The sequence below is a fragment of the Oreochromis niloticus genome, linkage group LG17, assembly GCF_001858045.2.
Source record: "Oreochromis niloticus isolate F11D_XX linkage group LG17, O_niloticus_UMD_NMBU, whole genome shotgun sequence".
Lineage (NCBI taxonomy): Eukaryota > Metazoa > Chordata > Actinopteri > Cichliformes > Cichlidae > Oreochromis > Oreochromis niloticus.
Genome location: NC_031981.2, coordinates 16,067,226 through 16,355,583, shown reverse-complemented (window position 1 = coordinate 16,355,583; position 288,358 = coordinate 16,067,226). Strand labels below are relative to the sequence as shown.

Below are 288,358 nucleotides of genomic sequence, written 5' to 3'. Positions count from 1 at the left end.
CAACATGACTCTGCACCAGTGCACATAGCAAGTTCCATAAAGACATGAATGACTGAGTTTGGTGTGGAAGAACTTGACCAGCCTGCACAGAGTCCTGACTTCAACAGACAGAACAGCTTTGGGATGAATTAGAGTGGAGACTGTGAGCCAGGGCTTCTCGTCCAACATCAGGGTCTGACCTGAATGTGCTTCAGGAAGAATGGTCAAAAATTCCCATAAACACACTGCACAGGGTGGGCTCATGTCATGTTAAACCATATGAATTAAGAATGGGATGTCACTTAAGTTCATGCGTGGGAAGGCAGACAAGCAAATACTTCTGGCAATATCATGTATGTATACAGTCTATGAATGTAAGCTGTGGTTTCTTCTGTTTCACTGGTCTCATTTAATCCTTCACTTTGTTTTCTCACCTGAAACAGAAAGTCACTCTTACCTTGCCGCTCATTTGCGGTCCATGTCTCCTGGGCCTCTTCATGTTGCTGTGGCTCCTCTTTACATCTGAGTGCAGCATTTCAATTTGCTGTCCACAGGGCAGACTCTCCTTTATTATTAGCCACTTGACGAGCAGGGAATAATTATAGGATGTCAGAAGAGTCTACATGGCTGATGGACAAAGCTATTCCTGTTGTGTTCTTTTCTTTGTTAGTACAGCTTGCATTTAGAAGGCAGAAGGGACGGTGTGACATGCAGGGCCAAATGATTCTTCTTCACTACCTAGGATAGAAATGCAGTGTTCAGTGCCTCCAGCCAGCAGTGATGCTTGCTAATGTCTTGTCAAGATATGCAAATCAGATGTCACATGAGATAAGCAGTTTAAATTCTGCGTGCTCTTTGGGTAGCTTCATATAGACTACATGTAATTAATGCTAGGTGAATGGTGAATGCACAAAGAGAGAAGCTCTCATCAGTCAAATGGCTTAATTGTAGAATATATAAGTTTGAAGAATGATAATGATTAGTTTGACAATCTGCAACTAGGTGAGAAAAATAATGGCCTTCATATGTCAAAATGAATGTCACTTTACCAAGCAGGAATACATTAAACCTTAGAGTTGAACCTGGCACTGAGGGGAGGTTCTCAGGACCCTCAGGGACCCTGCCATCTGAGCTCTCATCCCATTAATTATTACCCTGTCAGGTGTGTTATATAAGAAATAAAAGAACAGGAGTCAAATGATGAAATAAAACCTGCCTCAGTGTCTCGTCCCTCAGAGTATAATGAAGGGATAACTGATCCTTTCAAAACTGATCTTTCAGAGGGTTTGAATCTTGACTCTCCAGCTGTGCTTTACCTCCTGCACGGTCGCTTTATTTTTCTGCTTCTGTTCAGAATGAATAAAGCTCTTTTGGGCAGAGATTCTGAGCAGAATGGAAATCCTGTCATTATCCTCTTTTTAACCCGTGAAACATCAATATCTATCAGCAAATCATGCAAGTGCAGGAGGTAAGATCTATCAGCCTTACTGTAAAATTTCTGACTCATAATGGGATACTAAATTTCCAATGCAAATGCCTGCAATAATCATAACATTCCATGTGCCTGAGTACTTTGTGTTTAATACTAATTACCACATTTTTGCATGTTAAACCAGTATAAAAGGCCCTTTGGAGTTGTCTTCTCTCCTTCTGATCACCACTGTGCATTCTAGAGGTCTAATAAACATACTGAATACCCTTTAAATATACACGATAAAAATATTTCTGGTGTTTACTGGCTTGTGAGGCCTGAGAGTGTTTTGTTTAGTTAATGAATGAAATAGTGTAAGTGTGAAATAGTGTGTGTGGCCCACACACATAGGACCTGACAAAATACTGATCATAAAAACCCAAAAGAATTGATTGAAATGAGTTTGCTTAGTTCTTTTTCAGTATAACAAAACTCCCTTACCAGGCTCTCTAAGGCTGACTAATCCATTAGTCACATTTCGTTTCCATACGCAAAGCAAAATTTCAGCGTTTCAGCTTGTAACACATGATTGTTATTGCAATACACGCTTTATTAACTTAAAAAAAGCTATCTTTGTGGCCTCTAACAGTCATTTATCTTTGCTTTTCTTTTTGTTGTTGTTGTTCTTTTGAGGGGTTTTTTAATTTGAGAAGTAGTTTCCAGGAAAATCCAACAGATGTCACATTTATACCTCTCTATTACTCACCTGTAGCTCAAACAGTGAGCAGTACTGTAATAGGACTGAGTAATGTTAGCTAGCAAATTGAATCCACTAATCATTAATATATATATATATATATATACTTTTAACTGCTCCCAGTGCAACATAGACTCCATAAAAAGCTCCTCACAAGGACAAAAGTGCAGTTAAGAGTCACAAATGTCATTAATAAGAAACGTTTTCTAATTAAAGTCTAAAAACTGTTTCCCTAAACGGCCATGCACACTGACTTCCTTTAGTCTTTCACTGTGAGCTTTCTGAAACCAGTGGATGCACTGTTATTCCAGGAGGGCATTTGTAAGTCAAATACTGATGTTGGAGGAGAAGGCCTGGCTTGCAGTCTCTGCATTAATTCATCCCAAAGATGTTCTTTCTGATGAGGTCAGAGCTCTGTGCAGGCCGCTCAAGTTCTTCCACTCCAAACTCACTTGTGTCCATTGTAACAGCAGTCTGGCGAGCAAGGAGCAACTAGCAAGTCCAGCAGGCATGTGATGTGGAGGTTAGCCGGATAACTCGAAGCCAAACAGTTAAATCAAACAACAGACCTTTATTCATTGTCAGCAACATAAGACCATACAAGCCAGGTCTCCACGGCTCTACTCTGTCCATACATACATGTGCGGGGATCAGTAGTCGCCGGCGCCAGCCTGTTACAACGGTAAGGTTTCTCCTGAGAACAGAACACGAGCATCATGTAATGGCTGCTGCTATACTCACACACCTACTAGGAGACTCCCCCAACTACTACAATAGTAGCCCCCCCACAGTGGTGCTATAACACAATAAGGGTTGTTACACCATGTTTATGGACTTTACTTTGTGCATTGATGCGCAGTCATGTTGGACCAGGAAGGGGCCATTCCCAAACTGTTCCCACAAAATTGGGAGCATGAAGTTGTCTAAAATGTCTTGGCATCCTGAAGCATTAAGAGTTCCTTTCAGTGGAAATAAGGGCCCCAAAAACAAGGCCTCACCATAATCCTTCCTCCACCAAACTCTATCTGGTCTTTAAGTCTGATGTCATTAGCCGTGTCTGGGCCCAAACTCCACCGCAGGTCGCTAAGTCAAACAAACACTGCAGCATCACTGAGAGTTAAAAAACTGTCTAAATTCTTTCATCTGTAATAAAATGATCAGCGTTGCTGCTCTACCAGGTGTAATTAATTAAGTTTAACATCCAGACATCCGTGAAAACAGAATTTATGAAATTTAACAGAGTTAGAACTTAGCAGGGAGTTAGCTTGCTAGTTTCCATCTAAATATAATATACCATGTTCTGACTGAGGGATTGCTGAAACAAATTAAGACGTACAGCTCTGCTATAACTTCCAACATAAACGAAGACAGGAAACTAAACAGCAGTGACGTTTGTAGGGTTACTGAAGTTGGGCTAGCTGGTATATAATGATGTGCTACGTGATGGCTAGCGACACAGCTATGTTAGCATAATATAAACAGTGAAGCTGGAGGATGAACGCTAACGATGCCCCCAATGGTTAGGGGCAAATGCAATCGCATGGCAGGATGCTGTAAACGGACCAAACTTCAGTCAGCAGAACAACTGAGATAATCCATCCACAATACGAGGTTAGTCATTAATATACTGCTGCATAGGCTGGGCTGTAGTTACATCGTAAGGGTTTAAAAACTGAGCTTTAAAATGATTAGTGGTAATAAAAACCAAGAGAGGCCAACAGTGATCACTGACTGTTTTTAGGGGCTTGTTGAGATTAAGTAGAACAAGACACAAAGCATTAAAACATGTTAAAAACACAACAGCCTTATTAAATGCAGAGTACTTTGGGCCCGGAAGCAGGATTCATCACGTCATCACTTAAAGACCGGATACTTGGGACAATGCAGTCAGACAAGTACTGTTGTCCTGGCAACCGCCAAACCCAGACTCACCCATGGATTGCCAGATGGAGAAGCTGGATTTGAGTTGCTGTTGTTCCCAGTCACTTCCTTTTTGTTATAATACCACTAACAGTTGACTGTGGAATATTTGGTAGTAAGGAAACTTTCCTACATCTTATCATGGTACCAGGGTAGAATTCACATATCTAAACCTCCATGGCCACAAGTGCTTGATTTTACACACCAGTGGCCATGGAGGTGATTGGAACGGCTGCATCCAATGGTTTGAATGTGTGACTGAATACTTATAATACTTGTGGTATTAAAGGTAATCAGGAAGAGTGGAAATATAAGGGTAACAAGACACAGCTACAAATAATCAAGGACAATAAGCCAGGGAAAGTAAAACCAGGAATAAGACACCAAAGACAACAAGCTACCGAAGTAAAACAGGAAGTCTGACTCACCTTAACACCCTTCAAATTGTAACAGAAGGTTTTTCTGTTTTCTTCATCTTATTTTGCAAAAACATCTTACTGTTCCATAAACTGGCTTGTTTTGCCAATTTGAGTGTGTATGTTTCTCCAGCCAACACAGCGTTGCATAAGAGCTGAAACTGTTAACTGGGGGTTAAAAGATTCTTAGCAAACAGCCGTGAACTACTAAGAATGAATCACTGGCGTTCCAAGCGTGGGATTGTTTGGGCCATAAAGTGAATTTAGACTGCTTGTTGTCTGCTACGTTGCATGACTTGGTTGTGCTTGTCATTTCTTTCATTCTTCTCCAAGGAGAACAGACAGCTTATGCGGTTCAGTATAAATAATATGAAAGCCATCAAATAAGAGGAGAGAGAACTGCTGCCATGTCTGACAACAAAGAGGAATAAAAATCTTTATGCAGACTGTGAAATCTGTATTAACATTACATGTCCTCATGCGTCCTTCTCAGGCCTGAGCCTTTATTGAGCTTTTGCAGTTATTAGACTCTAACAATAACAGCAGCAAAGGGTCAAATAAAAATTTGCTCTCTCCAAATGTTCTCCATGAACCTCATCTTGATGTCCTTCTCATATTGTCCATTTACCTGTGAAGCTGACATTTATTCAACAATATATCTTCAGAAAAATAACCAGAAGTGACTTTTTTTTCCTTTTTGCTGTATTTTGACTGTCTATTAATGCACAGTAGTTGTTTCTTTTTCTTCAGTCTGTGATTCAGAAACTTCTTCAAATGCAAAACGATCTGGCGCTTTTAGTACTAGCAGATAATTCATACATGAATTACGATTTCTAGCTGCACTGCCAGATATTTCAGTGTCCTGACTCTATTAATTTGCACCAACAGGCACACTTGACCTCAGAGTGGAACCTCACCCTTCAGTTTAACCCAGAACAACTTGACATCAATTTAGACATTTTTTGCACTCACTTCTGGCTCCCTCACCATGCAAGGAAATTAAAAATTGTTACAGGGTGTTATGGGTACTTCCAAGCAACAACGTTTCCATAGCCACTAAAATCACCGTGCTGATGCTTTAGGGCATTGTCTCCAGAGATTGTTTGTGATAGGCAAAACACTTTATGAAGCCAGAATGTCGACTGGCTGCAGATTTAAAGCTTTCAGCAGAATAATTTCCCTTCAGATGATGAGTTATATCAGAATTCAGATCAATTGTAGCAGCTCTTTAAGACTTCATCAACAGTAAGTGTTGCACACATACAAAAACAATAAAATTAGTTTTGTTTGTTGTTGTTGTTTTTAAAGCTGATTTTTTATGAGGTGCTCAGAGTTTCTTTCTCTGGAGACTGATGCTCAGTGCAATATATCTTCTGACAGTTATTTGCATGCATTTCCATATTTTGGTGATTTTTTTTTTTTATTAAGACACCATCTCTTATGCTTGATTCATTTTCAATCATCACATGTGCTGAAAACTAGAAACTCAATATGCAAGCAAGATATGAAAGTAAAAAGTTGTTAGTTAGTAGTCACAGATGTGCGATGTCTGTTATCATGCAAAACATGACTGCATTCTTTTTAAACAGGCAGTTTATGACAAAATAAAGCCACAAGTACAAGCTAGCTGTTAGCAAGGCGTTAACAGCTTTCTTGAAATCAGCTCATTGGTGCAAAAATATTATTTTATACCAATCAAACAATTTTATCTTTGTAATTTTTTTTCATAGATTCAGCTAAAAAATGTCAGTGGTAAATGTTTTTCTGATAGGCTGATATTCCCTAAAGATTTAAAATTGGTTGAATGGCTTTCAAACGTGCAGGCACAATATTGGTTCATTTCTTGAGTTTGGTGCCTTTCTTCCTTTAATGCTTATGTGAGTCACAGGTAAGTGGTTAACACAAAAATAACTAATTGAAAAAGACAGAAATTAAAAGAGGTTCAGAAATGCTAGAATTCTAATGATCAAGATAACTCCTAAAACTAAAAGACAGTTGCTGCTTAAAAGCAAAATATAAAGAAATGAGGGGCGGCTTGGGACTTTTGTCAAGTAGTAAACCTGAGCATTTTAACATAGGATTTAATGGGGACAGACCATAAATAAAAATGGACTTAGCCACTGTGTTTTAATGCATTGATAAAATGGAACTTGATTGACTGAAACTGAAGCACAAATTTATTGAACGGTCTGTGCGACACAGCAGCTGATGTTATTTCTCAGATAACTGCATTAGAAATGGTGAAAAAAGCACCAACAGCCCAGAGCGGTTCAGTCCAGCAGCCCCTGGTTAATTATGGTCAGGACACCTGTCAATCCCTAACTCTGATAAAGCTGTTATATGAGAGTTAACTATCCAAAACCTCTTCCCCCGCCTTTGGGACCAGGCTGTAAACTTGCTCCTGTAACGCTGTTTAGCTGCATTTTAACAAGTCAGTCTATAGGGATTTACTTGCTTTTGAATCCAGCCTCAAGTGGCCACTAGAAGAACTGCTTCATTTTTCAGCGCTGAAGGTTGGGAAATTAAACAGATGTGTTGTTGTAATTTAAGAGGTATAGCTGGGTGTCTATTAAAAATGTGGTCTGAATGGGTTTCATCTGATTAAATCCAACTTTAGCTTTTCTTTGAGCGACCTTATTTAACTTTCTCATATATAGAGCACACACTTCTCACACACACACACACACACACACACACACACACACACACACACACACACACAAAAACCTCAGTAAACAAAACAATACTTTACATATTTTACATTTACTTCAAGCTGCAAAAGCACAGATGCTTCATTTCTAGGGATCAATAAAGAATCTGTACTAAAGATGGATTGGTTGCTCAGTCCCTAGCCTTTAATGCCAGCATCAGCCTGGAGGGAAACAGGTATGGCTAGATGCAACCAGCCCAATAAGAACAGATTCTCTGACAGTGTAAAATCCAAGTGTCCCTTATCACTAAATAAATCAATTTTAGCTTAAAAAAGATCTGAAAATGGGGAAAAAGAACACTGGTAGATTCCATGCTTTCAGATAGACATATCAGGGGAAAAGGTTAGATAAGTGCAGCCCTAATTTTATATATCTACAAGGCTAAAGGTGATTTGGCAACTTGTAATGGAAACAACAACCCCCCCCCCCCCCCCCCCCCCCAATCCTCGCTCTTTGCCTTTCTTATAACTATATTCTGATGCTTTTCACTGTGAAGGTTTTCACTTACACAGTAATACTAGCCCACAGCTTTTCATATATTAGAACGGAGAATGCCACTTCAAACTAGAGCGTAAACACTTGCAGAATGTGTGTAGACATGTGTCATGATATTATACAGGAGGGTCTGAGAGTTCATGTTAGCACGTTCATTACGCTGCACCATTATCATCTTGTTTCTCAAGAAATCAGTAGGTGCTGTTCAAGTCTATTCTGCCATTAAACACATAATGCACCACGTCTCTATTTTCTCCTCACTTCAGGCAGAAACAAATGTTCTTTTTGTGCTCCAAGGCAAGTGTGTTACATCATGTCTATAGTACACACTCGATGTCTTATAAAATAAAATCAAGGCTTCTTTGTGTCTGAAACCGAGGGTGTCCTTGAGCATGCTCCCAGCATCATGAGAACACCTCTGACTCCACCTACTGGTAGATCTGTCTGAAAATGTTTACCGGGAGACTTGCAGTTTGTATTTAAAAAAAAAAAAAAAAAAAGCAACAGGTGATTATTCTAAAATGGAATAAAAATTAATGTGACCTTTAAAGCTTTTAATTTGCACTCAGTGTGATGCTGATTTGATTTGTTCTCAGTTTGCTCCCACCCAGCTCACTATTGCACATGCTGGCTCCTGCGTTATAGTGACGTCCAAAATAGTCAGTGTGTTATGCTGTGTTACATGGTATTATGTAATGAAACAGAGTAAATGAATCACAAAAAACATAATTGAAACACAAAAAAAAATAATTCTGAATAAAATAACAGTTTTATATTGACACACATGGTTCTGAAACTGTGAGGCAGGTCCCATTTGCGGAGCATAAAGCCACTGCAAGTTGGGCATTTGACTAAAATTTGACTAAAATTTAGCTTTGGTATTTTTCATAGTTCATGGCTGATTAAAGAAATTTTGGTATAGGGGGCATGAACTTCTTTTGGCAAACTTCTGAAGTGAGGCAAATCAGAAAAAAGACAGAGAACCACTAGTTTACAAATTATATAGATTCATTGGCCAATTTAGGTACACCTTTTCAAGTACAAATATCTAATCAGCCATTCACACGATTGCAACTCAGTACATTTAGACACGTAGACTGAGTGAATGAATGATTTTTGAACACAGCATTGTTGAATATTTCAGAAATTGCTGATCTACTGGGATTTTCCTGCACAGTCTTTTCTGGAGTTTGTGCAGGAAATGGTCTGAATAAGAGAAAATATCCAGCGATCAGTTCTATGGCTAAAAAAACTTGTTGATACCAGAGGTCAGAGGAGAATGGGCAGACTGCTTCAAGCTCACAGGAAGGCAGCAGTAACTGAAATAGCCACTCGTTATCACCAAAGTATCTGTTATCTGTACCAAAAATATCTCAGAATGGACAGCAGAAGACTACACTGGGTGCCACTCCTGTCAGCTATGAACAGGAAACTGCTACAGTTCACACAGGATCACCACAATTAGAACCTCAAACATGGGCTGTTCTGGTGAGTCTTGATTTCTGCTGCAACATTTGGATGGTAGTATCATAAATTGCCATAAACAGCATGAAAACATGGATCTGGTGGTGTAACGTGCAAGGAATATTTCACTGGCACACTTTGGACACCTTTATGAACATAGTGCACCCATCTTCTGATGGCTGCTCTCAGACTGGTTTCTTAAACAGGACAATGAGTTCACTCAAATGACCTTCACATCATCAGAACACCATTGGGATGTGGTGGAATGGAAATTTTCATCTGGGATGTACATGATGCAGGAAGTCTATGACGCTATTATCTCAATATGGACCAAAATCTCTGAGGAATGTTTCCAACACTTTCTTTAATCTATGTCATGAAGAATTAAGGCAGCTCTGAAGGTACAAGATGTACATAACAAAGAAGCTGGTGAGTATTTATGTAAATCTTCACTGCAGCATTTATATCATATGTGAACAAGAAACACATCTGAATATAAATGTCAAAAACCCCTCCAAAAACTCAAACCTAGAAACACTATTTAATAGACAGAAATCTTAAATATTAAGATAGATAAACATTTTTTTCTTTTAAATCCTCACAGTTGAGTAAGTACAACAGTTCAGTAAAATACCATGCGACAAAACAAAATGGCAAAATAAATGTTAAAAAATTGCACAAACGGAAAGAACTAAATGAAAGGGAAAAATTAAAAAACAATAAATGACATATGATAAATAGAAACCCTTAATAGTGATTTTTCTTTTACAAAGAGAAATTCTTTGTAAAAAGTTGAATACAGGACAATTAAAGGTAAAAGTCTAAATGAAATCATCATCATCATTTAGAGGTCACTATAGTGGATTGTCTGTCTCAGCTTCCTCTGTCACACTAACCCTCTATGTCCTCCATTGATATATCAGTGGAGCTGCTAAATAAGAGGAGAAGAGGAAAACCACGCTGAGCATTCATCTCCTCTATATCCACTATCCCTCCTCTGTATGTCAGAATCATCTCAACCTTTTCTCTCTTACTTTGCGCAGCATCTGCTGTCCCTCATATACAATAATAAGTTAAGAATAACATACAACATTATATTAGCCTACAATACGATACTTTCGTAACACTAAGGGCAGAAGATGTTTTTTACTCATTTTATTATCATGAAGATTGAAAAATGAAATTATCAAATGCCACAGATAAAAATTACTGAATTTAAAGCGTTGCTTTGTGGCTTTGTCTCACTGCTGCTTTTTTAGTCTAATTTCAGAGGACATGAGTTTTATTGTGAAGGGCAAAAGCGATTCTTCCTCTGCTAACGGATTTTATGCTTTTATTCTGAAGTCAGGACTTCCTGCACTTTCTTCCTGTGTGGCTTTAACTTGACGACGCACTCTATCGCCTTTTTTAGCTGGACGAAAACTTCATTTCACTGACAAATTCAATGAGAAGGTGAACGCCGACCATGAAGCTCCGTTGAAAGGCGGCCAAAGAGTTTGGAGTAAGCAAACTGGAGACTGCAGGACCCCGTCGTTAAAACTTTTTCTTTGGTCGAAAACTGTAAGTTCACCGAAGTTTAAATGAACTTTTTTTACATTTTTCAAAACAGAGTTACTGTTAACTGTTGACTTTTTCCATTCTTTACTAAAGTGCTTACTTGACTTCTATGTTGTTAAAAAAACGCTAAAGTCATCTTGTTTTCTGTTAAATTGGACTTGAAGCTAAAAACGATGTTGACGTGTTAGCTAACGTATTAACCCAGAGGTGAGCTTTTTTTTTTTTTTAACTTTTGCGTATTCATTTGAATATTGAATATATTCCCTATATTAATGGCTATTTAAGATTATACTGCCCATATGGCAGCCTAAAGTTAAATAGCCATAGTTGTGTTGAGGTATTTAAGAGGGGTGAATTTATTTTTATTTTTTTGTGATTTTATAATTAGTATTTTCCTCTGTTTCTACACCATCGGTGAACACTTCCATAGAAAATCTTCCCGGGTCTTACTGTGATATTTCACTGCAGTTTTAAAATTTTATTTAGGATTAAATCACCAGCCCATGCACCACACATGTTTAAATTCCATGTTAACAAAAAACACATGTAGATACTAATAATCCATATAAATGCCATCCATAGAAGTGATAAAGTTATTGGAGACAGTGCATTAGGTAATGATTTTTTTTTTCCAAAGCATTGCAGTTTCTTTTGGTGCTTTTAATTGTGCTAGCTTTGTATGCGAGGACCCTTATTGCATCACATTTTATTAATGTATCCATAAATGTGCAGGCCAACTTATGAATCACTGTCGTGAACCTCCAGTCAGACTCAGTTTGGCGCCCAGCATCATTTAGAAAATGCAGTAGGAGCCAGCACTTTATAGCTGATTCGGGTCCAGTGTCGGCTTTTTTCATCATCAGCCTGAGACTTATGCAGCCTTTGTGTGGGTAAAAGTCTGCAGTGTACTTTTTTTATTCAGGAAAACCCCCACTCCTGAGGCACATGACCCCCTGGCAGTGCTCTACTCTCCCTGTGGTGACGTCTTGGCCTGCAGGCAGAGAACCTAAAACATAACAAAGGATTTTATTTCCCTCTCTGTCAATAACCACATTTGTATTCTCACCTCACTCATTCAGCCAATGATTCGTGTCTCAGAAAACCCATGCTGACGCACACTTGCTTGCACAGCCATATCTGATGTTACAGTGGCATAGTAAAACAAATTTTCCAACTGCTTAGTGATTGTTTAAGAGACACAAATAAGTGTAATCTCCTGGAAGCTTGTTTCCTCAGGCAGCAGGCATTTGTGTGTGTGTGTGTGTGTGTGTGTGTGTGTGTGTCAGTCAATCAGGACAAAGTCCATTATTGGCCCATGGCAGTAAACTTGCCTTGCAATAAGATTTACATGGCACACTCCCCAAAGTTTTCTAGATTTAGATTTTGTTTTTCTTAAAGCCACGTGTCCAAAAATTCTACCGGGGCCTTTGTATCTCAGGCACCTTCTCCTTCTTCTTCCTTTTTTTTTTTTCCATGATATTTGCATTCCTTGCATTCTTGGTGCAGTTCTCTTGTGGTAGTGTATTTTGAAAGAAGGGAGGTGTCATGTTGAAGCCACATGACATACTGGGATGTTTACATTCTTCTGAAATTAATTATAATGTCTTAATCTAAAACATTTGTCTCACAGGAACAGATTTAAAGGCTCATTCCTCTCTAAATTCAGTAAAATTGACGCTAAAGGCTCCTTTATGATGTGACAGAAGTAATATAGCAGCTCCTGGACTTTCAGCTTTTATTGCAGTGTGTGAAGGGATTGCAGGAAAATTGCAGTATCTTTGCAAGAGGAAGACATTTCCCCAGAATTTGCCAGGAAGCACTTCCTGACAGGACTGAGTGAAGGTCTTCCTGAGTGTAAGGATGCCTCTGTTTCAATCCTGTTTACAGTTTCAGCCCATTTATTGGAAGCGCTTATAATGGCGTGAGTAATACTAGGACTTCTGTGTTACGTTAGTGATAACAAAGGAAACAAACTGTAGTTTTTCTTGGCTTGCTGAGATCTCTTACTCATTTCCTCCAGAGCTTTTCTTTATTTTGTCAATTTATTTTTCCCCTCTAGTTTGAATTCTGCCTGTGATGTAGTTTGGGCCACGTGGAAAAACTGCAATAACTTGGGATCAGAGTCGTGGTGCTACCATGTGAGGCTCTAAAAGACAAAGACTTGTTTGTCGGCAGCCGGTGCTGCAGTGAGAAACACGGCGCTGGTTTAGTGTCTGACGTTTCTATGAAACAACCTGACCTCACAGTAGCCCAGACTGAAAGTTCAATGCACCATCTCTCAGGGGAAGGGTAAACAAAAGGAGGGTGTTTGACTGGAGCTTTTGACGGGGCTTTTTCTTAAATTAGGTGCCACAGGAAGACCAAGAGCCAGGCAGATGGGCCAGAATATTCAATCATAAAATAAAATGCAGTGATGACAACTGGTGTGGAAAAACATTAGGTGCACCCCTGTGCTCCATTGCACAAAAGCCTGCAGATGATTTTTGTACTGAATAAGTTTTTATAAGTCGATTAATGTCTTAGTAACTTTTGTCATTGTTATTAGCTGTCAGTTCAGCTCAGGAGGGTTCAATATCTCTGCAAACTGGAACACAAAGCTTTCTAAATTAAACCAAAAGTGTGTAGTAATGAAATCTGACTGTCATATTTCTCTTGATAATAAGTTCAGTAGCGCTCTGAGGTAGAGAATGGGGATTTAATCAAATCCCACTAAAGCAAATGTTTTAAAAGGAATGGCAGCAATGTAGGTGTATTGGAGACAGCCTGTGTTCAGTTATAGTTTCAGATCTGGTTATATTTGCAGTTTGTCATTTTAATCAAGGGTTATGGTGCTGAAGGAGAAGCAAATGCATTTATTAGATTACTTTTAAAGAAGAAGTAGTCATGAACTTATGGTAGCAAGTTATTTTAAACTTGTTCTGAGACTTGTAACTTAAAGTGTCACACAGTTTACACAACATTTTTGACTCTATCCCATGAGGAAAAATACATGATGATGATTATGAGCAGGTCTAAACTCTTCCTACGACAAACTGGGTTGCAGTACTTCACCTTATGCTGCTTCTTATGCTACAGTCTGAAATGCACATCTGTACCACAGCTGGAGGTAAGTTATAGGAGCACGAGGCACCGGTAGAGGCGTGTGTGTGTTACAGAGACCGACCATTCAGCGTATGGTCAAGTAATCCCAGGCTATTTTCTTTTCAGATGCTTCATCCCTCCCCCCTCCCTCTTCGATATCACTCCAAATCCATCTGGTTGATGTTAAAACCACCTCTCAGCCCCAGAAAAGTCGAGTTTGATTCTCTTACTGATTTGTCTTTCTTTAAAATTGAAAATTTTTTCCGTCAGATGGATTAGATCAGTAGCATTGATTCCTTTTTTTTGAAAAACATTTATTCAAATGGCAAGAGGAGAACAATAAGTGAATGATGTTATTAATGCGGTTTTATGGTGTGGTTTTTATAGTGTTAGATGGCCTCTCAGACCTTCATGCTCCAGATAAAGTACATTCAGATATGTGCAGTGATTTGAAATTATGTCATTTTGAGCACAAAAAAGCTGTTTTTAGGCCTCTGAACTACGGCCCTTTTTAAAATAAAAACTTTAGTTTAGAGTGAACTAAGGTTTGTGAGCAATATATTCGTGATGGATATAAGTGGATATTTGCTTTGTAAAAGTGTATCAAAAGAGCATTGTTCAGTTGAATAGGCTTGGAGTGAAATGTCCACCTCTTTCGTAGAAGTTTACCCTCTGACTGGTCCCGGCAGATATGTACCCCTCCCTAAGCCTGGTTCAGGCAGAGGTCTCTTCCTGTTAAAGAGGAGTATTTCCTCACCACCGTCAACAAATGCTTGCTCATAGAGGGTCATCTGATCACAGTCATCCGATGGGGTTTTCTTTCTAATATTGTACGGTCTTTAACTTAAAATATAAAGGGTAATTGTTGTGAAATCAAGTTAGAGGTTGTCTACGGTTTTGTTTCCCGATGTTGTTTCTCCTGACACTGACGATCAAAGATTATACAACAACCAGCTCGGCGTACAGGGCAAAGAAGTTGGCCTAAGGAAAAGCTACAACCACTTGAAGCTGGCTCTGCATCGTCTCAATATCACCACATTGTCTCAGTATCATCACATCGTCTCAATATATGGGATAACAATGATGCTCAGTCCCACAAAGATGTTTGTGGTCTTGATGGACACTCTTTTTTTTGAGGAAAAATTACCTCAGCAGGACTGAATGTTTGCATGTGTTTTGACTTTCAGGGAAGAATAGACTTTGGGAGCTTTAGTATTTCTAGCACAGGATGGATCATGTGTGATGTCAAAACAAACTACTGTGGTCAACAATGGAGCTCCATGGCACAGAGGAATAGGATATTTCTGGCTCTAGCGGATAGACAATACTTGTTTGTAGAATCAGTTCTTTGCTGCGTTTGGTCTTTTTTTTTTTTTTGCTTGGGGTAAAATCTCTGAACCCATTTGAGTTGTTTCCTTGTATATGACACGCCAGCTTTTGTTTGTTGTTTCTTGTTGGCATTTTATCTTTTCCCTTCATGGGTCAGTTTAAATGTCTTGGGCTTTGACATAATACAGTCCTTGGGGGATTTAGTGTGAAGGAAAGAGGGTCAAAAAGGTCAGCAGGAATGTCACTGCCTGGTATTAGTATTTAGTTTGTGGGAGAACTGGCCTGCTTAGGAATGTATGCCGTCATCACTCCTACGCTTCAGGCATCAGACAATATTATTTCATATGGACCCTTCTTCACAAGGCCACAGATGGACTCTCATCTTTAGGTTTAACTATATTTTTTCATACTTTTTTTGTTTTGTTTTTTTTAAATGGATGACCTGTTCATCACTGATGTGAGTAAAAGTTGAAAATCCCTGGCATTTTAAAGGCTTTGAGTCTAAAGAATGACCAAACCAGTTTTTACGAAAGGCTTCAGTGCCATCTATTTGCTGCATGGCCAGCACAAAATTGACTTCTATTTTCGTGTGCTCATTTAATTCCTGTTTTGACTCTTTTCCAGACATAAATTGACCTGGCATTTTGACTTTCATGGGAATTGTTACTAAATAGGATTTCACATGAAACTCATTCCAGATTTGGTGTGGCTTTTATCACATGACAACACAAAAAGATGGAAATCGCTTTCAAGTACGCAAACACACTGTGATTTATTTTATATTCAAATATTCTCATTCTATTTCATATCTCATATCTCCTCAAGGGACAAAAAATGGGACCATTAAGGACAGCTGAACAGAGCATGAGTTAGGGTGTCTTGTGAATGATTCCATTATTTACATGTTTTTTTTTAATTTCAAAAAAGTGTTTCCAGCAACAAATATGACTCTTGAGCTATACATTTCCTCCAGAGTTTATTCAAAAAGCATCCTGTTTCCATCAAATCACAGAGTAAAGCATAGTAGTAGCAGTCGTAGTGAGAAGTGCATCGGTGGTGTGCCTCCACCCTCATTCCACTTGGAAACTTTACAGTTTATATGGAAAGCAGGTTGTTATATCTTTAGATGCATGTGTCTGCATAACCAGGGTTCTGTTTAGATTCAAACGTAATGATATGTTGATGTTGTACTACAAATACAGCACTTTGTATGACATTTTGGAACAAACCTACACCCACTTCTCTGCAGTTAAACCAGGCGCCAAAGCACTTAAGGCTCCTTGTTTTAACAGCAGACTGTAGCAGACCCAGCTCACATATTGAGGTCATTGGTCTTAATTAAGCTCTTAATGCCAATTTCTTACCCTACTGGGTATGACACTGTGACCCCACAGAGGGAGGAAATGAGGCGAAGCCACTAGTCCCAACCCCCCCCCCACCCCCTTTTTTTTACTATGCGGTGTCTGAACAAGTGGGGTTACTGTTTTTATGTCGGACAGCTGGGCTCTCTGTGCCATATTGTTTACTATTTCAGTTCCTCTAAATCAGATTTTGTTTGAAGCGATAAGTGCCCAGTGCAAGTAAAAGAGAGACATGTGATAAGTGTTTGAATCCACTGGTCATGGGTATATTGTCCAACTTTGTTATGGAAGTTTGAAATGCCGAGCATGCCGGAGCTACAAGGCCTGAGACCCCTGGGAGAATAGTGCCATTATTTTAGAGAGGAGCCTGGCCATGAGCACTCGTGACTGCCCACTCGCCGGAAATAAGGGCTTCTGGGTAATAAGTCCTGGAAATCACTTTGTTTTTTGTCTCTGAGGCAGCCAGTTTTTTTTTTTTTTTTTTTTTTTTTCCTTTTTTGTGTCGCCAACTGCAAGGGTAATTTGATGCAGCAGTCATTTGAAAAGGAAGAATGAGACCTTTTACTGTAACAAGATTAGTGATAACTTAGTTATTTCTTTTTCAAGTGGAAATGTAAATGCATGCATACAGGCAGGCTTTCTGGTTCAAAACAGGCTATTGTGCATCAACAGTGTAATTTCCTTACCAGTAACTATAACAGGGACAAGGGTGGCATCAAAAATATATGTAAAGGACTCTTTAGGGAATTGCCTGATTCACCAGAAATGGCAGTTTACTGTTGTTGTCTTGCTTTTCTTTGCTGCACATGTTAATTTTAGTTGTTTAGACGTGGCATGAACAGTTTGCAAATTTGTCTGCCTACTCTTAGGAAGTGGCTCTCCAGTCCTGTTTTGGATCAAAACATCCCTCCCACCAAGTTCCAGTGTTTTCACCACAGTAGACTTTGAGACCTGGCATTTTAGGGAATACTGACATTCTTGGTTGAAAACTTGTCCAGCTAGTCCAGCGTGTTACATCTGCTATATTTTAAAAACTGTTACTGGGTAACATTAGGAGTGATGGTTGCACAAGAAAAGGGCCAGTGTATGCCCACATTGTTTTTAATGCAATATCAAACAAATAACACGACATATCATAATGTGGACTATTATTTTAAAAAGTATGGGATGCATACAAATCCATATTTTATCCCAAATACAGCATTTTAAAACACTGGTTGTTTAAACTGAGGCATTTTACTATTTCATGAAAAGTATTCTCGTTATTCTCATTATCATTTGAAGGCAGCAACGTATTAAAACACAAAACTTGGGACAGGGACAACAAAAGGCTGGAAGAGTAAGTAGTACTAAAAAGAAACAGCTGGAGGAACCTTTTGGCGCTAACTAAGTTAATTGGCAATGGGTCAGTAACGTCATTGTCTGTATAAAAAGAGCACTTGAGAGAATCAGGTCAAACTCACCTGCCTGCAGTCTAAATCTTTTACCAATTAACAACATTTAGCCATCTTTTTTGGGGGGGGTGGGGGACTGTCTTTGTAACCTATTTTTAGCCATCAAAGTAGCCAAACAAATGCTAGACATTCATCCTTACCCTCGTTAGCCTGATTCTGATTCTCACTTTAACTCTAAAACCAAAGGGTTCAACCCTCAAACAAAGTTATAAGTTTGATACGTAATCATTTTTAATCATTTAGATTGTTTTTAAAAACAAACTGTTTCCAACAAAGATGACTTCAGATGTTTAATCTATTCAGTCTTTGGTTTACTGTGACAAACCAGTCCTTCATTCAAAACTTCTTTTGGAAGAGTAGCTCTCAAAAGCTGGAGTTAAGTCTGCCCATCACACAATCACTTTTTTAACAAGCACAATTGCACACATTCAATGAGTGTGTGCTTACACCTGAGCGTTTTTCAAAACACTGACGTAGGACCAACCCAGATGCTTTCAGGGAAGATTTGTAAACTGTAGCTTCAGAAAATTTGTAGCATTATCCAAATAAACACTGCACTAGTGTCATTAAATTTCTGAATTCTGTGAAGAGAAGCTGTTGGTGCTGTTGTCTTAGGGGCTGTTGATGATGCTGTATGTGGTTTCATGTGGGCATGAAACACCATCTTCATCACACGGTGTATTTAGAAGTTGTAGTTGAGTGCTGTTAAACATCTGTTTAGCCAGATCCAGTTTGAATAGTTGCTTTGATGAAAAGTTGAAGAGCTTTTAGGCAGTAATGGCAAAACGTTTACCTCATATGCAATACTCCAGCAGTTTGGAGGATGGCCACTTTTTAATCTTTTCGATCAAAGTCTGTTTGTGAACTGATAACATAAAAAAGACTGCTGCAGACACCATATTTAGCAGTGATTTGATTTTGAAGTTATAGTTTAATGCCAGTTCCAGCCAAGATCTTTTATGGAGTTTCCCTTTTTTCTTATGCTTGTCTTCTCTTTCAGAACAATTGAACACAAGATGATGTCTGACGCTAGCGAGATGTTGGCAGCAGCCTTGGAGCAAATGGATGGGATCATAGCAGGTAACCACAGTGAACATTTGGACTCTAAGACCTGGGAATAGCACTTTTTCAAGTGGGCATGGTAAGCTATGAGGGTCTAGTCACATCTGGAAATCATTAAATTGCAAATACAAAGTCTAGCGGACAATAACACCGTGTGCCCTCCTCCCACTTTTACCTGCAGTTTAATATAATCCTTCTGAATATACATGAGTCTGAAATGAAGCTGAAACCATGCTTCTAGTGGTCTGCCTCCACTGCATGAAGAATTAAAGTAAGTTTCCATTGTCCCTGCCGTGATGGAAACTAATGATTATTCAAGCTCTGTGAGTTTGGAATATAAACCTCTTGCTTGCGAGCTTTTGGCTGCACTCTGTATATTTGTGCCGCTGCAGATGAGCAGACCAGGCTTCAGTTTTCGAGTCCCTACTTTTCCACTGATGTGTGTAATTATAGCACTGACCTTTCCAATGGGAACGAGACGGCTGATCACATGACATCACCCAGTCCCCACTGTTTCCGCAGAAACCACAGGCATCATCAAGCCCCGGTGCCCTGCTACTGTGGGGGAAGCCGTGATTGTTTGGATATTCGTTTACCTAGCCTAGCTCTTTCTTCGTTACCGTTGAGCATCTTCATTATGGCTGACATTTAAGACAGATGGTATAGAGTGGGCTGAAGCACACGGTGGGAAGATCATGCACTTGAAATCAGTCTGCTGCTGCATTTGCTTCCAAATAAAATGCAGTCGCCACTTATACAGAGAGATTTAATTGTCTTTATTATCTTATATTTTGTCTGATGGACACCATACAAATATTGTTTGCTCAGTATGTTTGCATGATTGTGGTATTCTCGCCACGTCTGCATTAAAGTATCCAAGAAAGTACCTAAAAGTTGTTATGATGCTTTAATTTGCTGAAATGTTTACTTGAGTAGGAGTAAAATGGCTTCAGAGGGAAAACCATGTGAGCTATTTAAGCAAACATAATGGTCTTTGAGAATTTGATGGAGACCCCAATTAAAATGTTCAATGAAACCTGTGAAGAGCTGCACCTGTCAAACAGCTATGTACTTACAGAGTTTTACCTCTGTAGTTGCCAGTGAGTGTCATCCATAACCCTACTCCGATATGGGAGTTGCACATCAACTTTTTTTTGTTTGCGTTTTAAAAAAAAAAACAAAAAACAAAAAAAAAAAAACAGAGGTCACTTGCAGTACTTGAAAGTCTTTTTGCATCTGTGCAGGCAACTATTAAATCTAGTAGTGTAACCTCGTTTTTGTTTTTGTCGGTTTGTCTCCCTACTCACTGCTGTCATTAAAAATGGTGTCTCTTTGTTGGGGCTGTCTCAAGTTAATCAGATTTTAATTTCTGTTAAAATTTTGGCAAGATAAGAAGTTAATTGAGATGAAAAATGAATAATTTACATAATTGTTTTCCAGAACTGCTCCTGTTTTGACCTTTTAGCACACTTCACGCCTCTAATTCACTCTGTGCCAGTCACCTCGCTAAACTTTTTTTTTTTTTTTTTTTTTTTTAATAATTAAATGTCATGGAATTAATGAAAAGACAAGGATTTTTTTCTTGAACTTTAATAAATTTTTTCCAAATCATAATCTTATTGACAAAATAATTTTTGGCATAATCGAATACCCCTATTCTGTACATATGCTCTGCGTCTTGCACAAAGCCTTCGAGAGAGAGTACTCTCTCGTGAAAATTCATCAAAAACGTTTTGTTTAATCTCATTACATCATAGAAAAAGAACTGATACATGAGAAATGTGCACAACTATGAAGCAATTATTTTAAAGCAGTTAAAAGGAGCTTTAGTTTCTTTATACACCAGGAGTTAATTCTTCTTTTTATTCTTTTTATCACAATCATTGTTAGATACTGTAACAATGATTATCAGCCCCAAAACAAGCTATATAAATGCTGTAATCTAGTTTGATGTATTTGGTGTTTACAGACTGATATGTTGGTGACTGTTTATAGGAATCAATGCAGTAACAAAGGCAATAGCAATTTTTAATGATTGAAACCAATAATTGGAATATGCAGCTGTATGAAAGCAGATCAAAGACAAATGTAGATTTCATAACAACCTTTATATGTATCTAAATCCTCCCCCTGCACTTCGCCAGGCTCCAAGGCCATGGACTACTCCAACGGGCTGTTTGACTGCCAGTCTCCCACATCGCCTTTCCTCGGTGGCCTTCGGGTCCTTCACCTGCTGGAGGATTTGCGGGCAGCACTGGAGCTGATGGATAATGAGGAGAGGGACAACCTGCGGTGTCAGATTCCTGATTCCACTGCAGAGGGTCTGGCGGAGTGGCTGCACGGACGAATGGTAAAAAGACCCCGTGTAGGGTTCTATCTAGATTTCTTTGTCTGGTCTTTTAGGTTGAAGTGTGATCGAAAAGTGTCATGAATTTCCAAATGAAGACATCTCCATGCACACCTCTGGACCCCTGTGAGCGTGATTGCTGTTTTTAGATCACTGAGTGGACCCCTTGTTGCTCCATGAAGTTTATGAAGTTATGTCATAGATTGAGGTTGCTGATGGAAGCCGTATCTTTGGTTCCATACATAGACTAACACGTAGTTGGTTCACTGCCTCTGTCAAAGATCAGAGGGCATGACTCAGGTCAAGGGCATGCTTTACTGAAAAAAGTAAAGCAGTCAGTAAAAAGGGAGTTTTTTCGGCCACTGTAATCTCTTGTTCGCTACAAGCCCTACTAGCTAGGTTTGTCTTCCTGTGACTTTGTCCTGATCTCTGAAATTCCAGCTTGCATCACTGGATATGCAAGTGCTCAGATTAGGTTTAAAAGACTGCATCTGTGCTGAAAGTGATCAAGAAGGAGTCTACTTTGATGTGGAACTGAGCTGAATTTAACACCTTGCAGTTACATTTGGGAGCAATAAAGGTTATAAATGCCCCTTGAAGAGACTTTTTCATCATCTGTCTCAGTTGCGTCTTAACCTGTTGAGGTCATTTTGAGTTTATTGCTTTCTTGTTGGATCCATTTGCTCTTAGGTTTGCATCAGGTGCAGTTGATTCACCCGAAGATTACATGTGGATAAGTATGAGGAAATGAAAATGTGCTCTTCTTTTCTTGCTGTCCTGAGCAGAGAGCAAATGTCACTGCAAACCTAAAGGCCGTTGTGTTTTTTGTTTTTTTTAAATTAATTTATTTTTGTATGTGCAGAAATGAGATGTGCATAGTTCATATCTTTGCACAGCGCAGATTTAGCCTGGGATGAATTATCCTCTATGCTTTTCATCTCTTGATTGTGCTCCATTGCCTTTACTGTGACTTTGTTTATACTAGAAGTAATGTTTTGACAGGGTGTGTGAATGATGGATTTTCTATAGGAGCCTCCCTGCAAATAGTTTCCATCATAGAAACTCATGCTGACTCAGTGTGAGGCTCATGTTTTTCTTCCTTCGCTCCCTCTCGTCTCTCCATTTGCGATATTTGAGAAAAGTTTGCTTTTCATTCAATTCTGAAATCACTTTCATGTGAGAACACTGATGACCGTCACATTTTCCTGAAAGTCTTAAAATGCATATCAGTTCATTTCTTCAAGGGTAAACCATGTGACTGTGAGTTATATGTTTATACAAGAAAACAGTGTGCAGTTTATCCATTGGAATATCCATGTAGCTCAAGGCTGTGTATTTCAGTTTGGTACTCCCAGGCAGATCTACATTTCAACATAATTTATATACCTTCTCCTGATTTTATGAGCTCTTATATTAAAAGAAACATTAGCTTAAAGCCTTATTTCACTCGCATTGCAAATGCAACTGTTTGCTCAAACAATACAGATCACTTTGTATCATCTCTTATTTCAGACCAACGTCCACAGCTCCGAAGCAGTCTACCAAGAGCGTCTGTCACGACTTGAGAGTGACAAAGAGTGTCTTATTCTTCAGGTGCGTGAGCAAAGCTCTCTGTCACGGCTGCAAAACAGTCGAGCAATTTGTCTTGAATGTGCAATTAAGTGTTATTGTGGCTATTAGCACTTGTGTAATTAGTGGGATCAAAGAGGTGCTTTCAGTTCTTTTTGTAAGCTTGCAGCATATTGCCAAAAATTAAACAATAGATTTGGAAGAAATCTGGTGGACAGGAACAAATTATTATTTCTCCATTCTTATTTTAAGCCACAGTGTCACCGCATGCGCACTTGATCTAAAAATTGCTTCTTTCTCTACTGAATTCATAAGCTCAGTTCTGTTAGTACAGGTCCAGATATGTTTTTGTTTTTTTGTTTTTTTTCCCCCTCCCAATAGTTGTACCCTTTATTTTAACTGTTAGGCAAATCTGTGCAGGCATTTGAGACTGTTTACATAAAATACACTTTGGTAACTACATTAATGCTAGAGGAGGTCTCAAATAAAATGACACCGTGTCTTTGAGAGAATCTCATAGAACAAAATCAAGATCAAATATATGACATGGAAGTTCAACAGGCTACTTTGGCAGAAAGTGTTACATTGAAAACGCCTTAATCAAGTGCTCATGATTGTGACTCACTTGAAATCCATCCATGGATGATATTTGATTTTAGAGCCGATTACATTTCAGAGCTTTTTCTTGGCCAGACAGATGGTTATGAGTCAAAGAAATTGCCAAGTTCATTAAACAAATAGTTGTTTTCTTTTGTTTTTTGTGTGATTTATCAGTTAGTAGTCAGATTTGGTTACCTTTTAGACAGAGCCAGCTGTTCCCCCCCCCCCCCCCCCAATTTCCAGCCTCGGTGTTGAGCGAAACTCGCTGGCTGCTGGCTGTAGTTACATATTTTCCATACAGAGACACATGAGAACAGTGTTGACCACCACACTGACTCTCTGCAAGAAAGTACAAAAGCATATTCCCCCAAAATGTCAACCTAATGTCTCTATGCTTTAAAGGTCATAAAACATGTTTCACTATTGTCTAGGTAAGTGTTTTAACAGACCAGGTGGAGGTGCAAGGTGAAAAGATTCGAGATCTAGACAGCTGTCTTGAGCAACATCGCGAGAAACTCAATGCTACTGAGCAGCTTCTTCAGCAGGTAAGGGCTCTTTCTATACTCACATTGAACGCCACTTAACGGTTGTTTAAGACAGCCGAGACCACCCATTTTGAAACTTTCTTCTTTCCTGGTAATATGTTAGTGCAGCCTTTACTGCATGTGAATGTTGCTCCACAGGAGCTTTTGAACCGGACAGCACTGGAGACCCAGAAGCTGGAGCTTATGACCGAGGTGTCCAGCCTGAAGCTGAAGCTATCTACTGTGGAGAGAGATCACAGAGGCAATGAGGTAGAGCACCTTCCTCAAAATGTAGGCTGTAAAAAGAAGATCGCACTCTAATTCTCAGATGCACCTGCACCTCGTCTAATGTGCCGTGCGACTCTGAATCCTGGCAGCCACCGACTTATTGTTTTAAAGTCACAAAGGTCGGCCTCACTTGGCTGGACTGAGATCTGTCATGTGGTGCAACGTGAACTTCTTTAAGGGTTACAGAAGAAATTTAAACAGTCCTTGTGCTCCAGCAGCTGTTTCCTGCCAGAATCTCCCCCCCACCCACCCATACCCCTTTCTCCACTCTCACAGGCTAAAAAGCTTTCCACACACTGTGCTCGGAAGCTGGGATATATTATGTGTACTTTCCACGCAGTAAAAGAATATAAATTTTTCCCCCCCTTTTGGTGCCGTTTAGCTTTAAATGAAAACCCTGATTGGCCGTCTTGTCTGTCCTAGTTTTCATGACCTTATAATGTTTTTGTTTAACCTTGAGCAGCTTTTTGACACATTTAAAATCTCACTTCATATTATCAAATCAAACAAACCTATTCTTTCTAAAGAGAAGGTTTGTGTCAAGCATTATGATTTGATTAAAACATATCTAAAGGGGAACTCCTTTTCTTTTTCTTTGGGCTCCATAACACCAGGCGGGTGTAAATGATTAGTAAAAATATAGAGATTTTTATTGATATATTCTATAACACTGTTAGTCAGTATTTGCTGGGCCTATTTTCCTTATAAATATCCAGAATCAAAATGAGTCCAGTTAATTTTCTGTGCACTCCTTTTGTTACAGTGTAAACAGCAACCAATAGCAGCTAATTCTTTCAGACGCTATATGCCAAGAATAACAGAACAGTACAGTAACACATATTCCAAACAAGTGCTAAGAGTGTGCAAACCTCCCCCAAGAAAATTCACTGTCTGGGCAGTATCTGCTTTTAAGGCAATGGTATTGTATTTTGTATATATTCATTTAAGCATACTTTAAGAAGTTTGTAGTACAGTAAAAATCAGACAAGGGTAGCATGACAGATGTTTGCTTTGACTACACTAACATTATGCAGCAGCAGGCAATGTATAATGGGTATTAGTGTGCAGTGTGCAAAGAAGACCTTTAATTCATTCAAACTTCTTCAAGCTAACTTGTTTACAAACAGAATGACACGCATGCACGCAAACTCTACCAAAACCAATAACCTTCTTGTACATCAACATGATGAAAATGCTAAAACAATAGCCGCACAAAATATAGAATATCTTACTGTTTGATGTTGTGACAGAAATACAGAAATCACTATGTTTGTATGTTCTTCTCTCTCACCCTGCTGTTCATTACATCCACTTTAAATTTGGGAGGTGCGTTGGTGGAGACTTGCGTTGGTGGAGACTTGAGGGAAGTGCAGCAGCGAGTTTCGGGTTGTCAGTTTCAGGTCAAAGGAAGTTCATGACATTAATGGATTACTCAAGTTAACCATCACAGCCAAGTACCAAATCTTTAACCAACCCTAGCCCTCAAACCAAGCATCTGGGGGTGTAAGAGAAAAGGGGGACCAAAAAAGTGGATGCATGACATGTTTAGGGGGCATCTGTAAATTGTGGGTACAACAAAATAAACTTGGTTCCACTTTGTCCGAACAGGCTTTGCACTTGTATTATGAAGATGTTATACTTTTCAGGATATTAGCGGAGTGAGACGGTTTAAAAGTCGTCTCTTCTCTGAAACCCCAAACCCTGTTTTCAATACAAATGAAGATGATTTAAACAAGAAGTAATCAAATATTTTCTGTGTACCAGAAATTCTTGTGCTGGCAGAAACCCCCCCAAAAGAAATTAAAGTGTTTGGATAAATTTTCCATTCAAGCATGTCCTCCTTGAAGAATGAAGGGTTTAGAATCACGGAAAAAGTAAATACACATTGCATTTAAAGTCAGTTTCCCAGGCCTCCTACACTGTTGCTGATTGGGATAAAAGGAGTTTCACATTAATTAACCGTGACCCTTCCCTTAAGTCTAGGATTTGTCTCCATGTGTAGACTGAGCTCCTCATATTCCCTCCTGAGAGACATCAGTCTGAAAATAATGTTGATGCCTTTGGCAAGAATTCTCCTTCTGCTGAAGAAGGGGAGACAAAAAAACAGACATCTCTCCCACACACAGTCTCCACGAAGCTCTCCAGTTCAGGTTTGTATCAGAGTTTAGCGGTTAATGGGAGTTCTGTTTTCCTCCCCAGGGCTTGTACCAGGAAGTGACGGACCTGCAGTTCAGGGTGACTGATATAGAGAATGAAAGAGTGCAGTGTGAGAAGAAACTCAAAGCTACCAAAGTGAGTGTTTGTAGTTCACATCCATTCAGCAAACAGCTTTGTAATTGACCATAACAGGAGATCTGAATATGTTTTAATCTTTTGAAATGCATCATTACATGTTTAAATCCTTCTGATTTTCCCCGTGACATTTTTCTCTGCTTATTCTTGCTCTCCACCCCTCTTCTATTCGGCTTCCGCTTTTCATTTCTTCTGTTATGTTAACATCTTTCTGCAACATGTTAACCTGTCAAGCGTCCAAAGTGGAACATTGGTCGGTTCACTGGACTTGAGGTGAAGGTTTAATCTCCAGCCCTTTTTTTTTTTTTTTTTTTTTTTCGTCTTCTTCTTCTTCTTCTTCTTCTTTCTGGCCCTTAAGATCCTCTAAGCCTGCGCTCCTCCTTCACTGCTGCGCACTGATTTCCTGACTTTCACCACACTTGCTGTAAGTGCTCCCACCAGTACTACCGGTTATTGGATTTCCTGTAAAATCCTGTATTAACTTTTTGTTCTCTACACCTGTAGAGCAACATAAATGTTGACAGAAGCATTGCTAATCAGCAAGTGTCTTTTTTTTTTTTTTTTTTTTTTGAGTTTGCGTAGGGGGACAGGATATTTATCCATTTATAAATCTGCACATCTTGTAAATTTTCTATATTAAAGTAGTTGAGTTTTTAATTAGTAGTTTTTGTGTGAGATACTAGTCTGCATGCTGACTGTTATGCAATTTGTTGATTAGTTTGAGTTTGCGCTGAATCACATCACTTGTGCCACAGTGTGTTAAACAGGTTGTTCAGTTTGCAGTGTTTTGGTAACGTAGCTCGCCACTTATTCTACATATAACATTCAGTTTACCTGAGCATGTGAATTTGGACACGTTTCTATGGAGAAACGTGTCAGAGTTTCATTTATTTTGCAGGTATTTAGTTGTCGTTTTCCAAATCATTGAACTTATGTAAATATTCATCTGATGGAGCCAATAGTTGAAAAACAAGACTGTCTCAAGTTATATGACATTAATGTGTACATGTATTTTCAAGGGGCTTAATCACTTTAGTCTAGTCTATACATAGACTGTAGATAAAGGGTGGACTTGCCGCTCTGACCTCACTCAACGGGTCAGTAAGCTACGGTTTTTGAAGACCAAGGTCAGCAAGCTGACTGACCTTGTTTTTGGAAGCCAGATGGGAGCCCACTTGGATGAGAACATTGAGTTTAAAGTCATCAGCTAAATGCAAATTTCTGGTGCAGTGGTTGTCTCTGCAGAGGTATTTGCCTGCGCAAAGAGATTTGCAAACTATCTACACACGCTTTGTGCAGTCCTCAAATAACCCAGTAGTATGTAGCTTCATGTGGATGATGCTGTACATGGTAAGTGACAGCGCAGTTCACCACAAACAGGACAACCTTAAAACAGTCTCCCGCTAAGGTAAAAAAGAATACAGAATTAATGGCTGCAGAGAAAGCTTTTCTTGTTTAACATTCTTCTCCTTAAGCTCCTCGTATGTTATAACTTTTCCTTTTTTTTTTTTGTGGCTGGCAAGACCAACAGTAGCACAAGCAAGAGTAGCCCACGGACTACGTGTTTGTGACACTGCCCCCTGGTGATGGGCAACGGATACAGCATGTAGACGATGATCTGTGAAGCTATCTGTAGGCTGTGCACAGGACCAATGCAGAGATGATATATCCTCTAAAGACTATTTAGACAATAGTCTTGCTAACCAATCTAGCAATGATTCATATTGTTGGAAGTAATGTTATACAGACAGCCAGTGGCACCCACCTGTTAATCAAAGTGAATGCACTCCTAATAACTCATGATCTATAGCAAGGTAAATAACATTTTAATTGCATGCAGCTCTCAGGCATCATTTTTTTAAACAATTTGTTGCTTAAGAGTCACCCTAAAGTTGCTGTGCCTCTAATAATTTAACTTAAGCATTCCACACAAGCATACCTTTCTTTCCAGATTGTTTAATGCATTAGATACTTTTCTGTGCTTCCTAGTATTAAATGCTGCAGATAAATTATGGCTTTGTCAACCCTCATTATAGGAGGAGCTGCAGCTTCTGCAGAGGGAGCTGGAGGAGCGAGAGTTAGAGCTGAGGAGGTTGAAGGATGAGGGCAGACTGAAGGTGGAGAGCCACAACAGAGCTGAGGGGGCAGAAAGAGGTGGGAGCTGTTTTTAATAACTGTCATGTTCTATTTCATGCACTTCAGTTCCAAAATTGGCTTCAGGATTAGAAAAATAGACATTTTCCATTCCAGCAACACTATATCCACCTTTAGAAGCCTTACCAGACAAATATCACACAGCTTTCGTCTGGATTTCTCCATTACTTTTTTTTTTTAAGTATCTTACATTTCACAGACAGTCTGAGGTAATTTGAACCTGATTTTCGTTTTTTAACTTCTTATCTGTCTGTCTGTACGATCCATACCAAGCACATCACTATTTTACTCCTTCCACCCCCACAATTGACCTTATCTTATCCACTCTGATGGAGGAATGTTGTGCTTCTGTCATGCTGGCCTGTCTGTAAACATGTTCTGTGTAGTAAAATCTAAAGACAGGAAGGCTTTTGTTTTGTCTTCAGCCATCTCGGCATGGAGGCACAACAAATCCATCAGAAGTTAGAAATGAAGCAGGCTAGAAAAATAAATGAGGAACTCAGTTAACGTGCAATTGGGAAACTTGCAGAGAATAAATGTGCATGCTGCTGACCTCGCTGGCACAAGATTCGAGGCGAAGGTGATTTGATGAGCAACAGGCTTTTCTTAAGTTGAGACATTTAAGTGGAGTAAATGATGCTCACACACAGAGCTTGAACTCTTCAGGGCAGTAGGACAAACAGTGAAGACGCCAAAGTTTCACCTTAAAAAGTTATTAGTGGTGTTTTAAATGGTTTGTTTGCACAGCACAGGCTAGAAGTCTCACATACAGTAATTTTAAGTGGGCCAACATTTGCCCTCCAAACCAGATCTGACACAACCTCGCCCGAGGGAATAATCTTGCTCTTGAGCTGCTAGATCTGCCTGTTTTGCTGTTGGTTGTGTCTGTGGGTCAGCAGCCCCACTACGCTGGTGTGGCTGCTGGTGGTGAAGAATGCAAGAAATTATACAACATATCAGCCTGTGCACATTTTTAGTTCATTAGGTTTGGATTACGTTATCAAGTGGTTGGGGTGTGCATTTAATTGTGTGGTGTTGCTTGAAAAAACAGACACAGACCTTGTGTTTGTTAATTTGTAGCGATAACTAAATCAAGAGTTCATTGCAAGCTGAAACAAGAGCCCTTCTGACCAGTACACTGTGCCCCAGTGGCTTCATTATTTCTGGTTTCTGTTGGCTGCTTTCAGAGCCCGCAGGAGCTGATGTTTAAATGTTCACAAGTATAAAGCATCTTTTTTCTTTTTCTTCTTCTTTCTCCAGATACTGAAATGTTGAAGATGAAGAGGGTTTTAGAGTCGCTGACGTCAGAGAACGATGAGAAGGTAGTGTGCAGTGCGTCAGCAGCTCAGCAGCAGCTTTAACTCACTTCGAGTCATCATTGTAATGACATAATGTGTGTCTGTCTCCAGGAACGAAGGATTAAAGAGCTGGAGGAGTCCCTTAAAAAGTGCAAAAAGATGCAGGAGCTGGTCAAAGGTCAGAAAATCTAATCTCATAAATTTCAAATGTGCTCACAGTAATATTTACAGTTTTGTTGTTAAAACTACTTATGCACTGAGTCGAAGCTGGATTTAAAACACATTTATAGCTCTTATAGCTCTTTTGGTTCTTAAAGTGTTCAAAATAAACATGTAAAACACCCAATTCTCCAAATTTAAGAGAAACAGTTTTTGACCCCCAAAACCTGTTGGCAGTAGAAAAAGACATCTTTTCTTTTGAATAGTAATTACTGAAAAGCTCTGGTGTACTTCACAGCAAAGAGGGAGCTTTTCACAAGACTTCCTTTCTGTTTCTATCCATGATTATTTTTGTAGAGCTGCAAGACTTGTGTTGCCATTACAAATACATTTTCTCTCACTGTCAAAGTATTTGTAACTAAAGTAAATGCAAAAAGCACCCCAAAACTGCCTGTTTGACTGTTAAAAGCCCCCATGTTCTTGTACTTTTATCCACAATGTTGGAATGCTTTTAACACTGCCAATGAACCTTGAAAAGGTAAGAATGATGTCGGTGGTTTTGTGCTTTATGGCGTCCCCGCTGACTGCCCTGACTGTGCTCTCTCAGAGAAGCTGAATGAAGATGACTATCACGATATCCCAGATGATCCCTCGGTCTCTGCAGCCATGGAGGTTGATCAGGTCACTGTGGAGTTGGAGGGGGAGGCAGGAAGGAGCTTGGGCGAGGTAAACACAACCTCTATCAAAACAGTTCTGACACAGGATGAACCCCAGACTGTGGACTTCCTTTATAAAAACTCAGTTTTGGCCTCCCACTCTGAAATTGTGTCTGCCAGGAATTCAGAGCTTTGGTTCTTGCTGTTCTGTTTGTTGGTGTGGGTGCATGTTCTGCTTTAGGAAAATGTGTTTGCTTCATCGTGCTCTTATCTGTTGTCTCAGTCTGTTCCATGCATAGCGGTGCTCTCTGAAATGAACGAACTGGATAGAGAGCGACAGCTTCAGGCAGCCGGAAGGTAAAACTCAAGCTTTCACACCTGATTGCTGTAATTAAAAGACACCCTTCTTTTTCTACTTTATTTAGTTTCATGGGTCAAATGAAGTAATTTCCATTTTGTGCACAAATATCAGTCTAGTTCTAGGTGATGTCTGGGACCTTTAACCTAATCAGCAAAACATCAGCTTGAATAAATTTAGATTGTATAAAGGAGGTGGTGTGTTGGCGATGCTATTTGCTTTTAGTGACGCAGCGTCAAAGTGTAAAAAGTTAATAGTGTTTGCTGTTGTTGCTGAAATTATTCAGTAGTTTGAGTCCATTTCTTTCATCCCTGCATTAGACCTTGGTGTGATTAGACCTTTAAGGTGGGAATCTGAGGCTACACAGATTTCCATACCAGTAACAAAAATAAAGGTGAAATTTGTACCGCACAGCATTTACAACAGGACTGAGTGGAGTCGGGAAGATTTGTGCCAACATAAAAGGTCTAATCAAGGAACCGATGTGAAAACACCTGTGTGGGTGTACTTTGAGTGAGCAAAGGCTTTAAGCGGAACACTTCTTAGGTACATCGAATTTAAATGACTCTGTGTAACAATTGCTGCTAATGTCTGGTTAGCAGAATAGTAATTTAATGCATTCTTCTGATTACACCTTCACAAATTTCATTTTTTCCTTTCTTTTGGTTGATTTTTTTTAACACATTAATTTTAATTATGTAATATTACTTCTACTTGATGTTAAGAACATTTCTAGATTATTAAACCATTTTTTTAGCCTGTGCTTGAGGCTGAATTCTCATTGTTGTGATTTCAGTACCTTAGACGTCCCAGAGCCAAGCAGCTCAGCTGGAACCAGCAGCACTGATCAAGTAAGACAAGGCTATCTCTGGGTGTCTGTGAAGGTTCTCAGTCATCCAGGTCATCGTAGTCTAAGGAGCTTGGAAAGAAAAGCGTCTGGACTTCTTTAAGTTGCTTGAAGACGTTTCACCTCTCATCCGAGAAGCTTCTTCAGTTCTAAGGGTCAAATGGTGGAGAGTCCCAGATTTAAACCCAGTGGGAGTATCCCCCCCAAAGAGGGGCAAAAGGACTGGGACTGGGATTCTCCACCATTTGACCCTTAGAACTGAAGAAGCTTCTCGGAGGAGAGGTGAAACGTCTTCAAGCAACTTAAAGAAGTCCAGACGCTTTTCTTTCCAAGCTCCTTACACAAGGCTATCTCTGATGTGCTCTGGCTGATTATACTGTTATACTTATTAGAATTGTTATTATTATTTCTATAATAATATTCTATTGTTATATCAAAAATACTTGGTAGAATAATTAGTAGAATAGATCTTCCTTGTTATGAATGATTAGCGCCAGACACAGGGTCCTGTGTGTAAGCTTGTCCTCCTCTGACACCTAGTGGTTAAACATGCAGCTGCTTTTTTCCTGTGATTTGTAATTTAATTCTTTTGTATATTGTTTTTTTTTCCCTCCTCATAGGGCCTAAATAAAACAGGACCTAGTTCCTCTTCTCCAGCTAAAGGAAACGCCACAAGCGAGGGGAATTTTGGTACCAAGAAAGCCCGCGCTTCATTCGGCCGGGGCTTCTTCAAACTACGTGGAGGCAAGCAGACGGGCAGCGCCCCGAACCTCGGTGAGCTTTGCCATCTTGTAGAAGGCATTTGGGTTTTTTTTTTTTCTGTATTTGTTTGTGTGTGTTTTTATTTTATTACTTATGTTCATGTTTCCTTCATGGCTCTGTAAATTGTGAAGATCGCACCCGGAGTGCCAGTGCACCTGTGTTAGGTACAGTGAAGCAGAGTGGCCTTTTTGGCCTGCAGCATGGCAGCTCTGGGTGAGACGGCTGGATGAACTGAAGCCAGCACTGACACGACAATGTAAACATTTTTTACATGAATCCCTGTCATGCTGGTCTTTGATAGAAACACTCTCCTAAAAAATGAGTGTTTCCCAACTTTGTTGTTGCTGTTGTTTGTGACATCTTATAACATGTTTATGAGTTTATAAATATAATTGTTTTCTCTTTCACTGTTTCAATATTTATATCTTAAAGATCTGAAGAGATAAAACCAGACTGAGTTGCAAGAAAAGTTGGAAACCACTAATGAAAAGCTTTTTTTTTTTTTTTTTTTTATTGGGATTTCTTTTTTTTCTTCTCTCAGCCATTGGCTTGCACCTTACTCTGACATGTTTCTATCAAAGATATCACAAAAACATCCAGTTGTCTTTTATCCATGACATTAAACCATCTGCAATTATGCCGTTTTTAGTGTTTTTCCAGGTTTAATTTCTTTTGCATTACTTATTTGTAAATGAGTAGATGTTTGCATGTGTGATGCTTCTCCAGTTTGTGTTGCTTTCGTCCTGTTTGAATCCAGAGATCTCTGGAATATCTGTGCTCACGGTGGTTGGTCATCCATGCTTGCTCCAGCTTGTATGGTTTCACATGTGTATTTAACTTTCACAGCTGAGACGGAGCACAAAGGCACAGAGCACCTCGACTTGGCCGGTGCTCCTCCCCGGAAATCCCACGATAAATCACCTCCAACGTCCTCGCCCGAAACCAAGAAGAAGTCCAAAGGGTTCAAGAGATTCTTTGGCAGGTAACACTCAGCGACGCGTCGTCGGTGTTTGAACTGGAGGAAATGTATCTTTGATCGTTTCTAATGTAATTGCGATGCAGGTTAAAGAGGAGCCACTCTACCTCCTTCAACCTCGATGATGCGGCCGAGATGGAGTTCAGAAGGGGTGGGGTCAGAGCTACAGCCGGTCCCAGACTTGGCTGGTCACATGACACCAAACAAATGTAGGCGTTCAAAAACCGTTTTAGAACATGTAATTTATAAACCTAATTAAAATGTTATTTTATTAATTATTAACTGCTGGATATAAAGGCAAAACTACAAAGTGTTTTTTCCTATTTGAGGGTTTTAAGAATGCTGCTTATCGATGTTCGTTCTCTCTCAGTGCTGTTGATCTTCCTTTCTCACGGTGGAGCAAAGAGGAAGTTTGTGCGTGGCTTCATGAGCAGGGCCTCGGGTTTTATGTCGCGCAGGGTCAGAGCTGGATCAAATCAGGACAAACGTTACTGCAAGCATCACAGCATGACTTGGAGAAGGTAACAGTGACAGCAGTGGAAACATTTTTTTTACATATACATTTTTTTTTTTTTTATCTTTGTACTTTTAGTGCTTATAAACTTATATATATTTTTAAGAATAAATGAAGAAACAAGTCTGTAATTATGCCACTTCATCTGAATTGTCCTAAAGGAGATCAAATACACGATTTGCTAAATTTGTACTAAAACAGGCAGAATAAACGTCACACTTCATGTTTCAGGAGCTGGGCGTGAAGCACCCTCTGCACAGGAAGAAGCTGCAGCTGGCCCTGCAGGCTGTCGAATCAGAAGAAGATCTGAAGGGCAAACTAGACCACAACTGGGTGACGAGTGAGTGCCGTCATCTCACGGCCTGCACGTATCATCTCCATTAGCTTTGATTCAAACAGGCTGTTTGTTTTCAGGATGGCTGGATGACATTGGTCTCCCGCAGTACAAAAGTCACTTTGATGAGGCTCGAATTGATGGACGCATGCTGCACTACATGACAGTGGTGAGCTCCGCTCAGCTTTCAGATTTACTCTTATTAAAAAGTTCAAAAATAGCTGTTCTTTCATATTCTGTCTGATTTTTGTATGAATAAGTCATTCGACAGGTGACGTGTGTAGATGGTAACTCTTTGTTGTTATCCCAGGAGGACCTGCTGTCTCTGAAGGTTGGCAGTGTTCTCCATCACCTCAGCATCAAGAGGGCCATCCAGGTCCTCCGCCTCAACTCTTACGACCCCAACTGTCTCAGACGCCGTCCCTCTGATGAGGTATCACGCAGAAGTCCCAACCCGCCCTTCTCTTTTGCTTTAAACCCGTCATTTTTTTTTTTTTAATTATCAATTTTATTCCCTCGTCATCCAGAGCAACGTGACACCAGCAGAGATCTCGCAGTGGACCAACCACAGAGTGATGGAGTGGCTCCGCTCCGTGGACCTGGCGGAATATGCCCCCAACCTGAGGGGGAGTGGTGTTCACGGAGGGCTGATGGTGAGCATTACATACACAAAAATAAACACAGGAGACAGAATAAACTGTGGAAACTGCAAATTGGAGGTCACAAAATGTGTAATAGAGACTGTAAAGAGCTGAAGAAGCAGTGCATTCATCAGGTTTAAGTAAGCTGTTCCACCCAAGATCATTTTTCCTCGAGTCACTGGTGCTGCATATTTCTTTTATTTAATCAAACTAAATGGAGCCGGCTTTGGTGCTCATTGTGCAGGAAATGCATTCAAAGAAACTTGGCAGCAGTTATAAAAAGGTTACTGGGGAAAAAACTCCACAAACCTAAGTATGAGCAGTTTCATGTAGGAACTACTTTCTTTCTAGTGTCTAACAACCAACAAACTAAAAGGAAACGTTACAGCTCAGCTGAGCGGGATGTCATAAAATGTTTAGATGCCTTCAGTCTCATTAGTTTGAGCATTTCATTGCAGGAGAATGAATTCTTTCTTGTGATATGCTTTGCATAACTGCATCAGAAAATAATTCCTATACAAGACTACTCAAAGCAAAGGAAAAGACTTCATGACAGGGAAATGCATAATTGAGGTGAACTGTCTTTAAAGCTTTAGACAGTAGTGATAAATAGAGTTTATCACTTCACTAGCAAAGAGCACACGGTGAACTGCCTACATTTCTGACTTTAAGCTTCTGTCTTTTAACAAATATCTGGTGCCAGTAAATAAATGTAAGACCCTTTGTTTTTTTTCATGCTCACAACAAATCATCTGGAATCACATTAATAAATGATTAAGTCCCCTCTGCTGCTCTGCGTCATACATATTTTTATTTTTTTGACCTTGCACCGCGATGTTTCATCTGCCTGTTCTGAAGGTGTTGGAGCCTCGATTCAATGTGGAAGCACTCGCCCTTCTGCTCAACATCCCTCCCAACAAAACCCTGCTGAGACGCCACCTGGCCACCCATTTCCACCTGCTCATTGGCTCCGAGGCGCAGCGGCTCAAACAGGACTGTCTGGAAAACCCAGACTACACTGTCCTCACAGCAACCGCCAAGGTCAAGGTAACTGCACGCTGTTTCACAACAAACCCTCCCTACTACAGAGAGGAACTTTTCCTTTTTGCAGACTCTAAACAGATGAGCGGTACCAAAACTGGCAAACCAAAAGTAAAAAAGTAAACCTGGCAAAAAAAAGCCTCTCAATTCTTACAGATCTGAAGTTCTCTGTGTTTTCACCTCTTTGGGCAGCAGGCTGGATTTAAAGCATGGATGGTGAAACTGAAGCCACTCCACACTCGGTAACCTCTTGTCAATCACAGAGTAGCCACGCCCTAAAGCATAACATGCTTTGTCTTTTTTATGTTCACATAAGATGTGAAACTTGCAATTAAGAGCATGATCATAAATCAAATAAGCGGTACTTTCATTTTCCCAGAGTCTTTTATATTAATCTCCTGCATACAGTCAGCAAACCTTTTAAAGGAGAAGCATCTAAATGAGAAAGTAAATAAGCTCTGTTCCCATAAATATCAAAGCTTTAAGCCCAGTAGAGTTTCCCAACACTAATAATACTTTTAAATAAAGCAGCTGTTTCTCAGGATGTGAATGAGGTTGTCTGCTACTTGGAAGGTCGGCGGTTCAATCCCCAGCTCCTCTAGCCTGAAGTATACTTGGGCAAGATGCTGAACCCCGTGTTCTCCCTGATGCATTTATTGGAGTGTGAAGGTTAAATGTGATGTGTGGGTGAATGAGGCTTGTAGTAAATACAGCAAACACTCAGGTTAGGAGCTGGCCATCTGTTAATTGTGTCCTTTATCCTCCTTCAGCCGAGGCGCTTGTCGTTTGGAGGTTTTGGCACCCTGAGGAAGAAACGTCAGGACGACGGTGAGGAGTATGTGTGCCCCATGAATGTGGAAATGCCAAAGAACAGCAGCTTCCAGACTAGTGCTCGGATCTACGAGGATAACCTTGAGCACCTGGAAAAGGTACACACTCTCCCAGTTGCACTTATCTGTAACACAATAAATGTGTTTTGTTTTTAAGTGAATTTGAGTTGATTCTGTCACTTTTCACAGATGGAGGACTCTGAAGGAACCGTAAGACAGATAGGAGCCTTTTCTGAGGGAATCAACAATCTGACGGTGAGAAGCTGACCTGCTCCGGTGTGATCACACAGAACACGCTGTCCATCGACTACACTGAACGCTATTCTCTTTGCTCCTCTTTGTGTTTCAGAGCATGCTGAAGGACGACGTGTTTTTCCGGGAGGTGTCGGCGTGCCCTCCAGAGTATGATCCCTCAGAAATGCACAATAACTCAAACATCTGATATTGCTGCAGAGCTCCGCAAGCTTCATGGAAAAAGAAACTGTGCCAACTTCATCCTGTGGTCCATCTCTCTCCACCGCCGATCAGCTTTTGTAAGAGAACATGTCAGACTCTAACAATATTTCCATTTTTCACATGTAGACATCTATATTTATTGAAGCTGTCCAAAATGTAACGTGTGAACTGAAAATGCAAAGTGTTCTCAAATTAACATACCTCTTGATGAATTTTATGCTTTGTGTGTTTCAGCCCGTATTTGAAAGGGCTTGTCCTCAGTTGTGTTCACTGTCTCTTCCTGAGCTGTGCCCAGATTCTGTTTGTGAGAAGTGCTTACATTCAACGTTATGATTTTATTTGACCACATGTTAAGCTTGATGCCTCACAGAAATCGAGTGAGGCAGGGCGAGCAGCATTTTTGTGTGTGGTGCTCACAGAATTGCATTTTGACCCAGTTAAATGTTGTGTAAGCTGAAGGCTGCTCTCTTTGAAAAATTACTTTCTTCAGAAGAAAAACAAATCCTGATTTGTATCCAGGCTCTCTGGAGCACCACTGCTGGACAAAGTGCTGTGGCTATTTTTTGGGGTTAACATTTTACTGTGAGCACCACCACCTCCCAACAGAACAGATAAAGCTACTAGTATCTATTGATGTTAAGCTATGTGCTTACACTATCAGTGAGAAGCGTGAGGGCACTGTTATGCTACAACCTGTTTGATATATAGACTGGAAACAGGGGAACATGCACACCTGGCTCAAGGAAATCACTGTTCACCACTAAACTAGTAGGAATGGTCTTTAAAAAAAAAAAAAACAACCAAACAAAACATTCATATCAAATGGTTCTCTCAGTCTTAAAATATATATTCCCCTCATTTTCCCAGTGGAAGCTAATATTTAAACCAAAAGGGGACAAAGCACACCTATAGGCTGTTAACTAAAAAACATCCATGACTGAGAGATTAGATGTGACTGTCAAATGGGAGAAATTCAGAAAGCCAAAGATGACTTTAAAGTAGAGTGAGCATCAAAGACTACTCGAATAGTTCCTGGAGACCAATATGTTTTAGCCAGTGTATGCCCATGCCTACTAGTTAAAGGACATTCTTTTAAAAAAAAAAAAGTTGCCACCTATTTTTGTTTTCGCACAGTTTAAATAAAGATATCATGTAAGTTGGAGCCAGCTGCTTCCTCCTGTTTACAGTCTAAGCTAATCAGCGCCTGGCTGACTGGAGTGTCACATTTACCGTACACACACGAGTGTGTTTCCCTGAAGTGTCCAGCTCTTCTGTTTCAGATACAGTTTAATGGAGCCTGCAGGAAGGCTGGATATTCAACTCGATTAACATCCGATCCCTGCCTCACTGCAGACAGTCTTTCCTTCGTTCTTAAAAGAAAATGGACAAATCTCTTTTCATGCATACCAATTGTGGTTTTATTCTGTTTTTAAAATGTTTTGGTAATAAATGCATTTTTTTCCCCTGCAGAAAGTGTCTTCACTTAATCATGGTAGAAGCTAAAATCCACTTGTGACCAACATGATTCAGAAATAATGATCAAAACACCAATAGTTCAACAGCATTGTTGCTTTATGATCCATAAACACAAGCAACCACTTTTTCCAGACTTTCAGAAAACAAACCAGGAACCACGCTGCGTTTGACAAATCACAACAGAGCAAATACTGACACGTCTTGCGTGACAACAGATAAGCAACAGGTATAGACTTGTAACACGTTCCCAACAGCCATAACGGAACAATCAATGATTCTGTATTGAAGCGAGTGATCACAATTCTTGTGGTGTGCATTAAATAAAATCTTTGCAGGTGTTTAAGGCACTCAGAAAAAACAGCCAGTAAACCTCGAGTCTTCTAGTAAAACCAAAGTGAAAGCGCCTCATTTTCAAGCCAAACATCCAGAAACTTCATATCCTGTCATAAAATCCTTATTTCACATCCCATTTCCCCCTACACGTTCACAACTTCCTACCAAACATACAAGAATTGGTCCAAGCTGTGATTCTCTTGCATGATAAATATCATCGCATATTATGTCATATTTAAATATAGTGCAATACCCAATGTAGATATGACAGCTTTAATGCTTTCAGGGTAAGGGGAAAAAAAGATACAACTGGATACCCTTAAATATCCAAATGATGACTCCTGTGTGGACGATGTCTAAAACGTGAACCTGCGGCTGTCGGCATGACCGACTTTATCCAGGTTAGGGTTGCAGGCAAACTGGATCATCGGTGGAGGTCCGCACATCAGGATGAGGGTCTCGTTGCTGGGAGGCGGCAGGTGTTCCCTCACCATGTCTTCGCTGATGAAGCCTTTGCTGTACTCCCAGTCTGAAACCCAGAAAGGCCTGAGGTTAAAATACTGCTCAGAATCAGAGGGTGCAAAGTGGGGCATTTTCAGTGTTCAGCAGCGACACCTACTGGAGACGATCTATAAGAGCAACTTTAAAGTGACCTGTTCTGCTTCCTGATTATCTGTCATATCATTACAGCCTGTACCACCAGTCAGACATACATTACGGTACAACTGTGGTTACTGTACTTGGTTCTTAAAAGTCAAAACATAACCAGTGTCTAAGCAGATATTTACCTTAGATGGCATTACACTGGCCTCCAGTAACACCACGAGGAGTTTAAGTCATTTTTAATCAGAATATGTCCTTCAGCGTGCACATTAAACATATATAAGGGACTGCCTTTATTCTTTTGTGCAATATTACTAAAATTAAAAACATGTCTCAGAGTGATGCTGAAAAAAAAAATAAGCTGGACTATTGTATTTCATTATTATCAGGCTTTTTTTTTTTCTTAAGATGAAAAGCTGGATGCAGTGAGTATTAGCTAGGAGTAGAAAGACCGCTCCCCATTTAATTTAGCATTTAAAATCCTTCTCCTCACATACAAGGTCCTGAAACCTGATAAAACCTTATTAATCCTAACAGAGCTGCTCTCAGACTGCAGGCTTAAAGTTTCTAAAAGTTCACACACTCTACTTTTAAGATTAGTCTTAAAACTTCGATCAAGCTTATAGTTACAGCTGGATCAGGTGACCCTTAACCCTCCCTTAGTTACGCTGCTGTAACCTTAGGCTGCTGGGGAGTTTCCCATGATGCACTGAGCATCATGTGGTTCTTCACTCAACTCGTTTCACTCCCAGTGAGTTTATGCACCACTACTGTGTTTAATCATTAAACTCCAACTCTCTCTCTCATAGCTGGCCTTTTATCCTGCTAAGCATGTATTTTGAAGCATTATCAAAATTAACCTATATTTTATCAGGATACTAAAAATGTAATCTTTTTGGTGCAAAATCAGAAATGATTATCCAAGGTTTTAAAAGCCTTTTTTCTATTGGGAGTTACATTCCTGTAAGCCTAAAGATATTCCTTAACCCAGAAAATTCCATTAATAAAATCATTGATTATAAAACAAATAAGTATTTGGTTAATCATTTAATCAAGTTTCAATCTATAGATTAGTGGTTAACACATTCACAGGTAGGGCTGCATCAGGAAGGGTCAGTCATAAAGATCTGGGCCAAACCAAGTATGCTGGAGCAGCTCCTTACAGATAAGGGAGCCGCTGAAAATGTCAAAATTTGCTTTGCTTGTTTTCAGTTCTGATGTTTGACTCTGCTGAACAAAACTACCTGCTTGATCATTTCTCACATTAAAACCACGTACTGCACTATTTTTGTTGTTGTTGTTGTTTTAACTGAAAATGACTCTTATCCAACAATGATGCACAATGACAATGATATACAACTTCCTGGTGACAAATACGTGATCCATCACTATGAAAGAATGTTTATTGAACAGTTTCTGATGCATAACCACAAATGAACCAGCAAACCTCTCGGCCCCTTTGAAATTTGCCCTCAGTGATGCTGGTGACCTTTTTCCGCATTTAGCCTGCGGTGATAACTGTGCGTGAACTGTGATCGATTGGCCGAGCTGAGTTTTTATATCAAAAGTTAAAAACTAAACTGCAACAATTCAAAAAACAAAGAGATAAATTCAAACTGTTTTTGCACATTAATCTAGATACGGTATGAAGTATGTTATGAATATGCTATAACCATAAGTATGTACAGGCTGTAGTGAGTACAAGCTATGTACAGGCTATGAACAGGATATAAATATGAAAAAAACTATACAAAATATGAAATAAAAAACTATACAGAAATATGAGATATACAGTTATACAGAAATGTGAACTATGCAAGTTATAAACAGTTGTAGGATTAAAAATTATTGTATGTACAGAATGATTATTTACACAGAACTATACAGTAGTGCAGTTAAGATAAGTGAGATATGTGGATAATTTCTACAGAGGCTATATAAAGTGCTAGTGGTTGTGAGTGGTGGTTCAGTCCATGTTATTATTGTGTGTTTGAGGGTACAGTTGTCCAGTGTGTGTGTGTGTAGGTGGTTGTGGTTGTGTGTATGTTCAGTCCATGAGTTTAACGTGGGTCAGATGTCAGGAGGCAGAGTTATACCATTACCATTATACATTTTGCTGCAGCTTGAAACAATCAAATCTAGGGTTTGGAATGCGGATTTCAAGTTTAAAGATCACACAAACAAACATGTGTCTTACATGAAGACGCAGTGATTGAGCATAACAGATTGGAAAAGATTACAGCACCTAGTATTGCATAAACATATTATTTTGATTTTGTGCAAGACTGATGATTATTTCCCATTTTAATATTTTTAATGATAACATTATTAGGTTTTTAATGTCCCTTATTGCAGAATAAAGATCTGTTATGAAAATTTGGTTTTGTTTTGGTTTTATCTTTAGCTCCATTCCAAGAAAATGACCAGCTTCAAGAGTTGTCAATGTAGGACACATACAGTATGTCATGCTGAAATGTAAAGCACTTACAACAGAAGCCACTACAAGGAAATGATTCCAGCCTAATTGATGAAATTTATGGCATTTTTTTCTATGCTGACTGATATGCTGCTCAGTGTCCTTTGCTCCCTGCTTTTAAATGAGATGTCACTCTGAACAAAAACACAACCTACCTACATGTGATGTCTCTGATGTGTATCTGTTTCTACCTGTGCTGATGCTGCCATGACTAAAGTTAGCAAAGCAGCAGTAAATATGTGAATCAAGGCAGAAGGATATACTCAAAAATGAACAGAATCTTAAGAATATAAGACCACGAGCACTGCAAATGTAACAAAAATATGTTGACATCAAATGATATGTTATTTGAAATCTATATGACACAAGGACACATCTATTTTTTTTATTTTTCCAATTTATTTTTTTCCCAATTGTCCAAATTAGTTTGTTATTGGCCTTAGTGTCCCAGAAATCATATTTATATACAACTAAATATGATTCAGCAAATATGTTTTAAATGGATGATTCCTCACTTGATGAGGAATCATCCATTTCTATATTTGCTGAGTCCTAAATTTGATGCCAGTGAGCTGTTGATGTTAAAAAAGGTCCCCAAATCCCCCATGAGCAAGCACTTGGCGACAGTGGAGAGGAAAAACTCCCTCTTAATAGGAAGAAACCTCTGACAGAACCGGGCTCAGGAAGGGGTGGCCTTCTGTCTCGACCGAGTGGGGTTCAAATGCTCACTGGCAATTTAGTTGTATATAAATATGATTTTTAGGACATGATGTTGGGGCCAATTAGGTAAAAAGCCTAACCAGCCAGTTCCGCTTCTGCTTCTTCTTCTTCTTAAATGGCGGCATCTCTGGCAGGCTCTTAACCTCAGTTTCAAGTTCAGCTAGCTTGGCAGTAAGTGTTTTCTGTTTGTCTCGTACTTGTCGCAAAGATTCCTGTACAGACAATGTAGCTGACTCTTCTTTTTCCATCTTTTCTTGTTCTGTGGTGTCTTTTTCTTTCAGAGGCTCCTGCAGAGACATTGCAGTTGGTGGCAGTGAGTCCTCTTTTTCCATCTTCTCCTCTCCTCCAGTGTGTTTTTCTTTCAGAGGCTCGGATTTTTGCTTTTCATTTGCATCGGCAGAATTCTCTTCTATTTGCTCCTGCGTGATTTTAAGGGAGGGAGCTTTGGCTTCTTTCAGCTCTCGCTCAAGAGTCTCTACCCTTAAATCATGAAGGGCCTTGTTAGAGCAGAGCTGGGATTTGAGGTCACTGATTTCTGTGTTGCGCGCCTCCTGCTCCTTGCTATGTTTAATGGCCTGTTCTTTGAGCTGATTTTGAGCTGCTAGGAGCTGTTTCTGGAGCATCACTATCTGCTCTTGTTGAGTCCTACATTTGAGCTCAAATTCAGCCTCCTTAGAGGACATCAGGCCAACAGAGTCCGTGTGTGAAGCCTCTGCGTCTTGAGTGGCAGACTCCACACACTGCTCTGTGGTAGGATGGCTGATTTGGTCCTGCAGGCTTAGCATCACCTCATCAAGTTTGACAACTGCTTCATTGTCATTTGTGAGAACCTCTGTCTTACTGGTGTTATTTGGCTTATTACAAGAAGCCTCCTCCAGCTGCACTATGAGGTCTTTAATCATTTCCTCATGGTTTCTTTTGTTCTCGTGGATTTGTGCATGAAGGTTGTTCACCTGAAACTGGCAAAAAGAGGCCCTCTTGTTAGCAGCTATCATTTTCCAATAAAGGCTGTTCTGATAGCTTTGGGAGACTTGCAGTTGGTATCTCAGAGCAGTAATCTCTTCCCATGGATTAAAGTGGACTCTGTCCTGATGGGGTCTAAATGTGGGCTTGGGCTGATACTGCCAAGTCCCTCCATTAGGCACAGGGTTTTGTCCACTGGGGTTATTAACATTTCCCTCTGTCTGCATCTTCATGTCCTCCTTTGCTTTTGAAATAGTGACGGGTCCAGGGTTTTCCCTTTCAGAAGTTGCATCAGTGTTTTCTGGCATTTCTGGGACATCTGGGAATTCTTTATTTCTCGGGTTTGTTCCATCAGCCCTGTTGTTTTGAGCTTCTAGAAGAGCCCGAGTAATTGACCGAGTAATTGGTCTTCTTGGTTCCACAGCCACTCTTTTCTCTTTTTGCTTTTTGGTTTTCTTTGGTTTTACAACCATTTCCTTTTGAGCTTGTGCCACAGGAGACTTTTCAGGATTTGGTCTTCTGGCTTTTTCAAGCTCATTTTTTGGTCTTTGCAAAATTGTTATTTTTGGTGTGACGACCATTTCTGTTTGTGCTTCCGCCATTGTAGATGCTTCAGTGTTTGCGTCTGCGTTTCTCTGCGTCTGCCTTGTCTTTGTTTTAACAACCAGGTTGTTTTGTGTTTCTGCCATCCGAGATCCACTAAAGTTGGTTGAATTTGTCCCCTATTTATGGGTTTTGCCAGTAGAATGTGCACTGTGACATCACGGGCTGTTCCTTTGAAGGGCTGTTCCTTTGAAGTTCCATGATTGGAACAATTCAAAATAAAATGCCCACAAACCTACTGTAAAGGAAAGGCTTTTATTTTGTAGCACATTCCGAATTAACACATTAAAAACTACTCTACAGGAACTGCAGTAAAAAATAAAACAAAACCAAAATACAAGTGTTAAAAAAACCTCACCAAAGTAGAAGACGACTGTTTAGTGGAAGAGTATTCGACATTTTAGAGATTCTCACGCATAACTTCTTTCATAATTAGGGCAGGTAGAAAACTTTTATATGTCCTGAAAGATATTTATGAACAACATCCAATGAGAGTTACTGAATGTCTGTAGGCAGTGAGATCTTGGTGGTTGCCGAGGCGACAGAATGTCATCTATGTTTTGTTTTAAATTCCGGTTCATTGCTGAATCTAAGAAACAACAGGCTATCCGGTTGTTCAGTCTGACGTCACTGGCCGTGTCTGGGCCTAAACTCTGCTGCAGGTCCATATATCAAATGATCACTGTGGCATTACTGAGAGTTAAAACACTGTCTAAAGTCTTTCATCTTTAATAAAATGATCAGCGTTCTTCTCTACCAGGTGTAACAATTGAGTTTAACATCCAGGCATCCATGAAAACGGAATTTATGACATTTAACGGAGTTAGAAGTTAGCAGGAAGTTAGCTCGCTAGCTTCCATCTAAATACAATATAGCATGTCCTGACTGCAGGGGTTTTGAAACAAATTCAAACGTACAGCTCTGCTATCACTTCCAACATAAATGAAGACAGAAAACTAAACAGCAGTGACGTTTGTAGGGTTACTGAAGTTTGGCTAGCTGGTATATAACGATGTGCTACGTGACCGCTAGCGACACAGCTATGTTAGCATAATATAAAGAAGCTAACTTTTTTTTCCACTCGATAAAAGTTAACGTGAGTGTTCTCAGTGGTCAGGAACAAATGTAATCGCATGGCAGGATGCTGTAAACGGACCAAACTTCAGCCAGGAGAACAACTGAGATAATCCATCCACAATACGAGGTTAGTTATTCATATACTGCTGCATGGGCTGTGCTGTAGTTACATCGTAAGGTTTTAAAAACTGAGCTTAAATAAATGATTAGCGGTAATAAAAGCCGAGGGAGGTCAACGGTGATCACTGAATGTTTTTAGGAGCTTTTGGGGATTAAATAGAAGAAAATACAAAGCATTAAACATGTTAACAACACAAAAGCCATATTAAACGCAGACTACTTTAGGCCCGGAAGTAGGATTCGTCATCACTGAACAACCGGATAGAGGGAGACTTTAATAGAGGTTTACTAACCCTTACTATACTCAAAAAACAGATTCAGGTCCTTCTTTCAAAGAACACATACAAATTGTGTTAGTTGTTCATAAATGTAATTAAAAAATACCAAACTGATTTGATTTTCTTTGTGAAAACTTAAAATTATTTTAAACCAGCAGAGGCTGATTCTGAACACAAAATGAATGAGATTGTTGGGGCACTGGGGGTAGGGGGAGTACATTTTTGCACATGCGCATTTGTATACTCAAAGAAAATAAATTCAAGCCTCTCTTTAAGCTGAAACATTTTTTTTTTTATCTCACTCAACGTAAATGTAGGAATCCAGCGTTACTGCAATTATTATTCATGTGGTGAACCTAAATTATTTTCTCTCAAAATGGTCTTTGTTACAAGAACACAAAGTTATTAAGTTAAACAACGGTCCACCCTCTTCAAAAATCTTCTTCGAAAAGATCTTTCAGGATCACCTGAATGAATGCAGCTGCTGTTGGCCTCTCTGTACTTTTTGGATAAAACTATACCTTCAGATAAGGTAACATATTCATTTTTCATATAACCAATTGTGTATTTCTCTATGAGTTGAATGTAGAGCACTGCTATTTATCCTAGAAGCTTGTAACAGTTGTTTTTTGAACTTTTGGTGGTGCTACCATTCTCTTAGAATAGAATTCAACTTTATTGTCATTGCACTTGTTTCACAGGTACAGGGCAACGAAATGCAGTTTGCATCCATCCAGAAGTGCTTTAGCCATGATATAGATATATTACAATATATATTAGCAATAATATAGATATGTAAATATATTACAGAAATGGGTATGTTATAATGTACACCAGGGGTAGGCAACCTTTCTGATGGCGAGTGCCATTTAAAATTTCCTCAGAAGTCAATGTGCCATATGATTGCATTAGCAATAAATTTAATAACGCCCTATATTAACAGTTACACACTATATAGAACAACTTTATAGAAGTATATTTGTTCGCAGATGTTGGCAGCTATCAGCGAATAGTTATCAGCTATTTTGAAACAAAAACAAAAAAAAGTTCCATAACAAGAACTCCATTACAGCAAATACAGAAAATACAAATGCTATTTATGGTCTCCTCACAACAATGATAAGAAAAATAAACTGGGCCAATATGGCATGTTTGTTAATACAGAGATACACATGTTAATGTGATCTCTGGTCTCCCACTCAGAGACACAGGTCTCAGAGTGTCCAGCATTCAGACGGCTACCTGAGGACACTCGTGACAGAAAATCTGCTCACACAGATATGTAGAGCCAAATGCTGTCAATAAGGCCTCTGCAATGTTCTGAAGACAGTTAAACTTGTCAGGTAGTGATGTCCAGCAGGTGACAATGCAAGCTCCATGAACACGCACAGCTGTGGATTCCAGCTACTTCAATGTTATATGTATGATTTCTATACATTTTATGTCAGATAAAAATTTTGGTTGCAAGCTTCAGATAATTATTTAATAACAGCCAGACATTTTAAATGAGAATAAGAAAGAAAAGTATTTCTTTGTGCCCCCCTTTCCCTGTTAATGCCCTACCTGGCCCCCTGGCAAAACTTTGCTAGACCCGCCCCTGCACAGTTACCAGCTGTCAGCTACTTAGAAAAGGATCCTGGTGTTATTTGTCTCTCAGAAACCGTTCATAACTTCCCTTCAACTCATCCATGTCACCTAAAAGGTAAACCTGTTTCTCCATCACCTGTTCAGCTCTGATGATTCAGTAAGGACATCTCCTGGTTTCATCTGCATGTTTCCCTCTTATCACATATACAAACCATCATGACCAGCAGCTTTACAGCTGTGGCTCCAGCAAACATCATCTGATACTAGAAAGTAATATTAAATAAATTCTAACAACAGCTGATCAAGCTTAAACGTGCTGCTGTTGTTTAGCGCGACATCCGCTGGTTTCCTCTTTCTGGCGCAAATAAACAAACACGAGAGAAAAGCCAATCAGCTGACCATTGATCGTTTCATGATTGAAGTAGCAACAGGAGATGGAGGGGGGAGAGAAAGAGAAGAAGAGGCAGCTGACAGCGTAACGACAGAATAAATCCAGCGTTGTGTCTTTTTTTCATTTTAGCTAAAGTACGGGACAAACTGTGTTCCTTTTCAGCTTAATACGAAACGCGTAATATTTTCTCTGAATGAGGGACGATTCCGTCTTTTTACAGGCAACTCTACTAACTAACCTTGTGAATAAAATACAGTTCACTATGGTATCACTAACATCAAAGCACCCACCCAGCTGTATAGAAACTCCGTCATGCTAGCTAGCACGCAGTACGAGTTATTGTAACTGACTGTAAAAAGTCAGCACAATGAAAATAAGCTCCACCTAAACTTGGTTTATATCTGACCCAGATAGACTGCAGGTCATAACTTCTTACCTGAAGTTCAGTTCACCTGACACTCGGCCGCCTCGGGTCTCTCCTCCTCCTGCCTCCCTTTTCGCTCATCCACCTGCTGGCCTCCACCACTTTCTAATTTTACTGAATCTGAGGAAGCGCCGCCATAGCCACCACCACACAACTGAGTTATTTTTACACACCGACCAGCATCTGGACAAACCACCACCTTTCGTTGTTTATACCGTTACAAAGGGAAAAAAAGTCACCGGGCCACCGAGCAAATGTCCGATGGCCAGTCCAGCATTGGTCGTGCCATCAGTTAACCCTTCGCGTGCCAGCTGTGGCACGCGTGCTGAGGGTTGCCGACCCCTGATCTAGAAGTTTTGAAATTTAGGATACGTAAAAAGTACATAAAAAGTTTAAAATTGGACTTTAGCCTCCTGTGTCACATTTCAAGACATAATAGTCATTTTCACACGCAATTAACTTTCTAAGGCATTACCTGACAGGTGTAAGAAAGAATGTAAACATTAGTCGGTCTTCAACCTGCCAATACAAATCCAAACATCCATGTAATATCATGGACTGTGCTAGTGGGCAATTACTGCAGCTAATAGACCAACCCCTGGTGTAAACCTGGGTACTCCCTGATGTGTATGAAAACTGGAAATAGTTCCTGTCTGAAATAGTTAAAGTTCACATGTGAAGGTAGTTACTGTTGGAGGACTCACTTTCAGGTGCTCTGTCGATGGTGAACCACAACTTGAACCGGTCCGGGTGGCTGACCTGAATCTCTTCCAGCTCCGGTCGCAGGAGGATGTCTTTCTCAGTCTGTGAACACGGGAAGGACGACATTTTTAAACTACTGCGTGAACACAAATTTACACTCCAGTCCAGGCCAAATGTTCTCACATAGTAAATATCCTCCTGACTGCAAACATTAGATTGTGGTTCATAAAACTCACCTGGTTGGCAAACAGCAGGTGACACACTGTTTTGTCATCAGGATCCTTCATTATTGCTGTGACGATCTGCAGCATGGGAGTGATGCCTGTAATAACACCCAGCGCAGGCTCAGGTTACATTAACAGAGCTCCTTTAAATACAAGGCTGGATGTGTGCAGACATCCATGTGTGCTTTGGTCACAGTTGGACCTCCAAGTTAGATTACACGAAATGTTTCTAAAAGCATAACTTTAGTTAGAATTTATACAAGTTTGCTAATCCTAAACTCAGCTGACCTCCTCTCCAACACAATTCAATTCAGGCTTATTTATCAACTTAAAGAACAAAAGATACTTAACAGGCACTTCATACAGTAAAGTCAAAGGAGTTTGCAAAGAAAAGCGTCTGGACTTCTTTAAGTTGCTTGAAGACGTTTCACCTCTCATCCGAGAAGCTTCTTCAGTTCTAAGGTCAAATGGCCGAGAGTCCCAGATTTAAACCCAGTGGGAGTTTCCCCCCAAAGAGGGACAAAGGACCCCCTGGTGATCCTCTAATCACATGAAAGCGGGTGTGGGACCTAATCAGCCTGGGTTTTGGGTGAGCTCATTGTGAAACCTGGCCCCACCTTGTCATGTGAATTCCTGAGGTCAGATGGCCCAGGATGTGAGTGGGCGTTAAGGCGTCTGGGGAGGGATCTCAAAACTGGATTATAGATGGCAGACAGTTGGTGTCGTAAACCACCGCCTCTGTTCAAAGATGGTCGCTCACAGTGGACATAGATGGCCTCTTTCACTCCTCTTTCAAACCATCTGTCCTCTCTGTCCAAAATGTGAACATTGGCATCCTCGAAAGAGTGACCTTTATCCTTAAGATGCAGATGGACTGCTGAGTCATACAGTAAAGTAAAGACCCTACAGTGTGTAACGCCTGTGTGGATGATGAGCAAACAGCCCAAATAAACTTTGGAACAAATAGAGCACAGAGGAAGGGGAAAAAAGTGTCATCATATTTAGAAAAGGTTGTGAAAATGGCTTTTATAACCTTTAATGCTAGATTACATATCAGCATCTCCCAGGTCAGTGTTTGCACTAGAGATGGCACGATACCACTTTTTTATGTCCGATACCGATACCGATATCATAAATTTGGATATCTGCCGATACCGATATGAATCCGATATTGTGTTTTTTAATCAATAAAACTGTTTTTTTTAATATCTTGCTGCATTTTGTATAAGTTCATACTCAAGTTTAAATAAACAACAACACTAAAGCTATTCTGTTATACCTGTATGTAAAAAATACACTGCACCCAAAATATTTCATAGTTCAGCAACACTGATCAATCTAATAAACTTAATCCTCCCTATTCTGGTATTTTAAAGAGTACTTAGCAGAAATATTAAGCAACCTAACTAATAGGGTTGCAAACTCCCAGCAAAAAAAAATAGGGAACCACCCACCCTCCACCTCATGATGCTTAATCGATGTAATCAACTTTAATTTGATGCAGGTTGAAAAAAAAATGCACAGAAATAAATTATTTTTCAAGAATAATTAAATAGATTCAACATCTTTCTTCAACAGAATTGCAGAATTCACAGATGGTACCTTCTCAAAGAAAAAAGTACTATAGCTTACTAGGGTATATTAGACTTAACAGTTACTATATACAGTAATGGACTTCTATACATTTTACATCAGATTAAAACTTTGGGTGTAAGATTCAGATAATTATTTATTAAAAGCTAGTAGAGCTGCCACGATTAGTCGACTAGTCACGATTACGTCGACTATCAAAATCGTCGACGACTGATTTAATAGTCGACGCGTCGTTTGAAGCTTTGTAAGATCACAAAAGACGCAGGAATAAGTAGTAGGATTTAAAAGTGTAATAACGGACTGAAACAGAAGATGGCAGCAGTGCATGTAAAGGATGCCAGCTGCCGTTAAACCCCGAAGAAGAAGAAGCTGTGTCCCAGAATTCATAGTGCGGCCCAGCGCAGTTGTCAACAATGGCGGCAGCTAGTTAGTTTTAATATTACTCTTATTATTCTTTCTGGGTCACAAAATAAACGTTTAACATATTTTCAAGCTGTAAGTTTTACGTCCAATCGATGCATGATCTGATTAGTCGACTAATCGCAAAAATAATCGGTGACTAGTCGACTATCAAAATAATCGTTTGTGGCAGCCCTAAAAGCTAGGCATTTTAAATGAGAATAAGAAAGAAAAGTATGTCTTTGTGCCCCCTTTTCCCTGTTAATGCCCTATCGGCCCCCCTGGCTACACTTTGCTAGATCCGCCCCTGCACAGTTACCAGCCGTCAGCTGCGTAGAAAAGGATCCTGGTGTAGAAAGTAATATTAAATAAATTCTAACAACAGCTTATCAAGGTTAAACGTGCTGCTGTTGTTCCGCCGCTGGTTTCCTCTTTCTGGTGCAAAGTGGACCAAAACAAAGAAGAGAGACGGACTCGCAACAGAAAAGCTGATCAGCTGATCATTAAGCAGTTTCACGATTGAAGTAGCTGCAGGAAGGTGAGAGAGGGAGAGAGAGAGTCAGTCGCTCCATATATCGGTTGTTAAGCTTAACATGGGAACGCTTTACAAACATTCAGAGATGAACTTACACACTTGCTTTACTTCTCTCTGGGATAACTTCCTCGGAGATGAAATGCTGGTTTGGTAGCAAGGCTACAAATACACACAGCCGCTCTATCACATGAGGCACACTGCTCCGACGTGCTACGGTTATGAGCCGAGTTACGCCGTGTCGCAAGTTTTGTGAGGTGTTTTTTTGATATTTAATGGATCGGATTACATTTTTTATTTCTCGCCGATATCCGATCCAGTAATTTAGGTCAGTATCGGACCGATACCGATACGTAATATCGGATCGGTCCATCTCTAGTTTGCACATTAGTCTAACATGTCCCTGGTTGGAGACTAGGAGAAGACAAATCTATTAGGGGTTGCATAAAAAAATAGGCGGAAAAATAAAATATGTGGAACCGTCTGCTGTGGCGGTAAGACAGCAGACCAGAGAACGCTAAATTATTATCTTAGAGATTTCTGTGGCACCAAATTCACTCCATACAAACGCCGGTTTCTCAGTCGAGCACTGCTGGCACTGAGGTGAACAATGAGCCAGACCACTTTGCCTAACATCGTGTTCTGACTTCACTGATCCAGTGGAAACTTTGGCTCAAACACTTATCAGATCTGACATTCATACTCCCCCCAAATTACCTTAATAGTTATTATTTCATTACTGTGGCTCCAATGCAACTGCCTCGCTCTCTCTGTAGTCAGCACCTTCTGTGGTGGTCAATGCTCTGACCACTCTGTAGTATCTGGTTGCATGAGTAACACTTACATAACTCTTCTTATAATAGCTACAGAAACTGTCCACATGTCAAAATAACAATTTGTTGAATGATTTGTGATGGAGTTTTGTCAAAATTTAGACATGAAGACTCCAGCTTCAATTAATGGTGAACACCTTTATTACTAATAAGCAGCATCGGCCCTAAAAACAAACACCACATGAGTCAAACAAATGAAAAAAACCATCCCTGGACCTGACACTGAACAGCTCCCTCACCTGTGCCTCCAGCGATCATGCCCAAATGCTTGGCAGTCTTCATCTCAGCTGGCGACTTTTTATCAGGCTGAATGGCAAAAACACCTGCAGAATGCAAAGTGAGAGTATTAAACCAAGCTGATAAAGCTGGTTCACCTGCTGTGTTCAGTTATGCTGCTCACCTTTGCCCTTGTAAACAAGTAAGCCGCTGGGTCCTCTGAAGTCAATCGTGTCATCGATCCTGAGGCTCTCCAAGTACTGACTCATCTTCCCGCCCTCTGGGAATTTTGGATTAACGTCTTTAAAGTAGATCTGAAACAAATGGAGGAATTCATGTCAAACAATCAACACCTTCATATATAAAAACTAAAACGGAAACAACCTTCCTTAAATCTTTACCTTCACCACCAGGTCCACAAAACCTTTGTCGTCATCGCTGGACACTGGTGTGTACGGACGGACGACAAGCTTCCCGTCTATCTTTGCCGACAGATAGATGTGCTGCCCTGAAGATGAAAACAAACATGTACTTACCATCAACGTCACCCATTTCATACTATGTGACTCAAACAATGATAATCAAAGTCAAAGTCAAAGTCAGTTTTATTTGTCAATTTCTTCAGATGTACTTGCCATACAAAGGAATTGAAATTACGTTTCACACTGTCCCATGCGTAGACATAGACAACAATAAAGTGCAGATGCACAACATTTAGGTAACATACAGGATATAACAAGACAGGACCTAACATATAATAAAGTGTTCCAACAGTGTGCCCTGGAAAGTAGTGTACTAGTCTACTTGAGGTAGTCCCAGGTTGTGGTTGGTAAGTGTTTTTGTTTTAATGCAGCATAAGACTGTAGCAGCAGTAATAGTAATATAAATAATATAAATAGTGCTAAAAAAATACTAAAAATATATAGCAGCAGGTGTGTGCAATTGTAATGCAGAGGTAGTTGTTTTCAGTCAGGAATGTTTTCCAGTTCTTGGTTCAGAGAGTGTTTCCTTGTTGTGGAGTGTGTGTGTGTGTGTGGGGGGGGTGTGTAGAGTCCAGTCTGTCTTCCTATAGTTCTGCCAATCTGGTGGTTCTGCTGGCTGGGAGCCGGGAGGGGAGAGAGTTCAGCAGTCTCACAGCCTGGTGGATGAAGCTGTTGGTGAGCCTGGTAGTGCGGGAGCGGAGACTTCTGTATCTTTTTCCGGAGGGCAGGAGGCTGAACAGACAGTGCGCGGGGTGGGTTGCATCGTTGACAATTGTGATGGCTTTGCGGGTGAGGCGGGTGGTGTAGATGTCTTGCAGGGAGGGGAGTGGTACACCAACTATCCTCTCAGCTGTTCTCACAATGCGTTGTAGAGCTTTCCTGTTATAGTCAGTGCAGCTACCGCCCCACACAGTGATGCAACTGGAAAGAATGCTTTCAATGGTTCCTCTGTAGAATGTGGTCAGGATGGGTGATGGAGCACTTGCCCGCTTGAGTTTGCGCAGGAAGTAGAGGCGCTGTTGTGCTTTCTTGGCCAGTGATGCTGTGTTGGTGGTCCAGGAGAGGTCCTCACTGATGTGCACCCCCAGGAACTTGGTGCTGCTCACCCTCTCCACCGCAGCGCCGTCGATGGTCAATGGGGGGTGACAGGTGTGGCCTCTCTGGAAGTTGACAATAACCTCCTTGGTCTTGCTAACATTTAGCAGGAGGTTGTTGTCTCTGCACCACGTGGTCAGGAGCTCGACCTCTTTCCTGTAGTGGGTCTCATCGCCCTTGGTGATGAGCCCCACCAGCATTGTGTCGTCCGCAAACTTCACAAGGTGGTTGGAGTTGTAGGTTGGTGTGCAGTCATGTGTCAGCAGGGTGAAGAGCAGAGGACTGAGCACACAGCCTTGTGGAGCCCCCGTGCTCAGGGTGATGCTGTTTGAGACCTTGTTGCCCACACGCACCGCTTGAGGCCTCTGGCTGAGGAAATCCAGCAGCCAGTTGCAGAGGGAGGTGCTGAGGCCCAGTCTGTCCAGTTTACAGATGAGTTGTTGTGGTATTATGGTGTTGAATGCTGAGCTGAAGTCTATGAACAGCATTCTCACATATGAGTCTTTCTTGTCCAGATGAGTTAGGGCTGGGTGGAGGGCAGAGCAGATTGCATCCTCTGTGGATCGTTTCGCTCTGTATGCAAACTGGTATGGGTCCAGGGTGGGAGGTAGGGTGGATTTGATGTGTGACATGACTAGTCGTTCAAAGCACTTCATAATAATGGGTGTCAGTGCCACGGGGCGGTAGTCATTGAAACAGGCTGGGGATGGTTTCTTTGGCACAGGTATGATGGTGGCAGTCTTGAAGCATGATGGGACAGTGGCTTGCCTCAGGGAGATTCAATTCAGCATTACAGGAAGTATTTCCTCTGTAGTCTCTGTAACTGTGAGAGGGGATATCTCTAATAGACCTCAGGATTGTGATGTCACCAATGCAATGCATTAAGGGACTGAGGTTCATGCAACTCCAAGTTGATGATGAAATATATGGAAGCAGCAACTGCGTAACACCTCAGACACACAGTAGTCACTGTGGATACCTCTGACCGGCATCGATGCAGAACAAAGGCACTACAAGCTCCTGCTGCTGCACTATAACATGAAGTGCTGTAACAAAACATTGAGCAGTAATAAAAGACATAAAACTACTTCACATCTGAACGACTTATTTTTAACATTCTCATCACAGTTTAGTCCAGCTACAAAACAAAGCATGCAGGGTTGTTATTACAGCGCAATTATAAATGTCAAATAAAAAGGTATGCTTTATAAGTGTGTTCAACACAATGTTGAAAAAGAGAAAATATTACAGAACAGTATTAAATATGAAGTCAAATGAATTGTATGCAGTGTCTTTAAGGGTAAGTGATGCATGTGTCACAGAGCCATGGCTCAGCAGCTGAGACAGCATAACTGAGTCCAACAAGTCTGAATGTGAGCTTGAACCCATGCACAATTCTTAAGTTGTCTGAGGTTTAGGCGCTCACCACAAACAGCTTTTTTAACAAAACACTAGGGAACTTGAGAAACTGTACCTCCTCAAAATAAAGTGACAGTTTGTGCTCACATATCAGCCCCTTCTAATAACACTGCTTTGCCTCTTTGTTTACATTCAGTTTGTATCACAGGTGGTTTAGGTGTCTTCCTCCTTATTACCTGCTGGCATCTACCTTTGTTTCGGTTTGGCATGAACAACTACCCAGAATGCATTGCCATTCCCAAGCTGTATATGGGCACTACATCAGCTGTTTAAACCGTCTGTTTACCAGGGGTGGCCAATCAGAAGAAAACTAGCTTAAACAGAGAAGGAAAGGAGCTAGAACAGATTTTGAGATATGCAGTCAAACCTCCGGCAGTGATGATATGCGTGAGTGCGCACACTTACCAATAGGGAGACCAAGGACGTGTTCAGGGGATGGCAGTGCAAAGCGGAACTTTCTTGTGTCATGGCTGACAATCTTTTTTTAAAAAAAAAAAAACAAGAAACAGACAGAGCAGTGAGCGTGAACGCATCTGCTGCGTTTGCAGACAAGTTTCATTCTGCAAGCACTCAAGAGCGTGCAGCGTTTGAGCGGTTACCTCTTTATCTATCAGGCGCAGTGCATACTTAATGTTGGGGTCCTCTAAGGTGATGGCCGGTCTCTTCTTTGGGAAGAGCAGCCTGAAGATGAGGTTGATGATGCTGTCAAAGCCGCCTCGGATCAGCTGCGATAAAAGGTCAAAAGTGGGAGAATGACTCAGACCACCAACTCCTAGCATTAGCTACATTAGCTACCAGCTGTCTAACACCCTGCGGGGCGTTGCCTGGATTAAGTCGGGGTTTTTTGTTTTTTTGTTTAACACAGACAGCAACAGGGAGAAGTGAGTCATGAAGATTCCTGTGGGCAGGCCCGAAACAGCGCTCAGGATAACTTAGCTGGGGAAAAATGATTGTTAGCGAATATTAGCCGAGCTAATGCATGCAAATTAGCTGGCGTAAAAGCACCCTGATAATTTTCCATTGATGTATACTCACGCGAAAGATGTAGGAGAGCATTTTCAGGCCGGGAGGACAAATGCAAAATACTTTGTCAGTGTAGCGCGCAGACCACAAACGAGTTCAAGGCAACTAATTGTGACGGAGGTCCAAGTTGTCAAGTAAGGCGAGTCAGCCAGGTAGGATACATACATCCGGTTGTAGTTTTTAAAAACAAAATTCCGTTTGTATGAAAATTAAACCCAGTAGGCTAATTATAAAATGAACGCTGGATATAAATATTTTGATGCAGTTCTATGTGTATTTGAAGCTGTTTTATGCCAATTTCGTCGAGATTTGGACTGAATAAACGTACAGTAAGCGTGTAAAAACTCAGCTTCCGGTAATACAACGGGCTAATGTTCACTAACTTATCAAAGCCGAACCTCAAACGTCACTTCCACGTAAAAGACCTGTATTTTCACAATAAAACGCTGAAAAGATAATAATAATGATAAAGCATTAAACTGCGCACAATTTTTCTAAGCAAAAAGAGGAGCTATAAGAGAACAAAACAAAACACAAAACAAGATAATAGCATCCGAAGGAGACTAATCAGAATTAAAAAGTGTGGCTTTTGGTCATACGGGAGCAAAATGAGAGCCTAAATTGTTTAGTTAAACACAGAAACACAAATGACGACTTTATTATCATCCTAGTTTATGTATGCAAAATGGATATTAACCCAAACCTAGTGAAGCTGGTTAAACTTCAGTTTTCTAAATATAAAACCGAAAGCAGAATACAAAACTTTAATAACTCTGCTATGTAGATCTCACTTCCTCTTTTTCTGCTGTTCACATTTCATGCAATACAGTTATATCAGGTGGTTATCTGTATTGTGCATCTGTTTATTTCCTTTTGTAGCCGTCACACTTGACTTAATCTTACAGTGAGCTGCTTGCTTTGAGGTCAAGCATGCATCCGACAAACACTAATCTTTTCATGTGTTGCCCCACTTCAGGCACACACAAAAATCAGCCAATATTAGGATGGATTAAGAAATTTCTATATGATGCAATAACGTTGCAGATATGATGATCTTGAGCAAACTACACAAAATGGAATGATTTTAACTAACTGATTTTAAGTAGAGCCATGAACATGAATGTTACGCTTAAGCATTATTTACAAGCATAACAAGCTTAACAGTGCTGTGAAAAAGGAATTTTCTATTACCCCCCTTTTCTTTTGCATATTTGTAATTCTTATATGTTTGAAATCATTAAGCAATTTTTTATGTTAGAGAAAGATACCCAAAGGGAATACAAAATGTAATTTTTAAATGATGATTTCATTTATTAAGGGAAACAAAGCTTCTAAACCTACCTGGCCCTGTGTGAAAAAGTCATTGCCCCTCTTGTTAAATCATGAAGTGACTGTGATTATCCACAGCTTTTGGAAAACTGAATTTAATTTCACTAGCCACACTCAGGCCTGATTACTGCCAGACTTGTTGAATCAACAAATCTCTTAAATAAAACCTGTGTGACAAAGTGAAACAGACTACATGACATCAAAAAACATCCTGTCACAATCTAAAAACAGCTGAGAAACAAAGACATTTCTAAGGTTTTAGGACTCCAGTGAACCACGGTGAGAGCCGTTATTGACAAAAAGCAAAACGCAGAACAGTGGTGAACCTTCCCCAAATTACTCCAAGAGCTCACAAAAGACCCCAGAACAACATTACAGAACTGCAGGCCTCACTTGTCTCAGTTAAGGTCGGAGTTCACGATTCAACAATAAGACAGAAAAAATGTCATCCATGGGAGAGTTCCAAGACGAAAACCACTGCTGACCAAAAGATACAAGTTGCCAAAAAGAAACATCTTGATGATCTGGGAGACTTTTGGAAAAATATTTTGTGGACTGACGAGAAAACTGAACTTTTTGAAAGGTCTGAGCCCTGTTACATCTGCTCTAAAACTAACACAGAATTTCATAAGAAGAACATCACAGTAACAGTCAGACATGGTGGTGGTAGTGTGATGGTCTGGGGCTGCTTTAATGCTGTAATTGATGAAACCATGAATTTTGATCTCTACCAGAAAATCCTGAAGGAGAATGTCCGACCATCAGTTTGTGTCCTCAAGTTGAAACACGAGCAAGTCGACCTCTGAATGTCTCAGAGGCTGGAAAACCCTCCATGATTGAATTAAAACAATTCTGCAGAGAAGAGTGGACCAAAATTCCTCCTCAGTGATCTGAAAGACTCATTGGCAGTTATCACAAACACTTGATTGCAGTTCTTGCTGCCAAGGATGGTGCAACTAGTTTTTAAGGCTATGGAGCCAATTACTTTTCCACACAGGGAGGAAAATTACAGGTAATAATATATTTATCTAATGATACAACCCCAAAACTAGCAAGTGTTTGGGCTTGACTATTTCACTAGGTGTTAGTGTGACAAGGTTTCAATAAAAAGCTGCAATAAGCTGCCAGATGATGCAGTATAAGCACATATTTCAGTGACTTAAAAGGCAGATTAAAAGAACCTGGATGTTTCGCGGTTTCAATTGAAAATGACAGCACCGTGCTACAGTAAAAATTTCATGGGACATGTTTTACTCTCAACATCCAAATGAGCTTGATTTTAGAGCAGCAGCAGCAGCCTGAGATCTATAAATCTCCACTCTCAGCATTCATTACCATCCGAGCATCACATCGATGTGACATCATATTTCAGTGGAGGACAAACTCTTGTCCCCATTCTGTGGCTCTGCTGCACATAAGTAAATATTCACTAATAGAAATTGATCTGTGCCCGAGGCAAAATGGAAAAAAAAAAGAAAGAAAGAGACAATCTTTTCTTTGTTTTGTTTTTTTTACATCTGTGCTGCTACAGTGGTGTTCCCCTGTGTGTCCTTCAGATGGCAGTAGTGACCTTTTTAACAGGCTGCTGTGTCTGATTCAAAGTGCCATCATTAAAATAGGAATTTGTCATGCACGTCAAGCATGCAGACGCCTTTCTTTCTGAAGTGAACACAGTTTCTTGCATGAGCAGTGAGTCACACTCGTGGCAATCAATACCAACGGTGTCGTGACAGTTTTGCTCCGCTGCGTGCATCCCGAACGAAAACACGACATGAAAGGCTTCTGTATCAACAGGAAATAAAACATTTTTATTGATCATTTGTGTATATGAAGTTATATAACAACAGTCAGAAAACTCCACAGAGTGAATCACTACACAAAGTGAAACAAAACTGGAAAACACCTCATCAAAAAATGAAGGTATACACAGCAAATATAACCGTCAGCAGGCTCGCCGTCACTGCGAGCGATATGGCAGGAAAAAACACCCCGAACAGTTCTACAAGATTACAGAGAAAATTTCCACACACAAAATACTCAAGCAGGCAGTTGATATACACAAAGGCAACTAGGATCTTTCTACAGCATCAGATTCTAATACTTTACACAGCTTTGTTTTTGAAAGGTCAGTGTGGCTTTTTGTCGGTGTCACTGGAGAGATTCTTCAGTTCCTTGTCACACAGAAGAGAGCTTGAATTTAGGGTGTGGGTGTGGGGGGTGATTAGGCGTGCGCACTTTTTTTGGTGGGGAATCGCAGTAACTGGAGCATTGCGCTGCAGCGCAGGTAATGGCTTTTGCTTTGTAGTTTCCTCCACACGCCTCACAATCCGATGGGTTTTGCAATGCTGCCCATTTACTGAATTCCCTGATACGTTCGTGCACTTGTTATATTTTCATATAATTCGGTTTGATTTTCTCTCAGCTTTGATTGGATAATTCCTTTGGTGCAACCTTTCTGCATTAGTATTCATGTCAAATTGCTTGGGCCATTTTTGCAAAGACTGCACCTTTTACTTTAATATATTTTTTTATTATTTAAATCTGAAGCTGTACTGGAATTCATGGATCTATATATGGAAAACATGTCAAATAAAAGAGCTCCCCCAGCTGAAGAGGGATTGGGAATACAGCTGTATTAAAGTATGCTCAGTGATATTGGAATGCTATCACAGGGGAGGTTGTTTGTTTGTTTTTACCCCATAGGAATATGAAATGAATCCATAATAGCTGAAAAAATATTAAAAATATGTTCTTTTAAACAACAAAAAGTGCAAAGTACATCTAATCTCACAATTAAAGTAATCTACACCAACACGGTCCTCACTGTACATTCAGAGTTTTCATCTCAAATAGAAAAGGGGTTTTGAATCAACAGGGAAGATAAAAAAATAAAAAATAAAAATACATAAATAAAATAACTGTAATGAAAATGGATTAACGATGATGAGATATAGCATCTGGATAAAAGCGATATTTTGCGGCTGAATAATCATTCAGGTCACTTTATATTTATTCTAGATATACATTTTCTTTGACACGATTATGTAAATATATACATGGCATTTTTAAGGGGATATCTAAATGCAGAATCTTGTTTGGTATTTAACGAAGACTCCCTGAAACTTCTGATGCTGGAACTGTGTGCAAGAAGAGAAAATGAACCTGCGGAAAAGGGAGGGAACCCTAAACAGAGGTCAGCAGGTGTCAAGCTCCAAACTATAAGCTGAATCTAAGTGTGCTGTGTCCTAACCATTTCACTGGAAAGGAGAAAACATCTCTCTGGACTGGATTCATCCTCGAAGGGTTATAATCTCTTTTCTCGGGCAACGCCACCCACGTTAACACTATGGGATGAACATACAAGTATTGCACAGTGCTCAACAAAATGCTGTGTGAAGCAACCCGCTCGCGCTCAGATAAAAGCCTCCTTTTTTTTTTCCTTTTCTTTTTTTTGGTTGCGTGAAGTCAGGCGACGCCACGCTCTCTCTCTCTCTCTTGTTCTCTCTTTGCGTGTAGAAGGGAAAAAATGGCATTAAACGCTACGACATCACTACAGAACAGACTGGTTTCGCTACCTACTGATAAGTCTACATCTCTAAGCACACACGGCAGTCACAGTGATACACAAAGCAGTCCTCAGAAGACTCCTATGGAATGACAAGTAGCTTTTTCATAATAGTGCTATCAACTACACAATAACATTGAAAACATTTAGAAAGTCCTCCTGAAGCTAGCATCGAGTATATGCAAGAGGTTCCTCCAAGATAAGAGACTTCATGGTTTTCATGGATTACAACTTACTCCTTTCCTAATTGGACCCGTAGTAAAGGACATAATGAACTAATAGCCTACGCAGACCATTAACTTTTACGGTTATTTCGTGCTCCCCTGGTGTAGTCCTGTGCCAACAAGAAAACAAAACTGATGCAATTGCTGTTGGCTGAAACGTGATTTGTCATCATTGCTTTCTTTCTTTTTTTCTGTTTTTTTGTTGGGTTTTTTTGTATTTAATTAATCCAATCAAGCAGGAGGATCTCTGGCTCCGCCCCCTGCCCCTCCCCTCCTGCAGGTGTCCTGAAATAAAGCCGGCCAACAATCGTCCAAAAATGGTTTCTAAAGAAGTCAACAAGCTAGTTCAAAGACATCCAGTGCAAAATAGCAGCCACATAAAAGTTAAAATTGGCAGTAAAACATGGCTAGCTCTATTGTCACTGTGAGAAGGCAACGCAAAGCAAAGACTGCGATTCAGGGCACCACTGCAGCCAAAGACATTGTTCCCAATAAACCAAAGCTACAACCACTAGCAAGTGGGAGTGTGCATGAAGAGAGGGTCTCTACATAAAGTCACCTCCCCGAAAATGGCAGTGTTTAGACTAAACTCGCTTCACCTCTGTCAATGTCACATTGACACAAAGTTTAAACATTACTCTTGATTTCTTTTTTTTGTCCTCTCCTCTGATTGAAGGCAAGGGGATCCTATCAGAAGAGCCTCCCCTGGTGTCAGTAGATCCCCCCTCCCTCCCGTCCCAGCCTTTAGTAAAGATCGTAAAAAAAACCATGCACTTTACTAAAAATAGTCAAGACGCTGAATTAATCTAAAAAATAGTCCTCTTAAAACCAGAGCCCAGAGCGCGACCCCCACCCGCCCCCCTTTTTTCTTTTTAAACTCCCTCACAAATGTCGGACCCCAGCCTAAACGCGATACACCTCCAGCGACGACAAGGCTGTTTAAAGTAAGCAGTTAATAAAATATTGTTAAACGAGTTTAAGGACACAATGGCTACAGCTTGGTGCTTTTTTTCCACATGGGGGTTGTTTCTAAAGGGGTGTTTCTTGGAGGCAATCACTTCTATTGTTGGAAAAGAAAACTAGCCTTTAACTTGAGGACCTATTTCAGATGGAACTGCCAAACAAGGAAAAAATGAAATGCTAAGTGGTAACAAGTGTGCCTCAAGCTAAAACATGTAGGTCCTCGGATTAAGAAATAGGTACAAAAAGTCATAAGAAATCATGTGCTTGTATAATTTCCAGCAGCATAATTTATCCTACAGAACCATAGTAGTTAATGGCCTTGTATTTTGGAGTTTTGTGTGGATATATTCATCCGTTTGTCTTTTCAGTAATGATCCTTTGCTGAACTTAAAGTCCTTTACAATGTGAATATATTTCCACTAGCATCTTGCAGGTTGGAATTCTTTTTTTTCTGGAATGCAATAAGGTAATAAGGTAGAATTTTTAAATCCTGGGATATATAATATTGGCTTTCCTCTATATCTGCATTTACATAATTTAAAATAGAACATCTTATTAAAAACATCAAGATATACACAGATTAGGAAACGGGTAACAACATACAAACACATAAACTAGAAATCATTTATGTCTGCATACTTATATATACAACTGTGGTACAATAAATTCTTTCAGTCATGCGCTATCTATACAGATCATATTGCTTAAAAGAAGGGGGCATTTGGTCTGGGCGGTTAAGGGCTTGGAGATGGAAATCAAAAACTGCTGAATCAAAGCGAGAACCTGATAGAAAAAAAGCAGAGAACAGATGTTGCAGGACACTTCAACAATTAGGACTGTGTGTGAACTTAGGAGTGATGAATCTGGGAGAGGTTGACGGGTGGGGGAGGGGGTAAAGTGGGACAGGGAGTTACATGGATGGACCCATATATCACTGAGGTATTTACACATACTGGCTAAAGAGTACTACAAGGCAGGTACTGAAAGAGCCCTGCCTATTTCTTGACGGAGAGCTGAGCATCCACCTCCTCCTCAGGCTTCAGCACGTGCCACTGGGCGATGGGTCTCCTGGGGTTGGCCAGCATGTCGGACCAGTGGCGCAGCTCCGTCCCCGTGCTGTTGAGGCCCACAAAGACCTTGCCGATGGCATCGTTCTTGCCGATCTTGTCATAGTCCAGAACAGTTATAACAACTTGCACTTTCTGCAGAGGGGGGAAGAGAGGAAGAAAGAAGGAGACAAAAAAGAGTGTAAACTCCATCTACTAATGTTTGCTTCAATTAATAGCTTTTTAAAAAATAATGCTCAATTTAAAACAATTCTGAAATCATGATTTCATTTTATAGCTTACTCAGAATTATTTCTGCTCCCTTTATTTCACTTATATTTCAGAAGCGGGCCAAAAAATGCAATTCCTCAAATAGCCACTTGAGGCTTTCTACAAAAGTGAGTCAGCTGCCACAGACTGATATATGTTTACAGCCTTGTTCACGTTTTGGCCTCTTTGGCTAATTTTCATGTTCACAAGCTGCAATAATAATGAAATAACTCACCATTTATGTCTTGTGTTCAGGCTTAAAGCTGCATTTTAATGGATATAATAAACAACTGAACGTTAAGCTATTAATTTTCTCATGCAAGCTTATTTGTTTTGTGTCTGTTTTTGTTAGCCAAAATTAACATTCATTAGATCTATACCTTGTTAAACAAGCTAATGAGTCATTATCACTAACCAGCAACCCTCCAGTTTTACCTTCTCATCATTCGGTCTTCTATGCATGATTTTTATCCTGGACTCAATTGTTATGTCTAAGTTTAATTTAGTGACTAAGTGATTAATAAAAGAGGATAACAACAGGTCATTAAAAGAAGGTGGGGCTTTAGAACATGGCTGTTTGCTACTGAAAAGTTGCTATCGTACAAACTTTACAAACCAACAGCTGCTGTCGTGGAGCGCTGCTGCCATTTTTCATATACAGTCTATGGTTTTGTCTTAGAATTGAAAGGCTCGAGTCTTGTTAGGCAAACACGATTTAGTTTTTAATTCTGTGCTTTTTATTTGTTTCAAAAATTGATTCACATTCATTTTCTAATAACTTTTAGCTCTAGCCCTAGCTTCAAAACACCAAATACAATCTGAAGAAAGACAATTACATGTCATATAATGTGTTATGATCAGGGACAAAGGTTTGATGCTTCTCTGTGAGGTTTTCACTTGTGCTTTGTGTTTTTGAGCAGTATTTTCCATATTTGACTTCTGATACAGTGGGTGTTTCTTGTTCTTTGTTGTAGGGTAGATTAATGTACGTATTAGAGTATTAAGCGCCAACAGTTCCTCATTATTTCTCTAAATGGTATAGTAATGCAGGGAATGAGGTGCTCCTTGAGACATTAGTGTTGATTAACAGTAACAAACATTCCCGATCAAGCTTGGCTTATTTTCTGCGCCAAGCACAGCAGAATGTGTGATTACTCAGAGGTCTGAGACTCAGCTTCACTGTGTGTTTATTCAAAGGGACGCTGCAAAGAGGAGTGACCCGGGCGTCAATCTCTGGCAGAGAATATGAATTAGTGCACAAAGCGTCCTGATTAAGTTTCGATCCACTGGCAGACTGAGATGGAACTACCGCCACCTGCATGAGCTCTGAGCCGCTGTTCTAAAAGAGCATGCCTAATACGCCATGTAATGAAATACTGAATAAGGCTCCCAGATGGCCAGTTGGGGTTAGTGGGTTTTTAAAGGGACACTTCAGCTTTAAATTGGTCATTCAAACACGGCTTTCTTCAAAGGAAAATTAGCAGACCTTCGTGTTATTCATCACTGACCAGCCAGTACTGTTTTTTCCTTGCTGTGACTGATTTGCCAATAATAATCATATTAGTGACAACCATTTAAACAACAGCTCAGCAGTTTTCGAAACGAGCTTAATAGCTTTCATAGAATGAAATATGAAGATTGAATACAAGAAAAAAAAATCATGTCATGAACATTAAAACATTTATTTGCCTTTTAATTCACTTTACCATCTCCAGATGTTCAGAGGCCAGAATTTGAAATATATTGTTATCAGTTTTTTATCAATTCAACACAAACACATAAGTGACTGTTTTTTCCCCTATTTGTGCAGTTCTATGCTCAAGTCAAATATAGAAATGTTAGAAAAAACTGCACAAGCTAGAGTTTGATGTCAAATGGGCTCACTGACTATAAGGAGAGCATGTGTACATCTCAAATGGTGTCTGCACAGCTAATTGCGTGTGGGCTAAGGATGCTGCGAAATAACACGAGTCAATAACTAACCTTCCGTTTTTGTTACAAGATAGACCAATTAAAAACACTGCTTGTAATTCCCACACAACCTCTGAGACAATTAAAATCTTTCGATTATTTACTTAGAAAGTCCCTGGGTCAGGTTGGCGTCAAAGCCAACGCTTTGCCTCCGCTGATAAAAGTGGTTAATTTGCAGACTTCTATATGTCTGTGTAATTTAAGAATTGTGCTTGAGAACTTGATTAGCAAATTAAACTGTATTGGTGGAAATTAAAATTAATTAAAAGTCTTCCCAGTTCTGAGTGTCTTCATTTCAAATCAGATGCAATACAGCCAGAGGCCTAAAGAGCTGTCGGTGATGACAGGCTTCTTTAAACAGATCATTAGTTTAGCATTTAGCTCTTAGGTAGCTGGACTTTAACTGTTTGTCTACGGTCAAATTAAGCCTTTTAAGTGCATTTAATTCTCTTGTTGCTTTTTACTGCTCGAAAAATCTAACCAATGACAATTTTGCATTTTACCAATTATTTAATAATCAACCTGGTTCTTGTTGATGAGATGAGAAATGTAAATTTAGCCAACATACCGGCATCAGCAGCGCTAAATAAGGCCATGTTTGGATGGGGTTGATTGGGATCAGCGGTGTTTAAATTAAATCTGAGGCACGCTGTACCAAACCTGTGATTTTTTAAATGTGGCAGCCTTAATCAATTTGACTTAATTACTGTATTGCCTGAAGAGAAAATCTTGTTTGTTGCTATCCCTTTCTGGCACAGGTTATGTATCCTTTATCCTTTTTTTCCCCATAATGTCCTGGAAAAGCATCTGTGCTTCCTTTTCTTCTGGAATCACAGCTACAGCATCTATTTTTCTATTGCTCTAATTATTGCAGCATACTTGGTTAAATGTAAATAATGATGCTGATGAATGCTAATCATTGTGATATATGCTACAAACAGCACCAAGATCCATGCTATGGGCAGTAACAAAGTGCAGACAATCACATCCGTAGAGCAATTGGCTTGTCAAATTGCAAAACCCAGCTAATTTTAAGTGAAGCGCCTCTCATTATTCTGTTATGATGAAAAGCCTCTAAACTGATTATTTGGTAAATGAGCTCCCACTTAGCAATGGCTTATATGCAACCAAATGTTTGCTGCTGGTTTTTATAGTTCAGTTTTACCCAGTGATATAGCACTCTGCCCCGTAGAAAACATGATTTCAGAGTTTTATGAATGTTTTGCAAACAGATGAAAAATGTACCTGGATTTGTTCAAATGGGACTTCGAAGCTAAAGGACTCGTTGTAGTAAGGGTTGAGGGTGTTCTTCTTGATTGTCGTCTTCTTCTTCTTCAGCCTCTTACCATTTTGCATCAGGTGGATTTTCACATATGGATCTAAAAAAAAGAAAAAGTTACGTTACAAATTGTTCTCAAGATTAGAATCCAGTCATGATCGCTTCAGTCAAAGAACATTGTTATTTCTTCTGCAGCAATTTATATTTGGCAGTGCGACTTAGTTCTGGGAGTTCCCCGTCCTTCCATGTGCACAAAAAGTCTAAGTTTTAGAGAACAATATAGAAGGGACAAGGCAACAATGCCAACAGGCTTGACATTGATTAAATCTGAAACAGAAGTGGGTTGCAAAGCAGCTTGCAGTGGCTACATGGACTCTTGCTTTATAGCCACCTGTTGACTCCATGGGCCAGATTCACAAATGCATTGTACCAGCAGAAACTGGGTTTTAGCAGAAAAAAAAAGTGCTCTCAGTGACAAGACTACATGTGAGAGATGGGAACTCAGGTGGTGGGAACTAAATCACGTGCAGAAACTGATTTACTGATGTTCGAAATGCACATTTTAATGCCAATTTCATCAATATCTAACACTGAAAAATGTCCTATTTTTTGTGCTTAAATTTTGAAATAACTAATTGCTTCTGTCTTTAGAAACCAGCACAGCTTTTGAGTTTGGGTCCAGTGAGCTGGACTGGATTTCGCAAATTTAGAGAACTGTTGCATAATGTTTAGCCCAATGTATCTTCTTGTAACATCTGATTTTATTCATGATTTCCAGGTCCAAATGCTCTTTCGGTTCACAAGAATAAACACATGCTGAGGCACCACTGACAGTGAAAAGGATTCCAATTTCTCTCAGCTTCAATGAAACAATCAGTGTAGCTATTCTCCCAGCTGTTAACAACCTTTGTAAACTTTAGCAAAGTTGGAGATCATCAAAAGGTTTGATTGCTTATATCTAACTATGTATGCTGTTCTGACTTATTTATAGAAAAAAACACATACAGCATTGTATAACTTTGGAATCATAAACAGGAAACTAAAAAATAAACAATGACATTTGGAGCATTGATAAAGTTGAGCTAGTTGGCCTATAATGATCTGCTATCTTGTAGCTAGCTAATGAGCTATGGTAAGGCTAATGCAGACATGTTAGCATAGGGAAAATTCTTAATAAATGGTCTTATTGGCAGCTATGAAACATTTTTTTATTGTAGACTTGATGTCCACACTGAATCTTCGTCAGACTAAGAGTGATTCTTTTGTAAAGCTTTCATCTTTGTGACATCCAGGACGCCATGAGCCCATAGGCTGTTTGTGTACTCTATAGCCGGAGGCCTTAAAAACAAAAACAAAAAATTTAAAAGACAGCAAAATGCCCTGCAGAGCTCAGGGTGATCATTATTTGTGTGCTTGTTATTATGAGACAACCCTTTAAAATAAATCTAGTCATTTGATCCATTCAAAATACAAAAATACTGATATAGTTCACCATCAGAGTCCAGTGTGTTTATATCACTCAGTTAACCTTCCCCTTTCGAGAGCCCCATTGTCATCTGTCCAAATGCCACCTCAAGTGGCACCCAAATGGTCTGCTTCGCCCGTCCTCATCTGGCAATCAGGTGGAGTGTGTGTCTGAAAATATCAAACCACCCACCGCTTTCATTTATGATGTGATGCCACTCGTCCTAATTTGTTTATGTTCTCCACATAGCTATTAAGACCAAACTGGAAAAGAGGAGAGTTTGTGTCTTTCTTTGGGCATGTGCTTTAACTGACACGATGGCAGGAAGCCTTTTGAATTGTCAGATAAGTATCAGGGTTTTTTTGGTTTAACTGACAGATTAAAAGGACAGAGTGAGGCTCCTGAATTCAACATTTAAGAGCTTCATGAGCCCAAACTACGAGCAGCCAAAGACTGCAATCACTTCCATTGTAATTTTTAGCAAGACACAAAGGATCAAAAATTCAAATATGGTTAGTATTTAACCTTTCTGCACAGGTTAGCCTTTGTAAGTTCAGAAAAAAATAGAAATGTAGAAAAATGCAGTCATTTACACCTCTTAGGGTAACAATCTGTTCAGTAATACTCTGGTAGCAGCAAGTCAGCAAGACAGTAAGTCAGCTGTTGAAGGTACCCAAAACATTCTGCACTTACTGTTAGAAATAATGCTATATTACATCACGCTGTATGCAGTGACCAGCCAGATTTTTGTAATTACGGCATTTACCAACAAAGCCATTTAAATATATAATTGGGGCTGTATGGGTTTACTTAAATCTCTATCCATCCATCCATTTTCTTCTGCTTATCCGGGGCTGGGTCACGGGGGCAGCAGTCCAAGCAGAGAAGCCCAGACCTCCCTCTCCCCAGCCACTTCATTGATTGGAGAAGGACGACGACCACGCTGTGAATCTTGGGGCTTCGTCTCGGGCCGCAACGTTCAACTCATCATCAAAGTGCGCCTTACGGATCAGCAGCTTCATCGAGAGACAAAAGAGAATACTTTATTGCCTAAGCTGGAACACCAGCTTAGGCAATAAAGCTGGTGTTCAGCTTGTCCAGGGGAACACCCAGGCGTTCCCAGGCCAGCCGAGAGATATAATCTCTACAGCGTGTCCTGGGTCTGCCCCGGGGCATCCTCCCGATGGGACATGCCCGAAACACCTCACCCAGGAGGCATCCTTGGCAGATGCCCGAACCACCTCAACTGGCTCCTTTCGATGTGGAGGAGCACCCTATCTCTAAGGGAGAGGCCAGCCACCCTTCGGAGGAAGCCCATTTCCGCCGCTTGCATCCGTGATCTCGTTCTTTTGGTCACTACCCACAGCTCGTGACCATAGGTGAGGGTAGGGACGTAGATCGACCGGTAAATTGAGAGCTTCACTTTTACACTCAGCTCTCTCTTCACCACAACAGACCGGTACAACGCCCGCATCACTGCAGCCGCCGCACCATTCTGTCTGTCGATCTCCCGCTCACCCCGAGATTCTGAAACTCCTCCACTTGGGGCAGGAACTCGTCCCTGACCCGGATTAGGCACTCCACTCTTTTCCGGCTGAGGACCATGGCCTCAGATTTGGAGGTGCTGATTCTCATTCCCGCTGCTTCACACTTGGCTGCGAACCGTTCCAAGGTGAGCTGGAGGCCATCACCCGATGAAGCTAACAGAACCACATCATCTGCGAAAAGCAGATATGAGACTCTGAGACCACCCAAGTGAGAGCCTTTCGCCACATGGCTACGCCTAGAAATTCTGTCCATAAAAATTATAAACAGAATCGGTGACAAAGGGCAGCCCTGGCGGAGCCCATCACCCACCAGGAACGAATCTGACTTATTGCCCGCTATCCGGACCAAGCTCTTGCAACAGCTGTATAAGGACTGAATGGCCCGTAGCAATGGGCCAGACACCCCATACTCCCGGAGCACCCCCCACAGGACCCCCCAAGGGACACAGTCGAATGCCTTCTCCAAGTCCACAAAACACATGTAGACTGGTCGGGCAAACTCCCATGCACCGTCAAGTATCCTTGAGAGGATGAAGAGCTGATCCAGTGTTCCACGACCAGGACGAAAACGAAAACACTGGCATTTATAACGTCTGAGATATAGTGACATAGTTTAAGGTTTATATTATTAACACTGTTTTAAAATCTACTATTGTATTAATTAAGTTTAAAAAAAATATGTATAGGCTTGTGTGGAACTAATAGCGAATAAAAATAGGTTTTAAGAAAGCCTTAAAACAAGCACATGACACCAATAAAAAGTGGCTGGCATCTTCTGTAATGGAAACTTTGGGAAATTTGACACCCAGTTGTTTCCAAGGAACCTGTGAAGTGATTTTTTGTTGTTGTTATTAAGAAGGCAGACTTAGTGCTACGGGAATAAAAAAAAAAGCTGGTATAAAGTTTTTCAAAAGCAGTCGCTGCAAGCAAACATTTGGGTTTATTCCTTTTTGGAGGAATAAACTCTGAAAGACTCCAACTTCATCTCCAAAGCCTCTTTTTTTTAACAGCCTTTTGAAACTGATACGTTTTGCTGAGGGGTGTCTACTAAATGCTGGTGAAGAAACTCACTGACAATCTTCTGCTTTTCTTCATGACCTTTGTAAATGCTCTCAGTCTCATGTTTCAAATCTTACTGAATACAACTTGAAGTTAAATGTACATTTTATTGTTCTTCAGACTGGGTCTACTTTGTAAACTGACCAGTTGCTATCCTCTAAGAGCCCTGTGTCAATCAGTTGCTCATTGGAGGCTGTACAACACCAACATCAATGAGCAGAGGGTGATGTCCAGAAAAGCAAACGATACTCCTAGTCAAAACTGGTAAAACAATCCAGAATGTATAAGTTCATAGGCTGCATCTAATTACATCTGTAGTTCTTATCATTAAATTGATGTGTTGCTTACACACACTGTGAGACAATTTTTCTGTTGGGTATCTTGAAAACAACCTGCTAGGAGCACTTTGGCAATACAGCATTAATTAACATGGAAATGTCAGGTAAACCTTTCACAGTTTGTGTTAATCACAAATTCACTCCTGAAGTTACACGATTATGCCACTAAACTCACTGAAATTAATATCTTGAGCTGTATCACCTAGAATGTCAAGTTGCTGTTAGTGCAGCAGATGGGGGAGGGGTCACATGAGATAATGAAATCAAAGATTTCATTTACAGAGATAGTTTTTATCATTTTCCTTAAGAAATCAATAACTCTTCCTTTATTTTCATTTGTTTTTTAACTGAATGGACTTCATCCTTTAGGATTTTTGTGAAATTCTGTTTTAAACATTTATGCAAAACTACCACAAATCTCAAACTTTTTCTTGCAGCTATAGATGAATTAAAGTGAAAAGGTTAGATTTGTGCGTTAATAAACTTACTGCTACTGTTCGCGGTGTGAAAAATGTAGAGCAGATTGTTGAAAATTGTGGTTACACATGGGAAGGCGGCTTAATGACGTTAAATGTTCTCCGATCTCGGCGCACGAGGAAGAAAAAAAAAGACCACTTAGAGTCATTTATCACTTAAGACAACAGGCTGCTTGAAAAACACATGAAAAACAAATAAGCACGATAATCTCCGAGATGCAAATGAGGCAGGCTTTTGCCTGAGGATAACAACATCATCCTCCAGCTACTGAACCCTAGAGCTGTGCATTGGCATGAATAAGTAGTAAGAGCTTGAACTGGAGCCTATAATTAGTTGTTGAAACACTACTTGATCTGATAATCTGGATTCATCTCTGGGTCCCATATGCACAAAGTCTTTATAATGCTTTAGGATTTCTCATGAGAGAGCAGCTCTGGAAAAAGCAAAATTAAAAGAAAAAAAAGTTCAAACTTTATGAGATTTTTCACAGTAGCACAAACTGAACAACCTTAGCTCTCTTAATCTTTTATCCAATTTAGGGGAATGAGGACCTGACTGTCCATGGCAGCTGACATGAATATAGAGAGAAAACAGCGCAAACAGAGTGAGAGGGAGAAAAGCAGCAGAATAAATAGATGGCAGAGACATGAGTGAAAAGGTAACAGGCTTCTAATGGAGTGGGTGTCCATTATTACTCCCCTGCTGAGAAGAGCTGGAGTGCCGGGATGAGAAAAACAGCGAGGGAGGGCTGTGCGCAGGAAATAAATACTGCTTCCAACATATCTCATAAAGAGGATACACAGCCTCCGTATATCTCAAACAGCAGTATATGTCCTTTTGAATATTTTTATGAATGAAATCCGAGCTTCACTAACAGAACTAACGCAACAAAGCTTCAAGTTGCTGCAAGTAACTTGGCAGAACTGCCATTTTGATCCCTTTAGATTTTCTGTGGGAGTTCCTTTTTCTCCCTTTTCTTCCCCCAACTCAGCTTCAGTACGCAGACTCCTCTGTTATTAAGTTCACAGGTCCAAAGAAGGTCAAAGATAAAAGCTTAGTAATGGCACAGACAGTGTAGAACGAATATAAGTGAGATGTCAGATTCCAGAGTTCAAAATCCATCTCTAGTTGACTTTTCGATCTTTACAGCTCACTCATAATAACCTTCTAAAATGGGTCTTATATATATGGACTTGATTGCTATATATACTGTGCTTAGCTACCCGAGCGAAAAGCCACTTTCTACCAAAGCTGATCATCGTTCCTGTATTGCAGGAAACAGCAAGTCTTGGTAGAATAAGTGTTATGAGAAAAAAAATATCAATTGTTTTTGTCAGAGAAAGATTGACGATGCTATTTCATATAATGACGGCTCCATTTGGGCACTGTGATTTTAACCACTGTTTTATGCTTAGAGTTGTACATTTTGGCCTTTAGCACAACCTGCTTTCTGACTCATACTATTCTAATTACATCCATAATTTACAACGTGAACACCATGTTGCATTTACTAAGGCCTGAAACTGACAACTCAGATGGCATATTAATTGAGAAAGAGTTCACTAAAGTCATAAACCAAGTGAGAAGTAGGGTCATTTTAAGATAGACTTCTGTATAACTGGACTTCCTTTTGCAACCAGGGGAGTTGCCCCCTGCTGGCCATGAAAAAAAAGCACTGTGCTGTGCAAATGTCTTGAGCCACCCCTAATTTTTTTTTGTATGTGCAGCATCTGCAAACATACATGGAAGCACAGAATGTAAGACAAAAACAGAGCTTAGTTTTCATCGCCTGAAAGTCAGTTTTTAGTATGACTCCCTTGTAATGTCTTTAAGTACTCTTCAGCGCTCTTTTTTGCTGTTTTGTCCCAGAGCTTCCACCATGAATTACAAAGACTCACTCCACAAGACCTGCTGCCACTGATTTTCAATCCACTATTTGTGTAACTTGGCATACCTCAAATGTTCCTTCCTATTTTCTTTTCTCAAGAATAGCTTCTTGACTGGGTCAGGTGTATCGCTCAGGTCCTGTGTTAGATGTTTTCTGGATTTCTTAAGGATATGACTTTCAGATACTGGTCATCTGCTGTATGGAGCTTTTAGACCTGTCACTTCTTCCTTTGTCCTCCACTTGTCCAGTTTCCTCAAATATTTTTAAGGACACTTGGCACATTAATGCCGAGATATGCCAAGTTCAAAGCTAATGCCTCTAAAGTCATTCCACACAGCAGGGATGTGGTAGTCTTAAATAAGACATTGATATCCTGTAACCTCATATAATATTGTATGTAGCAATGTAATGTAATACTGGTAGCAACTGCGGGTTGTAAGCAGTTAAACACGCTAATGCTTGCAACTTATGATAAAACAGACCAAAACACTCCATGATCCATTTCTCACATTTCAAGTGACGAGAATGGTTTTTAATAAAGCTCAGTGTGCACCGGTTCAATATACAAAGAATATATCCCTAGACTTTCACTATACACAGGAGGGGATTAGCGAACAGTCAATAATACTATCTAATATTGCATACAGCTGTGTATATTAAAATAATGGTACTACAGTGGCTGCGTGTAACTCTTATATTGGTAACTGTGGCTGAAAAGACACCACACAACAGCTGAATGGGATTATGCAAGATAACCCTTTCTCAAAAAAGAAAACACCTGTGGTGCCTCTGCAATCTAGGTGTCCTTATCTCTCCAGCCAGCAGATGAGAGTTTGGCATTATTGAGTTTTGGGAGGCTCGCCGTACCTCCCATCAAGCCCATTTTACCACCTCCTCCCGGACGGATGTAATCTCTCCCATTTTATGGATGAATGACAGTGCTTGTGATGCAAGAGCGGTTACTCACATGTGTGTACAGCACAGTGGCTCGTCTTTGCTACCCTTAGGGGTTACTCATCGGAGTCCTGGATCTTGGCCACAGTTTTATGAGGCGATGCGCTATCAGCCGTCCATACATTTCCCACAGGACGCGAGACGCAGGTTTATGGATAGGCAGGGAGCTCTGAGTCACATCAGCTTTAGAGTTAAGTAGAGCTACTAAAGAGGTCTTATTTTAAAAGTGGTTACTTACACATAGGATTTCAAGCTGTGAATAATTACCATCTGTGACTCATTTTGAATATTCTAGTCATCAAACCTGAAGCTACAGTGCAGAGATATAAAACGCACAATTCGCTCAGATGTTTCCTTTATCATTGGGTTTGGCTGCTAAGGGTTCTGGCAGAGTTGTGCCAAATGAACACCAATACAAGCAGGGTTAAATATAGCCTGGCTGTCATCTTAGCTTTCCTCCCATCATTTTGGATTTTCCATGGTGGGTGCACCCAGGGGTGACTGTCGGTTTAGTTTTACACACTCAGCTCAGCGGTGAATCACACACGTTCCACGGATACACAAGTGTTTACAGTGAAACTGCTCTCTGGGGCGCAGGCCCACGTAAAACCACCTCCATGAAATCTGATGGAAGTCTTTTTACGATGTTATTTTGTATTCTACACTCTACGGAGGCTCAGAAGTGCCAAAACAAATGAATAACTGCAATTGAATGCATTAGAATGACAATAAAAAGGTAGGCTCTAATTATATCATAAAATGTAACAAATGAATACTTACCTGCTGTTTCATTTGTTGACCTTTGGATTTATTATTTTTATTTATTTACTTCACATTTTATTTTCTATTTAATTCTGTTTATTAATTTACTTATTTTTAGTTTTAGATTTATGGTGTTGTGGAAAAACTGCAGTAGACATTTATTGTGTAGGACCAGTCTCCATCAAAGACCCACGCTGCTTCTATAATGTTAAAGTGTAAGCTTTGGTGAAGCCAATCCATAACTGTTCTAGTTCTTGTATAATCTGGCATGCCTTGGGCTTTTCTCCCTGCTTCCCTTCCTTAAAAATGGCTTCTTGACAGCCACCCTTCCACTGAGACCATTTCTGATGAGGCTTCAGTGAACAGTAGATGGATCAACTGCAGGGATCCTGTGTCAGGTCTTTGCTGGATTTCTTTCTGTTTCTTAAGGAGATGATTTTCAGGTACTGCTCATCTGCTGTAGAGAGTTATTTTGGATTTGCCACTTCTTCTGTTGTCCTTTACTTTCCCCTTTTCTTTAAGGACAAACTGCAGATATGCCAAGTTTTCATCTTTTTATCCTTGAATGATTCATAGGTCAGTGTTAAGTGACTGAAAATGGTCAGGTACAAACACTGGACTGAAAATGAGTGAAAAAGCAGCCAGTGTCCAAAGAAAAACTTCAGAAAGCCTGCAGATCTATTGCTTAAGACTACTTTGAAAATTTACACGAAACTCTGACTTCCTGGATAAAAAATATAAAGACACGAGGGGGACTTTTTTCCCTTTTCATTATCCCCAACTTTAGTTTTCTGCACAACTTTTTTTTTTGTATTTTTAAATATTATTTATCCGCTTAAGTATGCAAATGAGAGGACTGTCATTCAAAGTGTATAACTAGTCTACTTTGGGGCTATTGTAAGACCGAAGCCAGCCGCTCAGCAGTCAGGAAATGGCTCTTTAAGCAACAAAATACAAATAAAAGTGAATTAGATATTAGACCTGCATTTATATTAAGCCTTTTTAATGCCTTTAATGCCAAATCACTGTCTGATTTACTTTTTATTTTCCTTTTTTATTTTGGAAATGGCACAATTCATAATGTAAAAGCTTGGAAATACACTGTAACTTTTCCAGTTATTATTTCTTACATCTATAGAAGCAAAACATAATAAATTCTGCCTTCTCTAATCCCTTTCAAATTGCCTTCTTCTCTCAGGCCTCGTACATCATCCTAATGATCCCTCATGCCCACTGCCTTACTGAGATGACGGGAACCTTAGTCTGACCAGCCAGAGGAGCAAAACAAATAAACCTCTCCAACCCGAGAGGCTTGATAGTGCGCTGGAGCACCAGGTTGGGGCAGTGCGGCTTCATTACCGCTGACATGGCGCCTGTGTGCTTTGATAACCTCCCCCACTGCTGGCCATTACCTGGTTATATGCCACCTCACAGCCGCCTGGGATGTCTTTGAAGATACAAAGAATGAAACATTTTAACTGCCACTACTTCTATAAGCCCGCCGGTCCTTATACTGAGTTGCTTCCAAACACTTAGCCTTTGTGTTCCCCACCTCCAAGTCTGACTCACCTTTCATTTCCCTTGGAGACACTAAAGTAACTTGAAAAGCTGTATTTTAAAATTTAAACAGAGTAATTTTCACAAAATAAAATGATACGTGCAGGAGGTCGAAAGAGATGTTGTTAGAAGCTTTCAAAACTTTAAAATGCATCACAAGTTTCAGAGTTCTTTAAAACCTGACTGCCTGCAACTAAACATAACGGATCTATTGTAACTATACATTGTGGGGTCGGCTAAAGTGGAAAGAGGAGTAACCTGTCTGTAACGAGGATTATTTTGAGACGACAGCTAAAGAACATGGTGCCTCGCTGCATGTTAAGCAGCAGCAATTCTGAGAGGCGCCAGAAGTCGAGCGTACGTTTAAAACTATTACTTCAAAAGTTTGTTTTTCTAAGAAACGCAGCATGGTGGTAGATTTGGGGCATGTTTCATGAGGAGCAAATCAAAAGAATTATTTCTGATTATACATTGGTTAATGATAATTCCCACATCTTCCTCTGTGAGCCATAATTAGGCATGGTAAACAGGATGACAATAGAAAAGAAGGCTGATCCCAGGCCATCAATTACTTGTCCTCCTCCTTAAGTTCTGGCTGAGCCACTCTGTGGATGGAGGCTAATTATTGTTATTAGAGACCTGCCTATTATTTCATCCATCTGCTGCACATTTAAGTCCATTCTTGGAGCAGAAAAGCAGACACTACTAACAAAAAACAAAGCCCAAACTGCAATTTAGAGTATATTCTGGTTGTATGTAATTACAAACATGCACTGTGCCATTACAGTATGCTAATAATTCACCCTGAAACCCACAGATGAGTGCACACAGATGAAACATGCTCCAATTAAACATGACATATGGTATATGGTGTCAAACTGTCTGGCTTTCCTGGCATTTCCCTTCCCTGTAAGAGGAAACCTGGCCTTAAAATTGGAAAGATTTCACACCATTCTAATACTGGCTGGTCCGTGCGGCTGATGGCTCAAAATGCTGACAATCCCACGATGCAAATGGGCACAGGTGAGTGCTAATGCCAATATCAGAAAATTGCAGCGGGGGTGTTTTGTTTTTTACCAGCCAAATGGCTGCTCGCACTGGTCTGACAGATGAAAGGGAGCTCTGAGCCATTAACGTGCACACTCTTACTGTATCGCAGGTTGTTTGGGGTTATATGGATAGACTGGATAGACAAACAGAAAGCAAGTGGACCCGGGTGTTGGTGATGGCAGCTGAAAGAGTCGGGGCAGCTATTTAAAAATGTAAAAAGAAACCACTGAAGAAAGTCAGAGGAGAAAGAGGAGGGAAAGATTCAGCTTACTGTGTGATTTTCTAATTTTATGGTGTCTGTATGAGGACTGATATGATCAAAAAAATAGATAGCACCAGGTCCAGAATAATGAAAATGTGTTTGTTTTCATACTGCATCGGGGAATGGATCCATGAAAACTGTCTGTCATTATTAAAATGCTCCTTAAATTGGTGAATATTAGTTAAGTTGTCATGTATGTCATAAAAACACTAGGTTGCATAACACAAATGGGTCTAATAATGTCAGACTGCACTATATCAGCTATAAATAGCTTAAATTATAGTCTGATGACTGTAGATGGTGAAGCTGGTGATGCTGTGGGAATGTGCTGAATTCTGATGAAGGCTATCTTTGCTCAACAAAGCTCTAAATGGGACTTTGATATTGTTCTATCTACATCAACCATCAATCTCTTTAAATTATTCATGCTTTTACTGAGCTTTGGTCATATTACAGAAGAGTACAGAACACACTGCATTTCATAATTTCTGTATTTCAAGCATGTTTTCCTCACAAATGTCAACTTTTATCTGTAACTGATCGCACAGTGAAAAAAGCCATTTGGGGTTGGAAGTACAGTCAGGTACACAAGTATTTGGAGACCATTTTATTTCTGTTCAGTGCCATAGTTGATATTAAATCAAACAATTATGATGTGATTGTAGTTCAGACCTTAATCTTTAATTCAAGGGGGTCAATAAAACTATATCACTTAGAAAATAAAACCATGTTTATGCAGATTCCCCTATTTTCAGAGGCTCAGGTTCATTCAAGTCTGTAGTTCATAGAAAAAAGACCAGTAATGCCAGTAAGTGTGTGTTGAATCCCAGTTACTTTAATAATAATTAACTAAGAGTAGTTTCAGATTTACTTCTAATTGAGAATTTTACCCCGATCATAAAATGTTACAAATAATGCTTAACTGTACCCCGAAGAAAAAGAACTTACTAATAACATTTTTAAAAGGAACCCCAAAATTGCAAAGCCTCTCATTTTATTGATTCATTTTTGCACATTGATACCCATACATCAGTGAAAGTACACTACTGCATGTGGTTTAGGCACTTTATGTTTATCCATCACACAATAAAGGTTTTAGTCAAGACATCTTCTTTCTAAAACACTCAATCAAACCCAGAGAGAGTCATGAAGAATTATCTTTGGAATAACATGGAGTTTTGATGGTGTTAGTAAAAAGTAGCCAAAGACTAAATCAACATCCACACAGGAGTCGCAGCAACCTGGCAGCCAGAAACCACACAGAGTCAATGACATTCAACGACTACAAGTGATGACAGGCGAAATAACCACTGGTGACACAAAGTGGACGGGAGATGAACTTTTCAAGGCTCTGAGACAAGCAATTGAAGAGTCTCCAGATAAAAGGGAAGAATATCGTCGACTGACATATGACTGGATAGTAAACACATTTGAGGATTACCCGAGCAACAGACAATCTGCTATGGATCAACCGTCAGCTACAAAGTGATGTGTAACTAGCAAATTGCTTCCAGTGTGGATGTTTCTAAACTTCCACCCATTTTGTGAACCACAGTTACTCTGGAAGCCTAAACTTACAGAAGAACTGTGGTAAGTTCTTCTAAATCATTCAGCAGTCATTCAAACTTCCTGCCAGCTACCTTGAAAAACTGGTACTATTTTAAAGGCAAAGGATGGGCACATTTATGGCATGTTACACCAAGTTAACTGATTAATAAAACCTGTCCATGACTTTATTGTGCAGCACTTCTCCTGCACTTTAAAGTCTTATCTTTACCAATTGCAGCATGGCATGTCTGGTTTCAGACCTGAAATGTGAAAGCAGATGCCTCTGCTATGCAACTCTGCCCACATTGCTAAATTGCCCCCAAAGGAACTATACAGTTTTACAAAATGAGATTGTGTTGTTCCACTTCATAGTGAGAAAGACATTAAAACTTTAATATTAGTCTTTATGTCCAAAAGCACAGTGGATTTCAGTGTCATGGGACTCTATTAAAGATCAGTCATGTTTTTTCAGTCCCTAGATGAAACATCTGTCCTCTCTGGCTGAAAGAGACACAAAACAAGTCTGTCTGTTTTTGTGCCGTTTGTTTATGTTCCAGTCAGCTGTGGGTGGAGGACTTCCATCCCTCTCATTCAGTTACCATGACATCAGATCCTCTATTCAGACTTGACTGTATTGTGATAAATGTCAACTATTGATCTTAATCCTGTAGAGTTGGAGCTATACCACAGCAGGACATGTTTCATTCTTTCAAGCCGTTGAATTTTTTTTCATACATACTCTTTTATTCCATGCATTCATTAAGAGGGAAGGCACTGACTTTATGAGGATGTTACACTCATTACTGTATGTGTTCTTAAATGTGTGTTAGACAATTTTTTTTTAAACTTAAACATATTTTGCGAACCTACAGTTGCAGGGTTACACTTGAATGTTGGTAATATATTAATAAAAACATTCAAAACCATAGGAGCAAGTTACAAAGTGCGCAAATCAAGTCATGCCTTTTACTACGTAGTAAACAGAGCTGCAGCATGTCAAATACAACGTGTCAGATCAAAGTGCATCTCTGAGTCATAGCAATCAATTTTACAACAGTCATTTTTCATTGCAAATGTCTGAAGGGATTGTAGCATAACCTGAAAAATGAGACCATCCATGACTCCCTCAGTTGTCTCTAACAGCACGATGAGTAACACTGACAATATGTGAAACACTTGGACTGAATTTTGAGTGAAAATCCATAAGATGTGAGAGGAACTGTTAATAGAGCAGAACATTAGCATTACAAGGACATTAAATTCATTGAGCGATTGTTTAATTTGTGGCATCAAATCCAACCCTCTTCGGGCTAATCTAGAAACTAAATTGGTCATTTTCATATGAGTTTATCAGCTAATGTTAGCATTGCCAGAATAAGTCTCACACTGGATCGAATCTGGATCGTTCTTCAAAGATCCTGTCTAAATGATGGAGCCATAACTTTATTATCAGTGATCCCTGGGTCATTTAAAACTACTACAGTAGACTCACAAGCCAAATCAAATATAAAACACTCAAAATAAGATTTTACTAAAATGTTATTCTCCTACGGCACGCTAGCACAGTTTCACAACATGATTAGCTAATCAGCTTCAGCTGCTTACTCTTTAGGGGCGAGATAACAGCCATTTTTAGCACATTTTTCTGTGGATTTCTCTACTGAATCATGTCAGTGCCATGTCTCCTCCTTATAAGTTATCCCTGATTACAGTTAGCTGGCTAATCATATCTTGTTTGCTAATGTTATCACTAGCAAAATCAATCTCAGTAGAAATGCTAGCTGGCTGATGTAATCCATGATACTGAGTTATGCATAATGTCAGTCAGGACTGATTTAACCATCAGTAAATCATATAATGCCACAATGCAAAGACGTGTAATGAATATTTTATTTCTATATTTATTGCTAATGCATGGCAATAGCTATAAGATTAGCTACACATGCTTCTAGCATTGATATCTTTGTGGGATCCAAGTCAACTCTGTTGTGATTGCACTGTGAGTTATCTGAGCTATAGAAAGATGACAGCATCATCATGGGTGCCATTAATACTGCGTTTCTTTTGCTACAATATTAGCAGTTTCTCTGGGATATTTAGAGACATTCAAAAGATCTTTTTCACAATCAGGTATCTGTCTGGGTGCAGAAACGAGGAAGAAAAGCTTGCAGTGTTGTAGGAGAGGTGAAGTGAGTGCTGCAGTTCGTGTGTAATTACAGACAAAGGCCCTGTCAGAGGAAAAACCAGTGGGCACATGTGCACACCCTTTCAATTCTCCTCACCTGACAAGCCTCCAACATCCATTTTCTTGAGGTTTTTGGCCTCAAGGATGACCACGGTCAGCTTGCCAGCAGTGGGGACATATCGCAGAGAGAAGCAGATATCACCCAGTTTTTCTTGCTGTTGGAAAAACAGAGACATTGCAGAGGTGAGAAAAACAGCTACTTGATGCAAATTTACTCCATCACATGTTCACACCATGTGAGGTTACATCAAGGAGAAAGTTGCTCATAAATTCCCCTGCAAAATGTGATGCTCAATGTCGCAAACATGTTTACTTGATTCTGCTCTCCACAAGCAGAAAGGGGAGCTTTTAACGTGCAAAGCTGCAAGTAGCAGGGTGTCTGTGCTAAAAGTCTAATGGTATTAAAGGTTAATGTACAGGATGCTGACACACTGAGTCATAAAGCTGGTTATAGTAATTACAGTCTAAATCATGATGGAGAAAGATATTTGCTTTAAGTGCACAGATTGGAAGCATTGTAGACTAAATCTAGGAGGACTGGCACAGAAGACTCTGTGATCAGCGTGAAACTGATCCATTATCAGAAATCCTAACACGGAGCAATGAAAATTGGTAAAGTGTCCGTCTGCATCAGTGTAATTTGAGTTTCTGATCACTTCTGCTGGAGGAATAACATAAGGTGGAGAATATTAGTAGTGCTAAATCTACAAGCTGGCACAATCTACTGAAAAATTACTGCTAATGAAGCAGGGCACCTTTTAAGCATTCATATTTACAGGATAAAACTGTGCAGAACATATGGAGATCACAATAAAACCCCCCAAAATTAAAAAAAATGTGGAGATTCTAATTTTTCAGACAAATTTGCCTTAATAAGTGGAGCATTTTCCAGTGTATTGTACTCCACTGATCAAGACAAGCTGTTAACAATGTTAGTCATTATGTGAGCCAGCTGTCTGCTGCCCTGACAAATAATTTCAAAATACAGGAAAGAAAAATTAGGACAAAAACACTCTTCGATTACAGTGTAATTTGTCTAAACAGAGAAACTCAGCTGTCGCAGTGTTATGCTGGAACTTGATTTCTTTAATGAAAGTCAGAATAGTTGTAATAAAAAAAAACGAAGACAAGAAAGTGTGAAAAGAAGAGGAGGATGCATTTAAGTTACAAAGCACACGAATCAAATCTAAAATAGTTTCTTTTGCTAGGTGGCAAACAGAAATGCAGCATGTCAAATGTAATGTTTCAGATCAACGTGTATCTCTGAGTCACAGCTTCAGAGTCAAAGCAATCAATTGTACAACAAGCGTCCTGAAGGTTTTCAATCGTCTGCCATGGATTTGATTCCTTGTTTGCAGGAAAAGCCCCGCACTGCACTTCACTGCTTTAAGCAAAGCACCATTACGACACAGGCTCATTATCTGAGAGTGAAAAGAGATCGGTTCATATTCTCTCCATATCCTTTATCAACACCTGAAGCAGACACAACCAATAACTCCCGCTTAGGTCGCACCTGTTTTACATCTGGTCATTTCGAGAAGAGGTTATAAATCAAAGGCAATCCAGATCCGAATATTGACTCTTCATCTTCCATCAACTTCCAATCAAGGTCTATTTCCTCATGTAGAATAGAAGTGCTGGAAATGGCTGCAGTGTGTTTTATATTGTAATGGATCCCCCCCCCTGCATTTCATTTGTCATCCGCTCCCCTGACTTGTAGCTGCTTTAAAAACCACAGACTAAATACTCTTACTTTGATGATGGGAGTCGCGTTTTAATGAACGCAAATGCATTCTCCTCTTGAGGCTAGTAAAAGAAGCAGTGACAGTTAATTATGCCTGTCAAGAGCAGTGACCGAGCTCTTTAATATTTTCTTTGAACTGTAAAAGGTCAGCCGCTGCTTCTTCAATGTAAAGGGCATTTTAGGGACTCTGATACTTCATATTTGACCTTAAAAATAAAGAGGATTGTGCTACTTGTGTATAGGTGAAGAAGAAGATTTTTACCTGAAAGCAGCTTTCTTTTCTCCCTGTTTTTTTTTAATATGCTGTCCTTGAAGTGCCTTCTTTGCATTACAGATACTTAAATGAGACTTATTATATTTTCCCTTCTTTTGTCACCAATCACTTCGCTAGGTACACCTCTTCAACAGCTCATTCACACAACTATCTAATCAGCCAATCACATGAAAGCCACTCAATGCATTTAAGCATGTAGATGTGGTCAAAATAACCTGCTGAAGTTCACTCCGAGCATCAGAATGAGGAAGAAAGGTGATTTAAGTGACTTTGAACATGGTTGTTCATACCACATGGACTGGGCTGAGTATTTCAGAAACTTCGGATCTACTGGGAACTCCAGCTTACAGAGAATGGTCAGAAAAAGATAGAAAACATCCATGAGTGGAAGTTCACTGGGACAAAAGAAGAACCTAGATTGCTTCAAACTGAAGGGAACAGTAACTGAAATTAACTACTTCTTATAACCAAGGTATGTAGAAGAACATATCTGGATGCACAGGACATCTAAGCTCAAAGCAGATGGGCTACAGCAGCAGAAGAAACACACCTGTAAGCTACAGGAAACTGATGCTACAATGCACACAGGCTCACCAAAATCAGAGACTAGAAGATTGGAAATACGTTGCCTGGTCTGATGAGTCTCAATTTCTGATGCAACATTTTCATGCCTGGGTTAGAATTTGGGGTCAACGAAAACATGGATTCCTCTAGCCTTATATCAGTGGGTCAGGCTGTGGTGGTGTAACAGTTTCTTGCCATACTTTGGACCTTTTGGTACCAACTGAGCATCAATTAAACACCAAAACACCGAAGCCTACATAAGTATTACTGCGGACCACCAATCCCTTTATGGCCACAGTGTACACCAATGTGTATGCATGCTTCCAGCAGACTAACCATCATGCGTGCACTGTCAAAAAAATCGAAACATCTTTGCCTGGCTTCTAGAACATGCCGGTAAGTTCGGTGCACTCAAATGGCCTTCATAGTCACCAGATCTCAAATCTGCAGCAACTGTGTGATGCTATCAAGCCAATATGGTTCAAAATGTGTGAGGAATGTTTCCAGCACCTTGTTGAATCTGTGCCATAAAGAATTAAGCTCTGAAGGCAAACGGGTCCAGGGTTGAGAATCCTTCAGTATCATTCCTATCCCTCTTTTCTTTGACCAGCATTAACCATCTTACAATGATTCATTAATCAATGTTTAACTAAGAATAAGGAATACAAAGCATCACTTCAGTGTATAAGCCTGTCAGGTAAAGCTGCGCACAAACTCACAAAAGAAAGTAACGTGATGCCCTTCAGTTTGAAAAACACCACCAACCTATTCTGCACTGTTATAATTAACCTTTAAATCAACCCACCGTAATGCTAAAAATAAGGTTGGCAACACATGCTATATGCCATGACATTTACCATGAAAATTGAATCTCCTGGATTGGTGGCTGGGAAGTTACACGTCTGTTAATTGAAGGGGAAGTGTGGACATATGATTAAGTGACATTTCCAGAGGAGATGGATTACATCGTCGACCGCACCGCATTTGCACTACAAGTTTAAACGGTTTGCTGAGCAAAATAAAATAATGCTTCTGATATCACTTATGCCCTTTTCATTAAAACTGCAGCTACTAGATGTACAAATCTGTGCCTCGGCATGAGACAGGTGTCACAAAGTGATTTCAAATTGAATTTATTTCTCATTTTATGAGGTGTAATTGCAAATTTTGGCAGACGTCTTACCTCCTCCTTCTCAGCGCTCTGCAGATCCCGCCACTCCTCTGTTATGTGGCTGAAGTCCACCTTGTTCATGGGCACCTTGATGTCGCCAATGGCATCATGCTTGGAGAAGCGGTCAAAATCGTACACCGTCATCACCAGTGTCTTCCCGCCAAGCTCTACATATGGGACCTGAAGTAGAAAGAGGCAAAGCATTTATGGCTCACCCAGGTGAGGTTGATTATATCTGTTTAACAATGTAAAAACACCAGAATCTGACATTCTTTTTGGATAATACAATTCTTATGCTTATAGTTGACTAATTTGAGCAGAAATCTATTTTTCTTTCTTTTTTTGTAGCCTTCAAGTTGCTCAGACGACTCTTTTTCAAACCAACGTGGCCACTACAAGAAAAAGACAAAAAAAAAAAGCTTATGCATGATCTTGTATGAAGTTTAATTTTTAGATCATTGGTATGTTGTCACAAGCTCATGTGCTCAAATCTTTTCAATTGATTCGTTCTTCCTGCAGATGGGGGGCAGTAGTTGGGCAAACCCGTCTGACTGTATAACCCCGATGTTGACAAACTCAATGCACACATAAGTAATAGGCAGTGGTTGTGCTTTGAATTTGGCTAGATTTATATCTAATGAAAGGACAAAGTTACAAGAACCAAAATATAGAAGCTGCCCACTAGTGACCAGAGCAGCAGAGCATTCAGGTATGCAGTCTTTTTGAGCCTGTTTAAATTTGCATTAAAGGATTTTAAGGGCAGAGATTGGGATAAATGTAGTGACAAAGCAGTTTAGCATGAGCATAAGTGGATGACTGTCATGAGTCTCGAGTCCAATGTTAAAGTTGTTGCTTTATTTCTGTTGGCCAGCAGGGGGCGACTCTTCTGGTTTTAGAATAAAGGAATTTGCGAAGAAATTAGAACTCCTCACTTAATTTTTGACCCTATTAAACGCTTGGTATGGTATCAGTCACTAATTTTAAGTCAAATTCAATAGAACGTGAACTTTTCTAAAAAATTTTAGCCAAGTTTAGAAAAAAATAGGCTAAAAATTGAGTTTCGCATTAGTTTAAGTTGCTACAGTTTTCGGTATGTTGCTTCTTTATTGTGTGGCTATCTGCTGAAGTCGGCTCTTCAGTTTTACATTTTACTTAAACCAAAACTAGCATGCTAATGACATAACAGAGACACCTGTCTAACCAAGACAGCAAACACAGGGCAAATGTGGTCAAGCCTGGTCTAAAAGAAGAAGCGGGTGACAGTTAAAATGTTCTTCTCAAGGCTTCAAAACAGTCACCAGTTTGTCTATGTTTCTATGCAATCTATGACATTACAGACTATGTTACATTTAAAAAATCTTTGAATGAAGAAGGCTATTATTAATTGTTAACCAAATAAAAAATGAATAACATCTAACTATATCCTGATAAATCTCTGAATTATATGAAAAACATCACATTTAGAATGTGTTGCAAGCTTAGCAACATTTGGAGAATCCGCTACCATCCAGATCTGAAATAATACCTATAGTTACAAAGATGTTCCTGAGCACTGATATTAATCAGTCCTTGACGCTTTGCTTTGCATCCAAAAGTTAATTAAATGTCAAGAGAGTGAGACGCGTGCTTTTTTTAGGGAGTTGTCCCATCCTTACTTCTCTATAAAGACACTCACTTGTGTTCCTTGTTTGTTGCCTCCTATAATAACAATCTTAAAGAGAGAGAGAGGAGTATCTTTTAATAAGACTGTCCTTGACCTTATCTCCCATAAACATCTCTTCTTTTTGACGACATCACCACTTCTTATAATTCCATTTCCTGTTTGTTTCCCCCCACGATGCATAAGAGATTCTGAATTAAGCACTACAAAAACACACACAAATAAATTCTGCATAGATATCACATCACATTATGCTTAACTTACACCAAACACCTGCGCTCGCCGCTCTTGGTTGAATAACAAAACTTTCCCCACTACTGAGCAGGAGCCACACATCCATTACAGCCGAGGCAAGGCCAGGGTGTGGCGGTGCATCTGCCTGTGTTAATCCCAATCACATCGAGCCTCAGTGTGTGTGTGTGTGTGTGTGTGTGTGTGTGTGTGTGTGTGTGTGTGTGTGTGAGTGTAACTGTGCGTGTGAGAGATATTCTGTCAGGAGCTTGTTAATGTGCCAGCTGGTTGCTGTCGCCACACCTTCCCAGCGTTCAAGGCTGCATGCAAATTGGATTGTCAGTGGAAGCAAAAGATCTCCAGCAAAAAAAAAAAAAGCGTTTGTGATGCGCAGATGTTTCTTAAAATTCAGTGGAAGCAGATTAAATGTTGCTTTTATTGTAAGGTGCACCTTGAAGGTGAACTGCTCATTGAAGACGGGGTTGAGGGTCTTCCTGTGGACCTTGGTCTCAAATTTCTTCTTCTTGTCAGGCAGCAGGTAGACCTTTACGTATGGGTCAGATGTGCCACCCATGTCCATAGCAGGCAGCTCGGCCGCCTGAATGATCCCCACTATGAGCTGAGAAGGAAAAGGGGACAAGCAGAATCGTGAGCGAAGACCTTTCTGTGCTCATAGATCCAAATCATCATTACTTCCCGTCTTCCCACCAAGATCCTTATAAAGAAATCATATCTTGGTTAAATTGCCCATTCATTGCTCTAAGATCTAAAGAAAATTTGATTTTCCATCCTTATCTTTTAATATCACCAGCAATCATTGCTTTATAATGGTGTCCTGAAGATGATTCAAAGCTGAAGAGTTCTTAAAGGTCAGCAGGTGTCAGACTTGGAATAAGGGGACTGTTTTTCTTCACATACGGCTGATAATTGATAACCACAATGGGGGGCCTGGGAGGCTGATTGACCTGCCAGTCAGAGCCTCTACTCAAAGGCCTCTCCAGAGGCCCAGCTAGTCAGTCAATCAACTTCCTATCAGGCACCCATCAAGCGGCAATCTGGAAGCCGACCAGGGCACTCAGCCATGGAGCTCTACAGCTGTCAGGAGCTGCATCGGTGTACTACGTGGTGCTACCACTGACGCAGTGGCAAATAAACAGTGACCTCCAGCCCAATCAGCATTAGGCAACTAACCACCAGCATGATTTCATTTTTTTTTTCCTTCTGTATAATATGCTCTACGATTTTTGGGAAGCAGACTCAGAGTGAAAGCTGAGTTATATTTACATGTGTGGAGACATTCAGATGGAAAAAAAAAATGAAGGAATTACTTCAAATCAAGTCAAGCATCAACTTGCATCACAGGTAAATAGGCTTTGATAAATGATTAACTAATTTTGAAGACATGTTTCCAGAAGTGCACACCCCTTTGATTTTCCTTCCTGAGCAACAGATTGATGTCTTCTTGAATCAGCTACATTACATAGCATAACACTGAAATCGGTTCACTTTTGAATTGTTTAAAAGATGTGGAAAAGTTTAGCAGCTCTGAAACACTTGTTTAACAGCTGTAACAACAAAGTGTTTTGAATCTCCTACACCTCTGATGCTCTCCTCCAATGCAGAACTCACATTTCAAGCTAGAAGAGCTAATTTCTCAGTCACTTTAATGGCTCAGTCACACTGGAGTAAGAATACAATAGCAACCTCCTTGTATCGTGGAAAAATCACTGGGTAACCAGTGACTGATTTTTTTAAATGTATTTTTTGTTGTTGGAGACAGATTGCAAGAAGTTACAGTCACCGACTCGTCACCCAGAGGTTGAGCGTGTAACACTCGCACTTTCGATCATAAAACGACAGCACAGGTCGCCTGTTGGGAGTTAACCTCTCTCCCAACAATCAGGCTGAGACAGACTGGTGAAGATTAACAGATAACTGACATCTTTATAAATGAGACTAATTACAGCTCTGCAATTAATCCAGATTAGCTTGGATTGAAGAGTGTAACTTGTCTGTGACATGTCTTTTTGCAGTAGGGGGCTTGACTCAACTGGTTGCTAATTGGTTGTATTCTGATTATATTCCTATGTAAAAAGAAGCCGAACGCCTCTGTGCAGTTACATTGCAGTCCTGTGACAACTACGCCACTGTTTCTGAATTTGTGTTTCAAATCCATAAAGTTCTGGCTACACTCTGAATGCAAGCAGTTAAAATGAATTTCTGTGTAGACAGTCACAGATTTTTCACTTTTCTCAGAACATAAATCGGCCGGCTCATACATCAAGTGAGGATGTGCACGTCTAATGTATGCCACAGATGCAAAAAGATACTTTAGCTTTAAAAACTGTATCTGCTTGCCTCCACACATTATGTATGTATAACTTGATGAGAACTAACTAACTATAACTAATGAGATTATTTCTGCCTTAAAAGCAGCTTTTACTCTACAAAATGTTTACATACCTAACAGTACAATGAGCTAAAAAGCTTCACTCTTATTTGTATTTAATGTTCTAGATACAATATTTATTTATTGATAATTCAATAAAACATGATTATTGCACAGGTTTAGGTCAGAATAACATCTGTACCATTACTTGGTCCATATTTGTATAAGGATGGTAGTAAGAGTCAAAAAGGTTAAAGCACAAATACTCACATTAACAGACATTTTACATGACAGTAGCAAACGAGACAAATACACTGTGGAAAGTTTGGGACTGCTTTGATTGCTGTTCACCAGGTTATGCACAACATTTTCATGACATTTCCAAAAACACACCAGTTATTACTGTGACTTGGTGTCATTTACCTTAACCTAAATGGAACCATGTTGTGCACTGTAGTGCTGTGAAGCGGCACTTGGATTTTAAGTGTAGCAATTTATCCTCCCGCGCTGTCCTGCTGATTTCCACCCATCCATCAGCACAGTCAGTGGGAGACGCAGCATGTCACACCATCTTTACTGGGAGAGGCACCGACGCTCGAGAAGAGATACGAGCGGGACGTGGCTGGAAATGTTGATGGGCACTTTGCTGCTTCTGCTAATTGTACCTTTTCCAATTCTGTATGACACTCCGTGTCTACAGAACAGACTGACAAGAGGTTTTTTTTCAAAGCTTATTAAAAATCCCACTGTTTAAAACCACACCTCAAAGACAGCTACTCCGGCGTTGAAGGTGATGCCTTTAAATATTTGTTTTGCCCGACTAACAAGGTAGAATTTATAGAAAAAGCACTTTAAATATAGAAAAGCAGAAAATTTTGCATTATCTCTTTTGTGTCTGTAATCACATATGCATACTACAGTTATTGTTCTAGTTTTAAAAGGGTAAATAAAAAGTGAATCATGAACAAACAATGTTATTTTCCTTGTGGCTTTCAAGCAACATAAATGCATGTCATTAGCATGTTATTACAGGAGGTTTCTTCCTGTTAAAAGGGAGTTTTTCCTTCCCACTGTCGCCAAAGTGCTTGCTCGTAGGGGGTCATATGATTGTTGGGTTTTTCTCTGTATGTATTATTGTAGGGTCTACCTTACAATATAAAGCTCCTTGAGGTGACTGTTGTTGTGATTTGGCACTGTATAAATAATTGAATCGAACTGAATTGAATTGAATATATGGAGAAATTTCTGAATTTCTATTTCAGATCTATTTCAGAACTTAATGGACATTTCTGGTAAATATGAATTTCTCTGTATGTAGACGGCAACTGATTTTCAATTTTCCCCAATATATCACAATTAACGGTGTATTAGCATGATTCCCAAATTGACCACCAACCTGATAGCAGACTCGTGTCATTGGATCTCATTGCCGTTTTATCACCTTCTTGATGCCCCAAAGTTGCTTTGAAAACAGCAGTTGACCGTGAGTGGCTCCAGACCCTATCAAGTTCATTGCACATGGTCGTTTTCCCTAGCTTCACTGTAGCATAACAATTCTGTTTTCTCTTTGTTTACCACGCACAAACTTGCTGCACTTCTCTCAAACTTGACATCTAGATCATATGGACAAATAAAGCTAACCATGTCACTACAGCAGGCTAGCACCAATAGCGAGTCAACCCCATCATTATAGACTCTCAGGTTAAAGAAGCAAACTTAACAGCAATAAAAAAACATGTTTACAGCCCAGTACAACAACAGTTTAAGTCCATGTGGATAGTTTCTCCCTTCATAACAACTGTACAACAGGTGTAAGGCTTAAAGCTTTGAGATGTTGCCTTTTTGATTGACTGCGTTGACTGCCTCTTTGGATGCTGTAACAGTCACAATTGTGTGGTGTCTCTTTAAGACAACCTAAATTAAGTGTTAGTGATGTCACAAGTATGCACCAGTGCCCTCTGTTAGAGTATGGGAGAAGCGTGCTTGCATGTGAACATGTGGCCTGAGATGGACCTTAAAATTTCACCTCCCAACCTCTAGGTAGAGTTACGGGTTGTAGAAACACTGCGCTTCATTTATGATAAGACAGCAGCCTTTCACCCAGGCCTTGTAAGGTTGGTGAAGAGAGTGTGTATTAAAGTACAAGCACTGTAGAATTCCCATTACCAGTGTTTCTGCCGCCTCCTCTCAACCACTGAATACAACCCACATTACAATGCACAGTAGCGAATTGCTGTTAGACCTTACCTACACTAATTTAAATCATTACATTATACATTTGGTTTTTTGGTTAGTGGTGCCTTTTGGAGCATAATGTAAAAGTAATTTAGCAGTTACCTCTGTGCATTGTTCCAATACAGTTTTTAAAAACAGCTTGGTCACCAAGCCTGCTAACAATTAGGACTCCAAAACACCAGCCTGATGACAGCCAAAATTTAAACATCTGACTAACCATTACACCTCTGCGATAAAGCAAAATAACAGTGGTTATGTGTTTGCACATCTGTGTGGGTTTTTCTATTTAACTATGGGACTCTAGCCCTCTCACAGCAAACAGCTGCTGGTATTAACCCCCTTTTGTTTATATGTTACTCTTCAGTCCAGTGAGCAGATGACCAGAATGGGCACTGGATGGTGATTCAGCTCTTGGCACCTTATCTTCGGAGGGCTTTGTCCCAGTGCATAATGCCTGTGCTGTGACTCCACACACATGCACACACTTCCAAAGAAGCCCGAGACGGATTTGCCGTCCTGAAAAATAGTCTGCTAATGTGCAGAGGCTTTGTGTGTTATTTTGGAAATGAACTGCCTGGGGGGTATTCGGAAATAAATAATAAAAACCCAATAATATGAATGATTTTAAAATTCACATATCCTAACTGGACACAATGCCGTATGCCTGCTCTTGACCTGCAAAGAAGAGCAATGAATATGGTAATGATGTTGAAAGTAGGAATGACATTCTAATTCTCTCCCTGCTGTGCTTAGAGGGCTCTTTGTGGTTCATTTGCTGTGTATTTGCCTCATGTAGCCGTGCCGCCTCTCCCTAAATGATTTGGATCTTTTACAAAACCTTTCGTCTCATTAGTGTATAAACCCAGTGTCATCAACACCAGGGGCAGCAGCCATTTGTGGTGGTTAACAGACAGAAACAAAGCTGAGATTTCTTTTGCCACGAGGACTTGACATTAATCTGCAAGTCTTATCCCACTCAGCCTGATCTCCTTGCCTCGGTTTTGTACACAGACACACCAGCGATTCCTTCTTTTTCTTGGCAGGGTGGAACATTTACTGACAGAGTTTTAGGCCATTGGGGGACATTTGAAACGCATACAATTAATTAGTTATTAGCGCTTACGGCGGTATCTTAAAGGAGAAGCAGATTTTCGAATATCTGTGACAAATTAGTCAGAGTTGTCTGTGAAGCTTACTGATGACATTTTGTTTCCGGAGGCAAACAACTCCACTGAAACAGGACATTTGGGGTTCATAAACATGGCAACAGCATTACTCACAATCCAATAAACTGACTGGCTGGTAGTAGTAGTAGTGTGCTATCTCCCCCCCCGCCTACTACTTCAGGAGTGTCAAACATAAGGCCCAGGGCCCACTGGAACAATTGTTGGAAAATTTTAAGGGCATACATTTTTTACTTTAAACTGTATTTTTATGTTTTAATACTTTTCCTACTGATAAACACTTTATTTAATTAAAAAAATATCTAATATAGAAATTTACTGTGAAATTTTTTTTCTCTAAAGACTTTTCTGTGAATCGACAAAAAACACCCTTTCAAGTTAATCCCAAATATTTGTGCTCTAAGATTGATTTCATTTCCTACTGACACATTTTTTTTTTATTATGCAGATGACATACTGCTGAAATTAGACTTCTTTTCCTTATGTTGAGATATCTCAGGATTGAATCTGTGGTCAAATGTCTCCACATGGACAGAAATGAGACTTTAACTGGTCCTACTTAAGATGATAGTAGGTTGTATGTGGTTTGACATCCCTGCTGCACATATTTGATTCGTTATACCCAAGGCTCCAGCAGAATACAAATCTGACTGTGAAGCTAAAAAACAAAGTGAATATCATTCACTATTTAAAGCCTTTTGCAAAGGCCAAAAGGAAAACCTAGATACTTCATTTCTAGCTTGGCAGCTAGTGTAGATATCCCCCCTGTTCACTTATCCTTACAGGGGTGTGTAAAGCAAACTCATGATAGGAGGATAGTCGTGCTGAATTTTTACTTGCCTCCATAACAACTGTATTTATATTTCTAATTTTCATCTGTATCTCCTGAAAGATTTTCTCCTGCAAAAAGGAAACCTGTTCTTTCACTAACTCCATAAGTGTTACGAGAAATTATGCTCGAGTATATAAAACTTCAGTTTAGGTAAGTAAAACTCCAGCTTAACATATTGCCACAGATATCGTCCCCACACCAGCCCTCTGCATGCCCTCCTTCACTACATCCATGACCCTCCTCTGTGGTTTTCTGCTTTTCCTCCTGCCTGGAAGCTATAGCGACAAAATGATAATGGCTTAAAAATATAGCATCAATCCACGATATGATGCAAACTGTGTTTTTTCTATATGTGACATTGGAGGTGACGATTACTGCCTTCATACTTATTTCTAACCAAGACTGCCAGGTGCGTGTGGGGTGGGGATTGCCCCACCTCCACTTTACACCATTGTTCTACATTTTCTAATAAGTGATCCAATTTTCAATTATTCCCGTCCACTCAGTTCAGTGCAGACGTTATGAAGTCTTTTTGTGTTGTGTTGACTATTTTTTTTTTCCACTCCAAGAGCCCCTGAAATTTAACCAGACTTCAAGAGACAACGAATACATTTTTTAATGCTATTACAAGTCATGCAGGTCCAATAGGAACAAATTCAGCGAGAGCAGCTTTCAATTTTTCTAAAATGTTACATAATAAATAAAGTAATAAGAGCGTGTTATTTGTCTTGTTTTTTTGTCATTTCTGCACAAATAGATGCACTTTTGTATTAATGCTTTTACACCTTAGCATGTCACTTTTAAGAATCTGTAACTTCCCATTTCTTTATGTACGTATGCGTACAAGAAAGAAAGATGGTGGTGTTGGCTTGTAGGTAGGTGAACCCATCTTTCTATGGCAAGGTTACTTTTTAAAATCCCTGCTTTCAGCCTCTCCAGACGGTAATTTTGATTTTACTTTTTGAACCCCCACCACCCGCCCACTTATCAAATGAAACTGCTGCCTGTGTAACTACAAACTATCCCAAAACCAGACGCTTCTTGTGTTTGCCTTTAAAAGCAATATGCCAGTAATAACAGGAATTTCACACACAGCATTTAGCCAATCACCCGTACCAGTTCTCCCAGGGCAGTTTTTTTGGTACTCACGTTGATTGCCTGGCAAAATAAAAAATAAAACAAAATCCTGAAGGCCACTGTGCCTCTGCACTGTGTCCCTCGCGGGGCTAAAAGTGGGTCAGATAAACTGCCGCCTCCCCTCAGGTTTTTAGCTCTGCCTGTTGTGAGTTTCACTGGCAGTGAGTCGAGCCCGGCTTTTCTCAGGTCACCGTCACAAAATGTGAAAACTGTCATCCATTCATTACGCTTGAGCTCCACTGTGGAGCTTATTACCTGTGTAATCAAGAACCTCATAGAGACCTGTCAGCGCCTCCCGCTACATGACAGATCAACTCTGTGAAAAGCAATATTGTCCACATAATATCCCTCTTTTATGAAATGACTGCTTCTCTAACAGAAATAAGGGGCTGGTTGACTGAACACAAATAGCATCTGCACAACATAATTGTATTAGCACCATTACTGTCTTTTGTAATCTGTGATTTGATGAATATTTCACAATTTAAACACAAACAATTGTTGAATACAAACCAGAGAGAGACGTAAGATCTGGGCGAGCATTTTTGGTGAAAAAGGTGGAGGTTCCAACACCGGTGTGTAGAGGAGCATTGTGTGTTACCAGCTAATCTCTGGCTGTCAGTTCTGCTTAAAATGGGGAGTTAGCTAGCCCAGTGAGGGACAGTGTGTTCATGCACCGCATCTATTATCTGTCACACAACATCTGGCACCAGGAAGTTGATGTGCTTCCTCATTCTGCTTTTTAAAACTCAGTCGCTGGGAAAAAATAAAGCAGATGGATATCTGCAGGGGCTGTATTCAATCAAGTAGAAAGAAAGAAACAAATACAGAGACAAACTAAATCCCAATAGTATACTGTATCTTTACCAGGCTCGATGGCAAATGCACAAACTCGACCGCCATGATATATCCCTGTGAGATTGCTCTCAAGCTTCGATGATCAAGCAACTACGAGAGGAAAATGTTGTGCAAAACCTGGTTTGGGTCCTGTTTATTCTCTGGAGAGATGCAAACTTGGACCTCAGAGGCTGGGTGTGGCCATACTTACAAAGAAGGATCTTTCTCAACAACGACACACACTGAGAGAGATTTGGAGAACAGATCCTTACCGTATTCTCTGTGAAATTGTAATCCAGGGAGTACTGTAATTTGCCCAGTTTCTGGTCCTCCTTGGGCTCTGCCTCTTTCTCCGTTTCAGTCAGCCCTGTCTCCGCATCCTCCTCATCCTTCAAGGCCTGAAGGAGACACCCACCAAGAGTCAGTGTCGCCTGTTTGCCGCTGGTGCTAGCACCCTGCCAGCCATTCCCCGCCCAGGTCCTGCCACTGGACCTACTCCTGTAAAAGCTCCCACTTGTTTTATGGTATACAAGGGAGAGGGGAGGGGGGGGGAGCAAGCACTAAAACACCATAGCAGTTAACACCAGGACATGCTGTGTGATGCACTAAAACCCCGGGCCTGGTCCCCCGATGGTGCTTTTCTATCAATCTCTGGGTTTTTCAGTCTGAAGGGGGAGAAAGATCAAATGATGGCGCCAGAAATGAGAATGGGCAGGCATTAGTGGAAGAAGAAGGGTGGAGGGTGGAGAGAAATTAGAGAGAGATGATAAAAAGAGGCAGACAGAGAGAAAGAAAGAGATGCCTCTAGAAAAGATCATAGTAAGACAATTCCCTTGATGTTATTTCAGGCAGATCAAGTCTCTGGCAAAAACACATATCAACTGGGAACTGTCCGAAGTGGCAGAGAGTGAGAAGTGAAGTTGCCCTTTCCTAGACTGACACTGAGGTGAGGATAGCAGGTGGTGGCTCTGGTGATAGTGAAGGGGGTGTGGGGGGGTGGAGGAGTTTGTTATAAGAACAACATGCGATTGAAGAGGCAAAGACTAGTTCTCAAGGTCATTCATTCAGCATCAAAAGTTGCCTTCCAAGAAGTCTCTTTCACTAGGCATGCAGAGCATTCTCTGTTGTACAAAACAGTGCTCTTATGTGAGTCCCCATTCCCAAAGTTTGGTTACATCCTCAGACATACAGTCGCATTGTCATCATAGCCCTAAAGGTTGAATGTTACCCCCTACGCCGATGGTAGCTAGAAGCATCATGCCAGCGGTGGGTGGGTAGATGTTGGTTAAAGGGGTTGTAATGTACCTCCCTGCTCCAGTTTGTCAAGTTGTGAAAGCAAAAGGCTGAACAACACTGATTGGTTTTAAAATTTGCCACTGAGCCACCTGGTCTCTGTCTTTGGTGAGCAAATCCAGTTGGAGCCTTTTTTTATTTCCTTTCTTTTTTCAAAGACAGAAAAAGAGAAGCGGGTAAAATGATTGAGGAAATAATATTCCCTAATTTAACGAAAGTGTTTCCTTTAAACCAACTTGTATGCAACTTTGCTACACCTGGGTTGACAGATGTGGTTGCAGATGCTGTGAAGCTTCCTTTTCATCACTAAGCTTCAAAAGAGCTTTTACTTGTAGAGCCTCTCAATCATTCTAGTTTGCTTGCCACCACTCGTTTGAAATGCAAATGAAAGATTCAAAAGGCAGGAGACTTTAGCTTGGCACGAGGATCAGTGTGGTTCAACCTTGTCAATGCGCACCTAGTGTTTCTTTCATACATATATATGTGCATATGCAGCTTGCACACACATATATGCAGTCGATATACATGTACTGTATGCATAGTTACATATATTTGGTTCTATGGGAGTAGTAGTTGTTTTCAAGAGGCTATAAAAAAAACGTCAGAGCAGCAGGCTTAAGAAGATCCAACAGCAATTAGGAACCTACCGCCAGTGACCATCCCGAACAGTCATCAGACACAACACAGATAAGGAGGACATAGAAGGAAGAAACACAAATTAAAACAACCACACACAGGAGTTAACACACCAGAGTCTGGGCACACCAGGAGAAATGACCGCCTGCCTCGGAAGTGGCAGATTCACCAATCTCAGAGATTAGCTATTAGGGTGTCCAATAACTGATGTCTTTTATTTTGATTAAAGCCTCTTAAATTATAATTTTAAAAGCTGGATGGTGCAAAGACGGGAAGACTATTGGACATTAATGAAAACTCTTGTAATCTAACATGCTGCAGCGCTGCGTCGGATTGGATGACCTTGGTGGTTAATGAAGTTTTCCGCTCTTCACTATTATCCAAGAAAAGAAAAGACTCTTTAACATTTAAGTTATAATTGGCTCTTTTTCAAAAAAGAAGTCAGTCAAATGAACTAAGAAAACAATGTCAGTGGTTTCCGTCTACGTGGGTCCGACAGCAAGGGTGTTGCAGCAAATTAAACACACTGTGTGCACGATTCCACCGAGAACGGCAGTATAACGACGCTTTGCTGGTGCAATTAGTGTGCTAACTCCATTTCAGGTGTCAGCGTGTCACCGTTTCCTCATTCTGTGCAGTTGAAAAGTATGAGTTTCGCCATTTGTGTATCGTTTGGTGACGTCATTTCTCTGGGTGGATACCACTTCATTACACAGCAAACGTTACTCACACTCTTCAACAAGTGAGCAGGTCCTCATATGACCAAAACCATAAAAAATATTCAAAGAATGAATGAAAAGCACAAAAATTATAAGCAGGAGAAACAAAAGAGACTGAAAGGTTCTCTTAAATCTGAAGCCTCCTTAAGTGACTTTAATTTCCTTTAGTAAAAAACAAAAAAGGCTGAATGCAACTCTTTGGCTGCAATAAACACATAACACACAGAAAATATATGTGGTACTGTAGCAACTCTTGCACCAAAAAAATGCAACTTATTGAGAGCTATTCACTGTTATTAGTCACGTGACTCCTGCACAGTCCTGGATGGCAAAACACGGGAAAATCCAAAGAACTGCAGCATAAAAATGTCAATTTTCCATCAGTTTCAAGCCACAAATAGTTGCTAAAAACAGTGGCAATGGTTTAAATATATCATAAGGAGAGTCCTTCTCCCTAGACTGCCGTGTTTATGTTTTTGATGTAGGGGCGCAAACTGTTCTGTTATAGTTACCATTCCAGGGTAGTACTAACAAGATCTAATTTTCATATACAGTAACAATGTCATAATATATACACGTAATCCCTATGACCTCCGTTCAGACAGTTTTTTTCAACTCTTAGCTCTCTATAGTGCTAAAGACAGGAAGGGGATGTCAGACACACATCCATGACTGTGAATATTGGTTAAAGAAGGATTATTCATAAATGTAAATCATGCCAAGCTATGGTAGTAGAGCTCAAAATTAAAATATATCAGTGGAAATTTAGCATACTATGTTTAAAAGGCACAACCTGCTGGACAAGAAGGATTAAAAGTGGTTGGAATCCGTGTTATACTGTTAGCTTTTCTAGCCACTGTAAACAAACTGAGTCACAAACTGCATCCAATTAAAAAAAATAACAACTTATATTTGGGTGGAAACAGCTAGAAGACAGCAGAGAAAAAAGTCTTGTTTTGCCATCCAGGTGGGCATTACTATGATACTATGATGTCACGTGGAAACTATGTATATAGTTGAAAATGTTCTCTTAACGAATCAATGAGGTGGTGAACTAACTTGTAATCATACAGAATCAGATTTCCTAAAATTGTAAGAAAAAAACAAACAAAAATATTTCAAACACAGCAAAAAACATGAAACAGTAAACATTACTGGATTTATTCATTTCAAACAGGATTTATGAATCAAATATTTTGAAATTAAGCTTCCTATTCAATTAGGATTGTAGGGATGGTAATTTTTCTGAATTTTAATAACAAAAGTTAAAAAAGTCGTTACCTCGGTTTTGGCCCCATCTATGACGTCCTTCATGTTGATGGCATTTTTGCCCTTGTCTTTGCCCTTCTTTTTGTTTTTCTTCTTGAATATCCATTTTTTGCAGACACAGAAGCAGCAAGCTAACACCAGGATGATGGCCACAAAGGCAATCGAGACGATGGCCCACGATGGCACTGTGAGAAGGACAAACAACAAAGAGATGTTCAGAACTAGGAGTGAATCTTGGAGGCAAGTGAAAAACATTTCAGTGAACACTCTGAACCAAAGACCTGAAAAGTAGAGATTGTACCAAATTACAGGTGAGATAAAAGCAGGAAAAGCGTGTGTGACTACAGAGTTGGTACAACAGATCAGCACCTAAGTCCATCAAAAAGTGTCAAGACTCCTAAAGATCGGACCTGACTGAACGGCTTCAGCCAATTTAGTGGAAGTAACAGATGTTGGCATTTTCCACTTGCCATTTAAACAAAAGATTCTCAGACAGCTGACACTTTCACGGTAATCACCGGCAACACAGAACTTGCTTTGGAGCGAGAGCTGTGGTGAATTGGCAGGGTGTGCCTGAGAGGCATTAGCAGAGGTGTGACCATGACAATCCACTGATGCAGTAAAACCAAACAGGTTCACGGGGCTGGGGGGGGTTGCTTTCACATTGTTCTCATCCTCTAAGCTTTCATATTACCTTTAAAAATTTAATTAATCTTTTGTGTTTGGATTTAAGGTTTATTTTTAAATTTTCCCAGAAAGACTGCAGGTTTAGACCGAAACTCTCCTCAAAGGCAAACCTCCTGAGCCTAATCTCAGTGGTTATATTAAACCTGAACATTTTTAAGATAAAAAGTTGGAAAATAACTTTTTGGACCAGGCTGTCTTCCTTTTTAATTTAAATATTTTACTTTTCACCTGTAAGTCAAATTTACAATGGACTAATTTTGACCTTTTCAAAAGAAAAAGAAAGAATGAAAGAAAAATGCAATATTATTATTTTTTCCAAGTCTATCCCACCGTGAAAACAGTATAATAGTCCATCAATGGTTCCACTGACCCTAATGTTTGTGCCAGCAGGAATAATAAAGTTTATTTTATTACATATGCCATTGCTTGTTTGATTCTTTTTTGCACAATTTGGGATTTTTATCCTGATATTAGATTGAGAGATTGAGGAAAGTTTATCCGAATCAAATTCTTAATTGTAATTTAGAGACACAAAAAGGGCTGACGACACACCAGAGGAACGTCTTATTTACTGCATCTGTGCTGAATTAAATAAAACAATACCAGCTCAGTGTTAGTGTTAATTGTTTTAAGAAGTAAATTAACTTTAAACCAGAAGCTGATCCGTAAAGCTAAAGCAGTTGTTCATCCTCCCACAGGTAACTTGTACTGTAACATCTGTTTATGTAAACGTGCTACCTAAAATGTCCCTATAGAAATAACACATTGAATAGGAATAATTCTCAATTTTGCTGCTTTTGTTTTTCATATTTTTTATATAGTTGATGCTGCTTCGCATCTTGTTAGTGTAAAAATACAAAAACATAACAAAAAGTAGCCAATTAGTGTAAAAAACATGATGATTTTCCACGTTTTTGAGTCAGCAACCACCACTGTTCTGTTCAGATCAAATGTTAGTACTAGACAAAAACAAAAATAACAGCATGATATATTACATGCATCATAAAAAAGTAGTGAAGTAAAAACACTGTTTTGGAGAAGAAAGACAAAAGACCAAAAAAATGCTATTTTTTGTATCTAATCACTGAGATTTAATGAAGTTTATGAGTCAGTTTCAACCATTTGAGCAGCTCTGATCCTCAGTGGTGCTTCTGGATGGTTCATCAAGATTATTTTGAAAGTTTCATGCTGGGCAAAGTATTTAAAATAATACTTTTACATCACACTTCCGTAAGCACTTCTTGGCAACAGTTACTAGTTTAATCACTAATTAGTGATTAAATATCGCCTAGATCTGATTGTGGCAGCAGAATTTGAGTAAAATAACAAAAGAAAAACAGCAGGAGCAACAACAGAAACTTAATTAATTTAGTGTCACCTAATGATCTTTATGCAAGTTAAAAGTTTGGAATTGAGAGTTTCGAGTTTGTCCTTACTGCCCTTAAAACTTCCTTTGAACATGTGATTTCTCTACAGCACACTTGCAGATACTGTGTTCAGTTATGATTAAAACTGTTCCTAACATGAAAAAAACAAAACAAAATGCACTTTCACTGAGGTGGCATACGAGTCGTTACTTTTCCTTCTACCATATGCTACTGGCCTGCACTATAAGCCTGCCTGGAGAAATTGGACAAGCAGCAATCAACACTGTCACACTGTCAGACGCTCAGCTCAACAGCACAGTGACAGCCAGCTGCAAACACGGTGACACCTATCTCAACTATAGCCAGCAGTCAGCTGGCGCTGCCTGGTGCGGACACACAGGGATAGAGTGTACACCACACAAACGTAACGATGGAAGGAGAAGTGGGCGGTTTTTAAGCACCGGAGGGACAGCATAAAGCCCAGATGCAATGAAAATAATGAGAGGCCTCACAACAGACTTCCCCGTTCAGCTGTCACAATCACTGCTCCTTGACTCTACTCAGCAGATACCAAACACCTGGCAGCCCACTCCTCATTTTAACACTGAGCAATAACAAACTTTTTAAGGAGCATATTTTCTGTGTTAATTCAGGCCAGCCACAAAGCCAGGCTCAGCTGCAATCAGGGCAGATGGGCTCATCTTTATAACAAATACAGTTGCTACACATCTGCTGCTTTGCAACCCACTCCCACTTAACCTCTGACCTAAGTCATATCTGTTGTCACTGATGCCTGTTCTGTTCTTGCTGCTGTTCTCCACAGCTTAAGCGTTCAACGCCACCAAGAGAGAGCAGAGAGGTCACAAAACTCATCCATACAACCAAATATAAGAAAGGAATTGGGAGGGGCACCAGACAGATACAATACTTGTCATTCTCTTAAATACTACAAACTAATAGAAAACATGAGCCAGCCCTATGAAGACTTTATCTGGAAAAACTCCAGAATGACCCATCAAAACAGAAAAGCGTATTACGAACTCACTCTGGGGTTTTGCTCACCAACATTCAGCTGCGGTTCCTTTGCTGAGGTCCAAGGGGGAGGGGGGAGAAAGGGAGAGAGGAGGGAAAGAAATCGATTCTTTTGACAAAATCAATAAGCACTCTCCTCCAAGGAAAAACAGTGAGTGATGCTCTAAAATAACTTCGGGATCTACAGCTTTGGCCTTGCCTTGGAGCAGCGTGGTAATGGAGGTGAAACTGGATAGGCCTCGTTTACAATGAGCCAAATAAAACCAGGAGTATTTCCTTTACAAACTTGACACTGTGCACAGAATAAACTCTTAAGCCGGGAAGTGTTTGCTTTCTCACTTCTTAGACACATAAGGCTGTTTTTTTTTATTGGGAATTTGTCAGTTTTGTTATATTTATGAAGCAAGAAGATTCAAAGGAATTAATTACACATCACTCGTGAAGAGAGCATACTCTGAAAACCACACCCAGTTTAGCGGTCCACAACACGCAACTATGGGCAGTAACCATGGGTGGGCTGGCCGACAGGGAGAAGTGGGATACTTCCCGGTGACCTGGGGGGTAGCATTGTGCCATGCTGTGAAGAATCAATGGATCACACAGAATCCACGCATCACGTGCAGCTCACTTGGCCACAGACTGTGTTCTCTCACTGTGGTCTCCACACGAGTGCACATGCTAAAGACATCTCTTCCTCTCTGTAAGGAAAGTAACGTGAAGCAGGAAATATCAGACACGTTGATGAGATAAAAAGGAATGATGAAAGCGGGAGGGAGAGAATGAAAATTAGTGCAAGTTACGAGTTAGTCTAAAATAGGAGCTAAAACACTGTTTGGCTGTTCCACATCCTTGCAGCTCATGACTGCTTTCAGTGAACGTGTGCATGAAGTTTTCTGGCTGGAAAGTGTGAAGTCACTCTATCTTAGTCACTGTTTAAAAAGTCTACTTTATTTCTATTGCTCCTCTCTCTTTATATATTTGTAGGTGCAATGACTGGTGTATTCCTAGTGAGTTTAAATGGTGCACCCACAACCACTGCAAACGGAATGTCGTTATATATGCATATGCATATAATATCCCAACAATTTATCTGTTTTGTATTGCTTATGCAGAGTTAAGGGTACTTTCCTCTTTCTTATAATGTTATTAGTGTAATTTACAAAAATTTGACTAATTTGACCCAATAATAAAATTGAAGTTAAAGCTTTTGGCTGTGATAATTTGATCATCCCTTATAGGTGATAGCCTACATAATTAACATTCTGGTCACTTGCTTGTCCTTGAGTTTAAAAGCCCAGCCTGAATTATTGTTTGAATCGACCCCTCAAGCCTTTATCTTTACCCTAACCATGTCAGGGGATTACTTTATCTTCTTAGTATAATGATCATAGCATTTGTATGTATATACCAATCACACAGCAATCATCCTGCCTTCACTTTTCTCTTAACTGTACTATATTAAGGGCTTAAAGTGTAATTAACTTCAGCCATTTGGCACTACTCAATGGTAAAAAGTGCACAAAAAATGCACATTGTAGCATTTTTAATCTAGTGAGCGCTGTTTAATAATTCTCCAATTACACCTCAATAAATGATTTGTTTACCCCTAAAAATTTAACATTCATATTACATTTATTCCAAAACACACCTTTGTAATGACTGCCTAATTGGAAAAGCTGGACCAGCGGCATTTATGTTTCATGATATGCTGCATGATTAAATCTCAAGAGAAATACAGTACAGTGCAAATGTTTTGAGCAATACTTTGCCTCCAAGGAGCCAGGCTTTCTTGTAATTTTTAAAAGTGGTCTTGAGGAATAGTTCTCCATGCTTTCTTAAGTTCAGACTGAATTTCTCGTTTTCATTCAGTTCCTTGTACTTTACCTTTGTCAGAAGAAAGGCTTTTGTTTGTTTTGTTTGGTTGTTAAGACCCTTAAATGATTCATAGATCATTGTTAAGCTTAAAAAAGCCACCTAACTAAAGGGATGAACCAGTGTTGTGTCGACAAGAAACTGGAAGAAGGTATGCCAAATTACTGGAACTGGGCTGAAAAATAGTGGCAACAGATCCTGATAAATGTCTGCTTCAAACTATCATCAGTAAACAATAAAACACCATCAGTCATGGACTGGTCTCCCCAGACCCTGGAACAACGCTATCCAAGCAGTGTGGGATCATCTTAATAGAAAAAGGACAAAAAAGGCAGCCAACATCCCAAGAAGAGCTTTGAATGTCTTTCGAGAAGCCTTTATAATGTGATCATGCCAAATATTGACTTCCAAACTGGTTAGAATTGTACAAACTCACTGTTTGCCTTATATACTGTATTTCTATGTATATTTGCAGATGTTTCAATAAATCACTGCACCTATTTCCCCCTTTTTTAAGCAAAATATAAAGAAATTAAACTCATCTTTTTCACAGTACTGTAAGTTGTACCTTTATAGCAGGAGTGTGGGAACTCCAGGCCTCAAGGGCCGGTGTCCTGCAGGTTTTAGATGTGTCCTTGATCCAACACAGCTGATTCAAATGGCTAAATTACCACCTCAACATTTCTCGAAGTTCTCCAGACGCTTGGTAATGAACTAATCATTTGATTCAGCTGTGTTGACCCAGGGTGATATGTAAAACCTGCAGGACACCGGCCCTTGAGACCTGGAGTTTCCCACCCCTGCTCTGTAGTTTGCTAGAAGCTTATGAGAATATATAGTGGCATTTTTTAGCATCCAAACAGGTACTTCTAGCTTCCACGTATAAATGCAAACAGGAGGTAAGCTAAGGAGACAGTATTGTAATGGAAGTGTCAGAGATGTGACAAGTCTGTATTACAAGCTGGCAGATCACAACGATAACAATCACTAAAACTAAAAATGTGGATTTTTCCCCAAACGGAAGCAAAAATTCGGAATATATACAGAGTAAAATCTTTTTTTCCCCCAATTCCAAATGCTTACTGTCATTCTGGCATTTCATCGACACTCAAAATGCCTGATGGAATGTCATTTAGGCGCTAACAGTCCAATCAACGCATGAAACCAGCCCTTATCTTATTCATCAAGCATGCGTCTTCCAGTGAAAGGCACTTCTGTGTTCCTTAATTAAAGGAACCTGAGTCCCAGAAAGCAATAAAAGCATTTCCTAATTAACTACATTGTGTGAGTGTCTTTTCTCGAGAGAGAAATAGAGCGAGAAAGTGAAAGGGAGAGAACAAGAGGGAGTGTTGCCAGCACACGCACTTCAACACTTCAACTCCCAACACTTATCTCTCGTTCCGCCATGCGACATGGCATGGAAAATGGAGTTTCTCTAATGGGTGGGTTGCGCATGATGAGATCCATGTTTGCTGTTCCTCAAGGCTGAAATCACTTTTCAGCTCCGTCAACAGAACAGCATGCCGGTAAAGCAGAGCCCTAAACAGTGAGACACCTTCAAAGTACTTTAGACACTGAGTCATGTAGTTCAGCTTTGTACATCTGCCTTCACCTCTCTAATCATTAATGAGATGAAAATGAAGATGTGCAGATTGTAAATTTTGTTACATTTTTTAAACTTTGTTTAATCCTATCAAAGGGCTCTGAGTGACAGATCTACATCCTGGTAGAATAGTGAAACATAATCTGGTACAAAACTTGAACTCAAAATATTCTGATGATTTCTCTGACACATTACCATGCTGGGTTTTAAGAAGATATTATTAGAGATCATTTTTTCGCAGTGAAACGAAGTCAAAGAGCAATAACCTCAACATAAAGGGAAAAACTAATGCTTCACTGGCTGACATTTACACACACTGTAGGTGTTCTAAAACTGACTCCATAGAAAGGAGTATAAAATACTGCAGGACTGTGAGTCATTCTGACAGTATGTGGTGGTTTGCTACAGTGAATAGCATCAATAGAGCCTCATGAGAAAAGAAAAATGCATATCAACTTTCTGTAAATGCCTTTAGCTAATGCATCCTAACTGTATGTTTTAGGGCTTAAGTGCTTTCTCTTATTTTCTTTCATATGCTTTTGCATATACTGTAAACATGGCCAGTTTCAAATGTAAATGTCAGCGTATGCACAAGTAATTCCTGTAAGTCAAAAGTTCCAGACAGGCGCCGTATGATATCGGTTAAAAATTAATGTCCTCAGTTTGGTCACACTGGCACAGAAGCCCCACCCACCTTCTGTTCAAACCTGTTGCTTATGAAGGACAGCCAGTTAGAAGAAAAGTGACTGAAAGGAGCAGAAGAAGCAGTTTGCATATGAACTGAGGGACTGTACCGTCCAGTGTGTGATTTTTGAATTATGCAAAACCATTGTAGTCAGTCTACAAATGAGGACAATTAAAGGTTAATGGACTGATTCTTAAATAATTTTTGTCTATGCTGCCTGTGCATTCAAGGCACAGGATCTCCTTTAATGTGGTGTTTCAATAATGCTAGTCATGTCAGAGCCATGGCTACAAAAAGTAAATGTACGTTTTGAAAGTGACACAAAAGCACATCAAACTAAAGAAGTTGTTCAAAATCAAAAAAATAAAAAACACCAAAACAGCGAGAAAAACAGGGGAGAGAAACAAAGGCAGACAAATAACAAATCAGTATTTAAAAAGCACTTTTCACAGACGTGTAGTTTCAAACCACTGCACAATCAAAATAAAAATGAGCAGTAATCACAACAAAACATAATAGAAAATTAAAATGCAGTCAATAGCAATACAAAACTATCATCAAGCATCTCAACAAAAGCTTTGTTAAAAAGAAACAGAAATGTAAAATATATTTTTGATGAGAGTCAAAGCCCAGAAAAGAATCAAATATTACAGCAAGATTAAGAATGCTTTGTGTAACAGATGAACAGAGGGAAGCAAACGTTTAGCTGATATTTGGATGTAGTTCAGGAGGAGCTATAATCATCACCTCAGTCTTGTTGGAATTTTACGCAAGATAATTATGGGAGAGATTGTTAATAATTTGGGATAAACAGTCATCTAGGTTGGACAGATGGTGAGGTCTAAAACTATTATACAGTCAATCATCATCGGCATAAAAATGATAAGAAATGTTATTAAAAGATCAAGTGAAGGGAGAATGTAGAAAGAAAATAATAAAGGACCTAGGAGTGAACCTTGCAGAACCCCACAGGTTATGGAAGTAGGGTCTATAGACTATGGGCTATTTGTATGTATGAGGAACTGTAAGGAGGCAAAGTATAGGTTGAAACTATTAGGCCAAAGTAAACACTCAAGTCAGTGCTTGTGATTCAACCAGAAGTGCTCCACATCACCTAAAAATATGCAATATTTTTTTGGAGTCTACATCAAGATCCACAGAGCAGATGAGAATGATGGGAAGTTATATTATGTTAAATCAGTTAAATTATGGAGCATCCAGTCAATTTCCATAATAATATTGTGAAGACTAAACTAAAGGAGGGAACAAAACCTCATCAGAGATACTACGTTAAAATCCAGTAATGTTACTAATCCAGTGGATTCTCCACGGAGAAACAAAGAACCCAATGACATACAAAAAAATGAATTAACAAAATAAAATAGGAAGTGACTAGAGACTGACATGAGACTGGAAGACAGAAATACAAGCAAGGACACACAGCGGTGCACAGAAGAAAAAGAAAAAACATCTGAAACACAGGAACAGAAACTACAGACACTGACCATGAAAGTTTGAGAATAATTAAAAATGATTAAGAATTATTATTTATTACAACTTGTTTTGTTTTTAAAATTATAGATGCCATTTATATATGCAATACATTAATACATGGATTATTACCAACATTTTGTTTACACTCATCTTTGGTTTTGAAATCTTAACTTCATGTACATGATCTGCTGTACGTACAGAAAATAAATCCATGAATATAAATACATTTATTAGATTAGACTATGCAATTTTGGGAGAATTTACAGTGGGACTGTTGCTACTGGCCGGCTCGGTCTGTAGTTTTTCTCTGGTGCAGCTAAAAAGTTGAACAAAGTTGAAGAGAGATGGCTCATAAACACATGGGCACAAGTGTACAGTACTGTACCTGCAATAGCAGCTATTATGTACCTAATGGAATTGATCTAAATGATGGTGAGAATTTCTGTCATACAACTTTTTGCATTGAAAGTTCATTCACCCTCACGTTTCCTTTGCTGTAGTAAAGATGTATGCTATGATGTCTCTGTTCTGACTCATTCTATAATTAAAAGGGCTTCTGTTGAATTCATCTCTTTGCTCCTTGGAAATACAAAGCACTTTACATTAGAGAGAGAAGCTTCACAAATGGACAGAGCTGGACCGATAGATTTAAAAGGGTGGGGTGTGTATGCAAGTTTTATACTGCATCTGGGTTATAGCCACACTGATCCAATAAGACAGAACCCTGTTGGTCAATTAACCTTGGTATTATATCTTGTTATGCCTACGAGTCCATGCCCTTTTCCCCGCTGTGGCTCGTTTAAGGAAACAATACATCTGCAGCAGGGAGCATCATCCAGCGTTCTGCAACAATGACTCCCTATGCAATAGGTGGGAGCTGATTAAAATGAACCCTGCACTCAGAGTACCTTTATATGCGATTTAATTTAAAATCAGCAAGTCTACATCTTTGTAATTTGGTCAAATTAGGAAATGCTTTTCTTTCCTGCCTTTTATTCAGTTTTCTACAAGAAAATTCTGATCCACCAACATAAAACAAGCATTGATGGGTGCCAGACTATCATTGTTTACTCTTCAGAATTATTTGATGACTCTAGACGTCTTTGGCTTTGCTCATTTCTGCCAAACCCCAGAACAAGCTGAATCCCACCAGTTGGCAGGATTGGTCCCTCAGGTATCTTATGAAACTATTTTTGAAGGTTGTCATATTGTCAGCAGATATCCTGATATCAAAGATATAGTGAAGCCATATGCTTACATTCGCCAGCACACACAATAACAAGATAAGCCCAGGCATGTCTGAGAGTGAGAGTCGCATATCAGCTTACATAATGATTTAGTAAAACAGGAGCTACTTTGCTAAACAGGCAAGAAAACAGTTCCTGCCTAAGGTGAAAAAACAAACCTGTTTCACCATTTGAGGGAAAAACAGATGAAATCAGGTACAATCAGAACAAGAGGGAAGACGTGCTCGCTGCTTTTGATGTGATGAAGGTGGTGATGAATCACATTTTCTTTAACATCATGTGGATTGCAGGGTGCATGTGCCCTGTTTTCCTGGTGAACACCTGGCACCAGGATGCACTATGGGAAGACGTCAAGCCAGCAGAGGCGGTATGACACTTTGGGCAATATTTTGCTGGGAAACCTTGGGTCCTTCCATCCACGTGGATGTTACTTTGACGTGTACCACCTACCTAAGCCGTTTCACAGACCACGGACACCCTTTCATGGAAAGGTTATTCCCTGATGGGTGGGGTGTTCTTTGTGCCCTGCCACAAAGCAAAATGGTTCAGGAATTGTTTGAGAAGCACAACAAGGAGTTTGAGGTGTTGACTTGGGCACCAAAGATCTCAATCCAATCAAGCATCTGTGGGATGTGCTGGACAAACACGTTTGGTCTATGGAGGCCTCACCTCACAACTTACAGGACTTAAAGCATCTGTTGCTAACATCTTGGTGCCAGATACCACAGCACAACTTCAACTGTCTGGAGCCTTTACGGGTCAGGACTGCTTTGGCAGCAAAAGAAAGACCAACACAATATTAGACAGGTGGTCTTGATGTGATACCTCATCAGTTCAGATTTTGTTAGGATTCAGTAACTTTGACAAAATGTCCAATGCTATTAATTCTGTATTATATTCTCATCAAAAAGGCATTGGAGCTGTGGTTACTGAGTGCTACTAAAATAAAAATCACCATTTCAGTGAGGGTTTTTGTTCAGCACAACAGTGAATGTTTAATTGCCTTTCATAGCAACAAAGCTTCAGCACAGAGACTCATAAAATACATTTGATCTCTAAATGTCGCCCTCATCACTACCTTGATCTCTCGGGGTAATGATGCAGAAACTTTCCCAGATATGTTCATATGTGAGAATACAGAGGATCTGTTTCGCAGAGAGCTGATGTTCTCAGAAAAAGAGGCTGCTGGTGGTTGAGCACTGATCAGGTTGTGGTTGGACCAGCCCCTGATGGTGTCTCGTGATGGGCAAACTTTTGTAAAGCGAGGGCAGAGAGTAGGCAGCGAGGCTTGTTGCCAGAGCAGCAGGGAGGCAGAGATGAATAGCTCCGTTGATCCACCACCGTAATCCCCTTTAATAAACTCTGCTGTCTGTTGAATGTGAGCTGCCACAGAGTCAAAGAAGTTGAGACAGTTTAAAACATTTTCTTTAGCCTCGTATCAGATTACAGCACCATGTATTTCAGTCTTGTAGTCTTTTAGCTGCAGCCATGAGCTTTATGAGACTTTTCTCTATCAGGCTCAAACATAGAGACAAAGTCGTGCTATCACAGAAGGCTTTTAGTCAAAGAGTCAGCTCAAGTTCAACACAGTTGTATTTACACAGTGCCTATTTACAGCATTAGTCACTTTAAGTTTTTTTTTTACTGAAAAATGAACACACTAAAATATTATATGTGTTTTTTTTAGATGAAATTAAAATGTGTTCTAATTAAATCCGACCATCTTTGTTTGTCAGCATTGTAAACATATTTGTGCTGTCGACTGTCTAAAAGCAGAATAAAAGAAAAGAAAAAATATGATCTTTATTATTAATTTTCCTGAAATGTCAGTCGCCTGTCTGTGTTATTTGGACTAATGGCTGGTGGAGCCAGCAGCCATGGATCAAACAGCCTCTGTGTTCAGAGGTTAATTGTTATCAGGAAGTAGAGGCTTGGGTGTTTAGAAAAGTTACTCAGAAATTCAATGCACTGGGTTCCTTGGAGGCAGCTGCTGTGTTCAATCAGAAGTCGGAGTGTGGTTTAATGTGTGTTTGGACGTGTGTGCTCATATTTATGAGGATGTGAAGGCTCGATTATTTGGAAAAACTCTAGCTGAGATGGCTGTTTGTGCAAAAGGACTGGGGAAAGTACTTTAAAAGGAAAACTTTGCAATCTATGAGTTATTTGCACTGGAGGAAGTTAAACTACAGCAAAGCTACTCAATGGATTCTAGTTTTCTTAAAGTTACTCAAAGTACCTTCAATTGACAGTACACATGTGTTCTGGTTAATAGTGCTGCACTGCACCTAGACATATAAGTTTTAAACTGAAGAGGTTAGTAAAATTAAATTACTGTGTGGTAGCTTTGACTCATTGGTCTGACCATGCTGATTACATCGCCTCCAAAATGGCAAAAAACATTTTCTCTTTCCAGAAAATGCCCTGCATGTTCCCATTTTGCCCTGACTGATGTTGTGAGCTGATTGTTCTGTCACATCTGGAGTACTGCCCAATTATTTGATCATGTGCTGCTGAAAACATCTACAAAAAACATCATCTTGTGTAGCACAAAGCAGCCAGGGTAGTTCTAATGGATGCTAGTGCTTTGGAGATGCATAAACAGCGATTCTGGGTTACTGTGAATGATAAGTAATGGGAAGTCCTCTGCTGTTCATGAGAACTGTTTAGGTGAAAGTTACACTTGGCCATGAGCAATAATAATAATAATAGCAAAATCTAATAATAGCATCGTAATAACTACACATGTAAATGCCTTCTTAAGTTGGCAGTCCATTTAACCCTGTAATACCAAGTGTATCATATTTAAAACACGAGTATTTTCAGATTTCTACATCATCAATGCGATTTTTTTAAACCGTTAACGTCTCATATGACATGTCAGTGCTGCTTCTGTGCAGCATTGCTGTGTGTATTTCAATGCCCCCACCATCCACCTGTAAGCTCCAGGAAAATACTTCTCAATTTATATGTCAGATATTTGCAGGGATGATATGTTTAAAGCCCAGAGACTGAACTCTGACTGTCTTCTGCTGCTATAATAAATCAACATCTGTCTGAACTGTGCAACTCTGCAAAACCCAGCAATTTGTTAACAAATTTCACTGAAACAAACTACAAATACATTAAATTCCACCATTATTAAGAAATAGCACGTACCAACTTTTTCGAATGTTTGTTAATAAAGAGCAGCAATCAATACTTAAAACTAACTGACATTTTATACATTCAGTTTACCTCTACTAGTTCCGATTCCCTGATGCATTAATATACCAAAATATGTTTCTCGTTCATTGCCAAGATTTTTAAGCCTCTCCTCAACATAAGAATCTCCCTCTGGGCTATCACGGTCAGTTTTAACACCCTCACATTCATGTGTGTTCTTAGATTTGTGTCTGACGTCTTTAGAACAGAGAGTGTATTTACTCCAGGCTTGGACTGCTCACGAGTAACAACATCGTTTTTGAACGACTCAGTGTCATGTATTTACTCAAGTAATGCCGTGGCGGAGGTTTATCCAGGATAACGCTGTCACTGTGTGAGCACTAAGCAACACCCAACTTTTGGCCATTTACACAAAGGTCAATTGTGTGGTGGTGGCGGCCTGACGAATGGGTATACTTGCACATCAGTCAGGATGAAAGGGAAAGGGGGCGGGGCTTGTCAATAGGAGTTGAAAAAGGCATTGATAAATAATACATATGTCTTCTTCATTTATTGAATTTAAGTGTAAATTGAACAGCTAATAATAAAAAAAGATGAAAAAGTAATTAAGCTACTTGATTCTCTTACAAATATACCAGTAGCAGTTAAAGTTTAATCAGATGTTTGTCACTCTACTTTATTATTCATTTGTCATGGTATTTAGTATGTTTATGCAGGAAAAATAAAAATTGTGGCAGGATTTGAATCTTTTCTTGGGTTTACATTTTACATTTTATTTTATTGCTCCTTCTTCTTCTTCTGATCAAACAAAACAACCAATCTGAAGACAAACTACTGAGTTAGCAGATTAATCGCGTAATAATAAATTGAAACAATATTATCTTAAAACATGCTGTAAATATCTTTAAAAAAATGGCTTAAATTCACAAACATTTACAAAGATTTTGCTTAAAGTGATGGGCCAAGACAATATCGTCGCCACAGAGAATTCAACATGTTCGGCCAGTGAGACCATGCAGATTTTATTACCACGTGACCACCTTTATTTAAAGCATGCAGGTCTTACACTGGGCTATAATCCCCAAAGAAGATCTTCTGAAGCCACAGTACTGAGGCTGTGCTGAGCACGCAGCAAGCCGGCTTTCTCCAGACAGTATCGATATTCCACAGAGAGAGAAAAAAACCCTCGCTGCTTTTGACTGAGGGGATGAGGTGAGAAAAACAGCAGTAAGACCCCGGTCTGATTTTGGTGAACCTTTCATTTTGCCTGAGAAAAACCAAAGTTGGTATAATTTACTTCTTCAAAGTACAAAATTTAAAAATGATATGAATACGAGTTATCTGCTCCACAACCTAATGAGACATGAAGAAGCTGTCAGGCTTCAGTTGTGTTGGAACTGCAGTGGGTTTCGGTGACAGACGTTTAAAGCCGAGCCAGGGGAGATATAAACCTCAGCCAATCGCAACGCTGAATAGCGTTGATCCCAATCATTCACCCACCGCACCACAAATGTGTTTTCATTTTGCATCAGCGTCTCATTTAAGCCCACATGGAGCTAAATCTCTGTAGTTGTAGCCATGAGAAATATTTGAATATAAATTATAGCTATTATTATTTTTTCACACAAATATGCTGCCTTTAACAAATAAATGTTCCTCCGTAGAAGGTGAAATTTTTCATGCACTATTAAATCTCAATGTGGGAATATGACTAGTCCCGTTTGTGTCGTTGGTGATGAAACAGGGCTTCTCTTCCAAAGAAGCCATTTCCTGTTGAGGATATTACTTCCACGTGAGCCCGTGGATATGTCTATATATAGATTTCTGCTGAATGCAAACACAATCAGATCTCCAGGCAGTACTTTATCCCGAATGAAACACAATGATAACTGTTTTCCCACAAACTTTATGCTCCAAAATTTTCCAGGAAAAAACGAAAACACATTTAAATGTGAAAGAAGAGATTTGGTGATAAAAGAAGAAGAGGAGGAGGTATTATATCTAAGAAAATAGAGAGTTCTGACTGAATGCTCTACCGAGGCAGAAAAGCAGAAACTCTAACCGCAAATAATAAAGGCTGCTGTGGATAATTTGGTGATACATCGTGTCAAACACTTGAGTTATTGTTGCCAGATGTTTATTCCGCTCTTCAAATTTGAGTACGCCTTTCTTCTTTTTGGGCAATTCAGTGTTAAATGTTAAATGCTGTTGTTACTACTTTGACTCAGAAGCGCCACAAAAACAAATGAATAAGTAGATAATCAGGCCGCCTGGTTCACTTGAAGCTGTCGTCAAAGGTCATCGGTGACACTGGCTGCTTTTTGTGCGTCACCAGCAAATGCTCACTCACAACCACTGCTGAATCACTTTTTAGTCATGCTTACAGCACAGTCTTACTAAATGCACTCAGATGTTTGTACTTTAAATAATAAAAGTCATTATAGGTACTAACTGCGAAAACAGAATTTAACTTATTGTGTTTTTTACGAAAAAATTTTATACTATTTTATCGATACAGATTTCCGTTAGGACAATTTGTTACTTCTCATGGCATCTGTCATTTCTGACAGAAATTTCACATCGCATGTAGGAGTAAGTAATCCTAACAGTAGGAGTATTTGAGTAATCTATCCATAAAATCCAGTGCTTTAAGAAGATATATTTAGTGTAACAACACAGAACTTCATTTTTTGCTGAATGACGGTTGTTTAATTGCCCATTTAAAATCTTGTGTTATGGTTGAAAAATATTTCCAAAAATGGAAACTTTCACTGACGGTTGCAACGTCATGAGGTGCGACCATCTGCTTGATGTCCTTAATGAACATCTGCTGGAATTTCCAACAGGTGGAAGCCCGTTTACAACATTTCTTTTGTTTTTTTGGACATCCTTTTATTACTTATGACAGAATTGCTGAAATGATCTACCATGTTGTACGAAATGCAAACTAAAGTAAGGTTGTACTTGCAACCTTACACTTGTTTTATAGTGGTGGGTTTTCAGGCTTTTCTAGTTAAGTTTTATTCTTACTTACAGGTAGGTGTTTTAGTGTTGTCACTGGCATGTAATAGTAATCTATGAAGATGACCTCTGGAGTACCTCAGGGGTCTGTCCTTAGACCTCTTCTGTTCTGTTTGTACATGTTAGCCCTGAAGCTTGACATCCACAGGCATACTGTGAGTTTTCACTCGTATGTGGATGACAGAAAGATCTCTTTGACAGTCCTGAACTTAATGCACTGAACGACTGAATCCAAGATTTTAAATGGTTGGTGCCACAGAACTTCCTGCAGATAAATGTGGATAAGATGGCCATAATCGTTATGTGGCCTGATGCATTTATCAGACTCACTACAACAGACCCGAGGTCCTCTTCTTTAATGTTGGGTCAATATTTAAAAAAACAAACAAAAGAAAACCCAGCATCATTTGTGATAACGACTTCAGCCTGAATAAGCAGGTCAATTCAGTTGCTCAATCTTGGAGACTTTGATCCATAATTTTATACAAAAGAACGTTTACCTCTTTTAAAGATAAGTGCATGTATATTTTGGTGAGCTTGCTGTCATCTTTCAAGTCCATCTTAAAGACATGGGGACGGTTGTGGCTCAAGAGGGTAGAGTGGGCTGTCTATCAACTGAAAGGTTGCGAGTTCGATGACTGGCTCCTCCATACAACATGTTGAAGTGTCCTTGAGGAAGATGCTTAACCCTGAGATGCCCCTGATGCGTCCATCACAGTGTGAGTGAATGAATATTAGGTTGAAAAGGGGAAAAAAGCACTTATATGAATATGTGTAAATGAGTGAATGAGGCTTGTAGTAAGAATGCTCTTTGAATGTTTAACTTGAGTAAAAAAATTGCCATGTGAATACTATTTACATATTTTTACAATTAGTCCTTTTCTGTCCCTCTACTTTGAGTTATTTCTATGTTATCATTTTTTCGTGATCATTTTTATTTAAGTTAAATACATATTAAATATATATTTGCTGTTTTCCATTTTAAATTTCAAACATCCCTCACTTTAATCTCCTTAAGCTGCCACTGTTCCTATAGCTCATTTTATTTCATTTTAATCTCTTTTTAAGTGTTTTATTGGCTGTTTGTTTCCTATCTTGTGTTGTGAAACACTGTAACTCTGATTTTGGAAGTTGCTATATAAATAAAGTTTATATTTATTGTTATATGACACAAATGGCACTTTTGCATGTCTGCAAACTCCTCGTACATAATCAGAAGTTTAAGGTTCGTATTAAAATCACATTCTGATGTATGACATCAGAAAGTTTCCAAGAAACCCCAAACAATGTAGCATTTATCACCAATAACACCTTATAAAAGCATCTTATAAGGGCTAAGACTGTTTTAAAATGGGTAATTCTGTATAATTAATACCAGAAAGCAGAGATATATTAAATAAAACAACACAAAATACACTTGATGCTTTAGCTCTCAAGTTGTCCCACTGCCAGACCGGAGAAAAGAAAGACACACTCACATGGAATTTTGTTCAGCTCATTCATGAACTTGTCCTTCAGCTTGGAGAAGGCTTCATCCTTCTCGCCTGTGCCCGGGCCGGCCATGTTGGTGGTGTTGGAGCCAGCCGTGGAGGAGGAGGCGGTGGTGGGCGCGGGGGCGGCCGCCGCCAGTGCTTCCCTTCGACTCTCATTCATTGTGGCGATGCTGGGCAGCCAGGCAGATGCTGGACAAGAGGAGAAAAAGAAAGAGGAAGCAGAATCAGTTAGATTTTTTTTTTTCTTTTGCTGCTTTGACAGATGCATGTCAGAGGCAGCGTGCACGCCTTGTCAGATGACTGAGTTGACGCAGATCGTGTGAGCAGCTGCTGGCTCAGCCTGAGTAAACATCAGCTGGGGTCCAGGATGAATTGGCCAGCAGTCTGAATTCAGAACAAAGCCACTCAGTCATTGCTTAAACCCCAGATTAACATCACAGAGCGAAGATAAAATTATTATTTATTACTCTCATGCGGTACAGACTGTGAATCTCAGCTCTGCTGGCTCCATCAGAAACTGTGCTTTCACAGGAAAACTGAAAATGTGCTACGAGTTCAATCTTACACCAAGCTCTTTGTACACAACAGGTGTATTTACTTTACACACAGGTCTTTTGTGAACGGTCAGAAGGCAGCGCTGTGTCTCTAAGGTTAACTGCAGCTTTGTGTGTGTGCAAATCCATGTACTTGCACATGTACTGTGTAACTTCTGAACATGTTAATCATCACCTCACTCACCGCCAAAGAACAACAGCTGGCACATGTATTACTAAGACACTAAAGACTCTATGATATTATCAATACCACAATAACATCGAAGTGCTGAGCCTGCCACTCTTTTTGCTCGTCTAAATAACATTTAAAATGGGAGTTGCAAAAATTCAACTGCACATAATATACAAAGACACACAACAAGAACAAAAAAACAAACATGCCTTCCTCATCATATTCTTTATGATGACTTACAGATATTTATAGATATAATTATGGTTTAGGTTTCAATCTTAATCCAAAGGATTTCACGTTCATGTTCATTACCAATGCTGTCAAAAGCTGGGACACTGTAACCACCAAGCACTAAAGCAGAGACTTGCCTTTCTAGAGTTTTTGTTTTTTTTTCAGCCTTAATAAAAATGTTTTAACTAAGCATGCACTAATGTATCAGCTGAATGGCAACGGCTCAGTTTTATCTATATAGCTCCAAATCACAGGAATAGTTACCTCAAAGTACTTTATGTTGTAAGGTAAAAATCCCCAACAATCAGACGACCCCCTTTGACCAATCACTTAGTGACAGTGGGAAGAAAAAACTCCCTTTTAATAGAAAGAAACCTCCCGCCAAACCAGGCTCGGGGAGGGGTACAGGACAAAGGACTTGGAGAGAGTGAGCGAAGGCAGAAGAAACATTCATTATGTTGTATTCATTTATAACGAAGAATAAAATGTGTAAGAAAAGTAATGAAATGTGTCTTGATTGTTTAACATGGCTTTTCTGTCCAATTTATTTGAGTTGTACCACTATTCTGCTGAACATCTGTATCAGACAATATCAGACTTATATACTGGAATATTTGACAATACTGAATGGCCAGAGTTTGTGCAAAGCCGATTTGACAATACAAAGAGAAATGTTCAAAGATGCTGTGATAAACAAATTAAATATTTCAAAAGTGTTCCTTTTGATAATCAGGATTACTGAATTGTCTGGAACAAAGGGAAAATAAACCCGAACAAAAGCGAAATACATAAACAGAAAAAAGTGGTATCTGCCAATTAACAACCTAGAATTTCACAATTAGTGGATCCCTGAATAAAAAACTGGTTTGATAGGCATAATTTCAAACAGGAATGTTTGTTTTACTACATAAGTGATTGTTAGTGTGTGTGCACATCTTTGTTTTTCTGGTGATGTGTTGTATCCTGATGGGAACTATTTATTGTCTGCTCTCACAGTGCAGGTTGTAATTTGGCTCTGTCACCAAAGCACTCCATGAGGATAATGGCATACTAAAGAAAACCACTCCACAGAAAAGATTGACGGCCTTATTTTCGTTCTTTGCCACAGTCACTGCTTATTATACTCACATTTTCCATTTACAGTGCTGTTTCATATAAGGGCACTGCGCTGGTTCTGACAGACAGGCTGTTAAAGGTTTCGATGTAACTGAAAAAATCTCAGTGTAAGCCTTCAGTATTGCCTTTAATGACATTCATCTCTTAAACTGAAAGAGCTGAAAACAGAACTTGGTGCCAATTCACTCTAATGCAATCTTTAAAAACACGACAGAAAGAAAGCTTTAGCAAAGATTTCCAAGTTATCTTTTTAGAAAATGTATAAAATTGGGTTTATAAAGGCAGGTAGGCAGTTTGCACTTCAATTAAATTACAGATGCAAAGTGTCTTCTCGGTATTTGTCATTGTCTGACGGAGTAACTAAATTTTGCCACTTTAAGCCTTATTTGGGTGCGAGTAAGAAGAAAGGAACCTGTTTCATTACTTTGGGATTATTTAAGCAGTTGATCTGCTTCACTATCGCATCCTGATAAGAGAAATCTATTATCTACTGATTCTCTTCTTTTTCTTAACTCTGAGTGTAGTTGGAAGGGCAGGATTGATTATTTCTATCTCTGTGTTTTTTGAGTTTTCACAAGTCTGGCTTCACTGTTTTAAAATCTACTTTACTACTGCGACTATTGAGACTGACAGTAGTGACAACCACCTTTTTTTTCTGGTAATAAAGTACAGTCATCTAAACAAAATCATCCAGCCATCAAATACACCAAGTATCATTCTTGTGGAATAAATAACTTGCAGTTAAGATGCAATCTGTTGCCTGACAACTGGAACCAAGAGGCAATGAGGCTTTAAATGTGGGTGAATATTTTATCTCAGTTTGCAAACAGTGGAGCTTTCATTTCAGTCCAAAAGCTATCAAATGTACTTTTCTTTTCTTTTCTTTTAATATCATTCTCAGTGCCGTTAGACGAGTTTCTTAACTGAAGCTGAGACTTCATTTTGAGTGTCTCACTCTGTTCAACTGCAAGTTGAATCAAATATCTTATCGGTCAATCGTGTGGCAGAAACCCAAAGCATTTAACTTTGGGGTCCTGCAGACATCCAAACCGAGCAAGACAGGATTTTCACACACACAATCATCCCAGGGGGTTGCAGAGAATGGCCCTAAAGAAAAAAGGAAAAAAAGAAAACATCTAGTGGGTGGCAGAAACACCATGTTCGTGGCAGAGGTCAGTAAAGAACGACCAGGCTAGTTTGAGCTGATTGAAAGGAAACGGTAGCTCACATAACCACTTGCTACAAGCGTGGACCACAGGAAAAGCAACTCTGAACACACAACACAAAAAACCTTGAAACAGATGGCCTACAGCAGTAAGACGACACTGGGTGCCTGTCCAGTCACCTAAAAATAGGAAACTGGGGCTACAGTATGCACAGGCTCACCAAAATTAGATGTCAGGAGACTTGAAAGATCCAAGCTGGTGTCTTAAATCTTGCTTTCCGCCAGAACAGGGTAAAGGGAAAGAGCAGGGTCAGAGTTTCTGATTAACAACAAGAAATTCACAAATTGATCCAGCCAGCAATCAAAGCTGCTTTAAATCCAGCTGCCACAGCCTAAGACTACGGCTTTCTCCTTTTGATCATTGTGCACCATTGTCTAGCTCAGTAAGACAACTCATGTCAGAAAGCTCAGATTAGTTTCTTAAACACAACATAGTTATTAGTTCATAATGCTCAAGTTGCCTCCGCAGTCACTAGATCGCGATCCTTTGCGATGTTGTAGAAAAGGTTTGCAAGAGGAGGACGTTTCCCACAAATCCTCAGCAACCGTCAAATGCTACCATGCAAATACAGAAGCAAAAGCTTGCTGAACATAAGCCGCAAAGAAGCGACGCAGTTCGAAGTGAGGTGTAACTAATAAAGTGAGTGTTGACTCTAAATACATTTAACCTGTCTGATGTTTCAAGAGGATAAAGACTATGTTTAAGCACTTCTATGATACATTCACATTAAACCGAATACGAAATGGCACAGACTGCATGGAAGAGTAAACTGGAAACTGCTATTTACAGGCAGAGATAGAAGTGGTATCTTCTGTAGAGCATTCACCATTGTAACATTATATACATATATATATATATATATGTATATATATATTAATTGTATACTGCCACTTATATTAAAAAAGGGGCATTGTTTTAAGTAATCCTCTGTTTCAGACTACTCTCAGCTCTGCATGGGGGTGCAGTGAGAGCAGATACCCCTAATATGGTCATCTCAGGCACACCGCTCTGGCTGTGAGCACAGAAGCCCAACTCACCTGCAGTTTCTAAGTAATAATCAGACGTAAGGTAGCTCAAAGGAAAAGGAAAGGAAGCTAAAGGTTAATTCCTTCAAACCATATATAAAATGAGTGGCTGCACTAAGGCCCAGTATAAGATAAAGATCATCCTGAACTGAGATGCAAAGTGATGTTAGTCCAAGAATAAAAACGTGGAGCTGGAAATGAGCACAAAAAGTCGCTCTGGATTTTCTGAGATTGAAATGCAATTTGTTTTTCTTTATTAGAAGATTTATATATCTAATACAAACCAGTCAGTTGGCAGAAAACTGACCGAAAGCAGTCAACAAGTCAACAATAACCCCAACAATGACCTGTCATTAAACCAGCATACTGCTTTTAAACTGGGTTAGACAATAGGTGTGAGAGAATAAAAAAGCAGAAGGCTACGCTCCTATTTCTGACAAGAACAAAAACACATCATCAAAAATAAGAAACTGTATAAGGAATTAGTCAGAGTAAATAACTACTCACTAGCAGCTAACACATACTGCCAGACTGTCCAAATAGCACTTGCTACTTTAGCACTGTTCCCCAGCTTCTGAACTCCAGTGCTGATGAGTGATTGGAGTTGGCTCCTAAGGAGAAAAAGAGGGTAGCACCTGAGTCAGGGAGAGAGAGCAGTAAGGCACAGCCTTACGCAGTATGCCTGCAAGGGCCCTAAGACTAAAATCTACTTTTATTTTAAAACCACTAAATCTGCCACTAAGGAAATGAAGCAGAGAACAATGAAAGCTCAGGCAGCGGCACGCCCCATGGTGGCCAGCTAGTTTGGCCAGTAGCGCCGCAACCAGCTGGGACAATTAACATCAGAGCAACCGTCACTCAGCAGGCTGAGCTGATTGGTAGCAAGAACCCAATATGCCATTGGTTCGGCACAGAGGTAGAGTCTGTGAGTGAGACGACGGGGTGTTTGAAACGTTCTTGGAAAAATAAACTAGGGGAAAAAATACCTGCTGACTACTACAGTGCTTGGGCTCAGCCAGGATTACAACTGGTGGCGTTCACCAAAAGTAGCCAGTGAGGGATCTTATTATGGCACTAGCTTGCCAGAAGTATTGGGATGGGTTGCTGTTCAAAGTAAGGAGAGATTTGAGGGAATAGCAAAGAAGGTCTGCCTTTTGGGGGATAGTAAAAATAAAAAACAGGGCCAGTGTCACTGATTACAGGGCTCTGTCCTGAAATACAACTGTTATATAGTGAAATAACAGGGCATCTGATTGCATAAAGTATCTCTGACCAATTATATAATAGATTTTTTTGTTTTGTTTATAATGGGGTGAGTGCTGCTGATAACAGTGGTTAGGTAGATACGCTAACAGGAGTGAGTGGCTGATAACAGAAAGGTTTTTGGCTGCTAACTGAACATCGATAATAAATGTTCTGTTGTTTATTAAAAACTTATATTGAGCTTGTAAGCTAACAACTACTCACTGTTTGTCACATCCCATCTGCAGTGATTGTTTGTCAGGGGTTTTAAATTAATGCCCTCCATGTTTGTACTGGATTTTTATACTTTAAAAAATGGGAACAAAGTCTTCAAAATAGCTGTGGAAGTCCTGCATACATTGCATGGGTTATTTGAAGGTTTAAACATGCAGATATTTTGCTTGTAGTTTAAAGACAGTGACCCTAAAGAGTATCCTGAAGGACTTAGCACCAAGCTCTGGGTAAGTTCACCTAAACAGGGTGAGTGTCTGGACTGTTCTTTTCAACGGTCCCTGAAGTTTGAATTGTGCGGCCTTTTCCACTAGCGGGGTCCACATCCTCAATTAAATTAAACAACCTTTATTGAAGGATAATGGTGGATGGAGTAAGGAAAGAGGAAAGTGGGGATCAGTAGGCAGTGTCCAGGCTGGGCAGAACCCCAAAGAAGCCGTGATTAGTGAGTGTTTCCTTTACTTTGTTTGAGAGAGAAAGCGAAGCAATCTTAGGAAATGAAGTGAAGGTCACCGATGCACTGGAGGAGATCTGGGTTGGTGAGATTCTTACACTATTCTGAGTAGTGTAAGAATCCGAAGAAGGCCAGTGGGAACATGGATTCTAGTGTGTGCAACTATATTTGAAACGAAGAGTGTGGCAAAAAATCTCAGGCTGATCATCTTTTGTTTTCTGAGTAGATGGTTCATTAAAAAGGAAGATATTCAGATCAAATTATTCATATTCTCATCTGGCCCACTTGAGATCAAATTAGGTATGTGCCCATGAACTAAAATGAGTTCAACACCTCTGCTCTACATTTAAGTAATAGCTAGAAAATGGTTGCTATTTACCTTCACCTCTTCTTCTTTAATAAAACAGCAGGTACTTGAATTTGCTTCAACTGTATTTCAGAGTCATCAAGTGGATCTTACAGGGTTTAATCTTGAAACGCGATGTTGACAACTCTGTCAACAGATGGCATAAGAGCAACGGCTGCAAGGCTAACACACCTTTATTTGGGTCTGGTTGGTTTAATTAAGCTCGAACCCCCTTTGTTCTCAGTGAATATGAATAAAAAGCACCTGTACTTTGTTAGCGCGGTGCTGCGTTCACAATCACTACGTGTTTGCCAGCTGCTGGTTCCCAACATACTGCGAAAAGCATGATATCGCTGCACTCTCCAGCTCTGTTTTTAACACTTGACTAACACGTCTTTAACAGCATCTTTCGCTATCATCAGATATTTTTGAGAGGTGTCATGAGGCCAGCTGCTGCAGAAAAAACAAAAAATAGAGCGACTAGTAAAACATAATCTGCAATCAAAGCAAGAACAAGATTCATATCAGATCTTTTAATTTCAGTAAAATGTGACAATGAACCTTAAAAAGACCCTCAAAACAAAACAAAAAACCAGCCATTGGTTACCTCCGCCCTCTCAACGTCCCCCTTGGTTACACGGCCGCCTACACATGTCCATGTTCGCTCAGCCTCCCTTTGGTCTCTCTTTGAAATGTTGCAAGGTGAGTGTGGGGGCTGATCCGCTGAGATGCCTGCTTGGCAATGACACAGATACTTCAACGCAGGCGAGGACTTTTAGGGAGAACAATGACGAGTGTGTGTGGGAGGCTTCTATCGAAAAGACCTGATCATGGCCTGAGAAGAACAGAGGCTTCCACTCAATGTTTCTAAGAGAGCTCTATGGCTCATGTGTGAGACAGCAAAACATGCATGATGTATCACCATGATTGTACAGGGATGTGTAATTCAGGGAGATTTATTTTAGTCCTTGTCAGCCGTGGAATATATAATAACCATAAAAAGCTGTAAAAGTGCCACGTAGATCACTTTTACCTTAACCTTCCTCGTAGCTTCATTCAGACATCCCCGCTACAGTGTCAGAGAGAGCCATTTCAGGCATCAGCCTTTGACATAACTCAAAATATTTGTTGCACTGCAGCCAAGAATTGTCAGCAGCGATTCTGGTAAAGAGTAACTACGCTACTTTAGTTTTAGTTTAGTTAACCTCTGTGTGATGCAACTTCCAATGAAATCTCTGGATTTGAAAAAGTGAAATGGCAACACAGTTTTTAAAAGAAAGAAAATTAAGAAACGAGGATTTGAAACAATCCTGTTTCTCTGTGAACTCCACGAGACATTCGTAATCTTGTTATCTGTAGGATCGAATAAGCAGATGTCTTTCTGAGGGGTGTTTTTGACTTTTTATTTTGACAAATTTTATGGTGTTCCTAATTTATTGCAACAATAGGAGGAAATTAAGGGGGAAGGCCTGGGTAGAGTGGAGGGAGTACCCTCCTCAGTGCATCATTGTAAATATAGATGAGTTAAATAATATAAAATTCTTGATTTCTTTTACTTTGCAAAGGTGAACTTCAGTAAATCAATGGGTGAAATACTGCTGGCATGCAAAGTTGGCAGATCCTGAGTTAAATTTTTTCAACTCAAAGAAGATTGATTTAGGCGACTACCAGTGATAAGTGTGGGGTATTGTTGATTGACATATGACTGGGTATTAAAGACATTAGGGATACCTGGAATGTCTCCTAGCGACCAACTGTCAGCGACAAATCAATGCAAGATGAGCAAATCCCTTCTTGTGTGGACGAGGCTTAACGCCTCTGATTATAAAGGCAGGAGGTCTGCCATAACTAAAACCCTTTGAACTTGCTGAATTTCCAAACATTTTGGTCAAAGACAGTTTTGTTTGATATTGATTTCTGATTTCTCACGTAACCCCCTCTGGGTCCCACTTTTCCCCACTCCATTTTAAAAATTCTGGCCTAAGTAAGTATTCAACTCAGTAAATAAATGACTTGTAAAGCCTAATTGCCTAGTAGCTCCACAAAGTGGTGTTTTCCCCTCTTTTTGTTGTGTTGAGCTAGATTTAAGAGCTGCACACAGAAACCCAGGAGACCCATTGCTTGTGCTTGTGAGTGGTAGTTCCTCAGAGACCTGACACTGTATCTCAGCGCTGAGTACACCAGAGGAAATCTCCATTTCGGTGTCTGTCAAATCTCTTGCTAGCTCTTCTTCAACACCACCACACTTTACAAGTCCTGCATCATTTATTTTGAAATATTATTCCCACCTGAGGACAAAAAACCCCTTCATAATCTGATCTTTTTGTCTAAATTCTTCAGCATTTATAACAAAAATCATTCTAAATAGATGATATTTGGTGCATCTAGTAAGTAATTCCTATGAAGTCCAACCTAGCAGGAGCGCTGCTGCAAATTTTAGGGAGTAACAAGAGTGCTCATTCAGACATGAAGCTGACCGTTCAAATGTCATCAGATTAATGAAAAGAGGTGCACGCCTGACAGGGTCTTTTTCTTAGGTAATAATAATTACCCTGAGGTATTTGGCAGACAGTAGGTGCAAATTTTTATGTAAATGACGCCATTATAATTAATTAGAAACCTTTCAAATATCCAGAAAGAGACACGCATCCGAATGAAATAACGCTCCGAGCTTTGATTTTACACGATTTTCTGTAGGCTCGTGTGAGAGCGATGCTTCTCAGTCCAAAATGTCACAGGAAAAGTCGACCAAATATGAGCAGCGCGTGTGGAGGACCACCCACGGCGTCTGTTATGCCTCTCACATCAGCCCTCACATCACGAGCAAAAGTGAAACATTAATTCAGCTCATATTTGTGCCTTAATGACTTCCTGCCCATTCAAGCATAAGATGACAACTTCCGTATTATCTCCAGTGCTTCACAGCAGGAGGTCCAAGCGAAACCCAGTCTCATTTAGAGTGGAAACGAGCTTATTTATCTTTACAGGGAACCAGAGAGTGTTGACCTTTTTTGTCCTCAGAGGGCTGTCATCGCGATGTAATCATACTGTAGCTCCATTACAACGCAAAGTTAACGTCCGTCCCGTCGCTATGACATCTCACTCGGTAAACAGCGTTAAATAATGTTGTTGTTTTTGCACAAAATGGCTGCACTTTCCTTTTACAGTCACACTGCAGCTTGTCCTTTCCACCCCAGTGATGACGTGCTAAATTAAATCTTGCCATCTTGTAAGCTGCGGGTGAAGCAAGCCGAAAGAGCTGATTCAAATTCAAGGAGAGAAAAAAGAAACACTTAGGAGATACTAGTGTAGCAATTGCTCTAACCTCTTCTCAACTTTAACTGTCACTCCCACCAGGACACAATACGCTGCTTGTTTTTTTCTTCTTCTTCTTCTTTTTTTGACTCAGCCATCTCTTTAGAGGTGTACCGCTCAGGTGTAAAACCCCAACCCAATTACAGGGCCGCCAGATGGCCCAGCAGGTCCCCAACCACAGTTGTGATGCTGGCACACAGCTCCCTCCTATCACCTCTCTCTCTCTCTCTCCTTTGCTAACTGGGTCAGCTCCCTTGCTCTCCAACTCCCTCTATCATCCCTGCCATCTTCTTCATCATGCTTTCATGTTCTCCTTCCTCTCTTAAAGCCTGCGCTAATGGATTCCTGCCTCCTTAAGATGGATTATAATAAACAATTAACATGACATAACATCAAAAAAAAGATCAAAAGCAAGATGAAGATGATGGAACAGATTACGACTAAACACGGTGACTTCAGAGATGTTTGCAAGCCCTTCTTGAGAAGATTTGGACAGCATGTTGGGGTCATGTGGAATGGTCTGCTCCCCACTGGGTCTAGCTTTGGCAAGTTTCCTCACTGTGCTGGGTGTTACAGCTCATGCTGTTTAAGGGAAGTGAAAAACCAGCCAAACTCAGGTCTAATGGTGCCATCAGATTCGATATTATTCACAGTTCACACAGGAAAGCACAGAACAGTACAGAGAGCACGGCGCACAGTCTTTTTGTCGATATTATGATTCAGTCCTCAAAGTAAATTGTCTGAGAATTGGCAGATATTGATGTGCCTGTTGCTCTATGTCAGCATAATTTATATAAATTATAAAAGCAGAAATGATCGCTGTTATCTTGATATATACAATATGTGCATTATGTACCTTATAATACAGAATTAATAAGCCTCACATGTCAACCTGAATGTTTTTTAAACTAAAGAATGGGTCATACAGGCCTAGAGGTTTGTGATCAACCCCCGCAAGCCAGGGAAAAATGTGTCTTGTTGGTCGGCAAATGGTTTTTGTCGCTAGGTAATATCGGTTGCAAAGAGGCATGTGAGTGCTGTTCCAAAAACCTCCTTGCGATTGCTTTGATCACAACCAGATTGCTGTGGTTAGTTGGAAGTGCTATATTCTCTGTAAACACTTGCTAAATACTCACCAAGTGGGAAACGTGTAACCCAAACTGGAAATGGAGATCATTCACCTTCAAAGTAAAAGCCCCACCTTTTGTCGTGTGTTGGTTGTAGCAATAAGACAGCTTTTACTTCGACTGCATACACTTTCTCAAGTTTCACTAGTGTTGGTGAGTAGTGTTAAAGATGTGTTTGAGTGAGACAAACTACAGGTGACCACAGCAATCTGCTAGCAACCAAAAGGAATCACAACAAGGTTTTTGGCCCAGCGAGAGGTTGCCAGCTGGTCACCGCCTGGTCTCTAGACTTGTGTGACTGAGGCCTACAGCAAGTCATTAACATTTTCTATTAGGAGATCATTTTTGTAGTTTTATAAAGAAAAGCAGTTTACCCTGCTGATGCCATTCAGATTAAATACAAAAAAGAAATGCAGCAATGTTTGGCCCAGTATCAGCCAATATTGGTCTTACTGACTGACATCAGTCTATGTCAACAAATAAAGATGACATTTTCCAATGGCAGCAGCCGATAATTAGCTGTTATTTAACATACATTTTCGACCAGCTACATACTCGAAGCCTTTATGATGAAGATTTGAAAAGCTTTTTGAATAATACCTTCCTTTACATAATCATACATTATATTTCTTTAGTTTCTTGGTACAAATGGAGGTATACATATAATAAAAGAAAAACAAAATAAACAAACTGTTTGCATAATCATTATTTCAAACACTGTAATCAGCTCAGAATTTCACAATCACAGAAGACTGCACAACTTTTAATTTGGATTTATTTTATAACAATGTTAATGAAATCATATTATATGGCTTCACTAAGCGTGACAGTCTTAGTCATTTACCAGTGAACGGTTGCTTGGAGGTTTCAAACCAGTCACAGATTTGATTATAGTCCAGAGCATGGGAATTCCTGCTGTTCAAAGCAATCCTCAGGACGACACTCAGCGACTGCTTTACAGATCTGAATAAACTAATAATCATAGCAAGGACACTTGTTTTGATCCAAAGGGAGTGCTAACTGTGTAATTACAATAAATGACACAGGAAAAAAAAATCAAATTAAAGCTTGTGTTTGCATGCATAATAAATTGCTGCATCAACCAATTAAGACCATTATTTTGAGCTGGGGAGATATTTAGCAAATTAAGTTTTTAAGCAATTCAACGCTTTAAAGTAGGGATGCATGATTGTGAAATTGTAAGGTTGATAACAATGGTTAAACTAATTTTGCCAATGGGGAAACTGATGGTTGTTTCACTTAGTTTTGTGGTTCATTTAGGCCTTCAACACACTTCAAATGGACACGGATTCAGTCATACAAGTTCGTGATTTGAATTGCAGATAGAAGGATGTAAAACTGATGGGACAGGAAAGCCATTAGTGCCACTAGTGAAAGTTTTCTTGTGTCAATAGGACTGTAGCAACAAGAAGAACAAGGAGAATGTCAGCAAACGGATCCGTACAGCCTTGCTTTAAAGATTAAATTTTATTATCCTGCTGTTATGACTCATTATTGAATGAATTTGTTTTTTTCTCTTGACATCAGTATTACACAACATTTAGCAATGCAAGGTCTCGAATTAGTCATCAATGCCATGTTGGTAAATGGCAGTAAGGCTTGAAAGTATTTTTAATGAATAGTTAAAACCTTACCTTGGTTACTTAAGTAACCTTGCTCAGGACGAAGACAAACTACTTTTCATAAAAATATATCAATAATTTCTCTGCTGTAAAGCAGAAAAGCAAAAAGAAAGTGCTACACTTTACTTCTAAAGTTTCTTCGGTCATATAAGAGATATTTTGTTTATTAAAGTCTGAAACTTTGTTTATTAAATCGATATATCGATGATGTCCAACACGTGGCAATATGAAATCTTGAGTTTTATTTGTTTTTATTTAACAGACATGATGACTAAAATGAGACTCGCTGCAATTCAGAAATGCGTCACTACATTTTCTGTAGTTCAGCACACTCTGCAGCACATGTAGCAGAGCAGCATACAGTCGACAGAAGTTACTTAACCACTGTTTTCACTGTAGATTGTTACCTTGTTCCTGAAATATATATATTGGAAAGTTATCCACGCCCACAGCTGTCTTCCTGATAAACATCATGTACTCATGCTCAACACATCTCTTTGATAATGCTAGCAAAGCAGCTAGCCAACTGCGTTATTAATACTACAGCCTCAATGTTGAAAACAGCAGTTGATGGCAGCAGCGGTACAACCAAAATTATTGTGTCCCTGTAATCTAGCTGCCTTTGAAATGTTTGCTTCAAAAACATGAACCGGGTCTGCGACTACCTGCAGGTGCTGTCCTCAAATCAGCTGGGGTGCATCAAAATGGTGATAAAACAGCAATGAGATGGAAACAACCTGCTATCAGTGTGTGAACAAATAGGTTCAAGTTGCCAATCTGTTGATTAATATGATGATTAACAAGTTGTTTATCATCAAATTGGTCAAAATTATAAATAAGTTGCTCTTTACATACACACAGATTCACACTAAACTGAAATTTGGATAAACAACTTACATTCAGAGAATATCCAGAACCTCGTAGCTTTAGAAACAGAATTTAATCCAGGGAAGTGGTTTACTCCAAAATCGCACAGGTGTTCGGCAACCTTGCTTTGATGCAGAATATAACCAGGATATAACCAGGTGGCTCAGATTGATTGCAAAGTGTTAGCAATCTGTTTGTGTTTATAAATTAGTCAGCAATTATTTGCAAACCTTCTCCAATCTGTCTGAGAGTTACTGCAGTTAGTCCAAGTCATAATGCAGCAGACTGAAAGCTAGAAATAAATGAGCAATAATCCCGTCTTTTCCTGTGACAGCCTTCATACCACTTCTTCTCAGTTCTCTTATTACATTAGCTTGCTAGAGACTTATGTAGTTACTATTGGCCACTGTATAAATATTGGAATTGTAACTCTTTTTACTTAAAATGGGGATCAGCTCTTCTGCTTATATCTGCTGCTGCCTGGTCAGTATATTTGGTCGGTATTTCTTAAGCGGTTCCTTATTGACAACCAGCCAGTTCAATTCACAGTTAAGGAGGAAAGACCTTCGGGACATTATAACCAGGAGCTGGCTTGCTTTGTGCATATAAATGTTTCTACTCAGTCTATTCATTCCAGTAGAAAATGAACAATTCATGCATACAATTTCAAAGTCAGCAGAACTCAAACTCCCACTGTGCTGCCTATTTCTCCCAGTCTATATTCACTCTCCATCAAAGAAAATCTCAAAGAAAAATCAAGGGCTGTAAAAAAAAAAAAAAAAAAGTGTCATTACTGCTTCAGAAGAACAAAAAAAATCCCTCAATTTTATGGAGTGGCAGTAACACATGTCAAATATCAAAGTACTTCAGCCTATAAACTACCAAGAACTTAAAAATTAAAACTTAAGAAGCAGCACCACACTGATATTTGCATGTACAAAAACCTAGCAGCCCACCTTAACACTGGTAAAGTGGATAAGTTAGTGAACTGGCACGTTAATTACAGGCTGTCAGTCAAGTATCCACCACCATCTGCCAGGTGCTCATTTAGTAGAGGATAGTATTTCCAGACAGTCACACATATACACACTGGGTGGGAGGGGTCTTTTCTGTATATAATAGGTCATGTAAATGATTGTCGGGTGAGCTGCCTGCAGTGAGCAGAGATAAGATGAGGTTGAGAAGGCCCGGTGGCCACATCCCCTTGTCCAGAGCACCCTCTTTACTCACCTGAAGCCAATCTCAGGGGGTAATGGAACTGGAAAAAGTTATTAACCCTGCTTTGCAGCCAGGGTTGGACAGCTCTATTAAGCCAGTGCACAAAGATTCCCCCATTTTCAATTACTGCCTCCAAAGCGCTGAGGAAAGTTAGAAAAAGCAGCCTTGTTGTCTGCAAAAGAGAAGGACTCAGGGGTCCCAGATCTCACCAGCTCTTATCATTTGCTCTTGTTCTTTATGCTGCGTACGTACGGCACACTCCCTGAGTTGTTGGACGATATGTTCGGTCTACTTATATGACAAACATTGCAACAAGGTACACTCCTGGAAAATGGGTCTGTCAGCCAGGGGCTAAATGAGAGGCCTGGGAGTGAAGAGCAGAGTAACGGGTTGTAAAACTCAGAGGGATGTTGGATTTATGTCCTGATACCAGACTAGAATGATGGTCCATTGATTTAAATCAAGGCTCAGCCAATTAAAAATGCAAACAGCCATTTTACAAAAGCCTTCAAACTAATCAAAGAGATTTTGGTGCCCATTAATAGTGGAGAGTTCTTTTCAGATTTAAAGAAATGTCTGCTGTGGTTAAATGTCCTTCACCTGCAAAGATCTACTGCTTTTACCTGCAACAGTTTGGAATTATAGGCGAATGCTATGGAGACACAATGTGATTACATGAACTTTTTAATTTGCTTTAACTTTCATTTACAAGAAAGTACTTGATTAACTCCAATCTGCTGGGCTGCTAAAAGGTTTGATAAACTCCAAAACCACGTCCACTGCTGAGTAACTGACTGGAAGAGCTTGTATACACTCCTTGATTAATAAACGGTGTCTGAAGTAGTGACAGTAAAAGTTTTATTTCAACACGTAGCCTCCGTTTGCGGAGCACATGGTCATTGCTCAAAAGTTACTTTTGTACTGTTGGGGATTTTTGCAGGTCCACTCTGTCACTGCCTCTGCATTTACTAGACAAACTAGAGGGATCAGATGTGGGGGGTTTAAATCACAATGACAGACACAGTTTGAAGGAGCTTGAAAACCCCCTTCCTACCTTTAGCAACCCTTAGCCCCGGTTGCGTGCTTCGTTGGCTCCAAGTCTGGAGGAGGGAGCACGGAGGTGGTCGAGGACCGGGGCTAATACAGAGGTGCCTGGGGAGTTATGTCTGTTGGAATCAGTTTGATGTAGGAAGCGAGGCCAGGGGCCATGGTGCGACTACTGGTAGGTGAGCCATACGGATAAAGGGAGGCCATTTGCTCAGCTGCTGCCTACCTCCAGGGTTACGCTACAGGGAAATCTGCCCAGCAACCACTAGCTGTGTGACAGGCTGGGAGAGGCAGGAATTCAGAGTTTTAAGAAGCCAGACTGGACTTCGAAGAACAGCAAAGATTTGCTCCAAGTGGTTAGAGAGAGAGAGTATTCAGTATTTCATGTTATATTGTTGTCCTTCCTAATGAAACTACAATATATATCCTTATAATAACCACTCTTCACATTATTAAAAGGATACAGATGGATCTCTCTGGATTAAAAAGAAAAATGTGTCTGTCTTGAGAGGCTTGGCTTATTCAAGAGGTAATAAGGTATTAAAGAAAATACACACTGAACCAACAGACCAGTTCTCTTTCATCGTTTTCAAAAGGTGGGGTTGTACACCTAATCTCCTAATGGTTAAGTGGCTTTTTAATATGTTTATTTATGTAGATTGGTGTTAAGATGTGCATAGACTATGGCCACACGTGAAAACTGGTTAATATAAGAAACATAAGACACGGGAGTCAGTGAGTCTTTGGCCTTCCACTAGAAGAAGAAATGCTTTATTGATTATGCAGTGAAATTCATTCTCACAGTTTAACCCATCTTTAATATTTGCAGCAGTGGGTATTTACTAGGGAAAAAAAATCTAAGTCAGTGCTTTGGTCAAGGGCAATATGGAGAATTATTGGTAGGAAAACAGCTCCCAGTGGAACAGGGCAACCTTGGCAAGCCTTGAACCCTCCTGCCGTGAGGCAAATATGCTAACAACCAAACGCTGTGGTGTCACTGAGTAACTGGTTGGTTAACCGGTTGTAATGGGGAATGGACATTAGCTTTTGACATGTATGTTTAAGACATTTCCTCATTCAGCTCTCAGTAAACACACCATTTTTAAATGCATGATGCTCAAAGGAGATCTTTGCTAGTGGCATTATGATCCTGGAGATTTTTAAATGCTATCCATGCTATTCAAAATCAGTAAACTATAACATGAACCTTCATTTCAAACCATTTTCCTATCTAAACAGCTTTAAAAAAAAGTCTTGAACAAATACAGAGAATTTTAAGTTGTTTACTGTAACAAAGGTTGGTGGTTTGATTGCCGGCTCCCCCGGTCTGCAAGCTGAAGTATCTTTGGACAAGATCCTGAACCCTAAGTTTGAGTGTGTTTGTGTGTGTGTGTGCGAATCTTAGACGAGGTTCTAAGCACGTATATGAATGTACGTGATTGGGTGAAGGAAGGCTGTAGTTAAAAGTGCTATGAAGAACCAAGAATAACAATATAATCATTAAACCACAAGAAGATCACATCGCAATACAAGAAAATGGGAAAAAGCAGGAGGTTTGTCATTAAGGATCAATTAATTTAATAGAGTTAATTAACTTCTGTTTACCCTTCCCTCACTCATTTGAGATGTCATCAAGTGACGCTGGTAAGAGTCACTACCAGATACACTGGAAAACTGCATGCTTCAGTGTATCAATTACACCTCACAAGAGGGAACGACTATTTTTTATCCCCCACCGCTCTTTTGTGCCAGTTCTCGTTTTATTTTGATCCCAAATTTCCCCGTTTTTGACATCTTCATTTTTGTGATTAGACAGATACGACTGCTCAGCTCTTAGCTCAGAGTAGGAACGACTCACGACAAATGCTCCCTGGCTTTGACTTTACATAGCTTCCACCCTCCGGCTTCATTTTTCTCTTCTTCCTTTCGCTCTCTTTCATGCCTCCGTCTTTAACACCCTGCCTGTCCTCAGGGCTCAGCCACACATACAACAAATGACAGTTTATTAAGGAAAATAATCAGGGGAGTATGACATGAAGTCACCAAAAAAATCATGTCAGTGCTGAGAGTTATCACTTTAAGTCCCCACATTTTAAAGAATGTTCATCGCAGCAGTCTTGATTTCCATACATCATGGCTTCTTTGTTGTTTCTGTGGTTACAGATCGCCAATAGAGCTGCTGCACTTCCTTATTTGTCACTGCTGCCTTTATCCATGTCATAAAAGGCACCTTTCCAAAGGTGTTACTGTTGTTCTCAAACAGACATCCCTTGAAGGGTTCTTTCCAAACTGACCTTTTAAATTCTGTTTGGAGTGCGGCTTACTGATGACAGAGCTGTGGATTAGCTGAAACAAGAAATGGTGAAGCAGCCGGTGAGTAAGAGGTGAACAGAAGCTGTCTCATCTGATTTGTCACTTGGAAAAAAAAAAGATCAAATTCAAATGAGAATGAGGAGTATTTCAGGTAAATTGTGTGTTAAGAGGAAGCTGGTAGACTCAAAGTTTTCCCTCAGCGCCAGGATTTTTCTTTTTTAATTTGCTCTGACATCTTCAGGGAAAATAAAGATCTGCACTGCCTTATCTTATTTGGTGCTTTGACGATGCCGGATCTCATGTGCCACTTTCAACTTTGACATTTTATGCCAGCAGGCTAAATTACACATTATCCAAGCCCACTGCGTACTCCGTGAAGCGGGTGAATTCCGGGTCGCCAAATATCAGAATTCCGTTGATTGATGGAATAAATCAGGCCGTCTTCTTCACATGCACCCACGTCTTGAATCTAATTGACACTTTCAACAGATTGGTGGTCTGATTCCACTTTTGAGTCACAGGATGTCTAAACCCCCCCCCCCCCGCGCTTGTTAATACACGCACAATCACGCGCGCACTTACAAAAAGTGACAGGTTCCTAATCTGATAAAGGTGTCACAGAGTGATGTGAGAGTGTGATTAGAAGGTGACAAATACTTCAACTTCAGAAATAACAGCCCAAGTGTCACCGATCTACCAACTCAAACAGATGTGAGCCGATCACAGCAGCACACTGGAGGAGAATAAAAAGTGATGAGGATGATTACGATACCGCGCTTCATTTCCTAGCATTCACAGGAGCGTTTTCACTCTTCCCTTAATTTATGTATCTCCTCATGGTGTCGGTTTCCATGCATTCTTATCTTTTCTCTCGCTCCCTTTCTGCCCATTAGAAAGCCTTTTCCCCCCACTGGGCATCCTTTCATACGCCTACAGCCTCTCACAACATTTCCACCCACACACTTTGTTTGAAAAACAGCACACTTGCCAATGTCTAACTAGCTCAACAATTGTCAGAAAATTATAATTAAGCTCTGCCACCCAATGAACACCCAGCAAACCCTCTTTAAGGGTTAGCAAGAAGGCCCAAAAAATAAAAGATGCTATAGTTTTCTGCGATTTCTTCCATTGAACTGGAGTGAGCTGTCAGATCTCACTGATGGTATCATTTAACACAACAACCCCGTTAAATCATACTCCACAGTGCCAGGTTGGATTGAAAAGTGAGACTGAACTCATTGACAGTGGTGGCACCTTGACAGATTACATTGTGAGGGTGACACTGAAATAAACAGGACTTGTGACCAACACTCTTTCAGCTTACCGTTCCTGCCATCAGCTGTCTCTGACAAGCACAGGTTTTGATTCCCTCATATGGGAGAAGCTCTCTCATTTGCAAATATGCAGTTATCACCGTGCCGCTAAATTGGGACAGAGTAAGAGGCCAGGAGGAAGGAAGCGAGGAGAGACAGATGCATTTCTGTCTGCTGCTTTATATCTAATCATAGCTCAATTGTGGCTAAAGCACAGCTTTTATTGGGTTTAACCAGCAGAAACCTACACATGTCACAGACTTGGCAAATAAGCCGGTTACTTTTGTTAAGATTGCTGCGCCTGTGAGCATCACGTCTGTAGATTGGGATCAGATGCACTCATATCAAGGAACCGGTTTGAAATCGCTCCTGAATAATAAAGACTACAGCCATGATAGTGCATTGCAGGGATGGAAAGATGGTATATGATGGGTAAAGTTAGGATTTCATGTTTGTTGTTTCAAAGCTTACACAGGTGTGTGCTGCAAACGACTTTTGCATACATACATGCACACATGATAGCCTTCCTCTCAAGTGAAACCGGTTCAGCTGTCAAAGAGGGCTTAAAAAAAACGTCTGATCCACTGATCAGAGGTTTTAAATAATTTGTAAATGTAAAATAATTCTCTGAAAGCTTCTTCTCATCTCTAGATAGCATAACTGGCAGCGCTTCAAACTCTCAGCTCAGCAACAACCATCTTACCGTTCTTGACACTTGGAGACAGATTCATGACCACGATGAGCCCAACGTTGGCAGGCAGGGCTCCGAACCAAAACAGCTGTTGCAATGGTACCTCCCGGCAACAACAGAAAACCCCTCCACCTCCCACAGCCCACAAGATAATTATCAGTGCTGGCTCTGGCCAAGCCAGTGCACCCCATCTCCCCACCATTCATACTGCCACGTCCAAGTAACGCTTCAGTAGATTTTGGGAACATCGTGGTCCTGTGATTAAAATAAATGAGGTCTGTGGGGATTGTGTGTTATTTGAAAACAAGCATGTCTGTTATAAATTTGGTTATAATTTGCGCTGATCCGTGTAAACTCTTGTTCTTGCCGTACTGGGAGCTCTCCGTGGTGCTGAAGAGGCGCGCGGTACTTCACCCAAATAACGGTTTTGGTTACATGAGCAGAAAGAGTCGCTCAGGAGACACAAAAAATCTCTATGGCTCAGTTTAACCAAACACAGAACAAAAGTTGGAATTATTATTTGATTTTATTCATTTTTTTGTCTGGATATGCACAATATCATTGGCATAAAGGAAGGAATAATAAAAAGGTTAGGGTTATAACTCAATGAAGTTCTGTTAAAGGCTCTAATATACATTTTCTGATGAAATGATTCAAGTGCTGAGCTTGTGGTCTCTCTCCAATAAGACGTTACGTCATTTGCTCAAAAAATTATTCTGCAATGTCTAAATCAAGACGACAATGGTAGAGTTTTCCAACACCTTCCAGTCCTTTATGAGTTAGCTAGTTTCTCATTAGTAAACTCTTAATAAAATATCCATCAATACTTTAACAATATTTAATAAAAGAACTTAAACTTAAAACAAACTTTCTAAGAAGTACCAACACAAAAAATAACATCATAAAAGTAGCAGTCTTAGATGCTCTGATATATGTGAAAGACTACATTTTTGCTCATATGACTCAACTTCTTTTACCCTTTTCCTATTTTATAAGACGATTCATCTACCATACATACTCCCAAGGTTTCCTGAGAAGCTTTGAAAGTGCACCTCTCTTCACATTGCTTGTTTCCATTATCAGTATCAGGGCTAGTTTGGGGGTCGAGTGGTCGACTGTTTGATCGACACGCTTGAATCCGGCCACATTCTCAGAGAAAGGTTGCTGTTGCTGTCATAAAGAGAAAAACTCCACTTCAAAGGCCTTGAAGGAATTTTTCTTTTTTGTATGTGAGCGGGGGTGATTACCTATGAAAAACGCCTCCATGTTTTCATAACATTGGACAGATCCACTTTATTTAAAGTTTCCATTTATCTGAGTGATTTACATCAGGCGTAGGGGTTTATTAAATCGGCTTCCAAAAATTTCCAGTGCAAACCTATGCAAAAATTTAAAGGCAAACAGCAGGACACCATCCACAGACAGCAAGCTACGGTGTCTGTTTCTGCATATTCTCCCAATGTTAATGCTTACAGCTTTTAAGCGTTAAGAAAGCTAACATATCAGAAACGACATATTTCAATATGTTTGGTCTGAGCTTGGTTTTAGGATGGCAGGTACATCCCGCAGAAGCTTCAACAGCGAGACAGAGGTGAATATGAAGCCACCGCTCTAATCAAAACAGAAAAATGGGATCAAGAGATGGGAATTGTGTGTGTTCATCAACAGTTGTTGGCCTGGATTTAACAGGTAATAATAACTGTATTATTCTGTTATTGGCCCCCAGACTGCTTTCTCTGTGAAGCAACTATTTGGTTCGAACTATTCAAGACCATTTTCGATGGCTGACTGCAATGTTTTTGAGTACTTAACCAAATAATCTACAGCACTCAGTATAAGTAGCTCAGGTCTCCTTATACAGCACATTCAAATTAGCCAGTGTAAACCCCCTGAGGTGTATTTTGTTTTGAAGAAAGTTCATTTTAATGCTTTGTGTAGAAGAACTAACAATGAATGCAAATAAGAAATGATGAGAGAAAAACAATTAAAAATAAATGCACAATTAAATTAATTGGATTGTGATTGGGATTATATACACTTGATTTGACTTTAATTAAAACATGGTATCTTCTCTGCTAAAACACAGCCAGTACTTGTTACTTTCACTTGAGTTCTGAGCTTCATTTTTATCATTCACATTTCATGCAGCTGTCTTTCACTTCTTGGCTCCCACCAGCTCCGTTACGTGACACTTGAGATAATTTCGGCCTCAGAGGAAGCTCTGCCACGGAATTTGTCTAAGTAAACTCCAATCTGTGTACTTTTCAGAGAACTGCATCTGACACACCACTCTGTGAGAGCGGATCAAGCACAGACCCAACACCCCATACACATCCAGTTTCGCTCGAAGTCTTAATTCCAGTGGGTCGCTGAAATCTCCCCCTATATAAACCTCTCTGTCATGGCTTCTTATAAGTCACTGAGTCTTCTGGCTTCAACGATCCCCCGCCCCATTTATAGCCACTCCGTCAACACTATTTTTATTTCTTTTTACAAAAAAAAGAAAAACAAAAAAACAAGCGAAAAGACACCACATGGATTCAAATGTGATGTTTGCTCATTCAGATGCAGAGCAAAAGCTTTCACGGATGACTAAAGCTGTGAGATGACTAACAGATGCTGCGAACACTTGAGCCTTTTGTCTACCTTTTCATATTCACAGCAGAACTAGCAGCCACGCTGCAAAAGTCAACATGCTTTGATTAAAACGGGGAAATAAGAATAAAATTTTTAGCACAGGATTATTAGTGTGTGCAGAGTTTAACAGGAATGATGGTGACAAAATGCTTTTCCCATGTGCTTTAGCTCTCAGAACAAAACTGTGCCTACATCGGAGCTTCCTACACACGGACCAGTTGCTGTTCCTTTTCTCTAGAAATCCACTGCACGCTGGTGACCACTGTGCAGAGCATGCACACACAGCTGAGCTGGTCATAAAGCCAGTAAGGCAACACAAGGAGCACTGTTGTTTCCTGCAGTTCTATATAGCAGAGCTGGAGACCGTATAAGTATGTATTATTAAGTATTTATGTAAAAATTAAAAAAAAAACCCGGGCATGTGCACAGGCATGCTGCCCTCCCCCTTACTCAGTAAACTGACTTCATACTAATCAAGTGACTTTCATTGACTAGAATCCATTAAATATAACATTTTACGTTGTACTTGTGTAATAGAATTAGATGGAAATGTGGTGTAATCCCCTTACTTTTGGTCAGGTACAGCTACAAATACAACCTAATTCACCAGGAAACCAAAATCACAACAGCAGTCACTTTGAGTTGCTTCATATTGTAAAGCACAGAGTACAACAGAAAACTCCAGCAATGAGATGATCTCACATGAGTAGGTATTTAGCAACAGCAGGAAGGAAAAACTCCCTTTTAACAGGCAGAACCAGAAGCAGGGAGGGGCAGCCATCTGCCGTGACCATTCAGGAGGGGTGAGGGGAAAGGAAAAACAAAAAGGAACTGGGAGGGACTCGAGGAACCAAAGTAGACCTGCAATATCTTTAAATGTTTAATTTATTGGTGTATATAATAACCAATTTTCCCAGAAATACCACAATGGCACAACTGATTACTATACAGCTTGTTTATGTGTTTATACTGCATGTTCTTAAACAAAGACTGTGATACAACTGGAGTCAGGACCCAGATATCAGCTGGTTAGACCAAAAGTTCTAAAATATTATCTCTTATGGATTCCTGAAATCAGATGTTCGGTAAACATGAAATGTATTTCATATTTTCTCTCTTGCTCTTGCTGGGGTTACCTCAATCTTCTTTTCAACCTTTTACCCACAAATCGCAAGAGATTTAAGACAGAAACATCTTTCGCAAGGCTGTAGGAATAATATAACCATTACTCTGCTCTGCATTATGAAAAGAGAAAGCAGTATTACGTTTCCTTTTCCTCTTTCTCTTGGATTTCACCTTTGGCAGGCAGGAGGAAAAGAAGTTCTGTCAATATTACTTCATTTAGTTGTAAACTTAAAGAGGAAAAAATGGATGAAAAGCAAGATCAAACAAGATCATGAAGGTGTGTCTCCCGTGACGCCTGTAAGACTCTAGAAACGTAATTCCTATTGATCCGAGGGCGATTTAACAGTTCAGTGATGAGGATGTTGGGCTGGAGCAGAGAGTGCCCCCTGAGGGGTAAAAACAGAGCTGCAGACAGAGAATGGCACGACTGAGGGAGTGTAAAGAAAACCTAAGGAAGGAGGAAGCCAGCACTGCTTTTTCTCTCCCGTGTTCAGGTCAGATCACACAAGGCTGACACTGGACTTGTTCTGAGGCAGAGGGCAGTCCCGGGAAGTGGCTCGGTCAGTGAAACATGCCTCTGAGAGCAATTAGGAGGCCAATTACTTTCTTCTTATGGAGGATGGAATGTCAAGGCTTGCCAGCACCAGCGTGGAATCTTTTCTGACATCCCTCCCCAGCAGTAACCCGTCGTGATGCCTTTCATTTGCCCTATTCTGGTTAGAAAGCAGAGCGCCTCAGCGAGCCAACTGGATGAACTCAACAACTTCATGATGAAGGGGTTTAGACGGATGCTAATCTAAAATGTAAGGAACAAAAAAAACTTTAAAGGGGCTAATATTATAATCCTTATACACTGAGTTTCAAATAGTTCTTTTTAGTCTTGGCTCTGTATTATGTTATTTAGAGTAGATATGTTTCATGTGGTCATTTTCAGGCACAAAGCTTGGCCTGTAAGAGCTCGACCACCACTCACCTGAGTCTTTTGTTTGTGAAGGGCTGCCAATTAGAGGAGAGTAAGGCTAAAGGAAGGAGGAATGGAGCTTAACTAGTTAAACTGAGAACCAAGATCATACATGTATAAACTAAGTAAGGATTATTTTGCAGTGTTGTGTATGTATCTTGCAAAGTTACTCCGGCACACTCCAAGAATAAAAATACAGAGCCAGAAATGAGCATCACAGGCCCTCTTTAGCTGTGTACCACCCTCTCTGTTAGGCCCTGTCTTATTAAAAAATCTTGGATACTTAAATTAGCTATGCATGAGTGCCATTTGGTAATTTAAGTAAAGAGAAGCGACAACCTGTGCCCAGACAGAGCTGCTGTGATAATTCTTATTTTTGGTAAACAGCAGGAGATTTGAGAGGTGGAGCTGGATTGGAGGGACACGTTCCCAGCGAGACGTCTCAGGAGAGAGCCAGTTTGGCACGAACAGAATGCCAGTCGGCCTCCACCCGGCGCCGGCAAACAGTTGTGTCATTCAATTGCGGCCCAATCCGATCAGGCAGAGAAGAGGCCGACCGACTGCCGCCACACAGAGCCAAACTCTCTAGTCCAGTTGAGGTCAAAGCACACAAAAGCAGGCTGTCCAAATCCTCACTGCTGTTCCCCATCTGACAGCACTAATGTTGCTACACAAGGGGCTGAGAAGAGCCGGCGTTTTAAAAAGATCTCATAAACACAGACCACTTTGAATAAATCATAAAAATACTCACATAGAAATTTGACATTTGGGGAGCTACTCTCTTTTTTCTTTTTGTCTTGTTCAGAATCCACTGGCATATATATAAATTATGAAGTAACACCAGCTGCCAGTTTGCACAGCTGAGAACAGAGAGGTTCTTTTCCAAAGGTAACACGATCCAATTTTCTAGGTCTGGTAATTATTAAAGTTATACCAGACCTGGACATTTGCAGGGACTCTGAATCCAATCAAGTCATTAAATGAATACAGTGAGAACTTCTTCATAATAACACACATATGAAAGTCCCCAGAGTTTATTTAAAATATCCCCAGAGTCTATTCTTCATGTTAAACACCCTAACTTGGAAGAAAGCACTACTACAGGACTAGACTGTTGAAAACTGCAGTCAAGTCAGGCGATGATCAGGTCAAGTTTGATGAAGAAAATCTATCTCAAGAGACCTTCATGTGCCATGTAGGTAAAAAGAAATACAATTTCTAAGTGTATAATCCTGCTGCTTATGGACTATTTTATATATAACACTACTGCACTGTGTGCTTTAAAAAATTTCCATCTCACCTTGCCTTAGTTTCTTTGTTACACAAGCGATGGCATCACTTTCCTTGTGCATTATCTCTTATCTCATACAGCAGATATGCTTCTACTGGCTTGTGTTATCTAAAACCCTTTGAGGTTTACTGTGCTCTAAATCTACCACGCTTGTTTGGATTCACTCAGGAGCGCCATCAGAGGAAGAAAATAACTGATCCAGTGTCCTCCAAATTTTCTGTGACAAAAATAATGAATATGTATTTATGTTTACGGATGGTTACTGAGGATCAGTATTAAACTGTTTCAAGTTCAAGACTACACAAATTCAAACAAGCAACTAGTGCTGTCAACGGTATTTCTGCACTAATTCTCTCGAACCTACTAAACAAACTCCTAACCACTCTCTATTAGCGATGAAGATGCTGGTGCTTAATCATCATTAGATAAGTCAGAACATTCAAAAGTGTGGCCTCGCTTTAAAAAATTGAACTATAGTAAATGCAATATACTTAATGTGGAAATGTACTTGAGCAATCTATAAATCCCAAGCAGCGTGGTGTGTTTGATGTCTTGAGTGCAGCGTACCGGCTGTAACGCTGCTGGGGTTTGTTTTGAAAATAAGGCCACAGTTCAAATTTATTAAAGATCAGTTTTGAGAAAATTATATAAAATGTTCCTAATTGGTGCTGATACTGCCTCAGCAGTGGAGAGCAGTCAGACAATAGTGTTTAATAGCGTTTTGGGGCAGGGATAGCTCAGTAGGTAGAGTGGTTGCCCCATGAACAGAAGGTCGGGGGTTTGAATCCACTGAACGGCTCCCCTGAGGTACCCCTGAGCAAGGTACTGTCCCTACACACTGCTCCCCGGATGCCTGCTTAGTGGCTGCCCACTGCTTCACTGAGTGAATGGGTCAAATGCAGAGAAAGTTTTCCCCACGGAGATCAATAAAGTATACATTATTAACATGGCAGATGGTTTTGCACAGCAAACATGCCTGTGCAGGCCCACAGTGGGTAGCTGTGGGTGAACTTTGGAGTTTCTAGGGCGGGGAAAACCCACACTCACAGCAGTTTTGCCCTTTGGGGCCCTATATGGGTTTTTATAAACCGGTGTGTGGCCCATATACACTAGCTCATTGCAATTTTCCCCTTTTGGGCCTTGAAGAGGTAATTCTGTGTGCACCCCACAGTGTGGTACCCAGATGAGCCCTATATTTCTCATCGGTACTGAGGCTCACAGTGGGCTGCCAACTGTTTGGCTCTTCTAGCAACAAAAGTTCATTTTTTCATTGTGTATATTTACATGTGGCATTAGTCCAAGAAGGGGAAATGCATTCATGGCCTGATAAATGTTTATGATGCTTGGCCAAAAGCTGGCAGGGAGATATTATTGCATTGGGTCTGCTCCACAGTACCCGATGTTGTCCATTTCAAGAGCTTTGCTGCATAACATAAGAGACTGTTGCATCTATGTGTTTACTGAGACATGGCTCTGTTTTGGATAACATGATCCAGCCTGAGGGACTATCACTATAAAGCCAACAGTAAACAAATCATGGTGCTAAGGCACTCTGGGTCTTCCCAGCTCCACTGGTCATATATTGAAATCATGATTGTGAAGATGAGGTTCTTGGAAGTGACCACTTGCACCCATAACTGCAACCTAGACTTCCTGATACCAGTCAGTGCAGGCAGCCACAATTCCTGCCCAATCCCAGTGAGCAAAGGTTTACTTTAGGGCTGCGTTCTGAGTCTCTTGCTCTCCATCCTGCCGACAGTTGTGAGTCTCATCAGCAAAAGTGAATGATAGGAGGGAGGTAAAGCAGCTAGCAGCGTGGTGCAAAAAGCAAACTCTTCCTGAATGTGGCCAAAGGAGCATCACCATCTGCTGAACATGGGGGCAGGAGTCCAACAGCAGCTCCACCCCCTCCAGAGGCTGAAGGAGTTCTCACTTACTGTACACGATGCCACACGGTCATTGCAAGATCATTGCTGCCCTACTTCCATCAATACTGGAGATTTTCAACCAGCACTGAATCCACAGAGGATCCAGCATCATAGGGCCACTGCCACACTCTTCCCATGGACTGCTTTACTTACTCCAATCTCTCTCTTTCCAGCACTGACAACTAGAAATAACTTGTATATTATCACTCATAACTGTTTCATTTATAGCATGATTAACACCCTCATACCTGCTTAGTATAAATATGAGGTTACTAACTTCTCAGAATTAACAAAAACTGTTATGTCCTGTTGTTTCTAACAAAATATGGCTGGAAGTATCAATAAGAGCGTCAGTTGGTTTAAGTAATAATATCAGTATCCACATTTGTTGCTTTTACTGTTATGTACCGATAGTGCTTACCCCCCCCCCAAAAAAAGGTCCACTCTAACCATTAAAAACTCTGGAAGTACACTGAAACTACTTTTAACTGCACCAAAACCATGCTGGAGGTTCATGAAATCAGTGAATCGTAACAATAAGAATAAAGAGCACTATTATGCTCCCAAGAAGCACACTTGTTATTAGAGCCTGGGTGAACATCTATATTACACTATTTGTAGCCAAGCTATTTCTCAAAAACGAGGAAAAGAAAATCAAGGAAACAGCCCCCCTGCCATGGCCTGAATCCCAATCCTCTTCTGTCCTTCTCCTCCTCTCTGTGTGCAGCCGGATGAAGCAGAGCTTATTACCTCGGCTGTCTCTGTGATTAGACCTACCCTACTCCACCAGAGGGACCCAGATACTGTAAGCGTGGGCCCCAGCTAAGCCAGTGTGACCTTGGAGTGAGGTGTAGCTCCCAGGGAGCCCGCAGAATGAACAGTATGAGGCGGGGCGGTAGCTGAGCATACAAACATTCCATTATCATCCATAATGTGGGCTCTCTGCTGTGCCTATCCAAAACCTTAGAGCTCTACCATCTTCTTTCATTTTATCCTGCCAGGGAGGGGGAATCACTCCCTGTGCAATTTGGCCTAAGAGGAAGAAACCAGAGTACACGAATAAAGGGACTGGTTTGCTCCAGGCACAGCTGAAATTGGTCTATTACACCGCTCCATTTGAAATCAATGTAGGAGGGAGTGGCAGGGCCAAGCGCTCAGGGTTTTCTCTTTTGGCTTTCTTCTGTCTCTCCTCTTTGTTGTCTGACATTTTGGGCAATATAGGTTACAGGAAATACTGTGATCTTCAGGTATAAAGTAAAAGTAAAAAAGAAACGTTTCCAGCTATAAAGGTAGAGAAATCAATCACAGTTGCCGGTAGGTCAGCTGATCTCAGGGCCATCCCACATCAGCTGACGTCTTTCTACACATATAATCGGCAAATCTCGTATATGGCACCCTATTTAAACTTCTTTATCAAGCACACAGCTGCTGCACAGCTGCAAACCCCTCTGTTCTATGGTTTGATCTTACCACCACCAAATAGTTTCTGACTGTAAGTAGTTCTGACGTGAATAAAAACTTCAACATCTGGATGAGCCAGCGTCTCATCCTTGTTATTACAGCCTCTTTAAGAACTTCAAAATTGTCCCTTTCAACCATGTAGAACAAAATCACCAATCAGCTGTATGGCTATTCATTTCAACAAGTTAAGTGGAAATGCGAATGGTTTCTTATTAGTTCAAATTGAATATACGACACTGTAGCAGGCATTACATTCAGTTCCTACCTAACCATGATTATAGAGATGGATCACCTCCTATGCTGAGCTAAAATACAATTTGTTATCGCCTCATAAACACTGCAGCTGGTGTAGAAGAGCACTGATCTAGCACTTTTTTTTAAACTTCTTTCCACTCGCTGAACCTCAACAGAGAAACTGTCATAATAGCAAATCAGAAACGTCAATCGACCTCTATCTAAGTGAACAAAATGGCACATAAGTGGACTGATTCGCATCCCCTGTTTTCCATCAGTGATGTGTGAGTGGATAAGGTGAAGCAGGATTAGTTGCAGAATGGTTTTATACAAATAAATGCAGACTTTAAAGCATTATCTATGCACAAAAGACTTTTAACTGATGAGACATAAGCAAGGCTCGGCACAAGCTATCTCTGTTAATGCTGAGGACCATACAATCAGGCAGCATTGTCGCTGGAGTGGGACCCTCTCCTGCATGATCATTAGGCAAATAGAGATGCAGGGTTGGAGAGCAGGCAGGCTTACTTTTCTTCATTGTACAGATTTAGAAAAAAAAAAAAGAGTGGCATGCTATATAATCTTTGCTGCTGTGTAATCATCTTTGAAACGCTCAGTTGCGCTCTCCCTTGAATTATTGAAATATATGTGGATGACAGTTCATGCTGCAGTAGGAGAAAAGTTGTATTAACCAAAAACCACAACAGGAAGGGCGAGACTAATATTTTCCAGTTTCAAACTGCTTAAAGGCAGTAACCTTGAGCAAAAAGAACAGTGCAAGATCGAGGTCAAAGCCCTAACTTCGAGAAGTTGTCTACTAAAATTATAGGGGCCATTCTCTATAATGACTGCTCCGAGGTAAACAGAATTAATCAAGATTACTGGACAGGATAGCTTGAAGGTGGCTCGCTGTAGGGAGACAGAAAGGCTGAGACTCAGCATTAGTCGTGAGCTTAGATAAATAGGTGATTTATAGGAGCCATTAATAGTGAGGGGCAGCCCACACATCTCATTACACAAGTTAGATTGTTTATAGCTGGTAAAGAAGCTGTGCCTTCACTGCTATGAAAGAAGATATTCAATCATAAGGTACACTTGATATAAAAAGGTCAAACTGACGCAAAACGCTTAAAATAATTCAGAGAGAAAATGAGGAAATCTTGCAAGAGGGGTGGGATTTCATCATCTTATGACTTGGCTTAAGGCGAACAGTCTCAAAATACCCACCCCCATGTTTGATCATGTTTATTGTATTCAGCCATCTGCAGCTGATAACCCTTGACTGAACAAGCTGTTAGTTATCCCACGAGGGAGTGTGGAGAAATAGCCACACTTGTTTAGAAATGACTTTCCTGTAAGAAGCCAGTACTGCAGGCGATCTACAAAACTGCACAGGACAAGAGGGTGAAAGTCAAAAACCTGCTCAGATTCCAGACATGATATCTTTATTTCTTTTAATTAGATGTAGAAACAGCTTATGAGGTGACAAGGATCCCAAGGCACTGTTTCTCGCTGTCACTTTGTTTTCCTGGCGGTGACATTTAAGGCACAGGAAAACAACGGTAAACTTACAATCTGAGCTAAATCTTACCTGCCTGACTCTATCCTGTGGAGAAAATCTACAGTACGAGCGCTAAGCCGAGTCATCGATTAAAAAAAGAACGAAAAAAGAGAGAGAACACCCAAGAGGGAAACAGCACTACCACGTTTGTCGCTGCCGCCGCCGTTCAGCACCGGCCCGACGCATTCCTGTGACATTTAGGGGAATTAGGTGGTGTTAGGAAAAATGACAACCGCTTTGTCTCCGTTAAAGAGCTTAGTCGAGACAGAGTTTTGTTTAGCTCTCATACGATGCTTTGAAAACACAAAGGAGGTGGCACTTGAGTGCACCACTTGTCAGGGTGAAAATTTGTTGCAGTAACTCGGTGCTACAGAGTCTTTCAGTTTAGGGAAGTGACACTAGAATGAAAAGACAGACAGCGTGGCTTCATTTGTTTTTACGTGACACTAAAATCAAACTTCAGGAAACAATAGTGAAAATGTGGATGTTTTAATGAACATCCTAAGTTAATGAAACAAAGATCTGAAAATTATAAGCAGGGATTCTTTTAGAAATAGTTTACATATTCAGATATCTTGGTCACTGTCATGCAAGACCTGATTTCTTCAATTTCTGTCTAATTGGACCTCATTCAGCATCCTCCAGTCTTCCAGATGTCTCACGGCTCCTCCATAAATCTCCTTCTAAATTGTCCTGATTTTTCATGCGAATGAGGGTGTGTGAGTGGGTGTTTGCCCTATTCTGACCTTCAGCTGTGGGCCAAAAGTCCAGACCGATCAGGCAAAGAGAAAACCAACTGCCAGCCCTGTTTGGGCTGCTGTCAGGTGTTGACAACCTGCATAAACATCGAGTGAGGAGCGTGGCTCACCTGAGGGGCAAAAGCCAGGATGAATGATCTGACGAGTCACTCAAATGAAAACAAGTTCACTTAGGCTAAATCTGTCCTATGAAGCACTCTGTTCAGGAAGTGTACGTCCATAGTGGTTCCACCAATGAGATAGAAGTGATGGGTAGTGCTGTGGGTGGGGCTAGACACACTTATGGCTTCAGAATACACTAAACTACTCCTGTAGCTTATAAAACATTTGTGAGGTCTACTTTTTTTGTTATGCCACCTGTAATTTACCTTTAAAGCTCTCTGGTGGGTTTCTTCCATCTGCATTAATCTTAAGGATATTTGGCAGCACATCTTGGATATTTCTCCATCCTTCCATGTGCATGCATGCAAAGCCTGAGGCAGACCATGCTACAACAAACATGACATTGATCAAATCAGGCACAATATCAAGAGGAGGAACTGGGATAGAGATGGGTTGCAAAGCAGCTTGCAGAAGCAAGAACAATCATCAGCTGATAAAGGATGATATTAACATATACTCTAATGGCTTAACTTGACTTCATGGCTTCAAGGTTTTTCACAACTTTCTGTCCTTCTAACTCATTAAAACAAAGCACCAAAGGAAAATCGACATCACTGATATAAACACTGTTTATTTTATTGATCTATCATTATTGTCAGTTGTTTCCCATCTGTTTTCCATCGGCGGGATGAGTTTCGAAGTGATCCAATCAGACGTATTCGCCTCGTGGAGTTACGTTAGACGCACACATTTGATCTGCCCCTGGGTAACAGTAATCTGGGCCTCCTGTATTTGTGTTTGATGTCAAGGAAAATAAGATGCTTTGTAGCTATTTGCAGCTTGAACCAATAAACACAAAACAAAATGTTACAATTTATATTTAAGTCAACTGAATTAACTTTACATGTTTTAAAAGTTGTTTTAGTCAAAGGAATACGACTGAAACTAAATAAAAATTTGCTGTCCAAACTGACCCTGGATGTAAAAAGAAAGCCAAATGTCAAAAAATTAGGTAGCTACTTATGGCTGCTTACTATGGCTGCTTCAAAAGGGGTCGTCAAATCAGGCAGCTCCACATCTTTGACTTGGCTGAGATGCACTTCCTGAAACAACCCCAAAAGGATGTGTGTCTCCTCCAAGAATCGAGGCAGGGATCTTTTGCTTGTTAGACAAATGTCTATACAATTACACTATAGAGCCAGTTCTGTATAATAAGGTAACACAGATTAGTTGCTTTTATACACCCGGACCAGTGGTGCAAATGTGCATAGTCAACCCACTACAAAAAACCCATCCTGTGTGCTTAATCCACCTATTTTATTTGAATATGCTTGTTTATCACCTTGGGACTCCTCATATTTATTCTGTGATGCCTCGAGGTTTCTTAAAGTAGTTAACATTCAGTATATAATATGTGTACTTTCCATAGAAAAACTTTCTTCCTTTTGTAACACTGTGAAAACTCTGACCTTCCTTCCATCCATTTTTATGTAAATCAATTGAATCCCCTGTAAAGAGAAAGCCTATTTGGGATGATTGACACAAATATGATTGGTCTATTACCCTATCAGTCATGCTATTAAGGTCTGCCATTATGAATCAGGCTTGATAGTTTGTGATTGGACACAAATGCACGTTGGGCTCATTAGACCTTACTGTCCCCAGCAGATCTGTCCAGATCCAAATCAATGAACTCCACTCTCTAAAAAGACTACGACTGACGTGACCTTTGGAGGTCAGTGTGATCCCAACTTCCCCTTAAATCGCTCGCAATCGATTATTAACAGAGAAAGGCGAGTTTACCTGTTATTAAACAGTTTGGATCCTTAGACACTTTCACTGCTTACACAGCTGCAAGCATGAATTATTTAACAAGGCAAGCTATAGTGACCTGTAGATAATGTAGAGAGCTTCAGGGCTTTATGTACATAACCAGACAATGAATCCTGGGCATCCTATCCTATCGTGTAATTATGCATGCAGATGCTGATTTTCCTCAAGGGGGAACATTGTGTGCCTGGCCTCTCTCTCCTGCCCCCTTAGAGATATGACAACACAAGAGGAAAAACCCATACACACCTACAGCGACACACAGTACACCAGAGAAGGACTGTTGCCCTCCAGGCATCTCTCTGTCAGTACACAGAAAAACTTCATTATGGTGAAACAAATGTACCCTCAGCAGCAAATCTCTTCTCTTTCACAAAGGTCTGGGCCGTATTGAATTATACAAAAAACGGACAATGCTGCTTAGTCCACCAGTGGTTCTGGATGAGACCCTTGATGTGTGTTGAAAGCCCAAACAAGCTCTAAAACTCGTTTGGTCTGTAAAATGTGCTTTTGATGGTTTCCCTGAGAAACAGTGCACGGCTCGCAGAGCGGGTCTGTATTTTCTCAGAAGCGTTTCGCCATGCCTGACATGATCCTATTTTGAATGGTCCGCTGTGGTAATAAGGTCATTTGTCTTGTGCAAAGGAGAGAGGATCTATAGTTGTCATACCCTGAGCTGGAGATAAATGTGAAAGGGCTAATTCTGTGCCTGTGAAAAGAATTCATGCAGTAAGCCCTTTGTTCTCTCACTAACAGCGCGAGATGAAAAAAAGAAGAAACAACTCAGTGACTGGAAATAAGAAAGGATGCAATTAAAACCACACTGGATGTCTTTCATTCACTTACTTATTAATCACGTTAATAACAATACAAATCTTTTTCGATTTTCCTATTCTAAATTATAATCAAATATAAAGTCCACGTTCTTTTGTGCATTGTGTCATCTTGCCCTCTTCACATTGTCTGTTTTGTATTATCTGTCATGATGCCGTTATGATGCTGGTTTTTCTTCTTCTCCTTCTTAAAAAATGAGGCACATTTTAGGGTAGTTTCAGAACTAACCTATTGGTCATCACTAAGGGCATATCCACACACACTAAGCAATCCATAGAGTGCATTTGACTCCTCAAGTCCAGCTCGACTGCTTCCCCAATTTGCGCACAAAATCCACAAGATCATTAATGTCATTGTGCTCTGCAAGAGAGCTTTTCAAAAGCTAGAGAGAGACAGCCAAGCATGAGCGAGGAAGTTCGATGGTGAGATAAAGTGACCCATGCCTAGGCTCAGATTGTTAAGTACAGTGTGAACGCAGGCCAGTAGAAGACTGGGGAGGGGAGGGAAGCAAAGTACGCTCTAAAGAGCCATTACCTGATTTACAAACTCTTTTTCAGTATGACTGGATTTTATCACAGATATCTAACTTCAAAAAGGTTACCACCTACAAGAACCTGTCAGCAAAACAAAATGTATAAACCCACTATGCACTTTGCTAGGTTTAAGTAGAATAAAAGTAGAACAGACAATAAATCAGGGTGTGCTTTACAGTGTGGCTCCTTCATTACTGACAGTTTGCTGATATGAGAGCATCCAGGCAGCAGATCCACCTTTTGCTCTTAACGTGTTGCATTTTAACTAGTATTTATTGATTTTAAACACTGACTCTTCCATGAAATCTATTCTGTATTGTATTGTTTGTCCTTGTTTATGGTTAAATCCATCAGTGAAATATCATCCACAGTTTCTAAACATATTAAAACTGCTAAAAGAGTTAGCAAAATAATAAATAAGAAAAATGATCCTTCGCCATATGTGAACAAGGTTTGCTGTGATCGTGCAGGAAGTGTTGGTGTGTGTGTCTCCTCTCACTAGCAGGAATGTCCCTACACAAAAAAAGAATCGTGCTGTGCCAGACACAAAGCTTTATGTTAAAATGGTGCGTGCTGCACCTCCGGGTGTACTCGTCCTGCTTCATCTTGTTTTAGTGATGGGATATGTGGTTGAGTACATGCTGTCCACACAAAGCACACAACAAATGTGCTTCATCTCCTTCCACATCCTCCACTTTGAAAAGTGAAAGGCGGATGAGTCGATAACACTGTCCTTCTTACAAGTGCATGAGTTAGAAACAAAATGGGTAGTTCAGGCGCTGCTTCTAATAAGTCCTCTATCATTCCTCCGCCATACTGTGGCTTTTGTGATCTACTCCGCTGCTGTAGTTATGAATAGATCCACCGAGGTCTGACCCTGCAGGCTGGCTCAGGTACAAAGCGTTTCTTCACGCCGCGTGTTTATCTCCAAACAGTCGAATTCCTCGGCGCGGTTTTCGTGTAATAATTTGCTTGGATCGGGCGGGAATGAGTGTTTTCACAGCTATAGTGGGAATCCGATTATCATACAGGGATCACGGTCGTCATGGAAACCAAGGATGGCGCATGGTGTTAAGCCGTCCCTTACACATCCGAGAACACTGGGAATTAGTGTGAAAATTCAGCTCCCTTAAAATAAAAGATGTGACAAATTCCGTCTTTCATAATAAGCGCATTCTCCGGTAGCTTAGCGTTTTTTTGTGTTTATAGGCTCCATGTGTGGCAGGAGTACAATGTGCACTTTCTGGAGGCATTCCTCTGCCATCGTACATTGCCATGGTTTATGCATTCAATTAAACAAAGCATGAAATGTCAGAGCAGCATGTGTAAACTTTAAATTGGCTTTGAATGTGTTGAGGATAAAGTGCTGATACAGGTTATATACTCTTAATTTTCAGGTATCCACCTGACAGACTTGACGGTGCAATTACAACCATTTGAAATGAGACGCTGAGACATTGAAACTTGCTGATCTGGTGCTTGATTTTGAACAAACTCAAGCTTTTTCTATCAAAATAAGGTTGTCTAAGGGTAACTCTTTTTTTACTCCCGCCCTCAATCAGACTCTCTTAAGCCAGATAAGAGTTTCAACAGTTGTGTCAGTTGTTCCAGAAACCTGGAGAAACAATAGCTACTAATACAAATCTTTCTCTACTTTTTGTTCTTTCAGCTACTCCTGATCATCTGCCTCCATCACCCCTCATACTTAGCATCCTACATTGCCATGCCAATCCTCTGGATGCCTTCCTTCATTACATCCTTGAATCTTTTCTGTGGTCTCCCTTGTTTCCCCCTCCCTAGAAGCTCCAAATTCAGCATCCTCTGTCCAGTATATCCACTCTTCTATGCCCAAACCATCTCAGCCGTCCCTCTCTTTTGCCTGTCTTTGTCTCCAATCTTTGGGGAGCCACAGAGAAGTAGTGGTTATGGATCGAGCCTCCCAGGAGAGAGAGAGAGCAAAGATGAAGCAAAGCAGTGACCTAAAGATAAGCAAACATGTAAAATAAATTTGTCCCACTACTCACATGACTTTGGAGTTTTTGTGTGCTATTAATTGTAACCCATAATGGCTGGAGCCTGACATATTTAGTCCAAATGTCAGTTTTTAAAAACTTTTCAAACATCAAAAGCTCTGAGAGACTCAAAATTGAATCAGCAGCAAAGGCAGAAAGAAGCATTCTGCCATAATTCAATCAGTGGACATTGGTTAAGTAGATAAGGCCTGGAAAGTCTGACATTTTCATTATGCCGGATGAGGCAGATGAAGGCTGAAATCTTTTTCTTTTTTTGTTTTTTTGTGAGGGACATCATAAATGGGAGGGGGGAGGAGGGGGAGCGCAGGTGGATGGAGAGGCATCCAAAAAGATGGAGACAATGCTGTGAGGAGGAGATAAATGAAGCTGGAGTGGCTTGGCCACGTCAGGAGAGGACAGCCATCTGTGAGCTCATGCTGCAAAAAAAGCTTATCTTATTACCACCTCTCCTGAACAGTGAAAACTTTTTCTCCCCCACCTCTCTCTCCGTCTCTCTCTTTGTCTTCCTCTTTTCATGTCCTTGCCTTCTGCATTTCTGTGACAAAACAGTGTAATAATAATCCAGTGTGGCTTGAGACTTAATTAGAGCCTGTCATAGCTTTAATTTACACTAGTTTATAAATGCAGATGGCAGTCCTGTTCATTACCCTCTCAAGACATTCCTGGTTCATAAATTGAAATTAACAGCCTTTGCCTGGAAATGATCTAGTTTGGATTTCCACACTGCGCCATCAGAGGTTTTAATTATGACTTTGGTCAAAAAAAAAAAAATCAATTATGCATACAGCCACCCATCAGCAATGAGACAGAAAAATCACAACATGATCAGCGACTGAGAACGTCCGGGTCATCGTTACAGCGCGGCGCTGAGTGGTGTCGTGTGGCGCGCGACCGCAACTCAGGGTCGACCCTGAACTCTCAACCCCGCCGCCCGCCCCCGCATCTCTGCTTTGGGGTCACAAACAGTTCCCGACACACTCTCGGGTAAACACAACAACAAGCCACAATATACCCGCAACACACAACAAAAGACATGACTCCGAGCGCTGTCACCACTAATCACGCCGAGACAAAAGAGGATGCAGCTCAGATGCTGTGCGAGGGGTGTAATAATGTGTAGACAGACATGATAGGATATTTTCTGGGTGCTCGGGGACAAGAAGACAGCGCCGTTAAATGGGATCAATGCGGGGATCAATAAAGTGGTGCGTAGTGAGCATTTAAAGCAAAGAGGAGCTAGACAGTTTAAAAGCCAGATGACCTGACAAGGAAGGTCCTTGACCAGAAGAAGTGACGGGCCTCTCTTAGAATCACAGAGCTGCTATCCTCTGTAGTGTTTCACTTCAGTGCTGAGCAGTTTACTTCCAATTCTGAGCAACGTTTCATGGGAGGACAGATGAAGGAAAACTGAAATGTGTGGATATATATATGCATATGAATTCGCCAGGACCACTCGCAGCACCGCAAGGCTAGAGTCCCTCGTTAGTGCCAGTCAAGCTTACTAGAGCGTGATGGGGGCTGGATTGATTGACGGACTAAAGGGGAAAAGGCAAAGAGAGCGTGCAAGAGAAAACCCGAGGTCAGACACTGTCACAGATCTGACTGGTGCATCCAGGAAAAAAGCGCCCAGAGGGCGTAATTCAGCTCACTAAAAGCTCTTAAAACTTCATCTCCAGCGTTTTCCAGCCCCAGTCCAGTCAGGGCAAACGTATTAAGAATAATGTGACTGACATCGCATTTGGTCTCCAATTACAGAGCCATTGTAAACACTGACCTCCACTTTTTTTTTTAACTTGCTAGTGTCTCTGTTATATTACTTTTTGCGTGTATCACATTTTCAAAATAAATTTGAAGTACTGAGTACCTTGTAGCAATTTCCATTTAGTGGACTGACACCTTTGGACACTAAACACAATCACAATCTGTGTTACTGTGACAGAAGAAAATGAATATTTAAACCGGTTACATACCAGTTACGCAACACTGACTATGTTCATGTTCACCATGATGGTACAATAGTCTTAAAGCACTACCAAGTCAGAAGACAACCTGGGGACTATTTTCACATGTGGATTAACACCTGCCAGAAATACCTTGGATTCCACTAAATAAACCACTGGTTGTTCGATAATGAAGGAGAAACAGTTTTTAGTCAAACACATACGGAGAAACTGTACAATATAAACATACGTGCATTTGATTCACGCATGAAAAACACTTCAAGTTTAAACTTGTGGCCCTGACATGTATGCCTGTAGAATTATATACATATATTTGAGCCTGTACTGACGTTGATGTTGGTGTTTTAGAGCTAATTGTCTTTTTTTCCCCGAAAAGTCCCTAAAAGGTTTAAACGAGACCAAATATCAAGGATAAAAGAAGCCATTTCTGCCGCATGACCACAAACCAGAATCTTCAACCTTGCTGGGACGATTTTTAGTGTGGGAATAATTTTTTTCTTTAATACAAATGCAAATATTTTATAAGTAATGCATGTGTTAATATCTCCATTTTTAGCATCTATACCCCACTACTCCTGCTGCACATTAGCCAGCAGAACTATGGTGAAAGCACAGATAAACATCACCCAGGGACACTGATACATGCTACTGACTGCCCCATGTCAGCCTTTGATATTACAGATATTCAATGCATGTAAGTAAACTGAAATGGAAACGGTGCACCACTGCATCGAATTATAAAAAGAAAGAATTAAACATATTTTTTTTAGCACCAAATGAAATCCCAGTGACTTTAAATAACATGACTGAATGGTCAAGATCCATGTCTCCAAATATATACAATAACCCACACAAAGACTTTAAATCGCACGCTGTGGAATGATGCAACAAAATGCAAAATACCTGAAAATGCAAAACACCAGTTTGTGGCGACAGACAGTTACTAAATTCTTAATATGCTTTACCCAAGTAAAACACGCTATCTTAGCCCCTGCACTCACTCCCTAAAGACATCTTGGTCCTGAGGGTGAACTCTGACTATGCCGTGACTATTGATGGGACAGTAAATTAGCCAGGAGTATTGAGTGAATGTCACACTAAGGCCACCATAATCCAACAGCTCATTCTCTGCATGAACTATGCTCTCACTGTGCATTCTGGGTAATTTTTTTTCTCCTCCTGGGGGTTGATCATATCAAGAGCCAGAGTGGTTATTTATACTGACAGTTATGGCACAGAGAGAGAAGGAGAGGGATGTCTGCGTTTGTTGGAGAGAGATAGGCTCGAGTTACACAATCATTAGGATACTTTTTAAATGTGTGTTTCAGTGATGATAAAAAAAAAAATCTGTTTGACGTGATATGTCGCTGCTATTCAGTCCCAGGTGGTTTCAGGTAACAGACTTTAGTGTGGAGTGGTGGGTTTTGTTGATTTGGCTTAAGATGTTTACAAGCACATGTTCCTCCCAAAAATTCAGTCACGACTTTTGGCAGTAGGTGAAAGTGATGACAGATGAATAATGCATAGGCTCATTGTGCTGTAGTTAATGACGGCGATCACACATTGCCATGTCACCTCTACCTTCTCAACTCATCTGAGAGCAGGTGATATGTGTGAAAGTATTCTCGTCTAAGTTAAACATTTCACTTGTGTTTCTCTGATCCCAGAAATTCATAACGATGTGCACTGCGTGCGTGTGTGATGGTGGAGGGTGCGGTAGCTCTTCAGAGGAAGTGCAAAGCCACTGATTGCATTTAGCTGCCTTTTCTGCCAGTCCTCATCAAACGAATGCAACAAAATCTGAATTTATACTCGCACAGGAGCCTCCTGCGTGACCCACTTCTGTACTTCTCCCTGCCACAGAAAAGGAGAGGAGGAAAAAAAAAACTCTGAAAGCTTTGAAATGTATCTGCAAGCTGCTTTTTTCCCTCCCTCGGCCTCGCAATCATGAGCGCATGAATCAAAATTGTGCGCATGAATACAGTGTTCATTTGCAGCGGTGTGTATTCATGCCAGTGCGCTGCAACTGCAAGCACTGCAAGACACATCTGTAATGGGATCTGTTTCCTCCATAGTGGGCCTCCTCGATGGGCCAGCTGATAGTATATTTCCAGGCGGCTATCTAAGATCAATGATGACCCTCCATTTACTACAGCCTGCTCTCCTTCAGCCCCGATGCATTAAAGGACAGAGTCGAGAGGAAATGCCAGATGTGCAGATAACCTCCTCCTGGCTTTTCTCTTTCTGTGGCAGCCTTTTAACATGATAGATCCACTAATTTCTGAAAAACAGGATTGACTGGAAAGTCAAAGAGAGAAGGTGACACTACTGACCTCAGAAGAGAGGCTCAAATAGAAATCCAATTTTTTTTTAACCACTTATATACAGGCTCGGTTTTGTCATTGTATTTTCACTGGCTTGCAGGTTAAGACTTGGATCAAAACTAATCAACATAAGCAAACTCTTCTTCCCTTTCTTCATATTCACCAAGACGGAAACTCATTTTTACAGACATGATAGGGCAGACACGGTCTGCAGTGCACAGTGTAATACTTCTTAAAGAGTAACAAAGCGATATACAGCCAAAATAAATAGAGAAATAAGACCAGTCCAGCCATTTAAGACAGTAAAATAAATAAAGCTAAAGTTAAAAGCAGTGCAAGAATAAACATGAACACAATGCATAAAAGTAGATGCAATACAAATATGTCACAGAATCAACTGCATGCAGAATTTAATATAACTTAATAATAAATTGTACCGTTTTTATACAAAAATTATTTCTTAATCACATTACAGAGTCAGACATGCTATATGTTGCTTTGACTAAAATACATATATGTTAAACACAGAGACTTGGGATCGGGATACGCTGATTCAGCGACTAACATCTCCTTTTTTTGACTGATATCAGTCGATGTTAGCTACTGTGCTTGATAATCCTTTCAAAGTAAGGCTGATGAGGAGCTGAAAGACTTTAAAGCTGTTCAGTTATTTATGTACAGTGTTGGTGACAGGGGATGAAATTGAAATTGCCAGAAACCCAAACAAAACACGCAATAAGAGGCTGTAATGTAAGTGTCCTGTTAATGTTGGTGGTGTCAGTTACACAATGGACCAACAAAGCCAGCATTGCACAGGCAGAAATGCATTTCTTACTTGGACATTCTGACACCACTTTATATGCGCAAAATCTGACCTTCAATGCAAACTCTGTTTGCCAGCAACCAAGCTGCTCTCAGCGTCAAAAGACTCCGCCTCCAACCTAAAGAAACATCTGGAAGTAAATTCTTTTTTAAAAGCTAACGTTAGCCCACTGCAACTACCTTGTTTTAGTTGTGGTAGCTACCAGGATTGTGTGCCACTTCAGTATCTTCGATGTAGTATTGCTGTGTGATTTATTACTATTACTTTAGGCTACTCACCGACCTAACATTGTTAGCTGAGGTTAGTTCATAGACTGCAGACTGTTAGACTTGATGGACAGCATTAACAACCTGCTAGCTGCAAATAATCATGTGCAGTTCTGAAAGCAGTCTATGAACTAACCTCAGCTAATGCCAGCTAACAACATCAGCTCGGTGGCGAGTAGCCTTCAGTAATAGTAATAAATCACACAGCAATAGTACATTCATGCAGTTGTAAAAAGCATGGCAATATATTAAGTAATCCAAAGTATTCAGAATATGTTACTCACATTGAGTAACTTAACAGAATACATAACAAACTACATTTTGGGCCATGACTCTGTAATCTGTAGTGGAATACATTTTAAAAGTAACCTTCCCAACACTGTTTATGTACAACAGTTGTCTTTGTTTCCTTGCCATGAAAGGAGGTTAACTAAACACAAAAAAACAACACAGACAGAAAAAAAAAGATCTGTATCAACACTGCCTTTCGGTCAAATTAATATTTCATGCATCAGTATCAGCGGCGGCCCAAAATTTCATAAATGTGCAAAAGACAGTATTTACAAAGACTTTCTATGTACACATTCATCCTTTGGGCTTGGGCTGTTTATTTATAATTCAAAATAATCTATAAATCCTTCACATCTGACCACAGACGTAAGATTTACTCAGATGTCTATGCCCTATTTCTAATCCATTTATTCAGGCTTTTAAAAGTTTCCATCACTGATTCGAGTTCATATAAAACCACATTACATGTACATGTTACATGTAAAAACATTCCGTTTTCTTCTATTCACTAAAAGTAACAGTGAAAATACAGACATGTATTTTTCCCGTGTGAGGGCTGGTCATAGAACTCGTGGCTGTACACGCTCGGCACAACGTTGCTTAAAAAGCTCCCCGACTATGACACAAAGATAGTGATGATTAACACAGTGAAGAAAAAAAATGTTTTCCTTCATTTCACATTCTGTCAAACACAAAACAAGCTCATGCTTAGTGCTTTAACTACTGAAAACCAGTGCATTGTTGCTATGCAACACTTAAATATGTTCGAGGTGCTACTCTCCCTTTACCTTTCACTAACCTGTACTCTGAGCGCTGAAAAAAAGAAAAAGAAAACTGCACTTTCTTTGTGCTGTCAGGCTTGGCCCTTTCCTCTCTGTAAATGCAGGTCTGTAGCGAATATGGAGCCTTCTGTGGAGTCAGAGATCTAGTGATAAAAAGCGGCTCCTTTTTTCCACTCAGCTCGTAGCAGACAGCATGCTGATTTACATAGTGCAGTGACAAGGACGACAGCTGCTGCCGTGTACTGAGATGGAAAATATATCTTCGCTCCTTTCCCATCACAACCCTCCTTCCTTTTTCCCTTTCTTCACTTTAACCCCAGTTCACATCAGCTCTGTATTTATATGGCCCACTTCCTGTCATTGGTGTTTCTGTTGCTCGACACCACTGTTTCCAGGTTAACAGTGAGATTAACGGGAGAGCAGCAGAAGAGAAGGGGGGAGAATGGAAACAAATGTAAGATGCATTAAAAACAGCATGAAAAGGAGGAAGTGGGTTCCCAAGTGGCTTGCAGGATGTAGCAAATAGGTAGCAGCTTAAACAGAATGCCCTGTTTGCCACTTTGCTAATAGAAGGTACAGAGGGATATCAAGTGAAATGATACCATGCTTGATTTTCAAGTCACGATTTTGGCTGTTCATTATGAAAACAAGATAAAAAAAAAAAAAAAATTTGCTCCACATTTCGCTTCATTTTGATGATTAGTTTATGTGCTTAGCTTTATGTCATTGATAGATCAGGAGACAGGAGCAAGATAGGGCAAAAGGGAGGGAACTGAATGTAATTGTAAATGTGAAAAATATACCCGTAGAAAGAACATACTCATTTATGCTAATTAAAAAATACCTGGGTTTATTATTAGCTTTCCCAATTAGTGAACATGAGAATGATGGCTCAGGAGACAGGGAGGGAGAGGAGTGGCGGGTGCTTTGCTGTCCACTGGTGATAAAAACAGCCTTAGGTCAAAGACTGGGAGGCTTTTATTGTTTCTCTCAGGGGGGGTGTTGGTGATGGGTGCTGGCTATCGTCTGTTCTTGGAGGACATGCAGCAGTGCACATAATCAATGTCATGCTGAGCCAGGGTACGTGTATCGGTGTGGGCGTGAGCACATGTGGGAGCAAAATGCACGCCCTCTGATAGGCTAAGTCCACCGGCCTCTGTGGATCAGACGATTGAGTGCACTAAGATCCCATCTAACAGAAATAACTCATTTTCATGTCTGATTTCACACCCTCTCGCTGTGTTCACTGTTATCACACAGAAGATGTAAAACGCGTTTAATTAATTCACGAAACTGTGTGATTTGCATTTTGCAGCGGCAGAATATGCAGCGCTGGTTATATTCAAAATATTATTATCAGTGAATGTAATTAACTTTAGATTACACAATAAATCTAACTCGAGAAGCTGTGTTTTTAAAGTGCTTTGCATGCAGGTGTGTAAAACCATGCATTAAAAATCAATAAAACGGATCGATGAAGCCCTGACTGACTCATACATAGCTTTTATTACAGCCAAAGCAGATTAATCAAATCACAGTGTCTTATAAAGTGAAATGAAGCATTTTGCAGTGGGAGAGAGTATTTTTCCTGTGTATTTTACACTATGTGTTAGCCAGGAAGATCATTGTAATCATTTAAAGGAGATCCAGCAGAGAAATCAGCAACATAATCCAGGTACATCGGCTGATTCAAATGTAGCTTTCTGTCAAATTTAGCACGATTTTTTCCCACTTTAGCACAAATTTCTATTTTAAGACAACTTCTTTCTCTTTAAAAGAGTGATTAGGGAGCGCAAGGATATAAAATATCAATGGTTAATATTTAATGAATCTGTAAATACGTGTTAAATATAGTGAATGCCATAATAAATAATGTGTATATTGTATAACTGCCATGCTTTCATGAGGATAAACAGTCCATCACCTGCAGCTCCTCAAAGCCAGTGTAGTAACTTTTAGATTCGCACTGGATTTGAACCCTACTTTTCTAGGTGAAAGCAATAGAAGAGTTAAAGTTAAAAGGTGTGTCTAGAGCCTGACCAATCAGTAGTCTGCCATTTACACTAAAAGATCCTGAAGACATTGAAGCTATAGGAAAAAGCAAAGTATCCTCGACTCCAAGCAAACAGCGACTTGATACTTCTGTGATTTATAGTCAGTGTGGCAAAGAATCCAGCACCCCATTTGTAAGCTTTGCCAGTGTGGCAGGAGTTGTAATCATTCAGCCAAACTACCTGGTTAAGTGCTGAGCACTGATGTTGACGGACTCCAGCGACAGTCGCTGCTAGTTCGTAAACACAAATTAAGTCTAGTAAATACTCAAACACTGCTGTGTCTGCGCCTCGCAGACTGTTCCCTCTGCAACCAAAACACAGAATCTGTCATTCCTCGCAGTATATTATCTAATCACCACATGAATAATCTTTACAAACAAGGCAACGTCCCGCATAATTTCCCTGCTCTCACACTGTCAGCTTGCAGTACATCTCATTTTTGGCCATCACTCTGAAAGCTCCATTTTTCTCTGACTATTGGATCTGTCCACAGGAGGTGGTGCTGAAATTTCACCCTGCGCACAGGACCACTGTCCATGGTTCTGAATCAGCACCGCACGGCCTGAGCGCAGAGGCACAGGCTCCCACAGAGAGAAAAAAATAAGAATTTTGCCGGCTGGATGAACGGATGGAGCAGCTTGGACTTTGTCTCAGCTGGGACTGTCTGTAAGTGGCAAACAAGCCAGAGTCTCAGCAGGCAGGGAGCTCCACGCCCTGTTTGCTTCAGAGCTGTCACATGTGACAGCGTCATCTACAAAGAGATGGGGAGCTGGAGGTCTGAATACATCCCTTAGATAGACAGAAAAAATGATTCTGGCTAGAGCTAGGTCGAACATTGCCTGTCTCAGTAGAATATCCTAAGAAACCAGCTGAATGTGTGACACAAAAGAAAGACAGCAGTTGCACTTTTTCAGTGATCAAAAGCTTTTTCTGTTTTGTTTGGGGGTTTTTTATATCCTGCCTGTGTTTTAAAATTCAGGCCGACACATTGAGGATGCAATTCCAGTGGGATGTTGTGTGAAAAGAACGGCTGATCCCTGGTCACGAGAGGCCAACCCCACTCCATCCTGTCTTTCCCTGGAGTAGAAAAGCCAGCCAATCAGAGAGGACGAGGCAATGAGTCACGGAGAGAGCAGACCGCATCCAGTGGACCGAAAGGAGCTGTCTGACGCTCTGGGCAGCAAAAGTGGTAACGTCCGTGGATGGAGCGATCCGCTCAGGACTCCAACACACACAAACGTACAGGAGATACATGTGATTTACAGATAGGTTGGGATTTTTTTTCCCTAAATTTCAATTAATTTAATGTAAAAAGTAAAGAATTTCCCTCTTCCTTACCATAGTTTATGACTCTTGCTCTCTCTTTTATGAGATTTATGAGAGAGTTCATTACTCTCAGATATTACCAGCCCTCAATAACTCACGAAGCACCCACTGTAACATGGCAAGGTTGTGTGAAGGTCAGCATATTGCTTACTTCCACAACTCAGGCTGAGCTGTGTTGAAGCTTTGCAATACTATAGCACGGGGCCTGACATTCAAGGCTAAACGGCCGTTTAAATAAACAAAAACACAGTGAATAGGCCATGTGAACGAGCGCCTGAGACGCTCATTAACTATTGATGCGAAGGGAGCTCTCACAGCCAGATATGTATCACACAACACAGGCACCTACGTGCAACACACACAGTTGTGAAATCACATGACAATGCCAGCGGGTGTAATATTTTCAAAAAAAAAAAAAGGATTAAATTATTCTCAAAGTGAATTAATCTTATTAAATAGCTCCCATAAATTACTCATGATCTTACACATAAATCAAATGATAACAATGGAATGAATATGAGAGATGAGCAGGTTTTTCATGTCCTCTACTGGACGTACAAATCCATTTTCCAATGAGCCACAAAGGCGCTGTGGATGTGAAAAGAATTTATTGGACCTTGTAGGAGAATAAAGGATTTGGAAGGTGATGGGAAAATGGAGTAAAACCCAAATGTATTGGTTTTGAGCCTGAAAAGACTGGAGCTTTGTGCCGCCTTGTTCTAGCCCAAGACTGACAGACGTGCACTATTCGAACCCCCACAATCTGCCAACTTTCACCTCTTTCATGTTTCTAAATGAGAGAGGAAACTAAGTGCAAATGCGACTGGGAACGGGAAAGCTTTGTTCAGCCTCTAGCTCCCGTTTCCGTCTTTGCTTAAAAGTCTACTGTACCCCAGCTCGTGTGGATGGATGGGTGGAGGGAAGAATTCGAAGGAAGAGAGATCGACTAGTTCATTTCACTTGAATCCGGGATAATGAGGCCAGAGAGAGCGAGAGAGAGAGAGGAAGAGATAAGGCACGACAAAGGGGAAATGACAAACGGCAGGGTAGGCAGCACGTTGATTCGATTACAGCACAACTTCTCATTAAACGACATAGAAAGCCAGCCCTGGGTCAGGAAGCCACAATACTAAATACATACTGGATACAACTGCTAAGAGCAGCATGTTTGTTCTCTTGGCTGTAGGGCAATAATGGTTTCCTCTGACTGTACCGCTGCCACCCTGAGACAGCCGTTGATCCGGAGCTCGGCCTAACCCTCTGTGGGAGTCTGCTTATTCCCCCTCACCCCACCCCACTCCACCCCACCACCGTCACAACTTAAAAATGTTGAAGCACGCCGAACTAACATTTTGAGCAGTACCAAAAGAAAAACTGATTCCACGTGTAGAAAGTATTTACCGACCCACTATTAGAACCACAAGCACTTTGTCCAATATTAATCTAATCTTGGAAATATGTTTTTTTGTTTTGTTTCCCTTTTTAGTAAATCCTGTCAGTGTAAATCTGACGTCCTCCGACATCTGTCAGCCTGGATAAGCTCTTGTCAAAAAGAAACGGCACCTCCTACTCTTACTCCTCTTCCTCCTTCTCTTCCTCTATACGACCTGACACTTCCAATCACTATTACAGTACGAAGTCCTCAGAGCCATGTTTGCTGACACGCTGAGGCTCACACACACGCACACGCACACATCACAGGCAGCGTGTTCTCTCGATTTCAAGCGGGCATGCGGTATTTTTTAAAGCAGCGGAGCAAAGCGGAGCTCCCGTGCCTTTTTGACTGTAAAAACATGCCGTCTCCATCTCCACGCTGCGATTCTCCACTGTTACCTTTTTGTGAGGGGAGGAAACAAAATAAAAGACATCTCTTACCTGGCAGCACGCTGTCTACCCTGGGTCCTCTTCACAATCCCAGGAAGGGGTTCAAGTTTGCAGCACGAGCTCGATGTGACACTTTGAAAAGAAGGGAAAAAAAAAAAGGAAACCCCAAATAAGTGGCTAAAAAGCAATGTCCCCCTTTTTTCTTTCACACACGACGGCTCAAGAAGCACTCACGATCATACACTTGAACACCCAGTTGACAGCTCCAGCAGGCGAGCAGCTCACTGTTCCTTCCTCCCTCTCCCTCTCCCTCCCTCTCTCTCTCTGTCCCTGACACTAGCCTCCTCTCTTCCCGCCCACCTACTCCAGCCCCTCCCCCAGCTTCTCTCTTTTTCCATCGGTCTCCTCACTTGCTCTTCCTCTGTCAGACAAAATGCACACATCCCCTTATTCTCACTATTTTTTTTTTTTGTGACATTTCCCCCCACCCACTCACACGCTCTGCTCCGTGAAAACAAATATCAGTCGGTGGTACTATTAGATGTGCATTTCCACATGCCATCTACAAACTTATTCTTGTTTGATGGAGCATTTCAAAAGATATTTTCTCTCAGAATAAGACAAAGCCACTCATGAAAGGCTAATAACATCAGATGGTGGGATTAATGAATAATGCTAATGAGGCATTCATACTGTATACGATTTAGAATCCCCACTGAGAGCCATCCCTTAATTCCCCCCCCCTCTCCACACTCGTTCCCCATCTTGCTGTCTCACTCCATCTATCCCTGTCTCTCTTCAGGTCTCACTAGTGTATCCAATGCCGCTCACGTCCCATTCTGCAGACAGCTAGTCAAGGGCATTCCCAGAGTAAGTGTATGCAAATGCTCTGCCGCGAGGAGCTGCCTCGTGTCCCCTCGACACTCAGCCGGACCAGATGTGGCACATGGCTCTTCCAGGGAGAGGGCAGCAGATGCAAAGGCAAAAGAGATCCAGCAACAGCAATCTTCTCAGCAGTCGTGACCTCGCTTCAGTGGACACATTGAGGCCGACGGCAGCTGAACTGATACTTTGAAATACACGAGAACCTAGGCTCACTTCCAGCTTTAGTTTGAGGGCAAAATAAGATAGAAACGAGCCCTTCACTGACTCAAATATCTAAGAACATTTCTGATTAATATGTGCTACGTGTTAAATGCTTTATCCATTCCCACTTTTATGGTCATTAATAATTCATTGTTTACTAAGTAGCTCGTCGAAATTACACATGTGCAAGCTATGCTACATCCACTGCCCTGCCTCTCTGTCAAAAGTGTCAGTATTATGGTGGATAATGTTAGTTGAAGTGATCCTGGGACATGTTATATCAGACAAACAGTGCCAGTACATTTCATTGAATTGAGAAATGCGTGCCCCTGAAAAAATCCTAAATCCTTACTCAGTATTTGGCAGTATGGCTCTGTTCTGGGGTGCCCCATTCTTCCATGTGCATATTAACAGTAGAAAGCTGACATAGCAGCAACCATACCCCATACACAAAACAGAGCAAGTACTGAAAAGAGTGGGGTGCAAACCAGCTTGCACGGCAGGCAATTTGACTACCCTTAATTTTAGTTATAACATATTTTTTCAGTCATGTTACTTTGCCACATCCAGTGATTTGCGCTGTTATGGCATGATGTCTGCAGTTTTGTCATCTTTTTCTTTTGCTTCTACACAAAAGTGGCCCATAAATGGAGCAGCCATCTCAACCTAAGTGATCCCTCCATTTCATCATATGCCATACATCCTCTTCTGTCACACCAGCCCTCTGCATGTCCCCCTTCACTATATCCATTAACCTTCTCTTTGGCTCTTTTCTTTCTGCCCAGCAGCATTAAACATCTTTAGCCCAGTATATCCCTCCCTTCTCTCTTACTGTCCCTCCTCCTCTCCTCTTCCTGTGTCTTCAGACTAGCACACTTTCCACCAGCACTCTGTTGCCTTACAGCACCGGAGGTGGTTGTTGTAAACCTGGGCTCTGACCAATCTGGTATGGAAATCTTACTAATGATATCCATGCTTTTGCTGGATTTCCTTCCTGATGCAACCCTCCCCCTGGTGCTTTGGACTGGAACTAGGAGTACACTGGCTTGTGAGACTGCATTACTGTAAATGTAACATTACAACCCAGACACAAAAACCTCCTTTTTCATGTGTTCACGTGTGGAATCAGTGACTAAGAGTTCCATGCCCCCCCCCCGTTATGTTCATTTGCACTTCCATCCATAATCAGCCAGGCGCTCCTCTCCTTAACGGGTCATGTGTCATCCATTCATCCTCACTCAATGAAATCCTTGAGTCCCTTTAGTGTTTCCTTGTTTTGTCTACAGATTAATAATAACACACGTGAACGGTATCCATTTTCTTCTCTACAACAGATCTGCTACATGAGCTCAAAGAGCTGGGAGAGCAAAGGAAGTCTGCAGCAAACTGTAACTCTGTGAGATACAGTATGTTTCTGCAGGCTTGAACAGATGTTACATGTGTGTGCAAGTGTGTGTTTGTGTGTGTCTGCATATGTCTATGGAGAGACCCAGTGTGTGAATGCACAGGCTGATAAAGCACAATGAGGCACATGGCACTGCTGACAGCAGCCCACACACACACACACACACACACACATACACACACACACACACACACACACACACACACACGAGCTAACAGACATATAGGAGGGACAGAGGCAAAGCAAACAGGGAGTATGTGTTAATGATTACCAGCTAACACCCTGCCTGGACTCAGGCACAGCTTCTCTGTACATAAGCTTTGGTTCACTGGTTTTGTGCGTTCTGTGTGCGTCTCTTGCATTGTGTAGCTGTGGGGGGATCGATTACTGGGTAAGGTGATGTGGCCGTCGCAGATTTGCGGCTCAGCAGTCTTATGGTTCGACCCTAACGAGAAGAAAGGGAAGTACATTCATGCTGAGCTGTGCAGGCCATCCTCTATGGAGAATATCTGTTGTGTAGCTCAACCTAGTGTCCTAAACACACAGCCCGGCACTTCAGAGGCCATTCACTATCGCAGCTAGGGGCTGGAAATTGTAAACCTGAAACACATCTATGCTTATCTCCTTGCGAACGTAAACTGGCTGGAAGTAAGATAATAGTTTTGGCCAAACAATTTCCCTGAGACACAATGTTCCAAAAAATAGTAATGTCAAAGTATCTTACTGTATATTTTACAGTTTTGTACTGTCTTTCTAGAATATCAATAAATTTACATAAGTAGACTGTGATTTTACATGTCAAAGGTAAAATAACATAACATCACTGTAAATATAGTAAAACACAATTTACTTGTTTTTTAAATATATTTTTTTGTACATATGCATATTTAGATTGTAAAAATACATCCAGAAATGTATCATAATTTCACAAATATTTGTCTGTTATGTGAGAGAATGATCTGTTAAATTCAAATGTAATACTATGAAAAAATATCTAACATGATTCCGATAAGCTTGTGTTACATCACATAAGTATTATTATCATTGCTAGTTAGGGCGATCGTGGCTCAAGAGGTGGCAGTTCGCCTTGTGATCAGCCTTGCCGGTTCGAGCCCCGGCTCGGACACTCTCGGTCGTTGTGTCCTTGGTCAAGACTCTTCACCTACCGCCTACTGGTGATGGCCAGAGGGGATGGTGCGATATGGCAGCCTCGCCTCTGTCCCAGGGCATGCAATCCATTATTATTTAAACCAACTGTTAACTGTATATTTCTGTACATTTACGTATTATGATTCATATTGCCACATTCATTGACCTTGTTTATAGGTAATTTCATTGTTTGATCACGTTAAAATGTTCCTAATTTAATGTCTAAAAGCACTTGAAAAGGCAGAATCCCATGTAAAATTAGCGCAACGAACTCTATTTTCATTACTGAAAATAACCGTATTTTTATGAGAAAGTTATTTTCTCTTATTTTACAGTAGTATTTTGGCGCCCCAGCTGCCGGAATATTACTGTTTTTTTAGGATTTGTTTTTTTTCCCTATTTATAGATAATTTCATTGTTTAATCACATTAACATGTTCCTAATTTAATGTTTAAAATCACTTGAAAAGGCAAGATCCCATGTAAAATTAGCGCAAAAAACTGTATTGTCATTACTGGAAATAACCGTATTTTTATGAGGAAGTTATTTTCTGTTATTTTACGGTAGTATTTTGGTGCCCCAGCTGCCGGAATATTACCGGTTTTTTAAGATGTTTTTTTTAACAGTGCAGAGAATAAACATTCGGGTAAGTTTATATAATGTGTATGCAGTATAATGAGTTGTTTTATGATTAAAAATGCCCTAAACAGGAAAAATGCAGGCAGCTGTGAAATCACTGCAGCTTAACTGAGAGTCCGGGTCCAGATTAAGGCCCTCTGTAGATGTCACTGAGCCCCAAAGGTACAGCAAGAACCACCCAGACACTGAAAGACCAAAAGAAATTGAAGATTTGTAATGTCTGCACGTCATATTCTGCAGGAAAGGATAAATATTTCTGATAGGTTTGTAGCTTAAACCTATTCGCTGGAACGTTGAAGACAATTTAATTACACAGTAAAGCAAGACACGAGTAGGCAAAGTTCTTTATGTTACTCGTGCACGGGAGAGAACTGGACAAACGCCGTTCCTTCGCTTGACCTCAGTTGCTCTCGTCCGCTCCCCCGTAACACTGCTCTTTTATTGAGGTTACATGAACATGCATAGGTTCATTAACATATGACGTCTACATACACACAAAGAGTACCTTGCCTGTGCGTTGTGTAAGTATGTGTGTGTGTGTGGGGGGTCAGAGTGTGACCCCATAAAGACTTCCCTAAACCTGCTGGTCTGGAAGTCCAGCAGTTCATCTAAACAAAAGGCACTTAGACTAAAACAGATATACGTGTGTTTGCTATACCATATATCAGTAAGAGCAGCTATAACCTCTCCCATGCTCCCAGGATGTGGGTGTGAATGCCAGAACACTCTGGAATGCACACAATGCCTTTGCAGACTATTAAGGATCAAACCTCTAACTACATGACATTGATTATACAACTCTAAGCATATATGAGTAGATATTTCTAAGCATAAATGACAATCAACAATACAAATCTAACAATTTCCTCTACTGAATTTTACTGAAACTTTACGAGTAATGGGGGAGGCTTCTATTCAAAATCCACTAAGTTAACTCCTTGTTTAGTTTTGCTGGCATTGGTCTTACATGTACAGCTGTGAGCTGGGAGAGCTGGTTGATTTGGTTTAACAGAGTCAGACGTCAACCTTGAGCCTTCAAGCTTGAAAAAGGAGGCCCAGATAAAGCCTTTTAAGTTTGACTGACATTTGGATTTGAGATTTATAAATAAATAATACAACAAATATAAGTGCCTGAGTTGAAGGCGGAGCCAAAGGTTTACCACTTACTCTTAGATCTGGAGAGGGCACCAATTTTAAATGTTCCTCACATGTTTAATCTTAATGTAATGAAACAATGCAAACTCAATTACCTAAAGACTGTTGTTCCTACATTAGCACTGGAGCCAGTGTCAACATGTTCTCAGGTCAGGGCATAGTATGCTGCTGTTTTCTCACAATATGAGGTTGGCAAGGTGGTGATGGAGTAACTAACAATTTTGTGATTCAGGAGACTGTGATTCATGTCCAATTTGGATTTCAGTTTTTTTTACATTTTGTTTTGTTGCATTTTCACTTTAGCCTTCACTTGCCAGGTATATTTAAGAATCAAAAACAGGCTTTGGTTTATGAAAGTATTGTGGCTGGGACTAAATTATACCCCCTGAAAACAGTAACCCTGCATGCTGAAAATTTATGCTTACCCATTGGGTTTAAATGTGATGCCAAGGGGCCTTTACAAGCGTCCATATGTAAGTGCTTAGGAGCGAGAAACCTATTTCAATATTTCCATGACCCGCTGCACCGCGGCACTGACGCCAAAGGAGACAATGTGTTTATCTCGGGAGGGGGCAAAATAGCAGTGGAGCTGAGAACTGGCTCCAAGTGGCCAGTCAGAATCCAGACTCAAAACTCGTACATGTAGGTTTTCAAATCATATGCAAGCCCTACACAGTTTCTCACTGTGTTCATACACAATATTAAAAATGAAATGAAACAGAAAAGTCAGGATCAATGCTAGCCATTGATTGAGGACAGATAAACGTGAATATAATGAAAATTATAATAAAATAAAATAAAATGAAAAGAAAGCAGCTTAAAACAGCCGCACAATGCTATCAAAACCATTCAAAAGGTCAACTCCCTCCAAGCCCAGTCTAAAACAAACATTGTGTCCTCCGCTTTCAAAAGAAACTTTCATTACCTCTGGTTTTGCACAGGTTGATGGAAGTCACCCACTTCAACATTTCAAAAGAAATGGACAGGGAATATGAAGAGGAAAACTAAGAGTGAAAATCTTTCAGCCCAGGAACCCGTCAGTTCAACCGAGATTGAACAAGAAAGGAAAAGTGAGGAACAGAGATCAACAGTGTGAAAGAGGAAGAAGAAGGGCGAAATGGCATTTAGAAGAAAAAGGCGGTGAAATAAAAGGAGATGGGTGAACAAAAAGGACAATTTCCTAAATGTCACGGGCATTTGAATGGTCACCTTTGGACACAGCAAATTACGGGTCTTATTCAAGCGCTAAGAGAGAGGATGTGAAGCAGTTAGAAGTAGCTTTTGTAACTCATCTATACAAACCTTAATCACTAATTTGTTCTCTCTTCCACATAGCTGCCCTCAAATTTAATTGCAACGGAACAACAATATGATGATTAAAAGTGAATACCATAAAAAATTATTCAATAACTCTCCATGTTTCACATTTTGATTGATATAATTAGAAAAATTGTTCTCCCACCAAACAACTGCAACTCTAGTTGTCTAGTAACTCTAGTTTTTGGGTGAATTGTGATCCCAAGGTTATTGTTTCAGTAGCTCAGTATCTTTGGAATAAATTAAATGCATGTAGGTATATCTGTGTATTTGTGATACATGTTTGTGGATGCATAGAGGCACTGGTACATTTCCTTGATAAGAATCATGCGGTTACATTTTGGATGAAAAACAAGGTGACCGCTGGACTTTCAGCTTGCCCACAGCCATGAATTCAATTTAAAAATCATCAGTGTCTGCCCTTGGCAGCATATGGTGCTTCTTCCAACTCCCAATTTAAAGTTTCATCACAGGAAACTTGCATTTCTGAACTTTATGAACTGATCATTCATTCCTCTCTGGTCTATCGGCTCCACTTAATCCTAATTCATCCAATCACTGCACGCACTTAGGGCTTCTTCTATTATGTCTCGTCACATTCAAAAGGACTACTTTTCTTAATTGTCCATCTTACTGATTTAACAATCGCCCGCCTCCTCCCCCACAACTGCCCCAAGCACCAGAGGATTCAGGATACAGGCAAGATCAGAGGATCCCCTAAAGAGAGATAAACCAGCCTCATGCAATTTGTGCCAAAAAACACTCTTAACACATCAAGTCATCACAGCTGTTTTCAAGCTGTTTTTCTTGCATCCTCCGCATATTTTTTTATTCAAAGTTGAATTTTTGGTCAAATAAAGATTAGCATCAGCGGATTAGCAAACTCATGTTTGTCTGGCCTTTGATGGCCCACCTGCACTGGCTCTGCACTGCTTTACTGGAACTAGATGCAAACGGTTTGGCTCATAACCATTTAGACAGGGTATAAATTCCACAGAAATCAGATTTCGCTTTGTCCAAGTGAGTGAAATTTGATAAGAACAAAAGGCAGATGTCATCAAGAATACAAAAAAAGGAATCAACAAATGCTTTTCTTCTTGAAATAATCATTGAATGTAATTTGGTACCAGCGTGGATTTATTGAAGTGTAGTCTAAAAAGGATCTGAACACCACTGATAACAAATTCTTTCATATCTAATCTCATTTTCATGTGTACGTGGTCCATTATGCTAAGAAATTCTTAACGTTTCCCACAGTCACGATGTCTGTTCTGAACCTTAAATCACAAAAATGGCACCAGTGACTAACAATGACACCGATCTCTGCAGATATTAGACTCATTCTGAGGAACTGGCACAAGCATATTTTTTTTTGCCCCTTTAATGCATTCAAGTTGTATTGCTTTGACCCACCCAGACTATCCAGTGCTAATTCTCTCTGCTACTGAGGCATGCATTTCCAAATGGAGTAAAGTAGCCCTAATTACAGCTGATGCGCTCATTTAATCTCTCTCTCTCTTTCTCTGTCTTTCTCGGATTCTCTCCCTCCGCCCATCTCTCTCCACCGCAGGCAGGAAGCTGCCACGAATCACTTACAGCTTTATCGTCGGATAAGTGGCTGTTCAAATATGAAGCTATTCAGAGAACTCCTTTCAGTACACACAGGTGCTTCCTTTCACCGCCACCCGGCTTCTCTCGCTCACATGCGTGCGTCAGATACTGTACACAAACTCCCACCTACACACAGATGTACTCACGCAAACATACAGGGCACAACATTACACACAGAACACCTGCTAGGGTCAGTAGCACATGCCAGTGTCACTGATGCCATGCAGATGTTTGGCTGCCATTTGAAGGTACAAGAGGTCCAGAGGAAAAATGACAAACTGCTGTTATCCACAAATTTTCTCTTTTTAAATGTCAACTACTTTAGTGAGTCTTAATGTTAAAGGAGCCATCTTCTTATGTTTGCAATAATTAGCCACCAGTTATATATACTTATTCCATTAACTGCCGTTCAGAGCATTTTAGCAGCATATGAAGGACTCTTGATTTGTTTACAACTTTTTAGGCCAACACTGCTGTACTGTCCATTTATTTGGGGTCAAGAAAGTTTGTTTTTGCTCGTCTTCTTATTAAATTTCTAGTTATTATCTTGTCAAGTTAAATTGTGATGGTGTGAATTTGACGTATTGGAACATCTCTCCGGTGTCTAAAAGCCTTCTCTGAAAACAGGAACTCAGAGTATCTGTCAAAACTCCCTGCATCCTGTTATTGGAAAGTCAATCGCAATCCAAACAAACCAATCTTCTTGTACACATGGAGACTGAATTACAATGTAAAATGTTCAAAACATTTTCAATATTCAGGAACTGGCAAAATATAAAGTTTTCATAGAAGTGAAAACTGCAATATGTTTAAAATTCTACCAAGAAATATTGCAGCATTAACTAGTAGTTCAAATCTAGAATCTATGACATTAGAGCTGCAAAGATCGGGATTTAAAGTGAAAGAGAACTGTCCCTAATTAAGGCAATTTCCATTAATTCTGTGCATCTTCAGCAAGTATTTTAGCATTCTCGGCTAATGGTTTTTTGGATCTCGCCAACTTTGTTTCCAGATTCATGATCCGGCTATTTTTGATTTCACAAACCAGATAGTGAACCCAGTGTAGCTGTTAGTGACGCAACAGTAAACATTTAGTGGCTGAAGAGCAAGAAGTTTATCTTGACTTGTTAGACACCAAACCAGAGTCTCAGCATCCACGGAAGTGTTGCACTTGAAGGGAACTGGACTTCTTTTCTGGTTTGTAAAGACATTTCACCTTTCTTGTTCAGTTCTAGAAGCTAATGGAGAGTCCCACGTATTGGCTGTCTTTGCAATTGGCTTAGAGTTATTGACCCACCCTGTAATCACACGACTCATTGAGGGTTACATGAGCCAAGGTATTAATCAAGGCATAGGACATTAATGTCACAGGCCCCAATGGTGCATTCCATTTGAAGTCAGAACTTGGAATTTTTCTGGTCCTCGGGATTTTGAACTGGAATGCCCCCTTAAGCCAGACAAAGTCAGAGTGCCCGACCGATCTTGACTTTACAATCCAAGAAAGTGACAGTTGAGGTAAACAGTAGTAGAAACTGTAAAGAATGTAATCTGTATAGTCACCATTGTGTAACTGGCTGAATAAGCCATTTGGATAACATTAAGCGCAAAACTACAAGTGTTGTGTAGCAGTGATGAAGCTAAACAAATCCTGGCATTCCTTACTTTTACGAATTTACTACTGGCATGCACTCAAATCGGGAATGACATTTCTCTCAAATTAGCAGGAACTCCGGCATCCAAGTTCCGAGGATGTCAGACAAGGTGTGAAACCTCCGTTATACACTGCCCTACTCCGGCATAAGGTCACATGGGTCAAGGTGCACTGTGGGGGTTGAATTGCTTGGGAAGAAATCTCTAGACTGCACTGTAGGCGGCTAATAGTTGGTGTCATAAGCCGCAATCTCTGTTCAAGGCTCATCCTTCACAGTCCACGTAGACAGCCTCCTTTAATCCTCTCTCAAACCATCTGCCGTCTTGGTCAACATTAACATCCTTAAAAGAGTGTCCTTTCTCCTTTAGGTCCAGATGTACCATGAGCACGAGCTCATCATGAGTCTTGTTATAATGAGCTGGCTGTTTGTGTTGTGTGATGACCAATAGCTTTATTCACACCTTGGTTCATGTGACTCTCAACGACTTACTTGCTTATACTGATCATCACTGTGTGTATGTGCTAAAAGAGAAATCAATTCCTTCTTTGCTACTAAAACCAATTCTAAAGTATGATTTCACTAACTCGGAGGATTTAGCAACCGTGGCAGTTTGTCTTGAAACAACAACTGTAATCTCCACATTTTGACTTTTTTCTTGAAATACAATGACAATTTTAACCTTGAAATTTCCACCTTATTCTCAAAATAACCGATAATATTTGCCCCTTTGTAGTGTTTTGATTACAGCTGCTTTTATTGCCCTCAAGTGGCCACAAAAATCAACTTTAAACCTAAGTCTCGTTAATGGTATATCCATGTTTCTCTGACGTGGATTGCTTTTGTGCATCATACTGTAAAGGTATAAAATGTGAATAAAATGGTCTTTATTTCTTTGCCCCTTTGATTCTGAGTGCAGCAGGAACAGTATTAGTATCTTTTCTTTGGTCTTAACAAAGAGCATGATGCACTTGAACCACTGCAGTAAGGAGCATGCTATTAATGACTTCATTGTCTGCTTTTTTTCTAAAGCCTGTGGAATCTCTGTCTATAAATCCACCTTCTTTCTCCAGAAACTCCTGCTAGCATGCTCAGTCGCCTTTATCTCCTCTGTTTCTCTGCTAACTCCAGTCACCAGGCGCTGCTGCTCACGGAGGTCACATCCGATTCCTCCCAGCAGTAATAATTACGACATTCTTATGGAGAGATGAGTGGCCCTTTTGACCTGCGAGTCCCCTTGACACACACACACGTGAGGAGAAGAGCAACGTGAGAGGAATTCACCGGGACTGATGACTAAAGGACTTTAGACTGAAGACACACGAGACAGACAGACACACCAGTGAACGTAGTACATCTTGCATAAATAAGGACACTAAGGAGCATCTGTGTGCAGACGGGAACGAACGGTGTGTTGGGTATTTTTTGGGAGGGCCCCTGTCTGGGACGGGATTGAGGAGTCAGCACTGCCTGTTAGAGTGCCCCGGGCCGAGTCTGTGTAGGGGACTCAGAAGGGGGATTAGTGGGGATTTAGAGAGCAGTAATTACCCTTGCCCACTGAGGGTTTGGTAATTAAATTACCTTAGCAACCCTGGTACTGCCCAGCCACACAGAACCGCCAAGGTCAGAGCGAATGAAATTTTAGAATATGCAAAATTTACTTTGCATTGTCATCGCAAAATCATCTACTGTTAAGAACTATATCTAGTAATTGTTATGAAACCTGGTTTTCTCTATTTAGAAATAATATTTCAGGGACCTCAGCTATAAAGCATAAAATATGTATTCATTATAAAAACACTTGGTGCTTCTAGTAGAAGAGCAGGCACGGTGACTCACTTCTGAGTTTAACCTTACACAGGAAACTTTCTTTGTACCCTCTCCTATGTCTGTGTCTATTCTCCCCTTTAGATAAAGGAACACAGCAAAATGCTACACTCTCCCTCAAATAGCCAACAAGCAGCTGGGCTGTCCTTTAAGCCTCTGCAGAGGCAAAACAGAAAATGCCAAACAGAAGACAGTCAGGTCATCACTCTACAAAAAGGCTCCACCGAGCCCGACCCTTCCCTTCCACGCCTTCCCAAATAGACCGACTCACTACAAATAAAGCCCCTCACACTCATCAACTAATAAATGGTTTTCACATATACATCAAGAATGCAAATGGTAACCAGTGTTCATCAGAATTCATTATGCTCTTTTTTCGGTGTGAGATTCCTATTGTGTATATAGGCAGTGGCTGAGCTGTGTGTGTTTGTGTGCTTGGAGAGAAGGCATACATTATGTTAAAGTATACTGTTATTATGATTAACCACAGCCATAGCAATTTGAAAGCACTACAGCATTCAAGTGGTGTGATGCACGGTTGAACGTAAGCTTTTCAAACCTGGAACTTCCATCAAGAAGCAATTATATGGTTAACTTCTACAGATGGTTGTGACATCGAGTAGATTAGTGGTTAAGTGAGAAATGAGCTGAGGTTAAAGAGCAGTGGATTTGGAGTGAGACAAAAGAGAGGAAGAGAAGGAGAGAAGGGAGAGAGGAATGCGTGGGAGTAGCAGCATCTCCCACGCAAGCATGAGAGTCACGATCCACCACTGAGCAACACTCGCTCTTCTCAAACTGACATACAAACGCCAGCAACAACTCCTGAGCAGAAATGCAATCTCCCTCCACATACATGCCCATGACTCTAATATTCAGAAGCTCTATATATGCTCTGCATTCAATTTACGTCAGCGCATGAAGCTTAGGGCTTGCCGCTGACTGTTAGTTCAGTATTTTATTTCAAAATTTGCTCAATGCATGAGCCAACCGTAAGCTCCTTCTTTATGGCTTCTATAGATCCAAAAAGCTGCAGGCGCATGATAACAACCTAAACCTCCAGCCCGCACTTGCTGCATAAGCATTTGTGTATGAATGTGTACTCAAGCACATGCAAGCAACATGTACACATCAAACACAGACCTACATTCATCAAAAGGAACGGAAGAATCACTGAAATGCATGCACCATGTAACTCATTACCTGCCTTTCCCAACAGGAAACTTTGATTCTCTCTATTGAAAATGCGATCACATGCTCTGTAATAGTTTTCTTCTGCACCTTCAAGCTTTATGATGGAGCGACCCTTATCTAAACACCCACCATTGTATTGGTAAACCAAAATAATGATCCGACTCCATTGCCAAGTGAAGGCGATAGATCAAAGTGACTGAACTAATTCAGTGACTCAGACAAAAGCTTTTGTGAAAATAAATTGCTTTGAGGAGCTGAGCTGGTTTATTCTCAGGTACATCAAACACATTAAACAAAGCATGCACAAAAACTAATCACTGATGGATTGTTTTCAATAAGAAGATTTTTTCTTGGATTATTGTTTAAGATGTTAAATAAATATAAAATGCTGTCACAGTACCACCGCCCCAATCATTTGGCTATTAGCAGGAGGTGGAACCGAAAGGGCTACAGTTGTGACAAACTGCCCTTCAGGAAGTGATGAAAGGAGGCATGGTAAAGGATGCCAAGATGCCCTCGTCCTCTTTTGGAGGACACAGCCACTCTTTGTGTTACGTCTTGTCAACTAAATACTGAACTGTCAATGTTTCAAAGAGCCACGGCTTAAGACCCAGCACTCCACAACGGTACGCGTTCTTGGACTGCTCTCGCTTACCTTGTGGTAACTGTCCTTTCGATGACACCAAACACTTTTAAACAAACTTCAACAGATCATCATTGCGACGACACTGTTTTCCAATTACTGACATATTAAAATAACATTAGCGACGAGCGAGAAGAAAGTTCGGCGCCTTCAAAGTCATCAGTGTAATACTTATTATCTCCACGGGGATGCTTAGACGTTAATACATGATGTGGTTAATGGCTTAGAATAAATTTTTGATTACACTTTGAGGTCTGAAATAATGAAAAATGCAGTTCTGCTAGGGTTACATTTGCACAAACAAAACCTTCAACTGAGCACGGCTGCTTCATATAACCTCTCTCACTCCTTATATGCTAACTGGGTGTCATCCAATGCCTACTATACTGACAAAAGTTATTAGAGTAGATGTCTGTTCTGCCTTCACGCAGATAAAAGCAGTCTGGCTAGATCCGTGCCTTGTTCTGCACAATAGATAGTATAATACCCGGCATAACAACTGCTCATTAATCAGAATTGAATCTGTCTGTCAAGCACCTGTGTTTGGGATGAAAATGCAGCCTGCCATATGTCTGCTGGGACTGCAGAAGATATTGTACATTAGACGTTCATAATCCCAGACATGACAAGAGGATTTCTCTCTCCCTCTTTTTTTTATGTACTAGTTCCCACAGTTGCTGGGGGAAAGCAAAGGGAAATGTGGGGTATTGGCAGCTCTTCAGAAACCAGTCGATCAACACTCGTGTCACATAACAGTACCGTTACCTTCCACTGCAGCTTGCTGGAACATGTAAAGGACAGCTGGTGCCAGATACCCTGTATAGCTACTGATGGGTGTGATGCTATCAACTTGGCAGAATTAGGCCACCTCACAAGGCAATAATTACAACAAGAGATCTTAATCTCAACCTTGTGAATGAAAGGAAAAAGAAATATGTGTGTGTGTGTGTGTGTTCATCTGTGATGAAAATTCCCCATTCACATAGGCTCTGTGGAGTCACAACCACAACCCTACCAGTGATCCCACCTACAGTAGTCACCTTGACAGCGCCCTTCACAGCCCTCGGTACATTGCATGTATTTACAGTGCAGAACTAGCAGTTCTGATTATTCAGTTCACAGTGTTGAGAAGGCTACTTTTAAAATGTATTTTGTAACGTATTCCGTTACATTACTCAATGAGTGTAATGTATTCTGAATACTTTGGATTACTTAATATATTGTCATGCTTTTTACAACTACATAAATGTACTATTACTGTGTGATTTATTACTATTACTGAAGGTTACTCGCTATACCAATACCAACTAGATTTTTAAATCTTAATATAAAATGAGTAACAGTAGGGTGGACAGGTAAGGCTGCACTTTTTGCACCGATCTCGTATAGAAAACTATTCCACGCGTATATAAAACAGGTCCGCCGCTCCGAACCGTAGTAAAGGGACCTCTGGCTAATACGTCGGGTTCTGTGTCGGGCTCGTAGCCGAAAATTAGCTTTACTTTGTTGTCTGGGTCAACTTTGATAGCTAGAGACAGAGAAAGGCGTTGAAACTGCTCCAATGGAACTTATTGTTTCAGAGGAAAACACGAACACAGTGTACAGTCGAGTCTTAATAGCTCACTTACAACTGGGCTCGTCAGGCGCTCTTTTTAGCTGCAGTGGTTATTATTATATTTACATGCTTCCATCTCCCGTTCTTGGTCGGTCATTTTTTGAATAATAATTTTTAAAAATATTTCTTCACGTCATTATGCGGCCGCAAGTAGAGGTGACATGGGCCGTGAGATTGAGACACAGGCGTTAGAGCCTCTTAATGCGTGTTTTGTTTGGGTTTCCACCAGCGTGGAATTACCAAAAATAGAGAGGGTACAGTCTAACATATGAAACAGGAAAAGATAGCCGTGTAATCCAGTTATTTCAACAAAGTAACTGTATTCTGAATACCACCTTTTTACAGTTACTCATATTTTGTATTTTAAATATGTAACGCCGGTACATGTGTTCCGTTACTCCCCAACACTGTCAGTTCATGATCTTATGACTGTGGGGCTGTTTCCTAAAATATACATTCAGACATCTGAGTAGCAAATCTCATATACGAAACAATTTAAGATACTGTACCTTTCCCACAGCTGCTGCACATGTGCAATCCACATTGCAACCCACCCTCAACCTAGCCCCTCCTTTTATGCTGTATCCAATTTAATGTCATACTATCTGACTAAATCAGTATAATATCTGAGAATAACCATTCCCGTTTGACTGCAATATTTTTCACACAGGACTAATATAACTAATATTTTATAGGACCCCATAAATCACTATTCTGCTGCTGTGTGAATTAGAGCAGTAAAATTAAGAGAGAGGAAAAACAAAAGTAATCACACCAAAAAGTAAAATCCGGCTGAAATTACCACCCTTGATTGGCACAATTTTTCATCAACACCGATCTGTCTTAATCAAAACAAAGTAGACAATTTGCACTGGAATTATTTGACAAATTATGCACATGCTGTACAGACAAGGGGTTCTCGAGTAATTACGATGACAGATGGTTTCAACAAATATGACAAATCACTGGACATCAGTGGAGAAATTAGACCTGTGCAGTGAAAGCTGGTGTCTGAAAAAAACAATAGTGAAAGATGGAAGAAAAGGAAGGTACCGGTACACACTGTAGCATTTAGTGTGTTTCACCCTATTCTCTGTTAGCTTCAGATCCATATTCATTCTCTGGCTAAATGACAAGCCTGGAGGCAGAACCCTGGGACTTTCAGTTTAACCCTAATCTGCCCTAATGGACGCTGGTGAATTGTATTGTTTTAGCAACGAAAATTGAGGCCCTGCTTAGAATCACAAAAAGAGAGAGTGGAGAAGCAGCCCTTTCACTCCATCTGAACCACACGCTTCTCACTTTTTCTCCCTCTCGTTCTTCCTTTATCTCTCCATGGACTGCACTCTGCCACTTTGGATATGTCATGGGCAATAAGGATGAAAAATTGGACCGCTCTTTGGGTCCGCGGCCGGCATGCCGGCTCCATCCTTCCACCTTCACATGCCTGGAGGAGGCTGAGCTCCACGCTCCCAAAACAAAATAGGATTTAACAAGGCCAGAATCACTCACAATGCCTCAGTAAATAGCCACTGAACCCTGCCTGAACCATCACTTGCAGCTGAATACAGACTTTAACATAGAAGTGTGGAGTAGGTGGATAGAGCTTGACAGTACACAGAGTATAGCGGTGCTTTGAATCCACCATAAAATACAAATGTAACAAACAGGTTTTATCAAAAATCATCCGCCAAAGTCAGCATGAGTCAAGCCTGCTTTGCCCTAATGGAAGAACTCTGATAGTTCTTTTCCGTTCTCTTTCAACACACATTTCAATTAAAATCCATCTTTTTTTTGTACTCCAACTTTTTATTTCACTCTGGAGGATAATCACTTATGTTAGAACAAAAACAAGACTGCAAAATTATACACACTAAAATAGAACCGCTTAATAATTGTAAAAACCCCAGAAGTTTAAATTACTGATTCAAAGCAACTTGTAATTAAAAACGAGTGGTTAAAATTTGTGTTTGGCAAATGAGGGGATTATTTTCTGTGCTGATATGGACTCATTACCAATTTGTGTGGAAACTTTTTTGTTAGTTTCCACACTGCTCGCTATATCAATTCAGGGTCTAATTGCCAAAAATCTATTATTCAGACTGTTTATTGATGGAAAAAGTTCTTTACTTTCAAATGAGCCAAATAAACCTGAAATATCTGGTACGCCTGGCAAACACTGGGTTGGAGCCCCTTTTACCTTTAGAACTGTAGCTTCAGTTTCCTGTTATTAGCCAGGAGTGATACAGTGTGGGCTTCTGCTCCTGTAGCTCATCTGCTTCACAGTTTGACCTGTTGTGTATTTAGAGATGCTATTCTGCATGCCTTGGTTGTAACGATTAATTATTTGACTTACTGTTTCCTTCCTATGAGCTCAGAGCATTCACCTCTGACCTCTGGCACCATGCAAAGCATTTTAACCCAGAAAACTGTTGCTCACTGGATATTTTCTAATTTTTCAGGCCAAAATCCATAAACTCTGGAGATGGTTGTGTAGGAAGACCCCAGGAGATCAGCAGTTTCTGCAATATTCACACCACCAACAATCATGCCACATTCAAAATCGCTTAAATAACCTCTGTTTCCCATTCGGATACTCACTTTAAAATTCAGCATGGCATCTTAACCATGCATAAAAGCCTAAAAACACATAGTTGCTGACATATGATTGGCTGGCTTGCTTTTAAACAGGTATACTTAAAAAAAACAGTGGATTGTGAGTGCATGCTTACATCAATATAACTCATTATAATCCATATTGAAATGTCCTGCACTGTCTGATGGACAGTCCAAAATATTGGTGCCATTTTTCTGGTTAACGCTTCACCTGAATGATTTTAAACATTAAAACTGTCCCCAGATCAGCATGCTTGAAATAGTCATTAACAGCTCCAGGTGGCTAACTAGCATGAGGGACATGCACACATGGCTAATTAGCACATCATAACATAATGCCCAACTAATATTATTCATCCTATATTTACACACCAGCTGTTAACACCAACACAAAACATGGTCTGTATTGTAATTTGATGACAAAGCTTGGCTTTGGCTAATATACCAATAGTGTCCACGCAGTTAGCAACAGCAACGAAGGGATCCCTGTGTTTCCCAGCCGCGGCTTCCACATAATCCTCCCCGTTTGTCTGTGTTTACATTCATACACTCAGTTGCTGTGCTTAACTTTTACAAAAGATTTGACGGTCCTTTCATTTCTAATAATATCATAATGAGAGCTGAACAGCGCTGGAGGCAGGTCAGACACAGTGATGGTATTTCACATACGGGAAGGCAGAACCTAGAGCATGGATGCTTGAGCTGTTAATTCAGTCTGTATTTATTAGTTTATTTATTTTTACATACACACATATGCTAAAAAGAAGATACAAGCAGCCACATCTTGTTATTAAATAAACAGATTAGTCCAAAGCTAATCTTTCAGCTCTATTTAGGGTTAAACTGCTTTCTGAAAACAAAATGCTGAATTAGGTTGGAGACGTTACTGAAGTCATTTGGAAGAAAGTACTGAAATTCTTGAAATCCCTGCAGTTACTGGGCAGTCATTTTGAAACATTATCCGAATTAACATTAATTTGAGTGTTAACCAGAAAATGCATGCATAAGATTAGAGAATTTAAATAAGGATAAAAAACACATTTTTCCTCCTGGAAGTTGTACTTCCACAAGCGTCTTTGTTGTTGCAGAATTTTCCCTCAGTTCAGGATTCTTTTAAGTGCAGAGCTTCTCTTAAAACACCTCGCTGTGCCTTTAAAATCACACACTAATGAGCAATTAAATTACATTTTATTGAAAAACAAAAAAGGAACAATCCAAACATGCGGCTTTAACACATTTTCATATGAATGATGAAGTGGGTCTGTGTTTATGTGGAACAACAAAGCCTCACGTTTTTCTCAGTATGTATGCACAACGACGAGAAAGAATGAATCATTCTTTCTTTTGAGGCTGTGGCTCGTACGGTGACAGGTGGATGTCTATTGTTGTCCATTTGTGATCATACACCCCTCTGCAATCAATATGACGTATTCTGCCCATACGTACTAGACCCATAAATAATGCATTGTCGCAGTGTGAAGATATGTGGACGTCTACGCTTGGCAGAGAAAAATCTGCATAAGTGACAGCTCGCTGGTTCTTCCTTCACGGCATCAAAACAGTGGGTGCATCTATAAATTAGTCCTGCATGCAGCAGAGTGTCATCCAAGGTCATATTTCTATTCATATATTCACAGCCTCTTCTTTTTTTTCAGTTTACACTATACTTTCTGTTTTGGTGAATGTTCCAGTCATATAAGTTTGAATCGAGTTGCTATTACAGGTAACTAAGCGGCTTAAGCGATCGTATTTGTAAATAACTTTCCAAACACATGCTGTTTTCTTTTTATCCGAGCAGATTGTGTTGACACATTGTTTTCCATCACCATGCCTACCATCTGAAGCATACATGTAATTATATTTATTCTAATATTCACAATTTCCCATTAAGCTGTCATTTCAATTGCTTTGTATTTAGAGCCCACCTAATAAAATTTAAGGTTGTAAGGCAGTCTAGCAAACATGTTAATGACTCTAAGGAAAAGAATGATATTCCCCAGGGGCCGATACATTTTATGGTTCATTAAATCTACTTAATGACATGTAAAACACGAGCAACATAATATTCACCATCCCAGAGCAATAACACAACAATAAAGCAGGTTCAAATCTATGTTAAATGGCCACTGTGGGGAAGACTGACATGTTAAATTTATAAATATGAAATCAGATGAAAAGTGGCAAAAATACACAGGTGTTTCCAGGATTTTTGAAAATTGTGGTAACCAGTGGGGGATCAAGAACCAGAGAGACTATTTCTGTCAACTACATATCATCCAATACAATTATCAATAAGCAATATAAACCTGATGATGCACATATCACCTTTCTTTAGTGTTCATACCTAAATAGTAAAACAGACACAGTTGATACTAAACTTTAAAATAACTCTGGGTTTTTTGCTAGTCTTGTGTTAGCATGCTATATGAGTCATGCGTTGGAGAGTGTGAACCTAAATAGAGACTTACTAAACAAAACAACTTTTTATTAGGCCGGGTTGCAGTCCAAGGAAAGTGTAAAGCTCACAGGGAAAGAGCAAAACTACATCGAAAAACAAGCAGGGAAGACGCCTGTAAACCCCAAAGAAAACACATGAAGCACATGAAGGAAGGTAACAGACACTGTGACAAAGGACAAAGGGTAACAGAGGCTATAAACTCTCACAGACACAATGAGGGCAAATCAAGGGAATGAGACACAGCTGAGGAACAAAGTATGGCTGAACTAACCAAGAAAATGAGACAAGGAAGTAAATATAAGGCACACGAGACCGATGGCTATCAAAATAAAACAGAAAGCTTACAGACTTAAACAGATACGAGGACTTGACAAGACACAGGAAATTAAAGGACACTGGGGGAACTAGAAAAGCTTAACCAAATAACAACTTGAAGACAACAGACACAAATAACAAAGGATCCTGGACAATATACATGAGGCACTAACAAAACATTAACAAAAGAACCAGAAAACTCAACTGAAAGACTATAAGTAAAACAAAGAATGCCTAATGACAACAAAAATACAGACAGTCTAATAACAAACAGAAACAATGTACAGAAGAAGAAGTGACAAGAGAATCCCAAAATATAATCATAAGAAAAACAACTGACAGCAAACAACACAAAACCCCAAAATCACTGACAACATCTGAGGTCCATGACAGTCTGAGCAAAGAGCCAGTGTTGTGTCAGTCTGTTCTGGATACAGTCTGCACTTTACCATCGTGCTCGTTTCCTTTTGTGCAATAAAAATAAAAGTAATGTTCCCATCTCCACCTCTCAAAAGCTGTAGACCACTCCACCATTGTCCACCACATACACACGAACCAAAATCAACTGACTGCAGTGCAAGTTCCCAGGGAGAAAAAGCCAATGCAGTATTTTTGTTTACTGCGCGGCGTGGAGCTCTTACTGTGTGAAGTAAATGACTGTAACTGCAAACGTGATTACTGAATTTATCAGAGTAGCTCATTACATCACTGCATTACTAAAGAATGTTACGTTTACACACAACACTCGTCATGTGTAACACATACACATTATTTTTGATATTTTTTATATATTTTCAGTAATGACTGAAACACTGTTGAGTGGTAGAAAAAAAATAAAGGCGTTAGGCAATGGTGGGTAGAAGAACAAAAGCAATAATGAGGACAGCAGTGCATTTCCCAAAAGCTCAAAAAAGTCTGGTAGAGAGTCTCTTTAAATTCCTTCACACTTTAAAGAAACTCAAAAGAAAGACCTGGTTTGGAAAAATGACTGCAAAACAGTATCATGCATTTATATTTGTACTGTGGTGCTAACAGTTAGCCCAAGCTCCCACTACAGCACTTCCAGGAAGCCCACTGAACAGATATCTTCAATCATAATTTGTTGTTTGGCTTCATCATTGGCTATTGTGTAGCTTGTTGTTTGATAGGCTACACGAGGTGATAAAATGTAAAAACTTTAATAAGTCCTGTTAGTTAGCCATGTTGGTACCTTTGGGAAAAATGAGGCCGGTCTCTTCTAAAACAATTGCTGAGAAAAATAAACTGCAGGTACCAAGACAAACACAACGCACCTGCTTTGCATTGAAACCTTGCAATAATCCGACTTGACAATGGGCTCAGTGAAGCGTATCCTGAAACTACATGCAGATAAATAAGTCTTTCGTCTGCCCCTGTTTATTGTTTATCCAGCTGAGTCATCTGTGCACACGGATGTTGAGGTGACAGCTATTCGTTATCGACGGACCGTTTTCACACACAATTGGCCGTATTCAGCGAATGGCCAGTGGGGACGAGCGATGTGTTGGATAACCGGTACAGAGAGCAGCTGGGGATCTCCTCCCAGCAGATGCTGCCTGTTACAGAGGTGTGGGAAGATTTCCAATACAGCCCTGGAGGGGGATAATGTCGAGGTCGGAATGTCATCTACACTCACTGTTGTACTTTTGTCTTGGGAAGCTAAAAACACAATCTTTTAAATGCGATACGTTTAACCCATTTCAGCACTACAATAAATACTCATTTGATACATTTATTCAGTGAACTACTTTGATGTCATATAGTAAAAAATTCAAAGAATAAACAGACAGATTGACATATTAAGTCCATAACTGGATCGAATTGGCCGATTTATCCCTTTATGTGATATATCAGGAATGAACACATTTGAATGTTTCTTCAAGCAAACAAACGCTGAGTCACCACTGAGGGTTAAAATACAGTCCACATGATTTCATCCTCAACACAGTGATCACTACACACATTTTAACAAGTGTTAAAATCAGGTGCAGCGTCTACGCAGCCATGAAAAAGAGGATTTGTGAGTAAGTAAGCAGTAAGCTGGCTGGGTTGCTGACATCTAAAGATTACATGCCTTGTTCCATCTAAAGTGTTTCGAAATAATAATCTGGATCACAGATTTACAGCTAGAAGGTCCTGGGTTTAAATCCACCGTCTCGCTGGAGGCTTTCTGTGTGGAGTTTGCGTGTTCTTCCCGTGTCTGAGTGGGTTCTCTCTGGCTCTCTCCCACAGTCCAAAGACTTTCATGTTAGGTTAACTGTAGACTGTAAATTTACAGGTGTGAATGTAAGTGAGGATGGTTGTTTGTGTCTGTGTTAGCCCTGTAATAGACTGGGGACCTGTCCACAGTGAACCCTGCCTGTGACAGCTGGGATAGGCTCTAGCCCAACTGTAACCCTGAATTGGATAAGTGGAAGAAAATGGATGGATACTGGGACTGCACCTATTGCATCTCTTTGACATTGTGTATCCAATGCAGTTTTCAGCCTTTGGACAGCCTTAAATCATATTGTGATCATTTCATAAATGGGACATTTAGTCTGGACAGGGTGTTTAATTTTGAAAATAGGCCTGATGTGACTTCTGTCCACCTTGATGCTGCTTTTATAAAAACTAGAGAATGGACCATTATTTCTGAGACTTCAGTGGTTCCAGCTGGAACAGGAAGCAGCCACTCCCATTACACTGCTCCAGGGTAACCGAAGCTGGGCTTTTTCATGCATCATGACCCCTCATTACAGAAATATTGGTAGTCAGATATAAAAATCGAAGCTCTGACAATGTATTCAAGAAGTTGGGTTAATTTGTTCTCAATCAAAGGATGCATTCACTGAGCTCAGTCCCATCACATGACAGGAAAAAGACAGAAAATTGACCAACATACATTCATGACAGTTTCTGAGATGGTACCAAAAATGTTAATAATTAATATCCTGTTAGCAAAAATTTCTATACTTAAATCCTAACCGGCCAAACAGTGACTCGCCTTTTCTGAGTGTCCAAGTTTTAAGAGCTTAGATAAAAGATACATCATCAGTGCTAATAAAAAGCGGCAGAGGGACAGAATGATAACCAAATTATTTTTTATGACTCATGCTTATTTAGGTAAGGATAACAGCACTGCAGCACATTAAAATGATGAGAGGCAGAAGCTTGGACCTAGAAACAGTCCAATCAGATGGTTAATTAACAAAGAGGCAACATAACGGGACAGTTAAATAATAATATAGTGATTCGTATCTCAAATTTGGTGTCATGGTTAAATTCCAAACCAAGCTATGTAATCCAGATGTGGCCGGGGAAATCAATCAGCACCCATGTTCTAAAGCCAGAAAACTAGCAGGAAAAATATTCAGTGAGCACAGGAGGAGATGAGACTAACAGCATCACTCTGTACTGTAGTTGTGTGAATGTGGTATGACTGCTGATGATTGCCATTCATTCTGCCTCTCATACTGTGAAAAGTGTGTTTACCCGCCAACTGATGCACAGATTAAAAGCCATTACCTCTACTTGGCGAAAGTATAAAGGAAAGGTATTTCAGGGAACCTGGATTCATTCACATTTCAATGCACCTGTCAGGCCTCATCTGAATGCAATATGATGAAAGTAAAAAGGTAAATAAATCCTGTTTTGCATATAAAAAGATATTCTAATTATACAAGAGTGTGGTAAAAGTTCATAACAGATTAGACGATATTTCGACGTTAATAAGAGCTGCTCAGGAACATTTAATGCAATAAAACAAATTGTCAGCAATGTGAAGGGAATTTTTAAAAGAATCCTCATGTTACTGAATTTTAATTTACCAACCAGCTTGTTTTTTGTTCACGTGTTAACATACGTCAGCTCGTTTCATTTTTCCTAATCTGTTAGTTGCGCTCTCACACACTTTCCAGCTGTTCTCACATGTAAAACACATACAGAGCGAGCAGGCTGTGGTGAGAGCAAGTGTTATTACAGTCATGTGCACGAGTCAGTGATGCGTCATCACTTGAAATGCACCGCTAAATATGCATGGATAACAAATAGCACCATCAGAACACAATGAGCACGTCATGATGATATTAGCTGCTAGAAACTGAGTATTTGCCTTTGTGGCTTTCAGCAGCCATCTGCACAAGTTCTTTTGTGAAGCTTCGTAGAGCACAGCTCCCGGTTCCTGCTGGGTTTTCACATTTTCTCCTCCAATCCTTCTGCTCATCAGTTTTTTTGTTTGTTTTTTTAAATAATTTAGTACTAAATTCTGGGATTCATAATACGAAATGGGAAGATGTTTGCCTATATGTGAGTATAGCTCTCTTCCACACATAAATCAGACATATTTTACAATTTTCATTCATTGCCTTTGTGTACCGATTTGAAAAGAACCACAGATAGGGAAGACCAACAAACAAGTATGCAGTCACGTCCTATAACACATTCCCAAATAAGCAACTGATATCGTCAACAAAAACATCATTTTCTTCTCTCACAGCATATATAAAGTAGCAACAGTAAAATCTCAATGCTTAACATCCTGTGCAGTAGTTTATGTAACAACATGATGAGGAGGCAAGGACAGCATCTTCAGATCTGAGTAGACTGAGAACCAGTCAAGGGGGGATAGGAGATACTCGACAGGAGAGATATTACCACAGTAATCTACACTGAGAGGGTGAGCTGTAGAGCAAGCTGACCTTGAAGAGGTTAACCTGCCAATCAAAAGAGTGTTTCTCCTCTCTGACAGGCAGTGAGGCAGAAAAGCAAAGACCCAGATATGTCAGCTGGGCCCAGATGTATAAATGATGTGGAGACACAAAAAGATTGTGCGCCACTTTTCTGACTGAACTTGGTGTGATTTAAAACACCAGGGGAAGTGCTGCCACCTTTATGTTTTACATATAGCACTAAACACAACTGAAGCAGATGGATTTGTTGCTTTAGTTTTAGAGGTACTTGGGCAAAAGTCAGAGCATTGTAGAAATAAGCTCTCATCAAAAAAATGTTTAAGAGAAAAGTTAAGGACTCAAGTAGGTAGAGTTGAAAGCACAGGCTGAACTCACTGTTGTGACATCTGTCTGTGAAATGTGGAATATAAATATACTTTTGCTTACTTTCACTTTACTGATGATGGCTCAGTAGCATTTAGTGTCTAAAAAGCACAAGCATAGGAAGTGGAATGGAGCCATAACTGAAAACCTATGCTGTCTCTTAAATCATATGCCTTTGTACATAAACCTGCTATTCTAAGTACAAACATCCTTTTACACAAACTCACGCAATCCACTTAATGCACAGGAAAAATGTTTTTTAAAGGTATACACTTCATCATCAATTGTTGCCATTTGGGTACATAGTGGAAGAGGAGGGACCATTGCCACCTGGAAGAGGATACATCAGCTTCACCAATGACAATGCCAGTAACAGTTTTTTTTAGTAATATTGGTACATGGGTTGCAGCATTGCTTGGTGATTATGGGTGGTAAATGATTGTGGCCCCGGCCTCAGTCGGGCGGTGGGGGGTGTGTGGCAGGGGTGTGGTGTCTGGCTCCCCTGCAGTGGAGGGGTGGTGCAGTGGGCTCGAAGGGTGGTCCAAGGGTGGCTGGCAGGGCAGCTGCTGCCACTCAGTAATCAAACTCTCCCTATTTCAGTGACGCAGGGGCTCAAGAGAGGAGCTGAGTGTGGAATGGAGAAGCAACTGAAAAGCTGACCCTCCAACGTAAAGAAATAGAAATGACGTTCTGTGCAAATAAAACACGACAAAACTGTCACCTGAGGCTGCGTGGGGTCCATTCATCTCACAGTGATCGTTCTTTAATGTAAAAGAAATTGGTAAAAGGCACATGGTCAGATGCTACCCATTTAAGTGTTGTGTAGTGTACTTGACGATGTATCAGAATTGAGGCAGAGTGCTGGGCTTTCCCTGCTCGGTCAACTCAAAATGTCTTGTTCATAGAAAGAGTTTATTTTTTATTGGATACTGAGAACCATCAATAGCAAGTAAATTTTATTGCAATACATACCATCACGTCAGGGCAAGCAAGGCTAGCAGTGCTTGTCCAGAAAAATATAAAAATAATGTCTTTAAACAAACCTTTCGTCTCGACTCTGATTACATTGGATGCAGCCTTGGATTGGCATTACTACTAGATTCAAGCCTCAAATATGAGAGGATTGGGACCACATAAACATGCTAGCCGCAAGAGCAACATTGACGTAGCATACAGAGAATTGAGCTTGAAGCATGTATAATTCGTAGTATTTTATGTCTCATTAATGTGCTCAAAATCAATCATACCCACTAGACTAGAACAGAATACATGAATACATGTACCACAAAACTGTACATGTATGAGATATTGAAATATCTTCAAAATTAGAATGACTTTCTTTGACTGAATGAGGGAGTTCTTTACTCCTCCAAAATGAAGGTGTTGGCAGCGATTCCCTAACATGTCTCACGGCAACCCTTCTCCACTGTGCATTACATCTACAGTACATAAAGCAATTCTCTATGTGCATGGGTCTCCACCAGGCTCACCATCTGCTCTAAAAGGCGCTGGTCAAATTTCACAGCTAATGTATAATATGTCTCAAAGTGTTGAAAAGCTGCTTTTACTCCACATGAAATTTTAGCAATAATATCGTAAAATATGTCTGAAGGCCAAGTCTTTTCAGAAGAGTTTTTGCAGGTTGTGAGGAATAGACTGTTGTGAAATACAGTGTCTGACACTTATATAATCTCAAGCCTCTGCATGCTATTCCATTTTATTTTCATTTCTTGAGATCCTTGTGCTGTCTATTTGCCATATGTGGTCTTTCACCCTTTGCTGTCACCCAGAAGCATTGTTCTGCTGTCCGTAATAAGGTTTTAGTCTGCGATGCACTCAGTTTGCTGAAAAATATTGAGTGACAGTGAACTTTAAATCTTACAAGGTGTAGAGACTGACACCAACAGTGGAACGAATAAGAAAAAAAGGACTCAGAGCAAAGTGGTAGCTTGAGACTGATCTGTATGTGTGTATGTTTTGTTTTCTATTATTATTTTTGCAGCTCCACTTTTCCAAAAAAAACCCAAAAACAAAAAAACGAAACACTGCCTCTATTCCCGCAAGACTCTCACCCCCTACCTGCTATCATAACACATCACCCAGCGTTCATCACACCAAAGACTTTCAATCAAGTCTTGGGTGGAGACATACTGCATTTGGGTGAAATGCCTACTTGCAGCTGTGCTATTGTTGGATGAGGTACTGTGTTGTGACACAAATGCAGTTCTCTCCTGCTTTTGATGGCAGCTCACTGGGAGAGTAATTATGAACCACAGAGATCACATTGAATGGTAAACTCCTCTCATGTGGAGGCAATCATTTTAAAACAGTCAGAAGGTAGTTTTTACAGACAGGTAAGTAATTAGAGTACACTTCTGTTTAAACATCATCAGGCTAAAGGTCACTTTAAATCCATCCATCCATTTCTTCCACTTATCCAATTGAGAGCTATGGGGGGCTAGAGCCTGTCCCTGCTGTCACGGGGCGAATGATTAAATATTTTTTTAACACAAATTCAAAAATAATTAGATGTTTTGTTTTTTTGTTTTGTTTGTTCTGTTTTTTTGCATTTGTGTTTTCAGATTCTCCCACAGTTTTTGTAATGCAGCTTTGTGGGTCACCTTTCATCTCCAGCAGCCTCACACAGATTCTGTGTGCACACATGCCCAGCTGTAAGGCCCCCTCCAACCTGCCTCCTTTAAAAGACGTGGAAGCATGATCACAATACCTCCGGCACGGGCCTTTATCCCCGTGGCAGTGTGCTGTCCAGCACAGACACTGCCCTCTAAGCAAACAACATTTCCTTGATGAACAGAGGCAGGCTTGTTTACTCCTTGTGTCAAGGTACTTTCAGGGTGACTCTGTCAGTTAGGAGAAGGAAGTTTGAAGATGATATGTAGCTCTCAAGTATCTGATGTGAACAGAAGAACACTCTGATTCTGTAAACTCAGCTCTCAAATAATCACTGCTTCTCAGGTTCTTGTGAAGCGGTGGCAGCTTAAGGGGGGGGGTGACAAAAAGTTATTAAGAATTCTCTGTTCTTTTGTCATCTGTAATGTTATATGTGTATTATTATCTCCAAATCACTGACTTTAAAAGACCTGAATCAGTTGGCCATATGCAGTCCATGAAGATGCCGTTCAGTGGAAGTCTATATCTTTCCTGTATCCTACAAATGCAGATGTAATTATAACACTACTTTTATAATTTCTATTGTCTGAAGTTGTACCAATAAAAGTCACAAGGAGGAGTTCAGGGTAGATGGTTGGGCATAACTACAAGGGAAAACGTTAACTTTTATTATATGTTACGTCATGCTTTTCTGTAGTGAATATCTATAAGCACAGCTGTTCAAACCTTCTGTTTACAAGGGGCAGCCAATTAGAAGAAAGCTGGCTTAAAGAAAGAGGAAGACAAAAAAAAGCTTGCTTTAAGACGGCGAGTGAATGGAAGGGCTGCACCAAGCTCCAGTGTAAGATAAATAAAGGTTATTTTTGGACTGTGAGTCACACAGTGTCACTGTAGTATAGTCTAAAAAATATAAAGCTGAAAATGAGCATAATAGATCCTTTTTTTTAGCAGTAAACACTAAAACCAACAATATTTTTCCTTGAGTGGCAATTGAATACTTTTCTGTACCCGGTCTGGTAAACTCAAGCACTGGGTTTCCACTGAAAATATGTAATAGTGTTTTGGTAGTCACAAATCTTTAGTTTCTCTCTTTTAAATAACACCACAACCCAGCTGGGAACTGTACTTTCAAGCAAACATTATTAAAATGTGAAGAAACAGTGGTTTCCAGGTACCCTTTCGCAGCATGGATTAATACATAACCCTGTGCGACATGATGGCTTTAATAATGTAGCAGCTTATCTGTGTGTCATTTGCAAAGAGGAATAAGTGCTTTCAGGCTTGGGCTTGTTTTTTTTATGGATTAACTAATTGTATAGGTGACAAATTGCAGGGGGCAAATTAAAGAACAAAAACAACAAATTTTCTTATTAACGTGTTCGGACACCGTTCATCGAGAGCAGCTTGATTTTTAGTGTGTGGAACTTCAGCCATTTGAAGGATGTTCCTTCATTTGGTCTGTTGATGATGGTGGTGGAGAACTATTTAATTGGATAATTAGCAGCAATAGAGCCACATGTCAAACACAGACGTTCTGCTGCTCCTCCACACAATCAAGTCAAAGGTTCAAGTCGAGCTGCTTTTATTTAATACTGCAATGTCATTCAACAATGTTTTTTTCTCAACCCAGTGAATATTCCCATGTGTTAGCATCAAACTATGCTTGATGAAGCAATGTGTATTGTGTCACTACAGCTCTACTAATCACCCTGTATAGACACTGCTTATGGACTAGACTAGTTCAGGTCACACGTGATCGTGATGGTTGTTGACATGTGTCTAGTCTGTTGTGTAATTGCCAGAGCAACAGATATAGTTGTGCACTTGGCCGCCATTTGGGAGTAGGCTCCATCTTGAAAAAGGATGAAAGATTCCTATCTCGTTCTCTGTCATTCCCCACCCTCCTTTATCCAGCTACTGGAGGCAATGCTCTTATAACTAGCTTAGCTGAGATGACTGTTACTCACACGGATGCTCAGGGTATCACACAGCACCTCAGGTTTTATGTGATCTACTGTACCTTCCGTACTGTGGACAGACACGTAGATTCAGGATAAACAAGACTTGTGCCACTTCACTCAAGATATGCACCGGCTTTGCAGGAGTAGAGAAAACTCCTCATGACGCATCGAGAGATAAAGGCATGCCCTTATAAGAAAAAAATCAGTTTTTGACCCAGTTTTTTGTTTTTGTTTGGAGTTTTTTTTTTTTTTTTGCATCTTTGAATGAATGAATGCAACTGGCAGAAATAAAATCAATCTGTTCCCTAGAGTATGGAATTATTTTAGTTATCAAAAAATACTTCACTTATAAATAACTACTATATAGACGTGTTTTTTTGCATTATAACATACATATGAGAAAAAAAGATGCTTGTTATTCCCATCAAAGGTGAAGCTCACTGTCTCAACAAATGGATTTTTCTTAAAAATAAGAAAGCAAAACTGTTTTAACATATATTTTATTTAAACCGTTTTTAAAAAACTATCATGCTTTAAGTCACTGTCTGCTTTGATAGGTAGATACAAACTCAGACAGCTAAACACAGCAAGCTGATAGAATAAAAATAAAACTGCCTTTTAATCATTAATTTAATAAAATACTTGGTTATATTCTTTCAGATTCATGTCTCAGTGATAGCTTCTTGGTTTTTAATATTCCTGCACAGTGCTTTTCCTCTAAAACACATACACATACCATTGCCTTGTCTGCAGCAGGAGTAAAGAGTTCCACCTCATGTTACGTCTAGGTTACACCTAGTCTGGGACGGACCACTATCTCTAACCTTGTTTGTGGCCTTGGTGTTTTTCACTGGAATTATTTTAAACATCTAATTAACTGTAGTGCCGTTAATTGCATTAGCAGACTATCCAAGAAGTGTTATTTAGTACTAAGTAGCAGCGTTAGCTTGCTAGTGTTAACTGATGGCATCCAATTATGGTCATTTCTGGCTTAAAAGAAAACATGTTGGCAGTCAAAAGGCGTATGTTTAAGGTTCAAACACAAACCAACAGGTGAAGCCATTGTGGCTACAACCATCTTTTATATCCAGTCTATGGTTGCAATTCTTAGGAGGAAATTGAGGACATGTGCAGACAGAATGCAGAGCAGAGAGCGCGTGCACCCACAAAACAATCGGAATGAATTGTTTACATGCTTGACATTTTTTTTAAATATATATATTCCACCCCTTTGAAATGGTTAAATTTTAACAGGCTGACAGGTGACTGGGGTGATTACATTACACATATTTATTCTATCTGGGCTTTCAAAATGATTACAATAGGAATATTAGGCCTGTGATATCTAAAAATCTAATGTTTGCTGCCCTTATATATGTATTACAGTGCCAGTGGATTAAATGTACTGTAGATGTGATGATCATTTCTTATTTGACCCTAATAAATGTCCTTATATGGAAGTAACGTCCAAAACATGTAAAATCTAATTCTCTTTAGGTCTGTCACGGCAGAATGTAAATCCTAACGTGTGAGCAGGTGCTCACTGTATGAACTGCGTTCATGTTTATGTGCCAGAGAGGGCAGGCAAGCTAAACTAGGCCAGAGGGGGGTCGTCTCCATGGTGACAGCAGCAGCAGTAGAGCTACATGCACCTGTGTAATGCCAGCTACTAGCCGGGTTTTTGCAGTGTTATGAGAAAACGAATGGTTAAATTCATTGCAGGATATATTACAAAAAAATGCTGTGTCCTTTCGTCCTCCTTTCCTGACATTTTTTTTTTCAAAATGTGTAAAAGGTGGTAATCTTTGCCTTATTTCTAAAAACGACGTTCAGAATAGGAAAAGAAAGCACACCACTATTGCAGAGGATCTCTCATTTTCTGTGTGGGTAGTTATTATCATCATATTTGATATGTTTGCTTGTAATCATATCAAATTATACAAACAGCTGGATGACCTGCTTTATAAGTGAGAATGATCTTGGCAGATGGTCCTTGGAGGAAAAAAAAATCTCAGTTAAATGACTGGTGCTATTTTAGTTGAAGAACTAAAGGCCCCATGTGTTTTGTTTCTTAAATATCAAAAAAGCTCATTTTCCAATGAATTAGCTCATTCATAGTATCATAAAATACTAAACTCACCACCGTACTTTATTTCTATTCTTCAGTCTTTGGTGAGGTTTAGTAGGAGATTATGGTTTGGGTGCGTTTAAATGTGACATGTGAAGCATGCGTTACACTGCCATAACCCAGAGAGGACACCTTGTACATAAGGCAGTCTTTGAACCACTGCAAATGAGAACAGACCGATAGTTAAAGTATATCCTTAATAGGTTATAATGGTGCCTTTCTGGTGGATTCGGATTACATTCATGTATTCATTCCTGGCCACAAAATGATGCCTAATGTATGGCATCATAAAAAGCTTGCCACCATAGTTTCTTTAATGCATCTCTCCAGCATGGGCTTTCTAGTACATGATCAAAGCTTGTCCAGGTCTTTAAAAAGCTTGATTCCAAGGGCAGATGCAACCATTGACTTCAGCACTACTCCCTTGCCGTTAAGAACCCAACTGCTCTTTCATTTGGTACTGCCGGCTCACGGCTATTTACTAAGAACAGATGCCCTGAAACATGCCTGCTGCTTTTTCATCTGTAAATGCAAGCAGCCTAGGTGTGCATAAAAAAGGAAGAAAATAAAAAGCTGAAAACTTATAAATGCTGTACTTTTCCTTATTTTTGAGGCCATTTAAAAACAGGAACGGTTCAGTGGGGTAAAGAAAAAAAAAGTTTGGTGATCCAGAGAGCGCACCAGCCTGAAAGGGAAAGAATACAGCATTGAGCTGACCCCTGCTGTGACAATTACTCCAATGGGACACATGGATGCTGTGGTGCTTTTATGCCGTGGACTTAAAAGCTCTCTGGAATTTGTTTTGCTTCTTCCTAAGATGCTCACATCATGTGTAAGGTTTACATCATTTTGAACCTGTCTGTACAACAATTACGGTGCATCTGTCACAATTTTTTTGAACTACTGCATTTACTGAAATGCAATTTCTGGGTGCACTTTCATTCTTTTCTGACTCTTACTGACATTTCTGTGGTTGGCAAACATTATCTGCGTGATATTTGAGATTTAATAAAACTTCTTCAGTTTTTCAAATAATAACATAATGCATTTTGGGGTTTAGAGTTACAAAATTCCTCAGCTTATTTGTCTAACAAAGCAGCTTGTGAGGCAGAGCGCTTATTCTTGGAGGTGTGAAAAACCTGACGTAGTTTTCAGAAATAACTGCGGCCTTAGGAGGCGTTTTGTTACCTAGCAACGTGACTGCAAACCTACTTTGACGCAGCGCTAATGATTAAGTTACACATTAAACAGAATTTGAAACATACTACCAACAGACTCGGAGCCGAGGACAGAGCAACACAACGTTAAAGAAAAAAAAAAGTGTCTGTTTCGTCTTCGATGGGAACAACAATCGCCTAAGGTACCGCTTGTTGCCCTCCCTGAAATATGGGAGGGAAGAATTAAAAATCCTCTCTATGGAAGTGTTAATGAAGTCATGCAGGCAGAAGGTTCACCGGTGTTTGAACACAACAAACAGACACCCAGAATTATACTCCAATGTTCAATTTATAGCCGACTGTGAGCCAGCGCAGCATTAAACAAGCATCTGGGTGTTTTGGCTCATGCTGCCGTGGGCTAGGCGGAGAAATCCCTCTTCCTTTGCGAGGCTCAGCAGAGAAATGCAACCACATCTGAGGCCACCTCATTGAATGTGAAAAGGAAAACTAAGTAAAGTTTAATTGTGTTCTAATAGTTCTAATGTGCTGTCCTTCATGAATAAATACTGTGTATAATAATGTGACTGAGGAAGAGCATATTAACAGCATCCTACTGTAAATCTTTACAGTTTGAAGCTATATTTTTTTTTCAGGTTCTTCTACTCCAGCAGTAAGAATAGGCCTCGTCAACCTGAATAAAAGGTTGCTTGGATTGTGGAGAGTGCAAGGACTCAAATTTACACTTACTTTGGTACAGTTGTTTGACTAACACAAATATCTAAACAGCATCTCAGTGTATTTAGGCTTACAGACATGGCCAAGATGACTTGCTGGAGGTCAAACTGAACATCAGGAAGGGAAAGAAAGGTGACTTGTGTGACTTCTAATGTGGCATGGTTGTTGATGCCAGATGGGTTGGTCTGACTATTTTAGAAACTGCTGATCTACTGGGATTTTGTACTCCAACACACTCCACAGTCACCACAAGTAAACAGAGCAATTCTAGATGAAAGCTGAAAGGGAGATTCTGATCATAGATGTGCAGCCGATGAATGCACCAACTACGTGATCCTATCATGTCAATAAGAAAAACAAAAACCTATGAGAAATATTTCCAGCACCTCGTTGAATCTGAATAAAAGATTACAGCAGTTCTGAAGGTAAAGGGGACCAACCCAGTACTACCTAGTAAAACTGGTGAGCATACATTCAAGCTCAAACCTATTTAGACTCAAGTGTCAGCTGAAAGCATTTTCATGTGGTTTGGAGTGTTTGTGTGGCCAAAAATAGTATTAAGATCTACCTGAGTGTAGGGCTGCCACGATTAGTCGACTAGTCACGATTACGTCGACTATTAAAATCGTCGACGACTAATTTAATAGTCGACGCGTCGTTTGAAGCTTTGTAAGATCCCAAAAAACGCAGGAGTAAGTAGTAGGATTTAAGAGTGTAATGACGGACTGAAACAGAAGATGGCAGCACTGCATGTACAAGGATGCCAGCTACCGTTAAACCCCGAAGAAGAAGAAGCTGTGTCCCAGAATTCATAGCGCGGCCCTGCTCAGTTTTCAACAATGGCGGCAGCTAGTTAGTTTTAATATCACTCTTATTATTCTTTCTGGGTCACAAGATAAACGTTTAACATATTTTCAGGCGAGAATGTAGCTGTGTTAACCTCAAATATCTGCTCAGTTTATCAAGACATCACATATTTTCAAAAGCGCTCCGATGTTTTCTGAGACGTCTGTTACCCACCAGCTCAATAGCTAGCTGGGGTTGACGGCTCACTAGAGCCGGTGAGAACACCGGACTCCCGGCAAATCGTTTTCAAACCCACCGCCGTCTTTCGCTACTCAGGTTAAACACGATATATAAGTCACTTAGATAACTTAAAAATGATATTGTTTGGCTTTTTTTTAGTATTTTATTTGTTCCTGAGTAAATCGGGTTGGCTGAGATTAAAGTTATAGTTTTTACATAGCTGAATAAACGTCAAGCAGACAACTGATTATCAGAAGTGTGAGATGCTCGAGAAAGTACTCCGGTGTCCTGTTATATTTTAGATAGCAAGGAGCAGACAGCTGAGTTTTTTGAACTCCACCAAACAAGCTACAAATGTCATTAAAATTTAATAAACGTATCATCTTGTCTTTAATTTTAGTTAGCACATACCTTAAACACTTAAATCTGTAAGCTAATGATAGTTATGTAAGAGCAGATGCATGCTGGTGAAATAAGCTGTACGTTTTACATCCAATGGATGCATGATCTGATTAGTCGACTAATCGCAAAAATAATCGGTGACTAGTCGACTATCAAAATAATCGTTTGTGGCAGCCCTACCTGAGTGCTAAGGTTTTAGTGCCACCTCTCTTCTAACCACATGAAATAAGGGACTGGGTAATACATACATGGCTGATGATCAGAAAATATTCTGCATGGAAAAAAAATGTGTTTTTATAGGATTTTTATTCTTTATTTTGAATTTATTGCCAGTAATTAATGTTTGAATAGCATCATCAAAGAGAATCTGTATTTTAGGGTGAAATTAATTTTAAAAAATGCCATCCAGCAGTACCAAACTACCAAATTAATTTGCACCCTATCTGATACTCCTTATGATACTGTGAGAAAGTGAAGGAACTTAAGTCAGACCATGTGGTCTGCAGAGAACATGGAGAATATGAAAAAGTGTCAGCCAAAATTACAAATCCATGTCTAAGGCAAACATGCTGCAAACATTGATTGTCACTAGTCTTACTAATCCATCTGAGAGTTTGTGGCCACAGGCTCTAATAAGCAAAGTCACGAGCTGAACAGGCACCATCAGTGTGATTGAGTTCACCCCTGTGGTCTGTTTAAATATTTCCCTGCCAGATTAAGTTTGCTAAAGTAAACACAATTACGTTAGCCTCTGCGTATGTCATTATTAGAGGTGAGGCACAGCAATGGGCATGGGCGACAGTGGCAGTGAGAGGCTACTAAATTGCTCCTGAGTCAGGCTATCAATCCACTGGATGCTCAATTCAAAGAAGCCTGCAGGCAGACCAGCTGAGAAGGCCAAATGTCTGCTTTGCTTAAAGTCCAGCTAAATTTAAAAGTAAAAAACAAACACCAAGTAAGCAAATGAAAAGATGCATAAAAACGACAATTAGATCAAGAATACCACAACAAACAAAAAGAGAATCAGCTTAGAAAAATAATATGCATATATCTTGGGTCTTGACATCATTTTAAACCTGAAACTGGCGCATTTCCTCATATATTGGATTAGGTTCAATCTTCAAACTTATATTACACTGACGCGATCACAGCACAGAGTAGCAGGTGGAAAAACGTACTATAAGTGTTTGTTTCCCAGGGAAACAGTTGTGAGTGGGAGAATCTGAATGAACTTTACAGAAAGTCTGATGCATTTTAGTGCATATAAGAAACCTCAGTGAGAATAAACTGAGGAAATCTATTTGCATTATGCTGCATCTCCCGTGTTATCTGTCTGATTTCATATGGGTTGGGAAAGACTCCAGCCTTTCATGGAGTTGCACCTCAATGAAAAACAAACTGGAAACCACACCATGTTTAAGGGCTTCATTTGTGCTCATTTGTTACAAATGTGCAGCAGGAACCACATTTTGCTACTCTTTGAATATCTACCAAGCAGTAGCTTAATCCCTGAGCTGAAAAGCAGCTCTACCCACACTCCCCAAGGAGTGGAGTGATGGATTAAACCCACAGACCGTACCTCACACCTACACCGGCCCACTCAATCTGTTTTAAGTTTCCCCCAGTTTCAGATGTTTTGGCGTCCCTGTGGTGTTAACACAAAAACAAATGTTGCTTAATATTGACATCGATTCGGTTTGGAAGTGCCTCGGGCTCAGGCATCGTGGTGAGTCACCAGAAGCTGATCTAAGAGCAGTTTGAGAAGCTTACCTGCCCTAGCTGTTTCACATAGTTGAAGAACAGATTAGAATGCAGCAGCTTTGGTCCTCTTAATATGATGCTCGCCGTGGTTTCTGCCACCTTTGGTGCTGGAGACAATTTCCCTCTTCCTGCCAGCAATCAGTGGACCGGGCCGGGACAATGGCTCCTTCTGTCTCTTTCCTTCTCTCTTTGTTTCTTCACAGTTTCAATCATCAAGTATTAATATCATATTCATAGCTAATGTTGGTGTTTTTGCAAGTGTAGAACATTTACTTTAGAAACTATCAACAGTTTGTCATAGCAGGAGGATTTACTCTGTCAAACTTTTTTGTTTTGTTCAATATGAGCTATTTAGGGCTTGTAAACAGCTTACGAGCCGCTAGCTTGTCGCTAGCTTGTCGTCCCACAGTGTTTGGATTCAATGAACCAGTTAAAGAAAAAAGACAACACAGAGAAAAAGCTGAAAACGAGCACTGTTTTTTGGGTATTTGGGTGTGTGTGTGGGGGGTGGTGATTAAAGATTAGATCATTTCAAACTGATTTATGTGAAGTTCAGTAGCAGGACGACAACCCAAGCACCCCCTTTTGTGTCTAAATGCATAACACCATCCATTTATTTTTGTTTCGTTGCCCCAACCTTTCTGCCCATTTTTCATATTGTTCTGCCGCACAACTTCTGGCTTAACTTGTTGCTTCTCATTCATCTTTCATCCTCATCATCACTGTTTTGCCAAGAGTGCTACAATCACTCTTGGCAAAACAGTGTTTGGTGTCGATGGCATGACTTTGAAATGGTCACTTCAAAGATGAGGACCAGGTCTGCGACTTCCTCCACTCAGTTACTGTCTTCAAAGCAACTTTGAACTTTACTTAAAAATCTGGGCATGGAAGCACAGAAGTGGGCCCAAGCGCTTTTTCATCTTTGCTTGTTGCAGATGATGTTATTCTGTTGTCTTCATCAGGCGGTGACATCCAGCTTCCCCAGCCCTTCTCAGCCGAGCATGTAGCATAAGAATCAGCACCTCCAAGTCCGAGACAATGATTCTCGTCCGGAAAAGGTTGGAGTGCCTACTGTGAGTCAGGGACAAGTTACTTTGCGAGGTGGAGAATCTTAATTATCTTGTCTTGTTCACAAGTGAAGGGAGAGTGGAGACTGACAGACAGATCGGGTTGTAACCGAAAAAACAAGGTCACAGACATCAAGTGGTGGAAATTAGTTTTGCTCATAGTTTAGCTGGCCTCCCTAAGAGATAGGGTGAGGAGCTCGGTCAACCAAGAAGGACACTTAGTAGAACATCTGCTCCTCCACATCAAAATGAACCAGTTGAGGTAGTTCAGGCCTCTGACTAGGATGCCTCCTGAACACCTTCTGGGTGAGATATTCCAGATATCTCCTGATAGGAGGAAGCCCCAGGGCAGACCCAGGACAACCTGGAGAAAGTACTGTATATCTCTTGGCTGCCTTGGGAACCACTCGCTGTCCCCCCAGATGAGTTGGAAGAGATGGCTCGGCCGAGGGAATGCTGGGATTCTCTGGTCAGACTGCTGCCCTAGCGACCCGAACTGCAGAAAATGGCTGGACGGACAGACGGACAGACTTTGGTGAAGATAAAGAGGTATGTTTATGTCATCAGTGTACCTGCTGTGATCTGGAGCACAGACACAGATTTCTTGAACACAAGTTCAAATCAAAAACAATGTGAATGTGATGGCAGTGGTGTGTCACTGTGTGTGTTAGCCTTCCTGTATTTGGTCCCTGCGAGTTATCCGACACCACGAAGCTATCTTTCATGAGACAAACTCAAGGCGTAAGAAAACCTTCTTTCAATTTCGCACACACTGGGAGTTGGCGGTGCCCTTTCACACTGTTGCATTTCTATTCCTGTCCAGACTTGAGGAGAAAATTTCAGAAGTTGAAGTTTTCCAACACACCTGTGCAAACCGGGGGTGGCAGACTCAATCTGTTCTCCAACCAGTGATATGCCCACTATGTTAGCGTCACCAAAGCTAGATGTCAGTTTCAGTAGTGGTTTATTTATACGTTATCTGTACTTTATCTAAGTGCTTCAATCAATTTGGCTTAAAAAATAACCAAATTAATCCAATCAAATGCTCCACTTTAAATATATTCAATTTTAACTGACTTAATTTAATTCAATTACGAAAAGTATTTTACCCTCCTGTTTAGTTAAGTCAGCACAGCAGTTAACTGTCTTATTATCACATTTTTCCTATATTAGTGGTTCCTGTTATCAAAGCAAAGACTTGCTGCACTGCAAGGCCTGTGAGCAACTGAAATTCATCCAGTTTTATTAGAGTGCAGCTGGGCTTCTTACTGCGAAACATGTATGCAAATTTTCTGAAACTTAACTAATGAATTTGACAGCCATCCAAAGAAACCAGAAGTGCCTTCGACAGCTCAGCTCACACACTATCAATGAGCCACACGTTCCTCTCTCAAGGGGGAGAAGAGGAATCAGGGTCGGTCTTTTGTATTTGTCATATCTCCTCCAGCCCATGGTGACCGCAATGTGTCTCAAACGCTTTGGCTCACAAAGGACAGATCGACACCAACGAGCCAGGGGAATGGGAGCATTGTGGGAAATGGCTTCCCTGTGGCCATTTTGAACATGCCAGGCCATCTTTCCACATGTGCTGTCTTCTCTTAAGCTTATCCAAGGGGGATTTGTCCCCCCCCTCTCACCAAATAAGGATCATAGAGCTGCATTGACAAGCCATCCAATCTGATGGTTACTAAAAACACTATGTGGCACCCTCAAGCCACTGAAGAACACAAAAAGCACATTTCTTTAGAGAATATATGTAATCTTTATGGGCCATGTGAAACTATAGTTTAAATATATGAAAGGGGACATGCTATACTCATTTTCAGCTCCATATTTGTATTCTTGGATTGTATTGGAGTAGACAGTTTGCCTCCCACCAGGGAGGAAGCAACCTGCAGGGTCAATGCAAGGCAAATGCTACACATTCACCTTGCTGTAAAAAGTCAGGAGGTTGAGGGTGTTGAAGGCTCATCCTCTGAGCAACCAGCTGATTGTGGAATGAGGAAAAAATTTCATGCAATCACAAACACAAGTCCACAATTTTTTTTTAAATGACACAAGGAATTACTTTGGTCTTCACAGACTAAGTTATAACACGTAGCATCAGTTTCAAAACTACGGCTTTGTTGTGTTGAACATTCCCAGTTCTGCATGTTACATGAAACTCAGTGACACCGCATCATTATCAAATAGCTGACTCAAATTTGATTCAATGAGCAGGGCAGGAAATGAAATAGCAGCAAGATTAAAATGGAGAACAAGGACTTGCTGTCTGCCCCTCTGAAAAGAAAACACTGCCGAATACTAAGCTTGACAGTGGAGAAGGAGGATTTAATTTTGTGCCGGCAATGACAAGCTTAAAAAGTGAATGAGAATGTGACTGATAGAGGTTTAGTCTGGGAAATATCAGCCACTTACAAAGCTAGCAATAGTTAGAAATTGTTATGAAAACCCGCTTTAACTCGGTTTCCCCTTAAGTTCAATAACATCCAAATTTTTTCCTCATTTGTTTGTACTTGGTTTGACCTATAGTCTAAGTTAAAAAAAAACATGTTGGTACCAAAAAAAGAATTAGTTTTCATTGATGCTTGACATTTTTAATGGGCAACCTATCTGCCAGCTTATCTTTGGGTATTTCTTTAACAAATAAGGTTAAACCTAAATGAGATTTCCCAAGAGATTACTATTATCTTTATCACCATCTTTATAATCAAGCCGGTACCATGCATTTCACTTTAATATGGTGGGATATGCAAAAAGCAATTATGTCAGCCTCGGTGTTATTAAGATTCCATTTTAATCTCAGTAACAGGAGTAATAGTCTCTGCAACCAAGCTAGCAGTTCTAAGTGCTGCTTTGAGCTAAATGCTCACTTCAGCATGTTAACAAGCTCACAACTGATATCTGCTGATATTTATGAAGTACTATATTTACTGTGTTCTCTATACTTACTAGTTAAAAATTAAAATAACAACTGAGTTCAAGGAAATGTCATTATATTTGCGCCCCCTCCCACCCCCCAAAAAACTAAGTGTTTTCTTACCAGTTTGAAAATGTGGTAGATGTGGATTTGATTAAATCTGCAGTGGGTCATAATCTACAGGGTGGGCCATTTATATGGATACACCATAATAAAATGGGAATGGTTGGTGATATTAAATTCCTGTTTGTGGCACATTAGTATATGTGAGGGGGCAAACTCCTCAAGATGGGTGGTGACCATGGTGGCCATTTAGAAGTCGGCCATCTTGGATACAACTTTTGTTTTTTCAATAGGAAGAGGGCCATGTGACACATCAAACTTATTGGTAATGTCACAAGAAAAACAATGGTGTGCTTGGTTTCAACGTAACTTTATTCTTTCATGAGTTATTTACAAGTTACTCTTTGTTCACAGCCATTGACATGTCGAAGAGGTTAACATGTGAGGAGCGGATCGAAATTGTGTTGATATCTGGTGAACGCAGTAACCGGGTGTTGCAGCAGATTTCAATGCAAGACACCCTACGAGACCACCCATCTCCCATGCTACAGTTAGCAAACTGCTTGCTAAGTTTTGTGAAACTGGTTCAGTGTTGGATTTGCCAAAATGTGGACGCAAGAAAACTGTCACTAATGAAGAAACATCAGTGGCTGTCCTAGCTTCATTCAGCAAGAGCCCACTAGCGGAGCACTCGCTGCATGTTACTGGAGAGTGGCATTAGTCGAACATCCCTTCGGCACAAATGGCACCCTTACAAACTCCAGCTGCTGCAGCATCTCAACGAGGATGACCCAGATCGGCGCACAGAATTTGCAGAATGGGCAAAACAAAAATTGGAACAGGACCCTCAGTTCACGCAGAAGATTTTGTTCAGTGATGAGGCAAACTTTTATGTGAATGGTGAAGTTAACAAACAAAACCACCGCTACTGGTCTGACACTAACCCACATTGGATTGATCCCTCCAGGACTGTTGGAACAACAAAAGTGATGGTTTGGTGTGGTATATGGGGTACAACGATAGTGGGTCCATTCTTCATCAATGGAAACCTCAAGGCCACTGGATATTTGAAATTGCTACATGATGATGTGTTTCCCTCTTTATGCACTGAAGCTGGCACGTTCCCTGAGCTTTTCCAGCAAGATGGTGCACCACCACAGATGAACAGTTTCCTGGAAACTCTATGATGCTATTAGACATTCCAAGCAATTACTTTACCGACTTATAGGACGAGCCAAATAGTTCAAAAAGTTAGACAGCAGCCAGTCAAATTAGATTGTTAAAGACCGTCTATTGACCCTGAAAACAAACAGCAACTCAAACCCCAGTAAAATATGCAGAACTTTACTGGACGTAGCGTTTTCAGTGGAGAAACGTTTCGTCACTCATCCAAGTGACTTCTTCACTCTCAGCTGACTGCAGGTTTCCCCACCCTTATAAACAGTACAATTTCACGACTGAAACTAGCACCACTGGATAACAATGGGCGGTGAGGTCAGTTTTTTTAATCATCAACATTCAAATTGTCATGACCATTGATCAAAGTCCACTGATCAATGGCAATGAGAACCATTCATAGAGAGTTGGGGAATGGCTGCAATCACAGCATTGTAAGACGCTGAAAGATGCACCCTTAGGCCCCCTCCTCGATTCAGAGATGGTCTTTCCCTTTTCACGTAAATGGCCTCCTTGGCTCCACGCTCCATCCAGATCAACAGAATCAACTTTTTGAGATTTCCCTACCTGGATGATTGAGCATGCATCAAGACTTGACTGAGAAAGTTCAGGTTGTGTTTTGTCAAATATTAACTTGTTAGAGCTAGCTTGTTAGAATTGTATTATATTTACGTGTATGTAAATCAGTAAATCATTGCACCCATTTTATATTTTCCTAGTAAAATATAAAGAGTTGAGTGGTGACTCAAGACTTTTGCACAGTACTGTAAGTGCATCTGCAAACTGTAAATAAAAACAACCACAGCAAAAACACCACTGTAAATTACATAAATGTGACTCGTCTTTGGCTTACATGATTACCGTGCATCTACAAAGTGCTTCTGCTATTTTCCAAAACATCACACTTTTAGCAGTTAGATGAGGGGAGGTGAACACATCAGCCACTTATTAGATGTTAAAGTAATGTGAAATTTAAAATGGCTCAGCACACTGTTCTCTGCTTTCTGCGCACTGAAAATGCCAGAAGGTTATACAGCCTTCTCGGTCAAACGCTATAAAATATCTGCAAAATACTACACCAACAAAAACGGCTGTGAAAACACCACCAAATTACTAAATGGAAAAAAACTTTTCCTTTTTTTTAATAATCCCAAAGATGTTTACTTTAAGCGAAGAAACAATGAATCACCTCTGAAACACTACACTTTAACTTTGGAAGCCATTAAGGCTCGTCTTTCGTCATATGGGTAATTTGTTGAACACATTTCTGGTCATGTTGTTTTTATTTTGAAGCGCAGTGAACCTGTGTGTTAGCCAGACTCTTTTTTCAGTGGCTGACAAACATTAAATGAGTTTAAAAGGGGAATAAGTGCGCTCATCTTTCTGTTACCCTCCGGCAAAACGTAGAGCCTGGGTACACTAGGATTTAACCCAATCATATGGCATGAAGGATGATTAATATGCTTGCTAATGTGAGGCGGCTTAAACATCTCTGGATGTGAGATCAGGTAAACAGCAGTGAGCACCGGCAACTGGAGGTGGGAAGTGCACAGTCCATCAATCATGGTTGACAGCTGGGACAGACGCAGGAACTATCATCATCATCATCAGATAGGAGTGGGTGCTACACTGCTTCATATCACAGTGCTAATTAGTGCTATCTGCAAATGTACACTTATGTATAGAGAAACTCAAGAGAATTATTCTGAATTATTCTGCATGAATTAATATTTAGCAAGTCCAAATAAACTATTTTACACTTCTTTTGAGCACAATACTGAGCATAACACTCCTTTTAATTTGCTACAGTTAGAACTGATGCTTTCATAGTGGAGGTAATGTAACTGCTGTTACCTGCAGTCCACACAAAGAACAGGGTTAGATGACCTTTATTCTAGTGGGATTTTTTTCATAAAAATGAAGAAGCAGTTTGGGAAAAAATAAGCACAGCATCTCAAAATTGCCAAGTTTAACTTTCTGCTGCTTTTAATACAAGTCTGTAGTTGTTTGTTTACAGGCTACATTACAAACCAAAAGCAAATTACCGCAGGATGTTACTATAGATAAACGTCTTGAGTGGCTACTAGCAACAAAGCAGGAACGATGACCGACTTCAAACCAAAAAGCCAAAAGCAGAGACAGTAGTCAGGACTAATATTGATATACAGTAGTAATCTCTCAAGGTTTACTGTCCTCTACAAACAGGTATGAGAAGATAGCAGAAAATGTAATAAACCCTCACCACTCAAATTATGAATGTCCTTGATTATTCAGATTATTCCAGCCTCAGCAGGAGGCCAGCCTCCACTTCATGAAAGCCACATAATTTGAACTAGAACAGATTACCACATGCCTTTTCCTAATTGGATGCATACACCGTGTGTACTGGGCTACCTACACATCAAACTTACAGGAGCTGTATAGCCATAGAAGCCCAAGCCATAAAGGTCCCATTTTTTGTGTTGATGTTTGGAATTTCACAGCTACTGAGTTTTACACCAGGCTTATTATAGTTGATGAAAATTAAACTAGAAACTAAAACTGGATGAGAAAAACATTTAAGTTTACTAAAATAAAAACAAAAACAAATGAACACCTAACTACAATGATTTTGCCAACTTGGAAAACTAACAAAATAAAAACAGAGGAAATATCATTAGTATGGAAGAAATGTCACGCAGTCACCTGATGCACTCTTTAAAGTGACCCATTCTTTCACAGATATGTGTAAAGGCAGACTGCAAGGCCAGCTGCTTGATTTTACACACCTGAGGTAAGGTGGCTGAAAAAACTTAAACTGAGAGATCAAAAGGTGTGACCCAAGACTTTTTTCCATATAGTATCCGTATCGTATGTTGGTGTTTGTGTAATTAATCTCACTGCCTGAAGGGAAGATAAACTTCAGTTTTCAGCCTGCTGTCATAGCAACATGAAGTAGTCACAAAAACCCCCCACTATTTCTTTGTGTTTATAGAGATAATTTGGCACCACAACTTTTGAAGTAGTGTATTTCAAAAGAAAGTACATTTCAGGTCTGCAGCGGATATTCAGTACAGACCGAGCAGGGAAACACAATAGTGTTATTGCCTAAACCTAAAAAAGTATTTTCTGTTTAAACCTAACAAATGCGTTTCTATATTCTAATCATAACTAGGTCATTTTAAATGTCTAAATGTAACCAAGTAAAGTATTTTTTTAGTTATTGACATATTGAAAAACAATACAAATGTTTAGGACTTGAACTTGGGAGCAGCAAAATGATTCACTCCGCGGAAAATCCCACTTGAAAATCTAGTGTCCAGAGGCACAAACCCGTCGATTACAAGTCGTGACTATTTCACAAACTGTTGGGAGACTGTGTTGTTATTTTAAGTGCAATAAGCAATTCTCTCTGCACTGTTCATGTTTGCTATTCATAGACAGGCTTTATGTACCCTTGTTGCCCCCAGTGTGTCGGTTTCTAAGATTCAATCCCAAAGCAGTTCTGCTTGATTGAATTGCTTGAAATATTTATCCAAACATTCAAGTAAAAGTCCGGCCTACTAAATAACGAATAAACAGAAAACACAAAAGCCAGTGGCGCTCATCCACCTGACTGAATGGCCACTGCGGTCCTTCTGATCACAGCTGACTTCACTTCATTGAATTAACACACAGCTTTCTGGGCTACAGGCTCAGGGGCCATGTTGGAGCCTCACTGGTGAATATTAGATTGCACGCCTCCAGATCTCATTAAAGGAGGCAACAGGACAATGTCTGCATCTCAAACGAGACCAGAGGCCATCAAGCATTCTGGCTCCCTGTTGGATTTACTGATTTGATTGATACTGTGTGCGTGCATCAGAGAATAACAGAGGGCAAGATGTCATTTTCGGTAAATATAATTAAGGCATTTTTATAAACTACACAATTGGTAGAAAATTGGAATTTGGGAGCGTATAGCATGGGGTAAAGGGCGTACACTAAAGGCCCTGTCCATATTCCATACAGGTCAAATGACAGATCTGATGAAAAGCCTACTGGCCTGACACTTACAGTATCTTCAGTCAAAGAGGTTCCTTCCTGTCTTCCTCTTCCAGCTCACTGAAAAACAAATTTCACAGTGTCATTATAAAAAAAAAACATCTGCACTAACAGGAGATATGTAATCTGTGCTGACAAATACAGGGTAAGAGTAAAACCAATGTTTTTTAAATGGCTTATGTAATCCCACCAGTGTTTTTTTAAATGTAATGAAATGGGCCAAATGAAGGCATACGACTGAGGCTTCCCTGAAAATTAAATTAGTGGGTCACTGTAGGATTTTTTAATAAAGATGTCCAGTATTAGCCACAGACTATTAGATAAAGTTTTAAATAAAAACTACTTGCGCCCAAAGGCAGAGGTTTTATGGTGGTTAATTGCTAGTAGCCGCTAATTAATGTAGTTCATACTGTTAAATCTTTCAGTGTCCACTATTAACTTCAGTGAGTAAGCTTAGAGGTGGTATGTTATGTCAGGCAATTCGAGGAAATTAAACTACATGCTTTCAAATCCATCCTAACCACACTGTAGGACTAAGACAAGCTTTTTCCTCTTTTACTAAATGTTGTATATGTATAAACATAACAAACGCACCTTTTTGTCAAACAGTATTTACATTTAAATTAACAGAAAGACATAACAGCTGCAGATGACTCAACAAAATTTAGTAAACATAGCTTGTAAACTTTCATTTTTAGCAGATTAGACCAGAACTCATCCTGAATACAATGCTTTTAAATTATTATTATAATGTCTCTAATTTCCTCCTACAGCAGTTTCCATTCTAAAATAAATGTATTACTTTTTTTCATCCCAATTCTCATTTTGTCCTTCAGTTCCATAAGAAATAATTGGGTTTACCCTAATTTTAAACTCAATTAGCTTGGGTTTCAATCATTTTTTTTTTTCAAATATTATGAAACTGATTTGTATCTTAACCTCAAGCCTCTGTTTTAAAATGTTAATACATCTTACAATAATTGGTGACAGGCATCGGTGGTCTCATTTACAGGAAGCAGATGGCACATTGTGTAGCAGTGCAGCAGTAACGAACAACACATGTTGGTACCCTTAAATAGGTTCAAAGGACAAACACGCAATAGAAATCGTAACAAAAAGAAACCATAACTATTCATACCTGTCCCTACACGCTTCTCAAAAATGAGTCTGACTACACTGGATACTCGTCACTGGATCTTTGAGGCTCATAATAAAAAGAGATGAGAGGAACATGTTTATACAACAGGTGCTTGTGTTTGATCCAGCCAAACATGCAAAACCAACACGGTATGTCAAACAAGAGGATAACTTGAGATTGTAGGAGGTACTTCCATGTGATACGCAGCCACTTGGTTATGTAGGTGGTCACAATTTAATCCTTTTAATTTCATTTTCCAGAACCCCCACAAGCCCAGAACGTACAAGATCAAAGCTGTACTGTACGCTGGCGTCATAGTGCTTCCTAACTGGCCCTGCAAGGTTGGTGCTATTAAAGAGAAACTTGGGGATTGTTTTTTTTTCGGTCAGGGAGCAGCGACCCTTAAGAAAGTTGAAGAATTGCCTAAGGAAACATTCGTTTTGTACAGGGGTGGCAATATTGCACCATATCCAAAGGTGTAAAAACTACATGCCATTAACAGGACTGGTAGAAAAAAATAACAGCCTGGTCTCGTAGCAAAATGTGGAAGCACCTTCAGCATTTCTTGCATTTTCTTCCTTTGGCTTTTTTTTTTTTTAATTTGGAAATAGACATGTCCAATAAAGCAAATCTATAGGTTGAATGTTATCACTTTCAGAAAGTTGTGAGAAATTATGTTGAACGTAATGAAGCAATCTTTGTGAATGTAAGACAAGCTGCCAAATATATCTGAGTAAAATAACTGGTACATATCAGCCACTAATTAGCAGCTGATATTTACCAGTGGACAGCAGGAGGGCTTTGAAAGCCAACTCTGTGCTTTTACTGAAAAGGTGTTTCATGAATGTGTAACAGACATGTGGGCTTGAAAAACACCTCACCATGTACCCACTGGGATACTTGGTCCCAAAATAGACTTCAAATGCCTGGGGAAACCAGTCAGCCTCACTGGCATTAGCATCCAGTAATCTAGGTGGAGAGGGCCTAAAGAAATGTCTATTTTTTTTATAGTGGAGAGGTCAAGAGCAGGCCCTTTACAGTGAGTATGGTGCCTGAGGGTTCTGGTGCCAAATGCTAACAAAGAATGTGTAATTAATATCACTTAAATCATATCCTATCAAGTCAATGTCCCAATAATCAACATAGACAACTGCAGTTACAATCATTACCACAAAATAAACTGATACAACAGAAATAAACAAATGTAGCAGATACGCTATGAATCAAGAAGACTTCATATATGTCACCAAAATGATTGGCTGAGTTTCTAAATTACAGTGAGCAACGGCAGCCCTCTTGAAGCTAAAACAAATTTGGCATGATGGGACCGTTCACGTTTCATTATCCTAAAGGGAAAAAAAAAAACCCTAAACTTCAGATCTGTGTGTTTTAGTCTATTTCACAGCTTTCAAAGCTATTGCACCATCACAGCTAACCCAACTTTCATTCTGTGCTCTCTATTCAAAGGACCCATCTCATGTTGTCCTGCTGTCACACTAATATCCACAGCAAACACTCATCCCGGGGGTCTGCTGGAGGGGAGTTCAAACATTTTTATCATGGCAGTTTCACTGCTTGTCTGTGGACTAAAGCCTTGTGTCAAAGTGTCAGTGTCTTCATGTTACGTATATACTCATCATTGGCAACAAACAATGCTGTCCAAAGAGTGTAGGAGCCCATTTACAGTATATAGATGGTATTCTTCAGAAATTGCTCATGTTGGTGTCAGTTTCAGTAAACATCAGTGTTATTAGAACTGGAGACCAGTGCTGACATTTTCAAGCAAATTTATCAATAAAATGCTAATTTCCTGGGATTTTCCCCACACAGCCATATCTGAAGAAAAGGTCCAGTGGGCGCACATTTCTCTGGGTGAAAATGCCTTGTTGATCCATGACCAGAGTCATGGAGACTGCATAGGAAGCTGATAAGAGAGCAAAAGCAGCTCAAATGAGCAAGCCAAGGTATGCAGAGGAGCATCTCTGAAAGCACAACATCCTGGCCCTTGAAACAGATGGTCTACAGCAGCAGAAGACCACATTGGGTGCCACTTCTTTCAGCTGAAATTGAGGCTTTTGTCACGGTGGGGATCACTGGTCTGTTTGAGGTGTGGACCAAAAACGCAGACACGGGAGAAAGTCAAAGTATAACAGAAAGCGAGCCGTTTATTTGGGCTAATGTCAAAACAAAAACATAAGGGAAGGCAAACTGGAGAAAACCTGAAACCTAAACTGGCCAAAACTAAAACATGTTACATGAACATGGCCTCAACAGGAACATAAAAAACTAGAACGTGACGTACACAGAAAATGAACGTGAACAGGAGCTCGAGGAGAGCCGAAACTCACAGAAACATGCAGCCAGACAAACAGACAACCCAACACTGAATAGAGGACTTAAATACACAGAAGGCTAATGAGAAGAAGGGGAACAGGGGGGAATACAGCTGGGACCAATCAGACCTAACAAGACAAGGGGAAGCAAATGTAGACACACTGCACACAGGACAGGGACTTTCACAATAAAACAGGAAATGGCATGGAACGTAGACATGACAACACAAGCTTGACATAGAGACATGAAATACCTGAGGAGACATGGAACACATGTAGAGACTAAAGCACTGGCATAACAGAAAGTAAAACACAGAGGACAAGACAGACTATACAGAGGACAGGAAAAGACTCATAAATCACAGAGACATGGATGAGACAAAACCTAGAATAAAACTCAACTAAACCGTAACTAAATAATACCACAAGAACTTCTAATATAAGAAAATCAAAAATACAAAACAAACTCAAAACAAACACCCTGACAGCTTTCGGACAACAAAAGATTGGAAAATGATGCTTGGTCTGATTAGTCTCACTTTTTATTGCAACATTCGGATGGTAGGTTCATACTTTGTTAGAAACAACATGAAAGCATGGCTCCACACCATTACACCACCAATCGGTGGCGTAATGTATAACCAGTGTATGACCAGTGTATAACCATTTCCTGATGGTTGTTTCCTGCTTGATAACAAACCATGTCACTAAACTCAAATCATATCAAAGTGGTTTCTTGAACATGACAATGAGTTCAGTGCAGTTAAATGGCTTCCATAGATCTGTACCATGGATGTAAATCCGCAACAACTGTGTGATGCTATCATGTCTATATGGACCAGAATCACTAAGCATAGTTTCCAGGACCTAGTTGAATTTAAGCACCAAAAAGTAAAGCAGTTTTGATGTCAAGCCAGAGTTTGACCTGGTTTTAATGAATTGGCTGATGAGTGTATATTTACGAGTGTATTCTAGACCACAGAATTATGTAAAACTGAACCAGGGATGACCTGAAACCATCCAAATTTCCTAAATAAAGAGAGACCTCTTAAGTTAAATACCTTTAATCTAACTCAAGTAATTTAATATTATAATATTAAAGCAGCATAGGAAAAAAAGCAGTCTGCATATTTTTTTTTCAGTGACAGCGCACACAAACACACATTTGGATGACTGATATATACACTTCAATGCGTCTAAGTACAATCACCCATGTTGGCATGCACATCAAAGAAACTATTGTCTATGGTAACAATGCTATTCCTCAAAGTGAGCGTGCAATACAGGCCGTCTGGACGTAGACTAGTTTTCATAGCTACTAAAATAAATACATAAACCAACCAGAAACTCTTAGGACTAGTCTACCCGCACGGAAGAATATTGGAAATAAAATGTGTTTCCTGTGTTCCTCAATTAAGGCAACTCGCATATATTTTTTTCCAGATGTAGAATGAATCATTTCAAGCCTTCATACCCAACCACTACCAACCCATACAACAATGCATTTGATTCATAAAGTATTCTGATTACTCCACTTTCTGCTAAACTGTGGTCAGTGTGTTCCATTTAAAAATGTCAAATATATAATTTCATCATCTTTGCCAGTGTAGACTTGATAACTTCAATGACCAAATGAAAATATGCCACCTTACATTTTCCAAGACGTATTAAAAATGTTGAAATTTACACACGAAAAAGAATTGATTCTGTCAATGATGTGAAACTTCAAACATTCAGACCTTTGAGCCTTGTTGTTTCCCTGGCAGCAATTACAGCTCAGGGGAACTTTGTCAAATTCGTCCCAGCAGACCCTCTCAAGCTCCATCAGATTGGATATAAACCGTATGTCAACTGCGATTCTTCAGGCCTCTCCACAGATGTCCTGTGAGGTTTAACTCTGGGCTTTTTATGGGGCTACTCAAGGACAGTCAGAGACTTGTCTTCCAGCTACATTGTTGAGAAGAAAGGCATCTTGCCCTAAGCTGAGACTTTACACACTGTGGATAAGTCTGGCCTTTTCTTCAAGGGTGTTTCTATTTTGACTGCAGTGATCCTTCCTAGCTGTCTTCCACACTTATGCTTCCCAGTAGGGATGGTATTAGCCAGAAGGACAGTGCCTGATGTAGGCTAGACACAGAGCTTGGAGTTCTGTCCAGAGAATAACATCTTTGTCTCTTCAGATGATAGACCAGAGTCCCTTAAAAGTAATTTGACAAATTCAAAGTAGGCTTTAATATGCCTTTTACTCAAAAGTGGCTTCTATCTACCTGCTCTTATGTGCACATTCCATGAAATTTGGCACAGGTTCCAGAAACATTAAGGCTAATTAAAGCATACACAGTGCGGCACACATGATTATAGGAAACACACTGCAAAAGAGGTAAATACTTCCACAAATGAGGACTTTTTCATTTAAATATATTTGCGGATCTTTGTAAAGCCTCATTTTCACTTAGTCATTATGGATTTTTTAAGAAGGGCAATTCATCTATTTAAAGGAAAAACAACATTTTTCTTGGTAAAACATACACATGGCTTTCATTATTAACAGTTAAGACTATCTGGTGTCCATATAGTAGGGAAGTTCAAAGTACAGTACAATGCCAGGCAAGAGGCATAATCACCGAAATATTTTGCATGACCGCTACATCCAGGTCTTCTGAGATTCAAATATTTGTAGTTGAGATCAACAGCTGACCATCCCACTGCACATTTATCTGGTTCCTCTGGACAACACATTAAATATTTCTCAGTGCAACACCAGAGAATACTTCAATACCCCTATGCAATAGGAGTGGCAGTCTCATAAAACACACACACACACACACACACACACACACACACACACACACACACACACACACACACACACACAATCACACCATATTAAATCTAGGCTCATATTAGTGTTTAGATCTGAACATCTATTTAATAAGAAACCGGACGGACAAATGCTTAAGGAACAATGCTTACTTCTTTGTTTAGCTGAAGGGACACAAAGCCAATATCCTGTATGGAGATATTACTCCTGAGAAACAGGAGGCTTTGCCATTCTCTAAATCAAGCTCTCTGTGCAGTTTGAAGGATGGATGGAGCAGGTTCGATTGTTTCTCTGAAGTTGGTTGTTTCCTTCCCACTAGACTGGCAGCCTTGAGAACAGCCAGCTTTGAGGCCCACTTGAATTTGGCTCAAACAATCTGGCAGAAATGCAGCAATGAGGCTGTTAGCAAACAGTGAAAAGATGAATACACTTCTGTCTTGCCAAAACCTTTGCACGGGGGCACTTGTATTTTTACGGGATGTAATGGGACCGCCGTATGACTCTGTCTGGTACACCCCGTTTTTTCAGCTGTTTGCATACTGATGCCTTGTTTTCTGTTTAGAGTGGCATCTGGAGTTTACACCTCCTCTCTCTTCAGAAAGATTAATTATGCAAACTAGGACACAATGTTTTCGTTTGTGGTGATGTTCCTGTTATGGATAGTGAGGTAAAAAACACAATTTTGCCAACATGCAATGTGGGTACGCAAAGACATCTAAAAGGGCCACAGATTATCCTGGATTATCCTATACTACAGGCTTTTGGTGCCTTTTACAAGCAGAATGGAGGTTACTGTGAAATAAAAAAAAACAAACAGGATTTTTTAGTGTTAATGAACAGACGCACAATTGTAGCTCTCACTAAAGTATTTATCAATTAAGGCTGAAAACAGATATCTCGAGCAGTGAAGGTCACTGCACTCAGCTGCTGCTGGATATTATTGTGTGTATGATTTTAATGGATTTTCATAAACAGGTATCTAAAAAGCAAATTAGCATATTCAATTAATCTTTGCATTCCTATCAAGGCTTTCTTCACTCTGTGGTGTTAGTGTTTACGTTTCGTCTCTTTTGACACTCAAAAACGGCCCCGTCAGGCTCACTGCCGCACATCCATTCTACTCCGCCTGTGTCTGTTGATGCTGTGGAAGAATAATTAAATGTTTTGTTTGCTTTGTTTTCTTTCCTTTTTTGTGTAAAGGAGAAAGGATGGGTCTCTGCTGTCAGTTATTGTATGATCTGGTGCTCCAGCCTGGCCGGGCCTGTCAGTCAACATTTCTCTCTCTTGACATCAAAACATTTGATAATCATGCCGGTACAGATGCCAGAGAGGAGTATAAAAAAAATAGCCTGGTATGTCTTGCCTGCTAATTACACTGCCTGAGATTTCTCTTTGTCATCATACTAAATTGCATGACATTTAACAATGAATGGCATTTTTGCCAATTTACGAAGCTGAAAAAAAAAACAACAAAGAAAAAATAACAGTGAAAACTAAACTAAAAGTACTCAAGAAAAACATGAATATGTGATTGGATTATATATGCAACAGGCGTGCCTACTGTAGCCCATCTGTGGCTCTGGTGTGATTGTGTTAAAAGGAGGACATACACTGATGAAACAAGACTTGCTGCTTTGATTATAGAAATAAACATATGTTTATACTTTGAACCACTACAGGCTTGTCAATGCTCAGTTGTAGGTGTAGGTGGAACACTGTCAATATAGAAAACTCTAAATCTCCAAGTAGCCAACCTCAAGTGCTATTTGATCCTCTTTGATCAGTAAAACAAAACAGACTTTCTTAGCAGCACTATTATATATAAAAAGTTTCCCCGAAGACATCAGAGCTAGCAAACAGCTGTAACCCTGGAGCCAACAGACAGCCTCCGGACTGGACATTGTTAAAATGTGAGGAATCAGAAGTACACTTATTAAGGACTGGGTAAATAAAGGGAAATATTTTTGTCTTGCATTAATGAAATGATAGTCTGGTTGAGTGCCACAAAGAACTTCAGTACCTGGGCAGAAAATGCCCTTGAAGCTGGCACTCAAATCAGACAGCATAATAACATTCAGATGGTCTCCCTGCATGATGATGACACAGCACTTGCAATCCCTGCCTCTCCTGTGCTTTGCCCTTGAATGATAAAGTCCTTACCCTTTGCATTTGCATCATGTTTTTCCACATTATATGAAGGGATGGGGGTTCAGCCACCTGATACACCTGACTCTTTCCCAGTACACGAGTTGAAATGAGTTGAGAGGTAAGCAGACTTTGCATAAGTTGATGTGTTATTAGAGGAGACAACCATGACCATTTTGTGGCATGCTGCCAGCCTCACTGGTAACCTCTCTTCTAAGAATGGACCCAGTTTGAGGCGCACATCCATCAAACGCTGTTTTATTTGGAGCAGAGCCTCTTCGGTCAAGCCGTTCAAGCCAATGCTCTTAGGATTAAACCTAGATGAATAACAAAATTCTGTAAGAGACGACTTGTCTTTGTGCATGTGAAAGCTGCATTACTGTCTGAGATACACAATCTTAAGAGACAAACCTGTTTGCCAACGCGCAGTTTTATAGGTTCACAGAAAATGAGCCAATCTAGAAAGTAAATCAGACACTCTCTGAAATCCCCCTCCTCTCTGCTTACAGTTGATCAGGACTCAATCCTCTCATGTAACACACTGAATGACAGCATGCCGTCTGCACTCTGGATAATACTACAATCAAACTGCATTACTTGGCTTCTACAGGTGTGAAGCAAATGTGGATTATTTGCCAATAAGGCTAATTTGAGTCATATTTGGCTCGTCTCACAGATCTCTGTGGCGATCATGATGATAGGGTCTCCTTCACTTTTCAATCTTTGTTAAAAGGGATAATACAAGGTATAATTTCAGTCATTACAATTCTGGGAAGAATACCAGTGTCACATATTTTAATTATAAATACATACAACCAACTATTGTGTCCACCCCTCAGGACACCATCACCTGGTGTGAGTGCACATGCACAGTCATTACAGGGTGAAAAAAAACACAGTTCTGTCCAGGATATATTTATATCAGCGTGTTATTGTTGCAGGCAAAGACACATGGGGTGAGGTATTGCATGTATAGGTATGTGTGTATATTGTCAGCTTCATGTCCAGCATGAGTTCTTCCCATCATCCATGTTACTGCATCAAAGACATGGCACTGGGGCTTCAAGATGGTGGCTAATTTAGAATGCAACATAATTAAATCTTGGCAGAGGAGAACAAGCTTTCTGATGTTAATGTGAAAACGGGCATTGTTACTGCATGCAGATGGCACATGAATAGCTTGTTGAGAAGAAAAGAAAAAGATCTCAGCGAGTAGCAGTCTTTTTGCCAATGCTGACTTTACTAGCCCTGTTTTAACTGTTGCTAGGAAACACTCATTAGCGTGCTCGACTGATGGAGTCGAAGAGAGGGACGGGACGTATGAACTCAAAGTTAGACTTTAGCTTAGAGGCAATTATCTCTCTTCAGGCACAGCGTAGAAATGAATGCTAAAGCCTGACATAAAACGCTGATGACACAAACTTTAGATCAGATGTTTAATGCAGCAATCATGCTGATGTAACATGATATTATATGAACTACATACACTTTTTATAGTGCATGTATATTCTGTTGCCAGTATTTTAAGTCATAATTTAAATGAACTTGAATCTCAGCTACAAGAGTCTTTTATCTAAAGCAGCCCTTTATTATGGCCATGTTTTTATTTCTAATTACCTCTGCCAGATATAAGCAGTCGTGTTATTAAGTATCATCCTGATGCACCCCCCATCTTTGCTTTAAAACTATACTAAGATGACCATTGACTCACGAGAAACCAAAAAATTAGGGAAATTTGTAACAATTGTTCGAAACGATGATAGTAAAAGTCTATGCCTCTGACTTAAACCTTACCATGCATTATAGCTCCATAGCTTCATTCTGGTCAATCTATTTATAGTTGGAAGTGAAATCTTTGCCTGTGCTTTAAATGCTGACTGTCAAAGAAAATTCCAGAGTTAGACACCATTGATACCAAAACCTGGAGTTTTCTTCCCGAGGTTTCAGATTGCTTCAAGGTTTTTCTGCCTTCACACTCTTGTAGCTGTTCAAAATGCCTTGATGCGATCTGAGACGGGCAATATCAAAATGATAACGAACAATATAAAACATCCAGATAAATGGATACAGATAAGATCACTAAGAGGGAAAAAACTAAGGGACATGAAAAACTATGAAATTAGCATGCACTAAAATTGCTTTACTGGGCCATAAACTGATGTTTTTGTGTTTAGATAACAACTACTGCTACTTTACTCCTTCAGAGCCATTTCATTACCAACAAAAAGAAACCACCAACTGGGAGTTTATGATAAGCACAACTCATTCTCACTCAAAATAGACTAACACACATGCACTAGATCTTATTTAAATATAATACACTTGCAGTGATGCTTAGATATTCTTTCATTTTGAGACCGGAAGGAAGAAAATAGCCAATAATCCTTAAAGCGTATGTTTGCCCTTGCTACTGTGGGTGCATGTGTTTGATCTCAGACACATATCCAGGGCCAGTTCATTAGTTTCACATTGAGTGGTAGGTATTCTGCAGTTAAGAGAGTAAAAGAAATCCAATTTTGTGCTGGACCTTCTCACCAATTCTTTCTTTAGGAATCTTTGAGGTGGGCCATCTAATGAGCTTCCATGAAATTTGTTTCCACACCAGACAATATGCCTCAACATTTATTTCACCTCTCCGTCATGCACATGCCTAAAAAGCTGTTGAAATCTGCTCAGTAGAACTTTTCTCCCTTTAACTAAAAAAATAACACACACAAAGAAATATGCACTCTATATTTTATATGCATTTTCCATGAATGCCATATTGATGTCAAGCGTATCAAATCCACTCTTTCCCCCCGCTAAAGCTGATTAACTGAACACTTGAAAGTGAATAATGCAAAACAGACTGTTGCTGTTTTAGTGCTTTTCACACTAAAACAGCAACATGTTTTCCGAGTCACAGACTACAGGCTTATTGTCACTGAGGTCGATCTCTGTGGCCCTGAGTAACCTACATGCTTTTTTGGCCCTCTGTCAGAATTTAAATGGATAAACAAAGGTCCTTTTGTATGTCAGGACATTGGGACAAAACCACACAGCCACACACACACGCGCATAAACTGCATCATCCAGCAGCCACATAGATCAGACTTTTTTTAATCAAGTTTGTTTGATGAGAGCATGGTTTGACTGGGACATAAAGCTGGCAGCAAAGGACGGGAGAATTGAATTAGTCTCGCTGTAGACAATACAGTAAACCTCTGCAGAGATTTGTTCCTCAGAAAGCACTGACCATTTTCCATCCTGAGCATTGTAGATGGAGATTAAAGTTTACTGCTGTGAGCAAAATATGGGACTTTTCAAAATAAAATCACCTGTCAGTGTACATATACACATAGAAAATTATTGTAAGAGGTTGTCCTTATATAATTTAGAGTAAAAAAAAAGAGAGAGGGAGACAGCAACTGATTTGGTGCTGCCTGGCAGTTACACTGATTACCATCTCCACCTCACCCAAGTCATTCAGAGCGCCATCCAACCTGTGAACTGGGCCGTGTAAATCAATTTGCATTTGCCCTTAACGACTGCATAACCGTTTCACTGCATTACTCCATATGTTATAAAACACAGTTTATACCATCACCTAAAAACAAAGGGCTAGATGTCTGCAAGAAAGCATACAGACTGGCTGGGATTATTTCTTGGGTGAAGACTATAGTAAAGACAACATAAGTGATTCTTATTTTCACAGCGGGGACATTGAAATGATGAAAAGGGCAAACACTCGCCACACTATGACCATATTTTAGACTTTTGTGTAGTATTTCTTCAAGCGTAATAGCAGTTAAATGTGACAAGCCTATTTCCTTTTCCATATGGAGAACCGGGCGAAACCAGCGGGGTGCATTCAGATTCTGGCTGTGGCCCATCACAAAGGCAAACTCAGTATTCTGTGAGTCAAGCTATTTGGACCTTTTATGACCTTTTATGTTTCATCAAGAACCAGAGCACAATGCTGGGCAGATCAAAATGGACAAAATGGTAAGGGTTCCTGACGGCTCCATCCATACACTTTTTTTTTTTTTAAAGAAAGGAAAAAATGGCTATGGTCACGCAAATATAGTTATAGTTTAATGGGACACAATCACACTTAGCACAGCATAGTTCTAGAAGCTTTAAAAGGTCAGTTCTGTGAGCTTGCAGGTCACCAGCCTTTCTCTAGCTGATGAAAATGACATACTCCCACAAAATATTCAATGTATATATGTACGCTACTGTTTAAGTCTTTGATGTCACTCTGAAATGTTCATGCTTTTAAAAGAATAGTGATTTTATTAGTTTTTTCAATTTTACAACTATACAAAAATCTCTGACTGTGTGGTTGTTTCTTAAACTGAAACCTCCTACGCAACCAAACTTGAATAAGAGACTGATGATGATACTACACATTATGATGTCATTATGCTGCTCAGTAATCATGTAGCAATGAGCTAAAATGACCTGTTTTAATGGCTATAATGTCTAATTTATATCCACAAAACTTCAGTTACAGTATGCATGATGTACTGTATCAAGACACCATCAGGTTGCCTGGCTATCACCTATCACCAGCCAAAAAGGGCCTGTTTGTAGTATGTATGGACCTACAACATCATATAAAAGCATTGCATTATTTTCATTTCATCACTTTCCAACAGCACGAACAGGACAAACATTACTATGCCATGGGGATGGGCAGGTAATATTAAACATGAAATATATTAGTAATATTGTAAATAATTAAATTATTGACTAATTCTTTATGAATTTGAATGAAATTAAGGTTACAGAAATTCATTTTCAGTATCTTCTTTTCTCCGGTGAAATTAAGTGAGCTAGTGGCAAGGGTAGAGTGGGTAGAGAGGGTAGCTAGAGTCAAAGGTTGACTGATTATGTGAAAAAAAATAAATTTCCATTAATTTTGCTACATTATCAGTATTGCGATGGTAGGAGAGGAAACACATTTGGCTAGCTGACTGGCTTGAGCATCAGTCCCCATTGATTTGAGCTGATATAAAACAACATTTCTACAGAGACCTCTCTCTATGTTTGCTCAAAGAAATGAAGGCTTTCCTACAAGCATGTGCACATATACTACCTACTCTCTAAAAGTGAAAGTGTTTTCCCTTTTTCTTTTGGTAAATTCCTGCAAATACCCCTCATTTCTCAGCACAAGAATGCTTTTTTTCTGAGAAGGGTATTTTGTGAATGCAGGCTTATATCCACCTTGGATTTGCCATTTAAACTCATAAAAGACCTACGATTAATTATTCAATCTTTCACTAATTGTGCTTTAGAAAACTTCTGCTCAATTTCATGTTATATCATGTGTAAATAAAGACTTTTCCAGATACTAATCTTTCTAAAAGTACGTTTGAGAGTAGTGTGGTCACAGCCGGAACAATCATTCAGTGGTGACATCTGACGCACCAAAATAACAAAGTAAAGAGAAAGGTGCAGTACGTCTGATGGCCGAAGCCCTCTTCGTCTCTCTATGACGCAGCTCAGGTCTTCCTAATCAGTTGTTTTTATTCTGGCAGAAGGGATTGTACCTCCCCTGCTTGTGTCCATTATCCATAATTAGCAGAGAAGAGGGCTGCAGATGAGACAGAGAGGCTACATTAGTGCAGCTTCTCTGTTTTAATTTGAGCAGACTTGAAAAAGTATTAAGTAACAAACCTTTAGATTTTTTTAAGCATCAACATTTATGAGGGCTGTGAATTATGAGCCACATGTTGCTTTTGCTACAAATTAAATGCTAATTTGACCTATAGATTTGATCAAGAATGTATTAACGCAGTGCCTCTGAATGCAACAGATTCTGTACTTTGCAAAACAACACTGCAGATAATCAAACCAGTAAAATGAAGAGGAGAGTATCCAGCACAGTTAAGTTCAACCTCTGATGGCACACTAATTAGGTACAGAGTCGATAGTTTTGCTAAACATCAATAGTCTTATTGTGGATAGTGACATCCGGGGACATCAAATCAGCTGTGTGGTTCCTGCAAGCTTTAACAGCTTGAATATGCTTCACTCAGGGGTGTGGACTCTGGAAAAGCTGAACTGTTTTTCATTATAAACTCAAAGGGTTTCAGGCTTCAATATGAATTTGAGCTTCAAGTTGCAGCAAGCGAGGGCAGTGTAAAATCTATTTTTCAAGAGGGACACTGAGTGTAAGTGATTGCTTTAGAGGAATACTCCAGCAGTTCTTACAGAGAGAGATGAGTAGATTCATGTCATCTTTGTGTATTCTGCACATTCATAGTAGAGGTCTACACAAGCCTGAATCCAGGATTGAATTGCTGTCATGTCTATTCACATTACTGCAGGTGAAAAATGTGTTTTTGGGGAAAGATGCATACCAAGAACTGTGAAGTGGAGGGAGGAAAAAAAAACATTTGCATCGCTCCCTCTATCACTTTATTATTATTGTATCATGCTTCTGCCACAGTCTGTGTTTACTTTCAGTGGATCTGTTTGAGTCAAACACAATTTTGCTGTAGGTATATAATTAACTGCTTTTAAAAACAGTATTCATGAATGCATGGTTTAGCATGGTTTTCAAACTTTTCGTGCAAAAGCACGCCAAAGCACAAGCCGGAATTTAAAGCCACACCTGTACACATATCTGCAGAAATAAGCCTTGAAGTCATTCCAGATGACAGAAAAGCCCATTTAGACTGGTAATGACTGTGCTGGAAATCAGCTTCTTCTAAAAGGTGACTGGATTCTTACTGGAGGAAATGGAGGAGTTTAGTGTAGAACTCCACATTGATGAGATGGTTCGGACATCTGCCTAGGATGCTTCTCGGATTCCTCTAAGGCTACGTTCACACTGCAGGTGAAAGCGCATCAAATCCGATTTTTTTTGACCCTATGCGACCCATATCCGATCATGGTATGACAGTGTGAACGGCACAAATCCGATATTTTCAAATCCGATCTGGGTCACTTTTGTATGTGGTACTGAATCCGATACATATCTGATGTTTTAGAAAGCGACTGCTGTTTGAACGGTCATGTCGCATTAAATCCGTCTTTTACGTCACTGACACAAGACAGACGCCAATTATCAGCGCCGGAGAAGCGCCCGAGAAGACATCGCGAACGCTTCCTGGCCATCCAGTAGAGATGTCAGTGAAACTGTTGGGAAGACAACGTGAACATTTCATTTGTACTGTATAATCTGCAGATTCTGACAGAAATCTGCAACTATCCTTTGAAGCACCGCTCCTCTCTAAAACAGCAATAAGGATAATTATTAGGTTATTTACATTATTATCAGGGCCGTTGCTAGCCATTTGGGTGCCCTAAGCACAAATGCTTTATGGTGCCCCCCCCCGCCACTTAAAAAAAAAAAAAAAAAAACATTAATACTTTTGAATTTCTCAGTGGAATTTGTTTAATTAAATAACAACAAACATGACAGTTAAACCAATAAATAAGGTTAAAGGAGGTTAAAAATACTGTTACAAATAAATACTCAGGCCCCTTTGGAAAATTAAAATCAGAGCTGACATTAAAAGGACCTCTCCGCACAATTTCAACACGATCAGCATCTACAATGTGAGCTGGCCAAAGAGCAGGATCGGTTGAAGGGGGCACACATGTCTCCACAGTGTCACTTTCTGATAGTCTCTCAGTGACAGGACTCTCAGTGGTACTTGTGTATGGAACTGTACCTGAACTGGTGGTTGATGGTTCTTGTTCTTCTTGGCTAGGGATTGTTGCAGGGTCTACAATGGCTGGTGGTTGATGTCCAGGGATGGCACTACTACTGGATGGTTCATCCTGTCCTTGAGATCCTCCTTGAACATATTTAAGCATTGACCCTGCATACAAGAGAAAATATTCAGGGATTTTACAGAAATACAATTTTGAATCTACAGTAGGCCTACGAAAAATTGCATTATAAGACTAATAAATTAAGTAAGTCACTGGTACATTTAAAAATTACTAACTATATTTTACATGTATAGATTGTCATAATGGCAAATGGCAATATAAACATGCTGTACATAATTTGATATAAATGCGCAAGTAGGAAATCTATATTACTGGAAGATATAGGTTTCATATTACACTGTAATATGAAACCTATATCTTATTTATGCCGCATAAATAAGATATGCGTCTTTATAGATATCCTGAAATGCAGCAACATACAAAGTAATCTTGTCTAATCTGATAATAATACTTGACTGCATCACTGACCTATCCCAAAGTTAAGGTTAATCAGTAGCATGCATGACGTTAGCCAGCTAGCAACCTGAGGAGGGAAATGCTAGTCTCACGATTGCTAACGTTATCTGAAAACCGTCAATTGAGTGACCATGATGAGTTGCTTTTAGTAGTCCATTCTATATTCATATCCACAACGTAAACAAACTACCCAACATCAATCATTTGCAACATTTGTTAACACAGTATGAACACTGCTAACAGGAGCTATCACAGAGTTGACGGACATGAGCGTGCAAGCAAGGGCTACAATAATGAACTTTTTCTTATTGTTATTATTTAAACATTGCCTTACCGGCAAGCGACGCCTGAGTTTCATCACGCTTCCTCTTCTTCTTTCTTTTCTCCGCTCCCGACTCCTGTTGCCGTTTCGAGGCCATGTTCAAACAGGTGTTTACCAATACCGAATTGAGGCATTATAGAACAGACCACTGGGAGTGGGGGTGGGGGCACCAGGAGGAGACTGGAGACAGGGCACAAAGCAGATTCACCCCTTTTCTCGGGAAAATTGTTTTATGTTGCTTTTGTATTGTTTAACCATATTAATGCATATGATATTTATAGTATTAATATGGTTTACTTTTTTTTTTTTTACGACCCTGATTTTTTTGGTGCCCTACCGGCCAGTTGGTGCCCTACGCAGTGTGCGTTATGTGCGTTTGCGGAGCTACGGCGCTGATTATTATGTAAATAACAAAATAACTTAAAGCAAAAATTGGGAAACGTAAAGTCCGAAGTCTTTATATTGAGGGCCATCAGTCAAACAATATTGTTTGCTCTGGGTCTAAGCAGAGCGCGTTGTGTGTGACGTCTTCTTTTGCGCATGCGGGCCGCTTTGAGCGTTCACACTAGAGCGCGTTTGCTGTCGCATTTTATTTGTAGTGTGAACAAGCAGACAAAAAAATCGGATTTGATCAAAAAATCGGAATTGAGCATTAAGACCTGCAGTGTGAACGTAGCCTAAGATAAGAAGGTAGCATGTACTCTGGGGCAAAACCAGGAGACAACAGAAGGATTATCTCTCTCAGCTGGGTTGGAAACGCCTTAGTGTTCCCCCAGATGAGCTGGAGAACGTGGCGGGGGAGAGAGAGGGGTCTGGGCCTCTTTGCTTAGACTGCTGCCCCCACATCCTGAACACAGAAAGCAGCAGAAAAATGTGCGTGGATGATCACAACACCTACAATTCTATCTTTGCAAAAAGCTCCACTACCTTATAACTTCCATACCTTTATCAGGCACAGGCTGTCTATGGCTCCTGCATTATTTCACAGTAGGAAACTGAACACGCGATAGAAGCTGTGCGAAATGACCAATCATGCTTAAACTTCAACATCCCTGATCCAGCTGAAGCTTTTTTCTTTAGGTACTAGCTTTGTGTCATTTTTTTCCTCTGTAGTAATTTTAAATTTCATTCACTATTTTTTATGCAGTCACACTAATATTTGCTTGTTACAAATTCCCAAAGGCACATCCCAAAGTACTTGCCTCAGTGGATACAATCGGGACACTATATACAATTTTCCTTCTGTGTTTGTTTTAACCAGTGAGAACCTTTTGTTGTCAGTTCTGAGACAACATTAACCTAGTTTGGTTAAAAAAGTTCTCAAAAATCCAGCAACTGCCTTTTTAATGATGTTGTTACAAATACAGGACTTCTAAGATCGTATGTGTGTTCAGTAAGATCATCTAATCAAATTCTAATCTATTTGATCATATGCAGGTTTAAATTCACAATGCAACATTTTAAAAATTACTTAAGCAGGCTTAAGGGTCAAAGTCAGTCACTAATCTGTCTAGTACATCTCTATCTGGAGTGCTAAGGCTAATCTTGTTCTGAAAACTCTTGGCTGTCGTGGTCTTTGCAGCCTTTGATTTCTCCTCCTTTGTGCCTTTGAGTGTTGTTTCCTCTTCTTTGTGCCTTTTAGTCCAGCGTTTAGTCCAGTGATACTGTATGAGGCACCGAGTCTACTCAGGAACACTGTGACAGTGACAGTTCACTCACATAACAAAGGGTAAAGTAAATCTTTACTTCTTGGTTTGTTAACACAGACATTTCTTTCAATGTTCTCCAAATGTTGTCTTTAATGATAACTGTAATAAATATACCACAGTATCATATTTAAGCATTTTATTCAGTTGACTGCAAACTGTGCATTTTTATCAAGAAATGATGCAAATGCAGATAAATGCAGTCTTTAATACAGAGCATATACATTTAAATTGAGTTGGCCAACCAAAAGACTATAAGAGAAGATTTTCGTGGATACATATATGCGTCTTTATTTTTAAATCAACATTGCTTTTATTTTTGTAGGTTCAACTTTAGCTTTTATCGTGCATATAATGAAGGTCAGTCGATATTTTATTCCTGGATGTCCATTTTCTCCTTTTAATTAAAAAATAATGTCCAAAGGAAATGCCAAAATGAGGACTGTAATTTCCTAGCGCCACACTACATTCATTATCAGTGCTTGGTAAACAAAGCCTTCCATTGTTGCCATGCTCAGCCTCAGCCCACAACTTGAGAACTGATCCTATTCTATTTGCATTTCAGCATATTATGAGAAGCAATTACCAACACTATAACAGCCCTCTCTCGTAAAATTATGTATTGATTACTAATTAGTGCCTAATGAAAATGCAACCAGCCATTGTTCAGGAAGTTAAATTACTGTTCTGATTATGTGTTCTGCATATGTATTTAGACAATCTTATTTTGAAAGGTGGTAAACTCTCTGGAAATGGGAAGGGGAGCGCTTACGATTGGCTCTGGTGGTTTTCTGCTCCAGTTCCAGGGGAGATGATTGTTATATAAGGTGGTCTGTTGCATCATGTGAACAAGTCTGTGCTGACAGAACTGCTGCCAGACAATAAAAGGGTGGCATTCATAGAGACTGTATAAGACATATAAGGGCGATTTTCCTGATGTTGACACACATATTTTACATAAATCTCTGCTGTCTGAAAGCATTTCTCTCAAACACAGTCTCCTTGGGAATTACGCTCCATTGAGGCAATTTGATTACAGTCTGCATCTTATATTTTCTGATTGAAATTAATTATACACACACACCCACACACTGCATCACACAGTATATTATGTATATTTATTACACTAATATTGTAACTTTTTTCTTTAAAAAACAAAACAAAACACACACACACACACACAAAACACTAAAAGAACAAATACACCCATAAAAATTTCCATCGAGTTCAAATACTTTGATTATAATTTACAGCAGGATTGTTCCATTTGTTGTAACTGGATGTGCTTCATGATAATAATGGATCTGATAGGTAAACAAATAAAATAACATTAATCTCTGCGGTAATTCAAGTCCAAACAAGGCAACATTAAATGAATGAGGATTTAAAAAGAAAAAAAACTCAGAGGAAGCCCTCCTGAGAAGCATTTTGAGTCAAGAGAGGACCTGCTACCCCTGCATGGCAGCTCCTACTGAGCTAGTGTTCCCCTTCAAATCGCATGCAAATGTAATTTATGTTGGCCACATCAAGTTCGCACCAACCTCCCAGGATATTTGCTTCTCAAGATTGCGCTATTACACCAGTGTGAAGGGGGACGGAAGGTGGTGGATGTGAGGAGATGACTGCAAAGGAGCAGCATGTGCCCAGATTAATATTCATCAGTTTATTCTGGAAACTTTGTGGAAAATCACAAATCACAATTTTTATGTACTATGCATGCTATATGCTAATGCTATATACGTGACATGGGCAAAAATGCCACAAAATACTTCATCTTGGACATAAATTTCAATTACACCTGCAGTTGCATGCATTTATAAAGTAATTAAACTTTTTTTTAATGGCTGTTTAGGTGCTACAGTCAGTGTAGAGTTAGACATGCCTAACTTATACCTGAAAATAGTTTTTGAACACACATTTTATTTCCTGTTACTGCCTGTTAACAGTTAACAATTAGTCCAGTTTGACACTGGACTAATTGATTAGAAGCAATGAAAGGGCAAATCTGACAAAGCACAAAATAAGCCTTAGAAAAACCAACCAAACAGGATCAGTCCAGAGGAAACTGCTTAGCTTTCATAATCTAAAAAGTAAGTAAAGGATTTAAAGAGTCTACAAGATGTATAACAATAATGTTTTAATGTTCAAAAAACAAAACTCTTTGCTGTTCAAAGACTGAGTCATTAGATGAGAGTGAAGTCACACTCCCTGGATGTGTGTTGCACTCCAAGCCTCTCTGTTCTGTGTTTTGGCAGACAATCTGGATACACGTACGTGTTAGTGCGAGGCTGTCCCTACCTTTAATACTGTTGTCGTTCCTTAAGAGAACAGGCTGCGTTCACACTGCAAACTTCATGGCTCAAATCTGATTCATTGCTCAGGTGGCGGGCGAGGGGCTGTTTTGTCCGTTTGGCTGCACTAAAGAAAGATATCACGTGTATTATGACGTTGTACTGAAGTGAACACAGTTAACTTTTCAGTCTAGCTTTTTGTGAAATGGTCCGTTTGCTCACATAGGCCACTCCTAGGTTAGGTTTTAATAAAAAAGTTGCCGCACTTCTTATTTAACAAAACTTTTTCCAGGTGTCAAGTGTGTGGTCAACATTTTGAAATGTAGCCTAGGGGCTGTCTGCTTTGAGTACCAGCTAATGTCCTCTCGTGTTCCTTTCTCAGCAGCCTGCAATGTTAATATAAAGGTAGAAATGTAAAGTGACAGGGAGCACTTCAAAGGTTTTGTTCCTTCAGGCGACTGGCTTTCAGTGTCCAGTCTGCCTGTATTGGGGATGAAAAAAAGACCTCAACCACAGAGTACATGGCAGTCAAGAGCTAAATTATACAACAACAACAATAAAGGAGCCAGCTTTCCATTTGTATTCTGATCATAATCTAACAAAATGGACAAAATAAGTAAATCTTATCAAAACTATCTTTTCTATTGTCCTACTTTTTGAAATAAAGGGGAGGGGCGTGTTGTACTGAAGTGTGATAAATGGTGACAACAAAGGAGCAGAAAGTAAAAAAAATGTCCAAGGTTGAAACAATGACCAACGAGCCTTTGCTGGTGGAGTTGAGATGATCGATACTGTGACAAAGCTGGAAGTCAGACCAACAGGCTAGACTGAAATAAGTTCAAAAGGGTGTTGTCATGGGCTTCAGTCAAACCAATCACACAGGGGAAGCCTGTACTAGACGATCTGCCAGGCTCTCAAAGATGTTGCTGAAACAGTTTAGAAAGGGTGAGCTTAAGCTAAACCATAAACTATTCCTCAATGTTGCTGTTGCTTTGGCTGTTTACTACAGGACTCAGCTCTTACTGCCACTGGAGGTCTATTTCCAACAACAGTCATATGAGAATAGAAATTCTGCGACAAAGATCTTTATTTAACAGTGAGCGTTAATCTTAGCATGCCTGGATGTGTTCATCTTCATAGACAGCAATCCACTGCACTCATGGCGTCCTACCTTCATTCACATAACTAGCTGGACTGTTGTAGTAACTGACAATGTTTCATAGGTTTCCTTTCAGACTGTCGATGCATTGGCCTCAAAGCAGCCTCATAAGGGAAACTTTCTTTTTTCAGTGCAGTTGGCTTGAACAGATGGATTGCAAGGTAAGAAGAGAAAAGGGTCAGAGACTGTTTGCAAGTTAATCAAAACAACAAAATATATGTATGATAAAGGCTTACTTCAGGGTTGCTAACAAGCTTAAAATCCATTTAAAAGTTTGAGCTTGGTAGCATGGTTTGATCATGACATCTTTTAGAGACTCTGATCAGCTGGTTGCCTTGCACACTGCTAAATCAAGCGATGGTTTATGTACAGTCTGCCAAACGACATCTATCATAAAGCCTTCTTTTTAAAGTCTACAAATTGTTTTTGATTCACAACTAGGGCTTATATGTAGACTTATATTACCTTTCACAGTTGCTGATGCGGACTTTCATCCACACCTCTGCTAACCCTGAAACCACACCTGAGGTGCAAAATGATTAAAATGATATATTTCTCCTTTGCTGCCTTTACAACACTTGTTGTCAGAGGCCACAGACGCACCAAGCTCAGGGGACACAGAAGGACAGGCAGAAAGAGAACGAGACCAGTAGGAACAGAAAGAGAGGAAGAGAGAGGCGATGGGGCAGAGCCAAGATTCATCCTGCCTTTGCAGCCGCCAGATGAGCACCCACCTGATCACCACGCCGGGGGGGGGTCACCGAGCAACTCAAAACAGCTGGCAGTGCCACGTTTATTACCTATACATTAATCCTAGGCAACAGGAATTATCATCCATCCACTGACAGGTGGTAGAATACTGTAACACTGTTACAGTAAGGAACAGGAAGGAAGAAAAACAGAAAACTATGCCAATGGGGAAAGAGGACCTGTCACACTTGGTAAAGAACCACTGAAGGTATGCCGCCATCTTGAGTCAGTGTAAGTGCCATGGCTTGCTATGAGTCACGTTTATATTTAGATTGGGGAGGAAGAGGAGCAACCAGGCGAATAATGCACATCACCTTCCCCGGTGGAAGCATTTGGCTGTGTGGGAGCGAAAAAGGGAATATTTGTCTGTGTGAGTGTGTGCATGTGATCCACTGTCTGACCTAGAAAAGCAATTGCACCAATCAGAAGATTCATGGCAGTTGGGCAATACATTCCACAGTATAAATAACTTGCTGTGTGCCAGTTGCATGCATAATTACAAAGCAGTGGAGCAGAAGCGAGCAGCCTAAAAATATTAAGCCATGATGCCCCTCTCTCTCTCTCTCTCTCTCTCCTGCCTCTCTCTCTTATCTTAAACATTGCTTGGACATTGTATGCTCCTGTACAGCAGGGGGGGCTACAGTATCTTGGTCATCATTTAACACATATTGAGCTACAATTATAACCGAAGATTAAGGACTCTAATTAACTGTCTGCATAGGCAAGGATGGTAGAGAAGGTGTTTTTCTCCAAAAACTCACGGGGAGAAGGTGTTAACGCAGATGAAATCTCAGTACCGACACAACCATCAGAACCAAAACAACCTTTCTGCACTGTAAAATCTGCTGATGTGTGTCATCAGCATCAGCTATAGTTTCTTATTAGATGTATGTGGTTATATTTTTTACAGCTCATTCTTTTTAGGGATAATAAAGGCATCAACAAATTTGATGATTCTGAATTTTTTCAAGTAAACAGATGTTCTCCTTAGCTAAATAAAGATGCTCCTGATTCTAGGTCTCAATAACTAACCCACTTGATTTTGACAACATACAGCAGATACGAGCATCACACTGAGATAGAGCCTAAAGAGAACAGGGTGAGTGCTAATGAAAACAGGGCACTGTAAGACAATCACGTCAGGGGTAATTCATCTGTTTTCTGTGGTCCTGTAATAGTGTATATTCACCCAGAGGGATGTAATAGCTGTTTCGAACAGAAAACTAATAAATGAAGCCTGGGTGTCCCATATACTTCTAAGGTAGTGATCAATGCATAGATATATTTAAAATATATGTTTAATTTGAATAAGTTCTGGTGAGTTCAGGAGGTAGAGAGAGAACCTGACTGGAGGTCAATGGGGATTTTTTGGGAGAAGATAAACTGCAGGTAATATGGCAGGCAGCATAGGTTGCTTTGACCTTTTACTGCTCGTTTCTGGAGCCAAAAGAGGGGCAGGGGGCTGGGTGGAGGAAGCTCTTGCCTGTAGTGAACTGGAAGCACTTCAGAGCTGTGTCATCTCCACCCCCTGTGCCAAACATCCCCTCTTTCTCACAGGAGTCATACAGACGTCACAGAACACTGTAAGGGTTATAAGATGCTGACAGGTCTGGACAGCCAACATGACAATAACTAGTGACTACTCAACCCTCCCCATTATGAAAGTCCCTGTGCTGGGACCTGGCATAGCCTTTAGTTTAGCATTTTGGTGTCGACATTTTGGGGTTTTTTGCAACCAGACAATAAGACAATTTTGACAAGAGGTGGAAGATACTAGGGAACTAGTATTGGGGTAGCAAGGCTTCCCCATTGACTGTAATGAGTGCATCTCACAGACACAGATACTGATCAGTAACAATTAACAAGTAAAAATACAATGAAGTTCTATTCACTCATTAAAACTGGAGCACATCGTCTTGGGTAGCATCAGCACTGATGCAGACACTGTACTGGTCTGCTGTGGTGCAAAGAGAGCTCAGTGTGAAAAGCGAAACTGTCAATCTACCCTTCGATCTATGTTCCTACCCTCACCTATGGTCGTGAGCTCTGGGTAGAGAGCAAAAGAATAAGATCACAGATACAAGCGGCGGAAATTAGTTTCCTCTGAAGAGTGGCTGGGCTCAGCCTTAGAGATAGAGTGAGGACAACAGCCAACAAGGAGGGGCTCAGAGAGGAGCTGCTACTCCCCTCCACATTAAAATATCTGTTGAGGTGGTTTGGGCACCGGACCAGAGCTCCTGGCCACCTGCTAGGTGAGCTACTAGGTGATGCATGTCCCACCAAGAGGAATCCCGGGATACACTGAAGAGAGAATGTCTCTTGCTGGCCTGGGAACAACTTGGTGTACCCCTGGAAGTGCTAGAGGCACGTCCCTCGCTATAACGCGGTTCACTTTTCACGGCCTCGCTGTTTCACTGATTTTTTTTTGTGAACTTTTACGTTTTTGTTTTTTTTGTTTTTTTTACAGCACATTGTGTTCTGCATCCTGATCAGCTGTAGACCATTGTCAATCAATCTCCTCCATGCTATGTCTCCTGCACAGTACAGAATGGCTAGCAGTGTGATTCTAAAGTGTTGTAAGTAAGTAAAATTTTATTTTTATAACACCTTTCAAGATAAAAATCACAACATTCTTTACAGAAAAGCTAAAACACAAAAACAGAAATCAACCAAAAGCAAGTTTAAAAAGATGAGTTTTTAGCTGTTTTTTAAATGAAACCACTGAGTCCACAGGCTGAAAGGAAGGGAGTTCCAGAGTCTGGGGGCTACAGTTACAAACGCTCTATCGCCTTTCATTTTCAGCCTCGTATGATGGACAACCAGGAAGCCCTGATCACATGACCTCAGGGACCTGCTGGGGATGTAAGGATGTAAAAGATCTCTGATATAGGTTGGTGCTTATCCATGCAGAGCCCTGAATGTCAAAGTCAAAATCTTAAAGTAGATTCTGAATTTTATGGGGAGCCAGTGCAACTGGATCAGCAGAGGTGTAACGTGAGAGGATTTAGAAGACTTGGTCAGAAGCTTTGCAGCAGCATTCTGATGATCCACAGAGGCTTTACATAAACAAGTGAACAAAGAATTACAATAATCCAAACGAGATGCGACAAATGCATGGATGACCATTTCTAATTCTGAGCGTGATACAATGGGACTCAGCTTAGCAATATTTTTTAAATGATAAAAACAGGAGTGATTTAACATGAGTGTCCAAAGTTGGAGCTGAGTCAAAAGTTACGCCAAGGTTCCTAAAAGAAGGTTTGGCAAATGTAGCGAGAGGGCCTAAGTTTTCTGTAACCACAGGTACCATTTTTTTAGGAGCACAAACAAGGACTTCAGTTTTCTCCTCATTTAGTTGAAGAAAGTTATCAGCCATCCAACCTCTAATGGAATCCATGCAACTATAATTTGTAGTTTGGAAACATCTTGGGGCTTAAAAGAGATATGTAACTGAATGTCATCTGCATAGCAGTGATAAGAAATATCTTTAAAAGTGCTCAATAAGTGCTGAAGAGGGAGTACTGTATGTTTGTAAGTTTTCTCCCCAACAAACACAACAATGTCGACGAAACGTTTTGCACTGTCAAAGACACCTGCGGTAGCATCCAAAAGGCAGAGGTAGATGTTAACCATCGCAAAAAAGTTGGACTTCTGGACATGCTAAAGGAAAGTAGAAGTTACCGTATTTTTCGGACCATAAGACGCATTAGGCGAAACAAATCAGTCAGATAACTCAAACTTTACTCAACTCATCTTCTTGCTTCCTCCACTTCCGTACCATTGATTCATTAATGTTGAATTCTCTGGTAGCTGCTCTATTCCCATGTTCTGGACCTGAAAACAAGGTTTGATCTTTTGTTTCATTCTGTAATACTGGACTTATTTTTCTACGAAGGTTTGAACTTTTCTCTCTTGTTTAAACACTCTCAAAGTGTGAAAATGTTCATGCCTGTCTGAGAAAAGTGTATAAAGTGTGTAGTGAGGGGCTTTACAGCCTTAAAATATCTATAATAATTGTAAAAAAATAAAGTTGGCTACTTCACAGATTTCACCTATCGTGGGTTATTTTTAGAACGTAAACGAGGGACCGCTGTATTTCTTACTTTTAGTTTTCTATTTAATCATTCAAGCTCTGCTCGACTTTCAGATTAGCTTGTTGCGTTCATTGCGTTTCAAACATGTGTTGCCAACAGGGGATCTGGAGGTAACAAACACTCATATTATAGTTGAAGAAGGGTGTTTCTCATGTCTCTTTTTACATTTTCATTTATCAGCAAATATCCAATATAGTTGCTACTGAAGACTAGACTGTATCAGTCATGGTACATTCACATAAAAAGCTGCTCCACTGCCATTCCATTAAATTGGGAGGACATCCAGTTTAGAATCGGTTAAGTAATACAACCAAAATGTCATTGTTATACAGCTATAACTTACTCTGTGTTTACAGTTTTGACTTCCCATAAATTAATAGCAGTCATATGTGCTGGCAACTTTCAGATTCACACTGAGATTTGTTGTACTTAAAATTATTCTCAAAGTTTCTCCTTTGGAGCCCAGCACAGAAGTTTTCAGATGCCACTGACGGAATTTTGAGAAGATTTTTTCTGTTGCTCACAAAAAAATGTCAAATTTCTTTCCATGTCCCATCTGTTTGTGTCCCAGTTCCTTATTATAATGCATCTAAGCCTGCCCTTATATTTGCATTGACACCTGTGCCCTTTTCAATTATTAATAGTCTGGATATCCATGAGTTTGTCAGCGGTATGCCGTCTGGTGAATATTATATTATGTGTCAAGGGGTCTAGTTATAACACAATAAACAAACCACGACTGCAGCTTTTGCCAGTTAGATATGAAAATGGGTTGTGTTAAATATCTAATCCCACCACTTAGAAATTGCAGCATTTTAAGTGTTTACCTTCTATTAAAGTCTAAAACCTCACATATTTTCTAGTATTCTGCTGTAAAAACTACCGCCACAAACTCAAAGAGGGTTACAAAGATGAAAGCATGACTTTCTTTGGTGCTCATTAAGGTTTTTGAAACACTCAAACAGGCTTGAACACTGGAAGAATTATGTTTTCATCTTTTCTGCTAAAAGCCTGAGTTAAGAGACTGCATAGTTTTCTTGTCCAAGGACTGTCTGAGTAGAATTGGGAATACATTTAGACAAATTAGCTAGGTAGGGAAGTCTGCGCTGAAGCTTTTTAATAGAATTTTACACCAATAATAAAGCAAAAATTTCTGAATTTTGTGAAGCTTTCAACATAATGAAAGCCTTTGAACAGTGAAGGCATCTTGTCATAAGGAGGCTGGAAGCCAAAAAGCAATCCATTATATAGCAAAGTTATGAAGAGTACATTACGAACTATTAGGTATTTTAAAACTAGCAGACACACATCTAAACAATTATTTGCATACCTCAGAAATACAAGGAAGCATCAGGTACTGCTATAAAGAGTTTCAGGACGGTTTCTGTGGCCCTGTTGGTAGGCTAGCAAATACTCTAACTGTATGTGGTCAGTGTGCACTGACTCGTACAAACATACATGCTCTGGTTGTAAAGTTTAATGAGGCAGATAAGTCCAAATCTGATGTTTTATCCAGTTCAATAGCAGACTTTTGAGTTGGCAGCATTACTGCTTTGCACATCCATTAGACAGGCTGATAGGTGACTTTCAGCACCAGAACCTAATCTGTGATGAAACTACAGGTGTTATCAGGATGAGTAAAAGCCACAATAGAAGAAAAAAACCCATAAATGATTGGTGGGATGAACCCATATTGATGCGAGTCTGTCACTGTTTCACTAAATGTTAAGCTTTGCTTAAAGGCCACAGACAATGGAGTGGATAGTAATGTAGCTGCCAGTTTAGTTGGAGTAAACACTTGAATGCAGTTTAAAAGCTCCCAGCAATGATCGCTGTTCAAAAAACATTGCCTGTTTGGCTGGAGAGGTTCTTGAAATTACAATTATGGCCCCCGTTTTTTTAAAACAGACGCACATTAACAGATTCATGTCTTGCAAATATCCTGATCTCTTTCAGTCTGCCATTTACTTGCTTTAAATGTCTGTTTTTATTAGAATAATACGAGGTTAATGCTCCCTTCGCATATGTGTCTGGGCTTCAAGCTTTGTAAATAGTATCAATCCATATCCATTTTAGCAGCATATAAGCCCTTTGGTTTCCCATCCCATATATTGATGAGAGGAGATGAGGTCTGCACATTGACTTTCATCAAGGCCGATTAACCCAACAGTTTCAGACACTCTGGATGCACTGGTTCCCATTCTAGAAATACTAAGCTATATTAGGCATGGTTATTTAGCCCTGGCTTCTGTTTGCGAGCACGCCTGCTTGTTGCTCAATACAGGGTATTAGCTCTAAGTGAAGGAAATGGATGCTGACAGACTGCACACACACAGGGTGGAGTGTTGTTCTGCCATATTGATACATTTCCAAAACCACACTGTTTCGCTGTCCTTTGTGATTTCAGCTCTTTAGAGTAACACAAACAAGGAGCAAAACACACAAATAGTTGGTTACCACCTACAGCAAAAGCAAGCAAACCCCTTTACTGCACAGTTCACTGTGTGATTGTAAATACACTGAACAGACAAAACTAAAGTTAAGCTTCACTTTTGTTAGATGTTGAGAGATGTAAGTTTGCAAAACATGACAAATCTTACGAAAACTCTGAGATTGTGAACATAATTACCATGTATAAAACAATACTTAGGGGGCTTAGACGTGTTTTTGACTGAATTGGCATTTTAGTGAATCTTCGTTTACAAAAAAAGTCTTTTAAGCTGAAAATCCACTAAAACTGTTTCAAGAGGATTTTTCCGGTAAGTTAACAAAGTCATGTTTATGTTGAAGTTTCTTTAAAAGTAAAAGTATTTTTTCAAATGTCAGTCAGAACGCAGCAAGTGCACCTTTGTTTGGAGGTATTAAAAGCACAGCCACAATGTTGGAAACCCTGGAAATATACTCCTTCACTTTTAAGACCTGGAAGCTAATGTGGAAGTGCTTTAAATATGCATTGTTCCTAATTCGGGCACCATGGTTACAAAAAGATCTTTGGATATGAAGAACAATCGGAGTTAAAGTCTAAGGATGGATGATGGATGGATGGAAATGATTATTTTTCATGTTTTTTTTTTATCACCTTTTAAAAGACCACTGTTTTCAAGTAGTAAGTTATGTGCTTTGGCCAAGTCATGCTGTGTCTAAGATTCTAGAGAGTTAAGGCCTTCTGTGAGGATAACACAGGAATTATCCATTATTAAGTTTTAAATCCACAGGGACTTCTTTGCAACAATTCTCTTCCTTAGCTTGTTATTCATGTGTGATTACCTTTCAGCTATTTCTGGCACAGTGTAAATAAGCATTAGATCTTCTCCCCACAATATGCTTCTGTTTCCAGCAACGTATGCTCTAACCTGCTTGAAGTCGCCATCTCTTTACATATGAGCGGCTCGTTTTTTTCACTTCCTTTAAGGTGACCTTGAACGCTTTAGAACATGTGCAGCATGGGTTGAGTGCTTCCCTTCATGAACATGAGAGGACTGAGTGTAGGAGATTAATGATATCTTATTGTATTTATTTTGGGATTATTATCACATCATGACTCTAAACTCCCAAGAATCTCGCACACTCACTCCAGGTCAACAAACTGGCTCCAGACTCAACTTTCCACTCAAAGACGATATTCAAAAGGGAGAAATTTCATTTCACCAAAGCAAAATGTACCTGCTGTGATAGCATTTTGTGCCGAGCAGCTACCTTAAAATAACTTCTGATTCAAGGGACAAGTGAGCCTACCAGGGAGAGGAGAATGCTGTTAAATTCATGTTGAGAGAGTAGCCTTTGCTGCTCATCTTTCTGTGGCACACCACACTCCAGCCAAGTATGCACCATCCAAATAAACAACCGCACGTCAGCTCTCTGCAGCCCATCAGTCTCTGTTCATCCCCGAGAGTCCCGTGAGCAGATAAAAAGCTAATCAAACCCTCCACCATGTAATTTATCACTGGCTGTTCATAAACACTCCATCTTCCATTCCTTCCCTTTGTCCCTTTTGGCAGCACCTCCATTTCTCTGACAAGTGAGGCCTAATGGTGGTGACAGGCCAACAAATCAAGTTTATCTCTAAAAAGTTATTGGCCCCATTAAGATATTGATATCCATATAGTATTTTAATGTCAAAAGATGTTGGATTTGCAGTTCTTGACTGCCACATGTAATACAATTTATAATAAATTAAATAATAGCAATTCCCATTCCTTGTGTTTTCACTATTTTCAACTGAACGCCATCGTTAGGCCCATTTTCACAGAGCTGCTGTCTCTAAATGAGGAGGAACTGCACAGAGACACGATAAAAATCACTCACTCCCTCGTGAGCTGCTGTCCCACTTCAGTGAGTCTGTCAACAATCTGCCAAATTTGTCTTTTTCTAATACCTGCTATACATCTTTGCGCACAATCCCTCCACCTTCCCTGGAGAGTCCCCGAAGGATTAAAAAAGCACTAAAGCCTATAATAACTTCAACTTTGAAATGAAGTTTACATCAGGAGATCTAAAGCATTTGTGATAACTACAAGGGCGAATAAAGGTTGATTATAAGTCAGTATGTGGATGTCCAGATGTAATGACGAATGCCTCAATCTGTTTTATGATTTCTTTATATGTTTTTGACCATCCAAGAAAAGAACTTGAAAGTCAATGAGTTTGAAAGATCAGTTGGTGCTAACCAGTCCCCACAAATTAACCCAAGAAATTCAAGACCTTTTCAAAGCTCTGCATCACTAGTAAAATTTCAAAGTATAAAAAATAAAACGTATTCTTGGAAAAATTTATTTTATTTGAAGTTATTAATGTGCATTGTAAGTCCCAGCTCTTTGTTAGCAATACTGTTTTCCATATTGTCTTTTCTTTCTGTTACTAACTAGCCGACAACCCAATATGTTACACTATGTACAACAAGCAATTGTTACTATTATTTTTCAGTTATTATCTTTTAATTTATCACAAGTTATTTAGAGGTATTTTAATCTATGTATGAACTATGTATGAAAAACCAAACGTGTTTTCTCCAGAAAGGTCTGGAAACTGGGCCTGTCGCTGCTTTCACCGTTCATGTACTAGTGGGTTATTATTTTATTAGGGTATCACTTTGTCTAAATTTACTTCAGCTTGAGGTGATTCTTCTTACTGCTGATTGCAACCAAGATCAAACCCCCTGCTGATGGTTATGTTCCTGTTTATCAACTAACCGATTAAACTATTAATTATGGCAAAGATGTTTGAGAAATCCAACCCCATCTAAAGGTGTTAAATACTACCACTCTTTCACACGGGGCCAATATCTTCTAATTTTTCAAAAACTGTCCTGTGGTGTCCTTTGATGCACTCACCATGGCAATATTGTACACCTAGCATTACTGGTCCTGTTTTCAGGAGCTTTGAACGCCACGTTGGTAGACAGGAGAGTTCACAGAGTAAGTCAGAAGTCTGTCAAGCCAGATGACCGCCATAGGAGTCCTGTTTGAAAACTGTGCTTTGAACCTTTAGTTTCTATCTCCAATAGCTGATTCTGTTCATCTGGACGTAGCGTTTTCAGTGGGAGAAACATTTTGTCAGTCATCCAAGTGACTTCTTCAGTCTCAGCTGACTGCAGGTTTCCCCAATCTTATAAACAGCACATTTGCATAATGACTGAAACCAGCCCACTGAAGGCACAATGGGCTGGAGAATGCATCAAGACTTTAGGTTCTATGTTTTCACTTGCCTTTTGCTTGACAATATTAACCCTGCATGTTGACAAATGATGCCTACCCAGTTAGGTTAAATGTGATGTTAAGAAGTCCTTTACCAAGTGTCCATTAGGGACTGGAGGGCTGTCTTACTGTTTTTAGCAGTTTTGACTAAATGACAGTGTTTCATGTCCTGTCAATGAGAATGAGTTGGTTTTAAGTTAGTTGATATCTATAAAAATGTTTTTATTATGGAATTCAGTCAGAATTCAGAAATGCCCTTAAGTAACATTTGCTAAGCCAAAGTTTGCTAAACCCCTGCTGTTCTGTCAGATGCTACTAGTTTCTACAAACTAATCTGGATCCATATACCTTGGATCCATGAACTCAATTCATCCTTAGACTGCTCTTGTTCTCTTACGTACCAGGTGAACTGTACAACCTGACTGTCTGGATGCATGTAACACAAAGCCTTGATAATACTGAGAAATATGTTAGAGGCAAGAATTCCAAAATACAAAAATGTTAAGAGAACAAGGCGCAACACTACTTTTACATTTTGATGAAAAAGAAATCATTACTATTGATGTAAGTGTAGCGCATGCTGAGGATAAAAGGGTCCAGTCCATTATTGCAGTTGCCTTTATTGAAGGTTGCCACTACAAGAGTGGCGAGAGCCCATTACTGCAACTGAATGAATTACGAATATGCCACGCATTCAAATTGATAGGGCAAAAGGTGGCTGATGCCAGTGAGTCACTCTGATTTTGTATTTATGCCTAATGAATATTTGCGGAACCATGGCTGCTAACCCATGAGTAGACTCAATAAAGGGGGGGAGGAAAATCATTTTATGGCGAATTAAAGGAAGACGGGACACTTTATGTTTTGGCCATAGCAGAGTGCTTGCCTGATGCGATGGCATTTCATGGTGTGTTGTCTTTGCTCAATTTTCAAATCCTCCGACGCCCTCCAAAAGAACTCATCACTGCAGCGGAAGCTTTTGATCTTTTGTCAGGACCATCTCTTGGATTTTCAAACTTTTATCTGCAGGCCTGTTATAGAAATACAATTACTTTAATGGAACAAAGAGCTTTTTAACTAAGCAGCGCTTTTTTTGGTCTCTACACTGTATTCTGTGTTGGAAATTTAATTAATTTTCAAACAGCAGTGTCATTTCATTGAAAGGTGTAATTCATCCTTTGTGGTTAGATCAAGTCACATTAATCTACATATGCTGGCTGCCTAAATCCCCTCTGTGAGCACAACCTGCTAATTCGTGACAAACATGGGGGGCCTCATATCCACAGACTACCATCTAGATGCTAGTCCTGCAAAATTTAGGAGACTTTTTGACATTCATTCATGAACGAAAGCTGGAGATATCTACTTGTGGTGGAACGGTCCAATATGTTTATTGTTTTTGCTTCATCGGCTTCCTTCACTTTGCTGAGATCTTCAATAAGTGAAAAAGGCAGTGAACAGATAGTGACAGGGTTGTCTTTCTCTGGGGGGATACACTTCAAACACATGCCATGAAATTTTGCCAGTGTCTGTCCGTCTGTGTGTGACAACATGGAAATTTTGACATTTCTGAGCCCTTAGAATTCAGCATTAAGCTACGGGGCCTTTGAGACACATCCTCTATGAAGGGGAATTGATCTTTATATTTGCCACCTCTTCAAAGAATTAGAAGACCATTATAAAAATATTTTTAACAAAATATGACTATATTCTAAAAATGCCAGCTGTAGAATACGCACAGCAACAGCTGGTATATTAGTCAGATTTTGTAGTAAGGATTTATACTGCTGAGGTTGCTTTAGGTCTAAGGCTTGTTTTAGAGGCTAGTTCTTCATGTGGATATCAAAAATATTAAACAAAGGCTTAAAAAGTGAATAAATGAAGCAAGTAAAAGATAGAAGGCAACACACACAAGCTGTGCATGACATTTGTCAAAAAGCATGCCCTCATGTTCCTCTAGCGTAGACAGATTTTTATTAACTTCTAAAGGATTATTACTCAATTTCTCCAGAAAAATCAACAGTTTTAAATCACAGGATTGAGGCTTTCTGGTTTAATGCCATTGATAACAGTTTGCTACAGAAACTAATGAAATTAAAAATCTGCTTTACTGAATTTTTTTTTAAGAATATGGAGGAAAAAAAATCCTAGTTTCAGGTACTCTGGTGTCCATTTTTGTAAGATTTTTGTGTATCTGTGAAAAGTTTGGGTTGTGGGTTGGTCTGTAATAAAGTTAGCTGAATTTTTAAATAACCTTACCTTATGCATATGTATGAATGAATGAATCATTTTTCATTTTACAATGTGCAACACCCTGCAGCATCAATCATCCACTTGTCCTTCTTTATTCCTCTGCTGCTGCTATGAGGAGAAATGGTTCTAGAGGTCTCAAACTCAAAGTCAATAAGAACTACAATTCAACATAAATGATACAGAGATAATTATTACAGAGTTGGGACTTATTTGTAGCCTGTTCAAAGCTACTTATCATTAGCGAGCAAGTCATACCAGCTCTGGGTGATGAGGCTGCATCAGGTTGATTCTGCTCTGTCAGTAATGATGAGCTGATATTCCATTATTTGATTAGCAACAATAATTTAATTTTCTTCTATACTTCAGTAATATAGCGGTCATCAATGTGCTGGGTTTCGGTATAGAAAGAAACAATGCTCATGATGATATTTGATAGACAGTAAAATCAATTAACTGAGGAAATAATCTGCATATTATTCAATATTGCTTTAGCCCTAATTAATTATGAAATATATGGCACGTCTGCCTCACCTCTGCCATAAAGATGAAAAAGGCTAACAAAACTAGCAAAAAATGAGCCGTGTTGATGGCAGCTTTGGAATATCAACCTTAGTAGCAGTATTATTCTTAGTCCTTTTGTTTCCCCACACACTGCAGGCATTGCATCGTATTTTATTATTTCAATTTCAGTTATGTCTCACGATGTCCCTCATCTCACAGACCAAGCTGTGTTACTTTTGAATAAACTTTGCATTACATACACAGACCCCAAAACACTCATCAATTTCAAATCATTCTGTTCCGCCATTTAAACAACGCCATGTCTTTGATCTTGGTTCAATTTCCCCCTGGTCTAAAACTTTCTGGTCCTTTCATCTGAGCAGAGCCTGAACGAGGAACGCTGTCTGGAAACAGGTGTTCTGGCTGTTTGATGTTAGCCTGCGGTGGTCCAGCAGGTTTGGAAACATGAAGCAATCATGACCCCATTCTGGAGACCCGCAACACAGTCGCCGTCCCCTCCCACCTCCTTTCTGATGAAGCAGCCAGGTGCCAAAAATACACACAGCTGTGTTGAATAAAACATCTGACACACTGACTCCCTGACTGATGGTGGGACAGAAGGAGCTACCCCGGGGACGGAAAGGTCTGGGACTTACCGCACCTACGCACTCAACTCGTTACACAAGTTAACAGGAAAGTTTCTGTGAAGTTGGCTGCTGAGACAAGGAAAAGGCTTAACTGCTACTTCAGCTGAGGGTGGGAGCTGTCCTGTAGGATGTGGTACTGAATCTGGCTGCTTCTGCCAGGAGAATCAGATATTTATAACACAGCAATGTACACTAGATGAGTAGGAAAGTGTCTTGTTTGCCTAAGGGCAGAAATGTGACACAGCCACCTAAACATAAAAGGTACAATTCTTTAAAGGTAATGTTAAAGAATGAGTTTAAGCACAGGTTTATTGAAAAAAGTTCTTGGAAGCATCTAATTTTCCCCCCGATGTTCAGTGGATTTCAGTTTGGGTGTTTGGATGGTCCACCTGAGGACAATCAGACACTTATCCTGAAGGCATCCAGGTAATTGCGCTATAGATTAGGTCATCGCTGTGCTGAAGATGACCTGACAGCCCCAGTTTTAGGTCCACTCTACAGATAAGAGTCTTTAAGGTTTTTTGGCATACTCTAAGCAAGCTGAGACCTTTTTAACACAAAAATCAAAAGTACAAGATACAAGAGTTAATCTGGTCATTCAGTGTGAATTCAGGCATCTGATTAATCCTGAGGAAAAAGCAAAGTCTGGTGATATGACAGCAGATACTCCTGTACAGTAATCAGGCTGTGGCCGAGGTGGACATTGCCTTCTTACATGACTTTTTCAGCTTTGTGCAGATACCCGATTAGAATTCATAATTCTCTCAGATTTCTATTCATAATTCTTTTGTTTCCCATGTCTTCTACTCATATAACGTCCGTGGTGTAGAACTCGACATTTGCCCCTTACACAAGTGTGGCTTCCATCCAGTCACTATCATAAAAGTGTGCTGAGTGCTTCTGAAGTGGTCATTCTTCTGGAAAAGTCTATTTCTGTAGAAAATTTTGTTACTGTAACAACAACTCAGACAATCACTGCAGTCACAGAAGAAAGCTCCACACTTCTTTCAATTCAAAATGACTCCAAATGTCCTAATGGAAGAACTTGAAGTGTAAGGTTATTTTTCAGCCATGCTCCAATACAAAGCTTTGCACAGTTTTAATGTGAAGGCCTGCAATTTCACTTCATTGCTTGCACAGATGTGCACCTTTCTTTACTATGTCTAACCAATTCAATTTGCCACAGGTGGCCTCCAATCAAGCTCTAGATACATCTCGTTGATAATCAAAGCAGACAGGATGCACCTGAGCACAATCTGGAGACTCAAGGCAAAGGGTGTGAGAGACTGTAGCAAGTGGTTTCTTTAGAGATTTCTAAAACTACTTAAAATTAGATTTTACTTTCATCCAGTGTGTTTCAGGGTCTAACTTTAATTTGGTGTTTTTGCCAATCAATGTACAGCAAATAAAACTATCTGAATCACTGAATATGATCAAACTCATGAGTCAACACAGTTCACAAGTTGTTGTAATGTGTGAAGTAAAGAGAGATAGTTTTGTTGTCATTGGTTGGATGTATTGGACAAACTAGTGAGAATTAAAATCCAATAAGAAGTCAAGAGGGCTTGCAAGCAATCATATCCAGAACAAATTAATCAGTCACTACAGTCTGATGAATATTCGAGGAGGAATAGCGTGTTTGTAAAACTGAAAAATGGTTTGTTTGTTTTGTTTTTTTTATATATAAATTTTGTTAAGAAAAAGCAATAAAGCAACAAAAAAGGATATGAAGTCATACATTTGATAACTGTGATAACTGAAAAGGCAAGTGTAACATTTTGTCTATATATGTGCAAATATATTAATGACCGTGTAACTGTTCTTTTTGTTATGTCATGGTTACAGACGTTGTCAGGCACCAAGTGACCCCTCAGGTTCAGAAACATGTGTCTGTATACATTATATTTCAGTTTTTTCTTTCATTTGTGCCCAATCTGTATGCATGTGTTGAATTATATGGAAGCATTTTAATCATCACCTTCCTGATTCACTCACAGATGATAAATGAATGCTGGGGGGTGGGTGGGAGGTGAATCATGTAAATTTGAAGCATGGCTCTATATCGCCATTAGCATCATCCCACCATGTCATTAACGAGCAGCAAACCACATACTTGTGACACGCACTTCCTCTTAGTGACAGATACAATTTCTGGACTTGCGGAGGTCAGCCTCGTAGGTGAGAAACCGGCGTGTTTCCTAAAAGGCTAAAACAGAACAACAAACAACTACACACAGATGCCCTAAGCATCCAGATATTTTTATCAACAGTCAAGCAGCCATTTTGATCCACATACTGGCACAGCACCAAAGACCAAGCGTGTTTAGCTATGTATCGACTGAACATTTAAAAGACTAGTTTACTGGCTGTATCAGATTACGAGAACCGCTGCCCCTTTAAGCCTCTGAACAGCAACAAATCCTTTTTTTTTTTTTTAAAAATACCATCACAAGAGAAGTGTGAAGGATTTGAAACAAGCGTTGGAAAAGCATTATCGGGATTCAAATCTCATGCGTAATCAGGCAGAACCAGAGTTGATCCAAATTCTTTTGTTTCCGTCATTAAAGAAAGTCTTCGGTGCTCGTTAGGCACGGCATCAAGCTCGCAAACTATTAAATGAACGTGAAATGATTGTTGATTAAAGCAGGTCAGTGCAGAGAACAGTTCAGCCTCTGTGGAAGAATTTTAAAATGATGTTAAATGAATAAACGCGTGCTTTGGGGGAAGATGATCCAACAAACCTCTTTGTGTACGCCTCTAGAGAAAGGATTACACACACAGAGAGAGAGACTGATGGGCAGAGTAAGAGGTAACACAGAGACGATAGGAAGATAGGAGGTGAACAGAGGGTAAACAGTGAGGCAGTCAGTGTGTAGTGACCCTAAAGCTTGAGATGGAGTCGTGAGTCACAGACTGTTTACCGTACACAAAGAGAGACAATGAGACAACACAGTGGGACAGCATTATTTACTGGCACACTTAGGAGATGGGGTCCATCAGAAGCTGCTGATTTCCAGTAAGGAGGATGGAAAAAAGAGGATATCTAAAGAGGGACATATTTTTCTGGGAGTACAGCAAACAGCTTTGATCGCAGTGCACTGCTGAGAGGACACGATGGTGTGCAGGCAATTAAGCCAATCAGTAACTTAACAGCCAGCTTGACAGGATGCAATTCTTGGATTTTAAGCTTCCTCAAATGTGATCGGTGGCATTTCCAATTAATTTTTAACTGCTTGACTAGCCAGGAGTGATTTGCTAATCAAAGTGCAGTATCTTGATTTTGCTTCTTTTAAATTAGAACACAATTTGTGTTAGCGAAATTGAAATCCAAGTGCACCAGTGTGGAACTGAGTCCAATTAAGAGATATTATGAGGTCTTTAGAAATGAATGCACCAACTGCAGTGCAGGTTTTACTTGTGAGATAGTTAATCAATGCTTAAACTTTCAATAATAAGACAGTGAGGGAGGTCAGGGTTCATGAGCAGGTTTCGAAATTTTCTCACTTGCTTGTTTGTCTGGTTCTTGGGCATTTACAGATGAACAGATGAAAGCATTGTTGTGAGACTGTTATGCAACACTGACTTGGCGCTCGGTGGTCACTCAACATCATGTCTGATTCTCCAGAGGGACGGCCAGATTTCAGGTTACAGCAGTATCTAGTGGCTGTGACGCCTCATTGCACTTGTTACTCCCAAATCTGAATAGCAAACAGTCGGTTGATCACAATGGCCTTAGCAGCTCCAGCTTACCCAGGCAGTAGTGTTTATGGTTCCATGAAACTAAGTTTTCTATTGATTGAAAGCAAGCACGCATGGAAACAACAGGCACACTGCCTGTGCAAGAAAATATGCCCGTTCTTGTCTGGTGCTCAAGCCCCGCAGGGGCTCTTAGAAGGGTTGGTCAGGCAGAGGAGGAGGATGGGCTCCGGAGTTATTGATTGAAGCTTCTCATAATCTGTGAACAGGTCCAGAGGTGCTGCAGCGCTGAGCTCGGCAAGGATGTCAGTGATGCTCTGAGTCTGACATTGATTTTGCCCTTCCTGCTGCCACCAAGTGGGTTTAGCACCTTTTCAGAGAAGCCATTACATTACTAAAACAGCTCATAATGGTTCAAAAAATAATAATTTGTGCAAGTATTCCAAAAGTAGTAACGTATGTCTTAAAAATAGTCCACAGTATTGACCAGCATGGCTGAAAACAGCACTACAAGTAAAAACACTTGATCTTTCTACAGATAGAAAATGAGCTAAATTGTTTTTCCAGATTAATTTTCAAGCTTTTGCTTTTCCAGTTCAGTCTTTTTGCTACTCAGTTCTTGTATGTTATCAGATCTTCTCAAAGAAAGTCAGCATGCTGAGCTTGTTAAAAGACCATTGCGCTATTTTTTTCTTTTCAGCCAAAATTCTTACTACTACCCTGCAACTGATGCCTTTGCTCTAATGGTGTTTTTGATTTTCTTGGGTTACAGCAGGCATCTCTTTAATCTTTTGCATTCCTACTGGCATCAAGTATACAGTCCAGTCCATAACACCGTGTCCACACAGAGCGGGCAGCGTGTTTGCAGAGCCTCAGTTGCTGCAGCACTCCATCTGTGTCTACACAGGATGTGTTCAGACACAGTATTACGCTGTAGGTCGCCCACACTGTAAAAGCGCATAGAGTTTAGCACAAAGTCACTGTTATGCACGAATCGCTCAAAAACAGTAGACATGCCAAACCCATAAGAACCCCATGACAGATGAGCCGGTATGCTTTGGGTCATAAGTTTTCCTTTTTTTCAGTCTTCTCTAAAGATGATGTCCAATATTGAATATATAGAAAAAAATCTAAACATAATTATAGGAAATATCCCCTAGGCCTGTTGTACGTACTTGACTTTACGTTTTTCAGTCTGGATATTCTTGCCTTATTTTCAGCTTTATCACTTGAATGCTCACCTCTTTCACCATCATATCAACTGACAACACCATGTCAGTCTTAAAGCCATCTCACAATTCTCTCAAGTCTGAGCCACATGTCAGCTGTTTTTGCACATGAACCATCACTGAAAAAAAATCCTTAACTGTCTCTGATTCAACGCAATGAAGGTGAAACAAATGACATTTTTGCTGTTTAAAGCAAACGATTAATTAGCGTGTTTTCAACAATATGATTTAAAACCTCAATACATCTATTTTTTTTATTTATTTTCACTGATCTATTTTTGTAATTAAGCAACATTTAGGCTGAAAATATTAAGCTGGGGCACATGTCCATGATCTATCCCACATCCGCCTAGAGAAAAATACCTCCACTGATTGGGCTTCTAATTGGAATACTTGTTGTTAATGGTGGCAGTCTTGCACAGTTTGTTTTGCAATGCACAATGCATGCATAATCCACATTTGGAAGTGGCTGCCTCTTCATTAACAACGTTTAAGAAATGAATGTGAGGAAATCCATCATTATCGCAACTCGCAATCACCAAACCCTACAGCGGGTGCAAACTCATAATCTCAGGCAATTTGCATATGCAATTAGCGTAAGCTTCAAGGAAAGGATGTGATTGACAGCACGGCAATGTTTTGCCTAGTTGATCTGATTGAACCCAATTTCAAGAGTAACCATGGTCCCCTGTTTTGCGCCGTTGTGTCTCCCTGGCCATTTTAAGATACTACAGCAGATGAAAGGTCACAGTGGAGTTTGAAAGCATTACAACTTGGACCTTTTTGCAACAACAGTGTCCAAGAGACAGAGTACATTCACTATTTTACCTTGACACACTCAACGTTGTGCTTCAGGTGTATGCCTGTTTTTTAGGACAGCTTTGAAGGTTTAATGCAATGCTAAAAAAAAATAAAATAAAATCCTTCTGCCAGCTTGATATAATTTTGAGTGGAGGCATAGACAGACAGAAAGGGGAAGCCTTCTGTTTTCCCTATCCCTTTTTTACCACCCTCCTCAACATTATTAATCTGGCTCCAGGGTCAAAATCAGAGGCAAGAATATAACTGAAAGGTAAAGGTTTGTGCTGAATCTCTCACTATGCATATGGGACATGATAGGACATGTTTCATTATAAATTCAAGGCCAATCTGTTCCTAGGGAGGGAAAGCAGGATGTCAAGGTAATGAGTTAATTTAGGAGATAAGGAACAGCAAATGTAATCTCTGAAATATCACCAGCAGCAAAGTAGCTCCTTGGGCCTCAAGTCCATCGTATCAAACAGAGGGTAAAAAATGTTACTAATTATCATGATAGTCTTTGCTCAAGGTACTCTACGGAACTGTAAATAAGGATAATCAGCCTAACAGTATATGGTGAAGTTACCCTGAGGACTCAATGTGAAGATCCCATTTAACACTGATCTGAATAATGGAGTAGGTTTCTTTCAAAGTAGCATCTCACAATGGCTTGTCACCATGCTCTCCGCTCCCCAGATGCTGTTTTCATTGAATACAATCACTGAAGACTTCACTTTAATTTAGTTTCTAACAGCAACAGACCTGTAGCTGTTAGGACATCTATGCTCTAAACCTCTACATGAACAAACAGGTGAGGTTAACATATGTGACTAAGGAATTAGGGTAAACAACGACAAAAGCAGTTTTTAGGCTGGTTCCAGTCAATTTAAAAGTTTGTGAACTGTCATTGCTTTTTAGTACCAATTAATCAGACAGACACCAGGAGAGATGGAAAACAGTGGGACAACAACTTTTGGGGCATGAAATAGTGCCATTAAGCCATTAGTTAAATGTTTCTTGTAGTTGGTCACCAGGTTTGCACAATTCTCCGGAGCCCCATTTTGGCTCTCTAAATCTAAACTCTCTAAATCCTTCAAGTTTCTTAGTTGCTGCTTGGCAACTTGATGCTTCAGCTCCCTCCACAGATTTTCTATAAGACTGAGGTCTGGAGACTTAGCTAGGCAACTGTGATTCTTCTGTAGCCACTCCTAGGCCCCTCAGTGCACAGACGTTGTCCTGTACCCTTAGCAGAAAAACTGCCCCAAAGCATAATGTGTCCACCTCCATGCTTGACTGTGGGGACGGTGTTCTTTGGGTCATACTCAGCATTTCTCTTCCTCCAAACACCTTGGGTCGAATTGTCAAAGGTTGATTTTGGTTTCATCTGACCACAGAACTTTCTCCTAAGCCTTCTTTGAATCCTTTAGATGTTCACTAGCAAACATAAGACATGCATGTACATGTGCAGAGGGCCGTTGTGGGTGCTGCGAGCTCAATTCGCCCCCTTTCTTATTTTCATTCGCATCGCATTAGGCACGATCTTAGATGGAGCTCAATACCAAGGGTGACTGGCTTGAAAATTAAAAACTGTCATCAGACACCCAGGATATAAGCGACGCCGTAAGCATAAAAACAGCCTTATTTCTCTCAATGATATGCAAATCAATTTATAACTTGTATGTATGTGTTTTTTTTTCTGGATTATTGGTTGATATTTTGTCTCTCTCCACAAAAATGAACCTTAAAAATTTTAGACTGTTCATTTATTTGTAAGTAAGCAAACTTACAAACTCAATGAAAACACACTGAACAACAACATGTATAACATGCTACAACAAAAGTGCACACATTGAATGCTTTGCTGGTTAAATATTCATGAATTCTCAAGCGGGCAGCCCATTAAATTAGCAAAATAAACAACCAGCAATGGACTCTGCCAATCACTGATAGCTGATATATTAACCCAATCAGCCATCCCTATTTTTAAATGCCTCCATTTAAGCAGCAAAGTACGGGAGTCAAACAGTTTAAGAGAGAATACAATCATTTCAGCTACTATCACAGACCCCAGACTACCCAGTACAACAACATTATATCAGATTTAACTAGATGCCTAGTTATTATCCCCAAGTGGGCCGGACTGGCCCCATGGTGCTGTGTTAATGAGTGTTTTTTCGTCTGACTGGGTGGACATGTTTGGAAGAAAGGCCTTCGTCTCGCCCCGAGACACTTGGCTCCGACAGTGAACTCTGCACAGAACGGACCTATAGGCCTCTGCAGTGCCTCATCCTTCATGGGATCTCCAAGCATGCTAGACTGCTCCATTTTTCAAGGATGAGGGGATTGGTAGCTGGTAGGGTAAACAAGGGGGGTTTGAAATTGAAACCATTTACTGTTATATCTCTCAATCTTTTGCACTAGTCTTTTGCTGGTGGTGTTATTATTCTGCCAGCTGACTCTAGCTGTGCCTGTTTGTGGCAAACTCCAGCAAAAACATTCCTGTAGTTGAGGGTTAAATTGTATGCGATATGATTTTTGAAGAGTTGCTAAAAAGGGGGCCACTTCACCCTGGAGCAGGGACAGCGGTGCAGACGAGAGCAGCTTATGAAGATAAGACAGATCCCAGAACAATGTACGGCTCTCGCACATGTCAGCTACAGTACGGTGCTAATCGAAGAGGAAGAGCACGGGGGAGGCGGCTGGCATGACAATCTACAGCAGGCAGGAGACTCGGTTGCCATGGTGACAAACAAGGATGTTTGCATCAGAGGCAAATCTCAGCAGTCAGCAGCGGAGGGCACACATACCATTCGACTAACAGTAATGGAGAATCATCGGGCCCAGGGATGAGAAAAGGTGGGGTGAAAGGGAGGACTGCCTTTTCCTTATCACTTGGTGTTCCCTCGCAATTTCTTTTCCACAGCAGGTCTGATCCACACACACATGCACATCCACACTGCAGGAGGGGGGTCCCTCTCAAACGGAGAACCAGGGAGTCACCGGTTCAACAGCTAATGACATCCACTGCATTGCTGTGTTAGAGAGAAGAATGAAATCATCTTCACAGCTGGGTCACTTGACAAAATTAAGGCTGTAATGCTGATTATGTGCCTGTGCATTTATTCGGTTTAATCCATCCACGGTGAATTTAATGAGCATGCAATGACCTTGATTGGTAGCAAAACAATACAGCAATGTGACTCACTCCAGCAGGCTGCTCTGGAGTGCAAATATACACTCAGCTCACAGAGCGATGGAAGAGGTAATAAGTTGAATATGAGTGACAACTACTCATACTTCCCAACAGATGTTGAAATTATTGTGACACATTTTAAACCCACCAAGGTCATTTGTGTCACAGGCAAGGCGGTGTGGGGTGACACTGATTTTAATTGCTTGCTTGCTTGCTTTATCCCATCACGCCACTGTGTTTTACACACACTGTTGGGTGTCGTATTGCTTTATGACTAATGCATCCTCCAAAGGCGCCCAGAAGCAGCGAGTTAACTGTAGCAGAGGCAGGAGGCAACTTACTGGGATATAATTTGATCTGCTTCCCCTCGTCTATCTGACATATTCTGAGGACACCGACAGAGGCTGGAGAATTGCGAGCTTGTACAAGCTGTAAAAACACAATTAACCTTTTCTGCCTTAGACAAGACTCGGTTTGTGTTGATGCCTGATTTGTAAATGTGTCATTTTGCTCAAATTGATGCATTTGCCTTTGTAATACTCTGTTCACGTTACTTAATTTCCCTCCCTGACAAAAAAGCAGCTGTTTTACTGCTGTAAACTCATGAATGGAAGATGGACTGAAGAATGGACACTGGTGATTTGAATTCTAGGCTCGTCTCCCCATTGACGGGTAACTCTTGATACAGAGTGGCTAAATCATCCCAAGAGATAACTGGAACACCTCTAATCTGATCATTTTATGCCAAAAAAAACAAACAACAATGAGAGCCAAAAAGTTACACAATGAATAGCAGCTGGTTTGGTTATTACTGACATACACCTTGAGGTGGGGTAGCACTTCCTTCTTTAGGGTTTGGTGTGAATGTGCATTTCAGGTAAGCACAGGACAGATTGGTTTTTAAAAGAATGCCTTATTACATTTATGAAACATTCAACATGTGCTCCAGGGCCTCTTTTTATGCCGCGTGCCCTTCAGTAATAATTCAAATATGCTTTCACCGGGCACAGGGGATGTTTCGTCTACTATGTACAGGGGCTCAGGAGGACTGACATAGAGCACACAGGGCAAGGCTCGTGTCCCTCAGCAGTCCCACACACCCACATGGTATTAATCTCTAATAACTTTCCCACACAGCACCTTCGGGCAGTGGCAGGAGAAATGCTAGGGGAAGATGATGCGTTTCACCAGCGCTAAGTATGAATCAGGATATTAAAAAGTTGTAGGAGGGCAAAAGCAATTTCCTCCTAAAGGGGATTTTAAAATTACAGCGCTCAGACTGGAGGTAAGTCCTACCACTAAATCATTCTTCTTCTTCTTGCCCCTCCCCTCCATCACCATCGCCACACATGTGCACCAAAGATAACGTCTGTCAATGAATAGCTTTCTAACAGACAGTCATGACAAACCCATGAAATACAGCCTTCATAAATGCACGGTTGTTAATTCAAGGGCACGACTGGCTGTGATGGATGTACATGAGCAGTCCCGGCATTATGGGCAGTGACGTCACTGTGCGCCATCGGATTACTTACTGACATAAAGTCATGAATTTTGTTAATGATTGAGGTAAAAGTCAGTAACACACAAGCTCAAGCTAATGATTTGGCTAATAGCATCTTGAGCAATAGAAGTGACTTTTTACGCTCCATTGTACAATTTTAGATTCAAGTAGATTTCTAAGTTTTGGTTTCTGTCTAAGCTCGCTTTGCATTTTGGTGTGTTTGCTTATTTTCAGAAGGTAACGCCATTGTGTTGTGGTTAATACTTTCCCTTAAAATATGAAAAGGACACACAAATGTCTGGAAAGGTTACATCTGGTGTAAATGTGTTACACCTGCCAAATGTGGTGACCACTTGTGAATCAGAGAGCAGCCCATAGAAGCTTTATTCTTGCTTATTTTTCAGGTGCTCTGTTAGCCATGATGACTTCTTGCTTATTCCATGTTTTGATTAGCTAATTTTCAAGAGCCTCCTGGTTGTGCTTTAATTCTAATTAATAGCTATAATATTAAAATCCTTTTAGTTGCCTCTGTGTATCCCCCCTTTACCCAGTTCACTGCCCTTGTTCTTATGTGTACAAGTAGTTGTCTTCTTTGTAACATTTATGAGATCTTCAATTGTTTCTCCCAATGTTCACCTTGCTATTTTGTGAAACTTTGCTCCACCTTTTTTGAATTCTGGCTGAGAACTTTATTTTTTGGAGACTGGCATTTATCCTGATGATTCTGAAGTGGATGGATGTGCAAGTCAAATGTTTCGTCTACTATGTACAGGGGCTCAGGAGGACTGACATGGAGCACACAGGGCAAGGCAACTGTGAATATATGCGAAAGTCTCTGTTATAAAAACAGAAAAGTGAAACAAACCAAATCACAGTCAAAGGCCCTGGCGCCGTGAGCCTCGTCACACACAAACAAACCTGACAGAGATCCTGTAATTTTTTTAAATTAGTTTAATTTATTGCATTTACCCAAGGTTTTCCTTGGTGAAACAAAACTGAATGAAGTCATTGTGACATTAGTGCATTTCAGCTTCTCCGAAGTCATTCACTTAGTGTATTTAATTAAGCGCACTCTGCAAACCGAGGCAGCCATATCCAAAACAGACCTTTTTTTTTTTTTCTCAAACTGGCTTCATTAGACACTATTCAGGCTGTGGTGTTCATCCTTTCTGATTTACTGCAATTCAGTTCCAATTGTCTTGACTGTGTTGCAGCTGATTATTATAAATTTAAATGCCAAATACAGCTGGAAGATTGGAGGCATTGCTATGGATTACGCACAAGTGAGAAGAGCTTTACTAGCTTTCTTTTGGGAGGAAAGTATTCATTCATGGTAGGTAATTTAGCAGCTTTACACCATGTGACACACACTATCAAATCAGCAACAAGTTATAAAAAATCTACTTTATGACAGAGAAAAGAAGATCTCTTGTGATTCTTGTTTAAGTGTGTCATTGTACAATAAAGTTCCAGTAATTAGGAAGCACCTAGCTGTGAGGGTTCACATGGACAGCAGACACATAAATTAGAGCTGGTGGCTGATGGTCATGATGACGCAGGGCTTAAAATTGTGATGGCTAAAATTGGCACAACTCAAAAGAACCAAAAGATTCTCATATGGTACAGCTTGAAACATCATGTAGTTCAGTCTGTGTATTGTGCGCTTTTTAAGCACAGTGTTGACGCTACGGATTGTAACTGGATTGTGTTTTTAAGCATACATATGAGTCTGTTTAGCTCTGTCAATAAAATGTGTATGAGTATGTGTGTGTTTGTGAGACCGTGTGTGGATTGATCCTGTAATCTGAGTCTTATCTCGGTGGGTCCACAGAGATCAAGCAGTCCTGAGTCCTCTACACTCTGTCAAACACAGAGCTTCAAATGAGGACTTAAGACCAAGCTAATTAGCCTATTAGTGTCAGGTCTTTACAGCGATGCTGATACCAGTTAGGCAAGCAAGAGAAACTATGACAACGACCTTTAGTCCCTCATTACTGTACACACAACACAATTCAGGGTTGTATTCGAAAAACATCTTGTAAAAGTGTCAAACTCAGGGAGCTGATGTTGATGAACTTACAGGAGAACTCAAGCATTTAACACGCAGATGTGACTTCCTGATTTGTTTCCATCAGGTTCACTCAAACTAAAACACTGCTTTACTGCTTTGATTTAAATCAGACTTGTTTTGGCTTGAACGCCTGCAGGGAAATATTGGTGCTGAAAAATGCAGCAAAAAAGAAAACCGTTGAAAAGCATTGCTTTAACATGAACTGCTAAATGTGCAATAAATTATCATTTTTAACAGACTTTTACACCAGCAGGTACCTAAAATTATCAGCAGAATGCGATGAAATAGCAGCAAATACCTATGTATAGTGTTGCAAGGTCACAATGCTTCAATCTACACACCGTCTTGTAAAGTCACTTTGTCGCTGAAGAGACGAAAGCAGTCTCAGTCTGCCTCAGTCCATCTTGTGGGGGTGATGTTGCACTGCTCACACATTGTGGTTTTGCGGGCACTTGACCGCTAACCAGGTGAATTTAACTTCTACGCCATTTGGGATATCTGACAAACCAGGATCAAATGAATGAGCAACCACTCCATAGTCACACAGGATAGTGGTTACAACAGATTGATGGCAGTCGCTGTAAAGTTGATCAACTGCACAGTCACACAGGTCTAGAGACTGGTCTGTGACCCCCTGGCAACCACAGGCCGCTAGAGAAAAAATGTGTTTTCACTGACTGGTTGGCAAAAACATCCTCATGATAGCTTTGGTCACTAGCAGATTGTTGCAGTCGCCATAGTTTGAAAAGAACATACCGATTCGTCTGCAAATTCCTATTGCTAGTGAAACTGAAAAGTAGGAAACAGACCTGTTGCCTTCAAAGTAAAAGTTGCACTTAAAAACATGTTGGTTGCAATGCTGTGGCATATCTTTGACTTTAACTTTGAGAGAAGTCGGCACCTTCCATTCAAACTACAGACGACTGCGGCGATGTGCTATAGCAACCAAAACAAGGAAGAAGGAAGGTTTTGGTCTAGCATCCTCTCTGCAACCAAATTCAGAAACCTCCAGGAAACATTCCTCAACCATTCAAGAAATACATGATTTTCCCTCACAATTAGTGGTTGCATCATGTCCAATATAGTGGAAAACCCTCGAGTAACGTATGCATGATGACACAAATGAAGTCTCTTAGCAGGTGTGCTGAATTCAGTTCTGCTCAATGTTTACAATCCTATTGGTGCAGCCATCCACAACAGTCCCAGTTTCTCAAGTTAATTGCTCACCGCTGCTCTATACTATAAAGTCTTATCTCTTGTCTACAGCACAAAAATCAAATAACAACCAACCTGCCTGACAATCTGTCGAAGAAACAGGCTTACATAAATTTGAAGCAGGAAGTTACCATTAATATGCATGAACTGAAAACATGGTTAATTTGCAAAGCAACAGAGAAAAACGTATATATACTGAACAGCGACGCCACACTGTGATACTAACAGGTGGTGCTTTCCACTTTAGTTTCAAGAAGAGAACAAATGCTGCAGAAAACTGTGTGTTTGTTGGGTTTTATGCTTGATGGCAGACGTAGGATTTAGAAATGATGCAGCTGAACTTTGTTAAAATTTGAAGACTGATTTCTCTCAGGCTGAATATACTAAGAACTGTTGAACTGCATTATCCATCATCTTAAATAAGAACCAATAGACAACTGTTTTGTCAGTTTTGTAGCAGGGGCACTGTAAAGGAGATGGGACTAGATTGCGATGAATAGTCAATCAATAATCAGCCCCAAAGAACGTAATTATTGCAGGAAAAAGTGCAATACATTACCAGGCTTTTTTTTCCTAAGATATCTGGTATCAGTGATGGTGATGAATGTGATCAAAGGATGATTATAGGGATGTCCTTGGAGAGTGGGAACACTACTTATGAGGCATCCACCAGCATGACTCAGTCTCTGTGGTGACACTGTTACTGTTCTGTGCGCATCCCAGTTCATAGGCACCCAAACCAAATGGCCACACAAGGTCAAATCCTAAGTGATATTCTATTTATATTTTCCATTTTGTGTTGTTCCAAACATAAACAAACAAATGGCTTCACCGTACTGTCCTCGTGGCTCTACTTCCTTTCCATACAACTTCTAATAACCTTATAAGTGAGAGCCACTTTTCACGTGCAAAGTAATGCTGGCAGATGCCCTTCCATCCTGACAGTTTCTGGCTTTTGAAAAGTTCACTCAAGATAACTCGGCCAAGACAAAAGGTTAGAGCTGCTCGGACATCAGGCTTGGGACTTTGGGTCTGTACTTCTCATTAATAGCCCCTTAACAAGCCTGATAAAACATGACAACGCCTCAGGCAACAGATAACTGGCCACTTGATTAGATTCGGAGTCAATATCCGCCCCTGCCCTCTCTTTCTTGCTGTAAACATGATTGGAAGACAGACAAAGTATTTAAAGCCAAAAGGAGAAGAATTTATGACTAGACCCTGGTTGTGACTTAAATTCATGTGGCAGCGCTTCAAAAAAGTTTTGGCTCCAGATTCTTAAAGGCCAAGGTTTTGCAAAAAAGCTACCCTGAGCTATCAGTCCACACAGCATCCATTAGTGCATGGCTTCAGCCTGTCTGATTCAGTTAGTAATTATGAAATGGAGCATCTGCAGAAGCTCCCTGAGAGTATGTAAACATAGGCTCTGCCTTGGGGAATTAGATCAGGGGTCATTTAGATTTAGGTGAGAAAAGCAAAGAGTGCTGTTTCACTCGCGCTTTTCCCGTCACCTGGTAACAGTTTGACACACGGGAGCTACCTAGTGTATATGCCCAAACCAGTGCAGCTAAACAGCAACACCTGAGCAACCCCTCCTCTCTCTCCCTTTTCTTCCTCTCCCATGCCTCTGGCTGATTATGCCTCCTGAGATATTAGGTAATCTGGGAGCAGGCAAGAGGTGACAGGCCACTTCTTTTTTAATGACTTGTCAGCGAAGGCGCGCTACAATCACCATGTATATGGTTGACATGTTTGCTGAGCGACAGCAGCCGTCCATTACATGTGCACTGTGCGGTAGCCAATCGGCACTCTATCAGTAAACCCGTGGGAGGTGATAAGCCTTCTTTACAGCAACGGGGGTTCCCACTAATAATGATACCAGATAGGGACAATATCGGCTAACACGAGGAACTGGAATGACATTTTCAAATTGTATCTGCTCACTAAATAGACTCTTAAGCTAAAAAGACTGCAACTTTAAACATCTATTTATTGCCACAAGTTTATACGATAAATTATCAGCAGGAAGTGTAGTCAGGACCAAATCGAAGTATTCGAAAAGTCAAGCTGAAGCGCTTGTCTTGTTACATATTCAAATGGCATTACAGCTCATTTCTGAATCAATACCCTGTCTGTCTTTATTTCTGCTCAAGATAAATCTATCATGACTCAAAGATGGAGAATAGTGAAGTAAAAAAAAATTAATGATAGGGCACCAGGGCTGCAGCCTGCCTATTTTATCTGATGGAGCGAGGTGAACAAACGGAGGGATTAGCTTCCATGGGATGAAAGCAGCTGCTCGTCTTCCGTCTCCATTCCCCTCCCCTCCTTTCCTCTCCTCTCCATCTGCCCACACATCCACGCTGTGGTCTCCCCTCGCAACAAAAGACGTGTTCTATATGTTGCTATCACTAGCTGCACTCCACCCTGCACCTACAGCAGTTTCCGAGCAAGCACAAAAAGCCTTTCAGTGCACATGGCAACGAAAGACGCGCCAAAAACGGTGTTAATAAGAAGGCTTGGGAGTGAAGTGTACTTCCCCTGTGACACCCTCAAAACACCCACCCTTCCTGATTATGTCACCTAGAAACAGATACATCACACACATCCACCCCACTATGAGAAGACACTACAAAACAAACAAGAGACGCCCCGATTCTTTGCAACTTCTGAGGAAGCCCAAAGCAGAAACGTGCTCTCTTACCTGGCAACAGCAACACACCTTCAGCTCCAAATCTGCTCGCCCTGTCGAGGAGGCGCTCATCTGTAGTAGGAGTAGGAGGTCTTGAAGAAAAAGTGTGTGTGCTGTGTGTGTGTGTTTGTGTGAGTGTGATGCTGGAAGAGAGGAAGAGGGAGAGAGGGAAAGTGAGAGGTGGAGCCTAGATGAGAGGAGAGAAAGAGGGCTGGATGATGACTCCGTCTGCCGTCTACATAGCCAGTCTTGTGGGAGCAGTGTGGATGGCGCTAGAATGTCTTCTGTTCAAACACAACAGGCAGATGCACTTAATTCACGGCTTGGAGGAAAAAGCCTGGGGGCAGAGAGCGGAGGGTGGGAGGAGGTGTGAGAAGACAGGAGAGATTCTGGGCTGTTTAAGCCAGCATCATCACACGGCGGTTCCTAGGAATCCCTCCAGTAAGAGGGACACTGCATCACTGAGTCCTTGGCTGTGATTGGTTGGGTAGTGGGGAGACGTCGAGTATGGTGGGCAATGCTGCGTAACCTTAGCTGACCCTTTCAACACATATTAACATGTCTTGTCTGTGTTTTTCACCATTCGGGGCATATGTCACCTCCAAGGTCACTTAAAAAAAAAGAAAGAAAGAAAAAAAAAAAAGACTCCCCTAGGATCTTGGGAATGTTGGGAGACCGTCTATGTGTATACGTGTGTTTGTCAGTACACAGTAAGTCATGACCTGCCCTTGCACATGAGCAAACGCACACACAAATACACACATCCAACAAGAACTTGAAAGGAGGATGATTTCCCCAGAGGAGGGCTGAGCCATTCAGGAGAAAAGCCACACAAACACCTGCAAGGACAATCTTTCATTAGAGTGATTGAACATGTTGTCAATCCAACCTCAAAAGCAATGAAGAGGTAAGATTAGACCGATCTTTTAACCTGACAAGTTACATCATAATGTATTTTTTTCCTCATTGTTACAGGTAATTAAACTTTGTGTTTTTTACTAATAATAAATTTAATGTATTATTATTATTAATGTTGATGTATACATTGCTTATTTTCGAAATTCTAAATATACATTTGCATCAAATTTTTTTTAAACTTCAAAAATAAATGCTAATCTATAACAATCATTTGGATGGCTATTATGCATGATCTGATATCGTCGTGTTGGTGTTGTTCCCAGATCATCATACTAAATGTTGTTCCAGGATCAACACTGCAAGTGACCAATCAGAATGTTGTGACGTCATACTTTTGCGACTTCGGGAAAAACCGCCGTAAAACAAAAAACTGTACTTAAGCTGCGAGAAACCACCTCTGTCCACCGATCAACGGACCCTGACCCTAATCCTAACCCTAACCCTTTAATAAACGGTAAGCAGAATTGATATTGTCCTTGCAACATTGGAATTTCATAAATGCACGAATGGCTTGGCGCGCAAAAGAATAACGTCACAACAGTGTGATTGGTCACTTGCAATGTTGAACCTGGAACAACATTTTCATGATGATCTGGGAACAACACCAACACGACGATATCAGATCATCCGGCTATTATAAGCAGGTTAGACAATGATCACTTCCCGTCAGTTTCTGTTTTCAAAGCGACTTTGATCGGCCAATTCATCAACAAAACAACAACAGTATGGTGGATTCAGTCTACTATCAGTGTCCTAATGGTTTGTGATTTAATATGGGGAAAACTGGCAATTATATGCAATATGGTTGTGATAATATAGTAATTAACCTTAATGAATTTGTCAGATTTATAAATCAGTTCCATATATACTCTATATACACAAAAATTCACATTAACTACTCAATTCAACTCAGTTGTATTTATATAGCACCAAACCACAACAACAGCTGCCTCAAGGTGCTTTATAGTGTAAGGTAAAGACAAATAATACAGAAAAAAACCACCAATGAAACAATTCCCAATGAGCAAGCAGTTGGCAACAGTGGGAAGGAAAAACTCCCTTTTAACATCAAGAAACCTCCAGAAGAACCAGGCTCAGTGAGAGGCAGCCATTTATTGCAACTAGAGGTCAAAGAAGGAAGACAGAACAAAGGACACACTGCGGAAGAGAGGCAGAGATTATTACTTATTACCTTCTTATACGTACTTATTATAAGGGAACTGCGATTGTTTGGATGGGGTTGCCTTCCATGAGGTAAACTTTGCAATCGTCTTGCAACGGGAAAGTGGTCAACCAGAGAGTGTTGCATGCTCCACCTCTTGATGACTAGATAATGACTAAACCTACTTGTAATCAGTCACGCATAGAAAACAAAATTCACCAGCCAGCAACCAATTTTTTACTAGTCACAAAGGCTGCTGACCTACTGTTACTGTGACTGAACCATAATGGAACATCAGTTTCAAAATCACAATCCATTATGTGGATTATTAACAGACACATAATGTAAAATTTTATGTGTACCGGTATAGTCAAAATATCATATAAGTATGTATCTACATAATACATTTTATAAAATTCATTAAATGTGCAATTTGTAATAGATGGACTATTGACAAACAGAAATTTTACAGTCCGTTGAAAAATAACTATTTACCTATGTTTAATTAAGTATTAATTTACCATTTTTCAATAACTGTTGTTTTTTTTAAGTGTTACGAAATTTAAATTAGAAATCTTGCAACTATTAATATTAAAATAAACAGTCATTCAACACTAAGTGCTTCATAAAAGCTTCAAAATCCAAAGGGAAAATGCATGTGTCGTGACATACTAGCAAAATAAATCATGACTATGGAAAGGGGCTGATAACAACATTTTTGGCTGCCTCAGGCAGAAAATGAGGTTTTCCATCAGATGCGAGCCTTGAATAAAAGCAGTGTCCACCTGCACTCAAAGGTTAGACAGAAACTGATGGGCTGCAGAATGAATAGAGCTCTCTGTCTTATGGTTTCCAGTAAAAATATAAAACCAGTCCAAAGGTGGTGCTTAGGTAGAGCTATAAGTGCTCTTATGTACATAACATATTGTAAAAACATCTCAGACGTCAATCAGCTGGGACCTTTGTGATATACTCTGATTACACAGGTTCAATTTACTGGAAATTGTTTTTATATGTGTGAGTGTTTAAGTTGTTCAGGTGGCTGCATGATTCTTCAAGTACTAAACGCAAGTTCATCTCGTACCATAGGTGCAATGATGACTGAAACAGCCCCTCACAGGGCTTTACATAGCAGGTGACCTGACCCAGATTATTCCACACCCTCGCCTGATATCAGCTTAGATAGACTACAAAGGATAAGTCAATACAGATAAAGCATGCATGGATGGATGGAAGAGAAAATGATTTTCTAAAAATAGAATTTAAAATGAGGAAGATGTCAATCCAGCACTGGAAAAAACAAATTACAAAGCATGAGTTCACTTAGTTTAACTACTTAATCTCAGTCATATATGATTATGATCATATAGCAACACATAGCAAATTAACGCTAAATCTACGATCGATCCATTTTCATCTGATGTAACAAAGACATAAAATTACAGGAAAGACAAATGCAATGCACAACCACTTTGTTAGATGACTACTTCAAGCTCGTAAGAAGATATATATATATATCAGTCAAACAGCACTAATTCAGTGTCTGAATGAAATATCATCACAAAGTTGTTCTGTGCTCCAAAATTATGGCCAAAAGGTTGATTGTTTGGTTTTTTTAGCAGAGCACTATGATCTCACAGTGGTCACAGACTGATAATTCAATGTTATCACTTAAACATTTTATCTTGCTAAATGTTTTTGTGAAAGTTTGTCAGACTTAGTGGAATCTTTTTTGTTCCAATGAGCTTGAACTTTGACCACTGATGTGAAATCAGTTCGTCCCTAATTCTACATGAACACTCATTCCAAGTAACCAGAAATGCACTGAATGTATTCCTGGATATCGTGTTCAGACGTTGAGTCACGACCTCAAATAAAAGAGGAAAGAAAAGAGGAAAAAAGGTGTTTTGTAAGATCCCAGTGAGTTTGCACCAAATTTTTAATCAGTTAATTTTTTAGTCCAAGTAAACATTTGTGCAAAATCTGAACAAATTTTCCCGTAGCTTTAGTCACGGTCTTCAATAGATTTCACATTTTTGGGTGTATTGGTAGACAGTTTGGATTCTGGAATCTAAATTATACAAAACCAAAAAAAGCCCCAATAACTATTGTCACTCAGCTGCTTTTAGGGTTCTCGGCTGTGGAAAGATAATCTCAGGCATGCTTCCTTTGCGTTTATGTGTGGTTCTTTATTTTGTTTGGTTTTTTACATCTCTGTTAAAAACTCATTTATAGGGCTTTTTGAAGTTCAGAGGGTTTAAAGTCATTTTTTTTATTTTATTTGTATCTTTATCTTTATTATCACTAATACTACTAAAATTGTCTGGTGAATGATTTCTCCACGGGAACCAATTCAGAGATGTAACATGTTATGAGCAATTAAGAGCTTTTTAGTGATAGGGATATATGGTTCTTTAGTTTGACACCCCCATCCCCACCCCAATCGGTAAAGTCTCCTGTGCTTGTATTTTCCTAGACAAGGCTCTGGCCGTGAGATGTGCTGTGATTACTGGTTTTAATGGCAGTTTGTCTTGAAATGAAGGAGCTTGTTGGTTCTGGGGGGGCTCTACTGGCACACTTACATTGTCAACAGCAGGAACACCAGCTGCATCCTCCCTGGTCCTGTTCAGAAATAGCCTGGCCCCAGTTGTAGCCCTGGCCTTGTACCAGCCAACAGCCCCCACTAGACAGGGGCAGGCCCCGCTCCAGCAGTGTGGCTCAGAGTCTTCCTATTCTAGAGGACAGAGGTGTCTCTGAGGCCCGGAAACAAGAGGGCAGCAAACATTTCCGACTCTTTGCTCTACAAGCAGTGTCCTCTGTCACAAAGCGTTTCATCTAATGGGCTCAGAGCAAAATCAAAGTGACAATATTAATCATGTGATGCGGAAAATAATTAGAGGGGCTATAAAGGACTGAGTTAGTCCTTTCCCCCATGTCCCAACATACAGCAGATAACTCATTAACGCTTGGCTCAGAGAGTGTTGAAGGGGGTACTGGATGCATTTTGTAATGTGGTCATTAGGAGCTAATTACTTTACAGAAATCTGACATTTAGCAACAATTACAACACAGGTGTCTCAAAACACATCCTTAGCCTTACTTTATTACCCTATCTTCTCTCCAACTTGTAGAAACTGTAAATACACTTCAAAAGGGGTTATTTAATTAACATTTTAAAGTGTCAGGGCTCCTCATGTAAAAAATGTCTGGAGATACCCATGCTTATTATTTAGTGCCAAAAAACTGCTCTTTTGAAGGCACTGAACCAGAAAAAGTCCTGTTGTCAGTTTCTCCCAGTCCGTCTTATTCCCTTATTAAAAAAATGTGACAACGCCATTGATTGTTTTCATTCTCCCGACACGGCCGGTTGCTGATATGCAGTAGTCTTCAGAGGCATTAGTCATCCACACCTGGCTGTGTTGATCAAAACCCTGCTATGGTCAAATCAGCTCTCTACCAGTGTGTGATTCATATAGGAGAGGCTTGCCCTGCCCCGTCTGTCTGCATGCTAGCATGGTGCCCCAAGAAGCCTGGTGTTTCTCTTGTTTACAGATCGACAGCATCTCTGGGAGAAGCCGGGCGACAGCCTGTGACAGACTGATGGATGAGGAGACACTCATGCGCCGCTGTGTCATCCCTGCACTCTCCACCCACTCTCCACTCACACTCGCCTACCAGAGGCGAGGATAGAGGAGTGCATTTGGTAATGCATGCAGATCAAGATTAAAGTTGCACCTTTTCCACCAAACCATGCAGAGAGGGGCCTGACGGGTAAATAGTGGGCGGCTGTCAGGTTGCCTGATTGTTAACAGCCACATGACAAGGATAGATCCACTGCAGATGACAATGCTTGGGAATAGAGAGGCCAGATGAAATGGGTGACAAGCAGAGGTGACAGGACACAAGGGCACCCAATGAATCTGCATAGAAATGAGAAAGCTCCTCCAGAAATTACATCTCAAAATCTTCTTGCAAAAAAAAGAAAGAAAGAAAAAAGGAAAGAAAAGGAAAAAAAAAGGAAAGGTTGAGTTGCTATTCAGAGATGGAGAAAGCTGCAGACAGGCAGTGGTCAGCAAATGGGCATGCTTGAAAAACAGACTTCAAACAGCACCTGATTTTAAAGTGTTGCATTGCAGTTACTGTACATATTTTAACCGATTCCTTTAGATCTAGCCCTCATGATGTGGGAAATTCCTGCACGCAATTACAGCAATCTAAGCACTTCCAACATCATCCGACCTGGAAAACCCTTGCTATGTTCTCTCTTTCTCTTTTCTGCAAGGCTTCATAAAGTCTTGCTAGCATACACAGAGAGGTTCAAACAAACCCCCCAACAATCAGACAACCACTATGGGCAAGCAACAGTGGCAATAGTGGGAAGGAAAGAACTCCTTTTTAACAGGAAGAAGCCTCATGCAGAACTAGGTTCAGGGATGGACAGCCACGGGAACCAAGTTTAACAGTCACTAACGATTAAATGCAAAAGTCGTGTATAAACAGGTGAGTGAAGAAGAAAAGTGCATCATGGGAGGATCCCCACCAGCCTGAGTCTATTGCAGCTTAACTTAAGGATGTTTCAGGGTCAGCTGATAGGAGAGGAACCTGATAGCCAAAAGCTCCCTACACTGGCAAAGCAATAGTCCAAAACACAGGCTCAGAATATACAGCATGCTGGGCTCAAACTTACAGTGCAGTTTGTAAAATATAGAATCCTGATGTAGATGTGAAAACAGTCAGGAAAAGAGCAAAGTGGAAAAGAAGTGAAAGCAATGACACTAAAAGAAGGAGAGCATAAATTACAGCAATTTTGCATTTGTAGGAGAATGACAATTCGTTTAAGTTAGTAGCAGTACATCGTAGGCTGTGAAATCTGAAATTCAAGCCCTGACGAATAATGGTCATCGACTCACCAATTGCTGAAGCATAATAAGCCACTAAATACCAAGATGATTACAGGATAATCTTCGCCTAAAAAATAAAGAGACCACTGAGAACACTTGAATAAACAAACCAATTAAGATGTTTCTTAACAGTGTTATGTTCAATATTTAATTAGAATTTTACTTGCTATTGAATAATTTGGACTTAAATGGACTTAATAAACTTTCGGAGAAGATAGGCAGAGTAATAAGCCTGTTAAAATTCAAATAACTTAAACTCTCAGACACGACTGCCAATTTCTCAGATCTGTAAAGCAAATAAAGGGCTTTAAGTGATGTTTTGTATGCTGTTGGTTGAACTAATCCTGTTTATATTTTTACCTACCCTTCCATCACTTAAAACCTCAAACTTTATATTGAGAGAAATCATGGCAATTAGAGGACCACTGACTCATGTTCAATACGGGAAAACACCATTATTTTCAAAGTAAGGCTTTCAATCACGCCTTCAGTGATTCTCAATCACTGCCACAGTTTTCTCCGTGGTGTGGAACCAGCTATATTGACGTTTACTTTCAGAATTTTGCATTTCGGTGACACACATGAAAGCATGCTGGAGGTTTGATTTGTTATTTGAGGAAACATAAAACCAACAGGTGCTGCCAACCAACTTTGCAAGTATGTACTTTCTCACTTGCAAATCATAGGTCACTAGCTTCTTCAATACTGGAGAAAAAAACAAAAAACAAAATGCAGATTTTAGCAAGTTGTTGAGATTTCTGCTGGTGTTAGCTGTTGTTTGTGGGTCCATTTTCACAAGAACTGAGAACTGAAACCAATTCCAAATTGTCCAGTCTATTACAATCATATCCCTTCAAGTTCATCTAGTCCTTTAATCATTGCTGGTATGGTTTTTCTGGCAACAACAACTACAATCAAGCTTTTTTACTGCTTCTACACTGTGTTCAGCCTCAGAGATCATAAACCAGTCACACTGACGAAAAAGCTGTCTAGGGCCACATTTTTTCTCAACAGAAAATTGACTGAGTGTCAATAAGGGAATCAATAAGGAACTGGACCTACAAGCAGAATGGATGATTCAAGATTCAAAGCGTTTGTTGTCATATGTACAAAGAGAAAAGGCATTTCTCTGTGCAATGAAATTCTTTCTTTGCTCCCACACACAAATGCCGGTTAGGTTAAGGGTTGGCAAAAGTATGTATATATACACAAATAAAACAAGATAAAATACAAACAATACAAATAAATAAGTGAAGATAACATTTAAGTGTGAGGTACATGTATGTGCAAAGGAGCTATGAGCTTAATATGCAAGATGACCTGATATGCAAAAATTACTGTTAAGATAGGCCAGCTGTTCAGGAGTCTGATAGCAGTGGGGAAGAAGGAGTTGTTGAGTTGGGATGTTCTAGATTCACACTTCTGAGCCTTCGTCCTGAGGGCAGAAGAGTGAGTCTATGAGGATGGAGGCAGCTCTCCTTTGGACTGATGATGGCACTGGTATCAACAAAATCTTGTCAATATCCATCGATATTTAAAGTCATGTGGGGCATGATTCACATCAAGTATTTCTTAGCTGAGTAGACTTTATTAGTAACTAAAGGCACTTGCATTCACTAGATGTAATGAGCGTGATGTGGATTTGACTGTGAAACCAAAGAATATTACATAATACATAGAGCACACCAGGTTTATCCACATTTTTAATCTAACCGGAACAAAAGTTCACAAAATTGACATCAAGTTTTATTCAGTGACACTACAAAGTAGCTGCTGAAACTATAATCTCATCAGGGAAGTCTTTGGTGAGTGTTGTGGATCAAGGGTCTTTTTGTCCTGCTGATAGCTAAGACTACTGTGTAAATCTTAAGTTATCAAAAGGAAAATGGGAAATGGATGCAGTGATTTATTCAAACATCTGCAAAAATACATGGAAATACAGAATATAGGGCAAAAATAAAGTTTGTAAAATTCTACTGAGTTTGAAAGTCAATATTTAATATGGCTTCTTGAAGGACATTCAAAGCTCTTCTTTGGATGTTGGTTGCCTTTGTTTGATTCTCTGTTAAGCTGATCCCACACTGCTTGAGTAATGTTGAGAACTAAGCTCTGGTAAGTCCAGTCCCAGAGTGACTGTGTTTCATCGTGTGTTGTTCTATCCAGGTATGCTTTTACTGCACTGTCACTTAAACTGCATAGTGGTTTAAAATGTGATGGTACTTTTCTGCATTCATAATTCAATTTTGACAAGATCCCCAACACCACTGGCTGAAATGCAAACCATGACTAAGCCCCCACCGTGTTTTACAGATGGCTGTAGACGCTGACTGTTGTGCCTCTACCCTGACCTTCTGGAGAAGACCTTCTGGAGAAGGTCAGGGTAGATGTTGATGTCAATTTGAACCAAAAATTTCAAATTTTGATTTGTTACTCAACAACCATTGTCTTTTATTTACGCTATGCTGTTTGGCATACCTCAGCTGTTTCAATTCATTATGACAATTCAGCTAATGTCTAAAGAAAAAAGACTTTAAAAGACATTCAGAAAGTTTAATGAACTGTTGGTCGAGTTCACTTTGAAAAAAAAAAAAAAAAGCTACAAGAAAGTCTGTCTCCTTGGAAATCAAACATAAAGAAACGAGGGGTGGTTCTAGACATGTATAGTACTATACACTATATGAGTAACGAAGATATCCTTTGTTGTCTTACAACTACAACAGCACTTTTGTTACTCAATAATCAACAAACAATCCTACAGTGTTTCCCACCTCTGAATCTCCTATCGCTTTCTATTGTTGTGGTAAAATTGAGTTCTGTTCGACAAGCTTGAAGTGGAGACATGGTGAGGCAATTCTCCAAATACAATGAGCACATCAGTGACTAAATGGAAAGCAGTGATAGGATCTAGTCTGTTACGTAAACACAGAGCAGCAAATATCCTTACAAGACACTATATTCTATGGCACAGCCGTGCATAAGTTCTGTCACAAGCATATTCTAACTAGTTTTAAAAGATAGTCTTCCAAGTTTTAAATATAAAAATGTTTATCGCTGAAATCAGTTAATTGTATACAGCTATTGGAGAAATGTCCTTCATTTCATCCTTCACTGCAGCAACTTTGATCGTCTCTGGAGTTAGGTGAGCTTCCTCCTTTTATCAGTGCACCCAGGCCTCCAACCAGTGTTATCACCAAACTTGCCCTAAAGATGCTTAAGCCAGTCATGCATCAACACCTCCACAGCAACATATGATAACACCTGTGATTGCATGATCATACATCAAGCAGTCTGTCAGCTCAGTCAATTTCAGGTGTTTGATAAATGATACATGCCTGCCTGAGAGCACAGAGTCTTCTTGTAGCAGCCGAGATGGCTGCGTGCCTACCTCCTTGTGACAGGGCAGCCAGCTCCCCATATGGCGCCTAAAGGTAATGTATAAAATGACTGTTACACTGCAATGCTGTGCTGTGCTAAGGTTCAGTCCCATGTGAAGTGACTCTTCATGCATCTTTGCACACCCAACAGCTACATGTTACGCATGTTGCATAGCTAACGCTGTTCAAACTACAGCAATTTGTGGTATATCTGTGATACACAAGGTGATCAAGATCTACACTGCACGTGATCCTTTGGTAAAGCATAAAAGTAAGTTGATAGCACATGTGATTGATTGATTGTGAGATAAGCTACTTTGGTCAGCAAGGATTCTTGATTATTATTTTGGATAAAACTTTTGTTTTTTTAAACTGGGATATATTTTTTTTGTTATCTATTAATACGTGACACAAAGAAGTAACAATAATAACAGGCTATTAGCTCCCTAAAGCATAGCAGAATAATCTACTTCTGAACTGTATTAACAGGCTGTTTGACATTAGAGGGACCCAGTCTGAACTCAGGGAAAGGGTATGTTTGTCTATGTGTAAAAGGTTTAAACAAACACCTTTCTTTTCCACTTAGTCTAAGGAGCTTGGAAAGAAAAGCGTCTGGACTTCTTTAAGTTGCTTGAAGACATTTCACCTCTCATCCGAGAAGCTTCCTCATGAGAGGTGAAACATCTTCAAGCAACTTAAAGAAGTCCAGACGCTTTTCTTTCCAAGCTCCTTAGACTACGATGACTTGGATGACTGAGAACCTTCACAGACGTTTCTTTTCCACCGTTTTCAAAAAGCTGTAAATAACAACAGAAACAAAAATTACTATTACTATTATATTTGTGATCAAAAACAGCTTAATAAAGCTATGAAGAAGTTTTAAGAAGAAGAAGAAATTTTTTGAGTATGTGAATTTTAGATCCATCTTAGACTTTGCTCAGTGTAAAAACGTTTTCCCAGATCCAGAGTCTAGACAATAAAACATATTTATATGTAATAATCTATTTCGCTTGACTTATTGTTAATTCGGGGGTGTTGTTAGAACTGTAATAATAAAAAGGTTAAAATCACCTGCATGAACTTGGAATTAAATACTGCCCTCTGTCCAGTTCTATCTGATTACACTTTATAGTCAGTTTCCATGAAACTGTTCAAGCTTTTCTTTCCCATTTTTTCCCCACTGAGAATGCATAACTAACTCCTAAGCATACGCAACTTAAAAAACAAAAAAACATATTTTTGCAGAAAACAACATTTGGAATCACACAGGGTCAGCAGCAGTGCATATTTCTGCAAATTTCAGCAGACACACTGCCCACCAGCTGTGCCCACAAATTTACTACCAACGCCTATATTATCCAAGCAAAGGACTGGGAAAACAAAAATACTGCAAAGTACAGACTGCAGACAAGCACCACTGTGCCAATCCCAGATCCCTTATTACTGCAGAGATTTCATGTTTATTTGCTCAACCTTAGGCCACATTACACCCTCGTTTCTCCACGTAATACAATATTCAGGTGACCACTTCTTGAACCTCCCTTCATTCTTCCAGGTCAGCGCACCACACTGTGCTGATGAATTCACAACATGGTTGCATGCATCCAACTCCATAAAGAGACAAACAGCTCTTTACCTCCAGGTCAAGGTCCTGCTCTTATGCGAGCATCTGTCTCCCTCCTGCTACCCTCTCAAAAAATATCTGAAACGTACTCTGCTCGACTCGAGTTCATCCAGCTGCAGAGTGAACCAGGTTCCCCGGCACCTCTGAATCCTCAAATCTACGAGCAATCCTTTCTAAAGCCAGTCGATTAGGTGAGCTATAGGCAGTTTGCTTCGGGATCAGATGTTGTAGAAAATGATTTTTTTTTTCAGCAATCTTTCGAAACGGTTATTATAAATATTTGCATTTCCAACACCTGCTTACTTAAACTGCTAAAAAATAGATAAATCTGTCATTCCTTTTTCATGCAGATATCTTTTAAGTTAAAAATGTTTTTGTTGGTCAAATGCTCGGTTAAGTCCATTTTTAGCCAATGAAAGCAGGACTTAAAAGTCTGTGTACTGCTTTTGTCTTCTATCTGTCCTTTCCCAAGTCAATTAGCAGAGAAGTCTGCCGGTAGGAGCGGATGCAGAGCCATGCATACCTGACAGATACCAAGCAGTGGCTGTGCTGAGCAAATTATACTGTCAGGAGCTTCACTGATATTGCGTTGTTTCAAGGCCAAGTTATTAAATCCTCCTCTCTGTTGCACTGCAGCCATTGCTTCACTGGTGATTTACTATCATGTCGTTTCTCTCCAGTAGGCCTATTCTTAGTCTGGGTATCATCCACATCACGCGTGGAGAGAGGGTTATTTTTAGCAAGGCAGTCACATGATGTGAGTGCAAGTGGAGTCTCACAGCTGTAGGCTACTGGTACAACATGCCATACATCCACAGATCCCTGCTTGGAATAAATGAATAGCATCCTGTGGATCTCAGAAAGTCTTAATATTAATGTTAACTTTAATGTTGCTCTGAACAAAAGTCAAAAGAGGCTGTATAGTCATGACATCAGCGAAAAAAAACAGTTTTTTAAAATGAGTTTTACATGTTTATATACACTAAACTTTACTTGGTCCAATATTTTCCAGATAACCTGAATGCCAAAATATTACACAGTTTAACCTTGTGCTTATTGTGAGCAAATATCATATACATAATAACAAGTAGATGTAATGTACCCTTCTCTTATGTGTCAGAATTTGTCAAAAACAACATGAAAGCATGTATCCAGCCTGCCTTGAAACAACACTTTAGGGTGCTGGTGTTATTGGAGTATGAGTATGGGATATATTCTTAGCATATTTGGGCCACTTAGTACCATTTGAGCATCATTAAACACCACAGCCTTCCTGAGTATTGTTGCTAACCATTACATCGCTTTATGATCAAGGTGTACTCATCTTCCGATTCCTGTTCCCAGCAGGATAATGATAAAGTTGAAATCATTTCAAAGCGGTCCCTTGAACATGGTATCACTTCAAAGGGCTGCTATAGCCATCTGCAACTACGTGACGATATCGTGTAAATATCGTCCAAAATCTCTGAAGAATGTTTCCAGCATTTTGTTGAATCTATGGCACAAAGAATGGGCAGTATGCTTATGTTGTGCTATGTTGTAGATTATATTAAAAAAAAGAAAACCCACAGTAGTCAGTCACAATATTATGCAGCCACAGTCCACAGACCTCGTTGTGCTCAGTAACTTTAATTGTGGAACAACCCACACGTTTGATTGAGAGTCATTGTGATATAACCGCAAAGAAAAAAAGGTTAATGTAATTACAGATTCTTCAAAAGTAAGAGGAAACCTTCTGGTTCAGAACTATAAGCCCTTCTGTAAATTATGAATTAGCACAGTCTGTAAGCTTGTAGATCACTTGAAGGTGGTTGAATAATTCATTCATTCATACTGCCATTTAAGCACCAAATGTATGCAATAGTAGAGTAGCAGGTGAATAGTGCGCTGAAACAAAATACTTTGGGCTGATCAATGATTTTCCCGAGTATACTTCATTTTACTGAGAAACTTTAAAAAGGAATAGCTGTTTGTTGTCATGTTATTATGAAGTATCAGTCTACATGTAATGTCATAGTTCACATAAAGATTAGAGAGCTTTATTACAAAGCAGCTCCATCCACACCAGTAGGGGTCAGAGTTGATCTCAAGCCCAGAACAATTAATCACAGGATGGGTAAGAAGAAATGACAGGAGAGACTGACACCCTGTGATTTTCTAGAACCGTATTATCTATAATTTAGCTCATTACATAACAAAGAGACTTCTATCATCACTGAGACGTACTCATTTACTGCCACATTTTCTGCCACTTTCTGAAGTACAGGAGGGTTTGTCATTCGCACTTGATACAGCTGGTGCTTCTGCACTGTAATTTTCTTCTCTGATCGTCAACAGTTATCAGTCTTGGTCAACAGAGATCGCTCATCCTAACTCCCACACCTCAGCGAAAATAGTTTGGCTCAATATTTCAGAGAGCTGCAGTGAATGAAAAGAGGTGGACACGCAAACACGGGCTAGGTTTAGAGAAAGAGTCATCATCCAGCTGAAAGGCTGTAATCAGAAACTTTTAGAAAAAGTTTTTTGGCAAAATACAACAACAGCAGCCAGGTGCAAACAAATAGGAGGTCTGGTGTTGTGAGAATCAAACTTCAATAAACGCTGTAGTCGATGTACTCAGATGTTTATGCAAATATTTCTTAAAAGACCATTCTCCCTTTCATAGCCAGAGTAAATATCAGTAAATGGAAATGGTGCACAGCTACAAGTGGTCAACTACTGCAAGGGTATACTGATTGGTACTGACTTCTGTATTACAAAAAATTATATAGCAAATGCTTGTTTTATATGATTTACTCATAAAAGTCACAACCTTTGCATTTTTCTCACACAACATAATTGTAAGAATTTACCTCAACAAGCAAACATGCGGTGCTCTCGAGTAAATCATAGTGTGAAAAACACAAGTCTTTTGTAATGTATTTTTTTGGCCTATTTCTTTTATATATATGGTCACTTATGACTGGATGCTCACCGATATAAGACACTTAAGACTGATATCGATGCAAATATTTGGCAGATAAATCTACCCCACCGATTTCAGACAGGTGCACGCTCCTTTTGTCATTTTTATAGCTCTGTTTTCTGCAGTCTTACCCAATTAATGGCATTAATTGTTGTGGTATTTCTGATGTCTCCTGGCAGTAGGGGTGCCTCAAGAAGGTTTTCACAGGGATGGCTATATGGGGGCCACTGAAAATAGGTAAATATTAAAACCTAATGAGATACTGAAATCCATAATAATCAGTTTTAACTGATTAATTAACTGAGTGGAAGTCTCAATTATCACTGGTTCTTCCTCTCTTTTGTGCTCACGTTTACCAAAGTTATTACCAAAATAGGACAATCTTTCTAGTATTTTAACTGACGAGAAGACGGGTCCACAAGAGTTTCCCAGATGTGCAGGTACTAGAATAATTTTCTGCTATACTAAAGACAGATACATGAGTGAACAAATTAACATCATAAACAGTGCAAAAGATATCGATGTCACTGTGATATATGGATATTTACAATGTGCATATTTACAACTGTATATACGTGGTACACTCAGAGAGAATTGTAGCCGCTGTTATAAAAGTGTACAAATACCCGTCTTATGATGCAGAGGCAAAGCATGAGACAAACAGAAGAGACATTATCTCCAAATCCAGAGTTGGATTAATAAACTCACCACACAGCAGAATAGTTGACTGTGAGCTCAGAATATGCTCAACATATTTCCATTACTTTTGCAATTTTCAATAAGGGTCTTGCTTTAAAACTAGCTGCGCAAAACTGACTCTTGTGGAACTTGTAAACTACTGGGAACAGAAACTAAGCTTGCACTCCAATAACAACAAACGATGTAGATGTTTACATCAAATTATATGAATTTGTGTAACTTATAGCTGAAGTATATCAGTAGAATTCAGTTGAGGGGTACACTGACTTTGTTGGCTTTGCCTGGACCCCCGAAGCCCGTCAATAACATCGACGCTGTTACATAACTTGAAGCCTTAATTCAGTTTAAGCAGGTGACTTATATAAAACTTCACCATAGCATAGCTCTGAGGGGGGAAATTAACTATACAAACCAAAACCATTTGCAGGGGTAGAGCAGGTCACCTACCAATCGACAGGGTGGTGGTTTGATTGCCGTCTGCTCCAGTCTGCATGCCAAATATACTTTGGCAAGATACAACTTAAGTGTGTATTCCAGGACTTGAGTCTGCCAAGGGGTCACTGACAGGTCTTTAGGGCTGTGTGTAAAATCTATTGTAAAATGCATTTGTCACTTTGTCTTCTTTACAGTATGCAAACATATAATCACAAGTCTAATGTGGTGCACAGAATAGTGCTCTATTCTTAAAACCCATGACACGCAAAAGTCCACATTAACAACATACACCATTAAACTCAATTTTCTATTAGGAAAAAAATTCTCCTTATGCTTTAGATTGGAAGGGACATTACCAGAGCTTTTTCATTTCGGACATTATGTGTTAGGCTTTTTGGAGAACAGCCTCAGCTCTCCAACTCATTTACTACTGAAATAAAACACATCGCATTTTAGTCAATTTTCAATGGATAGACCCTGAACCATTACTTTCAAAAATTACAGTCATACAAAAAGGAAATTAGAGTTTAGCAAAGCCACAAGGTGAATGGGAAATTGCTGTAAAATGAACTCTGAAGCTCTCAGGTTACGAAATGTCTTTACTTAAGGAAACAAGGATGTGTTATTTAGACAACCATTTAAAAAGGTGGAAATTACAGCCTTCAAATGGTGCCAAGCGAGCATGTTTCATTCTCATTCGGACAAAGAAGACAAAACCATCTGGGGGCCACCCTTGAACATTACGTTAGATTTAAATTAAACTGTTAAATATGTTGGTGAGCAATCATTAAATGGAGAGGCTAGGAGAAAACAGGATAAGACATTATGTGTCACTGTCTTACACTGCTAACAGCAACAGCTAATGATGGTGTCCTTACTTCATTTAAACTGGAGCTTTTTATTCAATTTATACATATTTTTCACGTTTTCTTACTTATATCTAGCTATAAGCATTTTTGCCCACACAGGTAGGAGCAGTGGCATGTGGGAAGTTTTGCAGAAAGGCAAGCAGAGACAATGACCACTCCCCCCACCCAAAAGAAGAAACACATCTCCTCGTCCACTGTTTAACGAGGCAAATTGGACAAGATACATACAGGTTTATGATTTTGTGCTGCCCGTCTTTTATTCTTTTATGTACACTTAGACTCCTTGAAATATTACAGTATCATTTATCATTAGCTGACATTGACAAGTGCTTGAGGATTTTTCTTAGGACTATTCATTTATTGTAAGTAACAATGAAACAATGAAACTACACACAAACTGGATATTGTTGTTGAACTGTACATGAAGTATCAAACCAAAACAGTTAATTCTGCGAATAAAGTGTTCCCCATCAGTGTTACATGGATCAATATTACTGCTGCAGATGTTTAAGGTTAGCTCATTTTAAGTACTTTATAGTCAGTTTAATCTACAGTAGTGCATCATGTTCTGTAAAATCACATATTTGTAGTCTGACTGTCCTGTAAAGCACATATAGCTCAGAAATTTCTGAGCTATATGTGCTTTCTACAAAGAAAGCATAAATTACTTCTACAAAAAATAATTACAAATTAATTAGAAAAAATATTGATGAAAAATGAAGATAGTGTAGAAGTAAAACAGATGGTTAAACACCAGTTATTAGCAGTGAATCAGTCAAGTGATTTTCTGTCTTTTTTAAACCAACCAGGGGCAGGATTTGACAGTCCCGCCCCATTCTTATTCCCCTGCACCACACCTGTTGGCCAAGGTGTTGTACGTATCAGCTGAATGCAATAATTAGTGCCTATGTTTTCTAAAGATAGAACAATTAGAAATTCATGGGAATTTGTGTTTATATCCTTAATAAATAAATGACATGTTGTTTTTAGAGACTGATTCTTGTAGTTGTGTGATTTCATTTCTTGTTTATTTGGCTAAGAACTGTGCAAACCAATAAGTCTAAGACTCCTGGTTCTTTTCCTCAGTTGTTGGTCAAATGATAATAAAACGGGTGGTCCTGTAACAGTGTGGTGTATGGGTCATATGAAAGCAGCATAAATCGACATCTCTTAAAAAAACAAAAAACAATGTAGAAGTACAAACTTTCTAAAAAAAAATAAAAGAAAGGCTATTCAAAGTTTGTGTATTATAAAAGTTGCTGAATTAAGGATTTAACGTGGCTCTAAGTTCAAATTAAGTGAAGTGGTTTTACTTTTATTATAATAACTGCATGCAACACATCCTCCTCACATTCTGTAAACAAGCAAATTATAACTGACTCTTATTAAGACATTTTTTACAGCTTTGAGGTTGAAGCTATTATGCTGGTTTACATCAAATGTCAGGAACAAGTGTGCAACAATTCTCTGCGCTTTTCACCTAAATACATTCGCACAGACAGTTGTCAACAAAATCCAAACGAGTGTTTTAAAACCAAGAGAAAAATTTACATTCTCAGTTTTAGCTGTAAGTTGCCTAGTCTGACTATTCCTCCGACATAAATCACCAATCATTGCCACAGCATGGTCCAGTCAGAGTAGGAGGGCTGATTGCAGCTCATCAGCCTGTCAGCTGGAAGCGCAGCCTGAACAGAGCAAATGGTCGAGTGGCTTTCCCCGCTGCCACATTTTCCTCACTTGACTGCAAATCAAACGGCTGTTGTTTTAGCCTTGAGATCAGTTAAGTTGTAGAATAGATGAGAGAAGGTGGATTGTTCAGCACATCTCCCTCTGTTTATATCCTCCATTCAGATGTGGGGAGAGAAGCTAAGAGAGGCTTCTCATTTAAAAAGCAGCTGAGGCAAATGTGATCTGTGAGGACCCACTGTGGCGCATCACATGCGCTCGCTATCCAGCGCCTGCAGCTAGGTGCCATTGTAGGCTATTAGAACAGAGTCGTCCTCGCAGACTTGGAGATGAGCTTATCATACAGATTTCATGTCTGAGAACACTACAGATGCATCTTTCAGCATCCTGTGCAATCCTCTGACTGCTCAATGTAGTCTCTCAATTAAATCTACAGAAAAAAGGCGCTCCACTCCTTTATCCAGGTAAATACTTTTTCTCTGAGTATCGAGTTAAATGAATATCCTGTTTGTGACTGCACAAGCTGTAAAGGTGGGAATAAATTCAGAGAACTGACATTTATTAGTAACATGGAAAAGCTTTCAAAGAACTTTATTCTATTTACATTTTAAAGATAATAAGAGTCGTTAGGCCCGATGTGGACACATTCATACACCCCCACCCTCCACGCCAGTTCTTAACCAGCAGTTAACCAAGAGCTGGAATATAATTTCCACACATCAATTACTCTAGATGCAAATAAAGCGCCATGTTAGTAGCAAATATCACATTATGTCTCTCAATTACGAGTGTTTTAATTAGGGGACAGTAAATTTGTTTTGAGAAGGCACAGATGCACATCAGTTCCAAATGTTTTCTCCTTCTTTTCCTTGCTTGCCTTGCTGGCTAAATAAAAACCAGTTCAAGCAGACTGCCTCCCACGCGAGTCTGTATCATTTTAAAGGCACTTCTGAAGCAGCGATTTTGAAAATGACAATGTTTGCGAGTCTGGTGAGAAGCAATTGGTGAGACGTACTTTGGAGAATGTTATACCTAAACTGAGAGAGAAAATAGAAGGAAAGAAAGCGAAAGCACACAGATGATATGAGGTCATCTGTGTTTGTGTGCATTATTTTTTTTTTTAAAAGCTATTGAAAGAAAGTTAAGAAAGAAAGCGAAAAGCGAAGCACAGTTAGATTGTTACAATTCACACCCAGAAGGTTATAGACTGGCAAACAACAGAGACACGGATTATTTAAAGCAAAACTAGAAAATCCATCCTTTTTCTGGCTATTTCAGGTCGTGGAAGGACTGGAGTTCCTCACAGAGCTAACACACAGAGACACGTACTTTCACATTCATACCTATGGTCAATTTAGAATCACCACTTAACCTAACAAGCATGTCTTTAGATTGTGGGAGGAAACCCACGCAAGAACAGGGAGAACATAGAATCATACATACATTTACAGAAAAGCCTTAGCCTAGCAGGAGGTTTCAGCTAGGCTCACTCATGCTTTGAGAATATGTAGATGTATATGCAGAAATGACACCAGGCAAACACCAAGCTCTGAGCAACACTGATGTGACAATAAACAGCACCCCTGGGGTAGAGTTGGGGCGCACAGAATACTATATGAAAAGCTAGAACTGAGCAGGCATCAGCACCAACTATGTACTCATAGCATTACAAATGTATGTTTCATCTGCTCTGAGGATGAGAGGAGTACCTGTGTATGTGTAGTGGGTCTAATGCATTGTGTAACAGGAAAGACGCTTACTGGGAGCACTTTTGCCTGTTGTTTTTTTCCCTCACTTACACATGCCAGTTTTGGTTCACTGTTTGAAAGTGACTAAAAGCTACCACCAAAAAGCTAGCACCAGCACTGATCTTTTTCTGTTGATTTTTATGGCACTGCTGAAAATACTGGCTATGGATTGGCTTATGGTGAAAAATTTGATAATTGCAGCTGAACCTGTAAATTTTTCATTTTATATTAAAACCAAGAAAAACATTCAGTTCTCAAACATGTTCTGTCAAAACATGGGCTGTTTTGTTGTCTTTGTGCTCAGAATTTGGCAACTTGATGACGACTCATCTCATAAATTATGGCACGCTACTCTCCACACTTCATAAACTGTCTTTTATAAAAGTATTGGTATAGAGATTGGCAATACTGGTCCTGTATTTACTTGGCATTGTATTGCAAACATTGCAGTGTTGCACACCATTAATTAATGCAGACAGCCTTTTAAGAGAGCAACAAAGTCTCCAGTGGAGGCTGGAGATGTTCTCTGTGCAGTAAGGTAGAATTTCATCACGCACCAAAGGAGCATAAAGAAGCATCAACCAGAAAAAAATGTTATGTTACTGTATTTAAATAATGACCAATAAAAACAGCTAGGTAAGTTAGGTAACTTCATTGCTTTTAAATATTGACCAAGCCCAGATTGTCAGACTTAAATAAACTCATAGTATGCAAATTAATAGAATGAGCAAAAGCAGCAAAGTCTTATCTCAGTGGTGAGAAGCAGCAAATCTTTTACCAGCTCGGGGCCTGAATTTCATCTTCACAAAGGTGAGCTAACTTATTAGCTTGTTAGGTAATTGG

The 288,358-nt window shown here is 40.0% G+C and overlaps 3 protein-coding genes across 8 annotated transcripts; 1 reads left to right on the top strand and 2 right to left on the bottom strand.

The window, feature by feature from the left end:
- The first annotated feature begins 10,506 nt into the window (after nt 1-10,506).
- On the top strand, nt 10,507-39,250 carry LOC100695320 (liprin-beta-1). 2 transcript variants are annotated; one of them, XR_002056906.2, is made up of 26 exons: nt 10,507-10,713; nt 18,936-19,015; nt 21,142-21,347; nt 22,857-22,937; nt 23,945-24,058; nt 24,197-24,307; nt 26,525-26,617; nt 28,654-28,771; nt 30,032-30,093; nt 30,181-30,247; nt 30,836-30,954; nt 31,168-31,241; nt 32,039-32,093; nt 32,710-32,863; nt 33,698-33,833; nt 33,914-34,036; nt 34,198-34,348; nt 34,573-34,681; nt 34,756-34,844; nt 34,986-35,108; nt 35,203-35,328; nt 36,175-36,363; nt 37,128-37,286; nt 37,377-37,442; nt 37,537-37,720; nt 38,924-39,250. XR_002056906.2 is itself a non-coding variant. In XM_005456623.3 (25 exons), the coding sequence occupies exons 2-25, from the start codon at nt 18,952-18,954 to the stop codon at nt 37,627-37,629; spliced, it is 2,682 nt and encodes an 893-aa protein (XP_005456680.1). In that variant the 5' UTR covers nt 10,507-10,713; nt 18,936-18,951; the 3' UTR covers nt 37,630-38,736. The 2 variants fall into 2 exon arrangements, 1 of the variants encoding a protein (XP_005456680.1); XM_005456623.3 differs by lacking the exon at nt 38,924-39,250 and having other exon boundaries at nt 37,537-38,736.
- cyb5r3 (cytochrome b5 reductase 3) lies at nt 39,198-57,601 on the bottom strand. Its single transcript, XM_003452014.4, has 9 exons — nt 57,225-57,601; nt 56,789-56,914; nt 56,595-56,667; nt 53,595-53,701; nt 53,378-53,507; nt 53,217-53,300; nt 49,633-49,718; nt 49,399-49,498; nt 39,198-39,981 (listed from the first exon to the last, which is right to left on the bottom strand). The coding sequence occupies exons 1-9, from the start codon at nt 57,243-57,245 to the stop codon at nt 39,809-39,811; spliced, it is 900 nt and encodes a 299-aa protein (XP_003452062.1). The 5' UTR covers nt 57,246-57,601; the 3' UTR covers nt 39,198-39,808.
- Nucleotides 57,602-60,326: 2,725 nt separating this feature from the next.
- Nucleotides 60,327-267,477, bottom strand: syt1a (synaptotagmin Ia). Of its 5 annotated transcripts, none has more exons than XM_013275640.3 (11): nt 267,147-267,474; nt 214,709-214,756; nt 167,971-168,051; nt 118,835-119,038; nt 101,199-101,371; nt 97,542-97,667; nt 89,107-89,274; nt 86,777-86,944; nt 83,049-83,166; nt 67,826-67,959; nt 60,327-64,495 (listed from the first exon to the last, which is right to left on the bottom strand). In XM_013275640.3, exons 4-11 carry the CDS (start codon nt 119,007-119,009, stop codon nt 64,289-64,291), a joined length of 1,269 nt encoding a protein of 422 aa, XP_013131094.1. In that variant the 5' UTR covers nt 119,010-119,038; nt 167,971-168,051; nt 214,709-214,756; nt 267,147-267,474; the 3' UTR covers nt 60,327-64,288. The 5 variants fall into 5 exon arrangements, with proteins under 5 accessions (XP_013131094.1, XP_019202698.1, XP_019202697.1 ...); XM_019347153.2 differs by having other exon boundaries at nt 97,542-97,658; nt 267,147-267,473; XM_019347152.2 differs by lacking the exon at nt 214,709-214,756 and having other exon boundaries at nt 64,289-64,495; nt 267,147-267,477.
- Between the last annotated feature and the right edge of the window lie 20,881 nt (nt 267,478-288,358).

Coding starts and splice junctions, on each gene's coding strand:
- LOC100695320 (XM_005456623.3), top strand. CDS start 18,952: ATGATGTCTGACGCTAGCGAGATGTTGGCAGCAGCCTTGGAGCAAATG. Junction 34,682..34,755: donor AGACCACAACTGGGTGACGA/GTGAGTGCCGTC, acceptor GTTTGTTTTCAG/GATGGCTGGATGACATTGGT. Junction 35,329..36,174: donor GTGTTCACGGAGGGCTGATG/GTGAGCATTACA, acceptor CCTGTTCTGAAG/GTGTTGGAGCCTCGATTCAA.
- cyb5r3 (XM_003452014.4), bottom strand. CDS start 57,245: ATGCTCTCCTACATCTTTCGC. Junction 56,668..56,788: donor TGCGCCTGATAGATAAAGAG/GTAACCGCTCAA, acceptor TTTTAAAAAAAG/ATTGTCAGCCATGACACAAG. Junction 39,982..49,398: donor CATCGACAGAGCACCTGAAA/GTGAGTCCTCCA, acceptor TCTGGGTTTCAG/ACTGGGAGTACAGCAAAGGC.
- syt1a (XM_019347152.2), bottom strand. CDS start 119,009: ATGAATGAGAGTCGAAGGGAAGCACTGGCGGCGGCCGCCCCCGCGCCC. Junction 86,945..89,106: donor ATGAGCAGTTCACCTTCAAG/GTGCACCTTACA, acceptor TTTCTACTTCAG/GTCCCATATGTAGAGCTTGG. Junction 64,496..67,825: donor TCCCATTTGAACAAATCCAG/GTACATTTTTCA, acceptor CCCCCTCTGCAG/AAAGTGCAAGTTGTTATAAC.